At 36.9% G+C, this 288,358-nt stretch overlaps 3 protein-coding genes and 1 pseudogene across 7 annotated transcripts in view; 2 read left to right on the forward strand and 2 right to left on the reverse strand.

Annotated features, from left to right (window-relative positions):
• Positions 1 to 10,058: 10,058 nt before the first annotated feature.
• LOC306861854 (leucine-rich repeat and guanylate kinase domain-containing protein-like) lies at positions 10,059 to 23,190 on the reverse strand (annotated as a pseudogene). Its single transcript has 19 exons — positions 23,083 to 23,190; positions 21,727 to 21,808; positions 21,358 to 21,458; positions 20,979 to 21,060; positions 20,306 to 20,430; positions 17,813 to 17,956; positions 17,133 to 17,213; positions 16,962 to 17,048; positions 16,560 to 16,666; positions 16,181 to 16,300; positions 15,504 to 15,600; positions 14,542 to 14,655; positions 14,226 to 14,427; positions 13,768 to 13,880; positions 13,209 to 13,327; positions 12,980 to 13,068; positions 11,740 to 11,856; positions 10,324 to 10,472; positions 10,059 to 10,135 (listed from the first exon to the last, which is right to left on the reverse strand). The product of its transcript is annotated as a leucine-rich repeat and guanylate kinase domain-containing protein-like (transcript).
• Positions 23,191 to 23,860: 670 nt separating this feature from the next.
• LOC306861585 (exocyst complex component 4-like) lies at positions 23,861 to 153,114 on the reverse strand. 2 transcript variants are annotated; one of them, XM_079403950.1, is made up of 18 exons: positions 153,016 to 153,112; positions 150,862 to 151,051; positions 148,699 to 148,893; positions 142,747 to 142,931; positions 141,198 to 141,295; positions 137,448 to 137,685; positions 132,707 to 132,881; positions 116,782 to 116,927; positions 116,486 to 116,574; positions 96,955 to 97,051; positions 62,987 to 63,206; positions 50,663 to 50,799; positions 48,047 to 48,202; positions 46,813 to 46,991; positions 39,545 to 39,686; positions 37,884 to 38,062; positions 37,644 to 37,803; positions 23,861 to 25,534 (listed from the first exon to the last, which is right to left on the reverse strand). In XM_079403950.1, the coding sequence occupies exons 1-18, from the start codon at positions 153,093 to 153,095 to the stop codon at positions 25,297 to 25,299; spliced, it is 2,904 nt and encodes a 967-aa protein (XP_079260076.1). In that variant the 5' UTR covers positions 153,096 to 153,112; the 3' UTR covers positions 23,861 to 25,296. The 2 variants fall into 2 exon arrangements, with proteins under 2 accessions (XP_079260076.1, XP_079260077.1); XM_079403951.1 differs by lacking the exons at positions 23,861 to 25,534; positions 37,644 to 37,803; positions 37,884 to 38,062; ... (3 more) ...; positions 50,663 to 50,799; positions 62,987 to 63,206 and adding an exon at positions 95,327 to 95,458 and having other exon boundaries at positions 153,016 to 153,114.
• A 3,488-nt stretch (positions 153,115 to 156,602) lies between these two features.
• LOC306861466 (MICOS complex subunit MIC19-like) lies at positions 156,603 to 226,441 on the forward strand. 3 transcript variants are annotated; one of them, XM_079403718.1, is made up of 9 exons: positions 156,603 to 156,848; positions 159,936 to 160,236; positions 168,286 to 168,379; positions 178,311 to 178,482; positions 196,696 to 196,710; positions 198,989 to 199,072; positions 209,844 to 209,914; positions 220,749 to 220,884; positions 225,778 to 226,441. In XM_079403718.1, exons 1-9 carry the CDS (start codon positions 156,768 to 156,770, stop codon positions 225,799 to 225,801), a joined length of 978 nt encoding a protein of 325 aa, XP_079259844.1. In that variant the 5' UTR covers positions 156,603 to 156,767; the 3' UTR covers positions 225,802 to 226,441. The 3 variants fall into 3 exon arrangements, with proteins under 3 accessions (XP_079259844.1, XP_079259843.1, XP_079259845.1); XM_079403717.1 differs by lacking the exon at positions 196,696 to 196,710 and having other exon boundaries at positions 159,936 to 160,584; XM_079403719.1 differs by lacking the exon at positions 196,696 to 196,710.
• A 33,982-nt stretch (positions 226,442 to 260,423) lies between these two features.
• LOC306861089 (plexin-A4-like) overlaps positions 260,424 to 288,358 on the forward strand; it is a 224,644-nt gene continuing 196,709 nt past the window's right edge. Inside the window, exons 1-2 of the mRNA XM_079403167.1 lie at positions 260,424 to 260,713; positions 278,092 to 279,405. Coding sequence (XP_079259293.1) covers positions 278,191 to 279,405 — 1,215 coding nt within the window. The 5' untranslated portion in view covers positions 260,424 to 260,713; positions 278,092 to 278,190. The remainder of the gene's footprint in view (positions 260,714 to 278,091; positions 279,406 to 288,358) is intronic.

Genomic DNA, 288,358 nt, shown 5'->3' on the forward strand with positions numbered 1-288,358 from the left:
TGATATTTCCCCCCATTTTAAATTCTTATTATCCAATGAAAGGTTAGATTTTTGTGATTTAAAAAAAAAAAAAGATCAAAAGGATTAATAATGCAGGTTTATTTTCAGAGCCTTCTTTGGTCATATTTACCAAGGGTGCCAATAATTCTGACCATGACTGTATATATAAACATATCAAGGGCCATATTTGGGCCAGTCGTTTGAAACTTTTGCACTAATCTGTTTCAGACTTTCCAGGGTGTTTCATCAATGGCATCATGAATATGTAATCAAGCATTCTGTGCACCAAGGACTATTTGCTTTACAGAATATTGAGCATAAAATACTACAGCCATCAGTAGGACCATAAAAGAACATTTGAAACCAAGAGTCTCTAGTGTTTGCACTGTCCAGACAGTTTAGGGTGCCTCTTTTGGACCTGATCCAGAAGCCCATCCTTTAAATAAGGCAAAGAGAGTTTGATGAATTTCAGAAAGTAGGCCAAACGACACTGATAGACTGAGGAAGAGGAAGAGTCAAATCTGTTAAACACATCAGTCCACACTTTAAAGCTTTCTGCCTATATTTACAATTAAATCGCATATCCACACGTTCCAGTCTGCAAGACTTCTCATTCAGATGCTTAAGGCCAGTCTTTGAACTCTGGTTTGATTTATGCTTTACTGAATATTAAAACCATGCACACATTTATTGTAACAGGAATGCAGCCCTCTCTCAAATTCACTCAGGCAATGAGAAGAAAACCACAAGCAGGGACAAGCCCTAGATTCCCCCACAGCCTCAGCCAAATCCAGTGTCTTCTCCCTACATGCATAAGCAAACATACACTCATAGATACTAAATCAACTACACCACTGATAGACATACTTTAACTGTCTACATATGCAGTGATAAAGAACATAAGGGCACAGGGATCCACAATAAGGATGACCCAATGCACTGGGACCAGTGTGTGACAGTTTTTATGCATTGTAAATGTAAATATAGTTTTGTGTAATGGTTTGAACATTGCTGTTGTGAATTCTGCTGATTGAAATATTCTATTTAAATAAAGCTATCTAGCAGGATAACATTAAAAAGTACAAAAAAGTACAAGTACTTTTGCTAGTCATTGAACCAACAGATAAATCAGTTGTTTTGCACCATATTCCATTGTTTTCCAACAATATTATACATATTAATTCATAGATTTAATAGAGGAAATTATGGCTGCATAATTTATAATTTCCAGCAATTGTATGTATTGCAAATTTAAAACCAATTAAATTATTAGCCATATTTAAACATTAAAATTTAAATCTAAATATTATATTGTTTCTAATGTTATTTTTCCAAAGCCCATAAACTATGTAGGTCAATGCAATGTTTAAAAATGGCATACACATGCATGTGATATTACATTAACACATATTTAAAGTGCATCAGAAAAATACAATATTGTTTGTGTGTCATTATTTACAGACAGACAGACAATTACTATCATTTTATTATTAAACATAAATTTTAAATGTTTTCATTTTCTCCAATAAAGTGACTATAATTGTAGGTAAGAGTTGGCATCTGTTTCACAGCACGAGGTTCAGTCTCCATATGGTTTAGAGATGCACACATGGCCAGATCCACACCGCCAACACACCCCCAACCTGGAAATGACTGCAAATCCCACGCCTCTTCAGCTTCTGAAAAGTATCTAAGGATGAACCTCAGGAGGAAGAGGAGGAGTAATGAGGAAAACAATGGACAAGGGGAGAGAGAGAGAGAGAGAGAGCGAGAGGAAGTCAAAATGCAGAGTTACAGATGAAAGAGAGCAGAAATTGGTGTAACAGAAGAAAACACTGATGGCATAACCAGTCGCTGGGAGACGAGTGTACACAAACAGAGACCTGAGGAAAGCTTAGAAGACGGCTTAAAGGAGACTCTTCATGGCCCTGTGTGAGCAAGTTTGGGCATTGTTCAGTGAGGTAGATTTTGCAAGGAGTGATCTTAGGTTACAGTGTGAAATCAGATCTGTTTGTGCAGACAATGTAGTCCATATCCAGCACATCAACAGTTAATTGGTTGATATAGTGATTATTTAAGTGTCCGCACAACAACAAGAGAACTGAACTCATGTGGCACATCAGAAGTGTAAGAAATGTTTCATATAATTACAAAGAAATGGCAAGTAACAAACTAAATTAAATGTGAAATTTTGAAAAAACCTAAATAGCATTTTCTTATCAAATGTACTCTAATAATCAGTTTTATTAACAATTAAGAAAATTCCGCTCACTTATTTAGCATTCAGATCTAATGAATGCCACAAGTGAGTGTAAATGAGTAAATTCAGACACAGTTGCAGAAACTTCTGTGTATCATGTTGCATCCTAAAAACTACTTGAAATTGAAATTACATTTATGAATGTGCGATTTCATTACTTTTATATGTTAGAATATACATACAACTAAAACAGATGAGTTATCTCTTGGATATGCAAAAACATCAGTAACAATACACATCACAATTCAGTTTGATTCACGATGCTGACGAGTTAAAATATATTTGTATTTTTTTAATTATTACAATTTTAATTTAAATTACAATTATTTAATTATTAAAAAATTTTATTAAAGACATAATAAACATAAAAGAGTAGTTCAATAAAATGCTAAATTTGTATTACATCAAGGGTGGACTTTTTGATTTGATAGATCTGACTTTTTGTCTGTGGTGGGCAATGGTGACACCAGAATAGAAATTTTCATGATTCTGCTTAACTAAAAATACAGAATTAGTAAAATAGGTTACAACATTATGCTTGCACTCTGTCCCTGACTACATACAGTATATTAAAACTTTTTTTTTATTTTATTTTTAAATTACAATACACATCACTATCCATGTTGCATATTGGCGCATTTTTGTATTGCAATATTTTGTGATACAATATATTGTTACACCCCTGTATTAAAATAGATATAGTTTATATTGTGCAACTTAAGCAATAATGTTTTCAACTTATGTCTGTTTTAGCCTTTAAGTCAATGTAAAAATACTACTATATAATTACTGCTTTAACGCTAATTTAGCAGCCCTTTCAGAGCGTTGAGATGTCAAATTAGTTTCACATGCCAGCCGTTCCTGTGATACTTGAGTGAGATCTCAACAATGTACGATGCTACTTAACTCCTTCCTCTTCATCATTCATCAAAAGCCCAATAAACAACAATCGCATCCTTACCATTAACAGAAGCCATAATCACCCAAACATAAAACAGCCAAACAACTGTAAACCTGTGCTGTCATCAGCCCTATTCGTTCAAAGGAATGTAAACAGTGTGTATGGAGAGGAATGTCAAATGTCACCTATCTGTGTGTCTGCAGGGCCGGTGCCACAAAGAGCTTGTGTTTGTCACGCTGAGGCCTGTGGAGTAACATCTGGGCCTCTGAATAGGGTTTGGGCCTGAGGGATACTGTACAGGAGAGATTACATAAGATTTGAGTAATGCAAATATAGAATTATATGAGTTTCCCTAAGGAAAGTTTTTCTTTTGTGGTTATGTTCATATATTGGACTGCAGTTAGAATACTGGAATAATAAAGCTTTGCTTTTCTGTGCACGAGAATTTATTATAACTGTACTCAAAGTATAATTTATTAACGTCCATGTGCTCTTGATATACAAACCCACAACTTGAAGCCAGAGTGCAGAAGATCTGGATAGGCATGCTGGGCATTTTAGATGCCTGATTCCACATTTGCTTGTGCTTAGAGGACATCGGGAGCCGAGAAACGGCAATCCTGGCTGCAGCATCAAAGGGTGATAAATAAACCTGTTAAACAAGCCTGATAACATCCGCAGAGCTGCTCTCCATCACACATTAAATGCTGCGTTTAAAAGCCGGCACTGCATTTATGAGCCGTAGCAAAGCCTTTGCCCAGGATAAAGGAGAACGCTTGAGCCAGCTGGCATCCTGCTCCTCGTGAGATCTGCTGTGGGTTAGTGCACAGGACAGATGCAAACACAGACAGTAAGAGTGAATGAGAGAGACAGATGAACAATAAACTTCATCTGAAGCTTTCTTTGTTCTGATTCATTGTGCAAAGAAAATGGTACTTTCCATAAATATGGTACAAATTAAGGCCAGAAACTGAGGTGAACTGAACAGTGTGTGCGTGGGAGAGAGCGAGAGTATCCCCTAATTAAAAGTATCAGAAATTTCCCATCAGCATGTGCATAAGAAAATCATTTTTAAACAAATTTCAGAACATGTAGATGCTTAACCTTCAGAAGTTGTTCATTGTTAACCTCAGGAGGTCAAAATATATTGGAATTTCACTTTCTGTGTTTTAATAAACATTAATTTCTTTACATAAGTAATTTAAAAAACATTAATGGTAACACTTTAGAATAGGGAACACTTATTCACTATTAACTACGACTTTTCCCTCAATTAATTCCTAATTTGCTGCTTATTAATAGTTAATAAGGTAGATGTTAAGTTTAGGTATTGGGTAGGATTAGGGATGCAGAATAAGGTCATGTAGAATAAGGCATTAATATGTGCTTAATTACTACTAATGAATGGCTAATATTCTAGTGCTATGCATGCTAATAAGCAACTAATTAAGAGACCCTAAAATAAAATGTTACCCCATTAATTTCTTTACATACTGTAAACAGTTTATTTAATAAACATTAAATATATATCAAAAATAAAATAAAAAATAATGTATAAAATAAAATAATAAATAAATAAAATACCTAGAATGAGTAAAATGGTAACATGATTTAACAAACATCATTAAATATAATCTAATAATCTAATACAAATTAAACAAAAATAAATTACAATAAAAAATAATGTATAAAATAATACATAAATAAAATACACAGAAAGGTACAAATGGTAACAAGATTTAATAAACAAACACATATCATCTAATAATCTAATGGAAAAAAATAAATAAAAAGCAATAATTAACATTATAAAACAGAACATAATAGCCAGAAATATGGTTGCATGTAACAAGTTTAAGCAAGTAGCAAGGCTAGGCTACACTTCTGGTAATTAAAATGGGTTAACAGGTTAAAAAATGTGCTACTACAATAAACATCATATTATAGCACTGCAGTAATTGCATAATACTTACATAATAGCTTATTAAACATATCTAATATAAAATAGATTCAATAACAATATAAAACATGGAATGTGTGCCCCTGATTCTAAAAAATCAAAGTGTATTGTATTTAGAGAGAGTGCCAACATGCCACTGTTCAAGTTCAAGCATTGACAGTAACTATATACTGGACCCTCATTCTATGCACAACTGTAACGATATGTGACAATTAAGTCAAGCTGACTTCAGTTATGCTGCTTCCTTCAAACAAGCATTTTAACAAATCTCAAAACTTTTATAATGTGTCTGACAATGCAAAAGGGAGAGAAAGAACAAGAAACTGTGTGGGAGAGTGAGTATCTCCTAATTAAAAGTATCAGAAATCTTCCTCCATCAGCATGAGGGGGAATTAATGTGGGGCTGTTGGCACATGAAGTCAATGCTTCAGGCTTCCTGTCTCCAAACAGCCAAACAGGAGGTGCATTGCAGAGAGCCAGTTGCCTTGGTAACAACAACGGAGCTGCATGGATTCCAAGCCGAAGCGCTAGTGAATTCTCAGGGGTGAAGCTAACTACACCTTTAAAGATTAAATGTTGACTCAACACAACAGCAAAGTCAACTTACAGAAGCTTACATTAGAAGTAACAACAAGATTCACATTCCTCTTACAAAATAGGTTCTTACACTATAAATAAGAAATCATTTATGTCAGTGATGTGCTTCAAAATCTGATACACTTTAAGCACAGGAAACTTGAGTCGGAATGAGAGGCGGAGAGTCCATCCTACTGTAAAAGAACTGAATTTACCATTAGTTATCTACACCCTTAGATGGAATATACAGAATTTATCCGCATTGTCTACGCTGATTTTGGAAGAAAATCTGCAGAATGGATTTTAGAAATGAAAATACTTTACTAAACAGACCTAAATGTACTAGAAAACGATACTTTATTTCACACTGTGCTTGTTACAAATCACATGTACTAGTTTTAACAGTAAAATAAAATCAAACCCTTATCCTTGCCATAACCTTATAGTAAGTACATGTTATTCATTAATATTACTCAATATTTAAATGTATAATTTGACTGTAACAAGGACATCTACCAAAAGCATAATTAATTAGACAAATCAGACAAAATATGAATAAGCATGATATATTTATGAATGTACTTCTAAGTCTGCGAACACAAACGCATGTCTTGATATACAAATTTAAATCATTCTTTGATTAAACTTAAATATTAGTTGGATCTCTGGTGCTCGCCTCATTCAGCAGTCAAAGCCACATGGAAACAGCATAAATCATTGCAAGTTCTCACACATTTTTATAAAACCCTAACATTTTAAATACAGACTCGTATTAACGGATTGCTTATTGAACTATTATATGAAAGCAAGTCTGTTGATGTTCAGTACAACAACACTCTTACTCATACAGTGTGATATTGCTTAAATATACTTCTATTAGCAGAATGAAGCATGTAGTGCAGATGAAGATTTAGAAATAGTTCCTATTTATAATCCACAACCTCTATTCTGTGACCAGGAAATCACAGGCCTAAATTTCAATTTAACAATGTAGTGTGTGAAGAGCAGTCACAGCTGTGGCCCTGTAGGCCTGAGTTGACAAACAGCTTTTGCAGCTATGAGGGTAAAATACAACAGCTCTACTATGATTTAGCCTCTCTCGCTTGTCTCTGTGTGGAAAAGATGATTTATGCCGGCTTCTTTGTCTCCCAGCGATGCTCTGGATAATATAATGTGGACAGGTTTGTCCTTCTGCGAGATATGATCTTGGTTTTCAGAGGCCAGGTTATGGAGATACAGTGGTGTGAAAAAGTGTTGGCCCCCTTCCTGATTTTTTATATTTTTGCATGTTTGTCACACTTTAATGTTTCAGATCATCAAAGAAATGTAAATATTAATCAAAGATAACACAAGTAAACACAACATGCAGTTTTTAAATGAAGGGGGTTTTTTTTATGAAGGGGAAAAAAAATCCAAACCCACATGGCCCTGTGTGAAAAAGTGCCCCCCCCCCCCTCCGTTAAAACATAACTGTGGTTTGTCCCACCTGAGTTCAGTTTCTCTAGCCACACCCAGGCCTGATTACTGCCACACCTGTTCGCAATCAAGAAATCAATTAAATAGGCCCTGCCTGACAAAGTGAAGTAGACCAAACGATCCTCAAAAGCTACACATCATCCAAAGAAATTCAGGAACAAATGAGAAAGAAAGTAATTGAGATCTATCAGTCTGGAAAAGGTTATAAAGCCATTTATAAAGTTTTGGAACTCCAGCGAACCACAGTGAGAGCCATTATTCACAAATGGAGAAAACATGGAACAGTGGTGAACCTTCCCAGGAGTGGCCGGCCGACCAAAATTACCCCAAGAGCGCAGCGACGACTCATCCAAGAGGTCACAAAAGACCCCACAACAACATCTAAAGAACTGCAGGCCTCACTTCCCTCAGTTAAGGTCAGTGTTCATGACCCCACCATAAGAAAGAGACTGGGCAAAAATGGCCTGCATGGCAGAGTTCCAAGACGAAAACTACTGCTGAGCAAAAATAAACATAAAGGCTCGTCTCAAGACTTTTGGGAAAATACTGTGGACTGACGAGACTAAAGTTTTTGGAAGGTGTGTGTCCCATTACATCTGGCGTAAAAGTAACACAGCATTTCAGAAAAAGAACATCATACCAACAGTAAAATATGGTGGTGGTAGTGTGATGGTCTGGGGCTGTTTTGCTGCTTCAGGACCTGGAAGACTTGCTGTGATAAATGGAAACATGAATTCAGCTGTCTACCAAAAAATCCTGAAGCACAATGTCCGGCCATCTGTTCGTGACCTCAAGCTGAAGCGAACTTGGGTTCTGCAGCAGGACAATGATCCAAAACACACCAGCAAATCCACCTCTGAATGGCTGAAGAAAAACAAAATGAAGACTTTGGAGTGGCCTAGTCAAAGTCCTGTCCTGAATCCTATTGAGATGCTGGGGCATGATCGTAAAAAGGCGGTTTATGCTCTAAAACCCTCGAATGTGGCTGAATTACAACAACTCTGCCAAGATGAGTGGGCCAAAATTCCTCCACAGCGCTGTAACAGACTCATTGCAAGTTATCGCAAACGCTTGATTACAGTTGTTGCTGCTAAGGGTGGTCCAACCAGTTATTAGGTTTAGGGGGCAAGCACTTTTTCACACAGGGCCATGCGGGTTTGGATTTTGTTTTCCCTTCATAATAAAAAACTTCATTCAAAAACTGCATGTTATGTTTACTTGTGTTATCTTTGATTAATATTTAAATTAGTTTGATGATCTGAAACATTAAAGTGTGACAAACATGCAAAAAAAATAAAAAATCAGGAAGTGGGCCAACACTTTTTCACACCACTGTATGTCCGGAGATGAAAGAAGAGAAGGAAATTATGAGTCAGGTTGTCATGATTTTGATTACGAGAGAATCTCTGTGATTTTATGTAAGTGTGTTGGCGTTGACTGATAGGTTACCTCTCTACATTCTTAAAATAAAAGGTTCCAATTTTTTTTAAATGCCATCATTGAAAGTAATTTTCATGGAATATTTCTTCAAAAAATTTAAATAAAAATGTTCTTCCTCAAAAAAAAAAAAAAAAAAAAACTATTAAAATTGTATTTCTGGCAAAAAAAATAAATAAAATTAAGTCACAGAGTTGAATGTTTATACCCTTAGATCTTAAGCAAGTGTATTTCTGTGATTATGTATGATTACGTTATGATACATGACACGCAGGAGAATTTTTTTTTTGTCATGATTTGGCTAAATTAAAATAAAGGAATGAAGTAGTATAATGTGGCCAAGATTTGACTAAATATGTAAAATCATAAAATATGGCCACAAATTAATAAATGCTTCAGGAATTAATTCTTAAGTTATGGCCCCGATATCTATTTTGTTTTTATATCCCATGTCATGTCATTTTCATTTGGCGAAGTCATTTCCTCATTCATGTAGGAATAATCTCACAATATTGAGGTCAGAAGGATTCGAGTACTTTCACGCTAAATCCAAATGTTGATATCTTTACATTTCTTAAAGGCTTTGGCTGTTAAGGGGAGTGAGGGTTGTGGCCCAATGGTTAGAAAGTTGGACTCATAATCTAAAGGTTGCGGGTTCGAGTCTCGTGCCGGCAGGGATTGTAGGTGGGGGGAGTGAATGTCCAGCGCTCTCTCCACCTCAATACCACGACTGAGGTGCCCTTGAGCAAGGCACCGAACCCCCAACTGCTCCCCGGGCGCCGCAACATAAATGGCTGCCCACTGCTCCGGGTGTGTGTTCACGGTGTGTGTGTGTTCACTGCTGTGTGTGTGCACTTTGTATGGGATAAATGCAGAGCACGAATTCCGAGTATGGGTCACCATACTTGGCCGTATGTCACTTCACTCACTCATTCACTCACTGTTAAACACAGTGTTGCATATAGTACAGCATTAGGAGCGCGAGATCTAGATGAGAGTGATAAGTTAGTAAAAGCGTGAAGACTGTCTTTTTAAGTAGGTTATGCCCGAGGGTTCGCACAACCGTCTTGTCTGAAACTGCCTCTGAATTATGAGATCATTGCAACATCTGCTGGTTAGAGGGACTGACGCTGATGGACGGCCAGGTGTGTGCACACTTACTGTACAGATACACACGCAGGCTCACTGCACGCTGATGACAAATGAAAGCGGAAATTAAATGCCACTTGTGTCATGAGATACCCGAATAGCTGTCTCAATATATTTACTCAGTCTGTGTGTCAGATTGAGCCATAAGATACATTAATTACAAGGAGACTCTCTCCAATCGCTCCAGCTGCTCATTTGTGGTCAGGAATGAGCAGCAGAAAATCATTGAGTTACACATAGATTACAAGTTCATGTTACATATAGGCTATATTATGTTAACATAATTCTGATTATTTATGCTAACATGTTCTATAATCTATGGTGGCCTCAGAGACCAAACGAGGAGCATCAGGGGTCAGACCAGAGTCCATGTGACCTGTGAAACATTATTCACATAAACTAGAATCGAACTCTTGAGTAGGACTAGGTTTTCAAACAAATTTCTGAATAGATATGTACAATATCTATGTATGGACAGCTTCTAAATTGTAAATGTATTATGTATGTACAAACTAGATGCTAAAGTGTACAACGTAAGAACACAGAGAGGTAATTGCTCGTCACCTCTAAGAGAGTCCTGGTCCTGCCCCAACATAGACATATCCAAAGGCTATATGTTGGGACCTGACCCAGTGTCTGATCTCTGGGCCGCTGAGAGCGCCCCTGCTGAGCTCCTCATGGACAGGCCAGAACTGGCACGAGATTCCTCAGAACTGAGACAGAGTGAGGGAAAAGAGGAGAAAGAGAGAGATTAAGAAAAGTAAAAAGAAAGTTACAACATCAAACCAGCTCGCTGTCAGTAATCGGATTATGATCAATGATATGGACATAATAGAAACAATATATTTATATACTTCACTTTGTCTCTATTTACCTGCCACAATAATGTAATGTCTCAAATTATATTAGATTTTTTTCACAGTAAATATTGATGTAATTTACAATTTTTAAATTGGTAAATTCATCAGCATATCATCTACACTATAGTTAAAAAGTTTCGGGTTGGATTTTCTTTATTTTTGAAAGAAGACTCTTATGTTCACCAAGGCTGCATTTATTTGATTAAAAATACAGTAAAACCATACTATTGTCAAATATAAAGTGCTTATTATAACACAATCCTCAATTCAGCTGAAAACAAAATTCCAAATAGCAACAAATATATGGAAATGACTTATTCTCTATAGGACTCTGTTAAGAACACACACACACATCAGTGCTGAGTAAACAAATGTCTTAAGACACCCATTAAAACAAGTTTTAATAAGTTCTGATTGGCATCGGATATTTTTTTAGAGAGTTGGCATTGATCTCTTCACAGATATCCCATGATTCCACTGCCTGCATTTTCAATTGATTTCATAAACAGCACAGTGCAATTCATAACTAGATTACAAAGTAACAAACTCCAAATGCATATTGCTTTTCCCCGGTGGATGAGAAACAAAAAGTAAGTTTAACACAATTTGGACTAGAACATTAGTTTTGCCATTTTTTTTCCCTAGCTAATAACCAAACGGTGGTGCACCGCGCAGGCCGGGCCGCTCTATAAGTCTCCCAGGATTCCTCTTAATGAGCTAAATTACAGTGAATTTAAATATATTGGGGACATGCATATTTCACAGGAGTAGTCTTGTATTTCCTTGCCTGTTTAGAGTCCCAGAGCTCATACACGGGAGAGGCAAAAGCACCGATAGTCATAAATCTGCATTAATGTGCTCCAATGCATACATCTTCCAGATGGCCTGGGGCATGTCAGCTACCTGAATGCTTTAACTTTGAGCTGGGAATGAAAACTTTGATATTTGAGCCTGGATGTGTGTAAAATGGAGATGGAGGTTATAAACATAAAGGGAGAGGCTACAAGATAAAACACGTCCTGGGAAATGATGTACACACAAGGAGAGGGCTTTGGGGAAAGGTTAATTGTTTTGCTGCTCTGAGGCCAGAGGTGAAAATGTCAAGGTGTGTGTGGCATACCTGCTGTCCTCATCAGGGTCAGGAGCGCTGAGGCCAACAGGACGCATTGGGGAGGAAGAAGGGCCGGGTGGAGGCTGGGACTGAGAGGTTAATGATGATGGAGCTGTGGGTGTACTTCTATGACACACACACAAACAGTATCAGTAAAGCACTATAGTCAAGTCAAGTCAAGTCACCTTTATTTATATAGCGCTTTTAACAATGTAAATTGTGTCAAAGAAACTGCACAATATCAAAAAAGGAAAATAGTGTGTGAATAATGTTATTTAAAGGCATTTCATTATTGAATTCAGTGATGTCATCATCCAGCTCAGTTCAGTTTAAATAGTGTCTTTGCAATCAGGTCGACGATATCAGCCTGTGGTGATGCTTTTTGCTGAGGAGACCAAATTTGGGCATTTTATACAAAAACACAATAGCTTAATCTAGGCTATTTAACTGTAGCTATGTAAAACTAAATACAGTAACTAAAAATTTAATGACTAAATACAGTATTGAGTTATCAAAAAAAAAACATTGAAATTTGTCACTAGTACTGAAATATTAGCAAAAAACATTTCAACTTATAATTTAAGCAAGCTATTTGCAATCAAAATCTCAATTAATCAAAAATACGGTAAAACAATAATATTGTCAAATATTATTACATTTTAAAATTGCTGTCATCTATTTTAATATTTTAAAATGTAACTGATTCTTATGACAGCAAAACTGAATTTTCAGCATCATTCCTCCAGTCTTCAGTGTAACATGATCCTTCAGAAATCATTCTAATGCTGAAATGATTCGGTTACTTTTATAACCAGTTGTACTGCTTAATATTTTCGTCCATTTATTTGGAATATAAATAATTTGTAATATAAATGTCTAATGTCATTTGAGCAGCTTAATGCATCCAAACCTTTGAAAAGTAGAGTATCCAGCATTTATGCATAATATTTATGCGTATTATTTATAAGCATATTATAGAAGTAGAGAGTGTTGCATCGTTAACTTTGCAATGAGTTAATGCTAAATTCTCTTGGAATTATTATTTGTGTGGTGTGCAGAGTTGCTGCTCATGAAAAACATTACAAATCCGTCACTTTTGAGGTTGTGCTTGAGTTTGCATGGTGGCTTAGAAGGTAGATGCCTTTGCAGACGCCAAGCCAATATTTTGGGGGTGGAACAGTGATCTTCTCTCATTGTTAGTCACAGTCTTTGGGTGATCAAAGTCGCTAAACAGTCAAAGTTATGTTACCTCTGAAACTGCTCAGCATAAGCACCAGGACTCTTCCCGCTCAGAGCTTCTCGAATCAGCTGCTGGCGTCTGTGATTGGAAGCCATTTCCTGTGGCGTTCACAGAAATATTGTGCTTGCAGTGTGACTGTTCATTTCATCCCTATCTGCTATTCCTGGCCAAGATAGCTTCTGTGGATTATATCAAGCCAATAATCGTAAAAATAACAGAATCTATAACTCTGACTTACTGCAGGAGTCTGCTGAGGGGTTATCTGGGCCTGGATTTTGTTCTGGTAGTTTCTGCTGTAGGAGTCCATGAGGTCAGTGGCCTCTTTCGTGTTGGCTGCCAGTAACTCGCCAGTTGTGTCTACAACAGTTGTCGTTAGGGCACTCGGCCATCATGAACAGATGTCTGCTGTGGCTGCAGCAGTGAAATGCCATAGCCACACACTGAGTACAACTATTTACAACTATATTCTTTATAATCCTGTCAAAGTGCCCCGCAGACAAAACTGACTTCATGTAGAGGCCCCAAGAAATTAAACTGGGAGTTTTGTGGCCTTTAGTTTAAGTCTGTTATTCTGTAGATGCTAACAAAATGTTAGTAAAAATGACAAATAAATACAATAAATAAATAAAGATAAAAACTCTGTAAAATCTGAAATAAATAAATACACTTTAAATTTTAAAATAAATCATTGTAATACTTTTTCAGTTATGAAATATCAGCAATGAAAAGAACATGGTGCTTGTCAAGCAATATCATTGGGTTTTAGTGTATGGCAAAGTGGGACTGTGAAAGCTCACTCGTGGAGGTGTTGTCAGGTGTGACTGAGCTGCTGTCACCTCCTCCTCCGTGTTCCTCTAGACCCAGGTACTCCTTCACTGTTTTAAAGTCTGGTAGGTCTCAGCACGATCGTCTGATGAGCAAAATAGAAGGGAGGCATTTGAAGAAACAATCGCGTTTCCATAAAAAAAACTGAATAAAACTTCAGCTCAGCCTGATGAGGCAGGTAAAAAAAGTTTCATTGCCACTTAATCTGGAATACAATACAAGATTTTTGCTAAGATTTTCCCCCAATTTACAGTCTGAGCAAGTTGACACTAGTTGCTGAAAGTCAGAGCCAGTCTTCTTAAATGTCATGTAGTGTATTCCAGCATTTAGGGTTTTCTTACAATTCACAAAAGGAAATAAAAAGTATACTCCTATAGATATATAGACAGACAGTGTAACTGACCTTAATGGGTTAATAAAAGTTTGTTACCACGAGGGTTGATGTTGTCAAAGAAGCCAGGTGATTCTCTGTTGATTTTGGCATACAAATCAATACGAGACACGGCTGTTTCCATCTGAGCGTTGCTGTAGAATCCTCTTGCTTTCAGAAAGCAGACATAATTGTCAACAACAGTGGGGATCAGCAAGACGTAACGGGGCTCAAAATAAGAGTTCTTCAAACTATACACTCCCTGTATTGGAACAAACACACAAAAACGTTCAGCAGAATTAGCTGCTGTGGCATTTGACCCAGTTTTGTGCTTGTTCAACATGATGGAACATGTTTTCTTGATAGTATGCTGTACCTCTAGTTCCATATGCACACAGCAGGCAAGACCTTCGCGAGCCACACGCTCAATAGTTTCCTGCGACAGGCCATACCAATGTCCTCCGTACTGCATCGCCTGGACTAACTGACCCTGACAGTGCGAGAATAAAACTGAAAGACACTGTAAATGGAACATGATGCCATAAAGCTCAAATTCATTTTCTGAATGGGCATCGTCATGGATGTTCAGCACAGATTCACTGCAGAATGACCTGAACTCTTGACCTTTAGGCTGCAAGGGAACATCGTTCTTTTCACACAGACAAACCTTTGACCCGTGTTCAACAGCACCTGGGTCCATTTAGCCGCTGCAACGCCGAAGTCGCTCCTTGTCAAGCTTTTACTCACACAAAGCAATTCTCAAACACATGTTTTTACATCTCTGGTCAAGGTGGTTTTAAAACATGAGTACAAATCCCAACTGTGCTCTAATCCTTTACTCTATTTGCTTTCACAGGGCCAGAGAAAAGTACCAAGGAGCCTTCACGTCTGCAGAATGCCGACACACATCTGTGTCGTGTGATATTGGTAGGGGAGGTTAGTCTGTAAAACTCTATTCTTGTCTCTTTCTCTGCTCTGGAGGCATAAGGTTATAATCACACATCAAAAGGCTTCCTTCCAGCCTCTATCAATCAATAACATTGGACTTATATAGCAACACTTAAGAGCTAAAGAGATAGTGGTGGCACAGACTAGGTGTGCACTCTCTCAGAAGCACCTGAGGGGCCTGGGGAAAAAAAATCTAGGGCGAATTCTTTCCCCTCATCACATTTTTGGCATGTCATTGCTTTATAGACCAATATGGCCTGGGGAAGTCTGTTTCTGCAGATGAATGGGCATAAAACCGTAACGCAAAAATCTAAATATGTAGGGTAGGCTAATGAGTAAAATACTGCCAAAGTAGATCAGAATATGATAAAAGTCTGGACAGAGAATTACCATTTGAATCATGTTCTGGAATTCTTCCTCAGTGACAAAGTGATAGTCGGATCCATCCTCTTCCCCATAATCGGGCCCCCTGGTGGTGTGGCAGGCACTAAAACAAACAAATCAATTAAAGAAACTAGGACTGCACTATTGAAATATATATTGAGATATGGCTTAGTGTGTTTACCATATTGCAAAGGCTGCAATTTAGTTAAATAAATATGCTGAGTTTCACTCTGAAAACAACAACGCATATACAGTATTTATTTGCAGGCAAACTGCCAAAATAGTAAATGCTTGATGGTTTAACATTTGCTAATGAAAAAATTAAGACATATATAGTACTACAAAATTATTATTAATAAACCATTTTACAATATTTTGTTATTTTACACTAAAAAATAATTTTGAAATATATTTCTTATTTTATTCAGTATATTTATTTAATCATAATATTAATAATAATAATTATTATTTTATATTCATACGGAATGGGTAAAAAACAGTGGAAATTCAGCCTATGAAAAATCAAGTGAAAAGTTTTCCTGAATCATTAAGCCCCAAAAGGATGGTTCACACACACACACACACAGTAATTTTTTCCCAATAAAGTGCACATTTTGAACAAAATTACAATCACATAATGATATTTTAGTGACTTTTATAATGCACTCCAAACTGCTACTTACCCATAAGCGAAATAGTCTCTGAATTCCTGGCAGAGCTTATGGGCTATTTCCCTCTTCCCACAGGCCTGCGGGCCAGTGAGGACCAGCATGGGGTAGGGAGCATCCAGACTGGGGAGAGTACTTGTGGAACAACATGTGAAAATGCATATTAGCTAATGCTGTTGTTGTGAACCGTGCTATTGAACTTCCTGTGAGTTCAACCATGTAGTTTATAGCGAACTGGGTGACTTCAAACAGCCTCGCTACACAGCTCCAGATTCATTTTAGTTCACACCTGAGCACTGTGAGTGGTTTGAAGGGCTTTCTGCTTGAGGGAAGTGGCCTTTGTGGACTAGACAGGCTCATAAAATGAAGAGAAAAGTGGATCGAAAAATCGTACCTGTCAAAAATAACCTGAGGTTGCATGAGCTGGTATACCAAGTGGGTCATGTGATCTCTGGCTGCGATCACTTCCAGAGGAGGGACGTATCTGTTCACAGCAGACACCTGAAAATGAAAGACAGGAATGGGACTCACTACTCAACCCTGACACAATCATTCAAATATGTGCTTTATTTTCCGACAAACTTTCAGAGCTTTCAAGTTACTTTCAAGTTCTTTTCTATTCAGTTCAGCCCTTGAACATTGAGCACTTGACTTCAACCAGCCAGAAAATGCTGTTCAAAATGTTTTCTTTTTTTGTACAAAAATAGGCTTCCTCCATCTCAAAGCTATAAACAGCTCTTTTTAGAAACTAAAGATGTAAAGCAATCATTCCTTCTACTCCAGATCACACAATCACCTTCTCCTCTGCAGTTACAGTGTGTTGATCCAGAATTATGAGGTGCTGAAGGAGGAATATCACAGCTAGTCTATAGTCATCCTGGTCCTGCAAGAAAGTATTTGGCATTAAGTATAAGGTGATGACATTAGGTCCAGTATTGTGGTTCTGAGATGTTTATGGTGCCCTCACCTGCACTGGGTTTCTGAGGAGATTCATTTCTCTCAACAATATCAGGTCGTGCATATGTGCGGCCTCCTTTACGTCACTGATCTGATACATGAAGAACAAAAAAGTGAATTATTTGTTGAGTGAAATATCTAGCCTGATGCCGCATATACACTCTCAGAACTTCAACAACTTTCCACTGGGGCAGAACCCTCAAAGGGAGATCTGTGTACCTTATTTACCACAGTTTATCAATTTCATAGTAGTACTTTAAGGCTATACATATAAAGTACTAATTTCAGTAACACTTTAGAATAGGGAACACTTATTCACAATTAACTACGACTTTTCCCTCAATTAATTCCTAATTTGCTGCTTATCGATAGTTAGTAAGGTAGATGTTAAGTTTAGGTATTTGGTAGGATTAGGGATGCAGAATAAGGTCATGTAGAATAAGGCATTAATATGTGCTAAATTAGTACTAATAAATGGCTAATATTCTAGTAATATGCATGCTAATAAGCAACTAGTTAAGAGACCCTAAAATAAAGTGTTACCCTAATTTCTGGCAGTTTTTTACTTTTGTTCTATTTTAGACCTTTCTAACTACTTTCACTTGGTTAAACTGGTGTGTTATGCTCTGAGGTATAACTTTAGAGGCATTTGCATAACATAATACGACAGGAATTTGACAGCTCCTTTACCAGATTGCTCTCAAGGTTGATGTTTCCCAGAAGATAGAGGTTTTGGAGACCCGAGAGGCTTTGAATCCGGTTACAGGACAAATCCAGAACCTGCAGGTTGCGCAGAGTCTGGAGATTCTCAATCTTCTGTATCACATTCCCCCTCTTAAAAAACACACATATATACAATTATTTCAATGAGGTAAAGGACAGTAAGTCAAAAGCTCTGCACATGATCTGCAGGCCCTTTCTGTCTGGCTGTGGCTGCGTGATTGACAGGTGAGCTCAAGTAATTCAAGGCTGATGGGTAGGGACTGACAAGCGAACATCTGGTAAGATGTAGCGAGTGCATATCAATGAACGAGAGGCTTTTCTGTACAGCTTATGCCCGTCTCACATCACTTTCCTAGCCCTTGAATTAGGTTTAAAATCAGGGTGCAATCGTTATGGTTGGGGTCAGTGTTATTATAGTTGACTGGAACTAAAAAGCATTAAAAATTTGTTTTAAATAAACTGAAATAAAATATAACAAACTAAAACTATAACAAAAGGCAAACTAAAACTGCAATAAAAATGAATAAAAATTATATAGACATTTAAAAAACAATAATTAAAAAAAATGAACAAAATCACACATTTTAAAACAAAATCACACAACAAAATTACTAAAACTAAAATAAAATGAAAACAGAAAATACAAAAAATAAAAACCAAGTCTATATATATATATATATATATATATATATATATATATATATATATATATATATATATATATATAAAACTATAATATCTCAGTGATGCTAAAATAACACTGGTCGGGGTCTTGATCTTAATTGGATTCAGCAAACAAACAAACAAAAATAAGGTAAAAACAGCAAATCTTTAACATTAATGATTTTCCACAGATTACAAAAAATAAAATAAATAAAATAGTACGCATATTTCACAACACATCAGTGTCGAGACTGTGCAGGCATGCACTGAAAAAATTCTTCACTGAATTTACAAAAAAATTGTAAGGTAAGTGGTTGCAATCAATTTGTTTTAGCTACATTTAAATAAACAAATTAAATGTAGCTAAAATAAACTGATTGCAACCACTTACCTTAAAAAAAATTTAATAAATTCAGTGAATAATTATTTTCAGTGGTTCATGACCTTACACTGAAAAATAATTATACTAAATTGTTTTAAGGTAATTGACTGCAATTAAATTAGATTAGCCAAATAAAAATATGTTGAAAGTTAGTAAACTAAATTTATTTAAATATAGCTAAAATAAATTGATTGCAACCACTTATCTTAAAAAAATTAATTCAATTAATCTTTTTTTTCAGGATGTAAATGTACAGTAAAAGGAGAAACTGAATTTCAAGAAAAACATCCTAGGTTAACCAGTATTTTTGGGAACTCTAGCAATGAAATGGGTCAGAATGACCCACAACCTAATGTGAGGGCCAGAAAGATTCCAGCTTCTAAAGCATTGGCCTTATAATAACCTCATGCCTGGCGCAGAACAGCAGGGAACGGCAACCACGAGGGGCTCTGGAAGCCCCAGAACCAAAGTGTGATGGGTGTGAGAGGAACAGGCTGACAGGTGCACACTGTTCAGGGTCTCTGAACAACGGGGGGTGGGGGGGCAAGTTCAGCGTGTGAGAGAGTTTTTTCGTTTTTTTTAACAGGGTCCAGGCTCTCTCATGCCAGCAGCTTGGCCTCGTGGGATGTGGACACCAAAGGACGCGGCACTGCTGACGATGAAGAATCTCTTTGATAAAGGACAGCATAAACATCCTTCAGCTGAGTGGCAAAGGTCTGGTGGCACGCTGGCCTGCCATATGGCGGGCTTCAACACCAGGCTTTGTTAGATTTTCTGAAAAGGCTGGAGCTTAATCATGCATACTGTCTGAAAAATACACAGTTAGGGGATGGTTTGGGAAAAAAAGAATAACTGTCAGTGGCATCAAAACGGTGCCAAAACAAGAGGCTGTAGTGTTGCCCACACGTCCACAGACAGAAAGCGTGGTAACCTTTCTAAAAGTGTCGACACAACAACATAATCTGGAAGAGGATAACAGGTGACGGGGAGATACTATGGGTGAGCAGAAAAATATGTCAACAGGTTTTGCAGGCTGACGTTAATTAATCCAACGGAGACTCGTAAACACTTTGAGGAAAGACAGGAAAGACCTCTCATTTCTGCATTCCAGTCTCAAATTAAAATCAAGCGTGATTACATTTATTTATCGCCCCATCATGAAGAGACATATTTTCCCAGACAGAAATTAACATTTTATAGTTACATATTCAATACCTGTCCTGCCGTACCACTGTTAATTTCTCACCTCAAAACACACATTAATTAATCTGCAAACCTGCTCTTAACAAGTAAATATTTCATGAAATACATTCATATTTTATACTTCTCTGCACTTATTAATCATCAGGAATAAATTAGCTGTGCTAAATGGGTGTTGCTGTTATAAATGGTGAGTGTGTGTTTGTGTTTAGTACCAGGTAGAGCTTTCTGAGAGGCAGATGGTCCAGACCCCTAATGCAGGAGATGTTGTTATGGGCCAGACTGAGGTGTGAGAGCCTTTTGCACTTTTCCAGCCCCCTGATGGCACTAAATGAATTATCTGAACAGCAAGGCACAGTCAAAGAATGTTTCATACACTTGTTTTTAACAAGTCAATAGTTTAAAGTCCACATGAATCAGCTAAGTTACTTTTATTAGACACCCTTAGCTATTAAAATTTTTGGTTGATGTCACCGATCCCTATTTTTCTACCAACATGCTCCATTTTGGTATGTGACACCCACTTTTCCCGCTCCAATCGATTCCCAAAATCAATGGTGCATTCCATTTGTACTCGGATGTCTTGCCAGTAGGTCACACTTTAGTTTGGGGACCAATTCTCACTATTAGCTAACTATTAACTATAACTTGCCTCAATAAACTCCTAATTTTATCAATAGTTAATAAGATGGTTGCTAAATTTAGGGTTTAAGCTAAGTTTAAGTTTTTATCAACTGGTACTGCTAACAATGGAGGCATCCATCTCAGTTTTCTGACTTTTGTACAAGAATGCAGTCAACTCAGATATGATGCCATTCCCAGCTCCGACATCCGACTTCTGAGGTAAATATATTTTCAGTTTGAATAGCCTGTTTTTCTTAAGGATTCAGTCAAGAATCAGTTTGGTCAAAGAGGAATATGCAGAAAGATCCTTCATTTCTGACATCTGGTTGTGTGAGAAATTTGCCTCCTGTGGTAAAAAAAAAAAAAAAATAACAGTATGTGAGAGACAAACATCAGTAAAAAAAAACCAAAAAAGAAAAAATGAGGGGGAAAAAGTTTGGAACCTTAAATTACAATAACCTTTATTAAATGAGTAAAATTAATATATATGTTTTTTGTTTTTAAGTAAAAAAGGTAAAACACATCTAGCTTTAATTAACAGAAAAACATCTCTCCAATGAGGTTCATTTTTCATTCACTCTTGCATAAGATATTTGAACCTCACATGACATCACATTATCCCCTCTGTAGTGAATTGAATCACCTTGAGATTTTGTGGCGGCTGGAATCCAAAGAAATCGGTGAGTTGGTTGTGGGAAGCATCCAGTATGATGAGGTGTGGCATGTGACTCACGCAGGATAGATCTACCAGTCACAAAACATTAGGCAGAAAGAGCAGGAGAAAGATGGATGACAAGCATCTGCACAGCTGAGATTATTTAACCCGCTACCAAGCAATCATGAAGGGCACAGATGGAAAAAAAAATCCAGCAAACATTTTCAACAAGAGGATATTAGATAAAATATCTACATTAGTGGAAGACAAATATGAGGGGGTCTGAAACATGACAGCAAATTTAATTTCACCATATAGTTTTCTTGCAAAACAAACATTAAACTGGTGTAAACCTACCTTTGATTTTATTGTAGGGAAGCTCTAGCTTTTGTAGATAGATGTAATTGCATAAAATGGAGACATTTTTCAAGTCTCGCCCCTGTGGCCAAACACAATCAGAAATTCAGTTAAGGTGCCAATAAAATGTCATCCGGTAAAACCCTGAAACTAGAGGAGATTATGACGCATTAGAAAAAGGATGTAAACTAATTTGGAGGCCACTTCTGTCTCTCTCTCTCTCTCCAGCAAAGTCATGCAACTAAACAATATCAGCGGTTCCGGAAAAATATATATTAGTATTCTCCCCCGGAGCTCTGTCGTGTAAGCCTGGGAAATTTTATATGGAAAATATCAATTGTTGCATAGTGATGTAATGTGTGTATGTGTGTGTGTGTGTGTGTGGATCACGCTGTGGAGAGCAAATGCTCCCACAAGGCCAGTAAAACCACTCACATTGTGGGGAGTGGGGACCAGCCGACAGAAATCAGCTTAATAAACATACTAAATAATGTCTTAACCCATTTAACAGACAAAACAGCTAGTGACTGTTTTTGCTTTATGCCTATATTGTTTAATAAAAATCAATCAAATATAAATTAACATTTTTTACAATCAGGCATTTGAGGGGAAAAGAGGAATGATACAAAATAAACGCAATCTGTAATTTTATCATCTGATTTCAGCTACTATTCAAAATGTTGCTCTAAATGTTATAACAAGCGTAACAATAGTATTACATCACTTGCTCACCAATGGATCCTCTGCAGTGAATGGGTGCCATCAGAATGAGAGTCCAAACAGCTGATAAAAACATCACAATAATCCACACAACATTAAATAACGTCTTTGTAAAGTGAAAGGCTGCATGTTTGTAATAAATCTATTATTATCAGCTGTTTGGACTCTCATTCTGACGGCACCCATTCACTGCAGAGGATCCATTGGTGAGCAAGCAATTGATGTAATGCTAAATTTCTCCAAATCTAAACAAACTCATCTAAATCTTGGATGTAAATTTACAGCAGATTTGTATTTTTGGGTGAACTTTTTAATCTTTGGATATTACTGTATATGTCCAGTACCAAATATGGTCATGTGACTGTTTACAAAAGCCAAAATATACACATTAAATCAAGACAGACTGATCGTTCATTTACACTTGATAAGTGTGTAAAATACAGCCTTCTTTTAGACAATTTAAACTCAAAAGGAAATTTTGGTAAAATGGGTTAATGAATATGTAAAATGCATAAAGCTTTGTGTGAGGGTTTTGTTTAATGGATAGAATTTTTTTTATCAAAATATAAACAATACAAGTCGATGGAAATCCCACAATAAGACAAAAACAACTACAAATGTGTGTGGATCACTCACTGGCACAGAGAGGCATAGGTAAGTGTGCTGGAGTCCGGTAGCTGACTGTCCCAGGACGGACAGGCATTTAAACACCTCGTCCTCCGTTAAGTCACCATCATTCTTCATTTCATATAAAGAACAAAGTACGGAAACCACAACGATTTAAATGTTGGCTACATTGAGTGAAGTGTCTAAGAAAGCGATATCATATTACGAGTAAATAGTCATGTTTGAGGGCTGTTACCTTCATTGTTGTTGTGTGTATTGACTGTATCATCTCTCTTCTGCTGCTGTCTCTATGGTCTCCAGTCTCCAGAGAGCAGCGCATATTACTGGAGAAAGGAAGGGATCTGACATGTCCAGCTTAACACAAAGGCCAAAGATTGATTATTTGACGACATTAATTACAAAAAAACTACTTAGACGCTAGTAAAAGAGGACTTTCTGTAAGAAGCTAAAATAACCTGGAGTTGCACTCGCATGACTGGAACATTTTATTTTACTTTAACATTATTTAAACACTATGCTTTGGCAATACACTAACAATTATCATGCCAATAAAGCACATTGAATTGAAACGCTACGATTCAGTTACAGCAAGCAGCTAAGCTAAGCTAAAAGTTCTTTTAAAACATGTTAATACAGATGTGTTCTCCCTGTATTGTTGACAGCACATTCATCAATTCAAATTCATCATAAACAGTGAATAATGTTCTTAAGTTAAATAAAAAACATACAGATGATCTCTATTAGTACAAATAGGATTGATAGTACAAACAAGTTCCAAAGCTTGTTTCTGTTATATTCATTTATTTTCATTTTGACAGAACCACTGGCCAAATTCACTTTGAATCCAGTAGGTTCAGAGGCTCCTCAGGATGAAGGACTTTTAAGCAATCAATTGAAATTTACAAGCATGTACATGAACATCTCCAATGTTATTAAAAGCTACACACAAAATACATACTAAAAATACACAAAAACAAAGGCATGGAATAGTGTTGCTCTGACATTAGATTGTGTTACAGTATGTCTAAATGAATTATAGTTGTACGGTATAATGCTAACAGGAGTGCTTGAGCCAGTCGCTTCATTTAAATTACATTGAGGACCCTGATAATGGCTTAAACAAACAAATCCACACACTTCTGTCTTTGCCTGTATCCATTTAGTAAGCTCCTCTTACTAGACACATTATAAGTAAGGCAGACATGACATTTTTAATGTCTAACCACTGCTCCAACACATCTACAACATTCACACACAACTCTTAATGTGCTAAGAATATGAAAGATCGTCGCTGTGTTCCTCTCTGTGGCAACCTGGTGGCAATTATTGATTCGAGTGGTTGAGTCATTTTGATGGATTGCTCGGGTGGCTTCCTGCTTAACGCCTGTGTTCTGTATCGATGGCTTTCTCTCTTGCTCTATTCTTCACAATTAATTAACTAAAAATAGCCTAGAACAGAGCATGAGTGATCTGTGGGGTTTTGTGTCTGTTTGAACAAGGAATAAGAGGTTCAGATTCAACTTAAATCAGTCACAGTCGAAGGGCAGATAATGGAATATATCAACATCAAGGCTTAGAAACTCATTTCTTTACCTGTTTAAACAACCGGGGGTAATAGTAATGTCATAATGGCATCATTATGACTTCACAATCAATGACTGTCATAATTAACAACAACATGTGCACACAATTATACCTGAAACAAGTAGGGAGAAATTTAAGCTGAATAGAGTTAGCAAATCCTATTTCCTCTCAAGCAAAAAGAACAAATCAACAAGCGACAGGCAAGGGGTTTCTTTTTTTCCCTGATAAAAAAGCCTGGCGTTTTAATCTGGCATCTGTTATTCCAGGCACAGGCTTCGGGCCAGGCAGAGAGAGACGGATGCAGGAAGATTTTATAATTGAGAGCAGAGGTTTGATAAAGTAAGAAAATGAGACGAAAATGTCCCCAAGCCACAATGAGAGAATCCGTCCTCTCGCTCTGAAAGGTGTGGCCTGATTTAACCAGAAAAGATACAAGGGATTCATTTATTAGAACATGTCTGTGTGTGCAAAGCCCTGGACAGAAATGTATCTTACAAATATTGGAAAGCAAGGAAATGAAATGAAACCACTTTAATGTTTGCTTGAAAGTGTGACTTGACTCAAAGCTTGTGACAGTAACGATTGGCAGTAACGTGGACCTTTTCAGAGCATTAATGGATGTAGTTTAAATGTGTGTGTCTAGACTGTAGTGATCTTCTTATCCTTGGTAGCCTGTTTAATGGCAGCCTGTTCGCATATGATCTCTTTGAGGCGCTGCAGCCGCATGTTCTGCACGGTCAGATCTCCCACGCCTGTCTGGCTGCGGTGGAGGAGACTCAAAGCATTGATGTACTCCAGCTCTGTGTAACGCACCCCTTGATCAACCACCAGGTTTAGCAGCTCGTCGGCTGTATTATACAGCATCTCATAGTACTGCCTGCAGAGAAAAACACAGAGAGAGAAAGAATAAACGAGTTGCTGTTATTTCAGAGGGTGCCATTCAAGGTTGTGAAAGTGTTGCTGAACTTATTATAAAATATACTGTTGCTTAAAATAATTTAATATATAAAATTATATTTATATAATTTAAGCATCATATATAATCATAAATTTATATATATATATATATATATAGGGTAAATGTACCTATTAAGCTCACAAAAATCTACATTGAGACATTTTAAGTGCACAAGATATTGGTTTCGGTACAAAAAGTTATGTTAAAATAAAATATTAATCTCTCGCATAAAAATATATAATTTAATTTTAAATGGCAAAAGAATTTTGATTAAGATATACATCAATAAATGCAAAAAGTCTGGCTGTGCTTAATGGGTACATGGGTAAACTGTGTGTGCTATTGCCCTACACCTAAACTTAGCCCTCACAGGAGACTTTGTGCATTTTTAGATTTTCAAAAAAAACACCATTTAGTATGTTTTTTTAAGCCTTTTGAACTACGGGGACATAGGCAGTGTCCTCATAAACCACCTTCATATTGTAATACCTCTGTCATACCCATGTCATTATACAAATTTGTGTCCTCATAAACCACATAAACATGCACACACGCACACACATTAAATGTCAAAAATATACTAATATAAAATATACTTATAATTGTCATTAACCACTGTTTTCTTAAAAACACTACAATGTAATTTAGAATATTAATTGGGAAAAATAACTACATTTTACAGCTACAACTCTGTAAGAGCAATATACATTTAAAAACAATTTTACCTGAAATAATTGCATAAGGTCAAAAACATTTTAATTTATTATATTCAATCCATTTCAACACCTGAAATGATAATTTTATAGAATGGAATTATAAAAATATCATTCTGAAAGTAAAGTAAAAACCTGTTAACAATGTCACATTGGTGTTTGCAGAATAAAATAATATAGAATAAATTAAAGATATTTAATAAATATATTTGTATTTTTCGTACTACAAAATATTATTAGTAAAATAAGTATTTTTGTCAAAATATTTTAAGTATGTTAATTCCCATAAAAGAACACACATATACAATTAACAACATAATTTATAAATAAAACATAATGCAACAAAATGAAAGTTCTGTCAACAGAGCTGAAACTCTCTCACACTGGCCTTATTGTTCCTTATTGTGATGCTATGCATTCACAAAACATCAAACCATTTTTCCATGACCCCTTTGGCCCAAACATGCTGTTGACCAATGGAATGGAACAACATGCATTAAACATTAGACATAGTTCAAGGAGACCACTTACATATGAGTATGCATACACACACCCACAAAAAGGCCTTACAACTTCTATTTCTGCAGCAGAGGCACATTTGTAACAGGGGTGATAAGAGCTGAATGTGTTTTGACCCCATCAGAGCAGACGACTTCTCTGAATCTCTCTCTCATGCTGCATTACTCAGACACACAGAAAAGCCTTAGCCAGCAGGACTTTCTCTAACTCCCCTATCAAGCTGGCACACTCCTCCAGGTGCTCAGAGACTTCTGGCTGCACTCGAAATGAGCCGAAGAGCCCATTTCACACAAACTCTCGCTGTAAAGGTGCTCTGTACAGAGCAAACACTGGCAGAAACGGGCAATTTAAGTCTTTTCATGATGGAGCACATGTAAATTATAAAGACATGCCGAACATCATAGGGACTTCAGGTTATGAACTTCTGGAGGTATTAAACTTCTGAAGAACCATGGAGATGTTCCATGGCTGTGATTTCAACTATACTGCAAAGATAATCTACTGAAACAAGGTTATATGGTGCGTAATTTGTCACTTAGGATTTGTTCATGTGGCTTTTTGTCAAAAATTACTTATTCTAAATGATCGGACTGGACCTCCACTGTAAAGTTTTTTTTCAAAATTACCGGAGTGTCGGATATTGGATAATTGGAGTAAATTTGACCAGAAAATCTTTCTACTTTAAAATGTCATGTTCAATTCACTGTTATTTGCCTTTTTATTTTTACATTTTATGTATTTCTGAAATTGACTAGCAATTTCTAAATGTGAAAATTGTTTCAAAACCCATTTTATTCAGTGTCGTAGATGAATCACAATTTCACACTAAAGGAGGTTCCAGAGTCATATCTACAATATAAAAATATATATTTTTTATAAAACAAAGACTATTAGGGTTTTAAGAGACGATTCTATTTCAGTCTTTCATAATTTCACTTTTAATTCAATGTGTTACTTGCTATTTCTTTGAATTTATTTGGGAAATTTAATTGCAATTTCTGAATGAAAATAGTTTCAGTCATTTTCTTTCAGTGTTAGATGATAAAATAAATGTATATATATATATATATTAATGTATCACACAATTTTGCACTAAAGAAGATACCAGTGTCATATCTATATTGTAAAAATTATTTGAAGTTATAAATAAAAAATATTATTGGAGTATGTTTACAAGAAATCACTATTTAATTCTTTCAACTTTTAAATTTCATGTTTAATGCAATGTGTTACTTTCTGTTTCTTTGTAATTAATTGTGAAATCTCTGAATGAAAAATGTTTCTACAGCCAATTCTTTCAATGTAGTGATTTGAAGGTGGGCTCTTTTGACTTAAGACAGTAATAAACACCTAGTAACCACCTAGCAAGACCCTAGCAACCATCCAGAAAATCTAGCAAGATGCTAAAACCACTCAGCAACACCTTAGGAAAAGCAACACAGCTCAAATTTACTTCAGAAAGTCTAAAAAGCTAGTAGAAGTTGTTAGGCCAGCTTTACAGTCTACGGCCAATTTTACAGTGGATGCTGTTTTAAACATCTTCAGCAAGACTTTACTCCATTTCTTGAAGATTAGCAGGGAAATGTAACGGAAACCAAACACACGATCAGTCCACTGGCTGGAAATGGAGCGCTAAATGAAAGACAGAAACACACGCTCAAACATCTCAGAGATCTGCCGTCTTCTACTAAACCTTCTTGGAGAAAAAGGTTTTCTAAGTACTTGGAAATAATGGTGTTGCCCTTGCGCCTCTAAAATGCTGAGCTCTAATGCTGCAGATTAACACTAACATGAAAAATCAAGTGATCACAGCATATTCAGCCAGTAGAAAAATACAGATTCAACCCATAAGACGCTGAAAAGCTTGCCAAAAAATGTGAATGTGAGCACAAGTGCACCTGCAGGACAGAGAGAGGGCAGTTCCATTAACCCCCATTCCTCTCTGACACTGAAAAGACACAGCCATTTATAACAATCCTAACAGTACAGTGTCCCAGTAACCCTTCCTGTGCCAGGGCGTTAATCCACTAGACCTGGGCTGTCTGCTCATTAGAGCTCAAAACAGGACAGCCTCATATACAGCACTTTGTTTGACATGAAACAGCTTTGTTTTCCTAACACAAAAGATTAAAGCAAATCCAAATTTACCTGTTTAAATAGATAGTATGCTAAAAATGTTATTTTATCAGTATTAACACTCTTTCTTCCATGGAACATATATATAGTACTCTGCAAGCAATTTTATGGGGTCTTAAGCCAACATAAAGAGGGCAGCTGTCTATTTGTGTGCTTCTGTATGTTTGTTTGTTTGATTGGTGCGCCAACTATGGCATTCTCCACACTTCATTTCACACACATTTAAAAGCATTCAGGGAAATAGCGGCGAGTTGCTAATCTGATTAACTCGCCGTGGCTTTTAAGACCACCTCCTTTCCTCTCCTCTCCCAATCCTCTCTCCCATTAGAAGATAATAAAGAGCAGGAACTTCACACATAGAACCTGCACCTGTGTGTGTGTTTTCTGAGTGCCATTAAGTTTTAATTAGACTGTTTCTGTGTGTACAGTAGTGCATACAAAGGGTATTAAGCTAATTTATGATGCATGCGGTGAAAGACGCAGGGAGATGTATGTTGGCACGAAGGGAGACGGTGAAAAAAACTTAAATCAGCACAATTCATTTCCTACAATTTCCAGCATGTATAATATTAAAGCCATTAAGGGCTGCTTCTGTCAGCGCATTCACAGCAACACATTAGTTAGCAGCTGAGAGAGAGAGAGAGAGAGAGAGCAGGCGAGATGCCCAAGACGATCATCTCCATCAAACAGAACACGCATACTTGTCACCACAGTAACAAATGCCAATGCTTTCTCTGCAAAAGAGCATATCAGGCTTTCAGGACATTCCCTCATGCATGCTTGACAGGTCCGATTTTCCTGTTAATGGAAACATTTCGCAGACTGGCTGCTCTTTCATCAGTTGCTCTGTTCTAAAGTGAGGTGAGGCTTTGAGATGAGGTGGTCTGACCCTGGTCTACATATTAGAAAACACCTCAACAGAAAGAGTCCTGGGATAGAAAGTAGAACAGGCTCAAAAATGGTTTGTGGAGACTGTTACTGGGATGCTGCTGCAGTAGAAGTAGAGCTGGATAATATTTTTCAGCTTTCAATTAGATGAATCATAATTTCAACCCAATAGCAGTTAGTAAAAATTTGTAAGATCTGACAGCAATATAATAAAATAAAATAAAATAAAGTACTGTATAAGTATTTCAGAATGTAAAAGTGGAAAAACATTGCCAATATGTGCCAATATGTCAATATATAGTAATAAGCAGTAAAATGTATTTACATATATTTTACTACTTATTTTAAATGCAAAAAAGAGACTTCAGTAAATATTTTTGAGAGATGATGAAAATAAATTATTGAATTTATAGAACATATTCATTGAAATGGATATAAATAAACTGAAACCTAATTTTAGCGGGCAAATAAAAAGCACATTAAAATCACTGCAATAGTCACGATGTTGCCTAATTTTATAATGGCATCAAAAATCAATGCCATAACTTACATTTACATTACATTTACATTTAGCGGACGCTTTTATCCAAAGCGACTTACAAATGAGGACAATGGAAGCAATCAAAATGAACAAAAGAGCAATGATATGCAAGTGCTACAACAAGTCTCAATTAGCTTAACGCAGTATGCATAGCAAGGTTTTTTTTTTGTAAATTACATAATAAATAAAAAGAAAAACAGATAGAATATAAAAAGAATAGAGCAAGCTAGTGTTAGAGGCATTTTTGCTTTTGTTAATTGCATAATAAATAAAAAGAAAACAAATAGATGTAATACAAAAAGATTAGAAAAGATAGTGTTAGTATTTTTTTTTTTTTTTTTTTAAAGAAAAGATTTAGAAAAGAGAGTGCTAGAGTTAGAGGTCAAATAAAGATGGAAGAGCTAAGGACTCTGTACTGCTCACTGCTCGGATTGAGTTGGGCAGGTCATTCCACCAGGAGGGAACATTTAATTTAAAAGAACACTGGTTATTTTCATAATAGCTACTCAATGGTGTCCAATGGAAGTTAGATTTTCTTGGCATCTTATTATTGATGTAATAACAAATGAAGTAAAGAACATCATATAACTGTGAACAAATGTGAAAATACAGAGCAATACATCTAGATAAACACAACAAACAGATATGGAGAAAAGCCTCATGTGACTCGCACATGTGCAAACAGAAAGACCAATGAGCTGTCAAGTGCAGCTGTCGGTTTGTTTTGTGGTTATAGAGAGCGCAGTGCAGCCGCAGTGTAAACAGTCCAGGCCGTCACCCTGACTAAATGCCGTTTTTCCAGAAGCCTTTACAAATGGCCTCACAAGACAGGTGCTTTTCCAACAGCTTGACCTCTGACCCCTGCGTGTCAGTCAGCTAGTCTCTGAACTGTGAATTCCTAACAAATAATTTAGATTTTATACTGGAAGAAAGAGAGAACATGATCAGCATGGCTGGTCCTCACTGCAGCATATTCTGCCATTTAGAAAGAAAGAGAATGTCCTAGTGACATTTTTAGAACTTCCAGTTTTTTGTGTGCTGCTTAGGTGGTTTATCCAAAATAGATTCTTAAAAACAAAACAAACAAAAAAAATACTACAACTGCATGGAAAACCATTTCAGAATGTCTAAACTTTTCAGTTCTGTTTTAGAATTTAGTGCATGTCCTCAGGCAATCAGGGGTGCATTGCTAGCTAACTATGGCCACGTTCACACAGCAGCAGAATAAGGTTGTCAGTCCTGTATTTGAGTCCTTAATAAGGTTACATTCACACACAGTACAGTTATTTATGGGCGTGACAACCGCATTCTGTAACCGAACTCACCTGTAAATTTTCAGGACTCATAACCGCATTCTCGGAACACACGTGCTGTGTGAACGGAACAGGACTGGACAACTAGTTGTCTGTGAATGAGCTGCGTGTCATCTGAAAGTTTTAGATCCCGTCAGTTTTCCACCGGAGCCGCTCCCATCAGTTTTGTGTTCTGCGCGCGATTCAAATACTTTGCTCTCATTTGACTTCCGTTGCACGCTCATACAGACAGTATTCTAAACACAACTGTAAGCTGCTGTGTGAATGGGACATTTCGAGACTCACACCTGTAAAGAAAATGCGGCTGTCAATCCCAAAAACTGACCGTGTGACCGCCTATGGTATTAAGTTTAATTGAACTCTATTGGTAACGACGGAACTTGCGACCATAGTTGCTTTTGGGAAAAGCACCCTAGATTATAACTAATAATTTCAGCCAGTACTTGCCATTTTTGTGTACAATTTGCATCAGATGGTCTTAGTGTTGTGAAATAGTTGCTATTAGACTTTTCTATCCTACCCTTTACTGTCTGTTCTCCCATTGGCTGTTAGCCACATTACATAATTGCTTATTTGCATAAAGTTTAAAAACTTGATTAATTTGAGGCCTAACTACGTATCTACAAAATGTTGATTATTTAATTTTTTGAAAGAAGTCTCTAACGCTCATCAAGTCTGCATTTATTTGAGCAAAAACAATAGTATTTTAAAATATTGTGACAATTTAAAATAACTGTTTACAATTTTAATATATTTTAAATGCAATTTATTCCTGTGATGCAAAGCTGAATTTTTAGCAACCATTACTCCAATCTTCAGTGTCACATGATCTTTTAGAAATCATTATAATATGCTGTTTAAGAAACATTTCTTGTTATAATCACTATTGATTTTTTTTCAGTCAAAACTGGATCCTTAGATAAACAGAAAACTCAAAAGAACAGCATTTATTTGAAATAGAAATCTTTTGTAGCATTATTAATGCCACTTTTGAGCAATTTAATGTGAATAAAAGTTTTTTTTTGTTTTTTTTAATCTTACTTCAAATGTTTTGAATGATAATATATGCATCTACTTCAAACTGCGGATCATACAGATGTATAAAGAGGTTCTGGGATAGTTTGTCTTTATGCTATGACAGATTCTATATCCATTTCGCATCTTTAAATAATATACAGTAACACTGGAGTTAAAAACAGTTAAATACATTTGCTCACAACCAGTAGTCTCTTGCCAGGTCTGGGTGACGTTGATTAGACATTACTGAGGCACCTGCAGGACTCTGGGACATGGTCTGGCTCAGTCTAAGGCTGTGAGCAGATGGTGTGTGTATGTGTATGCGTGTGAGCATGTAGCGAGAGTAAAAGCACTCTGGTTTTGCTTGGGGACTGGACCAACACCATGCGCGCAAGGTCATTTAAATGAAAAACTACTAGTGAAGTTGTTTACTCCTGATTTAAACATCAAAACCTCCGGCAGTAGCCCTGCACACTCAAATTACACTGTTTGTACTCGCTTAAATAAATAAAAGTGCTAACTGCTCAATTTCACATTTTCAAGTATGCTTTCCCCACTGATGCCGTGTTTCTCATCACTAGATGGCACTGTGACCAAAGCCTGCCAAAGAACAGGAGCGCCGTTGGGTTTGGCCACTGCACTGCTCAGCTTTAACTCAAATCGATGGTTATTACTGTGTCCTTGGCCCAGTCGCCCACAGCAAGCATTCAGATGGGAGAGCGGCCAACGATTCCCCTTCTTCCTCATGGGCCATTCTCCATCTCCCAGCATCCACATATATGCCTCCATCTCTCTCAATGAATCCCTCAACACACTGGCATTTACACACACTCAAAGCTGAACAATGGTACAGCTGCAAGAGTCTAGTGTTATAGTGCTCCTTTATTATCTTGTTTATGAGGGTAATGCCAATGTATTCATAAGGGGTTTGCAGAGAGATGCTCTGCTGTGTGTGTGTATGAGGGGTCAATCAGAGGAGCCTTGATAAAGCAAACAATGTAATGTAATTCCAGTCACCACCTGTACCACCTATATTTGGTGATATTTATAAACTGAAACACCCCCCTAGTGTTTTAAACCTTTTCATTAAATGAAAGAGAATGCAAAAACTTTAACTATTTAAATTAAAATTATACATTTTATTAACTTGAAAACAAAATAAAATAATATAATAAAATTTTAGGCTCCTATCTGTTTGTGTTTATCTAGATATATTTATTTTCTTCTCTGTTCGTATTTATGTGATGTTCATTACTTCAATGTTATTCTAGGATCCTAGTTGCATCAACACTATATAAAAGGGTTAGTTCACCCCCCCCCAAAAAAATAAATAAATAAAAAATTCTGAGCCTTATTTGTTGAAGTAGTTATCTTTGTTTTCTTTGCACACAAAAAAATATTCTCATAGCTTCATAAAATTACGGTTGAACCACTGATGTCACATGGACCATTTTCATAATCTTTCTGGGCCTTGAATGTGTCAGTTGTGTTGCTGTCTATGAAGGGTCAGAGAGCTCTCAGATTTCATCAAAAATATCTTAATTTGTTTTCTGAAGATGAACGAAGGTCTTACGGGAATAACATGAGGGTGAGTAATGATGACAGAATTTTCATTTCTGGGTGAACTATCCCTTTAAGACCGTGTCTTAAGAACTAGTTTGACTAACTAGCAGTTAGCCAAGGGATAATCAGTCTTTTCACATTTAAACTATACAATTATACAACTGACTAGTCTTAGTAGTTTACGCAACCTGTGACAGAAATAAAAACTAAATGACAATTAACTAGTTGATTAGCGAGGTTGACTAATTTATTTAGATTTTTTCCACTTGTGTATCTAAAAGCAAGAACTTGTCTAATGTAAACACACTAAGAAATGTGTCCTCATGAACCCTCATGAAAAGCTTACTTGGGGTGTTCACACTTGGCATCTTTTTGACAAGAAAAAGTTGACAAGGGCGCTTTTTTAGTAAAAAAACAAACAAAAAAACCCCCAGTAGCGTTTTGGTTACAAATTGCAGCCAAGGGTGTCTTTTGTTGCTATAACAACAACTGCAACAGTAGCCTAGTGCTGTGTGCTGCAGAAATGTTGAGAAAGAGGAAGTTGGCTTTTGAAGTTAATGGAGGAGAATGTTTCTGGGTGCACGACATTATACAGGGAAGGAAACAGTATGGTGCTGCTTACTTCAATGTAGTCCAATAGTATGATGTCTATCTACCGGCACCTTCTCCATTTTTTCTTGTCGTTCTTGTTATGGAAACGACAGGTCTTGCTACTCGCTTGCAAAGTCCCTTTAAGGCAAGTCATGTCACTCGGCGGCCATCTTTGAAATGCCTCTCGGGCATGCAAGTGCAACTCCTATCACTTTGTATGGAGAAACATCAAATTCTCCGAAACTGTTCACTAAGCTTACGATTAGTGATTGCCACATTTGAAATCACCAATGAAATCCGACAACAACTGTGTCATAAATGTTGTTTCTTTTGCTCAAATAGCGTTATGAAGCTTATTTCTCAGGCCAGACCAGCCAGAAGGCGGGGCTTCCTGCGATTGATCGGCCATGTTAAGCATTGCATTTTCCCCCATTCAAAACTAGACAAGTGACACATCTAGGGTATTCTATAGTCTTTGTCGCTTGTCATTGGTCAGCTATCAAAAAGGCTCTTAACGTTGGGGGTTTTTGAAAGTTGAATTTTTTCAACTTGAAAAGACGCTCTGAGCTGTAGAAAAAGACAGATGGTGACATTTAAAAAAGCGCTCAGGATTTTTTTTGAAAACATGGTTTATTCCATAGGATTATGATACAAAACAGACACTGCCATCTTAAAAAAAAAAAACGCTGGGCCCTATCATACACAACAGACTTTGTGACTATCATATATAGTCAATAGACTATCATACACAAGCATGCAATGCAGCGCCAGGCCAACGAAATAGTTTTTTTGCTAGTTTCAGCCTGACGCAGTTATCATTTTCACGTCCAGCGCCACATTGTTTAAATAGCAAATGCTTTTGTGCGCTCATGGGCATGCTGGTCTGAAAACGAGATGTGTTCAGGCACATTCTTGGCACATTGCTATTTTGAGGTAACTGGAATAGACTACGCCATTGACCAACAAAAACCTGGTCTAAAGTCAATGGCACAGTATTTTTTGCTAATTACAGAGCGCGTTAGTAAAATGCGCCTACAGGCGGGTCCACGATGCGCATAGGGATGTAACGATTACCGGTTTGACGATAAATCATGATAAAATTCCCCACGGTTAGTATTACCGTTTCATATTTTAATTATCATTAAAACCGTATTCGATTACCGCGATCTGAACAACTGACGATAAATAAATACTGTCCATCATAAAGCAGAGTGTAACAGTGTCACGAGCGCACGGCAGCAGAGTTTCATTCTGAGTGAAAACAGGGCGGAAAAACTGGGAGGTTTTAAAGGAGTGCTGAGGGAATTATACAAATGAATATATCAGTGAATTAATTATATGAATGTACCTCTGAAGGATCTGACTTTCTTCAGAAACGATTCGATGGCATTTTGTTTTCATCTCAGCTCCATGTAATACCTAAAGGAAGTGTTCTTAAACACAATACTGCTTTGTTCACGGAGTTCACGGGAATCAGCTGTAATTCAGCTTTTCCATATAAAGCGCCACCTGCTGTCAGAGAGTGGATTTACAGACACTTATTTACATTCAGCCTGTGTGCAGTTTCTGTCTGGCCAAAAAACGTACCAAATTTGCATGCCCTGCTGTAAATTTTAACCGGTTGATGAAAAACAAGCTTATATGGATTCTATACATTTAAACAATTCAGATAAGCTATATAGAATTATTTATGGAGCAGATAAGTGGATAGAGAGTTGGACTTGTAACCTGAAGGTTGTGGGTTCGAGTCTCAGGTCCGGCAGGGATTGTAGGTGGAGGAGTGAATAACCAACATTCTCTCCACCCTCAATACCACGACTGAGGTGAGACCCTTGATCAAGGCACCGGACCCCCAACTGCTCCCCGGGCGCCGCAGCATTGGCTGCCCACTGCTCCGGGTGTGTGTTCACTACTATGTTCACTACTGAGTGTACACTTGGATGGGTTAAATGCAGAGCACAAATTCAGAGTTTGGGTCACCATACATGGCCACACACCTCCCCTTCCCCTTATTAATCAATTATCATTTTGACTTAACTCTTTTCTTTAAAGGCTGAAATGTGAGGTTTACCTTTATATGAAACTTTTTCAAAGCTTTATTTGAACATTTACATTATTTATTTGAACATGCTATTAAACTGGTGTCAGTCAAGTTGTCATTTAAAATCCAGACCTCATTGGTAATGTTATTGTTTTAGTGATTATGCAAACAAAAAGTCATTTTATTTGCTGTTTGTTGATTTTTAAGTATAAAACTTGGTGAAGTGATTTATGTATCGGTACTTTTTGAACATCGCCAGCACATTTTAACAATACCGTGATAATACTGATAACCGTGATAATTTTGGTCACTATAATCGTGATGAGAAATTTTCATACCGTTACATCCCTAGATGCGCATACACACAGAGGGACGCGCAACAGCACACAAACATGTCAAATATTAAAAAATAAAGGATTACAATGTAAACGATTATTATTGTGTAGGCTGCATAAATATAAAAATGCCTACATGCCATAATGGATAGTCATTGCATGTATCAGAATAAGGCTACCTATTTGCTCGCACATGAGCAGCTCTGTTTCCTCTCTGGAGACACGTTCAGTCTTTGCTCTTGCAAATTCCGGCGTGTAAATAGCAAATCTGCCATGGCGCAAGTGCAACTTATACATGTTTTCCTTAAAAAAGCTGATTTTGAAATGATGTCATTTTGCACATCCCTACTGAGAATATTTGTGTATTCTACCTGGCAAAATCCAGATCAGCCTCGCGTGACATGGTGATGTTGGTCAGGTTCTGCTGGAGCACAAAGATATTTCTGCACATCTTCTTGATGCCAGACTCACTGATGCGCTTGAAGTACTGAGCTCCGTTTATCAGAATACAAGAGATCAGGTGACCCAGACCTGCACCGAGACAGGAAGATAGTCAGAAAAGAAATGCTGCTTCAGGCATCAGCTTCCTGTTGAGGCAAGAGGTCACTCACCCTCAAAGATATACTGAAACTTGTGCTGCTGCAGGGCGGCTCCCATCACTTCCTCTATGGCACTGATGTCCTTATTCAGCTTCACCACCAGGGGGTCGTAGTCCATGCTGGCTGCATTAGCCACGATGGCGTAGTTGCCTTGTTTTGCCAGAGGGATCAGATAATGGAAACAGTGGACCCTGATGGGGCAGAGAGGACAGGCACGGAATGACAATTACCAGTTGAGACAGATAAGAACTTTCCTGAAGCTTGAGATATGACTTGTTTTAACTCACACAGGATTTCACCTCAAAATGAATAATTTTCACATGAAAAAGTCTTTTCATCAGACATTCCTGGAAAACCGCAATTAAGATGCCTTTGATCGTGTGAACTAATTAATTTCACATTTGGCATATTTTATCCATTTTTTATTTTAAAAGGGAGTTTGTATTAATGTTCCTCTATGACATATAGGCCTACAGTATTACGGTCAAAAATAATAAATAAATAGAATAGCTAATTAATTAATAAATATAGAATATAAATAAAATATTATGTACAATGTATTAATTTATAATATTCTGAATATTATATATATATATATATATATATATACACACACACACACACACACACACACACAGTATAAATAAATTTTACTTATTTGTTCATTTATTTGTTATAATATAAAATATACATTACACACTCACACACACACACACACATTACAACCATGTTATGTTAATATATAAAAAAATTATTAATTTTATTGTTTCAATAATAAAAACAACTTTTTATGAATAATTGTTCCAGATAATAAAATCTACTAATTTTCCCAAAATTCTGTTGGACATTTTAGAGCATTTCCACATAATCTATCCTCAACGTATTACCACATATTCTAAATTACCATTAAATGTAAGAAATAATGAATGTGTGAGTTATTGTTATCATTTGCGAGTAGTGTTAATGGCACTCTAGACTGTCATCGGTCCTCAGAGAAATGCCAGATGCTAGTAGTGAATATCTCGCTTCACTCTATAAAGGCTGAATGAACTGGGGTGATGGAATGTCCTGAGAGCAGGTGCATGTGTGTTTGGGGGTACAATCTGTGAAGTGTTCATGGACAAATAAACCAGCGTATAGGTGCACAAAGAAAGAGCAAAAAGAGAGAAGGTGAGACAGAGAGGTTTCCATAATGGCCTCCAACATCCCTGCAAACCTCCCCTTTCTCATTCTGCATTAGAAAAGCTTTAAGCGAAGCCGCTCGCTACCAAACCATAAAGCCTGCATCCTCTTCTTCTTACCTTCTCTTATGGCTTAATTTACCCTCAAGCACTGTCAGGGGAAATTTGCTTGATGGAAAAAGTCAATAACCCGTAGCATGGGAGCTGCGAGTTATTGTTTCAAAATCATAAACAGGATCACATAAGCTAAATGATATCAGAGAATAATCAGGCGAGTGGAAGGGAGGGTCTGCGGAGGAGGGTACACAGAGTGAATGACCCATTGGTGCTCTTTTGGGCCAGGCAAATTCTTAGGAAGATTTAAAATTACAGCCCGTTTAATTCTGATGGAGATGATGGTCTGCAGCATTTAAGTTGTTGTTTGTATGAAGATACCTTAAGATTTGTGCATGGAGTCCATCTTTTAGATTGAGATCAAGTGGTCAGACCTACCTGACCTCCAGATGCAGCACCAGAAGGCAGCGGTCAGCGATGTCCTGGAAGGATCTGGAGAGGTCAGTCAATGTCTGGAGGATCTGCTCTCGATTGCGGACGTTCTCGCTGTTCACCTGAGCATCTGAGCCTGGGGATACACCTAGACAAAAGAATAAAAGTGAGAGTCTGAGCCATAAAGCAAAACAGAAAAACACATTTATAGCCAATAGACCAACACCATGTGAAAATACTTCCCTAACTTCCTAATAAGTAATGCCAACAAATTTACCAAGCACATGTAGGTGTGGTGTTCTGGTGTCAACATATTTTGGCCATGTATTATTTGTCCAGTCACTTGCATAATTCATAAATACCTAGCATAAATTCATATGGCAAGTATCACATTGAATTAAACCTGAAATTTTGATGTAGAAAGACCTAAATAGTATTTTCTCATAAAACATACTCCAATAATGTTTGTTTACAACTTCAAAAAAATCTTTTTTTTACAGTGTAGTCAATGAGATGCAAGCACACATATAGCCACAGGATGACTATCTAATGGAAAAGTGTGTGTTTGTGTGTGTGTGTGTGTAGGACACTAGGCGATCAATGAGGCACGAGAGATGGCGATGGACACAGACTTCCTGTAACTCTCTGCGGCATGTCTCTGCACTTCTGAAGGTCACATTCACACACACACAAATATCAAATGTAGAGAAGAAGTATGTGTGTGTGGACTTGTTTGCTGTGCATGTGGACGGATGCAGTTTGCTCACGTAGTGGCTCTGGGTCCCTTGTGTTTGTTCAGGAAAATGGACACTGCCATTGAGCAATTATATATATATATATATATATATATATACACACACAGACCACAGTCAAAAGACATGAAAAGAGCAGTTAATTACTGTCTGTCTATAACTCTTATTAGAAAAAAAGGTTTGTGGGAGATAAGGGTGTGTTTGGCATGGAATGATTAAAAACGCTTGAAGAAGTGCAAATATAGCAGTGATAACCAGGTGGTAGATTAGAGGCACTGGGTCACTGAGGACTGATATATTATTCCAGAGAGCACAGAAAATTCCCCCTGATGAGACATCCCAAGGATAACAGAACTGTCAAGCCATTGTAACAAGCAAACAGTTCATTTTAGGTCTGTTTGGCAGGGTAATTCAAACTGAGTACCAAATCAGTAATTATATTTTTCCCGAAATTACATTTAAATAGTTGTGCTCATCTAAAAGTAAAGTTCTACAATAATTTACTCACATCCATATAGCCTGTGTGACCTTTTGTGGAACAAAATAGGAGATGTTTTGAAGAATGTTTATGCTGCTCTTTTCCTTACAATAAAGGCAGATGGAGATAATGTGTGTTAAGATGCTAATGATACCAAAAGACATTGGTTCTTGTCTGTCTCATAATAAAGGTTGAATATGTAGAGGCATATATTCAAGAATGAGGTTTGACAGAAACGGCAGAGGCTGCTCGATTATTGGCCACATGACCAAAACTTTATGAGCGATTTATTTAAAGATACTTATTAAATATATATTTTCTGTAAATAAGGTTGCTACATCTTACATCTACATTTTAGATACCAGCGTAATTTCACAATTTTCAATAAAGCAGAATATTAGGGCAACTCCTAAGTAAAAAAAAAAGAAAGAAAAAAGTATAAGTACTCAAATTATTAAAAAATAATTAAACAGTCAGTGATACAACTAAAACAAAAAAAAAACAAAAAAATCAAACAACAAATACAATTGAAAGAAGATACAAATGAAACAAATAGTACGTTTTTTATGCAAGTATTCAGCTAACATCTACTACAGAAATTGAATAATCAAATGTAAAAATAAAACGGCATAGTCTTCACTGCAAGAACTAAACTTTCTTTGTTTCTTATTAAAGCTATAAAAGTCCTTCTGTCAAGAGCAGTGAGCGATTTTCTTTGTCTTTTGTTGTTTGATTAATATTAAACACACAGTCGGCAGCAGGAATATTAGCCTGTTATAGCTTTAAGAGCTGCACGGATCCAATTTACTGTTACGCATGCATGTTCATTCTCAACTCTTAACGTTTATTTAGGACATAACAGACGAGGGTTTACATGAATAATCACCAAGCACTGCATTTTGACGCATCTTTATGTGTATTTGACCGTTTAGGCACACACTATAAGATCAAATTTCACTTTACTTGTCTGTGTTCTGTTCCGTGTGGGAGCGCATGCACAGAAAGTTGAGGAACAGTACAAGTTCTCTTTTGCGCTTTTAAAAACACAAATTAATCTAATAAACTTTAATAAGTCAAGCACGTTCCATTTTGCAAAAGTCACTTTACTTGATTTTACTGATTTCATTTTATCTTGATTATTGTTTTTTTCATAATCGTTGGAGGCCAAAATTGAAATCAAAAATGTATTTTGATTATTTGCACAGCTCTACTTATGAGTTCTTTACATAACTAAACAAAACTATCATATGGCTTTGAAATACTTGAAATAGAGCATACAAGTCAAACAACCTACACTAATTACTACACTAATATTCAAAATTACTATCATTTTATGTTTAAAGAATTTACATTTTTGAGTGTACTATTTGTTCAATTTAATATTTTAATAAATTAACTGTATATACATCAAATTGACTTTAATTCATAATATATTATTTATAATATTTATCATATTTAATCATTTTCAATGTCATTTTCAAACAAAGCTAACACAAACTACTTCACAGCTCTCTATGAAGCTTTTAATCATTATCTGCTTTTGCACAGCCAGTCAAAGTAAAACTGTTCTACCAGGTGGGTGCAACAGAAAAATGCTGTTTATTTAAGCCAGTTCATCATTTTAGTGAAATTTGGAACTTCGCCTTTCATAAACAGCATGATCCAGACATCCAGAGTGTACTGCAAATCTAAAGGAAGCCAATGCGGCACGCCAGTTAACCTGCATGTTTGCATTATGCAGTTAGTGTGAATTCCATCCATGTGTAGAGTTGGTTGTGTGTTTATTAACACATGTGTGTTCATGTATACAGATGCCAACTGTCAGCGAATGACTGAGTGCAGCGGCATGTGGCAAAGAATGGCTGCTCTGCTGAAAGTCTGTGTGTGCCAGGACCCGCTGCCCCAGACCCCCCACTGGGGGTGCGAGAGAGAGATGGGGCCTACGGTCCATCGCCTCCGAGCTCACCCTGCTGCGACGGTATGATCAAGGCTGCACCACATGAGGCCACCAATTTAGAGTCGCAAACAGACTCACTGAATGTCGTCTTCTGTCTTCCTTTAATTTATAGGCTTTTAAATTTCTTTTATCGGAGGCTGTGCATTTGTGTAGATGTGTGCCCGTGTGCGTGTTGGGCTCATGCAATTATTTTCAAATCCTATCTCGCCTAAGCGTCTGTTCGATGCCATCTGTGAGAGGGTGGCACTCATAAAGGCAGAGAGAGAACAAGAGAGCGGAGATCAATCATTTGCTGATACCCTTCTTCACGGCTACGTCCCACTGGCTGTCAGGGTGAAGTTTAAGCACAGCGGCTCAGCCCAAAAACTGCTGTTGAAAAACTGCATCATTTCGCCGCACACCTCCCACTGGCTGTTAAACACAGCGCTCTAATAAACAAGATAACTGACCTCTGCAGCAGCGGAGGGAGAGGGAGAGAGACAGAAGCCTCATGAATGATGCATGTGATTGGCTGAGAGCGTTAATTATTCGGCTGCAGTAACAGCGGTGACATCTGCATGGGGAGAGCCGAGCTCTGTCTGCTGGCAACCTTTGACCTCACTGCGTCAGGGCTACGACTTGCTGGCTAAGCCTTCAGCACAGGACTTGAGAGGAGGGAGAAAGTATGGAAAAACGAGTAGGTGTCTTCGGTTAAAGCTATTCCAGAAATTAAAGTGTGTGTGTGTGTGTGTGTGCAGACCTTTACTGTTCGCGATAAAGGTACTTTAAAAAACTCCAAAAACCAACAGATTGCTTGACCCAAGACTCACTCTTTTTCTTTGGCACTAAAGGCTATAAATGCTCAAAGCTCTGTCTGTTCTGCGATATGAGAGCGATGAATCTCCTGAGAGCTATAGGAAGATGGATTTGAAAGGAAGAGGGTTGTTTTCACAACAGTCTTAAGAGTTTTGTGTTTTGTTTGTTTTATATTAGATGGGTACAAGTTGGTAAAAGGTCTTGTACTAAGGCCCACCGGGCTAGGACACCGGCAAAGGATATAAGTATCGCTTTTTATTTTTATTTTATTATTTTCCCTTTTTATGTTTACTATTGAAATGTTGTTGTATGCATTTGTCAATTTTATTTAATTTCTGTATTTTCTTAAATGGGTGTGTATAGAGTATTTACAGAGTGTTAACTTTTAGTTTTAGTTACTTTTTCTTATTTGTAAGTCGCTTTGGATAAAAGCGTCTGCTAAATGACTAAAAGTAAAAGTGAAGTAAGTAAGTAAGCATAAGTGCAATGGTCAGAAGATAACTCCTGAGATAAAACTCAAACTGTGGCTAAAGTACCTTTAAGTAAAGTTAAGTTCACTCGGTGGCCATCTTTTCTTGTAATGCGAGTATAGCTCCTATATTTACATGAATAAAGAATAGTGAGCAGTGCAGAATTTTCCATTCAGTTCTCTACAAATAGTCTCTCTTTCTCCTCATACCATCTCTGCTGGGGCTTCCTGCCCCTGCTGATACTATTGACAGTTTTGGCCCATGTTTTTTGCTTTATTTAATATTAAAGACAGAACAAGAGGAGTGATGTTAGTGAGAGTTGGAATCTATTGACTGTTGCCAGGGTGCTGTCCACATAATTTTGTGTGCATTTTGGGATATTGTATAATTAATTTTTTTTATTTAGTAAAAGATCAATTTGTTGGCGCTGATAGCCTAGTAGGCAGTGCGCCGACATATAACGCCATAAACGTTACAGACGCCCCGAGTTCGAATCCCCGTTCGAGGACCTTTCCCGATCCCACCCCCCTTTCTCTCTCCCACTTTGCTTCCTGTCTACTACACTATCCTATCCTAATAAAGGCAAAATGCCAAATATAAATCTTAAAAAAAAAAAGTTCAGTATTAAAGCTACATATAAACTACGAAGAGAACACGTATACTGAATAAATGTGATTGAACCAAAAAAAAAGTCATGTGAACAAATAATTTGTTCAGAAAATAAAAAAATTATCAATATCATCTCATAGGATCTCAAATTCATTCTGAAATGCCAGAGCAAAAGCCTGTTAACAAAATGATTGGCCACTATCACTATCACCTTCAAGAAGTTTGTTTGACATGTTGTCGCTCCAGACATAAGGCATCTACCACCGATTGCTAGAAAAAAGTATTTAAGTAATGCATTACCTTTAGCAAAAGAGCCATAGTGGCTTTTACTTTTTATCTTGCACCAGTTTATGAAACTTTAAAGGGAAATGCAGCATTATCTGTGAACTGTTGCTATATTCAGTTTTTAATTAACAGCATTAACATACACTAACATAGCTTCTATAATATTTCATCTGAATGTAGCTACTGAATCCATCCAAGCAGCATCTTAAGCGCATGAAAGTCTGAACAATCAGAGAGTGAAAAATACAAATAGCGTTAAGAAAAAAAGCCCAGATAGACACACACAAGTGAGAATGTCGCAGATAAATTTGAGCAGGATTACGTTACGAAAAAGATCCGGGATGGACAATGAGAAACAAACCCTCAATGTCTACATGACCAATCAAAGCCCACTGATTTCTACCCAAACAGCAGGTCCAAGACTGAAGAACGTATCTTAGTGCCAAATCAAATTTTCGATTACATTAAGATTCAACACCATGACGCAAAAGAGCAGGATTATCACACGCATCTTATCGCGGAGGTCCGAGTGTTTGTTTTAGCAGACACTGGAGGGATGGAGATCGAGCAATGCCACGGATTAAACTCACTGAGACAAGGACAAGGTCTCACTGTCTGTCTGACAAACCGGCGGTGGAATCCTTCTAGCGCACAAACGCCAAATCAGGGTGGTCACAGGTGCATGAAGGATGTCTCTTCCTGACCGCGGTGGGCCTGCGTTTTTAAAAGACAAGGGCAAAACAGCTCTTTCTCTCTCTGTCTAGGAACTCTCTTCACTCGATCCACTTCAAAGCTCAGTCTCTGGTGGTGAGACGCTGTTTAATCTCCCCCACATTACACTGGCAAACGTGTATTAGTCTGAAAGACAAGACAGGAGAAAATGACTTGTTCATACCTGACTGGCTCCATAATATAAAATCCAATTTAAGGGGGGGTTACAGAGATAAGGGTTTCCGTCGGCGACGGTTCCATCAGCTCAGCAAACACTAAATAATGAACAATGCTGAAGCTGTCCCACCATGATAAAACACTCCATTATGGCTTCTGCACAGAACTAATGGTAATTACACCACGTCCTCCACCACGCTCTTATTGAATTTTTATCTACTCCGGACGCGAGTCGCTCTGAAGCAGTCTTTACCCAAAAAACAGAAATAACAATAGTTTTAAAATAGCTTATTTACAGATTTTAGTGAAAGAAGTGGAGGAAATTCTGAAGGTATTGTGTGAAGTTTCACCGATGTGGCTGTGGTGACGTCAGAAATACAGCTCTGAAGTTTCATTGAAGTCTGGAAACTGAATATTCTCAAGTCTGATGAACTGGAAAAATACAACTGGCAACACAATGAGGTCTAAAAGTTGGGAGACACTGGGATTTAAGTCTAATTTACAACTGGAAATACATAATACATTTAAGGATTATAAAATAAAAACTAAACTAAAAAAACCTGTTACAACTTAAAATGAATGAGAAATATTGTTTCAATTTTTAATTGTTTCAATAATTTAATATAATTATTTAAATGAATTAAAATAAAATTAACAAAAAAAATAAATAAAAAAAATAATATATATATATATATATATATATATATATATATATATATATATATATATATATATATATATATATTTTTTTTTTTTTTTTTTTTATATTTAAAATTTTAAAATAATTTAATATAGCTTTTTAAATAAACATAAATAAATAAATACTAATAAAATCGTACTGGAAATACATAGCTCAAGGATTAAGAAAAAACGTAAACTTAATAAATACTTAAAATTAATAAAATATATTATTATTACTATTTATAATTTTTTTTTTTTTTAAAGTGCACATACCAAATACCAAATATGTTGTGTCACAAAACATAGTGACACACTTTCACTGGACAAGCCTCCAGCCAAACACATAAACACACACTCACTAGAGCTCTGGGGCAGGTTGCTGAAGAAGCCCCTGAGGCGGGTGGCGAGCCACTCCATGCTTTCCTGCAGGTTAGCGAGAGCCTTCAGATCACTGACGTCCCTCAGAATCTCATTCTGAGGGATCAGCTTATCACCCAGATTCCCCGTCAACACCTCAGACTCCTTGGCAAATGCCGCCCTGTGATAGACAGACGGAGAAATATTGAACATTTGTGTTCTAATGTGTGCTTTCTCTTACCCTCCTTCTCATAACCACAGTAGCAGCTGATGCTCAAGCAAATCTATAAAGTCAGTATTTTCTTTGACCTCCTCCTCTACAGGTCTATGATGAATGTGGGAGAAAAAATACACGCGGCTCATTTCTGAGCCCTGTGAAATTCCTTAAGATAAAATGCAGCGTCTATTGAACAGAAGACTTTTTAACAACCTTTTATCACTCTGTATAGGATTGCCATACATGTGGCGTAATCCCTCTTTAGCCGATGAAACTGTCAGGGTCATTTATATGATAAAAGCCTCCCGCTCGCTGTCTGCGCTCAGCTTCAACAGGTGGGCTAGATTGGATTTTTCTGTCCCACATAACCAGTTCATTTACTTATTGCAGGCCACGGCACATCCAAACTGACGGGAGAACACTTTGAGGGCAATTTTGATAAAAACGAAGGTCCCCCTCCCTCTCGTCCAATCACAGTTTTCCTCATACTTGTGTCTTCTTTAATTCAAGTGTGCACTTGAGAGGAAAAGGCAGAAAGGGTGGGAGATAGAGTGAGCAAGTGAATGGAAAACAAAATTGCATGTGTGTTTGGGATGCTGGAATGTTCCGGCAGATTGTGTGATTGCCTGCAGTTGAATTTGTTCTTGTTCAAAGATCTCTGCGGAGGCTATAAGGGCCAGATCTCATCCTCTGTAACACAGCATACAAGCAGAATACCAAAATGCTTTGTATCTAACAGCTAAAAATAACCTTCATTTTCGACGAAGACAGAAAGCCCAAATGCAATTTCTGAAGTTGAGTACATAAATGTGTTTATTGATCTCTTTACAGGACGTAGAGGCCTGTGCATCTGTGTTACACAACAAATGTCCCACGGCGTCTCTGACTGTGCGTTAACCTGCTCGGATGTGAGCTGATAGGAGTTGTGTGAGTGTGTTTGTATATACTGTGTGCTCTGTGATGAATCTGTGTGGTGAGCTCACATTGGGGGCAGTGTGTGTGTTAGCGTGTGCTCTCACCGTGTAAAGTCCTCTTCCTCTTCTCTTTTCTGTCGGAGCTGTCTGGGTTGGGTCATGCTGGCCCAGTTGGGCAGAGACTGCAGCAGACGGCTGATGTCTTCATCTTTAGCCCAGGACGCACTGATGGTCAGCTTCTCCTCACACTGTACGATACCCCTACAACACACACACACGCACACGCACACGCACACGCACACGCACACGCACACACACACACACGCACACACCACATAACAGTCTTAAAACCACTTCAGGATTAAACTTTGGGAACATAGAAAACTGTGAGCAACATATTTATATAAAATAAAATAAAATGATATCAAATAAACAATGAAAATAAATGTATATTTAACATGAAAATAACTAATATAATATAATATAAGAAACACCAAACAGGAAATAATTATATAAAATCTCAATATATATATATATATATATATATATATATATATATATATATATATATATATATATATATATATATATATATGTAAATTGTAAATATATAAGTAAATCAGAACATATTTTGTAAATCTGAATATATAAAAATGTAAATCAGAATATATAGTTGTAATTCTAAATATATAGAAGACTTACATCTACATATTGCAATTATACATCAATATATTCAGAATTATAACTACATATTCACAATTTACATTTATATATTAAGAATTTTATCTTTGAATTCTGACATTTTACTTCTATATGTTCACAATATACATTTATATACATTTATATACATTTTATATAATTATTTCCTGCTTGGCACTGCTAAATTTCCTGCTACATTAAATTACATTACCTAACATTTGAACCTGCATTGTCCATAATGTGCTAAACACTGGTCTGAAACATTATTATAATCCTTCTTCTGAGTAACATTTTAATTTTCAATAAAAACGTTTTTATACATTTCATATTTGTAATATATTTAATATTTATATTTTAAAATCTAAGATAATTTAATTATAAACATTTAACATTCTATAAATGTTGTTATGTTATATATATATATATATATATATATATATATATATATATATATATATATATATATATATATATATATATATATATACTAAATTGTAAAATGTATATAAATATAAATAATGAAAATTATTACATTATATTAGCTCCACTGTTCAATGTGACTGAAAACGTGCTAAACACTGGCCTGACATGTTATATCATCTTCCTCAGATCATAAGTTAATGTACACTGCAATAGCTAAAAATACTATGAAATTTATTTCCACACATTTAAATGTTCATTATCTAGTGTTTCATTAAGTACTATATAATGATGTTGTTAATGACTTGTAAATGGAAGTTATCATAAAGTGATGAAACTCTGCGCAAGTAGCTAAAATAAGAACAAAGTCTTTGATTGGCTCAGGAATTGGACAAGCTCCATTTGACTTCACGTCTCAAAAGTTCCAAAATATGAAAATGAAGTGTAAGTTCAGATAAATGTCTTCAGTATTGCATAAGCGGGCCATTAAAAGTGTGCACTGGATGACAGCTGAACACGGTTCCGCAGAAGAGTTCGGATGATACAGAGAGGCAGACGAGGGCACGGATGAATGAACTGTTATTGTCTGTGACGTGTAGATTGATTGAACAGATCATGTAGAACGTAATGCAGTGCATTTCACTCATCATATGGATGAGAAAGAGGGAGAGAACAAAAGAAAGACAGAGAAGGAGACAAAGAGAGAGACAGACTGGTAGCATGTGATTATTGTGCGAGGAAACGGCTGCTTCTGCACTTTCTACCCATGATTGAGCTCAGTTCAGACCCCTGCTGACTTACACATATGTGAGCGAACACGAACACGAACACACACACACACACACACACACACACTTTCCTTAAACACACGAGCAGACCAATAATCCAATGTTTCTAATAGCAAGGTTTTCGAAAATCCAGTAGCAGACAGATTTTTCTTCATTTTAAAGACATTTCTAACTATTTTAATGAACATTAATTAATGATCTGAAGCATTCTGTAATGTATTAATGTTAGATAATGTTCTTAATGAAATTAATTAGCATTAGAGAGAAATGTTCCATCTGTCAGACTAACTCAAACTAATCTTTCTGCACTATTCATTACAAGAACCGGCTCATAAGAGTCATTCATGAATCTGTCTACCCTGGCCAAGCTGCGTGTTTTTGATTCACTAAGAAGAACCACTTCATAAGAGTCAACTGTTCAAAATTCTGACTACACTGGTTACACTTTGTGTTTTTGATTCACTAAAAAAGAATCGATTTATAAGTGTCATTTGTTCATGAATTGCATTATACTGGTCATGCTTTAATGTTTTAAATTCACTAAAGAGAACCGACTCATAAGAGTCATTCATTTAGGAATCAGACTACACTGGACACACTGTATATTGTTGATTAACTAAGAAGAGTCATTTGGTCACAAATCAGACTACACTGGTTGTTTGTTCTTTTTGCATGCAGCCCATTTCGACAAGAAGACATTTATTGCCATTATGTTGCAGTACACATTCTTTATATTGAATCACATTGAATACAAACAACACACTCACATTCACACAGGTAAAAAAAATAGTTTTGTGTGTCACAGTATTATTACCTGTATGCAGAATTGCAGATCTCTTTGTACTCCTTGAGCTTGTCACAGACCATCTCCAGGAACTGGTTGGAGTATGCACTGAGGTCCTGCATTAGACTCATTAGATCCTGAATGGACTTCTCCACAACCACAGTGCTCTGAAAACACAATATGATACACTCTGAAGTCAGGGCATCACCTCTATTCTATGGATCAGATGATTGCCTTAGAGACTGTCAATGTCGCTGTTGTTAAGGTGCGGGGGAGGTTCTGGTCGAGGTCAGGGTTGAGTTTAAGAATGACCAGTCCAGACGCCCTCTATAAAGGACCATGAGAGACTACAAAATGCTGCAGTCTATCTGCTCAATTGCTCGCTTTTGTGCAAACACGTCAAATAGCCCGAAAAAAAAAACCACGATCAAAACCCTCCATTAACCTGTCAGATCCAGACAACCCTTCTGCCATAAATGAAGCACGGCGATACAGAAACATATGTCCATGGATATTATTTTATATGTGTAGCAATGACAAACCTCCACTCGTCTACATCCTTCAAGCACTTCCTCTTCCTCAGCCCTCCCTACCATTTAACAATTTCACCTTGCCATCAAAGCTAATGACTCTAATAGTAGAAGAACTTTCTCCTAGAACAGGGCACAAAAAAGGGCCATGTTTTAAACACTATGAAGCGCTAAAACAAAAGAACCAAGTGTGTTAGCACAGCTACCAACATTTGGCTGTGTTTCTAATAATTCAGCAGTGATTGACTGAAAGTGACAGCTTTCAATAGCACGGCGTTGGCAACGGTGCTGCCTAGTGCACCGAATCATAACTTCCTTGTGGCCTTGGCACAAACTGTCTGTTTAATTGGACTCAGCACTAACTCAATCCAACCACATTGTGACCAATCCTGCCCAACAGGGGGCAGCGGCAAGTGCCCCGAGTAGTTTGTTCTTATTAGCGCATTGCTGCACATTTGACGTACAATCTGCTAATACATATATCAATGCCTGCTGTTTGTGCCCCCTGCCTGAGCCCCGGGGGCGGAGAGCGAGGTAATGATCCGTTGCACTGCCCTGGCCCGTTGAGCTCTATAGCAGTCAACTGCACCAGAGAACCGAGGGGGGTGGGGGAGCAACGACTCAGCAGGGGAATGCTAGCCTTCAAAGCTGTGCCCCTGGTCACACTGGAACAAGTCCATCAACGCCATAGTGTGTCCGATTATGTGTTTGAACGAGTGTCTGGAAAAGATTGGCATGGTTACTGGGAAATGAGCATAGAACATACTTGTACATATCAAAATTTTTCAACATTTTCAATGTTTTTTCAGCCAAATGAAAAAGTGGATTAAAATTGTAGTCAATGTTTATGATGTTGGTTAATTTTATATAAGCAACATAATATTGAATAGATCATACATTTCCGATATACTGCCCAGCACCTAATAAAAGCTACAGAGACTGAGAAATATCACACTGAAAGCAGCAATATTTGGTCTCTCTCTCCCCGTCTCATTTGTGAAGCTCAATATTTCCCAGTAAACAAAGTCTCTAAGCTCCATTATTCAAGTAACAAATGCCCCAGCGCTCTGCGGCACATGTCTAATTCTCCTCATTTAACACACTCATTCGTCTTAGCCCCAGAAATCATTAAAAAGTAATCAAGCTCCAGAGAGAGAGAGAGAGAGAAGGAGAGGAAAATAGAGCTGAAGGATGGATAGAAGCCTCAAAAGTGAAAAAGACAGACAGACGGCAAGAGCTTTAGAGAAAAATCAAACCAGCAGAGGCTCTCTTGTCTCATCGCAAGCAAAATCCTTCCTTTCTACTTAAATGTCACACTGTGCCATGGGAGGTTTAAGATCTGTTGCCGGAAATTTCTACGTCTCCTGACCCATTCTTACTCCGCTCACACTACAGAGCACCTTTGAATTCTTATAGGAGCACATCCAGCTGCGCCAGCCTTGATTACAGTCCTGCTTCTTTATACAGAGGTGTTTAAAATGAGCAGAGCTGCTGGAGGGAGTGTTTGCTAATTGCAGAAGGTTTAGCGCAGTATAAATGAAGAGAGTCATAATAATGAATGCTCAGCATGCAGTGGGATTCGACTGGTAAGCCTGCATGAGAGGGAAACACAACATGCAGTGGAGTGGAGAGAACTTAACGCACATGCTTAGGGACACTCAGAGGCCTGAGTGTGTTTATACATACAAAATCGCACTACACATGCACTCGCTCTTCTCATGGAATGCTAAGCAGAATCGTGAGAGTCGCAGCAGTGATGGCAGAGCTCTTCATATCGGCTGCCAAAATACCCATGTTTGCCTGTCTCAAATAAGTAATGATTCCTATGAACTTCACTAAACTTTTTTTTAAATAGAAAAAAACCTAAAATACTGTGAAATATAACTGCCTCATGTAAATGCATTCGTTCTTATCAAGAGAGTTTTTTTTTTTTTTTTTTTTAATTAGAACTGTATTTGAAGTCAAACTTGAACACAGTCAGTGATCAGGCTTTAAATAACTATATGCAGGAATAGAATATCTACAAAAAAAAAATTATTTCAGGTAACAGGTTTCAAGATCTGGTGTCCTAGAATTAGTCACGACATTGAGAAAACTGTGCTTAAAGCTGCTTTGCAGTTTCTGCATTAAAGTTACTTTAATGAGAATATTCCCACTGTCTCTTGATATAATCAGTCAATTAGATTTTTTGTACTTTCAAATAAATGAGTAAAGTTTTGGACTAGATACTTTTAACGGAGTAAAATTTTATAAAAGAAAAAAACTTTGTACTCTGTACTTTTTCCATCCCTGCAGCGTGAGCAAAGATGTCTACACAGTTTCAGTAAGCTATACTAGAATACAGGGTTCACACACCTTTGGAACATACTTACATTTTAAACTCTTTATATACTGAAAAACTTCTCGCTTTACATACAGAATGAGTAAAAGATTTAATTTATTAAATTGAACAGGTATTACACATACAGTATAATGTAGCTAGATAATATTTAGCATATGTACAATTGTGATGTCAGAGAATTTCTAGATTATATGAAATATTAAACAATTAATATATAACTTTAATTTATTAATTAATAATGAATGAAGTGGGAAATCAACTTTCACAGAATTCTTAGCTGACATGAAATATCAAGCAAAAATGTATATTAAAAAGTATATAAAAACATAAAAAAGCTAAATAATAATGATATATCTATATAAAATCCATTGTTTTTCCAGTTTTAAAATTGTATTCATTTCCAATAAATTTCTAGGCCTAGAAATCACAATGTAAACGTTTCCATGTGTGAACACCGAATCCAGTTCAGCATGGATGACAGGCTGGTGGGCAGATGTTGAGAAGAGGTTGTATGTGTTTAGAGGAGGTTCACGGGCCATGGGTTTTCTCCATTAATCCAGTTCTGACCCCATAGCACAGAGTTCAGAGCATTTATCCTGAACCGTTCCGGCACTTCAATTACACCACAACAGACACACACACCAACCTATACCAAACCCATACCAACGGGTTGCAAATACAAACATTTCTGTGTGCATTCACGCAAACCTGGTATTTGCAGAATTCATAGTAAATCATAAAAGTGTGAAAACGCATGCAGAAATACACAAGCCTCTCCAGGGTAAAGGAGTGTAATGCATGAGAAGGGCAGCGGTGTGACAGTTCATTCATCACTGTCAGTGTGACCGTACAGCACTGAGACCCACAGACATGCACACACGTGCCAGCATGACCCTGCCACTCAACCGCAACACCACCACAACACATCTGTGTGGACAGATGCAGGATTTTGCTTCTGTTGGGTGTGTGTGTGAGAGTGTAATGCCTTATTTAAAGGGTTAGTTCACCTAAAAAGAAAATTATGTCACTATTTATTCAATCTCATGTCAATTCCAAACCTATATGAGAACAAAAACAGATATTTTTTTTTTCTTTTTTTTTTTTTCATACAATGAAAGTGAAAACGGACTGGGACTATGAAGTGCCAAAAAGTATTATGTCAGCAGTGATAATATGGATCTATCTAAAAATCAGCATATAATGCTTGGATTTGTTACACTCTTAGCACGCAGATTGATTTTGCTCAACTGGAAACAGACAGATCCACCCCACTGTTCGGCATTGATTTAAAAATGATATGTCCTACCTGCAACTTGAAAAGATCAGATTTTTCCCTAAAAAAGAAAACTAATAAATTTTATGCAACATTGAAACCTTTCATTAATTATTTTAATAAAGCAATAATTTAACCCTAATGCAAGTAACCCCCCTTCTTATTTTCCATTATTTTATTTCATTTTAGGTTGACCATTTGGCTAAAAATCTGTTATACACAAACAACATGAAGTTGAATAAGTGATTAAATGTTTATTTTTGTGTGAACTATTCTTTCAAGCCTCTATTATAGCTCTCAGCATTCTGTGTCTGACATTGTTTGAGTCTGACGGGATAAAGTACAGGCCAAACACACAGGCGCAAACCGCAAACATGCATGACATGTGTAACAACTAAATGTAAGCCTGTCATTTCTTTTAAAGCAAGGTTTGTGAGTGACAGGCTCGACCAGCGAAGCAAGCCAAGCGGCATAATAGCACCAGGACTGTATTTCCTACCGTAAATCCGCTGGCAAAGGATTAAGCCTGTTTTATTAGAAATTATTGAAATAAAGGTACACCAGCTCTCCATCTCTGGAGGAGAACTGATTACTGAACAAATGAATTCAACAGTGTTGAATCCAAATGTAAAATCACATTCAACACAGCTGAGGGTCAATCTAAGGTGTGTGTTTATGGGTGTGTGCATGCATTGTGACTTCATTTGAAGTTTCTAATCAAATCAAGGATGAATTTGTGCCAAAATACCATAGACTTTAATAGAACGCACAACTTTAGGCAAGAAAAATTAAGTTCTTGTGTATACACCTCTTGTACCTCCAAACTTCACTTGCTCACTCTTTTTTTCTTTTCCAGAGTTCTTCAAAGTCTTACTTCAGCATAATAATACAGGCCCACACATAAATCCATCATAAATGTAGCAGCTCTGAGACTCAACTTTATGCTTGGTTCTCAATCGTGCACACAGGCTCACATACACCCCCTGAAATAGAGCCATATGGGGCTAATGGTGCAGAGAGGGGAACAAACAGAAGGCAATGATATACACATTATCATTATGGAACGGATGTTTGTGTGCACACATATGCATGCACACACCCTACAGCACTGGAAATATATGAAAATATATTAAAATGACTTAAAAAACAGTTCTCTTCAAATTCAGCTCAAGTTAGGCTTAAATCCAGAACTTGGCCTGCTTTAGTGCATCAAGGACTGAGCATATTTGGCCACTTTTCCATTGTTTTAGTCCCACAGGCAAAGATTAGCTTCACTTCTCCGGTGTTAAACCCCCTGTACATGTAAACTAAAATAAAGCCACAGTCTGAATTCAGGCTGCAGTTGGTGATAACCGTTGTCAGTCTCTTCCACAATCCCAGTTTAGGTAGGGATTTAGCCCAAGGTTAGCCCGGAGTCGGTGGGAGAAGATCACTGGCGAGAGGAGGGATTGTTTTCGGCCCACAGGTGGAGAAACACACTCAATCAGGCCACTCTGGTGCAGTCAAAGCCCAAAAGACTAACACTGGCCTGAGGAAGGAACCCAAGTCAGAACAGAGGAGTTTCTGAGGTAACGACAGAAAAGAAAAACTAGAAAAAAAACAGGAGGTGACTGTGCCCTAAAGGACACAAGAGAGAGTGCACACTGCATCACTGTCAGACAAATCTTGCTAAATTCCATCAGTTGAATTGAAAGGACTGTAATCTTTTGAAGTAATGACATGAATTTGCCACATAAATCTAGTTCAGGTCTTCAGTCGGCTGACCAACGCATTAAGGTGGAGGTTCTCCAACCGCAGGTCATGAAGAGAGGTTAGAAGGGGTTGTGAAAATGATTTATTGCCATCATGGAAAAATGACTCTAAATACTTATATACCATATTAAAAAAAACTGCTGGAAATCAAACATTCCCTAAATGCTAAATTATTCTATGGCTTCTGATGTCCATATGTCCTGTAACTTTATAAAAATGTTGCTTGAATGGCAATGGAGCCAATGATAGGCATTCTCCATTTAGAAGCATTTTATGGATCTGTGACCCATGAAAAAATGTTTTTTGGTTGTGAGATCCTTCTACATCTGTTTTAAAAGATTTTCCAATCCCATTGTATCTGTAAAATAAAATAGCTTAAAATAAAACAAAATAAAATAGCTTAAACTAAACTAAAATAAAATAATAAAATTCCAGACAAATTCAGGGTAATATGTGGGCTATCATTTTGATCTTGGTGTGATCCTGGTGTCTTTGGTTATGAGAGACCTTTAATATCAGTTTTAAAATATTTCCTGAAAACAAAAAAACAAAACAAAACAAAGCGAAGCACAGCAAAGCAATTAAGCAAAGCAAAACAAAAGAAAACAAAAGAAAAAACATGGAAATAAATTCCAACCACAATCAGAGTAACTTGCAGGCCATCACTTTGATTTTGGTATGATCTTGGCATCTCTGTACAGAGAAGAGTTCCTGCAGACCTAAACAAGGTCTAGACAATGCCACCCAAACCTGTCTGTTTTGGTTTCTGCAGTGATGAGAAGTCCCTAATAAAGGCCCACGCCGTCTGTGTGCCACCCCGAGCTGTGCTCCTCTAATAGAGCTGAACACTACAGGATGCCAATCAACTGATATCACACACACACACAGACCAAATATATACCCCCACACAACACAGACCCTACAAACAAAAAGGTCACTCTCATTAGTTCAACTCTAGACTGATGTGTAGGGCTGTGTGTGTGTGTTGACGGTGAATACAGTGTGATTAAAAAGGTCAGCTTCATTAGCAAAGCGCTGGTGGCAGCTCAAGTCCACATTTCACAATGAGCTTTGGCTGAATGGCACAGACAGACAGTAAATCACGTCTGTAAAAACAGACTAGTGAATAAAACACAGCTTGGAATATTGTGACAACATTAAACTTCCAACCATGAATTCCGGCCTAAAATACCTTTACTGAAATCTCCTTTGACTGAAAAGGCTTACTGGAAATAATACTGGATATCTGCAGGTTCCTGGAAAACAATGGGCATTTTGGCATTTATGATGAAAAACTTTTTAGGATTTCCAAAAATATTTGGAAATAGTTTAATATTACACTTACAGTATATATGAATGTATATACAGTATCTCACAGAAGTGAGTACACTCCTCACAATTTTGTAAATATTTTATTATATCTTTTCATGTGTCAACACTGAAGAAATGACACTTTGCTACAATGTAAAGTAGTGAGTGTATAACAGCTTGTATAACAGTTTAAATTTGCTGTCCCCTCAAAATAACTCAACACACGGCCATTAATGTCTAAACCGCTGGCCACAAAAGTGAGTACACCCCGAAGTGAAATTCACTACTTTACATTGTAGCAAAGTGTCATTTCTTCAGTGTTATCACATGAAAAGATATAATAAAATATTTACAAACATGTGAGGGGTGTACTCACTTCTGTGAGATACTGTAATTGCCAGTGATTATTTTAATATTATTTATATAAATAATATTTATATGAGATAATGCATTAATATTAGTATTAAAAATAGTACCAGACTGTAAAAAATATATAGTAAAAAATAATACTTTTTATATTTAAATTTTTTATTTTTATTTTAGTGTATTATTAGTTAATTTGCATGCTTTTGTCATTTTAATTAGTTTGTCTATTTAGCTTTCATTTATTTTTATTTCAGCTTTAGTTTCACTAATTTTAGTACTTCAACTTTAGTACTTTTAGTACTTTAATTTTCATTTAGGTTTTTAAGTCTATAAGTTTTTTTATCTTAATTTATAATGTAATTTTTTTAAATCTTAAAAAAATGACCGTTTTAGTTAACAATAACAGTACTGATAATTATAAAATATAATTACATTAGCATTAGTCAGTGTGTATGAATAACAATATAAACTGTAACCAAATACCAATTCTCAATATTTTGGTAAATTTTCACTAACATCAGCTAAAATCAAATGCATTCTTGACTCTCTAGGTGTCTGGACATGTGGCACCTGTAAGCAGCACCATAGATCCTGTGGAGGGAAATATTAATAGAGCCAATCGCCAAACAAGCTGCACAGTGACCCCCTCAAAACATTTCTAATGAAATGAATTAATCAGTGGGCCCAGTACCTGCAAATAGCATCAGTGGAAGAGAAAGAACTGGAGAGGAATTTAAGGCCAAGAGCAGGCAGAGCATGGATAGCCAGACCTTCTGATATCACTGGCCTTGGTGTCGTACTAGACAGAGTGAGGACAGCCAAATCCAGCTTCCGGCACAGGAGTGCTGATAGCAGGGGCTGTCTGTATTTAAACAAGCCCTGTGCTTGAAACTGCAACCGGTAATACTAATGCAGTAACACCTCTCTCTGCCAGAGCACATGGCTGTCAACTCGAATATGTGCCAAGAAACCATTCTCCAACTTTTCATTACACACAGAAAAAAAATCTATCGTTTTTAATTAAATTTAACAATAAAAATACATGTCTGCTCTCCATTAAGACAGCCTTCGAAAAACAACCTTGTCTAAACAATTAGTAAATTATTTAATTTTAAGCAAATGAAAACAAGCATGTGATTAATAAGTACAATCTGTTAAATGTCATTCTACCTTAAGTTTCCAACATAAAAAACACGGTGATGAAATTTGCATAAAATATGTAATTTTTCAGTATTATTAAATAATCTCACAATTATACATTAAATATGATTTTATGTTTGGGATCAGTAAGATTTTTTATGTTTTTAATGGAGTCTCTTATGCTTATCAAGGCTGTATTTATTCGATCAAAAATACAGTAAAATTGTGAAATATTTTTGCAATTTCTAATATTAGTTTCCTATCCTAATATACTTAAAAACATCCTTTATTTCTGTGACGCAGCACTGAATTTTCATCAGCCATTACTCCTGTCTTTAGTGTCCCATGGTCCTTCAGATATTATTTTAATATGCTGATTTATTATGCGTGTTGAAATTGTTGCGCTGCTTAATATTTTTAGAACCTGTGATACATTTTTTGTTGATTCTTATAAAAAGTTAAAAAGAACAGCATTTATTCAAAATAAAAATCTTCTCTAACAATATAAGTCTTTACTATCACTTTATATCCATTTAACACATCCTTACTGAATAAACGTATTAATTTCTTTAAAAGAAAAGAAAGAACATTTACTGACCCCAAACTTTTGAATAGTAGTGTAACTGTTTCCAACATTGATTATAAATCACCATATTAGAATGATTTCTGAAGGATCATGTGACACTGAAGACTGGAGTAATGATGCTGAAAATTCAGATTTGCTTTACAGGAATAAATTATATTTTATAGTATATTAAAATATTAACCTGTTATTTTATATTGCAATAATATTTCACAAAATTACAGTTGTTTTCTGTATTTTTGATCAAATGAATGCAGCTTTGATGAGTATAAGAAACTTATTTAAAAAACATAAAAAATCTTACTGATCCCAAACTTTAGATTTTATGATTTTTATAAATATATAAATGTCTACCCTGATTACGGTGGTTGGCCAACAAAATTAAGTTGGTGTTTGGGTGACCAGTTTACAGAAGGAAAAGGTGACACTGGGTTATGGCATAAAGTTGTTCAGCTTTAAAAATGCTGAAAACAACAGACATAAAATCTGTCCTGAGAGTTTTTCCTTTGCAGTACTGTAAGTAAATGGGAGTGGGTGTTTATGTGTGTGTATGTTAACATGGTTCCTGATGGCAAAGAGCACTATATTTAATGTTGTGAAACTAAAAGAAAACCCCCTTTCCCCACGGATCAATGCTCCACTTCTCCCAGGCTGATTTCTCATAAAACACCTGCTGTAACATCCGAGCCATGGCACCTGGAATACACCGACATGCACCCATAAACACACACCCACATCTCTCTGTCATCATTTCCTTGACCACAGGAGAGCACTACTTTAAGCACCATTTGCCTTCTCCATTTGGTCTACAATGCATCACAGAGGCAATAGACAATCTGGAGAGAAGCCTCACTCAACTTCATGGCTTCTCACAGGATGGATGGCTGTTCAATCTGAGAGGAGGGTCAATTTTAGTCTTGTACTTTCTCAATGACACGCTGCATTGAAAGCTGGGAGCTGGAAAACTAAACTTTAGGTTCACACTCCTAAAATAACTTCAGAAATGAAGCTGAAGCTGACTTTTCCATGTATTTTGTTGTCAGAAACATAAGGGAAGTAATACACATACTGTCAAACTGCTCTTCAGTCTTGCTTTGCACCTGTTCTAGGTGATTATATGCTAATGCAAGGCTCAATGGGATGTATAAAGTGCATTTTTAAACAGAAAAGTTAAAAGTATTTATTTTGAATTGTATTAGTATTTTACAATATCACTGTTGTTACTGTAGTAAAAGTATAATGCAGTCTTTGTGAGCTTCACATTTAAAACTATTTAACTTGCTTGAAATTTTTACAGGCCATTTGGTGAGTAAAATTCTATGTACTCACTAAAGCCAAATTTTCCCCGCATTTGCTTGGCAAATGCTTTTTGGCCCCTGATGCACATGGATGTGAAGCCAATGCTTTCCGAACGCCATGCTGATTTTCTTTCCTCTGCGAAGTTCAAAATCAACAGGCACTTTGCGTCTTTGAGTCTGTGAGAACACAAACAACTTCACACACTAATACAGCTCTTCATGAAGGGCTTCATTAAAGTGCCTCTGAAGAGTAAACTCTCTCGTTCTTTCTAACACACAGACCACGACCCAGGAAAACGGTTCTACAACAGTACAAAGTGAAAGGCCGAGATGGGACGTGCCGCACGAGTAGCAAAGCTGTGGCAGTAGCAAAGCTGCGGCACCTTTGATTGAAGGTAATTAAAAAAAAAAAAAAAAAAAAAAAAAAAAAACATTTTATGGAGCTCCCGCTATCCAGAGAGTCGCTCATTAGCCCAGCAGGGTAATTAGCAAGATGCCGCAGTCCTCGTTACGGAGAAATCATAATCGTAAACAAATGGCTGTGAGCTTTTGGTGCCTTCCCCTCTGTAATGAACTGCCACTGTTCTCAAAATGAAAGCAATGCTAAGAGATAGTACACACATGAACACACAACTTGGAGAGCCTTGAGATGACAGGTCTCAGTTTAAAGAGTAAGGGGGACCATAATGGCTCTCATCTGCGTTATGACGGAGCGCTAAACTCATCACACTCAACACAAGTGCATTCTTGCTCTCATATATTTGCAAAGAGAGCTTCTCGTGAGGTTAATTGACCAGATCATGGATTCAGAGAGCAGGAAGACATTCAAATAACTCAGTTGTACATACACAATTGCACATGAATACACTCAGGAACAAACAGAAGCATGCAGCTAAACATAGAAGACAATATCTGTTAGGCACGTTTTTTAAAGCAGTAATATAAAATAATAAAATATAAATTTATAATGATTCTGTAAGCGGCACTAAATAACTATATTTATATAATATATTATAATATAATAACCTTAAAATCAACACTATCCTAAATTGCATTGTTTTTTTCAAATAAAATTAATATAATATAATATAATATAATATAATATAATATAAAAGCAGCACAAAGTAATCCTATATTTTAAAATGACTCCGTAAGGAGCATGTAAGCTACAACAACAAGCAAATACTGGAAAGGTGAGAAGTGAGCCGGTACTCATTCTCTTAGATGATGAACTAAGCACATCCAGTGGTCTCTGTGGCAATAAAAGCTTGCACTTCCTGTGCTGCCAGGAAGCAGCCCTGGGAGAGATGGACAGCTGGCAGCTGGTCGCCACAGTGCCACGCTGTGTGTTATATAAGCTGCACTTAACAGCTGATTCCAGGTCAGCCAGGATCAAACACAATTTCAGGTCCAATTATGATGTAGGGTGATAGGGGGGTAGGTGGCCTTTATCGACACTCTCGGGAGAGTGAAGGAGAAGAGACGGAAAAAGAAAAAAAATAACCTTCCCCCTCTGTGTAATTCAGAAGAGAAAACACTCAGACCAGGCTTTTGTACACTTGACCGGTAGGCAAATTCTGTTTGAACAATTAGTCTAATAAATGGATTGACTAATGAAAGGGAAGGAGAACGGGAAGAAGAGAGGGAGAAAAAGAAGGCTGTACTATTTTTATATATGTATGTGTGCAACTATACATTTTCTGAAAAATCCCAAGAAGTTCCTTTTAAGATCATTTACAAAGAAAACAAAAACAAGATACCTGTAGAAGAGGTCTTTGAATGCCCAGGTTTTTCGTGGTGTCAGCACTGGCCAGGATTTTGAGCGGATCGGACACTTTGGTCACACCCTCAATCTCCTTATTGGTCTCGGTGCGGACCTGGCTGAGGAACAGGTCGTTGATGTAGTAGGTGAGGAAGGTGCGTAGCTGACACTGCTTGGCCTGAGCTGGACCCATACGGGACTCGATCTCCTGAATGAACCTGATGACACGCAAAAAACAAAGCATTTTCATTAAATTAGAGAAAAGAGATGTCTATGCAAGGTATGATTAAGTTTGCATACGTCGGAGCTGAGGCTTATTGGTTGGCACATTGTGCAGTGGTGCTGATGTGGGAAATTTGGGATTGAATACAACCTGTATTGTGTCCCAATCACTTTTTGGCATCTCTCCACTATTGTTTAATTTCACATTTAATTTTAAAATGGAATAAAAATGATCCTATTACAAGAAAAGAGAACAATAATATTAAATTGAAAATAATTTGTATATTAAAATAATGTAATATTTCTGATTTTTGTCAGATTTTTTCAATGTCAAAATCTTAATTTTCTGTTCCTGGTAAAAATTTAATTTAGAATCTCAGATTTTGAGTGTGGGCTGAGACAAAAAAAAAAAAAGCACCATTTCTGGCTTTTAAGTACTGCACATATACCATGTGTGTCAGTGAGGGAACAAGACAGGTGTTGAGCAGGGACGGGGCGTCGTGTACGAGCAGACAGAGGCTCATAGATCAGCAGGAACGCTGATTTATCACTACAAGACTACAGCTGCACAACCCCCCGACTCTAAACACCTCCCTCAGCACTGCACAGCCAATTAGTCAACCCAGCAGAGGGGAGCCCATCCACACGTGCACGTGAATGTGTGTTTGTGTGTGTGTGTGAGAAACATTAACAGAGGAAGCATGGCTCAGCCCTCAGTAAGCAACACCTGTACCACGGCATTTAGTGAAACACTGTCATTACAAACCTAAAAATCAAAAGACACTAATAAGAGAAAAATTGGCCCCTGAGGCCATTAAATCACTGTAAATCTTTTTATTTTCTCACTGTTTATTTTAAGAAACACTGCTCCATATGGGTTCTAGATAAGTGATAATTAATATCACCTTGGTAAAAATTATTTAAAAAAAGTTATCGTCCGATATTGTGGATTTTTAATTTAAATTAAGTATTAGTCAACACTGGATATTTAAATCTGTATCCTCATTTCTCCAATTTGCATTTCTTCACATATTGATTTCCTTTTTTGTCATATAATACTTAAATTTATCTTGATTTTCATAATTCCTGAGCTCATTAGCTCATTGTGAAACATTTTATTGTCTGACTGACATGTTTGTTAAAGTAAACACTAATGCATATGGGTCCAAGTTAAGTGATAAATAATATAAATAATATTGAATTTGTTTTTTTAAATATTAAGTATGCACGAAAAATCAATGTCATATTGGTTATTGGCTGATATTAATAATTTTTTATTTATCCATATCAGCCGATACTGGATATTAAATCCTGCATGATACTTTCTCCGATTTTTACATTTAGATTACCTTTGCTGTCATTTAACACTCACTTATAGCTAATATTTAAAAAACAAATAATTTTATAACACCATTAAATCTAATCTTAGGCAAATCTCATAATAAATATTCGTTTTTAAAACATGCCTACATTATAACAATGCCTAAACACACTTAGAATTTGAAATTATTTATTTTAGTTTTAGTGTTTTATTTTTTAATTATTTAGAGAAAAAATGTATAAAAGTATAGAAACAACAGCCATTTACTGTTCTCGGTCATAGTATGTAAATAATTATACATAATTCTAATTATCGGTATTGGCCAGAACTTTAAAAATGGTGCATCTCTAATCAATACAATTTATCAGCACCAATGACCATTTAGTCATGCTTAAAAGGAACTATAAACTTCCAGAAAGAAAAGTGGGGACAAATTGTATAGTGTAATTGAAGTGTCCCAGTTAAAATTTGTTCTGTGTATCATGTAATTCTGCAGCCGGGACTATATATAATATATGGCAGGGCTTCTCAGGACCCTCTTGAATAATTTGGCACGGTTTCGAAATACAGACAAAGATAATAGCTCAATCTCCACTTCATTATGTCACCAATATAAATGTCCTCTATAAGAATTATTCACACCAGATGGTGTCTCTTACTTTCGCTCTCACTCATCTAATAGACACACAGCAACATGTGCACACAGCGACACACATACGCGTATCATGGGTGCAGCCTTCATGTGATCACCTCGCTGTGTTAATATTTCATTCATAAGTCTGTCTGATCACTGGTCTTATGAGGTAAATGGAAGGTGACAGCTGCCATAAAGGCTAATCAAGCTTTGCTTTGTCCAAATTCAGAGAAGAAAAATCAGGGACATCGTGAGCGTGACTACACTGACCGTCATAACAGAAGCGTGTGTTAAAGGAAGACTCACAGAACAGCCTGGAAAAAAGTCAGTGAAGTGCAAGAAAAGACAAGAAAGGTTGAATGTTGTCATATTGTCTGGTTTTTAGTTTTTGTCACATTTGCAATATTAGTTGTCATCTGGAGCTCCGCTTAAGTGCTAATCAAAGGAACAGCAGACAAACTTAAAATTGTTCATCCTACTGGGCAAGAAGTAGTAAAACGCTCTCTTTCTGTGTTTGATCTGTGGCACGCAGCATTAGGCAGGTGGAGAAGTTGGACGCTCCTCTCTGCAATCGCATAAGATGTGTGAACAGCATGTGAGTGTGCAACCAGGCTGTGCTGAGAATGTGCTCAGAGATGTTTGAAAACTGAGTTGAGGAAAAGGATGGAAAAGAGAATGAGGATAGTTCAAAACTCGATTATGTTCTTCCATCGTTACCTGGGCTCACCAGATGCCCTCCTGAGAATAGCTACACTTTTCACCATGACAACAGTAGAAGAATCCATGCATAAATGCCACATTCTAAACACTTGTTTTTTTAAATATGTGCATTTATAGTAAACATAATGAATACCACATTTTTACTGCTTATGATAAACTGCAGATGGTAGATCATCTATAGATCAGAGAAGCCATTCATTTCAATTTCAGTTATGATTCTTTATAGATGAGGAATTTCTGGACTCAATTTTACCTTCGGGTGTGTTAAAATGTATTAAAATCTGGATGTGATGTATTACAACTAAAAGTATGTGACAGAACAATAAATACATATATTTATAATATAATAATAATAATATTTATGATATAAGAAGTCTATTTACATTTATGCACACCAAAAAATAAATAAATAAATAATACAAATTTAATAATTTAATAACATTTTTCAGAATTCATAATATATAGAATGTGTACAGTAGACAAACCAAGTTGCAATACCAAACAGAACCACATGGAGACGCCAAAAAAAAAAAAACTAATCCAACCGCCTAGAGCTGATTGCTTATACACAGATCCATTCAGAATTATTAAATAGCAACATACACATCAAGACATAATCCTGAATGTGTGTGGAAACAATGTAAATGTACCCAAATGTGCCTGTGCATAAATACATTGTATGATCTGTGCATCTAGAGTGTGCATACACGGTTTTTTTTTAGCATCAATATATCAGATATGCATGCTTACTGTACAACTCCTCCGCCTTTTGAAACAATGACAGAGCTTGTGTTTTAAAGCGAAACTGAAAACGTCATTTACTGAAAACGCAACGTGAGTCTTTATTCTCTCCGCCATCTCTGATCTAATCAGCCAGGCCGTCTTTACATTAGCGCTGTTATGGATTGACTGTTTGAATGCATCTGCTTACTGGATCATTGGACTGAAAACATTCCTGGAGTTTAGTGGCTTGAAATGATGTGATCGACTTTTGCGTTAATTACATTAAATGGTTTGAACACATTAAGGATTTTTTAATTAATCACATGCGTTAACGTTGACGGCCCTAAATATAATATAATATTATATAATAGCAAATTACAACAACAGAATCCAAAAGTTGCAGACAGCGAAAAGGCAACTTTTAAATTCAGAAAATTCAATAAGCGGCTGCCAAACAGTCTTATCATAAAACCCCCAAAGTGCTTTAAAATGTGGACAAAATGTCTGAAAGCTCAACACACACAGCTGGACCTTCATCTCCACAGAGATACCATGAAGACACCTTGGCAACCGCACAGCATTGGCTATCCATGTCTGTGAAATCTTAATTAACAAGTCACAAATCAGTTTATCAAGAAAGAAAGACAAGAAAGACAAGAAAAACAAGAAAAGAAAGAAAACAATGTAACAGCATTGTTGCTGTGTTTACGAGTAAGCAATGGGTAATCAGAGCTGGGCTCCTTTACATTCTTTACTGAAATACAATTACTGCCGTGTGATCGGGACATAACCGTTCATTGACGGATGAGCTTAATCCATCCAGAGGATAACAGAAATGAAACATTATCAACATTTGATGACGGTCCAGAGGACTAGGAAAAATGATTATAACTCTACTGTGAATAAACAGTGGTTTTCGCCTGTGTGTGGTCACAAGATTCATTATTTCCATTTCTCACACTCACAATTAGGGATAGGAATAAATTCTAACCCTGAGTGTTTATCATAGATGTGCACATTTGAGACCATTTTATAACCACCCAGAACATCCTACAGTAGAAACTGCAACAAGGTTTAGTTGGTAACATATTTCTCAGTAATAGTCAGATCTGTCAGCACCTTCGATTCAACATCTTTGATTCAACAACAATTTTTAACAGAAATTTAATTTCTGGACAAGTTCTTCACTGGTCTCTACTGCAGTGTTTGGCTAAAATTCACTGGCTGACGTCTAAAGCAACTCATAGAATGTGACTCTTCTAAATCAAAGCCCTCATCATGTAGACTCTCTCAGACATTCACAGACCGAGAAACATTGCACACACACTGAGTCCCAGTTTATTAGCACTTACTGCCTCTGATTGCGCTCAACAGCATCTAATTAACTGTCATTAGAAAGCAGATGTCTGTGCCCAAGGCCTTCACTGGATTATTGTGTGCAGAGAGCTCTGCCTGTGAATACGCACACGCACAGAAAATGGTACGTCAGCCACTTCCTGTACTTCTCCCCTCCAAACCAATTACAAGCTCAGTAATTAAACCATCCTTGTAGTATAAATATGTATTTGTGTATTATTGAAGATTATTGAACAAAAGGGTGAGGGAGGACATGAAGGATAGTGTAGCTGGGTCATTTTTAATAAGAGTAAAGTGCCCTGAGGTTTGCTGTCTGTCGTTGGCTCAGCAGCTGGGCAGGTTGGCTTGTGTAACAGACATGCTGCAGTCTGGTGTAATATTCACTTCTGAAGACTGACAGAGAGCTTTATGTGGTCTGAGAGAGAACACTGAGGACATAAAAAGAGTGCTCACACACAAAACACGTACAAGCCGTCAGACTCACCAGGTGTCACAGTTTCACAAACTTTTCTGCTTTTCTACTATTTTATATCTAGACATAAAAGTCTAAACCGATTTTAAGCTTTGTTTTTCCCTCAGGGAAAAGTCCTTTTTAAAATTTTAAATCTTTCCTTTATGAGGTAAAAATGTTAATTTAATTTACATAATATAAACAACTCTTTTTCAATACATGTATGTATACTGAAAGACATCTCTTATGCTCACAAAGGCTATTTGATAAAAGACAATAAAACAGCATCATTACTCCAGTCTCAGTGTCACATGATCCTTCACAAATATGCTGATTTGGTGCTCAAAAACATTTCTTATTATCAGTGTTGAAAACAATTGTGCTGCTTAATATTTTTATGAATAGCATGATTAACAACAACATCAAAAGCACAGTATTTACAGGTGCATCTCAAATTAGAATGTCATGGAAAAGTTAACTTATTTCAGTAATTCAACTCAAATTGTGAAACTTGTGTATTAAATCAATTCAATGCACACAGACTGAAGTAGTTTAAGTCTTTGGTTCTTTTAATTGTGATGATTTAGGCTCACATTTAACAAAAACCCACCAATTCACTATCTCAACAAATTAGAATACTTCATAAGACCAATAAAATTTTTTTTTGAGTGAATTGCTGGCCTTCTGGAAAGTATGTTCATTTACTGTATATGTACTCAATACTTGGTAGGGGCTCCTTTTGCTTTAATTACTGCCTCAATTCGGCGTGGCATGGAGGTGATCAGTTTGTGGCACTGCTCAGGTGTAATGGAAGCCCAGGTTGCTTTGATAGCGGCCTACAGGTCATCTGCATTGTTGGGTCTGGTGTCTCTCATCTTCCTCTTGACAATACCCCATAGATTCTCTATGGGGTTCAGGTCAGGAGAGTTTGCTGGCCAATCAAGCACAGTAACACCATGGTCATTGAACCAGCTTTTGGTACCTTTGGCAGTGTGGGCAGGTGCCAAGTCCTGCTGGAAAATGAAATCAGCATCTCCATAAAGCTTGTCAGCAGAAGGAAGCATGAAGTGCTCTAAAATTTCCTGGTAGATGGCTGCATTGACTGTGGACTTCAGAAAACACAGTGGACCAACACCAGCAGATGACATGGCAGCCCAAATCATCACTGACTGTGGAAACTTCACACTGGACTTCAAGCAACATGGATTCTGTGCCTCTCCACTCTTCCTTCAGACTCTGGGACCTTGATTTCCAAATGAAATGCAAAATTTACTTTAATCTGAAAGAGGACTTTGGACCACTGAGCAACAGTCCAGTTCTTTTCTCCATAGCCCAGGTAAGACGCTTCTGACATTGTTTCTGTTTCAGAAGTGGCTTGGTAGCCCTTTTCCTGAAGACGTCTGAGCGTGGTGACTCTTGATGCACTGACTCCAGCTTCAGTCCACTCCTTGTGAAGCTCTCCCAAGTGTTTGAATCAGCTTTGCTTGACCGTATTCTCAAGCTTGCAGTCATCCCTGTTGCTTGTGCACCTTTTCCTACCCAAATTCTTCCTTCCAGTCAACTTTGCATTTAATATGCTTTGATACAGCACTCTGTAAACAGCCACACCTTTCAGTAATGACCTTCTGTGACTTACCCTCTTTGTGGAGGGTGTCAGTGATTGTCTTCTGGATCATTGCCAAGTCAGCAGTCTTCTCCATTATTGTGGCTTCAAAGAACAAGAGATACCCGGAATTTATACTGTAGGGATGGTCATTTATTGAAACTCAAATGTAAATATTCTAATATTTTGAGACACTGATTTTTGACTTTCATGAGCTGTAAGCTCTAATCATCAAAGTTAAAACAAAAAAAACTTCTGAAATGTTTTACTTTACATGCAATGAATCTAAAATATATTAAAGTTTCACTTTTTGAAATAACTTACAAGAAAAAATGAACTTTTCACGACATTCTAATTTATTGAGATGCACCTGTATTTGAAGTAGAAATCTTCTGTAACATGCAAGTATTAATTCAAAATAAAACTTAATTTACTTATATAAATAAAAAAAAACTTATTTAACAAAAAATTCAAATAATAAAAACTTACTGGCCCAAACTTTTCAATGTTAGTGTATGTTCTGCTACAATTGGAGCAATTCAAGCTTGAAGTAACACTTACTGTAAATGCAAAGTAGCCCAAAATGAATTCAGAAAATCGTTATTGCGTTTAAAGCCAGTCGGAGTGCAACAGAACAGAACAGAACAAAATGCAGGGGTCTTGAAATGCATTTGGTTGTAAAATAGTACTTCAAAAACAGTCCATCTAGTGTAAAAATAAATACATAAAACGCATACATAAATAAAATGAATAAATCATAAACAATGACAGACTCAATCACACAAATCTATTGCTGTGGACTTGATGCCATTATGAGGTCTATATTCAATTATATGGATATAAAACAAACAATATATTGACATAAGCCACTTTTAATCAATATTCATCTGCTACAATAATTTAATGTCTTCAAATTATCATGATTTGGTGGGCTTTTCAGTACATTTATTTTAGCAAATATGTACGATTAATTAACTGGCATAACATGTAATTTAATAAAACTTTTTAATTAAATGACAGTCCTAATATTTTGATTTCACATCTGCCCCTCCAGCATATATTTAATGATCAAATGTGTTTTCATATCACAAGCAGAAGTAAAATACAATTTGTAAACCTAAACAACAGACACAAGATCAATAAAGACAATCTTTCTATATTTTATGACCATTTTTTTACCTTGTCATAATATAACAAGCAGAGGATATTCACCACAGTGACAATGTGAAGTCACCTTTCAATGATCGTAAAAAATACTGCTGTGTGGGATGATTTTATGGAATTTATAGACCATAATTAATATTGCTTCAAAAGCAGGTTTTTAATAGCCGATGCCTCATCTCAATTACAAAGCCAATAAGGTATTAGTCAAAAAAAAAAAGAGAGTTTAATTCTGGAGGTCTCACATGGTTAAATCTATGTAAAGACTAATTATAAATGAGCATGAAGAGCAAGGTACTAGAATACTTAAACGAACCACTAGATGGCAGTATGTCAGTATGTGTACATATCTGTGTGCAGTCACTTCTACCGCCACCTTAACGAAGGGAAACTGTCTTTAGAAAGCATTAAGATTGCATTTATTGGGTTACTATCGAAACTGACTTCGCCATGCGATGTGTTTAGCTTTCGTTGCGTTCCTACAAAGACAGCAGTGAGGTAAATGAATATGGCCAACCCACACATACACCCACTAGCTCTGAGACCTCCTGCTGTCTGCTGCAGATCTTACACACATGCACACACACACACACACACACACACATCGTCTCACCAAAGGTAGAGCAATGGGTGTAGGACAGAAATGCCTTATTGGAAAGGAAAGGACCGGTGCTAATTAAAACGCATGGAGGCGGAAATCAGAGAGCGTATGCGATACATTGCCAGAGTCACAAAGAAGTTCACTTTTCTCCCTCCTGCTTTTTCTCTCAATTTTCACAGCATCATTATTTACAAAAACAAAAGTCACAAACCAAAGAGAGCAGTTTGTAATGAGCTGCATTTCTGGTGAAAATTATGATATGTTGTTTAGGGCTGACAAATTCGGCTGTTTAGGGCTATTTGAGGTATGAAAATATAAGTGTGCGAGCGAGAGGGAAAGCTGTGTTTTAGGCCAATTAAACTAGGTGAAATCTATCACACGAAGAAGACCAGGGGCTTGGATTCCTGCAGTCAACAGGAAATGAGATCGGCTCGTTTGGCTGACATGTCCCCGTGGTGACAAATTACCCTTCCTGATTCACTTTCAAGTTCTTTGTTTTGCCTTTTCGCACAGTTCTCAATATCTTTCCCTCCCACCGTCTAGTGTCTCATCCTCTGTGCTCTTATACAGTTTGAGGAAAAAAGTATGTGATGCTTTGACCTCAAGAAAGCAGTTGGACCAGAAATCCCAAGAATATTGCTTAATTAACTAAAACGGTTTTGGAAATGGAAATCGTGCAAAAATTTCTCCAGACCTTTGTCTGATCTGCAATTACAGGAAACGTTTAGCTGAGGTTATTGGAAGGTTATTGCGAGGTTAAAATGGAGATTCTGCCATCGTTTACTCACCCACGTTGTACAATCTGTATGACTTTCTTTCTTTTGCATAAAAATATGATACAATGAAAGTCAATGGGGAGCAACATTAGACTGTTGTTTAAAACATCTTTTGTGTTCTGCCGAAGAAAAAAAGTTTTAGAGAACACGAGGGGGGAGAATAAATGAAAATTTCAAAACCAGGGGTTCACATACTTTTGTCACATTCCACCGTGAAGTGTTTTCAATAAAAAAATATGAAAATCTATCACTGTTTGTGTGCTATTTGCTTAAGCAGACTGTGTTTTCCTACCGCTGACAATCAGAGAAAAAGTATGTGAACCCGACACTACATTATTCCACCTCTAAATGCTCAATGTGGCCTTTACAAACACACATCACTGCCTCCCAAAGCAGCCCACAGCACATCTGGACTGGATATTAATCTGTCAGTCTTTTTTCCTCTGAAAGCATTTGTTTTCAGAGCAGTGGAGGGCTGTTATTACCCTGCATGGTGTGAGCGAGGGAGGAAACTCTGCAAATTAAGCCATTACAGCAGAAGCTGGGAGTGGTCTGCGTTTAATGGGAGCCTGTATGGGCGAACGGCATCACGCACGAGGCGATAACAGCGTGAGTGTGCGTACAAGCCAGAAAAAGGGAGGGAAGGCAAGTGATTGTGCGGTTAAAAGGGTGAGGAGTGTTGATTGACACACTACCAGCTTAACAATTTAACCCCCCTTGGCATCTGGTCTAATCAAGCTCCCTTTCAGGCCACAAAATGGCCGAAACGCTAGGGCCCTATTTCAACTTCCCTCTTAATAGAAGCTGCGACTGCTCACTAAACAGTGCAAGAGGGGGTTCTGGAGTTATATAAAGCCAATAGTGCGGGTAGGTTATCATCCTATCCCATTGGCAAACAGGACTCCAAGCACTTTAGAGCTCCTTCAATTAGAGCTTAGCGTCTTCTATTGAAAGAACCCAGTAAGTGCTCCGATGTTCCAGCTCCTCGGGGCTCTGCTGAGGAGAAGGACTTAATTAAATCACAGAGGCTTTGCCAAAGAGTGCAGCCCAGGGCCAGCTTTATGATTTATGTGCCGGCCGTGGAAAACAGTGAAGGCTGGTCCTCCGAGGTGACAGTAGAGACCGTACAAACACGTGAACTCAAGAAATGCTCTCCGTGAAGCGTCGGCTGAACTTTAGAAAGTCTGTGCTCAGTAACACCTCGCCTGGTGTTGCTGTACAAACATTGGATTTTGGCAGGAGGACGTTAACACTGTTTTACAGCCCAAATAATGCCCTCTACTGACAACCATTCTTCCCCATTATCGCACATTACAGACAACTACAGGCAACAATAAGTGTGTTTATATGCGCATGTATAATCACGCTAAAGTACAGTGGGTTCCAGCTACAGTTAAAATGACACAATCTGTGTAAAATGGAAAAAAGAATGACATTCAGGTTTGAAATCATTTTTTACTTGATTTTTACATGGTTAAACTATTCATGGTTAAACTATTATAAAAATTTAAAACTAGAGTCATTGGTTTATTTAACATTTTGAAACCAAATTAAAGAAATTAGGTATATTGGAGGGAGGTATATTTTGAGTCAGACATAACTAAAAAAGATTCATCGAGGAAGTCAGCTGCAAACACAGAAATGTCTCTGAACAAAACGACTGAGTGATTCAGTTGCTAACACACTGAGTGCTTCAATGAGTCAGTTGTGAACACAGCTCTGAACGATTTACTGAGTGAATCGGATTCAAACTGCTGAGTCACAGCAATTCTGACACGATTTTTTTTAAACCTTTTGAGACTTTTTGAAAAAGGTCCAAAAGAGTAATTTGCAAAATGACATGATGGACACACACACAAAGTTTTCCAGACTGTCATCAAAAAGATTTCAAATTTAATTATTTGACACATTTGAGACAAATTCAGACACAGTCTGGAGCCTTGGCTTTAAACTCCTACTTTCTGTCAAACAATAGATGAAACAGATAAACTTTTCTTTTCAACTCTTATCCAATTTATACAGCCTTTGTGGACGCATAGTGAATGATTCAGTATGACTCACTGCTGTAAGTGTAGTCCGCTACAGGCCCCTCGAGCATCAGACACTAAACGCAACTGTCCCTTCCTTTCAGAGACAAAGAGAGAGAGCCAAACTAGAGTACATAACTACACTTAACACCCTCCAAGACCCTACACTGCATTGCAGCAGACACCAAGACTAAAAATAAGTGCTTTCTCACTTCAGACCAGAGGACGTATTGCAGAGCAGAGCCAGATAAGGGGTTTTAAAGCATGTAAGGGTAGCTGTTATCTGCCAGCGACCCCTGCAATAGATCATTATAGTGGTCAGATCATACAATAGACTCTTAAAGCTGCGCAACACTGTACTGCATTACAGCGTCACATTGTAACCATGTGAACTGAGCGCAGGGATCATTCTGATAGGAAAATGGGCTTTTTTTCTATTCCTTCCATCACCCACAGGTGCACTTAAAAGAGAAACCGATCTACAAGTCACTATTGGTCTTATAGCGCTCAGGAAGCCATTTGCAAAATCTGAATAAAACAATCATATTTACCACCCTCGTATTCGTTTCATACTCCACAACTCACTTTTTAACCAATTCTCTCTCTCTCTCTCTCTCTCTAAGACAGAGTGTTATTCTCCCAGCAGGCATTTGCCGCCGTATATCTGCACGAGTGGTATATTGAAATGGTTTGAGGTATACTGGCGGTTGATTGGATGTGAAAAAGAAAACAATTAAATAATAGGGCTGAGATGGAGGGAGGGAATCGCAGTGCTCTGAAACAAATACCGTGTTGTTTTGGTCACAAGGGGGCAGAGGGCAACTGCAAGATTTGGTTAAATTCAGAAGGTGCTGCTCAAAAAGCAACCGATTAAAATGGCATTCTTTGGCGTCTTCCTCGCTTTTTCCATCGGAAAGAGGAGAGTCAATCATCGAATGCACCGTTGCCCGAGGCAAAATAATATGGTTCGTATTTTGCTCGGCGTGATTCAATTGCGACCGGCGAGACCACCTCTGCTCCGAGCTGTCATATATATGATTCACATTAGCGTGCAAATGGCCGGCGTGTCTGGCTTTCACAGGTATGCGGGAGCGCAGACCTTCGCAGGCACATGGGCGGCTGTAGAGCATGTGGATGAGGTCAGGTGACCCTCTCGCTGGAATGCGAAGCTGTCTATCTTCGAGGGCCTGGAAAGCACCTGCGGAGTGATTGTGGAATGAGGGAATAACCTTGAGCGAGATTTGAACTAGTTGGGTAGTTTTGCCGAGGGCGACGCTGTGTGATTGTCTGCGCTCTCCTCCGTTCTAATCCAGATCAATGAGAAACACAGGCTACCAGGAGTTGTGGCTACTGGGAACAGGAGGAAGTGAAATGTGTGTGTGGATGGAAGAAGAGAGCAATGGTGTGCTCCTAATAATTTAAGCCAGTACTTCTGCTGTGATTAGCGAGTGATGTGAGTGATGAAGCGGTTGGTGGAGATTGCTATATAAATATTATGACAAGCAGCAGGTGGTAAACAAGCTAAGCACAAACATAACCATCAGAGATAGTTTGTTTTGTGCTTTTTAATGATCATAAATGAGACAAACGAAAGAACTCTAGTTGAGAAGATGAGTTCTGGGAAAATGTTTGGCTGGGTTATGATCAGTCAACATCACAGAAGAAGAAAAAGAATTTTAGAAGATAAAGACGATGCTGAAATAATTCTTATTTATTACAATTTATAATAAGATGTATAAATCACATATATTATTCAATAATTTGACTACTAACATTGCAAATTTTGCACCAATTTAAATAATGACATTTAGCACCAATAAAAATGTAGAAAATAATGAAAAACTATTGTAATAATCTAAATAAAATTAAAAAAGCCATAATTAAATTATCTAATTTTCTTCCTAATATACATTCTATATTGTGCACAATTCATTGGTCCCCGTTGTTCCGATAAATAAATAAATAAATAAATATGCCTTAATTACTTATTTAATAAATTTGTAAAGTCTTGCCTACATTTGTTTCATATCCAATTTCCCTGAAATTTGTTTCATATCCATGAATATCCCTTTTCACTAAAACACATCAAATTCTGAACATCAAATGGATTGTAAATGCCAAATTTGATATTAAATATATAAAAAGAAACCTTCTTTAAAAAAAAAAAAAAACGAAAAACTTTGTGCTCTGAATTTCTTCTGACCTATCTTTTTTTTTTCTTAAGTTTAAACACTATTGCCTGACTCCCTTCATTGGTGCCGTGCAGTCATGTTTCATTCTCTAAGAATCTTGATTGAAACATTTGGAAAGATGCAGGTATATACTAATCAAGAATAGATTTGCTCTAATCAGAGTTAAATTCCAGTATCAAATTTGTTTGCAACATGACGGGAAAAGAAAATCACCTAAACTGGTGCTCTGCTGCAAATGCTTTCAGAACAAAACTAATAAACAAGCATCTATACTCCTCCACCAATCAAAACAGCAGCTGAAAAATATCTGTTGGTACAGACAGCTAATGAAATGGGATTTCTGAATACTCTTTATGACGGCAAACGCTCAGATGTAGAATTAAATTAAATCAACTTGGTACACGGCTACATGCTTTTCTTTGTACTTTATTATGTTTCATTTTGATCTTTGAACAAAAAAACATGAGGATTTTTGGATGGTACCTCTGTAAGAGCAAGGCATTTTGGGTAGGGTGACTGTAATGAGAGTCTAGCCGGTCTCTAAAATTGGCTTCCCATACGTTCAATTTCCAAAAGAGCAAGAAAATGAAAGGAGCTCATCTGAAGTTCTCAATTCATGGCTAAATGAAAATGAAAGTCAAATATGGCAGATATTCTGCTCTACAGCAACAATAGCACAGTGAAAAGAGAGCGCATGCGAGAGAGGGAGAAAAACTGAAAGAAAGAGAACAATCTTGATCTTGTCAGTCGTCTGCCTGGTTTGATTGGAAAAATCTAGCCGCCTAGACTCCCGGCACCTGGGATCCATGTGGCCTGTAAAACAGAGACTTTTGATGGCTCTTCATCAGAGAAAAGACTCCATTTCAAGCCTTGCACACACTTTTGAAGTCTTATTCTTTCCACTCAAGACCAAAGTAAGTTCTCCAGCATCTGATATGTCCCCAGCTCTCTCAATAACCATCTGTTATGGCATTTCCCCCCTGAAGAATCACCCCAGTCCTCCTCCTCTCTCTCTCTCCTACCGAGCATAAAGCAGAACCCCACTGATGCCTCATAGTTAGTAAATTACATTTGCAACCAGCAGGAATAAATACTAGAGATAAAGACTGCTGTAATATCCTCAAATCCATTAGAATCTCACATTCACACATCGCAGAAATCACATTACAAAACAACTAATATCATTTCACCCAATTCGGCTGCCGTGAGTGAAACAGTAACATCACATGTAATGGATTTTTTCCTCATAGTCTGCTCTGTCTTGGATTCCATTAGGATCTGTGTTAAATTTCCTTCCCATCTTCTCGCTTTCCTTGAACATTCACTTGCTTTCTTCATACTACGTAAAATGTAAATGATTTGGGTATATTGCATAACAATCCAGGCCGGGGGAAAAATGTACATTGTATCTGATTATGCTGCGAGCACTGACAGTGCAACTAGATCCATACAATATGTGCTCTAAAACACATTCATGGCAAAACGTAGTACAATTCTGCCCTAAGAATAATTTTAAGAAACTAAACTCTTATGTGTAGAGTAAACTAAACTACAAACGGCACTTAATTTCCATGCACACTCTAAAATAAACTTCTTTTTGCACTGTAAACTAAGCTAAACATAAAACTAAACTTCCGTTCACTCTAAACATAATTCAATTAAAAAAATTAATTCCAATGTGTATTGTAAATTTCTATGTGCACTCTAAACTAAACTAAACTAAACTTGTGTGCACTAACCTAAACTAAAAACTAAACCTCTGTTCACTGTAATCTAAACTAAACTAAAAACTAGACAACATTTTTGTGTACTGTAAACTAAATTAAAAGCTAAATTTCAATTTGCACTCAAAAACAAAACTAAACTTCTGTGTGCACTCTAAACTAACAACGCAACATCAATGTGCACTCTAAATTAAAGCCAAACTTTAACAGAAAAAACCTGCCAAGAGTAATTTACTGCCTACAGTGAATTAAGCATATTTTTTGAGACATTTAAGGTTCAGTGCATTGTGACATATTTTCATGACAATTAAGCATGCTATTCCACCAGTTCTCATTAGTGTAATGCCAAAATAAATCTATTAAAAAAGACAAAACTTGTAAAATATTTGTACATCAAAGCCTTATCCTTAAAAAAACATTTGTTGTACTGCCTTTATTCTGATTTCAACTAACAAAAAAAAAAAAACTAAATACTGTTAAAAGACATCCTGTATTACAGTAATTAGAATCTATTGAGAAATATCATTGAGAATAATGACAGAAAAACATCACAACCAAAAAGTAAACCACCTGGGCACATTACAGTAATGAGAATTTGAGCAGGAAATATATTTAGTTGTCATGAAATAATTGCCACAAAAATATCAGTTCTAAATCATGTTTTTATATTCTTCATGCAAAAACATTTTATTAAAAAAGTTTGAGAAATAAATATCCAACACCACTTTCTGCTAATAGTGAGGTGAGACGCCATAGGGATAGAAAAAGAGATGTGCTTAGCAAGCCAGGGCAGCACAAGTCACTGATGCCCTATAAAACCATTAACTGAAGAAAAAAAACCATGAGAGCAACTTACAAGCGATCGCAGTTAGGCAATAAACACTTTAATTGTTCTCTTTGGTCTCTTTTAGCGCAAAAATTAGCTTAACTAATGCTTACCAAAAGTATCATCAGAGAGGACACAGAGCCGCCCACAATAATGAAGGATGCCAAGGTGAGCTGTATCAGTGCCCCAACACAATCAGGCTGCCAGCCAGAGCTTCACAGAGCCTGCACAGAGCAACCAGGGCTACGCCGCAGAGGATTCATTTCAATATGAGAGAGAAAGAGAGAGTAGCCTGGAGTAACTTCAGTAAATCATGTTTTAAATAAAATTTAAAATCTGTGGCTTCACCAGGGATTCACCAGCCAGCATGCCCAAAGCTACAACACATTCCACTAATGCAGCATTATGACACCAAAGTCTACAGACTCATGAATAAGCACCATTTATAAAGGTCACCAGGGAGAGATGGAAGATACATCTGCAGTGTTACCTTTAGAAACATGATGAATTAATCAAATACCACAAGGGATGGTAATTGCAATTTCCCCAGTAAATACTACATTTAAGTAGTATATTACATATATTTTTTTCCAAATATTTAATTTAGTTAAAAATTGTAAAGTACTGATTTGTTGTTGTTGTTTAGTTCTCTGAAATTACAAATAATCACTAATAGAAACATTCAGGAATCAGTAACAAAAAAAAACAACAACAAAAAACATTAAATATATGTGTATGTAAATATATTAAAATGTCAAAAAGAATCATTAATGGAATTATTTTGGAATCAGCAACAAAAAAACAAAACAAAACAAAACATGACAAAACATAACAAACATAAAATGTTTTGTGCATTCCAAACACTGAAACTAGGCCTGGGCGATAAAACTGTATCGATATTTAATCAACGGTAGCCTACTCCTTCATCGATAACGATAGAAAAAAGGTTTGATATAGCGCACGATTTATACACGTGCTATGAGTGACGCAAACACAAACATGAGTGCTGTGCCTGCCTGTGATGAGGAGATTGTGAATAAAAAAAAATAATATTAGTCGAATTTAAAATTGCATTAGAATGGAAAAATGGTGCAGTCGAATGTTTGGTGTGCGTCAGGGAGTGTCATCAGTGGCGCGCGAGATGCGGGGATGATGATGTAAGTGACCTTGTTGCATTTCAATGTTTTGTTAGTCTAGCCCACGAGATGCGCCGCTGCTGCGTTATTCGTTCAAAATATTAGAGAAATATAGTAGCTCAATGCTTAGAAGATCTTGATTAGGTCAAAACTGAAACCAAGCCATTCACACAGAATGCATATTCAGTGCATTTTTTAGATGAACAAATTTTGCTGCACTCGCGTGTCACACAAGAGATGTATAGAAAGCCATGCAAAGTTTAAACGTTTAGAAAACACGTCGCAAATTTGTGGAGGTTTTATTCCTTTTCACTGCGTCTCATATGTTTTCAAATGCATTCTATGTGATCGGCGATTCAGCTCTTTTTTTGTTTAAGCAATGCATAAATACATGATGCCGTTTTGTTCATAATTGTTTATGCAATTTACGAAGTTATATTTGATTTATATATATATTAATTTAGATGTTATGCACGTTTTTATGGACAGTTATTTCATTGCATTGACAATTTAATACGCTGCATTGTTTTGCTCATTGCACCCTCCTGTGGCCTCGGGAGACAAGCCAAAAGTTTCCATAACACTTATCTGCATATAACACATAAGAAAGGAGATATTTGTTTAAAGTTTATTTTGTGCTTGACAGTTAAAACAAACAAAAAATGCTGTTTGTCTCAATAAATTTGGTAAATTAAAAACACAGTGGTTAAATCTAAATATTTTTTCTATTGCGCTTTGTTTTAAAAAAGATTATAAAAAATTTAAATAATTATCGATACCGAACGATATGAAACATTATATCGTTAATGCATTTTTTAGCTATATCGCCCGGCCCTTACGGAAACCAATAAAAAAAAAATTTTTTTTTAACAAAAAGCAAAGCAAAGCAAAACAAAACACAAAACAACATAACACAACAAAACATAAAACATTTAATGTTTTGTGCATTCCAAACACTGTGAACCAAATAAAAACTATTTGCCAAAAACAAAACAAAAAATGTTGTGGGTATTCCAAACACTGTGAGACCAATAAAAACTGTTTGCCAAAAGCAAAAGCAAAGCAAAGCAAAGCAAAACAAAAAACATCCTCCGTTCCTATTTTCAGCTTCTCTAATTTGCTTTCCCCCTCACCTCGTGTCTTTCTCCTCCAGAGAGCTGGGCCTGATATTCGGCATTCATTCTCTCATATAAAGAGCCTAATCGGGGGTTATTACCTGCTCAGCATGGCAGGCACACTGCCTGAGCCAGGAACTCTGATTCATCATTAGAAACGTCTCAATCGACAGTTTAAAAACATAGCTCTGCAGTCCTTGAACAGGAATTATAAGCTTTGGAAACATGTGAACAAGATCTACTCTATTAGCTCTATAAACTCAAGCAGCATTAATGTTGAAACGTTAAGCCTTTCTATTTAGTGAGGTGCTTTACCTGTTAATATTATTACAGCTTTGACATCTTATACATGCACAGGAAGCGTGCCTATGTTGGTCACTCAGGAAGCATACGGCTGCTGTGCAAAGTACACAGGAACAGGTCATCATCAGTAATTGTCAATTATATGCTTTGATGTGTATTTAACTTTAATTTGTATTCTTTAAATGAGCAGTTTCCCTACAGCACTTGCTGGATTATGGAAGGACTGGAGAGTGTTTGACCTTGATCTTAATTAATGCAGAAAGATAGATTGTCCAATCCAATAATCCAATTAAATTTTATTAGCCATTAGACACTGTGGATCTCCCTCTCTGTATATATCTCAAATACATGGGTCTTAGACAGTACCGCAAGGGGTCCACCACATTATTATTTGATGTAGAACTCATTTATGTGAAAAATACATAAAAATTTATTAAAAAGCTAAATGTTTGATTGTCCCTCCCACATTAAAAATGTATATTAAATATAAATGTAATGTACAAGTCTATGACTCGGTACATCAATACTGATAGTTTTGCAATGTTAACATTGTAATAAAGTATGTAAAACCAATAATATGATACAAAATGTATATATATATATATTACTGGCTGCCCACTGCTCCGGATGTATGTTCACTACTGTGTGTACACTTGGATGGGTTAAATGCAGAGCACAAATTCAGAGTATGGGTCGCCATACTTGGCCACACACCACTTCCCTTTCCCTTTCCTAATTTGGTTCAGATGGTGTCAAGCGTGTGTGGCGGCAACCAGGTGAGGAGTACAAAGACAAGTGTGTCTTGCCTACAGTCAAGCATGGTGTAGTCAAGCCTACAGTCAAGCATGCATTATCAATCCTGCATGAGTGCTGCCGGCACTGGGGAGCTACAGTTCATTTAGGGAACCATGAATGCCAACATGTACTCTGACATACTGAAGCAGAGACTGGGCAGGAGGGCAGTATTCCAACATGATATCGACCCCAAACACACCTCCAAGATGACCACTGACTTGCTAAAGAAGCTGAGGGTAAAGGTGATGGACTGGCCAAGCATGTCTCCAGACCTAAACCCTATTGAGCATCTGTGGGGCATCCTAAAACGGAAGGTGGAGGAGCGCAAGTTCTCTAACATCCACCAGCTCCGTGATGTCGTCATGGAGGAGTGGAAGAGGACTCCAGTGGCAACCTGTGAAGCTCTGGTGAACTCCATGACCAAGAGGGTTAAGGCAGTGCTGGAAAGTAATGGTGGCCACACAAAATATTGACACTTTGGGCCCAATTTGGATATTTTCACTTAGGGGTGTACTCACTTTTGTGGCCAGCGGTTTAGACATCAATGGCTGTGTGGAGTTATTTTGAGGGGACAGCAAATTTAAACTGTTATACAAGCTGTGCACTCACTACTTTACATTGTAGCAAAGTGTCATTTCTTCAGTGTTGTCACATGAAAAGATATAATAAAATATTTACAAAAATGTGAGGGGTGTATTCACTTCTGTGAGATGCTGTATATATATATATATATATATATATATATATATATATATATATATATATATATATACTAGGGTTGTAACGACACACCAGTGGCACGGTTCAGTTCGGTTCACGGTTTTGGAGCCACGGTTCGGTTCGCTGTGGGGGTAGGGTTCATGTCATCTTACCAGCAATGCTAAGGAACAATAGATTCACTTAACTCAAAAATAACAATAACTTGACTTAACTTTTTCTTTATTAACTTTGGCTTCACATTTTTAGTGCAGTCAGCATACCGGAGTAAACAAAAATGAAATAAATACCTCCAATGTAGACTAGTCAGAATAAAAAAAAATTCTCTTTAGTGCAGCCAGCTTAACAGAGTAAACTAAAATGAAATAAATAAACTCCAATGTACTCTAGTCAAAAATAAACACTGGCTTGTCCACTCTAAGAAACATTTGGAAGTTCAATTAAGTTTTAAGTTCTTTTTCAAAAACACCATCATGAAGCACATTCTGACTGAAATGCGGTTGCCTCATTCGCGCCACAGGATGTCTAATCGCGTCTTTGCATTGACTTAACATGTAAATCATTTACGGTTAACGCTTCATTCGCGTCTGGTGTGAACGCACCATGAGATGTGTTTCCTGTCGTATAAGAGAGTTTTGTGAAACAGTTACGACAGATTGTGTGCGCTTTGTCTACGACATGAATTCCATTCCTGTACTCCACTGGAAAACCAAAGTGTTCCCACACAGGAGACTTAAATGTGTCCAGGGGATCTGCAATTTCAGTACTATGTGAAGCAGCCATCCTGCATATACTAGCAACCGAGTGTGACGCTCACTCCCAAGTCACGTGAAATGACATGCACTTGGAAAACAGTAACTTTAGAATATTTAGAACTAAATTTAAAAAGAAGCTCTTATTAGTCGTTACTAATACAATTTAATCAAATGTAAGCAAAGAAAAATTAGTTTAAATTAATAGTTAGTTAGAGATAAGTGCCATTAACCTCAACAATGGGCAGAAGGGGGCGTGAGAGCACCGCGGTACGACACAAGAGTTCCGCGATTCGTATCGTGGGTGGTGTATCGCGATCTTTCGGTTCGGTTTGTGATATCGTTACACCCCTAATATATACACATGTGTATGTATGTATGTATATTGGTGATCTATCCCTCATTTTATACATCTCTTTATCCACAAAAAAGTTTTCAGTCTGAAAAAAGATTGCTGCTCTAATACAAGATGGCCTCCATTTTGACAAGCTTGTTGCCTTTTTTTAGGAAATCTCTGAAATGGCCACTCTCCTTCTCTTCTTCTTTCATCTTTTCCTCCGTTGCTCATCTTCCTGGGGAATGAAAGAGCAAGGATAAGAAAAGAATCTGTTCCCAGACGAATCAACACCAGCGACCGTCTTTCTTCTGAAGCCTGACCCCAGACACGCCAAAGGATCAATCAATTACCTCTCCACTTCAACAATCAAACAACATTATTATCAGGCATCAGCTCGTCGACCTGGAAAGGCTGGTGAATCAAAGGCTGCTGTGATGTAGCTGCCAGAGCTCTGTGGCTTGGCGCTAACAGAGAGTGGCACCTGCCCTCCACTCCGTGAGGTGAAACACAAAGAGGAAACACGAAGTGCACACAAACTCAGGCGCACATACTTATGTACATGACATACTGAGGTGTTAAGATGAAATACGGCTAACTAGACAGCCACATTGATCTGACCTCAAAAACCCGGAGCATACATGCACACAAACAAGTCAAAATTTCCTCTACACCTCTTCAAAAGCACTGTGCTCATGACTGATACATTTATATATGGTCTTATTCAAGTAGGGAAGCTTGCCTTTTTGGTATGTTGGTTTCTACAAGTTATGTGAAATTATAAAACTGAACTTTAAAGGGATAGTTCTCTCACAAAATAACCCTTAAAGAAAAATGTAGAACATTATAGAAACATCATATAGACAAACACGGTTGAAACAATCTTGGGTTGAAGCATTTTTGAGTGAATAATATTTAATATAACAATAGATATTAATTATTATAATTAAATATACAAATAATTTCATTTTTACTACATACCCAAGACAGACTCAAACCCAAAGTTATAGATAAATACAACCATTTTTCTCACTTCATAAACTAGTCACATTTTAACAATGTCCTTACTACGTTTCTGGGCCTTGAATGTGGTAGTTTCGTTGCTGTCTATAGAGGGTCAGAAAGCTGTCGGATTTCATCTAAAATATCTTAATTTGTGTTGCGAAGATGAACAAAGGTCTTAGGGGTTTAAAATAACATGAGGGTGAGTAATTAATGACAGAATTTTCATTTTTGGGTGAACTATCCCTTTAAATCATATTGTTGACCTCTAATATGGGTGCAAATGAGAAAGCCATGGTTAGATACAAGCTCCAGAAATTAAATAAAGCCTATCACATAGCTGACTATTTATTAGAAGAAAGCATGTTTGCCTGAAACTCACAAATACATTTGTGCCACTATCTACCTCTAAATTGATACAAAATACAAATTCATAGTCAAAACAATGGGGAAAAAATGATAACAGCTGTAATCAAAAAGCATAAAGCAACAAAAACGAGTAAAATGCTCAGAAAGTGGGAAAATGCTTAAAAACCCCAGGATTCCATAATCCTGCGAGAACTAGGTCACCTCTGCACTTCAACTTGGCCAAACCACAGAGAAATCAAGGTCAAAGGTCATGGGCTAACACCACAGAGACAAAAGGTGAGTATAACATTCCATCCTGCCACAGATCTTGCAAATCCACTCCAAGCCAATCTCTATAATTCATAAAGTTCCCGTCTGGAGCATAATCCAGCCACTGGAGGCTAAAATCAAATGTGTAGAGGAGAGAAACCGGTTTCGTTATTATAGTGAGAAGTCATTGTGTCTGAGTGAGCACAACACTGAGCGCCATTATTAATGGGGAGCTGTCCAGCGATGCACTGACCATAGTTTCGCTTGACAACAGGAGGGATAGCGGTGTCCTGCTGGGGTCAAAGGTCATTAGAAACAGTAGGGGTATGGGCACTGTGCTTATATGATGCGCCTTGGTCATTACTGTATCAAAGTGCTGGGCCTGAGAGAGACAAAGAGAGAAAAGAGGCATGTTTAATGCATGGCCGGGTGTGTGCAGCTAGCCGAGGCTATTCCGGGCCACAGTGATGACTATCACTGCATTAGAGCGGCCACTGGGCAGCATTAATCTTTAATAACACACATACGAGGATTCATGAGCAGCCGAAGATCTTCATGACACTGGTCCTTATTCTTCTCGGTGTGTGTGTGTGCGTATGACAACTGGTCGGCTGTTGACTGATGAAGTAAGGATTTTGGGGGTCTCATCCCAACTCTGTGGGCAAAAGTATGTGTGTATATATAGAACTATATATACACTCCAAAAAGTCAAAAGGACACATTGAAAATCTGGAATAAGTAAAAAAAAAAAAAAGAACCAAGATTTTAAAAAAAAGAACAAGAGAAGAGAACAAAAAACAAAACAAAATACAGCAAATCAAAGCAAAACAAAAAGCAAAAATTATTTTTCAATTAAACTTTTCACTCAAATAGAAAAAGTGTGTGTATATATAACTATATATACACAACCAAAAGTCTAAGGACACATTGAAAATCTGGCATTGATTTACTTTTTCAAAGTAAAAAACAAAAAAGACAAAACACAAAAGAAACGAAAAAAAAAACCTGACCCAACAAAACAGAACAAAGCAAAGAAAAACAAAACACAGCAAAAAGCAAAGCAAAGCAAAAAAAAAACAATTCAACAATTATTTTAACAATTCATAATTCTTTCTCAATTCAACTTTTCACTCATATAGTTTTGATTTATTTTTCAAATGAAAAAAGAAAAAAAGAAAGAAAAAAAGCAGCACTGTTAGTAGTGGTTTGTTTTTTTTAAATCCCACTGTTACCGTCGTTACATTTCTATTCCAGTCATCCATTCATTCCTCTTAGGACTCCAGACACTCACCTTGGCAACGGCTCTCTCGCTGCCTAACCACACCTTCCCTGGCGCTTAGCAACAGAATGGTCTATTCTAGCAGTTTCCTGTTTGAAATCATCTTTTTTGTAACACTGGGCATTGTAAGTGAGCATTACAGAGTGTGATAATTGGGATGTCTTCGGTAACTGCAACTTAAATATTTTCATTTAAAGTTTTTGTTGATAGTGTTCATACTAGCCAGGACACCAGTAAGAAGTATAAGACATAATATGCCTTTGGGTGAGTGTGACAGAATCTGCAAATTCACTCAGCATTAATCTCATTAAATGCCAGCAATGGGAATACACATTGATGTTTAACTCAAAAAGTTTTCCATAAGAAAAGACAAGACTCAGACCCCCAAATCTCCACCACAATCTCAGCCAGACGTGTGGCTTTATTAAATTTGAAAGTTAGTAAGACACAGGCAACTTGCTGAAGTGGCATTTTTTCACGGCGACTCTTTTGTTCGATACTCAGCTCTTTAGTATTTACTTATGGATGGAGCGCGGCAGAGAGGAGGGAGAGATAAAGGGCATCAGCAAGATAAAGCCATACCATAGATGAGAGAAACAAGAGGGGGGAAAAGACAGCACAGCAGCATTTCTCCCCCTCCCTTCATAAGAGCGTGGATGTCCATCACCGCCATGCAAAACAAATAGCTGTGCTGCTACCTCTGCCTGTTTTCTAACCTTTACCACGGGAAAACACACCATCTTCCTCTTTGCTGTTCTGTTTCTCTCTGATGTATAATGCAGTGCAACATTCACAGATACGCTTCATAGTGTTTGTGCACGTACGACAGGGGTTATTTACTCAAGAAAATCCCTGGATATATGAGAAAAGATTAAAAAAAGACAAAGGAAAGGCCCAGCTGAGGATACTCATAAGACTGGCACGCTGACTGTGACGCTCACGCTGAATTCTAATGTAGGCTGGATTTGAACAAAAGGACAGGGTGCTAAAGTAGAAATGAGAAGTATTTGCTAGTTTATGACCAAATCAAGACAAGGGTCTAAATACAGAATGTGAAGCTAGGTGAAAAGGTGTTTGCAACCCATTTTTACTTCAGTAAAAATGGATATTTAGAAAACAGTATTGGGGGACTTGGTTTTAGCCATTAAGAATTGATTAGATTGTAAAAAGTGGTCCCAACATGACATTTATTTTAAAAAGAAAGGCTGAAAAACTAAGAGGGCTTGATGGAAATAAAGTATTTTTAAAGAAGTTATTACATTTTGATGAAAGGTTATCAAGACAAATATTTTTCTTTGGACATAAATGTGACCCTGGACCACAATTTTCAAAAAATGTTGTCAAAAAAAAAACAAAATAAATAAATTAAAATCTGTAATTTGTAAAATATTAATAATAATAAGAAGAAATAATAATAATAATAAGAAATATAAAATAACAAAGAAAATTCAAAAATAAATAAAAATAATAAACATTAGCTTACTTACATTTACTAAACACTTAAAATACACTTAATTTATTATAGTTTTGAAAAAAAAATATTACTTTATTTTAAATATTTTAACTGGAAAATTAGAAGAAAAAATTTGCATTTTAAAAAATATTAGGATTTTCATGCTTTAAGAAAAAAACTTAAATTTCGTGTTGACTTTAAAGCTCAATGTGATCTAGCAAGGTGCAAGAGCATCCAGCAAAACTAATGAAAAGATTTTAATAGGGTTCTAAATACCTGGAAAGAAACTCTAAACAGAAGAGTTCTAGCTCTTATTTCGAAACTTTAAGCTCTGGTGGTCTGTCTAAAATAAATGTGCGGACACCGTTTGTCCTTTCCATTGCGAGAGGACACCAAATCAGCTGGAGACACTGCAAGGTGCACATAACTAGCGACGGATCGATGGCTCACCCCTAATCTCTGTCAACACAGAGGGAAGGAAAAGCGTCAGAGAGAGAGGGAACAGAAAGACATTTGTGTGAAAAATGCTTGTTGCACAACGAAAGCAACTGACAGAAGATTATTACAGCCTGACAAAAGCCCCAATTGGGCCAGAGAGCCAGGTAAACAAAACATCTCTAGCCCTTTAGACTCCACCTGAATGAGAAGCCACAACAAAACCGGTTATGACATAACCAATAACGCTGGTAAAACGATACTGTTACACACAATGGCACTGGGGCATGGGGAAACACTGAATAATACTCAAGATTCCATAAATAAAAAAATTTAAAAAGTTACATTTTAGTTCTAAATTATGTACTAAATTGGGTTTTATTTATGCTTAATAGAGAAAGTAAATTGCCAATGAGGAAATAAAAAAAAAATTAAAAAGAATTTAATTTATTTTACAATTAGCAAGATTTTATGGATATTGCTTATCTTGCTTGTTTAGTTACATTTGTTGTTTCACTTCAATTCTAAACTATATTTATGCTTAAAATAAAACAAAGAAAAAGGCAAATGTGGAAATAAATAAATACATTTTATATAATCATTTAATTTAATTTACTTAATTTTGATTAGTTTACACATATTGTTTTAAGCCTATGTTTCATTACCTTAGTTTTAAAATTTTATAGATTCAAAATTATGTTATATTTATGCTTAAAACAAGAAATGAAATTGGCTGTGAGGTAAGAAAAATAAAGATGGCTAAATAATAGTAATAATTAAAAAAAAATTTAATAATTTGATTGACTTTACAATTAGCAATATTTATGCATTTTGCTTCTCCTGCTAAATGGAGATATATTAAGGTGTTAAAAAAAATCTGCAATGTGTGGATATACGATAAAAGCAACCAGAACTTACACATTTGTATGGACCAGAAACTGAGCAGAATTGACTTTGTCAACAGACATACTGAGTCATTTAGTGACATGCGAGGCCATTCTGGCTCATGGCAGTGTGCTACTGCACAGTTTGTTTATATAACACTAAAGTTTGACTTTTTCTTCAGGAAATGTCTGCCAGATGGTCCACGGAAAGCTAGCCTCCTACACACAACTGACATGATCTTTGTAAGGTGATAGTGACTTTAAAAAAGATGTTTAACAATGTGATAATATGTTATATCATTTGCAGTTTCACAGACGGAAAGCGTTCCGTCATCACGAGCCAATCGGATGACAGTGATGAAGCCTTATTAGGCTCAACGGTGTGTTTATCATATTAGCAGCCGATATCCTACAACTATCACAAAGATCCTTTACCGACACTTGGTCCTAATATGTGCTGACAGTACAAGAACAGGAAAGACTTTCTCTTATCGTGGCTCTTTGTTTCTGCACTGTCCTATCATCATGGCAGTCTTCCTATCTTGTGTAGGGCAAGACATGACCAGATAATTCCCGAACGTGACTGGATGGATGAGAGAGTAGATGAAAGTAAGGATGGATACCTGGAAAAAGATATCTGATAGAGCTTCCATTCATCTCAATGGCAGTTGCTTGGCTGGCGCATGATATCCTTCCATCTGGGTTATAACGAGGCACTTATGTGAATAGGGTTAATAAACTTTAATGATGGTTACAGTATGCATAAAAATGTAGAAATTACAATTATAATAGTTTGCCTATTGGAATATGAAAAACATTTACTTCAAGGTATATTCTATGAAAATACCCAATTATCTGTTTTGCTGTAAATGTATTTTGCTTTGACTACAAAACAAAATATAATTAAGAAAATGCAGTAGTGTATTAACAACTAAAATAACCGTATATAAGTGGATTTAGGTTCTACACAAGAATCAGTCATGTGATTAAACTGTCAACTTCTGATGAACTACCACCATCTTCTCCCAACATAAGACAATGGACATCAAGGGAGATGTTTAGACACTGTCCGATCAAATCCCACCTTTTTAAACGTCCTGCTCCAGGTCTTCTCCCATTGTTTTAGCAGAGACAGCTACCTGGACTACAAGTACATTTTAGAGCACTGTAAAACATACCAAACACAATGCTGCTTTTATATCTGAGGTTACAAACAGTCAAAAGTGTTTAACACTACGCCACCGGTGGAAAAAAAAAAGTACAGAACTGTCCAGGAAATTGGTCACAGCCATCAATAACTCTAAAAGTTTTGACACTTCTCAAATAGCCTCCTCTGTGATCTACAGAATTGCTTTTTCCCATCCCCTTCAAGAAATTGATGCCTTGTGTAAAAGAGCGAGAGAGAGATCAAAAAGAGGGGATGAGGGGGGAAAGATGTCAAACTAAAATAAAAGTGCTACAACAGGAAAAAAAAATATTGAGTTTTACAATTACCTACAATTGTATCCAAGTGTAAAACTGATGGAAACTGTTAAACTGAAAGCAAAAACAGAGAGAAATACCGGGCAGAGGAAGAAAAGACACAAGAGATCATTTTTTAACTTGACAAGTTATATAGTTTGTGTCAAGTTTTCCTCAAAAACGTAATATTAATAATAATAATAATAGTTTTAAGGAATAGTTCAACCAAAAATAAAAACTTCACCCTCATGTTGTTCCAAACCTGTATAAGTTTCTTTCTCATGTTGAACACAAAAGAAGATATTCTGAATAATTTTGAAGAACCAAACAGTTGTTGGTCTCCATTGACTTCCAGAGTAAAGGAAAAAATACTATGGAAATTAATAGGGACCATCAACTGTTTGATTACTAGCATTCTTCAAAATATCTTAATATGTATGTATGAAAATATATATATGTTTAATATAAGAAAGAAACTTGAGGGTGAGTAAATAATGACAATTTTCATTTTTGGGTGAACTTTTCCTTTAATAATGATTCATAACAATAAAAATGTTTGTTTTCGGTAAAAAATCTTATAACACCTTTATCTAGCGAAGATCCATTTAATTTGACAGTAAAGGTTGCAAAAGTAACAGTGGAGACTTTTACATCATTACAAAATATTTATATTTCAAATCAATTGTTATTTTGAACTTTACATTCATCAGAGACCCCCCCCCCCCCCCCCCCCCCAAAAAAAAACACAGTCTCATTAAAATATTAAGCTTCATAATTAATTCAACATTAATAACAATAAGAAATGTTTCCTGTGCACCAAATCAGCATATTATTATATCTGAAGGATCAGGTGACACTGAAGACTGGAGTAATGGCACCTAAAGATTTTGCCTTTCTATCAAATTATTAAATTACAATTTAAAATATATTAAAATACAAATCAGTTACTTTAAATTGTAAAAATATTTCACAATATTATGTGTTTTTTTTACTGTATTTTTATTAAATAAAGCATTGGTGAGCATAAGAGTCTTCTTTCAAAAACATTTTAACTTTTGAACAGTAGTGTATACTTTAAATTTATGAATATTCTCACACTATCAAAAGAAAAATAAGTATTAAATGCCAATTCATGCTGACACACATCAAGCTGGCAATCAATGTTTTTCTCAACTTCACAAATGTCACTTTCAACTCAACTACCAATACCCCGTCCCCGCTCCTTCCGCCCACCCCAGCCCGGGAGGCCGGCGGCCCTAACATCTGCTCTCTGGCCGGGGTGTGATCTCACAGACTCGGGCCCTGCCAGGCCTAATCACCTCTGAGCATGGATGCATACAAGAGGAGAGATTATGGCAAGCCGCAGAGTGCCCCCTTTTCAAAATGCCAACCTCAGTCAGGGCAGGAGGGTTTAAATACCACTCAAATGTCAGTGTGAGGCCCCACAAGTCAAACTAAATTACCTCCTACCTGCTCCATCTCCCCTCTCGCTGTAGTGAGCATGTCTCCAATTCACATGCGTAGCCAAACACACACATAAACACAAAAATCCATAAACAAGTCATTCAAAAACACACCAGCTAACAGACTAACATAAAACACTGCGAGTACTTCCAAACAGATTCAAGTAGTTGAAAGCAACGGAAACGTACACAAACACACACACAGACACGTACACAAGCGCTCTTTATGGAGCAACCGTATTGATCTATCAGGAGAGATTTGATACTCGGCAAAGTGTTTTCGCACTTTACGCTGTACAGTGCAAGCGGAGCCCATATATTAACATACAGCGAGCGGGTCTGAAGACATGTGAAGCTCCCCAACATGATTATTGATCTCCTCGGACTGCTCCTGCCCAGCATCAATCAAAAAAGCATCAAGTCCACACCTATGAAATCTTCAACGTCAGCCTCTTCCACAGAGACTATTGATCACAAATTGCATGGTGAATTGATTGACAGTAACATTAAGAGCCTGTATTGATCTTGGCGTAAGTTTAGGTTCTTCTCGGTCACTGATAAAACAAATTCCTGCTTTAGTCCACACAGGTATAGTTCGATCGGTGCGTGGGGTTTAATAAAGGGTCAAGGATCGACTGGTTAGCATGGTCCAGTAAGCCCCTGTAACTACAGCACTCTGGTGACAAAAACTACCTTTTCCTTTGATGTACATTCAAAAGCAACTGTGCATTTTGACAAAATCAATCAAGACATATTAATTGCATATATGATTTCACAATTATTTTATTTTACATATTTATCTTTCTGCTGACTTTGACACAGTAACACAGAAAATACTAAGTTATTTATGACTGTCAATAATAACAAATATGCACCAAAAATGACTCAATGACCAATTTATAAACTATATAAAAATATCCTAAATATATAATTAAAAATATATGCTAAAAATAATATGCTTAATGTTTATAATATATTTATGATGTTCACACATTTTTTTTAAAGTTTAGACTTATAAATACTGCTGAAGAAATCATGTTGTAAAAATACTTTTTTATAATATATGTTTATACAAAAATGTCAAAAATATACGTGTAAGCAAAATATGCTTACACGTATATTTTTAGGTAACACTTTATTTTAAGGTGTCCCCTTGTTACACGTTACATGTACTTACTATTACAATAACAATAAATTATGCATAATTACATGCAAGTACCCCTAATCATATAGTAAGTACATGTAGTTAATTAAATTTCTCATTAGTTAAATGTATAATTACACTGTAGGACACCTTAAAATAAAGTGTCACCTATTTTTACACATTTTACAAAAGTTTATTCTTATAACAGTGTTTTAGCATCACTCCTGTAGTTTTCACTAATATTCTGAATGAGTTTTTATTTTCCAATTTCATTTTAGTTCAAGTTTTATTAACTTTATTGTGTAGTACATGCTAAATTAAAATGATAAAAGTTACTTTGACAACATGTTTAAATTATTTCAGTAGACATTTATTTTAAGTAACAATTGTTTTATGGTTTAAAATTAAAAACCATAAATTTAAAATTTTTAGTTTCAAAGTGCAAGATATGCATAATAATATACGTTTACACTTTTCAAAAAGTCAAGTCTGTTTTCCTGTTTTAGTCCTCATATTACATATTGTAAACTAAAATGTTAAATGCCATCAAACAAACATGTCATTTTAGTTAGAGTAAATCTAATGAAATATAATTTTGCTGAAATGAAATAATGAAATAACTTTGACTAAAATAAATGAAAAGCTAAAAGACGATTCTGACAATAAGTGATTAATCACATGTGATATACAGACACACAAAAAAATGCATCCCAAAAGCAAAGACGGCTACAAGGAAATCTTTCTCCAGAAATTACAGTCCTCATAGGTTTAAACGTGTATCAGTGCAGCAAAGCATTAAGCACCCTGAACACAGCCAAGGACGGGTGGCCACACATCAGGCTCCTCACACAGGACTATGACTGATAGCAGCCATTATGTGGCGGCAGGCAAAAGGTGGAGAGCAGTCACTCGTTTATTCATGCATTCATTTGTTCGGGACCAGATGAGCTGTCCATACTGTCGGAGCGATGATCCGCCTGCCATTTATCTCAGACGGACAGCTGTCTGACACGCCCTCTGCCCATCCCCTGCTGCTGTCGCACTGCTCACATCAACACTGAGAGCAGCTCATTTAGATTAATGAACACGGACAGAATACATCAGTGTGCAGCAGGTGCCTCCTCTTCATAGTGGGCGTACTGTAAAATATCTGCAGTGTTCGCAATCCAGCCAGAATCACAGCAGGCCAAAACATGTATTGTCCCCAAGTGACTGCTAGCAACAGGGTTGATGTTTTAGATCCTGAAATGCAAGTTTGTAATGGACTAAATGGGGTTATTATGCACTTGTTTCCAGGAAAGTTTAGTAGACTCAACATAAGTTCATCACTATTGAAGTGTTTGATACATAAAATAATGAGGACAGACCTGATAAGCAGTCAGGATGAGAAGACAACAAGCAACGATTTGGTACCATTACGACAAAACTGACAAATTAGACACTTTTGTGCTCAAATTAACAAGTTTAACTAATTTTGCAACTATTTTTTCTCAAGAATACGAGTGCAAAACTCACTGCCACAATTCTATGCAGCTGCTAATGAAAGTGACGTGGCATACGGCCAAGTATGGTGACCCATACTCGGAATTCGTGCTCCGCATTTATCCCATCCAAAGTGCACACACACAGCAGTGAACACACACACACCGTGAACACACACCCGGAGCAGTGGGCAGCCATTTATGCTGCAGCGCCCGGGGAGCAGTTGGGGGTTCGGTGCCTTGCTCAAGGGCACCTCAGGGTGGAGAGAGCGCTGTACATTCACTCCCCCCACCTACAATTCCTGCCGGCCTGAGACTCGAACCCGCAACCTTTGGATTACGAGTCCAAATCTCTAACCATTAGGCCATGACTAACTAACAAGAATAACTAGACATGGTTCAGATATCTTTAATGCAAGTAATTTTTTTTAAATCATCAACAAGGTGAAAATCATGCATTTTATAACATATTCACACACCTCTCCTAAAAAAGCCACACGATTTAAGACATCATTCTTGTTCAAGTTACATTCTTAAGCTTAATATTAGGGTTAAATGCTCTGGTTAAAGGTAAATACTACTATAATAGTGTTGCCTGATTTGCCATGGGTTAAAATGTGTAGAATAATATAATTTGACATCAAATCTGACTTCTATTCATATGTAGTATAACAATGCAAGCCGTACATCCACAGCATGCATTAACACCAACACGTCTTTTAAAAGACAGTCTGAGAAGGGTGTTACATCCAGGACAAAATAACATCAAGTCATCTGAAAGTGACAGTGACCATGTCTTGGAAAAAATAAAAAATAAAAATAAAAACAGAAAATCAATGCGCCGCGGCTCAGATGTAATTGCGAGCAACAGGAGTATCGGGAAGTCCAGTCACGTTGTGGGCAGGACGACCATGCTTGGGATATGTCTCTGTATTAGAGCACTAATATGACAGGGCATTAGTGGGCTGGACCGATGATCCAATAGATTAGGAGATTGAAAGGAAAATTGAATGCGGAGCGGTTCTAAACGGAACACTCCAATTGATACCGTCAGAACAAATCAACATCAAATGGCAGGGGCTCGGTAACGACGCGGTAATGGCCGCCGGCCATGAAAAATATGAAAGGAAGGGAAAAAAAATTATCACATGCTATGCACCGAGGAGACAGATGAAGCAGGGGAGAGTTTAAACAGCTTGCTGAAATGTAGCTTTATAAAGCATGGTCGGTTGACGTGCATTTGTGAACGGGACCTACCTAAGCAATGGCTGAAAGATGACCGTAATGTTTCTGGCTCCTGGTTTACACAGGAACTTAGTCTCTCCTCCCTCAATCAGGTTATCATCAGCTCCACCTGGATAGAAAGACACAGGAAGAAACAATTAAACAGATTTTCTTCAAAAATACATTTTTAAAAACAAGCTCAACCGATATGGACCCTTCAGGCCCCCATGTACTTAAAACAAAGTTCATTTTCGCTCTTCGTTTGAGGGCAAAAAGAAGCTCGAAAAGGCTAAGCAACGGTGTACTGTATTCGAACATTTCAACACCCCCGCGCTGCTGGAGGCAGGGTGTATATTATGTGTCGCGCCACTCGCACATATGCCCTAAACACAACAACGATGCAATGACGAAATGTATCTAGGTGTGACACGGGCACCAATGGTCAGAATATTATAGACAAAAGAATAATGATTAGCAGCAGTTCAGAGTCAAGTATCATGTTTGCAATACAAAAGAACCATTTCATTTCCATAATCAGTCCTTTATGGGAAGTGTGAAAGGCTCATAGTCTGAAAACTTTTTTTTTTTTTCTTGTCTGAAAACTTCAGCATGATGTGAAAAAAAATATTATCTCCACTCTTTCCTTTCATTCTTTTCATGGCATTGGAAAACTTGCATTGGATTTTTCTCCACATCGCTTTGCATAACTCGTGCTTCGTTCCAATTTCTTTTAAATGCCTTCTCCGAATCTTTAAAGTCTCTCTGCGAGGGAAGGTGCGGATATATTTGTACCAGCTCAGCTATTCAACAGTGTATTCATATTATGCTAGTAACTTGGTGGTGCTGTTCTAGTGTATATATGGGTGGTGGAATCTCACCATGGAAGCTCAAAGGAGCCAAAATGAACTCCCCCAGAAAGTTTGCTTTGGTCAGCTCTTTCGAACTGTCGAAACGAAATTAGTTTCGGCCCGATTTTGTTCGAAATGACGTCATATCAGTTCATTCTTCGATTTCGTTTGAAGTAAATGCGCTTTTGCATTCCACTGCACAACGCAAGAGAACAGAATGCAGGTGTTTTGAGAAACATTTTCAGAAAATAAACTTAAAGTTGAAAAAGCACTTCTGGCTCAAAATACTGAAAGAAAAAGTGAAACGCATCACAGTCAAAGGAGTCTGTACAGCATATGAAAAAAAGTACAACAGCACAGACAAATTCAACAAATGTTGTCATATGAAAAGACAAACATGGCAGCAGCACACTTATGGATTCCATGGACTTATTGTTTCCATGAAAGATGATAAAAAAAAAATCATCAAAAAGATGATAAAAAAAAAGTTTAGCAGTCATTACACAAAAAACTGCCAGAAAGCAAAGCAAAATAAAATAAACAAAACAAAAGCAGAAAAAAGCCACAAAGCACCAAAAAAACAAAGCACAAAACAAAAAGATGCCAAAAAAAAAGATAAGCACAAAACCAAAACAAAAATAGCAAACAAAGAACAAAAAAACTAAACAACAAAACAAAAATCAAAAGCACAAAACAAAACAAAGCGAAGCACAAAACAAAAGCAAAAGCACAAAACAAAAGCAAAATCACAAAACACAAAGCACAAAACAAAACAAAAAGCGAAGCACAAAACAAAAGCACAAAAAAACTAAAAGCAAAGCACAAAACAAAAGCAAAAGCATAAAACAAAAAGCAAACCACAAAACAAAAGCAAAAGCACAAAACAAAAGCAAAAGCACAAAACACAAAGCACAAAACAAAAGCAAAGCACAAAACAAAAGCAAAGCACAAAACAAAAGCAAAAGCACAAAACAAAAGCAAAGCAAAGCAAAGAACTAATCAAAAGCAATGCAAATAATAAAATATCGTGGTCAACAATCAAAAAAAGTAATTTTGTCAAATCATTGTAGTTTACCACAAGCCATTTGCCCCTCTGTGTCTGTGCGTAGTCCTCCGCTAACAGAGTTAATAAGAAAATCATGGCTGTGTAACTCTCTCATGATGAGGCAGGGCCCAAAAAAATGAAGTGAGCTCCAATCCTTATTAGCTCCACTCATCCACAAGTAATCAATATAATTGGCAGCAAGAGAATCAAGTCTGTCATCAATAAGAACATTCCTGGGTGGACAGAAGGTGTGTGCGTGGCCTCATGGGTCGGTTAATAGAAGTGCCACGGCGGCGGCCCACTGGCATCCCTCTCGCACTGTGACAATGTTATTCATTAAAATTTCACAGCCCTTTGAGATTGCCACTGGAGAGACTGCTGTAACAACGTAGCACTAAAGCCTGGGCACTGCTATCCTGACAAACACCATGCAGGAAACACACACATCTGAGACACTCGTTCACATCTCTCTCTCTCACATACACACACACGCACACGTCTTCAGTGGAGAATCATTTTAATTGCTTTTATCAGTCAGTTGTTACATGAGATTTCTTGCCCAGGGGATGGGAAATGAGTCCAGGCACAGGAACACAAATATTAATGCCACACGCACAAAGCACGTGTGTGATGGATTTGGACTGCCGTGGAATTACAAGTGAAGCAAAAGATTGTGCTTGTATGATTTGTCACCAAACATTGTGATCTCAGACCCACTGGGTTTAATCGCAAGGCTGGAATCAGAGTCATCCTGTGTTCATTGTTTTAGGAGACAGGACGTGCTTCAAATGAGAAATGAGTTCACCATTCACTGCCCTAAAATCCCTGTAGCACACCTGTCCAGCATTCGAACGCACCTCCCGCTGCTGTTCTTGTCATTTCCACCTTCCTGAGATTCTTCATGGAGCACATCCCGATGAAAAGCTCCCTCTCTCTTATTTCATTTCCACCCCTTTTCTCATTAAAAAGACAAGAGGATACTTTATCCTCTCTAAAAGCTTTGTGGTTGGAGCTCTGGCTGTTTTTCAAAGTTGCTGCTCTGGAAAGGGGACTCATCTTCATCTTCCTTAGCTTCCTGTTTCTCCTTTTCTCTCAATATATCCAATCTTTCTCCCGCTAATTCGATTAAGACTCAATTACATCAGCAAAACAAGAAAACACAGCTGCCACCGCACACACTGACTCTGACCTAGACAAGCGACGGGAAGAGAGAAGTGTTACGAAAACAGTTGTATGATAAAAAGGCATACATTCAACAATTTAAGGGAGAAAATAGGTAGAAATCAACTGAAAATAGTAAGAGATTTTGTCACAAATTATGGGAATGAACTAGTTTTAAATTATAAAACTGTTTTGTTATGCAGCATATGCCATAGTTTTCCACCAGATGTCTTTGAAGTTTATAGCTGTCACAAGTTATAATATAGCTGTACAATTTTAATTAAAAATATAAGAAATTATAATTTGTTGCAATAATAATAATTATTATCATTATTGTATTGCATTATTTCATTCATTCATTACAAAATTAAGTAAAATACACTATTATATTTATAACAGTAATTAGTGGTAGTAGTAGCAGATAATTATAATTATTACTAATATTATTTCATTACAACAAAATGATTAATAAACAAATAGAAAATTAAGAAAATATTATATAACCTTAATATTATATTAATTATAGCAATTAGTAGTAGCAGTAGTAGATATTTTTTATTATCCATAGTATTTCATTACAACAAAAATTTATAAAAAAATAAGAAAATATACTATTATATTAATAATAGTAATTAGTAGTAGTAATTGTAGTAGTACATAATAATAATTATTATTATTATTATTATTTCACTACACCAAAAATTAATACAAAAAAGAAAATGCACTATTATATTAATAATAGTAATTATTAGTAGTAATAGTAGTACATAATAATAATATTAATAATAATAATAACAACTAGTATTATAATTAATACATAGAGAAAATAAGAAACTAATAAGAAATGTATTAGTAGTAGTAGCAGCAGTGGTGGTAGTAGTAATAATTATACTAATAATAAAAGAAAATAATAATGTTTCATGAAAATATATTAAAAATGTTGCGAAAAAAAAGATTACATCAACTGAAAGAAAATGGTCCTTTACGTTGTGTTTTTAAATATTTTGTAATAATATTTGAGTAAATATTGTGTAAAACAAGTGCTCATTTAATTTGCACAATTTGGTGTCTTTCATTTGCTATCATTAAATTGTATCATACACCACCTTGCCCTCCAGATATCAGTATGAGCCATTAAAACCCCCAAACAGTTGACCACTAATTAAAAACACATAAATGAAAGCTGTGATAGCCAGCAGGTCAAGGAATTACGCATCCAGATTGTGCAGTTACATTTAATGGCAAAGACAGAGGAGAAAATGTCATCCGTTGCCAGCCTGGCTCGACTCAAATCATTATTCAGATCCTTCCAGTACATATTAATGAAGTTAAATTAAAATGTTGTCAGCACAACAGACTTTGACTGGAAAAGCAACCGGTAAACATCTGCTATGTTAAATCTAAATGATCATTCACAACAGTTTAACAAGTTATTCCAACATTTTACCAGTCAAAATCCAAACAAATGTGAACAAATGGTGACAAGTTAGCTGGTCCAGTTTATTATGTGCCTCCACATCTGTTGGCGGTTTATTATTATGCTGAAGCGTGTTTCCTTTGATAATCTATGTGTGCATAAGATTGTGCTAGTGTGTATGAGAGGTGTTATAGCCTGGTCTCCTGTGAATGCTGCTACTCTAGGATTGAAGGGAGGGTGCGTATGCGCCTTTACATCAATTTTACATTTCTATTCTTGGCAGATGCTCTCTAACCAAAGCGACTTACAAGAAAGAGCACGTATTGTGAAAGTCAGTCTTGATGAGTGAAAAGTGTTTGACTGCGCATGCACACACACACCTCCCACTCCTGTCAGCCCCCATGTAATCAAGCCAGTCAGTGACTTAGTGAAATTGCATTAGCTACACTTTCGTGGGTTTGATTAGAAATGGTTTGATCTGAGATGTACTTAATCCCTACCCGGATCTACAGCCGAGGAATGTGTAGTGCCTTCTCTAACACCAGCTGTCCCAGAGGCTCAGTCTGTGCATATGTGTGTGTGTGTGTGTGTGTGTGTGTGAGAGAGAGAGAAGGAAATAAATGCATGTCAATGTGTGAGGTCATGCAATCAGGCTAAAAAGTCTGCTGTAGAGTGTGTTTGTATGAAACATCAGCAACAGATTGGTGATCACTCATTTACAGAGAATGTCAATATTGGAGGCACACTGGTTGTGTAAACCAAACTGTCAACTCAGATCCAGCTACTATGTGTGTCTGCTGAGGACATCAACAACAATATCAATCCCGCTGCTGAATGACACAGCACTGTGGCAGACCAGTTAATGTGCAACACAGAAATAACACTCATATTCTCATGAAAACTAAGGACATACAACCCGAATTCCAGAAATGTTGGGTCGCTTTTTAAATTTGAATAAAATGAAAACTAAAAGAATTTCAAATCACATGAGCCAATATTTTATTCACAATAGAACATAGATAACATAAATGTTTAAACTGAGAAATGTTAAAATTTTATGCACAAAATGAGCTCATTTCAAATTTGATGCCTGCGACAGGTCTCAAAATAGTTGGGACGGGGGCATGTTTACCATGGTGTAGCATCTCCTCTTCTTTTCAAAACAGTTTGAAAACATCTGGGCATCGAGGTTACGAGTTTCTGGAGTTTTGGTGTTGGAATTTGGTCCCATTATTGCCTACGATAGGTTTCCAGCTGCTGAAGAGTTTGTGATCAACTTTAACGTATTTTTCGTTTAATGATGTGCCAAATGTTCTCCATAGGTGACAGATCTTGACTGCAGGAAGGCCAATTCAGCACCCGGACTCTTCTACTACGAAGCCATGCTGTTGTAATAGCTGCAGTATGTGATTTTGCATTGTCCTGCTGAAATACACAAGGACTTCCCTGAAATAGACGTTGTCTGGAGGGAAGCATATGTTGCTCTAAAAACTTTATATACCTTTCAGCATTCATAGTACCTTCCAAAAAATGCAAGCTGCATCCCCATACCATTAGAGATGCTGGCTTTTGAACTGAATGCTGATAACACGCTGAAAGGTCTCCCTCCTCTTTAGCCTGGAGGATACGGTGTCCGTGATTTCCAACAAGAATGTCAAATTTGGACTCATCTGACCATAGAACACTTTTCCACTTTGAAACAGTCAATTTTAAATGAGCCTTGGCCCACAGGACACGACGGCGCTTCTGGACCATGTTCACATATGGGTTCCTTTTTGCATGATAGAGCTTTAGTTGGCATCTACAGTTGGCATGGTGGTTGTGTTTAACGACAGTGGTTTCTGGAAGTATTCCTGGGCCCATTTAGTAATGATAGAATCATGCCGATGAGTGATGCAGTGTCGTCCGAGGGCCCGAAGACTACGGGCATCGAACAAATGCCTTCGGCCTTGTCCCTTGCGCACAGAGATTTCTCCAGTTTATCTAAATCTTTTGATGATGTTATGCACTGCAGATGATGAGATTTGCAAAGCCTTTACAGTTTGACATTGAGGAACATTGTTTTTAAAGTATTCCACAATCTTTTTACGCACTCTTTCACAGATTGGAGAGCCTCTGCCCATCTTTTCTTCTGAGAGACGCTGCCTCTCTAAGACATCCCTTTTATAGCTAATCATGTTACAGACCTGATGTCAATTAACTTAATTAAGGCATCAAATTTGAAACAAGCTCATTTAGTGGATAAAAGTGTAAAATTTCTCAGTTTAAACATTTGTTATGTTCTCTATGTTCTATTGTGAATAAAATATTGGCTCATGTGATTTGAAAGTCTTTTAGTTTTCATTTTATTCAAATTTAAAAAATGTCCCAACATTTCCGGAATTCGGGATGTATATAAAGTGGCTCCAAAGTATTTGGACTCTTAAGTCAAACTAAGGCATGCATGAATGTCTCTACATTAGATGCAAAATATCAAACAAAGTGGCACCTGCAGCTGAATTATGCTACAATTCAGTTCCTTAGATCTATCATAGATTTTATTAGCCAGTTTTGCAGCTGCTTACTGGTAACAAAATAATTTGTATCGTTAATTTAGGCAGTCAGTGTTTCTCAAGTTCACAACAAATTTTATTTAAAACAGTGTATATATTGTTTTAAAATAAAACAATATAATAACAACAACATTTTTATAGTTGTTGTTGAATACCATTTTTGAACAGTGCACCTATTGTTTTAAAATAATAATGCTTAAATAATTTTAATTTTGATCATATTGTGTGTATAGTGTACCTATAGAATAAAATAATAATAATAATAATAATAGTAGTAGTAGTTTGGACGGTGCATATATTGTTTTACAATACTTATTTATTATTATTATTATTAAAATAGATGTACTGTTTGATTACATGTTTTAGAATGTATTATTATTATTATTATTATTATTATTATTATTATTATTATTATTAAGGACGCACTGTTTGATTACTGTTGGATTAATGTTGTTGTATTTGGAAAACTTATTGTCAAATTTAGTATGTTATTATAATAACACCACCACGAACAACAAAATTAATAATAATAAGTATCATTTTTATTACATTAAAATATTATAAATTATTGTTGTTGTTGTTATTATTATTTAGACATTGTTGTATAAAAAATAAATAATCATTAATCATTCAAATAATAATAACAACATAACCCAATGCATTTCTTGAGAAGTGTGCTTGTGCTACCTTCATTTAAAATAATAGTAAATAGTAAAGTGCTTTGATCTTTTGTTAAGTAACGCAATGACACTTACACAATTTTAAGTTCGGCTCAAATGTCCAGATACTTTTTTTTTTTTTTTTTTTTTTTTTTTTTTTTTTAAATCGGACGAGGCCTTCCCACAACATAAACACATACTTGAAAATACACAAACACAAGGCACAGCCTGTCGTTCTCTGTTTGTGCAGTGTTCTGGGTTGGTCTCCATGGGTTAGTTATCAGTTAAGCTGCCACAGACAGACAGACTACACAGCACAAACCCATACCAGCTGCCAGGTTTCTCCTAACAAAACAGAATGAAGATCGACAGGTGTGTGCGTGTGTGGCCAATCAGTGCTGTCAGGCAGAAACCTCCAACTTGAAAAAGAACAGGCCAATTTTCAATAATTCATGATTTCCCAGTTGGCCTGGTTATAATTCCTCTGCCATGTCTTCATGTCTGATTGGCTTCTGATGAGGCTCCTCTATTATTAAAACTCATTTGAGGGGACAATATTCCAATATTTCCAGCCAGGAGAGAGCCGAGACCACTAGCTCTGTGTGTTGACAATGCACCGGGATGACAATTAAACAAATTAATGAATGAATACATAATTGTGAAAATAGAGTTGCATAAATTATTAATTGTGTCATGGTAGCCAATTCCCCTCGCTTTGGATAAGATGCTTTCATACATTAATTTTTGATAAGCTCTGAATCTTTGCACCTAGAGAAAAGATCTGCTTTTTGTCAGATCCATAGTGATTAGTCCACAAACTCAAGACAAGTTAAGATGCGGCTCTCATTCAGCAGACGCAGGTTTGAATTCATTCTCAATTATACACAAATTACATATTGAGCTTGAAATGTTTATATTTAGTCCAGCCAGTCCTGAATACTTGTGCTTTATCTATACAAGTCTATAAATCCAACTTTTTTCATGCTTACTGAAATAACTCTGGCACCAACTGATGTTTCACAAGGTCAAAAACGCAAGGTAGTGAAGGTAATAAAGTCAAGTTGTTGATTACATTGACCACAATTTACTCCTCCCTAAAAATAATGGTATATCTGGCCTCCATCTAACAGCCCTGATTACGGAGCCATCACTACTGCTTCATTTGACTCCATTATAAAAGAGAAAATAAAGTTAACTCCAGTCAGACACCCATGCCCATAATAGCACACACCCTCTTATTTCACCTGTCTGGCTCTCTTTCAATATACTTCTGCTTTTCTTTACTCACAGTTTCTTTCTCTTTCTCATCACAAGAACCATTTCAACTGAAATAGAAAAGGGATAAATAAATAAAAAAATATTACTGAACTAGTAATTATTATAAACTGAAGAGGAAGACTACGGTTAAATGTGTTATAATTATTGCAAGTAAAATTTTTCTTTCTGTCTGTCTCTCTTTAAGGCGTTCACACTGTGCTTAACTTTTGGCTAACGTCTTTTAATACTCTGGGTAAAGGCCGATGTGATGCTAGAACATAGCTGTGAATTGTTTAGCAAATGATGATTAATGATTGATTAAAAAATATTTACTGTACTAATTATACTAATTAAAGAAACATTCATGCTTTGTATAGTTTCAGTGTTTTAGGGGAGAATGTTTTGAGTTGACATCAAAAATGTCAAACAATAACACATATTAACTGGATTGATGAAGAGATACACTACCATTCAAAAGTTATAGTCTGCAAGACTTTTAATGTTTTTGAAAGAAGCCTCTTATGCTCAACAACGATGCATTTATTTGATCAAAACACAGTAAATAGTAGACAGGCAATTATTAAAACGGTTTGAAAAATCAGATAATCATTTAACCTCGTAAATATATATAAAAAAAAACAGTACAGTGTAAAACTTCAAAACCTGAACTAGCAAGATAATTACTAAGCCAGGATAAAGCGTGAACAGTATGAAATATGCAACAAATAACTCAGAATTACATTAAACCTGGGTTTAGCCATTTCTGGTTGTGTTGTCTGTCCATTGCTCTCTCTCTCTGTCTCTCTTTCCCACATAGGCCACCTCTGTTGAGTCTCATTGTAACTGGAGAACAGGAACATGAGATTTGAGACGGGTCTCTGCTGCCCTCTCAAGCTTCACTGATTTAGAATCAGAGAGCCAGTGATTGTGATTGTGTTTAAAAGGCTGCTCCACTCATCCAGACATCATCATCATCACCACCACCCTTGTTCTCTGTCCTCTCCTTCACCTTTTCCCCTCTCCACCCCCCCCCACCCCACACACACTTTTCTCCTTCAATCACGCAGTTCCCAAATGAAAGGTAAACAAGCTTGTGACAGCCACAGTGATGACGAGCTTGTTGATTAAAATTAGCACAGGTTGTGAAACACAGACACACACACACTCACTCAGACAAAGTCTGTAATTATGTGTCTGCCCTGCGTCTGATAACAGCTACAACAACCTAGCCTTAAGACAAACCAGAGAACTTCAGAAATGCAAATAAAAAGTTTTATCGGCGCTCCCTTTACCTTGTTATTCACCGTTCAACCTCAAATTTTTCAAACAACGCTTTTTTTACGACCCAAATATTAAAACAAGTTCTATTTACTTCTGGTCTCATAAAATCTAAGTTCAACTTCATGAAGGAGGAAGCAACAGCAAGAAAACGTATCCCCGTCAATACCCACAGCACTACTGATATGTTATTACCCTCCAAGTCCATTTCAGCCAATCACGGGCCAATCTCATCTCACCACTGCAGTAATTCAATAATGTGTCCGTGATGAGATCCACCTCAGGACTCCACTCATCACAGCCGGCCCCCCCTAAGAAAAAAACAACACAATCACGGGCCGTAATGCTGTTTCAACCCTAATCAGCTTCTGCTATAAAATTACTGGGAAACAGATTGAACATGAAGCATCCGACTAGACCGTGCACCAGCTGACTGCTGCTCCGCTCTGTGAATGTGACGGAACTTGGATGTTGAGTGAATTTCAGTATTTGACTTTATGATCTGTGACTCAAAGCCAGCAGAAGCATACAAAACTGACTGTGCATCTAAAGATGGGTGTTTTTTCAGTTCACTATGAGTTCTGCTAGCCAGATTCGATGATATGACCTTGCTGGGATCTTGGGTAAAATCAACTGCAATATTATCTTATACATTTATATCCTTAAAATCGAAACATCTTTAAGGCAAGCTCAATTACTTAAAAAGTAAAATTGTGTAAAAAATACGTGATCTCTGTCAGACAGACAGACAGACAAAGTACAACAGACAGAAAGACAGACAGACAGACAGACAGAGACAGAGCAACAGACAGAAAGACAAAACGACAGACGGACAAACAGAATGAGAAACAGAGACAGATAGAATAGCAGACAGACAGAGACAGATAGAATAGCAGACAGACAGAGACAGATAGAATAGCAGACAGACACAGAATGACAGACAAAGAACTAGGGCTGCAGTCGATGTTATCGATTACGTCGATTATGAAAACATGTCGATTAGCATGGAGTGCGTCGAGGAGTCGCACCTTTAGCCACGCACATTGCGCGACCCTGCAGTTATCGCTACTTAAGACTACTTTTTTCTGCCATGTTTAACACAAACCAAGACTATAAAGTAGAAGGTAAAGGCTAGTATGGCAATATCACTTCATAGAGTTGCGTTCATAGAGCATTATTATTATACGACAGTCAGAACCGCAGCCGAACTGCCGCCTTTACATTGTCAGGATTCACAATCGCATTCAAAGCTGCGCTGAATGAACGGAACAGCACGGGACATCGAGTTGCCTACATAATCATGACGGGTTTAATTCACCCACATAGACGGCGAAATGATTCGCGTTCATCTTAAGATCTCGACTGGGCTCCTTTATTAAAAACGGGCTGTCAACTGTGATGCAACTTCCCAGTGTTATGACGCCATTTTTGATTCTGTCGCTCTAGTGTCCTGAATGTGGTTGTGACTTTAGCTGTTCATTCATACAGATATGTATTCAAGCAGATGTTTTAATCTGCTGAGTAAATAAAACATATCAAGTCTCTCACCTGTAAGCAACTGCTGTCAGTCCCTAACAGCAACTGTGAATGGAGCCATAATGTGTATTTCTATTGATTGTATCACTGCCCTGTTAATCTCCTTTCTTTCTTTCTCTCTTTCTTTCTTTTTCTCTTTCTTTCTTTCTTTCTTTCTTTCTTTCTTTCTTTCTTTCTTTCTTTCTTTCTTTCTTTCTTTCTTTCTTTCTTTCTTTCTTTCTTGTTATTGTTAGCCTATTTCTTCCTTGCTTTCTTTTCTTTCTTTTTTATTTTTTATTAATTATTTAAAGCTACTATTTCTCTTTTTTATTTATTTTCATTTTTACTTTTATTAATTATTTATTGTTATTATTATTTCTTTCTTTTGTCTCTTTTCTTATTATTTTTCTTTATTGTTATTATTTTCTTTTTTTGTTGTTATTTATTTTTGTAAAATACTAATTATGAGAAAACGGTTGAATAAAATATTAAGATTAATAACAGAAGTTACTGTTATTATTTATTGATAGTTTAATTAAAGAATTCATCAACTGATAAGAAAATAGCAAATAGATTAATTGAAAAATAATCGATAGATTAGTCGACTAATCGAAAATATAATCGATAGATTAGTCGACTAATCTAAAATATAATTGATAGATTAATCGACAATAAAAATAATCATTAGCTGCAGCCCTACAAAGAACAACAGACAAACAGACATAGAATGACAGTCAAACAATTAGACAGACATAGAACGGCAGACAGACAGATAAAATGACAGACAAACATAGGAAGACAGAAAGACAGACTTGGAACGACAAACAGACAGATAGACAGACAGATAGAGAGAGGATAACGTGGTACATTAGCGAATGGAAACCAACAATCTCTCTAACTACAGAACAAGATAAGTTGAGGCTGTCCTAATGGCTCAAACAGCTCTCCAGCACACACACTAGCACTGGACACTGATTGGCATGAAGTGTGTATTGCAGTGTTCTGCTGATGCTCCACAGCTGGTGGTCCAGCATAAGCGCCCTCTCTTATTTGTTTGGATTCAATTTGGAGTGCCGGATGAGGAGCCAAGGGAACAAATAAAATGAAAGAACAAAAGGAAAACCACAACAGCATTAAGGAGTAATTTAATTGCTCATTTCTCTATCACTGGTTCCCGCAGCCTTTCTTCCTCAGATGCAAGTAGATCCGTGATGTTTCAGAATCTATGGCTATAAAGACTCCAGCCAGATCTATTGGTTATCTTGTCGTTAAGATAAATCAGGTGTTTAAGAAATGATCAAGGTTGCAGCCAATTTTCTTACACGCACGGGCAATATACAAGCCATTTCGCTTAAAGAGCCATTTAAAGAGCTTCGCTCTCATGCGGCGTCTAGAGTGTCATATCTTCTGTGTCTCTGGGTTCCATCAGGCCTCATTTAGTACACAGATCATCAGGCTCAGCACACACACACGCACACAAACACAGAATATCAGGCACAATGCTAACAGTCTGTGACATACAGTAACAATGCCATTTCCTCAAGCTAATGCTGCTTATTTCTCCTTGTGAAGTTCAGAGACTTTTCTTAAAGGGATAGCTCTGCGACAAAATAAAAATATGACATTTATGCACTCTCTTGTCTTTTGAATCCTGATTGACTTACTTCCATTAAAAACACAAAAGGAGTCGTTAATAATGTCCAAGCTGCTCACACAAAGCTATTAAATGGCTTAAAGGAGTTGGATTATAGCTTACAATTTGTATGAACTACTTTTATGATGCTTTATGGAGCTTTTTCAACCTTCTGCAACTGGTCCCCATCCACTTCTATTGAACAGAAAAGAGCAGCATAACCATTACTGCGAACCTTCTCCAGTTTTGTTCCAAGAAAGAAAAGTGAGTGAATCTGTGGTGAAATATCCCTTTAAGTCTGTCTAAGTAAACAAAAACCATCAAAACAATCAATCTCATTGTCTTTTGTCTTTTTGAGGTCTGTTTCATCTAGATTTTGTATTCTGAAAACAAACGTGTGACCTTTTCTTGTCCTTCCTATTCCTCTCGTCCATCAAACATGCTTTGATTGTGTGTCAAACAGTGAAGTCCCTCTTTAACAATCACACCTAACAATGCTCCCTGTAGCGTCTGTCTGTCTGTCTCATATTTTCTCTCTCGCTCTGCGGCTCTCAGTAGGAATGCCTGATTGCATACTGTCTTTGGTGCTCTAAAACAGATGCTAAGAAATGCCAATGCTGAATACAGAGGATATGGGGCTAATCAACATCTACAAAAATAAAAGGTCAAGAGGAAAGAGAAAGAGCATGAAAGAATGAATGGAATAAAGAAAGAAACAGAAAGGTCAAGGCCACCAATATCCGGCAGAGATCAGACCATGATGCAAGCAAAAAAAGTACAGCAAAAACACTTACTTTTGTATTTGAATTGGGCTACTTTTAAATCATTCAACCTATTAAACACTCATATCTAATTTTCCTCTTCATTTAGAATTTTCTGTCATTGTCACTAGACAAATAGGCTATGTCTAGTCTGAAATTATGACTTGGCACTCAGCTAGGGTTAGTAAATGCACACGTGTGCCACCATTGGCACATGTGCGAAAATAACTAGAGCGATTAACATTATTTATATATTTATTTCATTTATTAAGCTGTTTATTTTACAAATGCTGAAGCATCTGTCCCTGAATGTGTCACATTCAGTATGACAACAATTCTTCATCGCAATAGTCTTAGAATGTTTATTTATGTTTATTATGAGCTATATGAGAAGTCGTATGTTAAAAGAATGCAAAAAAAAAAGCAAAAATGTTAAAATATTGGTTCTTTGCAATAATGTGAAATGCAAATGTAGCTAAAAAGACGCAAGAGTTGTTACAAGGGAAAAGAAAAAGATAAAAAACTAAGCATTTTGTGTATTTAAGAAGGAAAAAATATATATTCATCACTTCCCCTGCTTTATATGTAGCAAATTCCAATATCTGAATATTAAAAGTTACATCTCTTTTCAGGTTCAAGTTTGAAAACAACATATCAGAACTGTAAAGTCAACGCAAGTCAACTATTGATGGGCTTAACGAAAAAGAATCTAGTTACTCTTGAACTGACTGAAAAGATTAAATTAAAAATGAAATCCTACTTTGAAAAAGATTTGCTAACCTTGGACATGTTTGAACAACTCAGAAAATGTTTCTGCAAAGGTGCAGTTTATGAAACACCTATTTGTATCAGTGCTGATCCAGAATTTAGTCTCCGTTAGGATGTGTGAAACCTAAATCAGCACTCTGACTTTGAAAAGGTCTCATAGAAACAGCTTTTTTGTGACAGAGAGCCAGTTATCTGGAAGTGTCTATAAAGCTAGAGTGTTTCTGATGGAAACTCGACTAAAAACAGAGTCTGACACCATCCACAAACACAACTTTCATTGGTGTAGAGAAATCTAACAGAGCTCATACACTCGCACACACACGTTCACACACACCCCCATATACACCTCCTCACGCCACTGGTGAGGGATTTTTCCATTTGCACCTCTCCTACCCCTATTGTGCTTCACAAATCAGAGCGACAGACAACAACTCTCCTCCGCCCACAGCCCCGCCACTCACCGTGATCCACCTCTCTCACTCTCTTTCTCTCTCTCTGGGGAACACCAGCATCATGCATAAACAAGACCTTCCCTTTATCCTCTCGCTGTAAGCCTAGAGGAGAAAACTCAATTTGTATACGTGTATTCAGAGAAAAAGAAGAATCTCCCTGCTTTGTGATAATCCCTACCCAACACGCAATGAGCTTTTCTGGTTCTTTTTTCTTCAATCTCTGCTTCTTTCGGTCTGCAGGTTTGTGGGATTGAAGAGACATGTGAGGATTGGGACATACATAGGAATATATATGAGACACACATAGGAAAATATATGGGACATATATTGCATTATTACTCTTGGATCCATCATATATAGAAAAGAATATCTAATATTGTCAGTCACAGATTCTCAAGGTGCAGATTAAGTGTTCAGATTCTTTGTGGGGCTGCACACTGAGCCTTGTTGCTCATAAGAGAAATATGAATTATGAATTCTGCTTGCAACATGCTCAGATTCCGTTATAAGATCGCATTATCCTGTCATTCTCCACTATAACTGTCTGCAAAGTCATGCAAAAGCCTGGAAAATGAAGAGTGTGGAAGGAGGAATACTTTGTTTGAGCCTGGGTGCACATATAAGAAATTAAAGTTTGAGTTAAACCTGCAATATGCTCCAATCCCAATCTTGCTCACTATTATGAATTTTCTACTCATTATAATATCCACTATGCTCATCTAAAAAGCTGTCTAACAGACAGTCTAAAAAAAGAGAAAAAAGTGAGGAAAAAAAGGTCATATGAGCCTTGGTACAAATGCAAGTTCAAGCTCAGCCTGCAACATGTTTTGATTCCATTGCTCACTTTTTTTCCCCTACAATGTTACACTCATTCTACACTATACTCATCTAAAACAATATGGAAAAATGAAAAAAGCTAGATGGAGAAAAAGGTCATATGCGACCCTGGACCACAAAACCAGTCATGAGGGTCCATTTTGTTTAATTGAGATGTATGCATAATCTGAAAGCTAAATAAATAAGCTTTCCGTTGATGTATGGTTTGTTAGGATAGGACAATATTTGGCCGAGATACAATAATTTGAAAATCTGGAATCTGAGGGTGCAAAAAAATCTAAATATTGAGAAAATCACCTTTAAAGTTGTCCATTAAAGTTCTTAGCAATGCATATTACTAATTACGTTTTGATATATTTACAGTAGGAAATTTACTAAATATCTTCATGGAACATGATCTTTACATAATGTCCTAATGATTTTTGGCATATAAGAAAAATCAATAATTTCGACCCATACAGTGTATTTTTGGCTATTGCTACAAATATACCCCAGCGACTTAAGACTGGTTTTGTGGTCCAGGGTCACATATGAACCTTGGTGCATATGCAAGAAATGCAAGTTCAAGTTCAGGCTGCTTGATTCAAATAAAACTGCTGCAAGCTTGAGTTCAGTCTGCAGCATGCTACAGTCCCATGTCTGCTTACTTTTACTATAAATGTCTGCTTATTCTCCACTATACCCACCTAAAATATCATGGAAAAGCACAAAAAAGGACAGTGGAAGGAGAAAGAGTTTGTTTGAGCATGCTTTGAGCCTACTTTACTTCACCTCTTATTTTCCTCTCATTGTCCACTATGAGATTAAAAATGATGCAAAGGCCTAAGAAATAGAAAGTAGGTGGTGAAATAGTTAATATGAATGGGGTTTATTTGGGTGCTGCAAATTCAAATTCAGCCTGCAACACATCCAATCCCATTCCCCCTCACTTTACCCATACTCTTCCTGTTATTCTCCACTGTACCAGTCTCACAGTATACCAGAAAAATATGCAAAAGCCCAGAGAGAAAGAACAAGGAGAGCACTGAAGCAGTAATGAACTCTTCAGAAGGAAGTTGAGGATTAATTGATCTGTAGGAGTCGTGCGGGAGGAGAGAAAGCTACAGAGGTTATGAATGTGGTTTTATAATGACTGCTACAAACACATTCACTCAGAGACGTTCCACATGACATCGCACTCACAAGTAATTGCAATCTCACGCAACTCTGACAAAGCCGTTTTGCTCCAAGACTGGTGAAGTAGTGTTTTATTTACAGAATTTTACCATTTTATGTCACTGGAAAGCAGTACAGGGCTTTGCTATCTCAATAGATCAAATCCTCTTGAACTTACAACCCTACTGGTGAAAATGGCACTGCTAAGGCACAGGTGTTTAGACATCTGTACCGTTCAGCTTCAGCGTTGCATGGTAACTGGACTGTGTCCAAAAATTTTTATATTATCCGTAAAATGCCTGTGTATATGTGACATACTGTAAAATGTATTAAAAGGCAGTGAAGTCTGTTCTGAGAGATCAGGATCTGCTTATTTATGGATTATTTAATGAATATTTATTTTTAACATCCATTCAGTCAGGTCAGACCATCTACCAGCTCTAATGCTTTAGGCTTGAATGTCTGTGAAGTTGCAAACTTAATTAAAATACGGAACATTCCTGTGTCGGCTTCAATACTTATTGTCATTTTTCTCATTTATTCCCTAAGAAATCCATGAATGGCCCTTCTGCTCACGTAATGAAACAATGACTTTCAACTCTGTCGACTTATTCCGTCTGTTAAATTATTTCATCCCTTCAATCTCTTCTCGCCCTTTCAGGAGACAGACACTGTGCCTGTATTGTGACGGCACAAATGAACAGTGGAAATCTCATCTCCTATTTGGTGATGTGAGGTTCTAAACCAATCAAATATTCACTTTCTTTCACTTCTAAAGCATTTGAAGGAACACCGTGAGAGTCTTAGAAGCCCATTTACTTCCTTATCTGATGTTAATCTTCACGTTAATCTTGCTCTTTTTGAGCCCAACGGGTCAGCTGTAATTGGTGGTTTGCTATCTATTGAAATCATATTTTAACAGCAGTGACACAAGAGAAAATTTCAGTTGGTACACTTTGCAAAGTTGACACACAGCAAGAATATTGTATTTCTAAGGAACACCTTTAAAGGGACAGTTCGTAATAAAAGTGATTCCCACTTTATTTTAAGGTCCAGTTCTTGCTATTAACAGACCATTAACTACGACTTTTGCCTCAAACTCCTAATTTGCTGCTTATGAATAGTTAGTAAGGCAGTTGTTAAGTTTAGGTATTGGGTAGGATTAAGGATGTAGAATATGGTCATGCAGAATATAAGCTTTATAAGTACTAATAAACAACCAATATGTTAATAATGGGCATGCTAATAAGCAACTAGATAATAGTGACAGTTGGTCCCCATACAAAAGTGTTACCAAAAATATTTATGGAAATAAATATGTTGAGGAGAAAAATGTAAAAATACTTAAATTATGACAATTAAATGGGTACATGGCAAAAACAAATACAAATAAAAATATTAAATACATATACAAAATAAATAAACAGCATAATAACCCTCAAAACAAATAAATAAAATGTAATAAATGTAATAATAAATTGATTAATTAATAATTATACAGTAAAATAACAACACTGCAAAATAAACTTTAAATAAGTAAATACACAGTCAAATAATAAAACTGCAAAACAGTGCAAAATACTACTTTTTTTGGTTAAATATTCCTTTAAAACCCCTATATAACCAGAAACACAAAAGCTTATAGAAACAGAAAGACGGAGAGTATTTCTTGCGTCTTATTTCACTTTTTTTAAACTTATGTCTTGAAAAGAACCTGTCTGTACTTCTGAATGGTGTGAGAAGCATCTGCCTCTCACCTCTCTCCCTCTATGTGTCCTTCACTTCTAATTTCTTAACACCTTATGCTCTCTCTCGATCATTTCACAGATTGTGTGTGTCTCACAAGGATTGTTTGGAGAAAAAAAAAGGCAGAAGAAAAACAAGAAGGGACACACAACTGTCAAGCACCACTGATTGAAACTGCAAGGTCATTTTGAAGAGTGAGAGAAGAGGGGAGAGAAAGAGACGCTCTTTGGCATGTCTGTCTCACTCCAGCGGGGTGTGTGTGTGTGTGTGTGTGTGTGTGTAGCACAGAGACGCTGAACAAAAAGCAGCAGCTCTAACAGGTGAATGATACATAGCTAAGCAACTCTTCACCCTGATGACTTCAGGGGTTCCTTTCCATCATCACCCTATTCACTCCTTCCATCCTATTCACACAGCACCTGCCGACCCCTGCCGTCCCCTCTGCCCCTCCATTCAGCTTCTCCCCATCCCCTCGCTCACCTTGTAGCTCCCCGCTTTTGCTGTAGAGTTCCCTCCTCTGCTCTCGCAAGTACGCGCTCATGCTTATGGCATGAGAAGAAGACTCAAACCTGCAAAAAGAAGTCATCAAAGGTCAAAGATCACGTAGGAAACAGGTCAAGGGCTTTCCTTTTAGTTTAACCTGAAATCAAATGTGGAGTAAGGAGAAAATGGTTTCCCATGAAGCACTTAACCCAGCCTATTCATGTGGTTCTTGTCTGCTGTAACCCTTCACATTCTAATTCAATTCCTGAATCACCCTGCATGAGCAAACTTACTTGAATAAAGACTGTTTGGGTCGGAGAGGTTTCTTCTTGGCGAAGAATGCTCCGAAGTCTCCACCGGTGCTGGCGTAGGACAGCTGGGCGGAAGGCTCTGCAGCGCTACGGGTGTTTTTGACGTCCAGGTAGTCCATTAGCAGCATCTAAGAGAACATAAGAGCAGGTTTTGACTGACACTTGCAGTATTTTAATGTTTATTCAGTTATACATTACAGTAAACAACCAAATTTATTTCCCTTTTTGACACTTTAAGTAGCTGTTCCACTAGACGTGCTAAACAGCTAGTGATGAACAACTTATTAGAGCACTTGCTGGCACTGCACTTTGCAACACAAGCAAACGGGTTTAGAATAGGGAAGGAATGGCCGAATAATCTAAGGATTTTTTCAAACTGTTTGATGTCCAGGACACCCAAATGAGATGATTCACTTGCGAAAAGACTCCTTTCTAAATATAAATACAGCCGATTAATTTAATGCGTATACAGTAGGGATGGGCGATATCTTATCGTTTGCGATATACCGTTGAAAATTCTCCTCACGATAAAAATTTGTCTCCTCACGATAATAACGATAAGTCTAGTTGATGACGTAGTTTTCTGCGCGCCCGATTCACTGTTCACGTGCGGAGTGAAAACAAGCATGGTGGAAGGCGGACGTGAGGCTGACAGTGCGTTCACACCGGATGCGACTTGCGCAAATAAATCGCGCTATTCGCGCGTAGTTGGACGCGTGAACATTTTGGGTTTACGCGCTTCATTCGCGCGTGAAATTCACTGCACAACAGATGCGAATTCGCGTCATGGGCAGGGCTTCTGCCAGGCGCACATGTATGACTGCCACAGAGAGCATATGTATAGAATTTCGCTCTAAACGCTCAATTCGCGCTGCGTCATTCGCGCGAATTGCGCGGCAGGATGTCTATTCGCGTCTTTGCATTGACTTAACATGTAAATCATTCGCGCTTAACGCTTCATTCGCGTCTGGTGTGAACGCACCATGAGGAGGAGCTTGTTGTTACGCGAGGAGCTACCTCCACAATTTGCTACTGGTTTGGTTACAGAAAATCAGATGAGGAGCAAACTACCGTAATATGCAAAGTGTACAGAAAAATGGTGGTTACAAAGAGTGGAAACACGTCCAATTTGAATTTGACATAAAAGCTGCCATACTTTTAATAAAGTTAAATATGCAATTTCTGAGATATTACAATGAATTAATTTCTAAAATGTTATGATATGGAAAGCCTGAAACAGATCACAGCAGTATAGCCATACACAGGCTTTCAGTCATCAGCAACGTGGTAAACGTGTGCCAGTAGCCTATGCATATGATTTAATATGAAGCGTCCATAACGCATTATTATGGTTGATAAGAGCAATTAATGGAGATGAGCTGTTGATCATAATTAGCATGGCCAGAAGTTGGCTGTGTACAGAGTTTCAAGTTAATTGCATTAATAATACTATATGAAATAAACTTAATCTATTTATATATATATATATATATATATATATATATATATATATATATATATATATTATCGTCATTTGTATCGTTATCGCAATAAATACCTGAAATTATCGTGATAAATTTTTTAGGCCATATCGCCCATCCCTAGTATACAGAATCATTTATACTGTGAGAAAAAAAACATGCTTTGATGCAACCCCCCAACTTTTCTCTTTAACAAAATGTGCAATATGGACTGTGTAATATAATTTCAACTTTATCTTTAACAGCATTCAAGATGTTTTTATCATTTCAAAACACATTCTCATGTTAGCAGATAGATTACACTTTCACATGTGATCAACAATTCCACCACAAATATAAAATATCATAATGTAATATTATCAAAATATTCATCTGACGGAGTTGACGGAACTGACGGAGTTGACACATCTGACGGTGGTGACGAAAACCTGAATTTGTAGTCATTTTAACTATCAAATACATTGAATCAATCAATTACTGTATTAAAACAAACACAAAAAACAGTATGTTATTGTTTATAAAGCTTTTATTCAAGAGTTGCATTTAAGTATTTTAATATATTATTGGAACACAAAATCTGACGGTGGTGACATCTGATGGTGTTGACAAATTCGGCATTTTTTTCACAAAACAAATAGAGTTCATGAAGTAGCCATTTAGTTTTTTTCTGTTGATGCTAGTTGCTAAATGGAACCTGCTTCAGAAGAATAAAATGATCTAAATATTTCAAATAATTTCCTCAGAAATTGGAAGATGGTGTTGACATATCATGGTTGTGACCAGGAAATATTAACATTAGGATTTAAAATATTCTAAAACTATAAAACTTAGCAGAGCCTGTCTGACAGTGATGTACTCTGCAGAGAAGGATTGTGGCTAGGGGGTCCTTTAGAGTGACAGCTGCCCCTGATATTCCCTGATTTTTTTACATATTAATGAATGTCTGACAGTGTTGACAAAAAGTGTGGACACAACTTTGAAACCTTATGAAACATGCATGTCTCTGAAAAACAACCTTGCTTTGATATGAGACATTTTTAAGTGTTGCTTTTCATAAGACATGGTCTTTTTTTTCTCATCATTACAAAAATATTTTTATCCATTTTATAGCATATGAATGATTAAACCATTCTCTGTGGACACACTAGATGTGGTGAGAAGACAATAAGTGTCATAAATTTCACATAATAATGATCAAATTAAATTGAAGGGGATATTTGTGTTAAATACATCTAGCAGTTACAATTGCTGGACATGTTTTGTCCCATGTCTCAAGAATGACATATTTATTTTTATATATATATGCAAAAATGAAAATGAGAACTGACAAGATGGCGCCGCTGATGGCAGCTATTGTACGTTGCTCTCCAGTGTTTGTACCGTTTTTGTTTGTTCTTCCTGTTTTTTTGTTTTTCCAAATACGATCAGTGTTTACCAGGGATGACCTGCTGAACATTCGGCAGAACACACCACAAAATCTTTTACCGGATTTAGATTTTTCGGACGTTTTGCTGGACATTGTAGTTGGCGGAGCCGTAGCTCTGGTCAAACGCTACAGGAGGCTTAGACGGGGGAAGAGAGCCGGCGCGCTTGTGAAGCTTCGTCAGCGCGGATTTTGAACGGCGTTGCCTACTGCCTAATTACCAGCTGATCAGAGCAGATCACGACGCGTAATCAACGGGGAAATCGGGCGGCGGTGGGACGTGCTTTTACATCAATGAGAGGTGGTGTACAGAAGATGTGCTGTTCAGATCTAGAAATGCTCTTCATTAACTGCAAGCCGTTCTATTCGCCACGGGAGTTCTGCTCGTTCATTCTCGTGAGTGTCTACATTCCACCGCAAGCGCACGTGAGCACAGCTTTACAGAAACTCGCTGATATGATCACAGAGAGTGAGCAGCAACACCCGGACTCTGTTTTAATAATTCTCGGGGACTTTAATAAAGCAAATCTCTCCTGCGAACTGCCAAAATACAGACAGCGCATCACATGTCCCACCACAGACAGTAATATACTGGATCACTGTTACACAACAATAAAGGATGCATATCACTCGGTTCCACGAGCAGCTTTAGGACTCTCACTTTGATCACACTTTGGTTCATCTTATTCCGTCCTACAGGTAGAAACTTAAATCTGCAAAGCCTGTATTAAGAACTGTTAAAAGATGGACTAACGAAAGAGAGCGGAACTTAAAAGCCTGTTTCTCTCTCACTGATTGGACTGTTTTTGAAGCCGCTGCCATCGATCTGGACGAGCTAACAGAGACTGTAACATCTTATATCAGTTTCTGTGAGGATATGTGCATTCCTAACAGGACTCATCTAATCTACAACAATGACAAACCATGGTTCACTGCAAACTCAGACAGCTCCGTCAGGCCAAAGAAGATGCTTACAGAAAGGGGGATAAAGTCTTGTATAAACAGGCCAAATACACACTGGAAAAGGAGATCAGAGTGGCAAAGAGGAATTATTCTGACAAGCTAAGGAAAAAATTATGGTAACACTTTATTTCGATAGTCCACTTTAGACATTCTACTAGCAGTAAGTAACTTTGCAACTACATGTCAACTAGCAGTCATTAGAGTATTAGTAGACTGCCTGCTTAATATCTTCTAACAGTTTATTTTGATTGGTTAGGGTTAGGGTTAGGGTTATACTGACTATTAGAAACTTTGCAAGTATATGTCAACTTACTCTACTAACCCTAAACCTAACCTATTGAGAGTTAGTAGACATGTAGTTGCAAATTAATGAGAATTAGTTGACATGTAGTTACAAAGTTACTTATAGTTAGTAGAATGTCTAAAGTGGACTATCGAAATAAAGTGTAACCAAAATTATCTTCCAGTGATCCTGCTTCAGTGTGGAAAGGAATGAAGGATATCACCAGTTACAAGACACCATCCCCCAGCACTCTGGAGAATCAACACCTGGCAGACGACTTCAATGAGTTTTATTGTCGTTTTGAAAAATCACCCCACACCTGCCCTGAACACCTCTCCACACAAGCATTAACACCTCCAGCAACCCTCCTCTCCCCCACACCTACAATTCAAATCAGCGAAGAAGATGTGTGCCAGGTCTTCAGGAAGAACAAAAGACGGAAAGCTCCAGGCCCAGACGGTGTGTCACCAGCCTGCCTAAAAATCTGTGCTGACCAGCTGGCCCCCATCTTCACACAGATCTTCAATAGATCACTGGAGCTGTGCGAAGTCCCCTCATGCTTCAAACGATCCACCATCATCCCCGTCCCAAAGAAAGCCAAAATTACTGGATTAATGACTACAGATCTGTGGCCCTAAAGTCTGTAGCCATGAAATCATTTGAAAAACTGGTTTTGGCTTATCTGAAGGACATCACCGGACCCATACTGGACCCCCTGCAGTTTGCCTACAGAGCAAACAGGTCTGTGAATGATGCAGCCAACATGGGACTGCACTTCACCCTGCAGCATCTGGACAGACCAGGGACTTATGTGAGGATCCTGTTAGTGGACTTCAGCGCCGCTTTTAACACCATCATCACGCAAACCCTTCAGAATAAACTAACCCAGCTCTCCGTCCCCACCTCCGTCTGCCAGCTTCACCAGCTTCCATACAGACAGCGGTTAGTAAAGCTTGGTAAATTCACATACAGCACTCGTACCATCAGCACTGGAGCTCCTCAGGGCCTGCGTACTCTCCCCACTGCTCTTCTCCCTCTACACCAACGACTGCACCTCTAAAGACCCCTCTGTCAAGCTCCTGAAGTTTGCAGACGACACCACACTGATCGGCCTCATCCAGGACGGTGAGGAGTCTGCTTACAGACAGGAGGTTAAGGAGCTGGCTGTCTGGTGCAGTCTTAACAACCTGGAGCTTAACACGCCCAAAACTGTGGAGATGATCGTGGACTTCAGGAGAAACCCCCCTGCTCTCCCCCCACTCACCATCATGAAAAGCACTGTGACTGCAGTGGAGTCTTTCAGATTCCTGGGCAGCACCATCTCCCAGGACCTGAAGTGGGATATTCACATAGACTCCATTGTCAGAAAGGCCCAGCAGAGGTTGTACTTCCTTCGCCCGCTGAGGAAGTTCAACCTGCCACAGAACTTGCTGAAACAATTCTACTCCGCCATCATTGAATCCATCCTCTGGACTTCAATAACTGTCTGGTTCAGCTCAGCTACCAGATCTGACCTCAGAAGACGGAGAGTAGTCCGGACTGCTGAGCTGAGGGCTGGTAAAATCACTCTGGACCCCTCACATCCAGCACACTCCCTCTTTGAACGGTTACCGTCTGGTCAACGTTACAAAGCTCTGAGCACCAAAACGACCAGACACAGGAACAGTTTCTTCCCTCAGGCAATCCAGCTCATGAACACTCAACAATAAACGTGGAACACACAACTATAATACATTATCCATTTCACCACACTCACTTATTTTATTTTTATTTCTCATTTCTAATTTGCACATACTTGACCTGTACATACATAGTTGTCTATATCATATATTGTGTTTTTGCTGCTTTGTACATTGCATATTTGTATATTTGTATATTATTCTTTTATTATCTGTGTCCTGTCCTGTTGCTGTCTTTCTGTTGCACCGTGGAGCTTCTGCCACTACAACAAATTACTTGTATGTGTAAACATACTTGGCCAATAAAGCTCATTCTGATTCTGATTCTGATTCAAATTAGCAAGCTATTTTCCAATGGCTCCGTAATTTGCTTGGTCTATTTCTAAATCCCAGCTGCAAAACAGTCCAAAGTGGAGATGGAATTAGGAAAGGACAAATGGAACTACATCTGACTGATAATAGCATAATTAAACAGAGATAAGAAGGGAACGGTCTATGAGAGGAGGGGAAGCCTCATCAAGAGCCATTCCCCAACCCACAGACAAGTCCAGCCCGTTACATTCCTGTCAGATTATTCATTACTAATGCCCATCTGATCCAGTGATGGAGCGGGTCTCGCATGTAGACCCCCAACTTAATTAAATGCCAGCGTTTGCCTGATGAAGGATTCTGGAACCACTTCAGTGACCTCGGAGAAGGGAACATGGAACTTTTAAGGCAATTAACCATGGAGGATGAATGGATGGTGGGAGAAAGAAAGAGAGAGATTTCATGATGAAATCAGTAAACACGGGAAGGGGGACAGATGGAGAGAGATGTTCAAGAGAGATTAGGAAGTGATAAATCAGCAAATTCATCCCAGCAAAGCAAATTACAAAATTCCTGTAGTACAATGCAATACATTTTCAAGTTCCCTTCATGTGGAGCTTACTTTTTTGCTTTTTTGCTTTACTTAACGCTTTATTATCCAATCAATGTGCTGTATAATAGAAATCTGGCATTGGCATAAAAAAGACGTGCACAATTAAAATAATTTTTAAAAAGGTAAAATAAAGTAAGAAGATAAAAAAAAAAAACGCTTTAAAATATAACAATAAAAAATATAATTAAATTATATTAAAAAAACTTCAATTTAAAAATAAACTTTAAAAGTCAAGAAATAAGATATTTCTTGATATTAATAAGATATTATTATGACTACTTAAAAAAAATCGTAAAATAACCGAAGCAATGTTTAAAACATTAAAATAGTGAAACGTGACGCATGAAAACATGAAAATAGTATAAAAACTGTTTTCGTCCATTACAATATGACAGTTACAATAAAGGTAAACATAGGAGTCAATTAAAAAAAATCACTATACTGTTCAAAGTTGCAAATAAAAAAAATGATTATTGGAGTATGTTTTACAAAGAAACAATATGTCAGACCTGCTACTTTAAAATTTCATGTTCAATTGAATGTGTAAGTAATTATTTGTGAAATTTAATAGCAATTTCTGAGTGAAAACAGATTCTGCACCACATCTTTTTTCAGTGGATGCTGCTTAGAATGGATGTTGTAAATATTGGTCATTTAAAGGGTAATTAATTCAATCCTCAATCCTCAAAAACACTGTCCAAATTGATGGTAATATCCTTTAAGTTTTAGTGCTAGAACAACAGTAGCAGTGGTGTAGTTTATCATGCTTTAGCATGAATTTATTCTTTATAGATTGTGTGTACTGTAAGTCCATGAAAATATTTGTTGCAAGACATTTAAAAGAAAAAAACACACAGGAAGATGAAGGGAGGAAAGCTTGAAGACAGGACTCATTATACCACCACCACAGCCAGCAAGGTCACTTTCACTAAAACGCCTCATGCCTCATCAGAAGTGACTTCGTCCCCATTATAATGTGGCTTATTAGAACAGCCTTCATTTTTCCTGTAACAACAGAGATAAAGCGTGGGCAGCAGCAATGCTGTGTCCATTTTAAAACACCAAACAAGTAGGTGGAAACAACAGAGGCAGCTTAGCCAACAACACAAAGAACCTTTGAATGAGACTGGCAATAAAACATGCAGAACAAACTACTGATCTCCAGCAGGAACGTCTAAAAACACCACATCAAACAGAGACAAAGAGCGGCCCACTTATGATTTATGCCACCCATGGATGGACACAAACTAACAAAAGACCTGTTTTACATTACTGTGAAGCCTTATAGCTGGTGTCATAGCAGTGTTGAGAGGGCAGCTAATATATACACCGACCTATCTTCATGGAGAAAAACCTCCAAAAGGAAACCTAAGGATGGGTCAAGATGACTAGTCGGTTCTGAAAATATAGTAGGTAAATTCCTAGTAAATGAAAGATTGTCATTGACTTTTCTCAGCAAAACATCCTCCAAATGACCTCCAAAGGGAGGACAAAAACAGAATAAAATCACCACTTTGAGCAGCAGTAACGTGATGGACACACTCTGAACCCTTCCATTTCCGGATGTTCATTTCACATGCCCTCTTCTTTATTGGAGCCTTAAAGACTAGGTTGTTTTAACAGAAGAGAAAAATCAATATTCATGGCCTCTTCCACGAAAAGGCCAGCTTGAAAATGGGCTTGGGAAACAAGAGCCTGTGAGAAACAGCAAATGGCTTTTCACACCAGATAATAAACACAGAGCACACTGGCTAGATTTGTGATGTGCACAAATGCGTATCCCACAACAATTCTGCTTCCTTCCAACTCGACGTCTTTAGATGCGCCTGGAAAACCAAGAGTTAATCTTTAGTGAACCTTTAAACCCAGCCCCTTGTCTTTGAGGACACATTCTCAATTTAATGAACAGCGAAAAGCAGCACTCATCCCCTCTATTAGCCGCAAATCAAGCTAATTAAAGAAGAAAAACAGTGTTGAAGGATGTGCAGGTGAGCACCTGCTCTCTGATGATAGACGTTTGCAGAGTGCTTTAAGAAACGAGGGAAATAAACAAAGCTTCCTGCCTCTCGTCAACCCCTCCTTTCTTTTCGTTCCATAGTTTCCAAGAAGGAGCCTGACACCAAAACATGAGCATTTCTTAAGTGTTTTTAAAAATGAGGTGCATACATGACCTTTATAACTTTTAAAAACACAAAAACAACCTTTTGTCTTTTTTACTCATTTCAGTGCAATTAAAAACGTATGACCTGACTGACAATAAAACTATAAGCGTTTTGGAGGAGGGGCATTATGAACCTGGGATTCTGTCTCCATGGATACCTTACCATTATTCATAATAATACAAACACACATGGGTGTTTGGGAAACACACAAATAGAGACAAAAACCAATCTAATATAAACAGCATGTGATGCAACATAATGCTATTGATCTGGGATGCATCCTGCCAAGGTAATATGTTAATATGACACCTCAGGTAGAAAGAGAAAGGACAGGTTGATTAAAAAGTTGATTAATCAATCTCTTTGTTATATTATGCCTACATTCTGGCATGATATTTCATCAGATTTTCACTTCCTACACACAAAATATATGAATATATGCCGACGAATAGAATATTAGCTGTTTTATGCCAGATATATTGAGTTCAAATAACATTTCACCATATTTTCATATAGAGTTAAAAGGTAAAATTAAAAGAGAATTTCTCTTCTGATCTGCCAGCTGATCCAAGCATATGTTAACAGGAAGTCTGGTGCTTATCCACTGCAATCACTCTGGGAATGAAAGTCATGGTCTCAAGGCACATGTGGTGAGGGAATCAGTGTGTTACAATGTCACAAATGCAAAGTAAAAAATGTAAAAGCCACAGCTATGGAGTAATTATAATTATGTTCTATATATGTAGCTATAATTATGGAGTAATTATGTTGCAAAGTAAAAATGTAAAAGTCACAGCTATGTAGTAGTTATGACAACACACCTGCTATAAGTCCTGTGATTGATTTAGTGCTTCTCACACACAGAAAAGTCTAAACCTCCCACACTCTTGCCTGCATTTTTTTCTGGAAAAATAAACTGCTGAGGTGTCAAATACATAATGCCTACTTTAACCAAAATCAATAACAGTAAATTGGGTTGAATCTTTCAGAGGCTAAATATGAGTTTTAGATTAGAGACTAAGATGGGCCTTACTGTTGATCATTCAAATAACCAGAGGAAAGAGTCCAGTAAAGCAGACATTAAAGTATGAAAATTTAAATTTGCGAAGTTATTAAAAATAGACAAGTAGAGAGATTAAAAATAGAAAAAGGTGATAATAAAAAAACAATAAAACACAGTAAAATAAAATTAAATATGAAGAATTAAAAAAATATATAATAATAAATAGAAGGCAAGACAAGACAAAAAAATAAATAAAAAAATACAGGACAAGACAAACCAAATCAAACAAAAAATAGAAAACAAACCAAACCAAAACAAGACAAGACAAACCAAACCAAACAAAAAGAAAACACACCAAAAACAAGACAAAAAGTTAAAAACAAAACAAAACAAAAACTAGACAAAGCAAACCAAACCAAAAACAAGACAAAGCACACAAAAAAACAAAGAAAAAAAAGTAAAACAGCATGACAAAAAATACTTTAAATGAGTGTGAGCCTTTATGTTAAAAAACTGATTTGTTCAAGTTTAAGACATGGGAAAACAATCCCTTCCCTCAAGAGAGCCAATAACCTTTCTTTAAAAGCTGACCTCATCAGTGAAACATTGTGGAGACTATGGATTCAAAAGCCTCACTGAGCATTTTCTACCCCTCATTCTCCATTGTATCCAGCCCTTCTGAAATATTCGAGTTCAATAGATATAACATATCGCACAGAGAGGTCAGTGCTTAGAGCAGCATCTTGTTATGACTGGGTCATTAGCATTCTCGTCAGCGATACTCAGTATAGTCCACTACGGGCGTTGCTATTACAGAGATGCACATCACAAAAGAATGCATAATTACTGTCGTAATTAATGAACACAAGAGTGGTGCTTTTCAAAACAACCAGCATGCCTCGACCATAAAGCCTGGGGGGAAAAAGGAACGCTGGGCTTTAAAACATGGAAATGAACTGTTATGATCATTAACCCTGTGTTGGGAATCTTTCAAATCCACAAGCGATATGCAAGCCGTGGCCAGTTACAATAGATCATTTAGACCAGCACACAACAGCTCATTTAGAGGCCATGTGTCTATCTCGCCGACATGAAACAGAAGCACTTTGCCTCTCCCTCTGCTGCCAGACTAATCACTGTCAGGGCATGAAACGCCTCACTAACACTGTATAATCCAATTACTCTGAGGCTGTGTGGCTCCCACTAAATCTAAACAAGTTGTCAAAGAGGAAAGTTTGTAATTTCCTTTCTTTTTTCCCCTTTCACGCTCTCGTTCCCCTCACCCTCTTACCCATCATTCTTGAGCTCAAGTTCATGAGGCTTAGGAGGAGGGACAGTTATCCAACGCGAAGAGCAAGATTACAACAAGCACCATCATTTTAAATCTTCTATAGTGATATAATGTGGCTGTTGACTGGATCTTAATTATAAATTATTGGTATACTTATTTTTTTATTAAAAAAATTGTTATTACAATACAAAATAAATATACCAATAATTAATCATCAAGATCCAGTAAACAGCCACTTAAAAACTATATCTATAACTAATACCATCAGTTTTGTCCGTTCTTCTGTGGTATTTAAAGGGATAAAATGATGTAGGACAAATTCAGGATTGGTCTGTCAGTGGCAAACATTTCAGTCAACTGCAACTCCAAAACTTAATAACTATTTACTACATACACTCCTAAAAAACTCTTTTACGAGCTAGGTTTACAAGCTCAATATGGATTCTAACAATTTCAGACTTTTGCTCTCCGGTCTTCAAAAATGGCCTAGTAGCCACAGTTCAAAGAGTCAGGAACTGAAAGAAATAAAGATTATAACATGTCTCTCAGGTCCATCTGTCCATGCCATGGCCTTCATGTCTTCAGTGTAATGGAAAGATCAATGTGATTCCTGTCTCCCACAGGAACAGAGAAAACTTGGGAACAGAAGTACGGGTATTAAGATAGATAGAAAGACAAGGATGTACAGGGGTCTCATTTACACCTATGAGAGAACAAGAGGTTATCGTGAAAGTAACCCAGAAAAATGACACCAAGAACATCAGGTGCATCAGTGCATGAGAACAGGACCATCATTCTCACTTGAGATTGAAGTTTACGTAAGTCACACCTGAGAACACAGTCCCGCAATCAGTGCCTGAGACTAGAACTCAAGAGTGTCATGAGGAAAAAACTGTGACAGAAAATAACAAAAAAGAGAGAAAATGAAAGGCCAGAAAAAGGAAAGAAAAACTGATTAAAAAATGAACTGAAAACAACAGAAAATGAAACAAGAGGGAAGAGAAGAAAAATAAATAAAACAGTGTAGCTATGTGTCGTCACTCTCCCACCATCTTCTTTCTAAAGAGAAAACAGAAAGGAAGAAGCAGTGTCTTTAGAAGATGCTGTGCATTTTTATGATGGTTCAGATTTGGGGCTCTAGTACTTAATCTTAGGGGAAGTGTTTATATTTGAGCATGTGGCCCTGTCTGAACTAACAAAATGCTGTCGCAATCAGGAGAAGGGAAGAAGAGATCAGATGAGACTTCAAAAAGATGGGATCAGGAGGAGAGAAAAAAACACTAATTATTAGGAAAACCTCATCTACCTTAATGAAGATTCTCATCAAGGGCTTACATTATCTCACACCGTGACCACAGGAGACACTGCAGCCCCTGGTAACCAGCATGCTTGAGGAGGGAAGCACACTGAACACTTAATACCAGCTATTTTAGCAAAGCTAGGATGGCTGTGTGTTGTAGGAACACTTTCCCATCCTGTGGCCTATGCTTAATTTTGACCACTTGATTACATTCTACCTCTTCGATACAAAAAATATGAAAAAAAGGCCCTAAATCCAACCAACTCATTAGAATTATTGTTTATTGGTCATCCAATATACAATTCCAAAGATTGGGAGACAAAAGTATTAATTTCTTAAAATAAATCTTACTATTTAGTAACCACACATTAAATTGATCAAAAGTGACGGTAAAGCCATTACGTCGTATTACAAAATATATCTATTTCAAATAATATTTTTTGAACTTTTTGTTCATCACCAAATCAGTAATTATTGACACTAAAGACAGGAGTAATGATGCTGAAAATTCAGCTTTGCTATTACATTAATAAATTATTATAACATATTAAAGTGACGTATCATGAAAATCTGACTTTTCCAGGTTTTAAGTGCTATAATCAGGTCCCAAGTGCATCTTACCAACCAAGGAAACATGAAAAAGATGAACCCAGTAACTTTGTTTTAGTAAGCCTTTTTCTACAAGGTTCTGAAAAAACCGAGCTGTAATGGTGTAGCTCTATTTTGGAGAGCAGGCGGGAGCAGCAGCTCATTTGGATTTAAAGAAACAGGCACGAAAATCAGAGTGTTTCTGCTTCCACTCAAAATAGGCATTTTCAAAATGATGTAACACATGATCTATGGGGTATTTTGAGCGGAAACTTCACAGACAAATTCTGGGGACACCAGAGACTTATATTACATATTGTAAAAAGGGGCATATTATGTCTCCTTTAAAATAGAAAGCAGTTATGTTAAATTGTAATAATATTTCACAATATTACTGTTTTACAGTATTTTTAGATCAAATAAATGCAGCCTTGGTGGGCATAAAAATCTTACCAACCCCAAACTTTTGAATAACATATATATGTCATTCTAGACCTCTACAGATCTACCTGAAACAAAGGCTTAAAAAAAAAGAAAGTAATCTGTTGCTAGCTAGGGTGCGAGGTGCTTGTGCTAATGAATGCCGGAAAAAGAGGCAGCACACACACACACACACACACACACGGTCAAACACCTCATCACACTGCAGTTAAATGTATATTTTGACTTCTGTAGGGGCCAAGCTTGTTCTTTCATTACAGCTCTCTGCAGACGGTTTTGAAAGGAGGAGTAAAAAAAAGACAGGAGGAAAATACAAGGTCACAGTCTGACTCTTCATCCTGTTTGATGGAGTGATGACAAACCCATTTACTCATTCCCCAGCTGTACCTCCACTCCCATCTCTCTTTCTCTCCCTCCTTCTCCTGATGCCTGTCTCTACAACTGGATCCTCTCTAGCATGCAGCTGAAAAACAATGCTCTGAAAGAGCACACTTGGAATGAGATTCAGGGAGAGAGAGAGAGAGAGAGAGAGAATGTCAAGAGATGGAATTCTTTAAGGGAAGAAAAACAGTGAACACAGAGGATAATATGAACATGAATAGGTTATGAGGTCTCATTTTTACAACATATTTGAATCTGAATTTTCAATTAGTTTGACCATCTGTACCTAAAGCAGTTTTAAAATTGCTTGAGAAAAGAATTCTAGATAGATGCGAATCAACATTGTATAAGCCAGCAGAAGAGCAATTCTCCATTTATGGTTACTATTAAGGGGAAAAACAAGATAAGATTGTCACATTGATCTTGTAAATCTAGTGAATCTTGAATCTAAATCGCGACTTGACTCAAAGAAGACTGGCGTAACTGAAAAGGAATCACTCAATTGCTAAAAATAAAACAGAACGAAGCAAAACAAAGCACAAAACAAAAAAGTAAACATACAGTATATGTATATATAAGTAAACGTATGCGCATCACATGAGATAAAACCTTTACTAAAAACTTACTTTACTTTTTAAAAACGTTTACTGTGTTGAGAGGTGCTGAAATCGCGTTTGGTCTCGTACTGTATCGTGCATCTTGTCAGTGTGTGCACTTGCTTGGTCATTTTTAGTTGATAAACAGGAAAGTGGGTTCAAGCGCCAGCAGAAGGCAGTGTAATGAAATAGTCTTTAAGAGAAGCAGTCTATCAGCGGTAGTTTAAAATCACTCGTAAGTGTATTTACTTGTCTCAGTGTTTAGCGCATTTGCCGTTGCTAGGAAACGCTTATTTTTGTTTACTGTGTTGAGAGGTGCTGAAATCGCGTTTGGTCTCCTACTGTATCGCGTATCTTGTCAGTGTGTGCAATTGCTTGGCTATTTTTAGTTGATAAACAGGAAAGTGGGTCCAGCTGAATTGAAATGGTGATTTGTTGGATTGGTATAAAAAAGGTTATTATACCGCGGCAGCGGTCGTGTGAAGCCCTCTTAGTGTGAAGTCCGAAGAGTGTAAAGACTATCAACTCTACCGTGCGACTCCACCGGGCAAGCGATAGAAGTATCGCTTTTTATTTTAGTTTTTTCATTTATATGTTTATTATTGATAATGTTGTTATATGCATGTGTCAATTTTATTTAATTTCTTAAATATGTGGGTATATAGTATTTATAGAGTTGTTAGTTTTAGTTACTTTTTCTTATTTGTAAGTCGCTTTGGACAAAAGCGTCTGCTAAATGACAAAAGTAAAGTAAGTAAAGTAAAACCCTGCAACAGGATTTCCAGCAGGTGTTTTTCAAACACACAAACACACACACAATGTTGGGCCTCTTGAGAGATTCTCAAAGGTTATATGAACAGCTGGCAATGTCACCTGCCTCAAAACACACACATGCACGATAAAAAAGTCAACATTTTCCAATTAACACACTCCAATTAAACATGACACTTGGGATGAGCTAAAGTAGATTATTCACAAAACTTCAGTCACACATTGTTTCTCCACTTGTACATTCTTAATATAAAAAACACAAGGAACAGCTAATAACTGTAAACAAACCCTCTGTTTATTAGTAATTGACCATACAGTTACCTGTAAATAACAGTTAATAGCATGAATCTGCTTTGAATATCGGCTTAAAAGACTGAAAATCACAGCACTGGGTTGTGGCCAAGGAGTTGCTATGAATAATACAGTACATTAAAGAAGGTGTTTTGAATTGTTTCTAACACATTGCTATCTGATGGCTAGGGTATTGCTAGGTGGCTATTTTGATAGCTTCTAGCAAAATCCACTTTAACATTTTGAATACATTTCACTGCAATATTTTAGATTCCAAATATATCATCCAATGACCTGGATCTGCTTTATTGAATGATTCAGCAGGGACTGACCTGTAGGACGGTCTGGATCTTGGCATAGACATCAGCCTGTTCATAGAGTTTGATCCCTTCATGGGCTCCACTGCGCGAGACGACAATCTGCTGTAAGTGACTGAGAACCACACTGTGAGCCTGGGCCACGGCATTCAACTTATCAAACAACAGCTCGAGCAGTTCCAGCAACAACCTAAAGAGGGCGATAGAGAGAGAAAAACAACGCTTCTAATTTAACACATGCTTTGAATATACTATTATTGTACTAAAGCTAAAGGAAAAAATATTATCTGGCTAAAATGCAGCAATGACAAAGGAGAAATAAAAAACAAACTACTCCTGAAAGTATATTGTGGAAATTTTAAATATAAAAAGTAAATAAATTTTAACAACAAACAATTGGACTATCAATAGAATAACAATTCTAATGATTTTTAACCAGTTTTCAGAAAGCATAATGAAACTGTAACAGTATCACATAATTCGACAAATGCATTTTAAATATTTCATTAATCATATGAATTATTAGTATTAGGGTTTTTAAGTTTTGAGTTGACATGTTAACTTTGACAGCCCTAAAACATACATTGTGCTAACCTTTTCATTTGTCTGTTTCTTTGCAGAACCCCCAGCACCCTATTGTGGCCCCTGCGGGTCCCTGGACCCCAGTTTGCAAACTCCTAATCTAGAAGCTTTCCAAGACAAAGCCACTACTGCAGTCAGTCTGGCTGTCAGAAATCCCTCTACATCACCAAAACCGAGCCAAAAGCGGTCCATTCTGTTACTAATGAACATGACAGCAGCAGGGTGCTGACAGAATCTCCCTGTTGAGCAGCGGCAGCTGTTCACCAACAACAATTAGCAGCATCTGTCAAACTCTCTGGGTCCACTAGGAGGACACGCATCTGTCTGACTTTTATGGAGTTTACTCATTCGTCCCAGTAAAACGAGGCAGAAGAAAACACTGGTAGGCGGAATGAAGAGGTTGGAGGCGACAGCATGATGTAGGGTATTGGGATTGCAGGGAGGTGGATGGCAGGAAGATGATGGATGTTCACATGAGGGACGGTGCATGATAACACATGTTAAGCTTGATTTACAGAGGACAGGACATGACCCTTGAGTTAGACTTAACATGTAAACACATATTATACAGGATGGCACTTTTTCATACAAACATTGCAGAAAGCCAACCCAAAGCATGAACCAAGCGGTCAAGTTTTGGCTGGTTAGCATGGGCTAGTTGGTCAATGCCGCAACTACACTGTCTGGCTCTAAAAAGCATCTTGGCCCTATTCGGACTATACTTATACATCACAAAAATAAAAAAGAAGAAGATGATAAGTAAATAAATAAAAAGATAAATACATTAAAGGGAAGAAAAATAAGTTAAAGGGAGGAAAAAAAATGAATGAATGGGAAAATAAAATAAACAAATAAATACATAATAAAGAAAAAATAGGAAGAATAAATAAACAAACAAATAAATAAATAAAGGGAATAAAAATAAATGAAAGGGAGGAAAAGAAAAAAAGGAAGAATAAAATAAAAAATACATAAAAAAGAAAAAATAGGAAGAAAAAAATAAAGGAAAATGAATGAAAGTGAATGATGAACAAACAAATAAATAAATGGGAAAATGAACAAAAAAGAAGAAATAAAGAATGAACAAATGAATGCTCTTATGTGGTTAGAATCACAAAAACACACATATCAACAATATAATATTTGATATGTATAATATAATATATATATTATATAAGGTATAATATATAATATATTATATAATATATATTATATATATTATATAAGATAAGGTAATTACATTAAATTATATTATAATATAATATAATAGTCTCTGTATAATATGATCTGATTGGCTCAGACTTTGCCACTTTCCACAAAGTCACTACAATCCTTGTAACATCACGTCTGGTTAGGAAACATGTAAGACATACTATTCACAGTGGACTGTAATGCAGCAGCGACTTCATTTTTCTGTTGAGGTTTCCATAGAAACGGAGCCCTACCTCAACTTTTACTTTAGCACAGACACAAGTAAACACTGAAATTACTGTAGGGTCCTTATATTCACTCAGGTCATTTGAGCCATTTCATTTACAATAAACCCTTGCAAAGGTGGTTTACTTTACAGGAAACAGATTTAGGAACTGCCATATTAATTCAGCAGTGCTTTTTGTGTTATTTATTAAGGTAATTACACTGTATGATACTTTAGTGCATTCATATGAAACACACACATAAAACAATTTACCTTATATATTACTAAAGTTTCAATCTTAACCGTCTCAGCTTTCAAAGAAAAACCCTCGTTTATTTCATTAAAAGCACACAATGAAAAGTCAGTGGATATTCTCTCACACACTAGAAGCTCACATGCAAAAAAAAAAAGAGCGGAGCGCAAACATTAAAACCCAGAGAATGGCTGTGGAAAAATAAGCGATTGAGAGTTCATTTTTGCCTCGGGTAAAGAGCGTTTCTTTAACAGCCTTCATTATCTGTCTTTTCTTGCTTTTGTTTTTCTCCGTTAGAGCTGATGCTTAAGCAGACACTGGCCGCGGCTCGCTTTTATGGATTACACCATTTCTGGAAATGAGGGAGGTATGAATGCCACATGACAGATGAGTGCATTGATCCAGCAAGCCATCATCGGGTAAAGTGAGAGAGCGAGAGAGAAAGCGCAATAAAGAAGGAAAACAATGGAAACCAATCACACTTCAGTACAAATGCCCTCCAAAGTGCTTCCCTTAAAAACAAAATCACTGCAAGAGGGAGAACTACATCTGAAGTGACTGTCATTGGCCGTTTTTATTTCCTACATCATTTAAAGGACAACATGATATCAAAACTGACCCCATTTACTTCTAAATGATTCTCTCCCTCTGCATGATTTGTTAGTCCAGGTTAATGTAAATACATTTGTTTTAATAATCTTCAAGAGCCAACTGGTCATAATAATAATAATCAATCAAGAGCCAACTGGTCATAATAATAATAATCAATCAAGAGGCAACTGATCAAATCCAGTCTCGCCTTACGTTATGTAGTTGCATTAGGAAATATATCATGTTAAAAGAATTGCAAATTTCTTAAGTAAAAACTATGGATGCTTCAAGCAATCAGCCATTTAGCAACTATTGAGTATGGCTGTGCATATTTATGTGGTAGTAATTTTCATAAATATATACACAAATATGACATTTGAAAATATGCAATAAGATTCACAAATATTTTTTAATGTCTTGGCAAAACAAAACATGAATTTCAGACTCACAAACACTTTTCCCAGTGTTCATTTGTGGAAATGCATTTATTTGCTGTTTGAATGAAATGTCTTAAAGGGATAGTTCACCCAAAGATGAAACTTACCTCATGATTTACTCACCCTCAAGCAGGGGTGTAACGGTACTCATATTTGTACCGAACCGTTTCGGTACAGGTCTTTTGGTTCGGTACGCATGTGTACCGAACGAATACAGTATTTTTTTATTTCAGGAAATTCAAATAATAAATGGCGTTTTGACAGTCTTTGATGTGGCATGATAGATCGCTGTATAAACGCCATGGTGAGCCGCTTCTGGGACGGTTCAGAAGCGTGCTGGTATAAACCCAACACAAGCATTACTAGAGCAGCTGCAATCAGATCCGGTTCTCGTGTCTGAGCCGTGACGTAATCTCATGCCTCATGTAATTGTGGCATGAGTGTGGCAATCAGTGTTTCAACTGCGGAAAGACATCAACAAAATAGCGTGGAAATAAAATTATTGCTATTAAAATAGCATTTCATTTACCTCAGCAAGTCATCAGTGTCCACAGCTCGTTAGTTCACTAGAGAATTGAAGTCTAGAGAGGGGCATTTCGCAAAATATTACACCATATACTCATTATATTTTACTAAACCTGTTGGTCTTAATTATTTAATGTTTAAATTAATCTATTATGAAACATGCTATGACAGCCAGTGTGTAATTGAATATATTTGAACAAATAGCCTAGAAATTGTATTATTTATAAGTTAATTTAAAAACTGCATTATGTGCAATTTACATGTTTGCATACAATTTTTTTTTAAAGTTGAGTGTTGATCATCTATTTAAAAATAAATAGGGATTAAATATAAGTTTGGGTTAAATTGTTAGGCCTAAATATAACCTTATAATGTAAAAGGGCTCTCTATAATTTTAAGCCTAAACTGAGGTAGATTTTTATCACTTTAATTTTAAGAAAATTTAAACTATAACTGAATGCATTTAAAGAAAGAGCAACTTGTTCAGTAAACCACTGTTTATTAAAAAAGAAAAAAAGTTTAGCTTTTCCCCCTGCTGTACCGAAATCATACCGAACCATGACTTTAAAACCGAGGTACATACCAAACCGTCATATTTGTGTACCATTACACCCTCAAGCCATCCTAGGTGTATATGACTTTACTCTTTCAGACAAATACAATATAGTTATATTAAAAAAAATTCTGGCTCTTCCAAGCTTTATAAATGGCAGTGAATGGGGTTTTGAATCAAAATAAACTTTTTAATAATAAAAAAAATTAAAAAATAAAAATAAAAAATGTTTTGTGCTTGTCTACTTATCTTAATTATCATATAGTATTCTGTAAATCAATAAATCAATCAATAAACTACAAAACAATAGTATGGCGCATGACTTTGATTATTAATATTCCCTGCAGACTGCACATTTTAATTGACGCCATTAGCTCCATCGTTCCATTAGTTTTTACCTGGGCTGGTTGTCCTGTGCCAGGTTCTCTCCTCTCTGGTAGGCGTGGTCAGCTATCTGAGTGGTGGATCTCTTGAGGATCTGCTTGAGCTCAGGCTCCAGTCGCTCCATGATGGCTTTAATGGTTTCCGGGATCTTCTTGAGTTTGGCCAGAGCTTTGATCAGGATCCCCATGAACTCTGCACTGTTCTCCTCTGGGTCTACATCCAAGTCCTCTTTCATCTCTTGCAGCTCACGAACTGCACAAACACACATACACTCCTTCAAAAACACTACAACAATATATAATTACAGCAGCATGAAAACACTGAACAGTTTATGGGACAGCTACTGTACATTAATATAGGTACAACTTTGACAGCAAACAGATGGTAGTAAAACTGTATGATATGGTTTGCTAATTGTTACATCATTAAATATTGCATAGCTATTAATCAGGTCACTAATGTACATTCCAATTTGAATATATGAATAAATATGAATATGAACTAACAATCTGTTAAGATTTATAATGTTAATGTTATTAATTTATAATGACTTTTCCTCATAGAGCTTTTACAGGTAAAAAGGTTAGTGATATTATATATAATCATTTCCTCCCTTCTCGTCATGACATCAGCACAATCCTTAAATAAATCTGCATAACACACCTCTCCATATTCACCTGCTCAATAGAGTGATCATACAGTGAAGTGCTTATTTTTCTGTCTGCTAATACCCTCAAGTCCAATGACTGTTTAAATTGGTCTTAATGTTTATGGCAAGTTAATGGGCTCAGCTTTTTCTCCATCCACCCCCCCCCCAAACTGTAGCTTGCTAAATAATTACTAAAATTACCACCGACAAATGATGCGCAAAAGGCCATTAGACAAAATAGGTGACCAAAAGGGAAGCGTCTTCCGCAGCAGGGGAAATATTGTCTGATTGCATCCCCCTATCACACATAAAGCACTGCGACAGCAATAATTGCGAGCATTTCATGTAATGTGAAGAAAACTGCAGCCAGCGCAAGAATTATCTGTAGTCAGTGTGAATTAGAGGCAGTTCTACCTGCTTTAGCAAAATCAGTGCAAATAAGAACAATTAAAGGGTGAGTAATCATCTAAAGTGACAGACAGACAGACAGACAGATCGATCTATCCATGAATGGATGGATGGATGGACGGACAGACAGGATAGATAGCCAGACAGGCAAATATATCCCATGGATGGATGGATGATGGTTTGAAGGATGCACAGACAGATAGGATAGCTGGATAAATAGACAGACAGACATACATACAGTTGGACAGACAGGCAAACAGAGAGACAGATAGATAGACAGATGGAAGGACAGACAGACAGACACACAGACTGATGTGTGGATAGACAGACAGGAGACGGATAGACAGACAGACAGGGTTGTCTACAGTTGTAGTGACAACTGACAGCATATCTCACAGAGACAGTATGGGAGAAACAGACAGCTGTGGGTGGGTTGGTGGGTCTGATAAGAGTCTCGGAGCGCAGTGGAGTCGGCCCCACACAGGAAAGCACGGCTAACAAGGCCCGCACCCCCACTGTGCTGACAGCACTGCATGATTAATAACATGAGAGAGTATCTCATCTGCACCAGTTAATATGCTTACTGAAACATGATGTACTGAGATCATGAAACTTGAGAGTGCGTGTTCTTGTGTGTGTGTGTGTGTGTGTGGACACACGTCTTTTTTTAGAGATGTGTGTAAGTAAAAATGCGAGTCACTGTGTAATTGTAAAAGTGAAAATTGTTATGTCAGAGTGTTAGTGTGTATATTACAACAGTCTTAATGTACGTATAATAGGAGTGTGTGTTCATGCAAATGCTTTCAGTAACACAGAAAACAACAGTTGCAAGTCTTTTCTTGTCTGTGGCAGCCCCAAGTGCTATATTAATAAACACAGTGACACTGGTCACATGTGTCCTAATGATTTAATTAGCACTTTGAACACTGGCAGGCAATATGGAGCACCAGGAACTACAAAATCACCCCTCGCTTTATAACACCTGGACACCCGCTGTTCCCTTCAGTACAGCAGAGAGAAATCTATCATTCAAATTATGAGCCACTATATCAAGCTCTAATTCACTCACTGCAAAAAAGTAGCACTATTTCTCTCTTTCGCTTGCTAATGCTCACTTTATCTTCCCTTTGGTTTTTATTTTGTCTTTATGTTTTAAATACATCAACAAATTCTACCAAATTTTTTTATGACAAATAAAAGTTTTTTAAAGAAAATCATATTCAAAAATATAAACAGAAGTTGCAACTGTGTACATTAAATATGTCGGTCATGCTTTATTTAAAATGGATAGTTCACCCAAAACTGAAAATTCTGTCATTAATTACTCACCCTCATGTCATTCCAAAGCCATAAGACCTTCGTTCAGCATGCGCGTGCTTTCGCTGAACGTAATTAGCATTGTTTACGTTCAGTAGACAGCGCGCATGCGGAACGTAAACAACGCTCATTACGTTGATTACATTCTGGGGTACTCTCCAAAATAGCGGAAGATGGTAACTCGGTGAGAAGAATTGTTGAATAAATTGTTATTTTTGTTTTCTTTGCACAAAAAAAGTATTCTTGTAGCTTCGTACAATTATGGTTGAACCCCTGATGTCACATGGACTATTTTACCGATGTCCTTACTATGTTTCTGTGCGTTGACCATGGTAATATCCTTGCTGTCTATGGAGGGTCTGAGAGCTCTCAGATTCCATCAAAAATATCTTAATTTGTGTTCCGAAGATGAACAAAGGTCTTACGGTTTGGAACGACATGAGGGTTAGTAATTAATGACTAATCCCTTTAAGGTCCAATATTCACTATTAACAATCCATTAACTATGACTTTTGCCTCAATTAACTCCTAATTTGCTGTTTATTAATAGTTAGTAAGGTAGTTGTTAAATTTAGATATTGCGTAGGATTAGGATGTAGAATATGGTCATGCAGAATATGTGCTTTTACAGTGGGATATATTGGTAACACTTTAGTTTAGGGACCTTACTTATTACTAATGAACAACCAATTAACTAATAATAGGCATGCTAATAAGCAACTAGTTAATAGTGAGATTTGGTCCCTAAACTAAAGTGTTACCAATATATCCCACTGTAAATTTATTATATTTGCAAATGTATATGTAAACTATATTTAAATAAAATAAAATATTATATATAATATTTATATATAAATGCATAAAATTATATATAAATTCATAAATACAATTGTTTTTATTTTATTTATAAAGAACATTTCTATATAAGAATGAGTCTATATAAGTGTGTCTACTAAAGTGTGTAAATTCAATTTTATTAATATAATTATATTGCATTGTATATTTAATGTATTTGCAAATGTCTGTTTATACTATATTTACATAAAATAAAATTAGATAGATAGATAGATAGATAGATAGATAGATAGATAGATAGATAGATAGATAGATAGATAGATAGATAGATAGATAGATAGATAGATAGATAGATATTGTTTAAATTATATTTAAACTTCTAAATATAATCATTTGTTTATAAATATTTAGTATTTTTAATATTAAATTCAATTATATTTCATCTCTTATAATTAATTTCATATCTTGACAGTAAATAATAAAAATAAAAAAAATTAAACATTTTTAGTTTAACTACGTTATCCATCCTTCTTCACACATAAGGGTTGTTTTAGTGTCTAGTCATTTCTATTGTTTTATAAGTAATGATTCTTACTGCTGGATGTTCCAGGGGTGCTGAACTGTGCAGGTTCTGTGAGCTTGCGTGGAGTGGACAAACCCACATCCAAAACAGATGTATCCTTTGAAGCAGACCTGGGGAAAAAAAACAGTTACTGTTACTACCTTCTTCACAATAGCAACCATTATTATAGTGACAGCAGCTATTGTTTAAACGTTCATAAAAAGAGTAACCATGAATGTTTTATGAAAATAACAGAGAACGTTCTGCAAAACCATTGCCATTAAAGCGGCCAGAACACGAAGAATCAAACAAGGCGGATTGCGAAACACACAAAAGAGAGGAAATGAATAAAAATCCTGCCAGAAAATTGCAGTCGCGTCATGACCCTGACTAATAAATCACTTCTCCTCATGAAAGCGTCGCGCTATAATTACATGGCCGTAAACAGAGCAGTGGAAGAGCGACAAACACGCACACACAATTCCGAGATCAAAAACACTATTACAAACAACTCCACACTTCAGCCCTGCGGGGTCACCAACCTGCATTAGCTTAATGCGCTACACCGCTGCGTCTTGTCTAATCTACGAGAATTATCATTGCAGAGGCAGCGGTGGCGGTTCACGCGCCACGCTGACAAAGGGGGTCAGCAATCCCCCGGCGACAGTGCGCGCGTGGGCGGCCGTGTCGCCATCGAGAAAAGCAAAAACCTATTATCATTCCTCTCGTGCTCATCCGCAAGGGTGCGAGTGACTTATCTCTGTTTGCACTGAACGCTGGCATCAGAGCCATGGCGGCCAGGCCCCTTACACAGGGACAGGAAGAGAACAGTTGCAAATCAGCTAATTACACCACTCTGGTGAGGAGGAGGCAACAGGGCCAGAGAGGCTTTGTTTACCAACAAGCTAATGATTTAAGACCCTGGTGAACAAAGCCTTGAATAAAGAATTAATATTGTGATTTCCCTTCAAGATAGCGTAATCTCCCCCGTTATTAATTATGGGAAGCAGAACTATGCAGAGATCCAGAAACAGACAAAGATGCGTAAAACACATTTTCTATGTGTCGCTCCTTTGACTAATTAAAGTTTATTAAGCATGTCAAACTAGCTAGGGTTTACAGCAGCTCTGGCCCATATTCAGGCCTGCATTCTTAATTAGTCTGATCATTTATTCTGTCTGGCATATTCCACACCCTTATTAATGATCAGAGAGCAATGACTCATGGGATGTTTGGTTTAAGAAAGCACGTCTCTCTTTTTAAAAAGTACACACGCTGTAATTAGATGAGCTGTGTGCCCTGCCACCAGCAACCTGCGAAGGTAAATTAATCCAAAGCTGAGAAATGACTTTGCCGCTCTGAAGGTAATTGCTTTCAGTTTGCTGCCATAACCTGAATAAAATGTTTTGAGAAAATGTTTTTAGATTATTCACCATTTTTGTAATATTGTTGACCTACTTTGGGTTCAAATATTAAGCCCACCTATCTTTGATCTGAACTGAAGCTAGATTTGAATCAAGCAATAAGGATCAAATGAAAACACTTTTCAATATTTTATCTAAAGGATGTTATAGTAACTCACCGGCCCTTGTCCTTGTCTTTTCCTCTGTGACCCACACGGCTGGTGGACTTGATGTAGAGATGTCGATGGAGCTCGTCAATTAGCACCAGGTGGATGTTGAGCTTCTTGCTGTGGAGCTCCAGTCGCAAGTCACCGAGACCCTCCACCTGTAGCAGGGGTCCTTCAAGAGAATCCACCGCTGAGACCTGCCAATGCAACAGCACACTTGAAGTTTCCATCTGCCTTCATGTCTACGTGCAAAAATGAGTTGAATGTCAAATTTAGTGACCTCAAAAATATTTGGAGACTTGAGCCACATTTAAAAGTGCATTGCATTGTATTGAATACAAAATTTTATTACCCATTTTTGCTTTTTTTGCTCCAATATCTCATTGTAATTGTAGTACAAGTTTAAAGTCAGCTGCCTTCAAAAGTTCATAATAAAGTTAATTTACAACCATAAAGAGTCTAAATATATTTAAATGTTAATTTTACATTTAAATTTAATCATTTAGCAAACCGTGACCATTTATCCAAAGCGACTTACAAAGGAGCGACTAACAAATTTTGAATAATTTATTGTTTTCATTTAGAACATTACCACCTCCTTTTAGTAAAATGTTTCCTTGAAAAGCATGCTTTTTATTAACTTTCTCTAAAATCAGTAGAACTTGGTTTGATATTGTGTTGTTATATGCTGTGACTACATACATTTAGAAATGTGTGGTGAAGTATCTGAATATTTATTAAGGCCACAGTATATTGGTTCGAAACTCAAATCCCAATGTAACTTGTTCATTGCTAGTAGCTGAATGTGAGAAGTGTTCCAGGCATATCCATTGTTGTTAAACCTCCTAGATTAGCTGCGCTCCAGGATCACATAATAGCACATGTGCCACCCGCCCATCAAAAACCACAGCGATAAAGCACAATAACAACTCTCGTCCAATCAAGGTATTAAAAGAAGGAGAATGCAGCGTGGTGGACCGCAGTAGCACTGAATATTCACTCTGCTGAGTGTGTGTGGCTCTACTGCAGAGAGCATGATGAAGTATGCGGCTGCTGGTTGAATGAGGCGTGAGACGGAGCTTATCAGTGAACACAAAGTGAGAAAATGATGCAAAAACCCAGAAAACCAAATGAATTTATAAGCTTGCTCTTTCTTTCGCACACAAAGATTTACAACTTTTTTGTTGTTGTTCAAAAATCTCTAAATAATATGAAATAAATTCCTAATAATGAATAAAATCCCTAATAAAAAAAAAATCAATCAATAAATCTATAATAAATAATATAAATTAAATCCCTAATAAAAAATATTTCATACATGAAAATATATATACACAATTAAAAAAAAAAAAAATTATTATATATATATATATATATATATATATATATATATATATATATATATAAATATAAATAAATTTCACATTAAAAAAAAGTAGGCTATGGATACAGAACGTAATTTTAAAAACCACCTGGCTTTTTAATATCTGTTGTGTATCTGTTTTTCATCTCCTCTTCATACACGCATGCAAGGAAATTTTAAAGCTGTAAAATGAAGAACAAATGCAACTTAAAATGGGGAAAGAGTCCAGGTAGTCCCCTCAGGCTTAGCTTTAATGCTGTCCTGGATCTGCACTGTATCAGCAGCTACTTGCCATGCTGCCGCATTTGCAAACTGAATCTGAAGCAGTTGTGTGGTTGATCAGTTCAATTTCCTCATTTCATTCACCTGACCTGGCTCACATGTCCCAGAGCCTTGATCTTCTATGCAACCTTTCCCTTCTTCCTTCCATCCTTCTTTTAATCTATCACACTCTCTCTCTTGCTCTTTTTATTGCATTAACTTGTATTTCTAGTCTTTACTTCACTTTGCCTTTACCTCTTCTCTCCCTCAGCACTGAACTACCCTGCAGTGGCTACTGCTTGTTTATATTTAGTGAATAAATCAAAATGACTCTGAATGAATGTGCTTTATTAGAGGGAATCTAATTGTCTGTTGATAGTGCTCTGGAGGACCATCACTGCACACTTTGTGCATCGCTTTTGACAGACAGAGGAGGGGTCACACAAGTCAAGGAGTTGTTCATGCAAATAAGGGTTGCATGAGCCGCAGTGTATACCAGCAGGATCAGCTGAGCGTGTGTAAGTGTGCCTGTTTACAGGTCTTGCTGCCAAACCTGGTTTAGATGAGAAGACACTTCAATTTGCAACTGAGACAATAGAAAAGAACAGCAATAGAGAATGAGAGAAAGAGGAATTGTTAAAGACAAGAAGAGGACAAGGAAACAAAAGAGAAGAAGGAGAGAAAGAAGAACAGATAAGGACATGAGAGGAAGAGGAAAGGAGCAAGGATGAGAGAAAGGAAAAGGACAGAGTAAGAGGAACAGTTAAGGATATAAAAGGAATAGAAAGAGGAAAGGAGATGAAAGAAATATGGAAATGGAGTGGAATGGTTAAGAGAAGGAAAGAAATGGAAATAAGGATGATAGAAAAAAGAAAATGCAGAGGAAGGAAAAGTAATAGACAGGAATTGGCATCAAAAGACAGAAAAGGAAATTAAGAGGAAGAATAAAAGAAAGACAAAAAGAGAAGAAAAGAAAAAGGAGGAAGAAGAAGAGGTGGAAAGAAAATAAAAAGAAATGTGAGGGTTATGGAAAGGAAAGGAAAAGGAAAAGGAAAAGGAAAGGAAAGGAAAGGAAAGGAAAGGAAAGGAAAGGAAAGGAAAGGAAAGGAAAGGAAAGGAAAGGAAAGGAAAGGAAAGGAAAGGAAAGGAAAGGAAAGGAAAGGAAAGGAAAGGAAAGGAAAGGAAAGTGCCAATTCAACAGATGTGAGGTAATGTATGACAGCTCGTCTGAAAAGCAGACACTAGGGAGGTTAACCAGACTGACAGGTACGAGAGTTACAAATGTGTATTGTGTGTGTGTGTGTGTGTGTGTGTGTGTGTGTGTGTGTGTGTGTGTGTGTGTGTGCGTGTGTGTGTGTTCATGTAACTAAGAGACAAAAGTGAAGGAGAGTGTTTTCAGATGAGAGATGCAAATTGAAACACCGTGTACAGCGTAATCTCTGTTGGCAGTCCCAATACTCCTCGTCAGATTTAACACAGTCACACACACAGGAAAAGAAGAACCTCTCTGAGGAAGAGAAGAACACCTGAGGGACTTGAGAAAGCAGGAAGAAGGAAGCTTGTCATCTCTGACCACAGCTGATTTCCCCTGTTGAGAGGGAGATGTGGGTGTACCCAAAGAAACAGTGTGATCAAATACCTGATAAAAAAGATCCTTTAAAAACAAAAACCTGGAGATTCAGATTCTTATTTTTGATTATGTTTTTAGGCCCATGAGCTTTGGTTAATGCAGTGGAAAAGAATCACCTGACCAGAGTTGCATAACTGAATAAGTCACTTTTTATGTGAGTGCACATGCTCCTGCCACACCATGCAGGTGACACTCCTAAATAACTTCATGCCACTCTCCACCATACTGCTCTCTATACTACTGTACAATAGTTTTGGGTCAGTAAGGTTTTTTACAATTCCAATCATAATCAATGTTGAAAACAGTTGTGCTGCTTAATATTTTTACTGAAAAATGTTTTAGGATTCTTTGATGAATAGAAAGTTCAATAGAACTTTGAAATACTTTTGAAATATGTTTAAATGTAAAGGTCTTTACTGTAACTGTAATGCATTGTTAGCTAAATAAAAAAAACTTTTAAAAAGATCTTTGCTAATAACAAAAACCCTCGGATTCAGAAAAGTATATTACAAAAGGCTCGCACCTTAGGTGGCATGGCACTAATTTTATGTTCTATTATTGGGCGGCTAATATTAGAGGACTGACTTACTGGATGAGGGATAGCGACAGCCCTGATGCCTTTAAGTGGCTTAGTTTGTAAAGATCTCCTGCAAATATGTCTCCCTATCCTCTTTAATGTGCTCTGAACTTCCAATGAATGAACCTGCCTCACGCTATTCTTCTAACCCTATGGTGACACAGTCCCTAAAAATTTGGAATCAATTTAGAAAATGATTTGCTATCCGCAGTCTCTCTTTACATTCCCCTTTAAGTAAAAACCATATGTTCACCCCTTCAATATTGGATAAAGCCTTTGATATTTGGGTTAAGAGTGGGATTTAAATTCTACAAGACCTTTATCTAGATAATACTTTTGCATCTTTTGATGAAGTGGTAAACAGATTTAAGATTCCCAGGTCCCATTTCTTTAGATATCTGCAAGTACAACATTTTTTGACTTCACATACTGATTGTTTTCCTTCATATCCCCTACATCTCTATTAGATTCTATTTTCAAAGTAGGGAAAGATTCAAAACAAATCATAGGCAAAATTTATAATCTCCTCAATCAACATCTGGAAAATTTAGATTACTTAAATAATCACTGGGAGGAGGATTTGAATGAACAAATTTCAGAGACAATTTGGCAAAAAATGATTAAACAGATCTATTCATCATCAGTATGTCAACGACATGTGGTTGTGCAATTCAAGGTAGGACACTGGCTCCACTGGTCAAAGGTTAGGCTATCTAAATTCCGACCTGAGCTAGACCCTATTTGTGATAGATGTAAGCAGGCTCCTGCAAGCCTCTTACATATATTCTGGACATGCCCGAGTTTGTATAACTTTTGGAAATTGATTTTTAATACATTTTCTGAAATAATGGGTTTGCCAATACACCCATCTCCTTTCATTGCTATATTTGGTGTTACAGCACAACACATGCGCTTAAGTAGCTATAATTGTAAAATGTTAGCCTTTTGCACACTACTTGCCAGAAGGTTAATATTGCTTAAATGGAAAGACCACTCTCCCCCATACATGCATTTGTGTGTATTTATATGTACATAATAAATATACACAGTACACACACATATATTATATAACCAAAATCTTTTATTTTGGATGCAATTAATTGTTTGATAGCACTAATATATGTATAAAATACAGTATCTCACAGAAGTGAGTACACTCCTCACATTTTTGTAAATATTTTATTATATCTTTTCATGTGACAACACTGAAGAAATGACACTTTGCTACAATGTAAAGTAGTGAGTGCACAGCTTGTATAACAGTGATACAAGCTGTATATATATATATATATATTAGGGGTGGAATGATACATGATTCTGAACGCGTCTCTCACATAGACTGACAAAGAAGTATACTTTAAAGGCTTCCGCACTCAACTGCTTGCGCAATGGAGCTTTGTGCTCGTGTATCCTACCTCTCTCATTTGGCACAAATCCAAATATTCCATAATATTTCCATATTTGCGATGTAACGTATCTGAATGCTAAACTATTATTTATTATGTAAATTATAGGCTTTGTACTTCAGTCGCATTCCAACGGTGACACAGAGGCGGGCGTGCTGATGTTTGGTTCACTGTATTTTATGTTGATAAAGTACCAACTGTGCTGTCAAGTTAGCAATGCTGGAACTGATGTGTTGTGTGTGTGTGTGCTCCGGCGCGATCCCTTCAACGGTTTCCTTATACCAGCACAAAAATGAACTGAAACGGCATATATAGGCTACGTCACATGTCACACAGTTTTTTTTCCCTTGTTTATCTGTTAACTAAATCAAATATATTTCAAGAATTTATTCTTTGTATTTATATATGTACTGCAGATTTTATTATAATGTAATAGCCTAATATTTAGTATTTTCACATCTAGGTGGAATTTGTTTTTTTATTTGTTCTTTAGTCTGTTCAAAATCAATGAAAAGAAACCGAGCATAGTAGAAATTATACTAATATAGTATACTAATATATATATGATTAAAGGAATATAATTAGTGTCCATAGCTCAAATTAAAGAGCTATATTTATTTTAGTATTTTTATGAATAAGAGGACAAGCTGAAACAAAAACATGTAGCATGTACTTGCCATGGAACGAATAAAATTTCCCCTACCAACACATTCGAACATACACTCACCAGCATATCTGTGGCATGCAGGTAGTGCTTGCTGGCCATGGATGCCTCCAACTTCTGAGGGACCTGTTTGATGTTCTCAATTTCATCCAGCAAGCTGAGGACATGCTTGTGCTCAACACCTTCAATCCACAGCTTCCTGAGTTCATCTCGCTTACAGTGGAGAAGCATTTTACAGGATAACAGGTTCTCCTTGACCTGTGCAGAGAGCAGCCCACACATACCATGTCAGGAAAAGGTGAAAGTTCACACTTGATAACACAAGCACCAGATTCGCAGTTTTCGCAGCTTCACAGCTCTGCTTTCTTCTTTGCATAATTATTTTCAAGTGTGTCAGCAGCAGGGGAGAAGATGATAAACAAACATTTTGCTGTAGATTAAAACCCGAGCTTAGTGGCTAATTTACAAGGATATTATTTCAGACATTTACTAGCGATTCCTAATGATTCTTTTATGATGGCTCACCATGTTTTGAGAGGGGGGGGGGGGGGGGGGGGTAGTAATTAATTAATTTTTAATATTCTTAAAAGAGCTTACAAAACACACACAAACGTGAGCAAATCCCAAAGCTGGATAAACAAACAGCAAAATTAATGAACACTGTTGTGTTTCATTGGCTGCGTTGGGTTTATGTCTTCAATTTTCCCACTTACAAGCAAATTGAGACACACAGGGAAATGTTTTTTTGAGTCCTTGACTCAAACACATCTTTCAAGAGTGCAATAAACAAACTCGGTCACCTGTGTCTTTAAATAATAATGAGTAAAGACGGCGATTGGGGGTCCCTGGGCACTTCTCATCAAATACTTCAGCAGCATGAAGACAGAAACGCTATTCTCTATGTTCTCTGCGGCAAGTTTGAGTGTGTCTGTGAGAAGCCTGACACCTCCATCATTACAGAAGCCTGAGGGACGACCCATCAGACCGCATGGCTGAGAGCGACATTTATACACAAAAATGCAAAAAAATAGCTGCTGATTTGTTTTTAATTTCCCTTTTTGCGTCAAACTGCTACCGCATGTTGTTTTCCCTCTAATTATCTCTCATAAATCATTCCCTGGGTATTACAGCCAGTATTATATCAGGCTGCATGCAGCTTGTGTGTGTTTACGTATTTGTAGGTTATCACAGAACTATGCTACAAAGAAAAGCAGCAGTTGCATTTCATCTCCGCCAGCTGCTGACCAGAAAAAAAAAAACCTGTGCAGAGAAGTTATTTCAATAAGCCATAAACAAACAGACTGACAGCATGAAGATGTATTGCTAAGCGATTGCAGCTACGTGACTATGTTATTAAAATACACTACTAAGTCATTGTGCATCTGCCTTAAATCAGGGTTTTTAACAATGTAACCTGAAGGTTCTCTGCGGGTCAGTGAAGAAGAAACAGATACTTGTAAAAGAAATCAATACTTCTCTTCTGCAAGGATGTGTTAAATTAATAAGTGACATTAAAGACATTTATTATGTTACCAAGAATTTCTAGTTCAATTAAATTAAGTCTTTTGAACTTTTCATTAATGAAAAAATATATGACATTCTAAAAACTGTCTTCGAAATTCATAACAAAAAGAAAAGTTAGCCTACATCATGTTATTTAATGTTGTTATTGTAATATATTATAAAATGTTGTAGTGTTATTATACAGGGGGACCTGATATGCCTGTCATGATTATAATTTTTTGGGAATAAAGATTTTTCTGCTTTGCTCATGTCTCTAATCATGTATGCCTACAACCTTTTAAGCTTTCCATTGATGTATGGTTTGTTAGGATAGGACAATATTTGGCTGAGATAACTATTTGAAAATCTGGAATCCGAGGGTACAAAAAAAATCGCTTTTAAAGTTGTCTTTTATACATACAAAAATCGCTTTTAAAGTCCTTAGCAATACATATTACTAATCAGAAATGAAGTTTTGATATATTTACGGTAGGTAATTTACAAAATATCTTCATGGAACATGATCTTTACTTAATATACTAATGATTTTTGGCATAAAAGAAAAATTGATAATTTTGACCCATACAATGTACTTTTGGCTATTGCTACAAATATACCCATGATACTTAAGACTGGTTTTGTGCTCCAGGGTCACAAATTAGAAACCTGGCCATATTTACACTTGTTTGGGAGTTGCTGAATGCAGACGAATGTGATGCACACCTGTTTGATCTTGTTGCGAGAGCTGGTGATTCTCTCTGTGATGCTCTGGTAGGTTCGGATGGCTGTGGTGAGCTCTGTGTAGTGCTGAACTATCAGCTCATCCAGATCACGATCACACTTCTCATAGGCCTCCTCCAGACGGCCCTTCTCCGTCTCTCGGTCCTGCACATCCTCACTGCTGGACAATGTCCTGACCGAAAGACAGAAAACATATGCTACATCAAACTGTATCAAACGTTGCGTTTTACAAAAAAAACGTACTACTACGGCTAATAATAACAATCATTTGATAAACAGAATAATATGTATTATCACATCTTTGCCTGGTTCATCAGGTTGAATAAATAATGTGTTGAATGAATGAATGAATGAAAAATGTATTCATTTATTTAGTTAATTATTTATTTAAAAAAAAAAAAAAAATTATATTTTCTTTGTTCATTTTGGCAATGAATTAATGAATTAATGTATAAATAAATGAATAACTATACATAAATATAAATTACTTAAAAAATTATAATATTTTATTTACTCCAATTGAGTAAGCACAATATTTTTTAATTTTATATAAAATTATATAACCAAGACAACATGCAATTCAATAATCAAGGATACAATTTTTTTTTTTGGAAAGAAAGGACATGTTTGAATGCCCATGACATTTCTCTAGCATCTAGGCTTTGGGTTCTTGCTATTTCTGACACTGGAAAATCATGATTGACTGCAGTACACTTAAATCTTCCAGAGCAAAGGCTGCACTCAATCTAAACTCATCCTGTCATCATTATGTTACAAACTTTCAGACACAAGTAGCTGGATTTTTGGCCATCACAACACAATTTCACAACAATCCATCATCAGACACCCAGTCGCCCACCCACTCGAGGAGACCCGCTGGGGTCGATGCCAATCCAACAATGTCCCAGACCGCAGACATCACATCTCAGCTCTCAAAGTCTGTCCTGACTCATTTCCACAGCGGTGTGGCTTTAAATCTGAGTAAAGGAAGGCAGCACAATCTCCCAAAAGAGCTAATTACATTCACTCTAGTCTCTGGAGCTCAGAAAGATATAGAAACGTCTGAGAGCCAGTATTCAGTAGGGAAAAGCCCCTTCAAGCTCACAGTGAAGCACAGATCATGTAGATATAGCTTCGGCCCATAGACTCGCTCTTTTTTGACCTCACTCAATTGCCCGTAGGACATCTAATGGAAACAGCTGATTGTTAAAAAGGAGATAAAAGAGCCGTGAAGCAGAATGATGGCTTTCTGACAGCTTATCAGCTCAGCTGTGCTCAATGGAAGAAAATAGGTTTAATCTATGTAAAGTCAAGGTTTGATGCTGTGAATGTAATATTTGGTAAAGACAGAATTTTGATAAAGTTCATTACAACTCACCCAGGCATTACCAAAAATCATGAATATGTGCTGTAACTATAACCCTCAATTACGCAGTAATTTTACCACACTATACTGGGTTCTAGCTGCCATCTACCATCACCAAATTAGCCTCCTAAAACAGTCACATCTTCCACAAGGTCACAAAAGCCTATATGTACAAGAACTTCATATCATCATGCCAGCTTCCCTGGCTTCTCAATGGCCTCAAAAATTATTTAAATAAAATAAAAATAATTGTGCAGACTGTAACGAATCTATGAAAATATATTATTATTCAATATATTACTAATCATAGAGTTAAGATCACATAATATATATATATATATATATATATATATATATATATATATATATATATATATATATATAATAATCAGACTGCGTTTATGATGTTCAAACAGTGCTGTTTAAGTAAACAGTTCCCTATGTTTTGAAACTCAGTACTATCAAAACATAAGCACTATCCATATAAACACGTTTTGAAGTATGCCTGCAAACTCTGTCATTCAGAAGACCTTACAGAAAACTATATACTTCAGCTGATGCAACGTAAAGGTTCTTAAGATGTAGTTGTTGTTACACAACCCATAAGTGTATAATATCAAAATATGAAAGAATAACAGGATGTATCGATAGCAAACATGCTAAGCGGTTATCCATTCTAGTCCTTTTCCTTAGAAAATCCGGGTGCAAAGATTTGACGCAGGCAAAGTCAAGTAGGCCGACACAGATATTGTAAAAAATATCGTGCTCACCTTATTACAGATATAAGTAAACCAGAGGGGTCTTTGCTTTTGGAGACAGCGCTCCTGTATCTGCCTGTGTCAGTTGCCATCTTTTCGCTACTACACCCAAACACCTCGTGACAAACTTCAGCCAATGGGAAGCCGCCTTCAGCAAAATCAGCTGACAGTACAAGGATCGTAGGGAAATGTAGGAAATGTAGTCTTTTTTTGCTGAACGCGTTTGTACGTCCATAAATGTTACTTCAAAATATATACCTTCATTTACCGAAATTTTTATCTTCAAGAAAGAAGTTGGTATATATTTGCATTCTTTAAATATCTTTTATTTTCTATTGTTTAATACTTATAAGATAATATAATATGCTTTAACTCATTATTTTGTTAAATTAAATGTAATCCTCTAAGAATATTCTGTTAACTGTCATTTTCCTTGTAGATGTTTTGTTCTTTCTTGCAATAAAATACAAAAACACTGTTATTTATTTTATTTAGCTGTTTATTACGACTTTTTTTAATAACAAACAGTTCCATATCTCCAGTTATCATTTTACACATCCATAATTTAGCTAATACATTTTTATTTATTTATTAATTTTATATAATTTTATATATTAGATGATACTAAAATTCATTTACATCTTTTAACTGAAAATGTTTCTTTTTTAACTGAAATACAGCATGTACTAAAATGAACTTAATGTACATTTAATCTTGAACAAATCAGTTTTGTGAACTGGTTCAATCAAAATATCCGACTCAAAGCAATGTGAAAGATTCTTTCACAAACCAGACATAAAGGGAGGGAGAAAGACAGAGCGAAAGGTGTAGGTTGTTAATTGCTTTCTGTTTCTAGGATATATTGCTCTGGACCTGCTCCCCTCTATCTCCTGATGATCTCTGCTGTAACAAACCACAGAGGAAAGGGCATTGATTGTGTGCGAAAGGGTCGATCTGGCAGTCTCCTCTTTGACTGATGTGTCCGTGGACAGCAGAGATAACATAGTGGCCAATTTTGTGCCCCTTCAAAAAAGGAAACAATCATGGAGACTCTGAGGTTATTTTTCTTTTAGCTCCTCTGAGCCTAGTCAGATCCAGAAGTCCTTATCAGCTTCCTCTAAGGCCAATAATTTCTGAGCAATCTACTGTCCTTTGCTGATGACACAAGACTGAGGTTATTTCTCATCACCTAGTGCAGGATAAAAGGTTGTCATGATGACACCTGAGGGCATGTAGACAAAGACAGCCACCCACTAAAGGACAGAAGACCCACATCTCTAAATGCCCACAGCTCCAATTTGACATGAGGACTTCAAGAACATCTTTTCTACAGTTATAATACTGTTAAGTGCTTCTAAGACAGAATGTAGCTGTTTTACACAAATAATTTCATTTTTAAAAAATTTTTTTTTTCAAAGCTGCTTAAAAAAGGGCCTCTAAATTACTTAGCCTAATTAAATTACTTGATCTAAATTACTCTATAAATTAACAAAGTTTAATTTAGGTTACAAGTTGCTTTTATACAAACCTGATTCCAAAAAAGTTGGGACACTGTAAAAATTACGAATAAAAAGGAATGCAATAATTTACAAATCTCATAAACTTATATTTTATTCATAATAGAATATAGATAACATATCAAATGTTGAAAGTGAGACATTTTGAAATGTCATGCCAAATATTGGCTCATTTTGGATTTCATGAGAGCTACACATTCCAAAAAAGTTGGGACAGGTAGCAATAAGAGGCCGGAAAAGTTAAATGTACATATAAGGAACAGCTGGAGGACCAATTTGCAACTTATTAGGTCAATTGGTAACATGATTGGGTATAAAAAGAGCCTCTCAGAGTGGCAGTGTCTCTCAGAAGTCAAGATGGCAAGAGGATCACCAATTCCCCCAATGCTGCGGCGAAAAATAGTGGAGCAATATCAGAAAGGACTTTCTCAGAGAAAAATTGCAAAGAGTTTGAAGTTATCATCATCTACAGTGCATAATATCATCCAAAGATTCAGAGAATCTGGAACAATCTCTGTACGTAAGGGTCAAGGCCGGAAAACCATACGGGATGCCCGTGATCTTCGGGCCCTTAGACGGCACTGCATCACATACAGGAATGCTACTGTAATGGAAATCACAACATGGGCTCAGGAATACTTCCAGAAAACATTGTCCGTGAACACAATCCACCGTGCCATTCGCCATTGCCAGCTAAAACTCTATAGGTCAAAAAAGAAGCCATATCTAAACATGATCCAGAAGCGCAGGCGTTTTCTCTGCGCCAAGGCTTATTTAAAATGGACTGTGGCAAAGTGGAAAACTGTTCTGTGGTCAGACGAATAAAAATTTGAAGTTCTTTTTGGAAAATTGGGACGCCATGTCATCCGGACTAAAGAGGACAAGGACAACCCAAGTTGTTATCAGCGCTCAGTTCAGAAGCCTGCATCTCTGATGGTATGGGGTTGCATGAGTGCGTGTGGCATGGGCAGCTTACACATCTGGAAAGGCACCATCAATGCTGAAAGGTATATCCAAGTTCTAGAACAACATATGCTCCCATCCAGACGTTGTCTCTTTCAGGGAAGACCTTGCATTTTCCAACATGACAATGCCAGACCACATACTGCATCAATTACAACATCATGGCTGCGTAGGAGGAGGATCCGGGTACTGAAATGGCCAGCCTGCAGTCCAGATCTTTCACCCATAGAAAACATTTGGCGCATCATAAAGAGGAAGATGCGACAAAGAAGACCTAAGACAGTTGAGCAACTAGAAGCCTGTATTAGACAAGAATGGGACAACATTCCTATTCCTAAACTTGAGCAACTTGTCTGCTCAGTCCCCAGACGTTTGCAGACTGTTATAAAAAGAAGAGGGGATGCCACACAGTGGTAAACATGGCCTTGTCCCAACTTTTTTGAAATGTGTTGATGCCATGAAATTTAAAATAAACGTATTTTTTCCTTAAAATGATACATTTTCTCAGTTTAAACATTTGATATGTCATCTATGTTGTATTCTGAATAAAATATTGAAATTTGAAACTTCCAAATCATTGCATTCTGTTTTTATTCACAATTTGTACAGTGTCCCAACTTTTTTGGAATCGGGTTTGTATGTTGCTTTATATATATATATATATATTTTTTTTTTTTTTTTTAATGACCAATAATGTGTGTGTATTTCAGTGCATTGATTAAACCCTCTGAAGTTTTTCACTATTTCACTATATGCATGTATAGCCTATATATGCTGATATGATAATGCTTGTTTTTAAGGAGGTTTAATAAACGTTAAAAAACCATAAGGAGTATTTTCTTTCTATTTTTCTTTACTAGAATTGAAAAATGAAACCTTATTACAAACCTTTCAACTTCGATTCAGGCTAATAAGAGCACAGACCTATTGAAAAATAGCAGCAACTTCGATAAAAATGATTCTGCTCTGAAATAGACATTACTTTCGTATGTTGTACTTTTAATATGAATAAATAAATGAATAAATGAACATTCTTTGAAATGTACTGTTTTTTATATATTTATGTTGTAAAGACACTAAGCACTCGCGCTCAACCAATGAGAATCGTCTTTCTTCGCCTGTGCCATGTGGGAGGGGCTAATGGCGGAAGCTCTGTCTGTGTGTTTCTGAACGGGAGCGTGCGGCCCTGGTGCTCGAGAGCTGTCAGCTCTTTGGAGTTCATAACTACTGATCAAATTTACATAAACTAGCTGGTTAAACACCAGCGAGCTTGTCTGACCAGGAATGGGAGCCAACAACAGCACGCGCCGCGTGTCTTTTGAGTCGGATGAGAATGAGAACATAACGATAGTGAAGGGCATAAGGGTGAGTGACACACATGTCTGTTCTCCTCCACCTGTCAAATGCACATCACGCATACTGACGCATGGTTTTAATTCACATCTGCTGTGATTTGAATGCATGCGCAGGATCGTGATGAAGGCCTCTAATAGTCTTAACTTACCTAACTAGATAAACATTCTGTCCCTGACTGGACACTACTTCAGCTGACCTGGAAAACCAAGTTTAGCTGCAATACAAGGTTATGCATTTCATAAGCATCCTACCTAAAAGGAATTACTTTAGCAAACACCTGTTACAGTTGAAGCATCACAATGCCAAGCTTGACAGCACTGTGTTCACGCCCCCCATAACTATCACATACAGCAGGTTAACAGTGGCACCCTTCACAAAGCTGTTTATGTTAGTTTATGCTTGTGCTATATTTACTTATGATTTTGAGTGTTTATTTTTCAACTTGCAACTTATTCACACTTTGGTTTTTCGAGATTTTTTGTTTTGTATAGGTGGTTTTCAGGGTTTACAAAACTAGTTCAAAACTAACAACAGGGGTCACCATTATCAGGCAAAAAGACCCTTTGGTGGACACCCCTTGTTATTGTATAAAATTGCATTTCAAGCATAACCTGTAATAACATGCCATGGCATGTATACACCACCAAATTAATTATGTATGTTTAATCATCAACTTTATATGTATACATTTTTTATTTGTATTTAACAGTAGAATCAGCCTTGGTAAGTGCAAGATAAAAAATAATATAGTTTAGAATTGTTTTATTAAATAATTCAGTGTGTGTGTGTGTGTATTAGTGCTGTCAAATGGTTAATCACATCCAAAATAAAAGTTTTTGTGTACGTAACATATGTGTGTGTACTGTGTATATTTATTATGTATATATAAATACACACACATGCATGTGTATATTTAAGAAAAAAATTCTATTTCTATATTAAATATATTTATACATTATATAAATAATACAAATATAAATATTATATATATGTAAATACATGTAAATATTTTCAAAGTATATCCTGTATGCATGTGCATTTATATATGCATAATAAATATACACAGCACACACACATATATTTCATAACAAAAACAAATATTTTGGATGCGATTAATTGATAGCACTAGTGTGTGTGTGTGTGACCCTGGACCACAAAACCAGTCTTAAGTGTCAATTTTTCAAAATTGAGATATATACATCATCTGAAAGCTGAATAAATAAGCTTTCCATTGATGTATGGTTTGTTAAGATCGGACAATATTTTGCCAAGATACAACTATGAAAATCTGGAATCTGAGGGTACAAAAAAATCAAAATATTGAGAAAACCGCCTTTAAAGCTGTCCAAATGAAGTTCTTAGCAATGCATATTACTAATCAAAAATGAAGTTTTGATATATTTATGGTAAGAAATGTACAAAATGTCTTCATGGAATATGATCTTTACTTAATATCCTAATTATGTTTGGCATAAAAGAATAATTTTGACCCATGCAATGTATTTTTGGCTATTGTTACAAATATACCCCAGCGACTTAAGACTGGTTTTGTGGTCCAGGGTCACATATATATATATATATGTGTGTGTGTATTAGGGGTGTGCGATATGACGATTTTTGATCGTGGACGATAAAAATGTCTCCACGATCTGCTTTTTAAGAAATATCGTAGTATCGCGCTACCGCGCACATTGTCAAATACAGTTCTGGCGCCGCCGTCTCTATATACTGTACAACACCACATACAGCAGTAGAGTTACTCTGACAGGACACTGCACTTATTCGCGATCGCAAAAGTACATTATTTGCATACAAGCCTTGCTGGTTAAATGTTTAATTCGCGCGCTGGTCTGACGTGCGCTTGTTCTTAGCGCATACACCTGAAGCACGCGCACTAAAAAGCCTGTCTAACAGCGCCTGATTACTCAACTAACTTATCTTTTGCGCTAATACTGTCAAAACACACAAGGTTTACATACAGACTGAGTTGGTTATCTCTAAAATGAAAGTAAATAGTTAAGAGAGAAACGGATGCGTGCCTGTACTGTATATTAGATGCGTGCAGCTCTTAAAGGGACAGGACACTAAACGTGCTGTCGACTGTCATTAAAGGGATAATTCACCCTAAAATTTAATTTCTGTCATTATTTACTCAGTGGAAAACCAAACAGTTGCTGGTCCACATTGACTTTGATAGTAGAAAAGAAAAATCCTATGGAAGTCACTGAGGACCAGCAACTGATTGGTTTTCCACCTTCTTCAAAATAGCATTTATGTTCAGCAGAAGAAAGAAACTCATTCCGGTTTAAAACAACTTTTGAGTAAATGATGATATAAAAATACAACATTATGACATAATTGACAGACAGATGACTGAATATTAATTTGTGGGGGAACTATTCATTTAACGTTAACAAAACAACAAAACACAAAGAGAAAAATCACTCACTATTCTTGACTGAAAAACTTTAATACAGTTGCTTTAGGAATCAGTCTATCTAGTGTTTTATTTTTATACTTGTTCATTCAATTTCATTGAATGCTCTGCTAAATACACCTATTGTACCTGGAAATAAAGCACTGTTTGTTTTATTTGTATATTATGTGTATTTGTAATGTGTATCTTTGTTCTTATTTTTTAATAAGAAAAATAAAATAATGACAAAGATTTTTTATCTTCGCCCACTTTGGCCTAAATATCTGCCATGCATCTTTGTCTTTCTAGTTTGGCTGTAATGCTCAGACAACTTGTAAAACCAAAATAGTAAAACTAACAAAGAATCGTGATAAAAATCGTGAATCGTGATATTTCTATAAAAAATCGTGATATGATATTTTTCCCATATCGCCCACCCCTAGTGTGTATATATATGTATATATATGTATATATATATGTATGTATATGTGTGTGTGTGTGTATATATATGTGTGTGTGTGTGTGTTATACAAATATTTTGTATAATATACAGATATACTCAGAAGTGACAGCAATGATTGTTCATGAAAACATGAATATAGATGAATAGGAATATAGTTTAGAATTATAGCGTTATGCTCACAAGACTATCATTTGTTTTCTCCATTTCTGTTCTTCAGCTCTCAGAGAAGGTCATCGACCGCATGAGGGAACCCTCTGGCCCACCACGGTCCCCCATGAGAACCCCTCCTGCTTCTCCTCCCGTGGTTGATCTTCTGCCAGCACTGGTGCCAATATCTCTTCCACCTGACCCTGTCACTTCCCTTCCACCTTCTTCCTTGCCAGAGCGAGTCAAACTCCCTGAGCAAGTGACCACTACTGCACCTCCTCCACCACTAGCAGAGCCGGTCATTATCCCCCCACCTCCTCCTGTAGCGACAGCACCAGCTGAATCAGTGGGTGCTGTATCAGTCCCTGCAGGTGAGTCCATTGCTCCACCTGCTGCCATAGCTGAGCTTATAACAGCATCTCCACCTGTGGAAATAATTGCCCCTCCTCCATCTTCTGAACCCATCACATCTCCTTCCCTTGCTGATTCTGTTGCCCCCCCTCCTGCTATTGAGCTTTTCACACCTCCTCCTCCCCCCATTCCTACTCATCCTATCACTAAAACCGCTTCTGAACCCATCTCTGCTCCACTTGTAGAAATAACCACCCCCTTCCCTCCAGCTGAACTTGTCGCTCCTGTTGCTTCCACTGCTGAAACTATCCCACAGCCTCCTCTGTCTGTAGAAAAACCTGTGGCTTCTTCACCACCTCCTCCTGCCGGTGAGTCGATTGTTCGTAACGTAACGCTGACACACATACATGCGTTCATGTGGTCTGCTTGTGGAAATGTGGAATTATTTCACACATATTGCACGGTGCACTTCAGTGCCTGTCATTCATGAGCATTAATGGTACTCTTTGGGTAAATTGCATCTTGTAAGCACTCTAAATGTGTTGGTACACCATTGTGAAGGGGTAATATTATACATCAAGTAATTCACGGTAATTCTACAGAATTCAAACTTCTCTTAAACACATCAGAGTACGTGGGTGGAGTGGAGCAACAGCAATTTTCCCTGTGTAAAGTGTTCTGGCTTAAAATATAGTACCATTATAATAATTATTGTTGTACAGAATCATAAAAATAATAATAATTAGGGATGGTCATTTATTGAAACTCAAATGTAAATATTCGAATATTTTGAGATACTGATTTTTGACTTTCATGAGCTGTAAGCTCTAATCATCAAAATTAAAACAAAAAACTTTTGAAATGTTTTACTTTACATGCAATGAATCTAAAATATATGAAAGTTTAACTTTTTGAAATAAGTTACAAGAAAAAAATGAACTTTTTCACGATATTCAAAATTTTTTGAGATGTACCTGTATGTACTTTTGAAGTGTCAAAGTGTTGGTGGAATGGACTTTCAATGGAGGAATATTTTATTTGTGTTTTATAGATGAACATACTGTAAATCTTTTGGATTTGGAATGACTGAGTAATTTATGATAGGATTTTTATTTTAGGTGAATTATCCCTAATATAAGTATATTTTTAATGCATATTTAATTTCTTTTCCACAAAAAACTAATCACATCAGTCAGAAATGCACACCTACTGACAGCTATTTGATTGAGATTTATTTGAAATACTACCGTATGGATTTTTAAAAATTAGATTAACAAATTGGGAATTTTTTTTATTTTCCTTCATAAAAGTTCAGTCCTCTTGATGTTAGTGAGTGGGCCCGGATCCTTCCATATTATGATTCATTGCTTGTGCCTGAGTGCTAATGAAACGATTAATTCTAACTTGTAATAGAGTTAATGAATCAATGCTGTAATTAGGAACTCCACTTAAGCCAGTTCAGCCTCCAAGGTACCTGGAACAGCATCTCCTCCCTGAAGTGTGCCGAGCCGATCACATTTGCAACCGCTTTGCTTCTCATTAAAAGTAAGACTATGTTCATAGATCTTTCAATCGGAAGTTTAGTTGCAGTTTTGAACGATTATGCCAGAGACACCTATTAGGATGCCGTAATTCTTTGACATTGTCCTAAATTACAGGATGAGTCAGTTGGCTGAACTATGGTCTTGTCCCAAATGGTGCTTTTGAGGTGCTCAAAGTAAATTTTTTAATTGACGTTTAGTTGAGATTTCTGTCACATCTGTACACACACACACACACACACAAAATGGTGGTGAAACAATTTTCACTCAGAAATTGATTGTAAATTTCCCAAATAACGACAAAGAAACATTAAGTAACACATTGAATTAAACGTGAATATTTGAAGTAGAAAGTAAAAATTAATATTTTGTTTTTTGTAAAATCAAGTGAAATAACTAAGTTATAATACTACAATTATTCAAATTGAAATACATATAAATTAAAGCTGAATAGAAATATAAAAATAACAAAAAACTAATAAAAATTGAATTAAAATTTAACTATAAAAACAGATTTATATGAAAAAGTTATATAAAAAATACAATGAAATACCACAAAACTATATAAATATACTACTAAAAAATACTGCATTCTATATTATAAAATTACAAACTGGACACTTTACAGTCTTGTTGACTTCACTAAAATGTGTAAATGAAGCCCACGACAGTAGAAGTCCCCATCAAGTTTGCAAGTGTAGATGAGGCCTGTTGCTGTTGTATTTTGGGCCCGTCAATATAGCAGAGTGATGCGTTTCCTGTTTTGGGGCTAGTGCAGCGAAATGTTATTTAAACACATTTTTCATTCAAAACATCAGAATGTGTCAGTTTGTCAAACTGCAAATCTTAGCACTAGCTATGCTTAAAATGGACTCAGAGTGCGGCCGGTCATTGTGTTTCCTCCATGTCTTGAATTTTCTGAGCTTTCTCACTTCCACCTCCACATAATTAAGTGCATCTAATATGTATCGAAACAGTGGCTCTAAAAAACTGTCAGCTCAAATACGTGTGAAAATGTCTGTGTGTGCCCTCTCGGCCCTTAATAGTGGTGTTACCTGCAGAGATGTGCAGAGTCTGTGGGCTGGAGCTGACACTATGAACTGGCTCTACTTACAGAGAGGGAAAAAGAGACGCCCGCCTGCATCGCACATAACGAGACAGTTCCCTGTTAATGAGACACAGATCTGCGTAATGAGCTCTACCATAGAGGCTCACACACACTTTTTTTTTTCTCTATCCATCTATCTATAACTCCCTACATCTCAGTCTGTCTCATGGTTTCTCTCTCCCACGTATACGTTTTTTTCCTAGCTCGCTCATGCTTCCGTGGTATAATGATGACAGAAACTCTTTTGTGATTTTATATAAATATACATCATTCTATTACATAAATACTCCCAGAATGCATATCTCATACTTTTTAGAAACAGTGAACCCAGTAGTTCTCATTCCACCCCCTTTGAAACTAGAAAAACTTACTTGCTAAAACTTTTTATCCTTGTTTATGTATTAATGTACAGGTATGTATGTATGTTTTGTTTAATTGTGTATGTGTATGTGTGTGTGTGTGTGTGTGTGTGTGTGTATTTATAATTCATCATTAATTGTAACATTAGCATTGTAAATATTTATTTATTTCATTATTTATTAAGCTATTTAATTATTAATTTAAAAACTGCCGTAAAGAACAATCATTGCCTTTTCTTTTTCACTTGCTTAATAATAATAATAATAGTTGTTGCTGTTATTATTATTATTATTATTATTGTTATTTATTATAAATGTTTTATTGAGGGGAGGGATGCAAAGACAACAGCATTTTTAGTTCTTTCAGGTTTTTGCAGTCTTTGAGAACAATTCAACAATGAACTTTGTCATATGTCTTTTTGTCATGTTATTTTCTGTATGTCTTTTTCTTTTTTGTGTTGCATGTAGCATTTGAATGATAGAAAATGGCTTTTAAAGGCTTATTTACTTTAAAAAAATGAATACATAAAACAATATTAATCTAATACTGCTATTTGAGAGCAAAACTTGGTTGCAAAATTTGAATGGATTTGATATCAGTTTTAGCATAGGTGACAAAACTCTGTTTGTGACAGGAGCTGAGTTTTTGATCATAACTCTTAATTTTAGACAGAATATGCAGTTTCTGCATTTTGTAGGGCAAAGTAGTTCTCCCAAATAAATTATTCACTCTTACATCTTTGACTGCTTTTCTGTGGTGAAATGAGTTGGTGAACAATTAACAAACAATGCTTGCTTAGTTAAACATGACCGTACTGAAACATTAAGCCTCAACTAAACTAAATGCAGTAACATTTTCCGATGACTCCTTAAATTTTGTCTCTTTGTCAGAGCTCTTCTGGCCTTAAGAGGCTCAGCTCATCTTCTGAGGTCAAAGGCTATGACCTTAATGAGGGACATTGATTGTGCGCCCACGAGTGGCAGTATTAATAGATGCTGTGGATGATCGAGTCTGTTGCTAAATTACGGCAGAGTCTCTGCGCGTGGTGATTAGATGGTGGTCAAGGTTGATCCTCCTACACATTCTCAGCGTACCATGAATATTCATACACAGGGCCCACACACCGTTTTCCATTACGCTCTAATTACCTGCACACAAATCCTTCTTTGTCTCAGCCATACATAAACACACTTTTCTTGCCGTTACATATTAAGTATCTCCTTGAAGATCGGCAGAGTTCAGAGAGTAAAAAAGAGGGATGCTCTCGCTGCATGTGATGCTCCATAATGAAATGATCTTTTAGACCCATTTGCATGATGTTTCATGAAAACTTCTATGAAATTTGTGAAGACAGAAGTTTAGGCTGAGGACAAGAAAGATCACCTTGTTTGAGATTCCCGGGAGTCTCTTTATGTGTGTGGAAAGATGTTGAGACTCGTTTAAGTTGGATCGTGAGGAACGTGTAATGGTTTAGATTAGCCCCGCCTCCCCCTCCTCATCTCAGGTCTGGAGATTAATGAAACGTCTTATGAGACACACAATTTGTCTCTGTCTGTTATCTCCCTCCCGACTGCCCAGAAGCTACTTTTTAAAATATCTGCAGACAATGAAGGAAGGAGTAAAAGAGAGAGAGATATCTAAAGATGATGAGTTTTTCATCTTTAAGCATTACTCTTCTCACTCAGGATTGACACGGGCACCCTGACGGTTAATGCCGTTCTGGAGTTCTCGGTGACCTCCTGCGAAAATCCCCTGAAGACTCTCAGATGGTTTTTTAACATACGAGCTGGTTATCCTTTGAATCCACTGAAATCCTTTTTAAATTTTAAAGCCCAGTTTAAATGAATGAATTATGGGAACCTAGAGCGTGAATGAATGTGTGAAGTCGTTAGCCTGATGGAAAAGGGGAAAAAAAGAATGAGTGTGTGAGGACTACTTTTTTTGGCTTATAGTTTGGCTTTACATAATATATGTATGTGTACTGTGTTTATTTATTATGTATATAAATACAAATGCATACAGTATATATTTTGAAAATATTTACATGTATATACATTTATATATTTATATTATTATAATTTATATTATATATATATAAATATATTTAATATATAACATAACATATTTTCCTTAAGTATATACATACATGTGTTTGTATTTATATATACATAATAAATATACACAGTACACACACACTTATATTATGTAAACAAAAACGTTTATTCTGGATGCGATTAATCATTTGACAGCACTAATATATATACACTATATTGCCAAAAGTATTGTCAGTATTGTACTAAAGTAGTCAAACCTGTTCATTAGAAGGGGGTGACCCAATACTTTTGGCAGTATAGTGTATATATTGCAAATAATAATAATATTTATTATTATTATTATTATAATTATTTATTATTATTATTATCATGAATTCTATGTTGAGCAGCTGCTCAGTCTACTGCACTACAACTCTGATAATGTTTATATTTATCACATATGTTTGCATTATATTTAAATGTAATTTGATTCCAACATATAGCAATATAATTTTCACAAATTATAAATACATTATAATATTGCATTCATTAATTTATTTAATAACCAAGTGAACTTATAGTAGGTAATTTGTGGAATTTTTACATGTAAAATTATTTTGCACAAAAAGTATGAAATTGTACAGTTATTGAATGAGGCCCACGTTATTTCAGCCTATACCTGGGGAAGTCGTGGCCTAATGGTTAGAGAATTGGACTCGTAATCGAAAGGTTGCGGGTTCGAGTCCCCGGCCGGCAGGGATTGTAGGTGGGGGGAGTGAATGTCCAGCGCTCTCTCCACCCTCAATACCACGACTGAGGTGCCCTTGAGCAAGGCACCAAACCCCCAACTGCTCCCCGGGCGCCGCAGCATGGCTGCCCACTGCTCCGGGTGTGTGTTCACGGTGTGTGTGTGTGTGTGCATTTGTTCACTACTCACTGCTGTGTGTGTGCACTTGGATGGGTTAAACGCAGAGCACCAATTTCGAGTATGGGTCACCATACTTGACAATACGTCACGACTTTACTTTTTTTTTTACCTATAGGTCTTGCTCTCTAGTTATCAGTATCAGCCATTGAGAACTAATATTGCTTGACCTCTACTCATCGACATTACAAATTCTCTGTCTTCATTACCATCCCTGCCATTTTCTGCATTCAAGTTTTAAACAGCGTGAGTGAATCTGATGTGTGTGCTCTGATGATGATCCTTTGTGTTGTGGAAGGACTGCAGTCAAAGAGTTCAAGTGGAAAGGAAGCTGTTATATATAAAAATAAGATCGCCTTTTAGTTGTGTTGCCGGTGAAGGATATCACACCATATCTTTAATTTGATGGTATCTGGTGGGTTTGAGGTTTAGACAGCACCTGTCTGCTTGTATCCATTATGCTAGCCTGCTGTTTGATAAATGCCTTGCCAGCATCCTCAATTAATTTTGGTTTCCTCTTCAGCATTGTCACGGCAACAGGACGATTTCTCATTAGTCTTGAAGAAGGTTGCTGTATGTGATATCTTTAAGTGTTTCTCTCCCAACAGGTTTCCTCTCTCGGCTTTACAGTCTCAAATTGTTTCTAAAATGAACATCGTTATGCAACCAAACCATATGGCAGCCATAGTGACTGCTCCTTCCGGTGGCTGCTTATAAAACATCACTTTAAACTACCGGCAGCTATTGCATCTTCCTTTCCTATGTTAAGTATAAATACATAGAAGAGACGTTAACAACGTTTTCAAAGTTTTAAAACCTCTATACGTGCCTCTATATTTAGAGATGAAAACTTGACTTTACAGGAAGTCGCAATATCAATTTATTTATATTGACTTTCATTTTATTGAACTAAGGATTTGAGTCATGGATTGAATTTAAATGGACTTGCCTTGAGTTGACAGACCTTTTTTAGTTTAGTACTGTTTTGTTTTGGGGGTTTTTGCTTGTTTCTTTTTTGTTTTAGATTCAATTTTATTTAGTTATATTTTGTTTTGTTTTTACTCTGGATTAGAGACTTTTGAACATCACTAGTGTCCAAGAAGATTTTTTTTTTCAATATGCTGCATAACACACCGTGATTACCATAGTTCTCATTTATTTACTGTGGGGAGAGAAATCTGTGCTGTTTACAGAAAGAAGTTTTGCCGAAAATTTTTTTTTTTTTTTTTTTTTTAAGCTAAATGATCCAGCCCTTAACAAGTTAGTGAATAATGAATAAATAATTTATTTCAGAAGTACATGATTTTAAAAATAAAATTATCTTTTGATTTAAGTAAGACCTCTTAAACTTCCTTTTAGACTTGCCATGAAAGACTCAACTTGGATTTGTGACAAGATTTGACTTGGACGTGTCTGTGAGGACCGATTGCTTTACTACTTTATTTAAATTTATTTGTTTATTTTCTATTTGTATTTTTTTAGATGAAATGTTGGTTGTTTTTACGAACTATAAGACTGTGTCTCCATCTGCAAAGCACTTGGACTTCCTGTCATGCAGTAGCTCCAGGGGCTCTGCAATGCTGCATTACTGCTGCTTTTTTCCACTGGCAGCTAAGAGTTTGTCCGTTTTATTTCTTCGCTGTGCTTTCACAGACAATTAGCCATCCAGATAAAGAACAGGACACACACTGACACATTTGACTGTGGCCGTGTTGATATCAACACTAAGTTGTGAAAAGTGTATTTTTGAAGTGTGTGTGTTTGAAAGTGATTTTTATAGTCATTGTCAGTGCATAGGCGTATAGGACCCCTCTCCTCTTTATTTCAGTTTCTCTCGCTTTGCCTCATAAGGCAGAGATGTCCTGAGGGCTCAAAATACCTACCTCACTGTACTTGCTTACAAACTTCTTTACAAACAAGTACAAACTTGCCTCAAAGATACTTCAGGTGTACAATACAACATTAAACGTTGTTACTCACAGTACATTGCCATTCTAGGACCTCCTATGAAATGCAACAACAAAATCAAACGCTCTGGAATAACCATATGGTGTATGAGCAGTAGCTCAACGTCTAATGTGCATGTTTTGTCTTTTGTTTAGTGGATGAGTCTGAACTGAGAAGAAAGATCTATGAAGAGCTGCAGAAAGGCCTGGAGGAAGAGAGGAGAAAGGGACAGGAGGAGCTCAACCAATGGTGACTATCCATGCATACATTTATACTGTTCTTACAGACATTAAACAGTCACCAAACAGCTCAGATCAGTTCTTCCTGTCTGCAATTGGTGTTCTTGGAAATCACACAAGTCTCTGTTTGGAGAATTATCCCACACACAATGATTAAAGGGACAGTTCACCCAAAAATGAAAATTCGTCTTCAGAACACAAATTAAGGTGTTTTTGATGAAATCCGAGAGCTTTCTGACCCTAGATGGGCAGCAATGCAACTACCACATTCAAGTTCCAGATTGGACACCTGGATTATTTTATCGATGTCCTTTCTGGGCCTTGAATGTGGTAGCTCTACTGCTGTCGTTGCAGGGTCAGAAAGCTCTCGGATTTCATCAAAAACACCTTAATTTGTGTTCTGAAGACGAACAAAGGTCTTACGGGTTTGGAACGACATGAGGGTGAGTAATTACTTGCAGAATTTTCATTTTTGGGTGAACTACCCTTTAATCATTGTCATTGTTTTGTATTATATAATTCTTGTAGAGTAAAATGGCTGCCATTTAGATTTTTTGTCAAACATGAAGTTTGATTTCTTGGATTTGTAGGCATAGATTTTGGTTCGCTTTTTTTTTTTTTTTTTAATGAAGCTCAAATGAAAAAAAAAAATGAATGTATTATAAATTATAATTAATATATTATATTGTTATTTATACCACAAGTGTTTCTGAAAAGAAAAAAAAAGAAAAACAAATTCAATAACTGAATATCTACATTACATCACAGCATGTTACCTCCTATGGCTTAACATGAGGCCTTTTTATGAGGAAATTTTGCCACGGCTTTGGTCAAATTTATGAGTTGAGGTATGAACTCTTATTTAATTCAGTAAAAGACGCTGAGAAGCTGTGTGCCTTAATGAGAATTTTCTCTCATCAGCAGTCAAACTGGGACATAGACCTGTCAGTGCTTTGTCTGGATCCACTTGCCTCCTTTCCTGGGCACATCACGCTCACTTTTCCCCTATTTCTTCCTTTTTTTGTGAAAGCAATTAATCATGCTTGAAAGCGAGGGAGCGGGAGTCAGTGTGGAGTTAATTTCTTCATATGTGATGATCTATTAGTTTCCACCGGTGAGGGCTTAGTCTTTCCATTTTTGTCCTGTTCTCTGTCTGCAAGTAGGTGGCTGTACCGTGACGTTCATTTGGCCTTTAATATCTCTGCATCATGTACGGTCATCATTTTCCAAACCTTTTAGTTGAACCACCACACTTTACTCATATAAAGTGCAAGTTCCTTAAGTACTCACTCCATTTTATTCATCTAAAGCTTGTGATGGATGTGCCAGCGTTGAGTCCCCCCACGTCCTTGCCATCCCAAGTACCTCTTATACTGTTATTCTCAACAAGGCCAACACTCTGTCCTGCAGAAATTGCTATTGACAGGAAGTTTATTTTGTTTCGGCCATAAAAGTAAATTTAAGGGCAGGGTGTGTTGTTTTACAGCATTGTTGTTGAGGCAACTGAGGCAAAGTGCTCCATCCCATCGCCCCGGCAACGCCATTAAGGGAAAGTAGGGGCTTTATTGACCATGATGTCATGCTTGGAAAGACAGAATCAATATTGTCCTTAATGTTGTCTTCCATTTAGCTTTCTCCAACTCCCATTTCTTCTTTCATTCCTTTTTCTGTCTTCTCTAGAATGTGTTGTGTTTTAAAAGCGCCCTTATGAGATCGCAGGATTGAATTGAATGAAATTAGCCTCTGGCTTTGGGTTTGAAGACCTTATAGTGGCAATCTCCAACCTCACCTTCAGGTGGACCATTGTTTGTATGCTTGTATGTTTAATTTTTTCTCTTTCCCAAATCAATTAGATGAACAGTTAGTTAACTAATCTGCTGTCCTCTTTGCTTTTTTTGTTTTGTTTTGCTGTTTTGTTATGCTTTGTTTTGCTTTGCAATGTTTTGTGTTGTGTTTTGCGTTGGAATTCTTTTGTTTTGTTTAGTTTTGCTTTAATTTATTAAATTTATTTTATTTAATTTTTTATTGTTTTACTTTGTGTATTATTCTTTATTTACATTTTTATTTTAATTTTGAATTTATTTCAATTGTTTAAATTTAATTTAATTTAATTTTCTGTGAAGTTCTGTTTTTTTTTTTTTTTTTTACATGACAGGTGGGCTGTATTTCCACAATTACCCTGAGAGCTAAATCGGCATGTGATGCTCAAATGCCATCTAGAGGAACAGAATTCTTGAGCTGAATCTGGTGGTAGATTTGTCAGACACTGCCAACTTAATTTAGCAGTGACCTTTAATCTAGCTGGCTTCAGGGCGGTGGGTGGTTCATTGAAGACACATATAAAGTGTAATTATATGTAAAGTACACATTCCTCTTCACTTTCACATGTCTTTCTGCTTTATTTATTTATAGTTCCTTCACTAGTGTGTATGAAAGTGTGTGTCTGTCTGTTTGGGTTTGGATAGGGTAGGGTCAGTAATGCCCACCATTAATCTTGCACTACCACAGTGCTGGCCTTACAAGATGGTGCTATTTCTGATAAACCTTGATCACATGCTTATACACCTCAGTATCCATCTGCTTAAACTTAGTTCTGAAAATATAAATGACGGAAGAGCGCATTCATCAGACAGTATCTGTTGTGTGTTGTTTTAAGTGTGCTTCATGATGCAAATTTTTGTATTTTGTTGTGTGGGACCTTTTGTTTTTGTTTGAGAGTGTGAATAAATGCTAAACATAAGAGGTTAAGGATCAGAAAACGACATATTTTCAAAATTGTTTAGTGGGCGGGTTGCCTGAACGACTGCTGCTGTAGATGGAGCTCAGTGGAGTGAAAAAGAACGCAGGGGTCTCGAGTTGTGTTTTTTAAAAGTTCAACTATTTCTTAAGTTTTAATGTCTTTAAAAAATGCAGCACACAGGGTGCAGGATGCATAGAAAAACATTGCGCGTCGTGACTCAACAGCCAAATGTGTCTGTCTGTCTGTCTGTGTGTGTAAAGCTGTAGCAGCAGTGCTTTTATAGGGGGAAAATGTAGATTAAACCTTTTCTCCGAGAGGTTTTTTTTTCTGTATCCACCTTTCTAAACTGAAAATGAACAAATCTATATCTAGACGAGTTCGCTATGAACTATTTGTTCAAAATTGCTTGTTTATGTGTGTGTGGATAAACTGCAGAATTTGGTCTGTGTGTGTGTTTTTCCTGCAGAGACCTGTGTGTATGAGCTCCTTTGCGGGCCTTTCTAATGCGAGATTTGCGGCAGGCACTGGAGCAGAACCGTTCTGCAGATCAAAAGCACAGACTGGGCTTGGCTGACCTGCACAATGCTGCATCAGCAGAAAGACCTCGGCTCTCATACACATAGAGACTCGCTAAGGATTACACGCAGTCCTCAGGGACACAGACAGAGAGAAGGGGGCATCTTAGGGCATGAACCCATTCTCACCACCCCTGACCTCACCTCAAACAGCAGCCTTTGCTCATTACTTCTTTCTTGCTTGCTTTATGGATGTATGTATGTATTTATTTATTTTTTATTTAGTCACTTAACAATTTTATTGATTTGATTTATGTAGCCATTCATTTATTTATTTTAGTTATTTAGCCATTTATATATTTTATTAATTTATTTAGCCATTTATTTTAGACGGGTTTGTTTTAGACATTTATTTACTCAGCTATTTATATATTTAGCTAATTATTTGTTTTATTTATTTATTTAATTAACCATATACATATTTAATTCAGCCATTTATTTGATACATATTGATTTGTTTAGACATTTATTCATTTAGATATGTGTATATATATATATATATATATTTTTTTTTTAATGTATTTATATATTTAGCTATCATTTAATTTATTTAGATGTTTATTTATTTTTGTAATTTCTTTAACTATTTACTTATTTAGCTACAGTATTTATTTTTTAAGTATTATATGTGCCATAGAATGGAAAACTGTCTTTACCTTGGCATAGTTGAATAATAAGAGTTCTGTACATGGAAATGACATACAGTGAGCCTCAAACACCATTGTTTCCTCCTTCTTATGTAAATCTCGTGAGTAAAAAGGACCACTGAAAAATAGGCGAACAGTCGTTATAACAGTCGGGATCACTAATAGTTACGCCCCAACATTTGCATATACCCACCCATGTTTTAGGCCAGCTGCCAGCCGAACCATCAGAAGTTCTGTAGGTATTGTGAAGAAACAAGCGAGGACAACAGCGAAAATGGCAGATCATGGAAATAAATGTTATGTTCCAGGCTGTGCAGGGGATGTGAAGTGCAAGGATGGGTTGGTGTCTGTATTCAGAAAGGGACGGAAAACAAATAACGCGTTCTAATAAAATAACGCGAGCCACTGAAGGGACATGGTTAGCTCGTTGCTAGCTGTAGCCTGTTACAGTACACAAGATTTCACTTACCACAGAGATGATGCCTGAGGATGATGGCGAATGATTTACAGATCCTGAGCACCACTGACAAGCATCTGATCTTGTAAAATGTGTGGTAGGTACTGCCGCTCCATAGTATAAACGGAGTACATGCGATCACGAATCTCGAAAGTAAAAGTAAAAAGCGATCGTGCATTTGAAAGCCGTTTCAGTGCCCAGGATATTAATAGCGGCTCCCTGATGCCCACATTTTATTTACAGTATAATTACCCAACGATATAACTGCGCAAGAAAGTATTGAAATAAATATTTTCCCTGTGTTTCCTTCCTGTGAGCTACTGGAATGAGCAGCACTGTTAAACAGCCAATCAGAGCAGAGCACAACATTATTATTCATGACCCTTCCAAATAAGCCCATAACAGACCGTTTCATTCTAGGGAGAAATCTTAGGGTTGTAAATTGACATGTAAAACTGTTTCTGGAGAATTTTTGCCCTTACCTAAGCCACATACCTTCTATGTAGATATCAGAATACAATCTGATAGAGTATCAATGCATTCTATGGCACCTTTAAGCTAATTATTTAGTATGTTTAGCTAATTGTTTACTTATCTATTTATTTATTTATTCCACTGAAATCAGTCTGTTGTATTTATGTAGTTTATTTACAGTATACAGCAGTTAAAGGCATAGTTAAGTCACTCATTTATCTCATGTCTTTAGACCTGAATTTTTTAAGAATATTCTGGCTTCGATTTTTATTTATTATTTATAATGAAGTGAAGGGAGGCTAAAATTTTCGAGCTTCATAAAGGACACAAAAGCACCATAAAAGTATCACAGATGTAGTTTATCGCAACTCCAGTAAAATGTTAACTGTTGAGAGGTCAACTTTAGAACCCGATCAGTTTGAATTGTGAACTGATGCAAATGTCAAGATCAGAGGATCAGAGATTTTATTAGTGACTGTTCCTCATGTAAAGCTATTTCATGTTTCACAGAAGAAAGAAAGTCCTAGCATGAATTTGAGCGCCTGATGATAGAATTTTCATTTTTGGCGGAACTATCCCTTTAATATATGCATATTAATATATGCATTAGTGCATGCATGAGGATACAGGCCCACATGTTAAATTCACTCATTGTCACAATCCAGCCTGCAGCTCTTGCACACTATCATTTCACAGCTGAAATACAGGCGTATGTTCCCTCTCCCCAGAGGCATGCTGGGTGCTTGTGTGTTTGTTTTCAATTCATCCATGTCACTGTGTGACTTAATCACCCTTTGCTTTATTTATTCCTCGCTTTTCTCCTCCAACTTCAGAATGAGGAGGAGCTTTTCATATCTGTTGAAAATGATCTAACAAAAATGTTAATTTTACAAAAAGTTCTTACAGTGAGTCCATCAGAATGCACAGCCGACGCTCCACTACTGGCCAAGACAAATTATGTAATTAAAGCTACAGGCGCACAGCTTTGCGTTTATTCATTATTTAACAATTACAGCATCATCTTGTAGTCTTTTCCTACTAAAAAAGGAACCCCCCCCCCAAGTGAGAACCATAAAGGAACAGCCACACGACCAGCAGCCAGGGAGGGGGCGCAGGAGGCTCATGAAATATTCAAACCCTGCATTCTTGCACATTATTTTGCCTCATTAATAATGCAATGCTCCTTTAAATGCTATTGCAGAGGGAAACATTCTATAACTTTTGTACAGATGTGTCAGAATTCGTTTTGTCTGGAATAAGCGGTGAATTAAATTGCAGGAGAGAGCAAACAGATGGTGGGATAGCGGAGGGGAAGTGAGATCAGCTCCTGCAGGTGTACAGAGGTGTGCGGCTTTAAAAAATGATGAATTATACTGGTCCCTTGCGTACGAAGCCCAGTCTCTGTACAGCTGTTGATATTCAGACCTGTTCTAGGATGAGACTCGAGATGGCATGGATACCGTGTAACATTAAATAGCCATAGGACTCTGAAGGATAACCGAATAGTTCAGGTACCGTCCAGCTGACATTATCAAAGCATAGTTTATTTATTGCGATGGAGAGAGTGAGATAGGCTCCTGAAATATAATTTGAATTATTTAGAAACTTTTTGCTTTGGCGTTATTTGATTTTAAGGTCATGGTCTCTTCTGAATGGTCCATTTCATTGGAAGCTGCTCAGTATTTGTAAGTTTAAAAATGTTTGATAAGTACAACTCATTTATTTCAGCTCTGACGAACAAATCTTTGTCAGTGTTATTCTCTTCCTGTCATGAAATAATGGTCAGGTTATTGCTAAAGAAATAGTATGGTCGTATGTGCTTTAGAGGTCCTCACCTACCTGCATTTAAGGAATAGTTCACCCGAAAAATGAAAATTTTCCAAGATGTTTCTTCATCAGAACAGATTTGGAGAAATTTAGCCTTATCACTTTGCTCACCAATGGGTCCTCTGCAGTGAATGGGTGCCGTCAGAATGAGAGTCCAAACAGCAGATACAAACATTACAATAATCCAAAACACGACTGCTGTCCATCATTTAATGTCTTGAAGCAAAAATCTGCACACTTGCAAGAAACAAATCCTTCATTAAGGTATTTTAACTTCAAACTCTTGCTAAAATATAAGTACTATAATCCACAACGACTCAATGACTGCACAAAATTTTCATCAAAATCCACCAGCATATTTTGTTTTGAACTGTTTTAGACCGTTTCCGCATGTAAACAGTGCTTGATTTGTGCATATTTCTCTCCTGATTGAAATTAGATGACTTTTTCCATTGGAGAAAGCAATGTTATGAAAAGAGGAAGCTGTGGTTTGAAGACAAAAATGTCTTAATAATGGATTTGTTTATTACAAACATGCAGCTTTTTGCTTCACAATGCATTCATTGTTGGACTGGCATCGTGTGGATTAGTCCTGGAAGATGGCATAAACACACACAATACCAGAGAGGGAAGTAATGATGGATGTGTTGTGCTGATATGTGTCCAATTCAGTAGACTGAAACTGGACATGGCTGGAGTCGCTCACACTTTTCTCAGGAGAACAAAATGCTCAATGATGTGTGTGTTCACAAACACAGGAACACAACAGGACGACACCAACTATTCATTTTTCTTTCTGTCTTTACTCATTCTTGTTTGGTTGTAAGTAAAAGTATGCATGCTAAACTAACATACATTAATCATAAATTAGAGTTTGCTGTTGCTCTCGGTCATATTCAATGAAGACAGTACTCTTTGGTGTATCAAGACCATTTTTTTTTTTACAAAGTGACAGAAAAGATAAATGGAAAATCAGAATTCAGAAAGAAAATAAAATCTCATTCTATTTTGTCTACTATTATTATTTTGGCTGCGTTCATTATGAATGAATGAATGAGGCTTTAATGCCTATTGTACACCCAAAGCACTTTACAATCATATAGGGGGTCTCTCCTCAACCACCACCAGTGTACAGCATCCACTTGGATGATGCGATGGCAGCCACAGCCATTGCGCTTATGACACACCAGCTACAGGTGGAAAGGAGAGAGATTCATAGATTATTAGGAGGCCATGATAGACAAGGGCCAGTGGAGGGAATTTGGCCAGGATGCCGGGGTTACACCCCTACTCTTTACGATGAGTGTCATGGGATTTTTAATGACCACAGAGAGTCAAGACCTCGGTTTAAAGTCTCATCCGAATGATGGTGCTCTTTTGACAGTATAGTGTCCCCGTCACTATACTGGGGCTTTAGGACCCCAACAGACCACAGGGTGAGCATCCCCTGCTGGCCTCCCTAACGCCTCTGCCAACAGCAACCTAGTTTTCCCAGGAGGTCTCCCATCCAGGTACTGACCAGTCTCAGCCCTGCTTAGCTTCAGTGGGCAACCAGTCTTGGGCTATTAAACTTATAAAGTTAAAAAGATACATATCCCACTCTCAAATATAACTACAATCTTGTTACTTGCAACATTTTTTATTTAATTTTATTATTAATTAATTTTTATTGTATATTTATTTTATTTATTTATATTGTGAGAAAACTGCTATATATAAAATTAGATTTTTTTTTAAACTGTGTAAACATAAAAAAATTAAATTCCACAACCCATGCAACATGATTACTGTGTGTGTGTGTGTGTGTGTGTGTGTAATAAAATACATATTTTATTGTTGGTGTTGAGTTCCCATTGCGTTCCCTCAGTATTTTTGTTTGTTTTTAATGCTCAAACTTTTTATGGAACTTTGAGCACGTCTTTGGAAATCTCACACACTTGTTTGTGTTTGTTTCGGCAGCGTTCTAATTATACCCTCCCTTATTGCCCTTTTCAGCTTCTTTGGTTTCTTTTTTTTACATGGCTGCTGTTTGATTGAAAACACAGCATACAGATTACAGTTTGTGTCTTGCCTGAGTTTACTTTACAAATCAAACCTCCTGCTTGATGGTGCAGCTGAGGTTGCTAGGCAACAGTGAGAAACGGGTGATGGCTCATAAAGTCTCTCAACATTCCAGCTCAAAATTCCAAATAGCTCTACAGGATTATCTCAAAAACATCAAAGAATTCTTACCGCCACACACCTAATAGACAACTTAAAATGAGGAAACATATTTAAAATCTCATTTGATATACGAGCGCTTTTTCCCTCTTTGAGGCTGGTACTTTTGGGGGGTTTTTTTAATAACCATTTTCTTCCCAAACTGTGATTTAAAGCATTTGATATGTGTGGCCTAGCACAGGCCTTTCTTAATTTTATTTTTGAGATTTTTAAAAATGTAGTTATGTTTTTCACTTAAGTTGTGAAAAGCTAGAGAAATTAATCATACCAATGTGCTATTGAACTCACTCATTTATTTAAAAAGTTCAATATTAATATGAATATTAACTAATTAAAGTGGAACAATGGCATGTAGCCTTCCAATTTTTCTTAATTGCATTATTGGCATAGTCTTCAGTGCATGATTATTAGACATAATTCGTTAATTGTGATTCAGTGCTGTCTGAGTTTGACTGAGATGCAGGCCTGTAATTAAAATTAGCTGTATGGTTTTTCTTTTTTTTTCCAGGGCTAATGTTCGTTTTTGATTGTAGAAGGCTTATTAAAGCTCTTAAAATGATCCAGCCAGAGTGTTTTTTCTTTTTTGTTGTCAATGTTGTTGTATAATTTATTGTTAGCAACAAAATAGACAGTGGCAGGTCTATTAGGCTGCATTTACACTACAAGCTTAATGATTCGATATTTTTACTTATTTTTTGTTTGCTGGTTTTCTCCTGCCAGTTAGGATATAATTATCTGTGTTTGAATTAATACTCAATTTTGGACGTTTTGACCATTCAACCTTCATTCGAAAGCAGCCGTCTATTGGTTTATGGAAGATTAGTTTCACAACTTAACTTAAAAATAAAATAATGAAATAAAATAATATTTGAAGTACTGGTAATTTTGAAATTCCAAATATGTTTCATATGTTGTAAAATAAATGGTTTCATTTTAAATAGTTGACCAAATGTTGACCAAAGACCTAAATTTTTCTGTATTATGTGCTGCTTTACATTTAGGCTGGAAAAGGAAAAGTCCCAGGCTCATGTTCAGGCCCAGGCAGAAGCTCAAGCTCAGGTAAAGGACGAGGTGAGCAGGATGCTTGCATTAGAGAAAGAGCAGAGCATCCAGAAATCCATACTGAGAGAAAGAATCACCGCTGAGGATGAAAGACTGCAAGCTCAGATATATGTGAGTAAATTCCCAAACACAGAACTGCATGAGTCTGTCTGTGTTGTAAACAGCTAAGCACTTAGGCTTTGTTCACACTGCACATAAATCCAATTTTCAGAAATTTAGGACTGTACCACAAGGGATGAAATCTGATCTCTTTGTTCAGTGATGTCAATATATAGTCAATCTACATTGGTTGATGTATTGATGACCAGTGGCGGCGCTAGGGCGGGGCTTGACGGGGCTATAGCCCCATCATAAACTTGCTTAGGCCCGGCACAACCCCCCCCCCCAAGGATTTCCAAATGATTGGAAATGATGTCACTCTCATTAACATTGAAAAATAAACATTAAAAACCTAAAAAATATGTGGCCTATAAACACTTGGTAATATGGGGGAAGGGTCAAGCAACTCAAGCAAGCAACGCGCAAACTTTGCGCAAGACGGTGAATGTCAGTCAATTCACTATAGAGAAAGTGAAAGTAAAAAAAGAACTGACGGCTAACGCTGCATTAATGACACATATTCTCTCTGAGACAACGAGAGACGAATCTACTTTAACATATGCTGATAACGATATATAACTGTCTTAAATTATTCCCTTAATATTTCTCTTGTGGCTCGAATAGTGAAAAACATGAGAAGAAATGTATTTCGCTTTAAACAGGTTGTTTTTGAAAATCGGTGCATGAAATAAAGCTGCTCTGAGTTTTCGTTAATGACTAAAGTGTTAATAATAATAATTATAGGCCTATAATTCATTGTATAAATTAATAGACCTGTTTTAAAAAAAAAAAAACTTTTTCAATGAGGGGTAAGCTAGCCTATTTTATTATCCTCACAGCGCATCATGCGGGGCAATAATTTCATGTAATTTAATAATAAAGGTAATCTTATAATAATAATAATAATAATAATAATAGGCCTAATAATACAAGAAGAATGTAACAGGCCTACATTAACTGGAAATGCTAAATCCTCATAATATTACCCATTTGTGATGCTTTTGACAATATCCTATCTCTGGCTATCATCTACACGTGATACGATGCAAATCAGCATGGGGGGGGTTATCACACGCAATGTATGCCCGCGGTGGAAATAGTTTTATATAGAATTGTTGGCACTATCTATTGTAAATGGTTAGAATTTACCATGTTTTCCTAACAGTAGGCATTGAGTGACTGACACTTGATGGTCATAAAAAAATTATTAGATACGTGTAAAAAAAATTGTAATAAAAAATAAAGATAATTTAAATAAATTAATAAAATAAAACAATGAAAAAAGAAAAAATCCCAACTTTCTTTCTTTCTATATTCGTTCATAAATTATATTACTTTGTAAGTGTCATATTTGGCAGTTGGCATTAGAAGTTATATTACTAATGGCAAATGAGAAGTTTAATACCACAGGAAAAAAGTTCAATATGCCTTTTTAGAAGCTGCTGTATATAAAAAAACTGTATATAACTTTCTCTCAATTTAATTAGTTTTTTAGCACCCCCTCTGTACTGTTAAGCACCCCCAACAAAAAAAAAACCTGGAGCCGCCGCTGTTGATGACTAAAATGCCAAGAGACCTAAGAGAGCAATTGCTATGGTGGAAAGAGAGACCAGAAAGCTCTCTGAATGATTAAAAAAAAAAAAATAATACTTGGAATGACTGCATTTTAGTTTTTTTGCTGTTCAGTTTACAAAAGATTTAACAGATTTGAGTCGCATTTTTGCTGCTTTAGATTAATTTTCCTTTCAGGATAGACCTCCGCTCTTTAAATTATCTCGCCTCACAGGAAGTCATTTAATGTAAATTTAGCTTGGCACTGATTCTCATCCTGACACTGAGAGCGGAGTGTTTTTTGAGCATGTTTGCTTTATTTAACACTTCATTGAAAATCTAGCATGATATATTTTAGCCCTTCATTCTCAAAGACATTATTTTAAGATATTTCTGTTACTTCTGTTACATTGACAGTTACTCATTTTCAAACTTTTTTATTAATTAATTAATTTATTTATTTGCTCACTCACAAATAGCAATTTTTCAGGAATTTATATACTAAAACGTTTGGAGCTTGACATAACTACAAAAATGTATATTAATTATAAAAATTCCTATAAAGATTTATTAATTTCCATGACTTTTCCACACTTTTCCATGCTTTCCATGTTTATGAGAATCCGGTCATAAATTAAAATAAGAAATAAAGTGTTAGTTTACATTTAAATTTTTAGCTGTTGTAGCTTATTTTAAACCTTTATGAACCCATAACCCGTAAAATAGTTTATCCAAAAATGAAAAGTGTGTCATAATTTACTTACAGAAGAGGGCAGTGTGAACATTCATCAAAACATCTCCTTTTGTGTTCATTTGACATGAGGGAGAGTAAATGAGGACAGACTTTTAATTTGAAGTGAACTGTCCTTTTAAAACACACTGTTATGAGTTTGAATGCCATCTTTTCTGCCTGAACTGGGCAACTGTAAAGAGAGGTTGTGACTTGGTCGTGACCTTATTCCACTTATCTATCTTATTCACACCAAACACGATAATAACAAACTATCACACACAAAAATGATTACATAAGGACAACAAAGTGTTGCACATGCACATAGAAATGTGCATGAACACCTTTATTGATAAACTTTACATCTCCTTTTCTGCCAATCCAAAAGGAATACCTGGAATACACATACCAGAGTAAGGTCATTTTATTTGCAGGCGGCTAAATTGCCCTTGTAAACACATTGTAAGACGAGGGGCCCCTCCATTGGTTTTGACAGGGCACAGATTATTTGAGCATGAAGTAAAAAAAAGAGGTTCCCCGGAGAACTGGAGCTGTTTACAAACGTATGGTATTGATTACATAGCTCATTTCAAACAGTCATCTCTGTAATAGAAAAATGAATCATTTTTGGGATGAGGTTTGAGATGTGCTGTAATTCACGGCTGGAAGGAAGGTGTGTGTGTGTGTGAGTGAGAGAGAGAGAGAATTGGGAAAACGTCATTGGGAACGATGGGTAATCTAAACAGTGTTAGGAGGAGGGGGCGGCTTGGGGTGCTTTGTGTGCAGGAATGTTTTCTCATGATTTCTTCATGGCGCTTTCATTTCAGCATTTGCTCTTTGAAAGATTTTACACCACGTCGAGATTTTAAACAGACCAACTGTAGCTGAAACAAACACAAATATGGATCCCAGCAGCCCAAAGAAACAATCCATTCTAATTCAATCCCTACCCACTGCAATACAGTATAATGCACACAAAATCGCCAGCAGTTGTGACCAATAATGAAGCATACACGAGTAACAAATTGCTGCACTGTAAATTTTTTTTTTTATGAGAGTTTTAAGAGTCAGATATGGAAGCTCTTTCTGCGTTGTCCTTCAGCTCATTGTGGGGTTACTTCTTCAGTTTGATATCCAGAAATAGAACTGTAAATTCTGTTTAGTTTTCTTAGTTTCCTCTGTAAAATATATCAGCATAATTGTTTTTTTTTTTAGTTGAACAGAAAAGACTGTATTTTCCACCATGTTTTACCAGTCTGTCTGTCTATCTATCCATCTATATATCTATTACATATGGATTATATATTTCATTGTGCACATGCATTTTCTTATTACATATGGATTACATATTTCATTGTGCACATACATTTTCTTCTATTTTTTACATTTAGATTACCTGTCATCATCAAGTTATTCTGTAAAAATACTATTTAATAACGTTAAAAGTTGAGCAAATCTCAAAATTAATACCCATTTTTTACTTTTATTTTGTGTTTAATGAATTAATGTTATTTTACACAAAATATTATATAATTTAGTTTTTTAATGATTAAAATATTGCATATCTAGTTTATAAGCTGATAATTAGAATTTTAATATGATATTAAAATTCTAGTTGATAAGCCCAATTTTTTCCCCCTAATTTTTGGTGTCTTCTGCTGCTAAACGAGACTATAAAAATATTAAACAAATATTACTAACAGATTAACCAGGCAACAAAAAAACTTAAAAACAAAAAAAAACTGGTTGCTTTTTATGGAAGTCATGTGATTTCTTCCTGTCAAAATAAGTGTTTCTTGGCCAAAATCAGCTCAATTGTGGACCATTGTGGATGTTCAGACAGAGGTCTGGCTATGCAAGACTTCTTAGGATCTGTAAAATTGTAAAATGTTGCACATTAACAGTTCAGGTCAGTAGATAGTCGATAATATACAGTACCGTGATGCTTTAATTGTGTGATAAGTATTTGGTCTTGAGTGTTTTGCACTTTTCACTGCTCAACAAGCATTCAGGAAATAGACATATAGTTGTAAATAAATAATATGGATCAATGAAGAGAACTAGACATGTCTTGAGATATGTCTTTTCCTTTCAGTACGAAATGAACACACACACAAACGCTAACACCGAGGAAAATTAGTTGGACACTTTCTTGGCTTTTTCTCTTAACAGAAAATTTTCACTCACGGACATCATCACACACATTTCATTCCTCTCAATTTTAAGTTCTTCTTTGAGCGGAGCTTATTTAATAGAATTTGAAGGGTTATCGCCAGATTCATGCCGCTTTTTCTCATGTAATCATCCGTTCTGACAGTGCTATCATAAAGCTCTTTTCTTTTTGTTTCTTTTTTTCTCCTTGAAATGATTTTTTCCTTGTGAAAGGCTGGAGACTAACCTACCACACTTTCATTGTAATCTCTCGGTTTTCAACTACAAATGGGACTTTCTAGAGCACTTCACACTTGTTATTTTTCCCATCCAACGATTTTTTGATTTCAAGCTATGGCTAGATGTCTTTTTGCTTAGCAGCATGTGTAGGTCAATCATTTTTGCATGTAAATGACCTCATTGCTGAATTAAAAAATTGATTTACACATCAACAAAGTGAGAATATGTTTAATAAACATGACACACGCTCAAGATATAGTGAGTTGATCAATACATTATTCTTTTATCATAAAGTAATGTTCAACCTGTTAGTAATTGGAAATTGAAATGAGTTTAAATTGCCTCCAAAACATCAATAAGTGTTTGAAAGTCCTTGCTGGGGTAGTACATGGTTCTGCTGCTCTCAGCACACTTTGAATAGATGGACCTTTCAAAGATGATTTGTTAAGTCCTTTGTCCTAGCTCCTTCCTCTGAGCGCGTTTCTGCCTGACTGCAAGGCGTTCAATCATTAAACATCAATCAGGCTTTTGAAATGCATTCTTACTGCGAGTAAGAGCCACACTTCAGGGTTTGTGCAGTTTGCTTTACAAGTGCATTAGCCAGGTGGTGTACACGCTCACTCATGGGACATTTACACGGGCCACTGGGTTCTTACGATATTAGTTGTGTTCTCTTGGGTTCGAGGCAGGTCGTATGGACAGCAGGATTTCCTCGACTTTGTCTTTAGAACTCTGTTGGACCCTAAACATCTTGATGGTTTGCTTTTGGATCTTGATAGTAACTTGTATTTAGAAGTGGAGAAAGATTTTTTTTTAAATTCTATGTCTGTCTGTCTTTATTATGTATGTTTGTATGTCTTTATTAGATATTTGAATTGAATTTACAGTATTTTGATGATATTTTATGTAATTAAATAATTTACATATACACTATCATTCAAAAGTGTGGGGTCATTAAGACTTTTTGTAATGTTTTTTAAAGAAGTTTCTTATGTTTACCAAGGCTAATTTTATTCAATTTATTTATAATTGTATTCATCAAAAGTTCAGTGTCTTAATATTTCACATTATTATTGTTTTTAATTTAAAATAACTGTTTAAGAGAACAGCATTTATTTGAAATGGATATTTATTTATTTTTTGTGAAATTATTACTTTTTGTAATATTATCAAATGTATTTGTCACTTTTGATCAAATGAATGTGTCCTTGCTGAATAAATGTGTTAATTAATTTATTTTTTTTAAATTCATTCTTTCAAAGTAGTTTATTTGATATATAATTAATATTATTTTAATAATAATTATTAGTATTGTTGTTGTTGTTGTAAAAACTTAAACCGAACTGAAAAATGTATAATTTTTAAGTGAAGATGCAAATGAAATAATAAAAAAAATTGTATTTTAATAATAATAATATAAATACTGTCATTAACTTATTGTGTCCTTGATGAAAGTATCGATGTATGTAAATAAATAAATATATATACATACATATATATATATAATTTATTTATATATGATCTTACTAGCCGTTTTTAAGCTTTTTAAGTTCAGAAATTTTTATTGTTAAAATAATAACCAACTTTAATGCTGTTACTCTCATATTCATAATTTACTAGACTGTGGGATTTTGAAACAAATCTAATGATACAGTCTATTGGAAACTTATTTGTGTATGCAATCATCACACAGTTGTGTAATTTTGTCATTGCAGTTATTGTGAATATTCAAGAAAGGGTTTAAAAAATTGATTTTGGCAACCAAATGAAAACCACATTTCCAGGACTTGCTTCTCAGAGATGACTGGAGCCTAATGCCTGAGAAACACAGCTTGTATTTCAAAGGTTGTGAACTATTAAGCTGCCCAGTGCTGCTCTATGAGCATTTTATTTTTCCTCTCCTCGTTCAAGGAGTTATCGATCCCACTCGCGTCAGAATTCACACCATGCTCTGGTCTTCAGACACTGTTTGTCACGTACAATAGCTGAGTGCTGAGTGCTAGCGCCGGTTGCATTGTCCGGGACCAGTCTTCGCACGCCCAAATTAGCCTCTCCAGTTATCTCGCCCAAGCCAAGAGCACTGAGGTCGCTGTTCCGATGGTTGTCCTTCTTCTCAAACAGAGCACTGACTCTACCTGAAACCATTTTCCTCCAAGCCCACCAGCTTTGTAACAAATCTCTGTTTTCTTCAGCCGAAAGACCCTGACTTTTGCTAGCTTTTAAAACTGCTTGCAATGTACACTTATGTGGTAAGCCATCTTGTTTTGGGGTTCTGGATTTTTGTTCATCAGCTTGTTTGGTGGAGACAAGAATGGATGTTATAATCGCTTGTATTTCCTCAGACTTCTAACTAGAGTGTCATTTTCCCATAGACCTGTTGAGTATATTGAACTTGCTCATTTTAGATGCATTGCAATGACATTTCATGATTTCTGCACTGTGAAGAGAAGTTCTCATGTATCTCTTCGACCATACATGCTGTCAGCGATTCTAGACATTAATAAACTCGTCAAGTCTGGTAGTGTTTGGGTTTCACTGACTCTGGCCCTCTAGCGATCTTTCAGGACAGCCAATCAATCACAACGCATATCATTTCATTCAGACACTGGCAAACCCTGGGGTGAACATTTCAATCAAACGCAGAGTCATCAATCTCCAACCCAGTGACCGATGCAACTTATTCGATGGCTGGCGACGTGATTTGTTGAGACAAAAGAACAGACAGTCTTGCAAAAGCTCCTGAAATGTGCGCCTAAGAAAGCATAAAATGCCTGACATTTTCTCACCCTGCAAATCACCAGGGATTGTTGTTTTTGCAGTCACCCGAAAGTGTTTAGCAATTATCTGATTGTGTAAAGCTCTTGCGTCTCAAACATTGTGCCAAAATATTCATCATTTATTTAACACTTAACTAACACTTAAGCCACAGTAAAAATAATTACCATCCTTTAAAAGAAATAAATCAAATTTGTTCTTGTGGTAATTGTTTCATGTGTGCTTAGTATATTTTCCTGTTTACAGTGAACTTAATGGGGTGAATACTTATTGAACGGTTTCATTTACAATTAGTCATGATTAATTTATTCCTATAATTTATTAGTGTTGTTAATTACTTTTTGACTACTGAATTAAGTCTTCATTTCATGTGAATGCACATGATTTTAATCTTTTTTTTTATGTAACTGCACTTTTAACGAAACAGTATTACCTTAATATCCGTTAATAGTTTGAACTATGGCTGAACTTTTTTAAAGCTTTTTTTCCCCCTCTGATCTCAAATTGAGTTTTCTGCTTCTACAATCAGCTCTACCTATTAGAGTCTGCAGATGTTTTTATTTGATGGTTGGATGGTCTGCAGACGCCACTTCAGTTAAGCTTGTATTTCTAGAGTACAAATGTCCCCCTCCCCAACCTCTCTCTCTCTCTCTCTCTCTTTTTTTCCTTCCTCTCTTCTTTTTGGCAGCCTTCAAATAGCGCCAGCCATAGCAAGCGTCCCCCTTGCAAATCTGCGTGCTTCAAACGCTGTTACATTTTAGATACAGCTGACTGGCCCTGACTGTATTAAAGAGGACTTGCTGGTTTTGAATTGGATGTACTAGAAGGAGGTATTTGGGGAGGAAAAAAATGTTTTCCCCCTCTTTACCTTGCTTAAGAGGTCTGATAAATGAGTTTTCTTCATCTTTAGTCTTAAGTGGGGGGTGGGGGGCAGGATGTTTTTGTGTGTGATCTGCAGTATAAATGGAGATGTGTTAGTATTCATACAGGTTGGGGTTTCTTATAAGTTTTCAGCCTGTTTAATAGAGAACAGATGTTTACATATCTTCCAAGACAAAATATCTTGATTTACAATATCCTGTTTAAAAGTTTACATAACCTTGCTTCTTAATCTTGTTTTGCCTTCTTGAGCATCAAATGGCTGTTTGCAGTCTTTTTTGATGCTGTAAAAGTCTCTCAGTTGTCCTGAGTTGATCTCAACATCACATAACCACTGTGGAGATCAATTAAAACATGCTGCAAAACCAAAGAACTTGAGAGATATTTTTGTTCATGCAAATAGTGGGCAGATTCAATGCTCTGGACAAACTACAGACTCGGAAATGTCTACAAAGTCTCTGATTCTTAAACAATATTAATAATTAAGGCTATGTAAGTTTATGCAGAGAATAATTTGAAAAAATTATGTAAATAAAAGTTATTTTGAGAAACATGTTGGTTGGAAGCAGGTTTTTTTTCACATTGACGGTGCTTTTTATCTATTTATTTACATTTTATATACATTATATTAAATAAACAATTGATTTAATAATATTTATTTGTAAAATCATTTAGATTTTATTTCCTTAATTTAGTACCAGTTAACTGCTTTATTTTGAGTTTTCATAATTTTTTTTCTGTAAATAAATTAAATAGTTTATTCATTCGTTTAATTTTATTACTTGGAAAAGGCTGTCTGATTATGCATTATGTAACATGTTTCCCCCAACACCATTATATCAGATAGCTTTGTAATGGCAGTACATGCAAACTAAGAGCCATGTGCCAACAATGGATGCAATTTGTGACTCTGCAAAATGATGTTGAGCCAATGCAGTGAGGTAGGCTTGTGTATTTTTTTGGATTTATGGTAATTGAAGACTAACCGTGTATGTTGAGCATGTGAATGTGTGGGTGTTTGGATGGCTGGTTTCAGTTTCAGTAAATTAGGTGTGTAACGTACAATCCCGCTTCGTGTTTGTGCGTTTCGGTGTCTGTTTTCCCTCATCTCCTCCTAGGCTTGGGCTCCCTGCTGATTCCCCATTGTTCACTGAGTTCTGTAGCCTTTGCTGCCCACATGCAGTGCCAGTGTTCTGAAACTGGCCCTAATTGGCTGGGTCTCCGGTTGGCACCGGTGCCCGGTGCTCACCCCGGCAGCTAATTGGCTCAGCCGGCCGCCCGTTTCCACGCGCTTCGGCCAGGGTTGGATTGATGGATGGCAGCAGGTGTCAGGAAAGCTGCTTTCTGACAGAGCAGCTTGTGAAGTCAATTTACAGCCCAAAAGGCAACAGTAGGGTTTCTGCATGTAGCCGTGCCTCTAGAGAGATAAGGTATTTGAAAACACTGCTATTTTTAGACCTCATTTTAAATCTTGAAACTGACTTTCCCCAGTTATATAAAATGGGGGGGGGGGGGGGATCACTTTCTCGGCAAAGGTGGCAGAGCTCCAGAAAGACTGAAATAAGTGGAATATAGCTGTTGTGATCTGGGATTTCCTTATCCACCACCCTAATCCTTGATTATCCACTTCATTATGAGCGTAGATTTGCAATTAAATTTCGCCGGAAGCATTGTGAGCAGTACAATGAATAAAGGTGTATTTTGACTTGATGCTGAGGTGAAGGACACGGAGTTGGAGAAAAAGAAGAACATTGGCATAAAGTGAAGATTGAAGTATCTGTAGTAGTTCAATTGTTATACACATTTCTGAAATAGTTGTTTCTGATTGGTCAGTTTTGGAATCCTGCGCATAAATATTTTTTTCTAAAGACCGCAGAGCTTGTTCTTGTTTTCCTACTACACGGTCTCTTTTTTTCACATAATTAAATAATTGAACTCAAATCAATATTGTAAGTCTATTTATATATTCATTTATTTGGTAAGTAGACTTTTAATAAAGAGGATAATGTACAGTCAGACGGTCATTATGGCAAAATAAACCCTTTCAGGGTGATTTAAGACCCCTGCTCCGCCGTCTGGGTTCATTTTGCGATAACGACCGGCCGACTGTACATTATCCCTTCCTAAATTTACATAGTAAACATGATGGAACATGTGTCTGTGGGTGAAAAGGGCAGTACTCGGATGCGAATGGACCAGTTCACGATGTTTCTCCAGATGGACAAATGCCATAATTAGATTTCCACTAATGCCCATATTGACATTGGCTTTATTCACCCTTGATTCATTCTTTGTGGACTTGCTGCTACCAGCTGCCTCAGTTTCATTTTGTTTCCATGTCATCTGCATTAGCAAAATAGTAAAAAAAACATGTTTTTGCAAATTAAGACAACACTTTCCACAGTGAATTGAGGCACGCTGGTAATTGCTGAGAGTGTGGTGAGAGCACAGCCCTGCTGTTTATCTGCCTTTAATTGGGAAGATGCCCAAATGTGAGCACAGAGAGAGCGGCCACGTGGGAGTTACTGTCCTGCCACCGGTCACAGATCTGCAGTAGAATCTTTTAGCACAATCTAAATTCTAACTCCCACTTTTTGTGTGTGCGAAAGTGTATCTCTCAGAATAACTTGGAATAATATCTGAAATATTTTTGTTTATACACGTTCCGAGTCTTTTAGTGTAGTGCTGTGCAGTTGCTAGGTTGTTTTATGTGGTTGCTAAGGCATTTGTAAGGTTTTCAACTTTTACAACAACAGGGGTCTTCAATATGGTCTGTCATTTAATATTTGATTTTGAATAATAATTTGAATTTTATATACTTTTTGTTTAGAAGTTACAATATACATTCAACAAAAATATGCGTTTCCAAAGCTAAAGCAGAAGTTCATTTTTATTATTAAAGGAAAAATAAATATAATTTAATATAAAGCCCAGTACAAATGCATAATTTATAATAAATTATGATTTATATTAAATGTACATTAAAATGTTAATTTTAATGCCTTTTTTTGCTGTTGTTGTTATTTTGTTTTGCTTTTTAGTTTAGTTTGCTTTGTTTTGTGTTGTTTGTTTTGCTTTTTGGTTTGTTTGTTGTTGTTTTTTGCTTTTTGGTTTGGTGTTTTTGTTTTGCATTTCCGTTTAGTTTTAGTTTTTTTTGTTTTGTGTTTTGGCTTGTTTTTTTGTTTTGCTTCTTTTTTTTTGCACCAAGGTGCTTGAGGAAGTTTGATGTTCTGGTTACTCAAGTTCCTGTCTTCTTCAAAAAACTGCAATAAAAAAAGTAGAGGTGGCGCATTAAAGGAGAAACATTTCGGATGTCTCTCTGATCATCACAGGTGAAAAAGGAAACAAGATCAGTTTTTGTAGACAGAAATCGTCAAACAAGGCTCACCTTGAACTGCCATGGAAATAAATTTGACTGGGAGATACCGAGGGCAGCCCTCCTTTACCCAGAAGGCCCCAGTGGACATGAATATGTAAACAGCTCCATCTCGTTACAGTACTGCCTGACTGAGGTCATACACACAAAAGTCATGAGGTCACCATCAGCATGAAATCCAAAGTCAACTGCATGTCTGAAAGGGCAGCCACACTTCTCTTTCTTTTTCTCTCAATTATGTATCTCGGGTGTACCTTGACCCTCTCTCTTGGTCTTTGTGTCTCTCCCTTTCTCTCTCCACTCTTATTTGTTCCCTCATTCCCTTGAGGGACGAACTTTATTCCAAAGGCAATTGGGTCCCTTCGTGTGTCCTCTAGTTGGATATTAGAGAGAGGAACACTCTTTTGTTTTGTCCTGGATCTCCGCTCTATTGTCTACCTCTGCTCCTCTCTGTCTGCAGGGGTGTCTCTCTCCTCTTTATTCGGCTGTTCTCTCTCGGTGGTAATAGATGGCTTAGCCCTCCTTAGAGACTGCTCTTCATGAACGTGACTGATGATTTGATTTCCCCATGGTTTTCCCCATATGGCCTCAGCAGAGATAACACAAGCAGAAAAGTGCTTTAGCCATCAGTTAATACCTCGGGCTGCTGATCAGTCAATTAATCAAACTCTGTGAACGGGATGGTCCGAACTTGACCCGTAGACTGACAGCTGGCCTGGCAGAGACAGTGGCATGGGCTCTAAACCTCAATGACACGTACAGCCATTTAGCATATGGATAAATTAGGCTATGTTCACTCCACCAAAATTTGTGCTCATGTTCAACATTTTTTGAGTTTGTTCACGTGACATTTTAATTGGTCTGAACAGCAAAAAGGGCATTTAAAAATGTTCATTTATTCATATAATTTCTTAATATAATACATTTTTAAGGATTTCAATAAATATTTTATTAAATTAAATGAATTTAAACTGTATTTACGGTTTAAATAATTGCTAATGTTATTTCATACACATATATTTTTATAAAAATACTTTTATATAATAATAAAAGTAGTTTAATGTGTATTATAGGAAATTTATTAAATATTATGCATTATAATTTATCAATACAGTTAATTATTATTGTTTTTTATAATACCAATTTTTATATATAATACTTTAAAAAAAAATTGTATTAATGAATAATAAGGCATTCCATATATCATGGATGCCTTATATACAGGTCTAACACCTTGCCATCGCATTACCAACTGTTTTCACTGTCCTTCATTTTTACAGCAAGGGTAAATATAGCACGCAATTATGCAGAATGTCACATTCCGTTCATGTAATTCATGTAAAAAATGAATTCTGACCTGGCTGTTCATGCTGGAAAAAAACATATGCAAATATATTTCTTATAAAATGTATTCCTGCGTATGAAAATGGATCTGGATATATGTTTTGTGGGGAGGGAGAAAAATTATATTTCAGATATGGCCCTTATTCATCAACATAGCTTCTAGCTAGCCTTTTATTTTATTATTTTTTGTTTTGTTTTGTTTTATTTTGTTTTAACCACTCAGAGTGGGCAATCTGGGCATATTTGATTATATTTGGTAATCTGATGACCTTAGGAAAAGGACTTGCACTAAACAAGAAACAGATATAAATGGGCAATATTTCAGATTAGAATACACAATATTTAAATGACAATATTCCCAGACCAGACACTAATTTTGATATATCTGTCTATGTGCAAATGGGGTGACTTTGTCAATTCATATGGATCGGATGGAGATACTTCTTGACAGGTGGACAGAGACGCATGCTTGTGTGTTTTAGGGCACTGGATCGATCGTGGTGTCAGAGTACCAAGCCATTCGTAGAGTGGGGGTCTTGGATATAGGGCACCAAGTCTGATTGGGAAATCTTTGTATCTGGTCCCTTTAATAGTATAGGACAGGCCTTCTGGTTGACCGCTAATTTGATCTTTGCTCACAGAAAATGAGGCCCGGACTCTGCCAGGACAGTTCATTTTTTTCCCCTTGTGTCTCAGTGGAGGACATGTCCAGTCCTACACAGGGGGCCGTCAACTCCTTCTGCCTACGCAAAAATGACCTCTGACCTCTGTTCAGCATCCCTCTCAATTACCCACTGACCCTTCCTGTCATAGCAGCACAGACTGCTGGGTAATACACCAGCTTCCCAGACACCTTTTAGCAGGATGTGATCTCAAGGGGGCGAAGGATCATCCCGTAGAGAAAAATGGTTCGCTTGAAACTGTGTGAAATCTTCAAGCACTACCTTATTTGCCTTGCATAATTTAAAGCTTGTTAAAGGTACGTTGACATTTTATCTGCACTGAGCTTCCCGAAACTGTTTGGTGTGATCATATTTTTGGAAGCTTCCAAAATCAAACTCTCGATTTCTAACCTGCATGTTTTACTTCCAACTTGCACTTTTACGCTCTCTCATTATCACTTTTATTCCCATTCTTCTCAGTGCAAATTAGATCTGAACAGGCTGGCTGTAACCCGACATTTGACCTTTGACCTGTGCCTGCTGGACGGGTGAACTCCTGAGTTTGTTCTGGCAACTGAGTTCCTTGTGATGGATGCCGGGGCCTGAGTAACTCTGACCTTGTTCGGTTCAGCCGTCGAAGGTCATGGTGAAAGAGACGCCGTTTTTAACAAAGAGCTTTGATTTGTTGTTTCATGTGTGGGTCTCTGCTTGCCAGCGTTTTTTCCGCTTCGTTAGGACCGTGTTCGCCTCAGGTTGAGATGAGGGAAGGCACGAACCTTCCAGACCCAACTTGAGCTGCCGAAACGTCACTGTACTCTGCGTAGGAGAGCAGGTGACAAATCAGTCAACATGAGGAGAATGGAGGTACTGTAGAAGGATGGAAATAGGAAGAAAGATACATTTTTTAAATATCTCCCTGATGGAGCACATGCTTTTACCTGTTATGTCGGTACATTCCACGCTATTTCAAACTCTGCAGCACCCGGCTAATTAAAAACATTGCTCTTCTTAATTATTCAGCTGCAGCTAATTGATATTCAGCAAGACACACTTCTTTCTAAATGACCCGTTTAATTTCACCATGGGGTTTGCTGCGATGATGCCGAAGTCATCCTGCCGTGCAAGAGCGGAGATTGTGTGGGAAGAGGCGAGCTTGCAATTAAAACAAAGTTTTTTGACGTATTATATCTGTCTACGTTTTTTTTTTTTTCTACGAGCTGGAGGAAATGCAGCCCATCTGTTGCTTTGGGCAGTGCTGAATTCTCACTTAGCAGATACGGAATGATAAATGTCACTGGACATCTGTTTTTATTGCTCATTTTACAGAAGATTCCTTTGTTGATAGCTCTGGTTGTGTCTTTAAAAGAATGGCTTAGATTATAGTCAACTTAATGTCTGTCTGTGGCACACTGGGTGTCTGGCTCATCCATCTATGTGGATAGACGAATGGGAAATGCATTTACAGTTATTGTATTTTTTGTTGAAGCACTTATAGCATTGTGAGTAGACTTTAGATTGAAAATAACCCGAATATTCCATTGAATCATGCAATGAAAGTTTTTGTTATAATGAGTGTGAGTGGGCGACAACACAGCACAAAAATAGTCTCAGGGATAGCAGTGTTTTTAATGGTCATATAATGAGGAATCAAATTTTCATTGACCTTTTGAAACAACAGTTCATTGTATTCTGAAAGCATGTACTTTCAGAACTCAAAACTTTCTTCACTGTGTTAAAAATCAAATAAACAAAACAAAAAAACAATGTATCGAAACTAAGCTGCAAAAACCACTCCTTCTGAACTACTGACACAAGTCAGATGAGCAAATAGAGAACAACTTCCCACATTCACACATCAACAATATCTATTTGGTATTGAAAACTTGGCACACACAGTCGCAGTGAAATAATAACTTTATTTTGGAGTATTATTCAGCTACTTCTATTTCTAAACTCCTGAACATCTTTAAAAAAGATAGGAAATAATGTCAAACTTTTTGCTGTGAGTAACACCTGCACCTCTGCATTTATTTTCTGAAGAATCCTAATGTTGGAAACTTGGCCCAGAATAAACAGTAACCAAACGCCAAATGTAATTTAAAAATTGGATGTGGCTAATAAGGCCAGTAACTTTTCAGAAATATAATATAAGTCTGACAGTAATAGCTCAAATAAAATCTCTCTAAAAATCAAAGACATACAGACCTAGTAAAGACGTATCTAATGACCAAAAATTGGGGATGCCCAATCCTCAACAGAACACTATGCCAACACATCTGAATGAAATTTATTTCTGTATATTTAAAAAATCTTATCTATATCAAATATATTTCTAATATAATATAAAAAAATTCCCCCCAAACTTCACATACCAATAACAGGTGCGGCAAAAAAAAATTGGACGAAATGGTCTGAAGTTTGTTTATTTTTAGCTATCATTTCAGTTTGATCTAAACAGATTGAGCAGCACATTTCAACACAGATTGCTTTGAGAATTAGTCACTATGTGATGCAGGATTCGCTAACAGACTGGACTTCGAGGAGCTAACTATAGCGCTACCTATATTGGGCCTGAAGTGGAAAAAACAGTGATCGTTTCTCTTCAAGCCCACTTCTCTTCTGATGGGGAGTCACCAGTTTGTTTATAAAAGAAAAATAATCTTTGTAGAACAGCGGTATTGCAGTTTGCTGTGGGTCTCTCTCCGTCTCTTTCTCAATCCGAACACGTCACGAGAGGTGTGACATCTTGTATGATAAATCACTCTCATTGTCCTCCCTCCCATCCTCCCCGTCTCTTGTTCTCAATGTTTGTAGTTTCACTTTCATTTCTCAGCCTCCCATCCCACTCCCTGTTCATCATTAGCGGGATAATAGCGAGCGATTGGTCATGTGACTCGGGGGCCTTTGTTAGCAGTGTAATGTGATTATATGGCCTGCAGGAGACTGAATAAGTGTGATGTGATGGAATAATCCTGACAGTCTGTGTGACTGAGCAACGGAGGGCTGCCATATGCCCTCTATGATGCATTGAATGAGAGGGAAATTCCCCACGCGCACATCGGTGGCAGCGCCTCCTTGTTCTTTAATTGCTCATTCGATACGCTTTCACTGTGTTTACCTACTGGTCTGTGAATGCAGCTGCTCCGTGTGTGTGTGTGTGTGTGTGTGTGCTCAAGGTCAATGGCAGTAGCTGCATTTCTTTCCATAGAAAATTTGGAGCCATAATGTCTCCTTGACTGATTACCCACAATGCTTCTCGCCCACGCAAGGGCCTCGATTGGCTCGCAGACTTGAATGTGTCTGTGTGTACGTGTGAGTACTGGAGGGGAACAGTGCAGAGGTCAGATTTGTTCTGCCAGAGGGTTGGACTGGTTCTGTCGAGGGCTGTGGGTGTTTTTGGAGAGCAGTTCTGTCCGTCTTCACTGCTGCAGGTGTGGGACTACATTAAACTGTGGTTGTGTTGCTATTAACCGTGTTATACACACCCACACGTGTGTCATGGGCCGCTCTAAACCTACCTGAAATGTTAAATCAAAACCGACCCTGTTTAATTTCTTAACACATGTCGTTTGTCTCATTGTGAACAATGTGAAATCAGATGATATCACATAGGCCTCGTAAACTACATTGGCTAGTAGATAATGCTTACCAGTAGCCAGATATCTGTTTTGGATTTATTTTTGCAACACATTTGGGCTTCATGCTGTTATCTAATGGCCACCGTCCATTGAAATCTCAGTGGATAATTGGTAATTTTGGTGTGTGCGCATGTAAGAGGCATTGTGGTTTTAGTTTCATGGAGATAATGTTACAGATTTTTCAGTCATTATTGAATTTTTTATAGATACATTTAATGGGTCACACTATGTGCCGTGTGAGTACCAAACCAAATCTCCAGGTGCTCTCAAGAGAACCAGAACGAAAAACTTATGTACACCCCTGGTTATAATGATATCATGTGGTAATGTTGCCTTTCCAATAACAAAATGAATGAGAATTTAGTGTGTATGTGTGTGAGAAGATGAAGAAATTAAATTTTCTTTGGGATTATTATCTCCTCTTAGTGACCTAGAAATCGTGGCAGACTTACCATATGGGGATACCATATATTTTTATATATATGAGTCGGAGAGAAGTTCATCAGCGGCACAGGCCTCCATGAGCGCTGGAGTTAAGCTTTGATGGAGATTGCTCTGCTCTGATTAGAGTTGGATTAGATCAGATTTATAGGGTTTAGATTTTAGATGAGATTTGTTGTGAAGAGTTCTTTCTCACCTTGCGACAGTGTTTGATAACACAGCAGATCAAGCAGTCTCTGTGTCCCTGCACTACAGTAAACACCCCACTGCTTCACACCGCAGTTTGTGTGTGTGTGTGTGTGTGTGTGTGTGTGTGTATGTATGTGTGCGAGCTTCAGCCTTTGAATGCTGAATGTAATTATAGGAACTTCATCGTTAAATTGCTCTCTCTCTCTTTCTCTTTCTCTGTGTGCTTTACTTTCTGCTCTCTCACTCAAGCAGATGGAGAGAAAGGTAAGGCATAAGAGGTTTGATTTATACATCCCATATCTGTCTCAACCTGCTTCCTGCTGCAGTACTGCATGCCTAAAAGACTCTCTCTCTTTCTGTCTTTCTTTCTCTCTGTCTCTTTCGCTCTCTTTTTCTGTAATTTACTGCTGGAATTTTGTTTGATGTCATTTTCTTGCCATTGTGTTTGTACACCAGCTAAGAAATTATTTTTCATTGTTGAGGCACTTTTGCTTATGAAATAAATTAATCATGGCTGAATGTGAATTGCTCTATCTATAACTCAGAACTTTTGCATAATGCTGCTTCTACGCTGCTATATGTTAGCAAAACTTCAAGATTACCAGCACAACATAAAAAATACAAAAATAGAAATAAAAACCTAAAGTTCACTTTAGTGCACTGCGAAAAATCACTGTCATTTTTACTGACTTTTTGTGTACTGGAATGCCCACCAGAATGTTAATAGTGATTTGATAAAGCATATTATTGAAATATTATTTTGTTAATATTTAGTATGTGCTGAGTTGAGAGCAGATTATTTATGCACAAAAAAACTATGGATGTTACTAGAATAGTATAATTGTGATTAATCTCATGATTTCTGACCAGATTTCAAAGAGCAGAATAATAGTAAATAATAAATAAAATAAAATAAAATTTGGTAAATATATTTAAAAATGCTTGCGTTATATATTTGGGTATAGTACTCATATCAGAAACGGTTTTAAGTCCTATACACTTTTTGTGGCTCAAAAGGCCATAAATAAAAATATTAAAATCAGTAAACATGGTTGTCAGTATATCTCCTCTCCGAGTGTGTTATAAATTAGTGAGGGTCATTTCCAGTAGCTGAAGGTCAGGAGCGACGCAGGGGGAGAGGCATGTGAGATAGGACAGAGAATCACGGATAAGACCATAAAGATTGTCTATTCTTCCACTGCTGATGTTATCGCTTTGTCTCTTACATCCACACACGCTAAGCCTCTAACACACAGAGATATTTTAGTGAACATTCCCACATGAACCCTGTCATGAACTGATGCCCTTGGAATAATCAAAGGTCTGTGTCATCTTTCACAATACCAGCAACCTGAGGCCATAATGACTCTACTGCATCTACTGTGCTGCTACTGAGAAAATCTATGGTGCTGCTATGTGTAAAGACTTAGATTAGTTCTAATTGTGGCTGAAGAAATATACACAAGTTATGTTATTAACTACCCCCAAAATTTTAATTCTGCCTTATGTTGCTACAAAGCTTTCTTTCTTTCTTTCTTTCTTTCTTTCTTTCTTTCTTTCTTTCTTTCTTTCTTTCTTTCTTTCTTTCTTTCTTTCTTTCGTGTAGCACAAAAGGAGAAATTTAACAGAATCTTTTCCATACAATAAAAGTAAGTGGTGACCAGGGGCTATCGAGCTAAAATGATTTAAAGCAGCATGAAAGTGCTCCACATGTGTCGTCCTCTGAAGTCTTGCAATAGCTTTTTTGTGAGGAAAAGATATTTAAGCCATATTTAACTGCTAATTTCAAAATAAGTTTGCATATTCAAATATGGTGTGTCCAGCTAAATATTCCTATATTTGCTTGTTTTAAGAAACTGCTCAAAACTTTGAGTATAAGAAAGGTGCATTATAAATAACATTTATCTGTAAAATTTCTACGTTTAATAGCATTATGGGTAGAAATGTTTAATTTTTTTGGAATGAAATGGCAGACTCTTTTGTCTTGCTAAGGCTAATTTGAAAGCTAGAACTTTATGTATTATAAATACACCCAATTTATTCATATTTGTACAGTTTCTAACAGATTTTACCACTTGGAAATGATGCACAATAAACATATTATGATATCCAATATTGAAACAAATACACTAACTTTTGAAAGGAAAAAAAAACTTAGTGATGATGGAAATTACACCAATATTTTTATAATGGACTTTTATATTTTATGATTAAAGGTCTAGAGCAAGAATAAAACAAGAAACAATACACTGAGTATAAGAAAGATGCATTATAATTAACATTTAATTCTGTCTGTTCTTCGTATAAAGCTATCAAATGACTTCAGAAGCTTCAAATATAGTGAACAAGCCATATTGTCAACTGTTAAATTATTTTTAAAGTGCTTTCGACCATTTACTGTCATTGTATGGAAAAGAGCAGCATGAACGCCATACTAAATATTTATTTTTGTGGTTTTGGGATGCTAGAAACTCTGTGATGTTTTTTTTTCCCTCTATAGTGTAGTGAATACAGTTGTGTGATTTGTGTGTGTTTTCCACAGGCTAGACAGTTGGAGGAGAGAGACAAAGAGCTTCTGAAGCAGGAAGCCTTCTACAGAGAGCAAGTGGCCAAGCTGAAGGAAAGGGTATGACCTATGCATTTGCAGTTACACTATCCACAATTCCTGAATATATAGCAATGAACACTAAAGCGCTACATTATCACTAACATGATATGATAACCGTAATGCTTGACAGTAACTCACTAATGTGCGGTACAGAATGTGAGATGAGCTGTCCTGAGCTATAGAGGCAGAATGTGAGTCAGCCTGTCCTGTGTTATATAGAGGCAGAGGTGAGACAGGCTGTCTTGCTCTACAATACCATGGCGAGGCAGGCTGTCTTGATCTGTAATGTGTGGCTGAGGCCCTCGGCAACCTTGTTCGCTCATTTGTTGTGTCCTCAAACTGACACCCTCCTGCAGCTCATGGTCAGATCCTCCTCTGAGCCTCTGGGATGGGAGGCGTCCACCTCTCCTCACCTCCGCCTCTTCGTCCTCAAACGGGCATGCACATACTAAGCTCCCAGAAGGGGGGTGTGAAAGTGTGCAAAAATGGTCAATCTCTGGTGATGACCCATTTTAAAGTGTAGGTTCTGTTCATAGGTGTTTCAATAGTTTAGCCCTTTGCCACCATATCTCTTGGTGCTCATTCAACTCATTTAATCGGCAAATTACCTACTTTAGTATCAGCAAAGCACTAATGGGTTTTTCTACAACTATGGGCCTTTTAGGCCTTGTGGACTTAAATTTTAAAAGCATTTTAAAATGTTTAAAATGGTTGTAATCTTTTTAGTTTATGTTTTAACAATAAATTATGACATTTACAAATTAATACATTTATTTAGTAACAATAAACTTTGGGCATATATACGCAACAGGAGATGTCTGTCTTTTTGGTGTTTTTTATTTATCTATGCATTTATTTATTCCCTAAAATGTCATAAACACTCCTAAATCTCAAATTATGTACTGATTAATAGCATTCTGTGGTGGAAACGTTTATTTTATTTAAATTTTTTAATGTAATGTTAGATTCATCTGGTTAAGGCTAATTTGATAGCTAGCACTTTATGTATTATAAATACACACAATTCAGTAATATTTTCAAAATTTGTGAAAAAATTTACAGCTTGATTTGAAATTATGCACATTATTAAATATATAATTAAACATCTAAACATCAGCCAATATGTAAACAAGTATGCTAACCTTTGGGGAAAAAAAACCTTTATTAGTAAATGAAAAAACACCAATTTGTTGTTTGATTTTTGTATTTTACATGTATTTTTTTTTATTTTACATAAACAAAATATGATTTTTAATGTTTTTTATCCTCATTTCAGACTTTTAGTATTCATTCATTCATTTAATTTTGTTGTTGAAGAAACAACCAAAAACATGATTGCAACAAACTTGCAGAGCACCTGCACTTAACACAATTACATTACAGTACATGTTGTCTAAATGCACAGTATAATCAGTGCTGATCTGGACCAGTCTAGTCCAGAAAAGCTGCTCAAAAGCTTCCATTATGATTGATTTACTGTAACTGTTTTGTGTTTGTTTGCACGCAATAAAAGGATGACTCTGTGGTTATCGACAGCATGCCACAAATGCGGTCCATAGACATTAGGTTAGAAAATAACCCAGAATATTCTTTTAAAGCTCCATTTAAGTCAGTCATTAGACTTATCCTGTGTCCATGAAACTAGCTGATCTTGCACACGGCAGCTAGCTTTAGTTCAGTCTCTCTGTCTCTTTACAAGGACAGCTCACCTCAGGCGGAGGTGTTATTGATCGCTCGCAGCTTCATCAATCACTTAACGATCTCTGTTAAATATTCCCGACACTGTGTCAACATATACACAAACACATACACAGTCTTCAACCCTTCTGAGAGAGACACACTCAGCTGGACTCTAGTGTGTCTGAGCCCAATGGATTGGTGAATCAGGATTTGTTGGTTAGACATCATAAATAATAAATGCTCTGGGTTTTACACAAGGCGATGGCTTAGAAAAGAGTAAGGACCATGTACAGTATACCATCCTATTTTATATACAAGAGCAATCATATGCAGATGAGTTAAAGGATGTGTGTTAATAATAATAATACAAATTAAATAAAAAAATATTATTATGTAATCTAATAATAATAATAATTGTTTTCAATAATGAAAATAAAAATAATAAATTAATTAAAAAAAAAATCATTAAAACAAATAGTCAAAGAGATGTAATTGTATTATTCACTGAAAATGTTGAAAAAAATAAAATAATTCATTAAAGTAGGTAGTCAAAATAGGTTTTATTATTTGCAAATGTCAACTTGCGGCCGAGTTGTCTTTTGTGTTGTTGTTTTTTTTGTTTTGTTTTTAATTCAGTGTGAAGAGTTATTTTTGTGGACCAGATTGATGAATTCATTTTATTAAAAAAAAAAAAAAAAAAAAGACTCAGACTTGCTCTGTAATTGCTAAATTGCTGCTGATGATCATGCCAAGGAGAGGTACGACAGATATCAAGATATTCAGTAAATAATTACTTACATTTACATCTATTTCTCATACAAACAGTTTCAGATGATTTGTAGTATAGCATATGAGTCATATGGAACAATTTTACAATACTTTATGGTGCTTTGTGTCCTTTTTGTGGCCATTCGTTGTAATTGCATAAAAAAGAGCAACCAGCATATTCTTCAAAATATTCCACGTAACAAAAAAGGAGAGAAAGAATGTGACTAGAAATGTTGTTTGTGGCAACTTAGCAAATCATTTTGGGAAGCACTGGATTGATTTTTAATATACCACAATATTATGGTGTTTTCGTTTTTACTGTTTTCTCTTGCTCTCTCTACTACAGTTGTCCCTAGCCTTTGGACTGTAACAGTACCAGCGAAAAGGAAAAAGAGAGCGAATGAGAGATAGAGAGAGAGAAGAATAAAACGCTGATATATATTACATGTCTCTTTCAATTCAGTTTGCTCGTTTATCAGTGGCTTGTGTCTGACAGCCCATCACAGCTCTGAGACGGCGGCTGCCACCTCCAGCCTACTTATTGGTGCGGCCACTCAAATTGCCTCTGAAAGAATATCTATATATGTACTGTACGTATATATTCACCACAGATTTTCTCTCAATACTTTCTGTAAAACAATCTCATATTTCAACTGAGCCCTCTGCTTTTGTTACTAGTTCTTTTTGGGGGGGATTCTCCTCAATTGAATTATTAGTAGTTTTGGGTCTTTCTCATAATGCTCCATGATCACAGTTGAGGGCTGGAATCTGAGGTGTTGAAGAAAGCTGCTAATACGGTGTTTTTAGCCTGATCGATGGAATTGAAATTACCTCAAGGGCACTTGACTGCAGTGTCTTTGGCTGCATGTTTGCCTGTTCAGAATTAGGGTTTTTTTCTTTTTCTTTTTTTTCTTTAACACTTCTTCCTTTTTTCCATTGTTATGGTCTGGCTTGATAATGTGTAAGAAAATAATAATAACCTTGATCGCATACCAAGCCAGTCAAAGTCAGTGATAAAATTCCCATAGTGCATTTCACCTGCAGCTCAGTGTTCTTTTATTTAGTAACAAAAGTTGTAATAGTGGAATATTTTTAAATTCAATTAAAGTACCATTTATTAAAACAAACCACAAATGTGGGAATGTTTTTCTAATCTGGGTTTGAAGTGTGTAATTTCTGGGGATTCAAAAATAATTGTTGATTGTTAATTGTGTTGATTATTGTTATCCTTATTAGTAGTAGTAGTAGTAGTAGAAGTAGTAGTTGTAGTATCATAAATCAATAGTAATAATGAATAATTGAATTTATTATTTTTATTTTGTTTTGTTTTATTTTATTGTATTTATTGTTTTGTTTTATTTTATTATTATTTTATTTATTTGTTTTATTTTATTTATTTATTTATTTTATTTTATTTGATCAGTTCTCAATTCCATTACATTTTGAAGAGCAAAACTGGACCCGTATGTCCTGAAATTCTCACTGGTTAACCTATTCCTATGTTACAGTGCATTGAATCCATAATAAAAATTTATAAATTTATCATCACATGATGTAGCATAAGCATTTAGTTTACAACTTACTCTTCATTCAAAGCTTTGATTCAGACTCTCATGGGCTGTTACCTAGCAACACTATATGATGTGGTCGTAGTAACCCGTAGTGAGACTAGACATGGATTTGAATGTAAATCGCTCTTCTCTGCATGTAACACTCTGTCTTTCTGTTTCCAGTGCTTACTGACAGCATTGTTAAGTGAAGAGTGTGTGTTGTTTTATTTGAGATCAGTGTGTGGTCATTATCTCTTCCTCACTGTAGACGAGACGCTGGAAAGGGACAGCGTTTGTCTCTGCACGAGGCCTCGTTAATTTAATTAGACGAGAGACACAGCTTGAGCTTTGCATTCACACTCATGTCCGCTTGTTTTTACTTCCAGGCAGCCACAAGCATAGTAAAAATTTGAATACTTAAAAAAATGTATTATTATTTGTTCACCATCATGTCATTCCAAACACATATGAGTTGAAATTTCACCAATATGTCACTCCAAAAATGTTTTCCATGCTTGGACTGGATGTTTTATGTAATGCCATTGAGTTACAGCATTTGTGCTTGTTTGCGACATTTCCACTTTTCTGTTTTGTTTCACAGTCTCTCACAGTACGAGGCAGTGATGGAAGGTTGACTCCACAGGCCTCTGTTCTGCTTTTCTTCCCTGTTTGCAGTCACCAGCTTTGATTTGTTAAAACTCGGTCTCGCACCTCCGCCAGTGCACTGCAGAGCCAATATGGCCGCCGTGCTGTTGAGCCATAATGGCTGTCTCAGTGGGGGTTTCCCTCCACATCCTCTCTGGTCTGTGAGAGATAACACAGCCTGCTGATTACTGCACCACTGCTCAGATCTCTCATTATAAAGCCTGCGAGATTTAATTTGAACATGGGGCTGTTTCTCAAAACACCACCTATATGCACCGTCGGTGGCAGGAGTAGCTTTTAGGAGGTTCTTTCATTAGTCCAGAATACCCCTGTGGGCACCAGATTAAATAAAGTTTTATTTTTAAATGCCTGTAAACAGAAGTTGAGAAAGGAGTCTGAAAGCTGCTTTGTTGAACAGGTAAAGGACTGGATTCTTTAGTAGTGCTTGCTAAGATATGAATGATACCTCAAATCATGAGGCTATTTTGACTTAAAAAATGTCAGGGTAGTACAGCTGCAACATTATAACATCACATATCATAGTTGGACCACATGACTTTGATTTGCAGACGAAAGTGTTTTACTATTAAAATACTTGTCTTTTGGATCACATCACTTTGTTGGTCGTGCCACATGACTTAGATTTTTCAGACAAAAGTGTTTCATTATACAGTTTTGTCTGTTGGAACACTTGACTTGTTTGTTGTACCTCACAACTGATTTTGCAGACAAACCTGTTTAATCATTATTTCTTATAAGAACAAAGTGGACAACATTTTTGCAAAATCAAAGCCTCTCTGTAAAAAGTTGACTATGATTTTACAGATAAAAGATATTGGTATGTCTTAAATACATATAGGATGCAATAATAAAACATTTTTATCTGCAAAATAAATCCGCTCAATAAGTTACCCGGACCTATGAAATAAAAATTAAGGATTGTAAAAAAAAATCAGCTTGAAAAATTAATTTTGTAAAACTTGAAAACTTTTGAAAATTATTGTTAAGATGTATGTTGTGTAAGATCAGGTTTTGTAATTATAATCTGATTACAGTCTACTCTGGCTATGGCAAATGAAGATGAGGGTTTAGGGTTTCGCGAGAGAGCATGTGGGTGGTAAACGTTTGCTCTCAGATTGATGGAGGGGCCTCTAAATCAGTGTGGCCCAACTCTGAAATCAACATCAGCACCTATCCCACTCTGTCATTAATCAAGGGAAATGGCAGACCTCCCAAATTACACCGTCGCTCAGGTCATGGGGTTTTAGAGCATGTGTTTGGAGGTCCAACTCACTTTCCACGTAATCAATTTCTGTGCAGGCCAGTGCCTTTTTAGTGTGTTGCCCTGATTACTACTGACTCCTCCCATCAGATCTACATCATCACAACATGCTCTTAAAATCACTGCTGTTGTTCCCTTTCATCAGGCCCCTCGGAGTCAAGCTTGTACCTGATCTCGTGTTTAACTCTAAGAGCTTGTGTTCCAATAATAGGCTTGATGGCAGACTTGTCAGCATCCACTCAGGGGGAAATAAAACATTATTTTGGAACTTTGCTACTGTGCAAGATGGCTGTTCATCTTCCTACATCCCATAGTCAGGGCTCCAGACAAAAAAATCGAGTAAGGAGCCATTGGCTCCTATAAAAGAAAAACTTAGGCGCCAAATTATTTTTTTAGGTGCCACAGAATAAAAGTGGTTTATTTTATTATTATCATTTTATTTTTCCCCCCTATTTTAACATTTCAATCATTTTGTCATGTGTTTATGTCTTATCTCTTCTAGGCTTTATCAGCATTTTAATCCATCTTGTAGATGATCAGGTCGACCGGGGGACTAAGGTTCACTTAAAGTGTGAATTAAATGTCTTTTACAACTTGAAATATACAGTCACAAAGAATTGTTCGTTACACAGAATCTGTACCAATATCATAAGCATCACTTGGCAACTGAGTGCAGTGCATCCTATAAATGTTGTCACGTCTTTCACACATTCAGTCTGTTTTTCTTCATTAGTAAAATGCAATTTTATAGGAGGAGTTGAATCATGTACAACAGAATAAGTAAAAATATTAATATGCAACAGCGCATAAATATAGCAAAACGCTCCTCTTTATAGTTATTTTTCTAGCTGACTGATGAGTTTATGGACACTGAGTGGTTATTCTGAGGTAAATGTATTACAATGCAATGTTTACAAGCTTTATACATTTCCTCAGTTTGAAACACTGAATGAGCTTTTACATAAAACAGTTGTAGCCTACTATAGGCTTTCTTATTGCCTACCTTTTGATCATGTTCATTTCATAGTAGTAAATCGAAATATATAATGGGTTCACTTGCTGCTTTAACTGAGGTGCTAAAGCGATCGCGCCTGAGCATTAAGTGCCATACTCTCCGCTCGCGCGATCCGGACGCATACACGGACCGTGTGGACGCGGGGTACTGGTGTTTATATTACCCAAAGTGTGCGCTTGTGGTCCGCATTAAAGAGCACCCAAACCGCATCATTTGAATTTCGTAGCATTTTAAAGCTGATACTTTGTTTATTAAAAAGTAAGACAGCACAAAGCTTTTTGCGATTACTGGATGGCAAGTGCGCTTCAAATAACAGGAAGTCCATGCATTAACAGAACACAGCATATAGACTAAGATCTCGATAAGAAGATCGACCGGACAAGTGTAAATGCATCTGGTTGTTGAAACCACATATGGTAATTTTACTCCTCCCATAATATTAAAATAATAGACGTGTGAGAGCGTTTTATAGGCTATATGGCATGTTATAGTCAGATATGACAGCGCAATGCAACAAGCATCACCGCGGATGAGTCGCGGAGTATTTCTTCAGCAAGCGACGCGCAAACTGAATGAACCTGAAAGTAAGCCGCAGACGCTCAACACACAATCTTCTTCATTAAAAGTAGCGAGACTAGCCTATCTTTCCAGTGCTGATGCCGCGCGCTCTCTTGATATTGAAATTAGCTGATAATTAATAAAATTATCCATTGCTTTCATTGACGTGAACTCCGTTATATTTGCATATGAAGCGGGAATTGAAGAACGGATTTATATCCGTTTTGCGAAGACACATTTATGTGGCCAAGTGTAAATGGGGAAACGTTTTAACAAATCATATAGATATCCGATCAGAGAAAATGCATGAAGTGACCAGGTGTAAACAGGCCCTTTCAGGTCTCTCTCACTGCGTTCAGCAGACTGTGTGCGGCAGAGACGAGGACTGTTTGAAACTCTTTTCAGTAAAACTATGATGCGCATCGTCTTATGTAAGTTTAATACGTGAACATATCAAAAGATGTGAGCGCAAAACAATCGGGAAAAAAGTCCTTTCATGCAAATTATATATAGTCGCCAGTGGCGACCTCAGCAAAAACTTCACTCGCAAATTAATATTTTTGGTCGCAAATGCGACCATTTTAGTCGCAGTTTGGAGCCCTGCATAGTGTAATACTGTAGATACACAAAAGGTCCAAAACCACACTTTCAAGGACTAAATGTTTTGCCTTGGCAAGAAAATAAAACCATCATTAGGAACAAATTTTTTTATTTTTTTTATTTTGTGTTTTTCTTTTTTCTTTCACTAAATTTAGCATTTTTTCATTACATTTATACTTTTTTTTTGCCTTAAATATCATTATTTAAATCTATTTTATTAATAAAGTAAATAAATGTTAAATAAAAAATTATTATGCTTTTTTCTGACCTGTAAATATTGTTAATGGTATTTTATGGTAAATTATCTCTCTACCAACCATTGGTATGTTTGACAGGAAGCTGATTTTGGACTCGTACCACATCTCTGATAGCCACTAGACAAATTATGTCTACTTGATGTGCAGTCCATCAGAAGCTATACAGTAGCTTCACTAAAAGCCTAAGATATAATTATTGATCCTCATGGTTGTAGCCTTTCATTTGTATTGATTGTGTGTGTGAGACAGTGAATGTGAGATGAACCTGTCTGGCTGTGATTGAGAGCTGTCTTTATGGATGTAGCTTGAGCAAGTTTTTGTTGTCACATCCTCAAATTCAGTCATACATCTGACATTCTGCCCATTTTCTTCTAAATGGTAGTTAGTTATCTTTTCGAATTGTCAACCCAAACGCTTTATCAAGATCCATTCCAGGTTGCAAGGACTTTTTTTTTTTTTTGCCCACCTACTCTTGACACACTTCACTAAGAAAGTTATAAGGTTTTAGATTGCCATCATCTGTTAGTGTGATGACCTTTTCATCTTTGTTGACACTTTATTTTTTTATTTTTTTGAAAGCTGAAAGCGAGCAAAACTCTTTGTACTGCATGGACAACAAAAATTGCTTATTGTAATTTATATTTTAACTGAGGTTTTTTTTTCTCTTGTACTGGTAGCAGGGAAAGGTTGATCCTCAGTAGGGTTGAACCTGTTGCGGATTTGAATTTTTGTGTGAGCTTTTTATGTTTGTAAATGTTCTCTTATCTCTGTTCACCCTGGAGGAGACAACAGAGGGAATAAGGATGTACAGTCATGGCCAAAAATATCGGGACCCTTATGATCAAAGAAGGCTGTGAAAATTAATCTGCATTGTTAATCCATTTGATCTTTTATTTAAAAACTTCACAAAAATCTAACCTTTCATAATAAAAATTTAAAATGGGGGGAAATATCATTATGAAATAAATGTTTATCTCTAATACACATTGGCCACAATTAACGGCACCCTTTTATTCAATACTTTTGAAACCTCCATTTACCAGTTTAGCAGCTCTAAATTTTCTCCTATAATGCCTGATGAGGTTAGAGAACACCTGACAAGAGATCAGAGACCATTCCTTCATCCAGAATCTCTCCAGATCCTTTAGATTCCCAGTTTCATGTTGGTGGTGCTTCTCTTCAGTTCACCTCAGTCATTTTCTACAGGGTTCAGGTCAGAGGACTGGAATGGCCACAGCAGAAGCTTGGTTTTGTGCCCAGTGACCTGTTTTTGTGTTGTTTTTGAGGTTTGTGTTTGGATTATTGTACAGTTGGAAGATCCAAACATTGCCCATTATAAGATTTCTAACAGAGTCAGTCACTTTTTTTATTTTTTTATCTGTTGGTATTTGATAGAATCCATGATGCCATGTGTCTAAACAAGATTTCCAGGACCTCCAGCAGAAATATAGGCCCACAACATCAAAAATACAGCAGTATATTTCGTTGTATACATGGGGTACTTTTTATCCCTGTGTTCACCAAACCTATCTTGAGTGTTTGCTGCTAAAAAGCTCATTTTTTACTTTCATCTGACCATAGAAGCCAGTCCCATTTGAAGTTCCAGTCGTGTCTGATAACTGAATATGCTGGAGATTGTTTTTGGGTGAGCTAGGAGAATTTTTCTTGAAACCCTCCCAAACAACATGTGGTGATGTAGGTGCTGTTTGACAATTTTTTTTAAAGGTATTCTGACCCCAAGATTCAACTATTTTCTGCAATTCTCCAGCTGTAGTCTTTAGCCACTCAAACTCTCCTTCTCACCGTGCATTAGGACGATATAGACACACGTCCTCTTCCAGGCAGTTTCGTAACATTTTATGTTCATTGGAAATTCTTAATTATTGCCCTGATGGTGGAAATGGGAATTTTCACTGCTCTAGCTCTTTTCTTAAAGCCACTTCACTAATTTGTGAAGCTCAATTATCTTTTGCTGCACATCAGAAATATATTCTTTGTTTTTTCTCATTATGATGGATGATTAAGGGAATTTGGGCTTTGTTTTCCCTCCTATTTATATTTCTGTGAAACAGGAAGCCATGGCTGGATAATTTCATGTCCATAATCACCCTGGAGTGCTCAAAATTGTGAATATGAATGGGAATATACTTCAGAGATATTTTAATAATTGTGTCCAACGTGTATTTGAGAAAAACATTTATTTCATAATGATACTTCCCCCCCCATTTTAAATTCTTATCATCCAATGAAAGGTTAGATTTTTGTGATTTTTTTTTTTTAAAATAAAAAATCAAAAGGATTAAAAATGCAGATTAATTTTCACAGCCGCCTTTGATCATATTTACCAAGGGTGCCGATATTTTTGGCCATGACTGTACATACAATAAAAGCTTTATTTTTTGACACATATCTTCTCTGTCTTTCTCTTCCTCAGAGTGCCCAGTTCTACAAGGTTACAAATGAAAACTATCACAAGGCAGCAGAAGAGGTCAACGCCAAGTTTAAGTGAGTTCAGAATAACACACTCAAAGTCCAAATACAGATATTCCTCATGCTGTCATTCATTGTTTTGTAAGCTTTATCTTTGTGGGTCTATGTGATTATTGTGCAACAGGTATCTTTTATTATTTTGCTATTTTATTTTATGGTATATTATGCTGTTTTATTTATTTGAACATTAATATGTCGTTGCTTCTTAAGTATTATTATACATACACAATAATATAGCTTACACACACTATAATACATATACAATAATTTATTTTTTTAAAAGACAAAAATGAAAATTTTTATTATTTACTCACCCTCTCATTTTTTTAACTGTATGACTTACTTTCTTCTGTGGAATATAAAAGAAGACATTTAGCCAAATGTCCAAGCTGCTCATTTCCACACAATTAAAGTGAATGGAGACCAGGGGCACCATTATAAATCATGCACTATATTCATTGTGTGAGGAACAGAGCAAAAATGAAGTTGTTATTCGCTGAAATCTTGTTTGACTTAAAAATCTTCTTTGACAAGAGCTCTTATTTATAACAAAATAACACATTTGGCGTTTAACAAGAAACACAGGAGGGTGAGTAAATAATGACCAGAATTTCATATCCCTTTGAATCTACAAACACACATCCAATCATGAATTACCTGATCCGGAAACACACCAAAGATGTTTCTCTCATATATTGTGACAAACTTCCAGTCTTGTCATGAATGTGAAGTCTTGGCCATTAGGCTACTGTAGCTAGAAACATGTAACTGAAGAGTTCTACAATTATAGGACATTTTGGCTCCATGTGTCTTAAAGTGGCCTATTAGCCCCAATAGTAATGCATGTTGGTTAAGGGGAAGTGAAGGGAGGCCAGCCTGTTTCAGGACTAGCCTGCGCTCACAAATCGCATTAGGCTGTCATTATCCCTCTTCCTCAGTGCCAACACAGGGATCATCGTCTCTTTAGAAATGTCAGAAATTGATTTGTAGTGTCCAGTGGGGCAGAATCGGAGTCGGGAGGGGGGAGGTTGCGCAGCTAATGCTAAATTGCATTAAGAAATGCATTACAATAGCATTAGCCTGACATGGTTCTCCTTACAGGCCTGGGCCGGGGTGTCATGTGACCAGCGAGGCCACAGTGGATGCTCTGATTGGCTGATTGCATTAGAAAGGTGCATTAGCAGCGCTCTGATGGGATTACGGGATGGAGGGAGGAGAGCGTGTGAGAGGGTTTTTTGTATGTAATGAAATGTCTTCAGGGTCTGATGTTACACGAGGAAAGACGCAAGCTTTACTGACTGCGAGAATAATGCGGTTTAACTGCGTGTGCGTGAGAAAGAAAAAGAAACTGCAAAGTCTCTGTAAGCTATGAATGATGGGCCACAGGTGTGTGTGTGTGTGTGTTTAGGTTGTACATTAGGAACACATCTATCTGTATTGCTTTTCCCAAATGGATATTCCAACATTATTCGCCCTCTAAAGGGAAAACAGGTGATAAGATCCTATCAGGAATTGGGTTGGGTAATAAGAATTAAGTATATTTTGTCTGAGCCTTTTGATTTCCTGAAAGTTGAAACTGCCCTAGAGATGGAGGTCCAAATCTGCATAAACAATGGAATTAACATGAGTTTGATATGATAATCTTTTGCTTGAAGTTGTAAATGGTTGTCTCTTCAATGTCTTCATTCTCTTAGTAGCTGAAAGCTTTTGATGTGCATGCGGGTTTGGCTTCTGGAAAATCAGTCTGGTATAATTGCTTTGGATAACATACCCATTTGATTTATTTTGATTTACTTTTATTTTGTCATTTTGTATTTAACTCTTTTAATCTTTTTTTTTCTTCTTATGTTGTGCATAATAAGAGGGCAATGCCATGAACTTTTGCCATGAATTTATTTTAAGCATTAAGCATTGGTGAAATTTATATATAAACGTTTCTCTCCAAAATGTTGGTTTTAGTGGTGTAGAAACTAATTTGATATCAACATGGAATGGCATGGGATGAATTGTAGTGGTTGTGATGTTCATAACCATTAGTAGGCCAAACAGAACTTGGAGCACCTAGAAACAAAGCAATATGGTGACAAAGTGGTAGGTTAGGGTTGGAATGACATTTATCAACCAGTGGGCTAGAGTTATGGTTTAAGGTTAAGAATTTGAACCAGTAAGATGTGTGGAAATTGAGTTTAGGATTTACGGTTGAGGGATGGGGTTTGAGGTTGAGGTTAAGTGACGATTAAGTTAAAAGGTTAGGTGTTGAAAAATAGAGGGTTAGGATTTAGGGTAAACATTTTGGAGTGGAATGGTTGAGACAGGTTTTAAGGTTGAAAATTAGGGGTCAGGATTAGGAATATAGGGGTTGGATTTAGAGACAATTGATATGGTTAGGGCTATGATTGCTTAATAGGAATGTTCTTGGAACAGCAAAGGTTTTCGATCAGAGGATGTTTAAAATATGACACACTGCAGCTAAATTCATTGTTCTATTCATAGACAGTTAAGTAATTTACAGGAGTCAGTGACAACCGCATTTTACAACCAAATTAGAATTCTGTGCAGTTTGTGTAGAACCAAAGTGAACAGCTAGCTGTTAATGATGTATTTAAACATGTATAAGAGTTTTGGTGCCAGAAATCACAGGGAGAGAGGTACGTCTTGACTCATTAGTGTTGCCAGATCTTGCTATAAAAGAATGGCAAATAAGTACAAGTCTATAATAAACTTCAGGGTTCGTACGGTCATGAAAAACCTGGAAAAGTCATGGAATTTTAAAGCAGCAATTTCCAGGCCTGGAAAAGTTTTGGAAAAATAAATAAACCCAGAAAGTTTTGGAAAAGTCATGGAAATCTATTTCACAAATCTCTGTATAATTCTATTATACAGATCTGTATAATCTGTATAATAGAATTATGTTTAATCAGGTTCGGTGCGGGATTGCGCATAGGCTATATCGCATTATTTTACTCATTCCCGCAGCATTCGACTTTAAAATGATGGATATTCACACATTTATTCAATAGCCTGTTGCATATAGGTTTGATGAGTAAGTGAATCCACACAGAGTATCAGATGAAATCGGTAATTTGAAAACAGCGTGAGTGATTCAGCTGTACCGCGTCTTCTCTCTTTGACTGTCTCTTATAGCGGCTTCTCATCTGCGCATCTCGTCACTAAAGAGCTGCTGCACGCTGCGATACAAGTCTTTCGCTCGCGTTTCGGGACAGTTGACAGAATTGTCACTTGCCTAATCGGGTCATTGTTGCATCGACACAAAAATTATTTGTTTGCACGTCTTTTTAAGCCAGTCGGTACTCGCACGCTCCAGAGGCGGTTTCCCGTGCGCTCAGTCACGTCCAAAGGGCACGTGTATAAAGCTATTTTTTTACAGTCTATGGTATAAAGCCGACTTGCGAGAACCAAATTGAGTTTGGTACCAAACAAGCTCAGTAGAAACCTGCACAGCACAGGCCTCAACCATATGCCCTAGTCCAGCCCTTGTGCGGCATGATTACCCGAGTCCGACTGGAACTCGTGTCTGGCAGAAATGCAAGGCTCTAAAGCACAGCTTGTTGCGTTTAAGCGGCAAAAATACACACAAAATTATGTTAAAATGGCCATTCTGGCGAGTAAGCACTGTCGTGTTTTAACTCTTTAACAGTTGCGAAAGAGAAAAGTTTCCAAAACGAAATTCAGGTCCTGTGTTTAACAGAGTTAAATGATAATATTCAGTGATATGATACGTTCTCTGTGTGGAGTAACATCTGGGGCAGTTGCTGCGTGTACTTATTACTAAAACAGAGAAAGCAAACAATAGCATTAGTCATTAATTTTAGTTAATGCTATGATAATTTGAACAGATTTTTATTCTTATTGTAAAATAATGGAACATTAGGTCATGAATATTGTCTCAAAAGTCATGGAGAAGTCATGGAAAAGTCATGGAAATATATTGGTAAAAATGTGTATGAACCCTGAAACTTATACCAAAAAACTAAATATCACAATCTGCACCTGCTTTATTAATTACATAAATTGAATTCACTTCACTTTATGAGCCCAAACAATAAGCACAAAGATGCTTAACAAGCATTGCTTATAAGAAGCAGACATGGCAGCAGTTCAAGAGCGTGCTCTGCAAACATAAACAAAACTTGGCAGCTCTGTCGACTGTGGTTTAGTCAAAATAGCCTAACATAAATCTTTGGTTGCTGTAATATTACTTTGGTCAAAAATAGAGGATACCAAACATTCAAGATGCTGTTTTGTGCGCACATAAATGATAATTTGGAGAATTAATTCATTCTTTAAATGTTTGTCACTCCTAAAACTTTATAGTGTGTATATGGTCCTGTGCGTTTTTATATGTACATGTTCATACATGCACACAAAAGAATGCAATTAATGCTATTCACACACACACACAACTTCTGTTCTTCACAGACTTATGCACACACACATCCTGTCAAGCTACGTAGCCGCGGATGCTGGATGAATTACAGATAAATGCTTTAGTGAAAGAGTGTGATGTTTTCTCCAGCCACCTGTCAGTGCTGACCTTTGCCTCATTCCTGTGATGGTGTGTTTAAGCATGCACTCTGTGTGTTTGTCTTGTGTCCCCAGGGGGTTGCCATACTCTGTCACACCGGAGCAGTTTCACAGCGTTGACCTCTCCCTATCTTCTGTTTTCTGAATGGGTTTATATGTCTCTGCTCACCCGGTTTAGTCGCCTATTAATGTACCCTGTTTGGTCAAAGGGCACTTGTTGGAATTAGTGTCCCAATGCGCTACACTACAGTTTAACGTGATTATCAGTATGCTTGTAATGAATAGTTAAACCAAGTATGGACTAAGGCTCGAAACATGTTCTACGCAAGTATGTGATTGCAAGTGCAAGTGGCCTATATATCAGCATTGCTGTTACTGTTATGGGATGCTATAGTGGGCATTAGTATAAAACTGTTTTTTTTTACAGTCGGATACTAAAATCCAGTAGTATTTTGTGTAAACAAAAATAAGTCCATAAATAAAATGCTAAATTCTAAAATAAATAGTTGTAAATACCACTGAATTTAGTGTTGTTTTAATAAATTATAATTGTTTTTTATTAAATTATATATATATATGTGTGTGTGTGTATAGTGTACAGTAGAATGATTCATTTTTATAATAATTTTAAAATTTGTAATTTTTACATTTTCTAAAAACATTATCATACATTTAGATATTTCAAATTTCTAAAAAACTATTTTGTTATAGTCAAATATTAAAGTCCAGCAGTATAAATAAATAAATATTAATGTATTATTAAATTCTATATTATATATTTAAATAATGTTATATACAATTTATATCATTTTATTACAATCTTAGAAATGTATAAAGAACTTTATATTTTTCTAAAATGTATTTTGTCTAAATAAGAAACACTAAATACTAAAATCTGTTGTAAATACTACAATTTATTTTATTTATACTGTAATTTAGTACTAAAATACTACAATTTAATTTATTTATAATAAATAATAATTATTTTCCAGTATTCTTCTTTTTTTCTTCTTCTCTTGTTCTTTTTCTTTTTCTTATTTTTCTTCTTATTTTTTTTCTTATTATTATTATTATATGTATTATAGATTTATGCATTATACACATTTTCTAAAAAATACATTTGACAGTGTTATTAAATAATGTATATTTTTAACAATTAACTTTGAATATTAAATGATGGTAAGGGAATCAAAAATTTAAAGTACAGGAAATGAGCATACACAATTTAATATCTGATATCAAATTTTTTTAATTCTAATTTCAACTGATAACCAATATAGTACTGATATATTGTGCATCCCTATCACCTGCATTTGCATACATTCATAGAGATTATTTCTGACCCTGCATGAGACTGTGTGTTCGCTCGTGCCTCCTTGGAAAAAACCATCATACACAGCGAGATCTCAGACTGTAATAGGCTGCTCTTTAGAAGAAATAACTCCTCTTTAAAGGCCATGAAGTTTGACTTCCTATTGAAGCACAGCTTGACCTGTCTCAGAGAGCACAATTATAGCTATTACAACGAAATATAAGTGAACGGCAGTAGAATATTTAAGCTAAGCGTTCCGTTTTAAAAGAGGTAATTCTAAGGCTTAACGGCAAAGTATATAAACATAGAGTAATGGCCTTCTCACTCAACAAGAAAACCTCCACACACACACAGTCTGGTGCTGCCACAGGTTATCAAACCCTCACCATCTTCAAAAGTGTCTCTCCAGAATTCAGGCAGGCCACGTTTAGCTCTGTTACATCTTTACCGCGTCTGGGATTACATATCATTCTCTTATCTTCCCTCCCACCCCTTCATCTTTTTGTTTTGCCTTTCTCACCCTGGTATCAGACCTCTGCACATCTTCTCCATCCAAAAGCCTCTCTTTTTTCCCAATTCCACCTTTTCCTTCCATCCCGACAGGTAATGGGACGATGCGAGTTTGTTTCGAAGTCCCTGGCCTCTCGTCTTTGCTGATGGATCGCGTTTTAAAAACGCCGAAAATGAGCGCTTATCATTTTTCTTCGTAACTGCTTCATTTGTTTGGATTTCTGTCCGCCTGTCACACACGCCGTCAGTTCCTAAATGAACATACATGTGGTTTTTTCAGAAGAGGACGCTTAACCTCTTCACCCCGCTAGACTGCGAGTGCTCATAATGATGACGGATAGTCACATGTCTGTTAAGAGAGAGAGATCCCAGTTCATCCAGGCCGACTGTAAAACACTGGACTGATATTTCATTAGTCTTGATTTGCGAGAATTAAGACGGTTTGAGAAATGTGTGCTGGTATTTTAATAAGCTGAATGCTGCAGGAAGGGCGTCTTTGTTCCTTTTGTCTGCCCTTTTTCCTCGCGCTACTGCGGGCCGAACGGTTTTTGCCTAGGAAATCCCCTACAGACCTGCACACCTATAGGTAGTCCTTCATGTACTAGTGTAGGTTAAAAGGAAGGTTGCAGAACCATGGGATAATTTAGAGCGCAGTCTCTTTCCGTCCTTTTCCTGCCTTTCTTTCAGAAGCTCTCTTTTTTTCTCTCCTCCTGTGATAAAGCATCTCATATCTGTGTGTCTCTCTCAGCTCTCTGTGTCACAGTCGTCCATGCGCCTGCTCGCTGTGATTTATGGCCTGCATCTACTTCTTTTCTTCCAAAACTATTTCAGCTGGACGGAGGGATTTACGCGGGAACATATATAAATATCCCTATGATATTATAGAGCTGTCCTGCTTTTTGACGCCTGATCTGTGGATAGTGAGGGAGAGAATAAGGAGAAATAAAAAAAGATTACGAAGGTGCCATGTGTGGGTATTTTACTCATAATGCTATTAAGTATTAAAAACTCACATGATGTGTTTGAATAGCAAAGTTGTTGTTGTTTTTTTCAATCCTAAATTGCACACTATTCATGTTATATATAGTAGTATAATATGCAAGATTAGAAGTAGTGTGTACCAAATCATGTTGAAAGTAGTATGCCAATGATGATAAGCAATTTCAGAAGTATATATATATATGTTTTCAGCTAATATTATCCATAAATCCTTGTGCTACAGAGGAGGACGAGTTTGAGAGTTTTATTTCATCTTTTGATGCTTCCACTGCATTTTTTTAATTTGAAATGTGAATCTGAAATTAATATAAAAAAATCATATTAATCATGGTCAGAGGAAAGATTTGTTAATGTTTTTGAAAGAAGTCTCTTATGCTCATCAAGGCTGCATTTATTTGTTCAAAAATGCAGTAAAACAGTAATATTGTGAAATATTATTACAGTTCAAAGTAACTGTTTTCTATTTGATTATATTTAACTTATTCCTGTGATGCACAGCTGAATTATCAGCAGCCATTACTCTTCAGTGTCACATGATCTTTCAGAAATCTTTTTAATATTCTGAATTGGTGCTCAAGAAACATTTTTATGGAAAGAGTTCTTTTTTTAAAATTTTAAAACTTTTTTTTTTTTTTTTTTTTTCAGATTTTTAATGAATGGAAAGTTAAGAAAACCGCATTTGTAATTTTGGGTAACAAAATATCTCAGTTGTCACTGTATGTCTGTGCTGACTAAAATTAATTTCTTAATTGCAAAAAAAAATACAAATAAAATAAAAAACCTTACTGAACCCAAAGTTTTGAACAGCACTGTACATTTATATTTCATTTATATGTATATATTTTTAAAATGATGCAATTTGTATGGTTTTTAGCTGTCACTTATGTTTACATGCAAACACAGTATAGTGCAAAGACATAATATATCTGATTGTATATCATGCTTAAACTTTGAAAAAGGAGTTTGTGACTCTTTCCAATTCCTCAAGTATAAATAGACCAAAGGGGACTACCATACTAGTTTTTATAATCTGGTGGTCCCAGTATTGCCCTACTGTTTTATTACATACCTAAAATTATATACTGTTCCATCACCAGTAAAGAACCTTTAGCGCATAAGAGTACAATTTTCTGTCTTGTTTCTTGTATCCTTTTATCAACTCTAATGTGTTTCTTTTTGTCTTTTTCTGATTTTTTTTTTTCCCTATGACAGTCTAGAAGAGGGATGATGTGTGATAGAGAGCAGCTGTGTGCATTTAAGTGGACGGATTGAAGAAAGGACAGAGAGATATAGAAAGAGAAGGATAAGAAAAGAGAGAGGGTGAATCCCCAGTCCTTCCGGGACCCAAAGTTGAGATTGTGACTGACAGCGGCCGTCCATTCACTCCTTCATTCATCCGCCCTTCAGAACAGCTAATATGAATGACGGCGTGGATTAGACCATGTCGGATCTAAAAAGAGTGCCTCTCTGAATAGAACAGGATAACATCTCCCTCCCTCCCCAATCCTTTCTTTGCCTTTTTCTGTCCCAAAGGTCACCCCTGTCAAATGAAGAGTTTTGTGTGTGTGTTCTAATCCTCCATGGACAGAGGTGATGTTTCGTTTTTGGCCACATTGGGCCTCAGATTTCATGGGAACCAGGTGGTCTTCGTCTGTGTGCCCAGTGTGACCCGCTGCATCCTCTGTATCTTATTCACAGAATGATATTTGGTTGAAAATTCTCTCTTTTTGTGACCTCAAAGGATGGACGAGTTGTTGATAGCGATCTGCAAGGTCTTGCAAAATCCAGCAGGAAACTCAATGCTGTCTGGGTCAAAGTTGGATATTCTGGGATGTTTGCAAATACATTTTGGAAAAAGCGCTAGAGTTGAGTTCACATGTTGCTTACTAAGTATCACAGTGGTAGTTTCTTCCAAAATACCAAAATAATAAATAGTTGCATACAGATATTGTTACTACATTAAAACATTGAATTATAGATTGTCAAGAGAAAATTAATGAAAAAAGTTTCTTATATGCTTTACAGGGATTCCATAATAAACATACATAAATACATAACAGTAAGCAAATAAACTGTTTTGGCACCCATTTCTTTATGTGAAAAGGTTTTTCACATAAAGAAACCATTTCTATGATTGTGAAAAGGTACTTGCTGGTCAAATGATTGGAGTAATAACAAAATTTGAATCTATTTAACAAAAATTCAACATTGATAATAATAAACGTTTCTTGAACACCAAATCAGCATATTGCAATGATTTCTGAAGGATGCAGCCTTGGTGAGCTAGCATAAGAGATTTCTGTCAAAAACTGTTTAAAAAAAATCATAATTATTACAAACGTTTGACCTCTAGTGTATATTTTCTTTGAAATTGTTGCAAAACACAGTTGGTCTTAGGCATGTTTCATTTTTTCCCCCTGATAATCCATAGCAAGCCATTGTGAAATGAGGGATAAAAAAAAGGATAGACAGACAGACAGACAGACAGACAGACAGACAGACAGACAGACAGACAGATAGATAGACAGATAGATAGATAGATAGATAGATAGATAGATAGATAGATAGATAGATAGATAGATAGATAGATAGATAGATAGATAGATAGATAGATAGATAGATAGATAGATAGATAGATATTTGGTGTCATTCAAACATTTAAGGAGAACATTTTTATCACAAAATGTACATTGATATTGCTGTCTAACATTAGACAATATATTTATCGATGCAGACTGTTGGGCTCAGACACATGGTACAGCTGGTGGGTGTAGACGCAGGTGTGTGTGTGTGTGTGTGTGTGCGTGTCAGTGAGGGAGTCTTGCCACTGGAGAATCTACACATCAGAGACACAAGCCGCACTGATTAATACTGCTTTCAATTGTCTGGGTGGGTGGCTTTACTTAGCTGTATTTAGGGGACAAAACTGTCAGCAGAAGTTAACCAAATCTGACAAATTCCCTTTGGAGACATGTGAAGGTCATCAAATGTCAAAAATGAATAATAAATTAGGTAAATAGTGTTTTTATTTATTCTAAAAATGCCAAAAAGTTCATTTAGGTTTGAGTTTAGGTTAGTAACGGTAACCAGCTTTATAAAAACCTATGGCATATGTTGATTTAGGTTAAATATGTGTGGTTCAGGATGTCTGCGGCCTCTACAGCTGATGTATGTCTTGAAGCGGCACCTCGTTAGACCTCCTGCACTGTGATTCAACATGCAATTATCCTGCAAACTAATTCTGCACCAATCAATTCCGCTATTGATTAGTGATTCAGCTGATGTTTACTTGTGAAAACAAAGCAAGAATATCATTTAACAGCTCTTTGTCACTGCCACAGGATCAGTTTATTATATTATGGAAAATGTAATTATGATGGATGACCACATTCATTTGCTAAATATATCTGTCCTCTGACTGTTTTTGCTCTCTCCTTCTTCCCTTCTTTTACTTCTTTGTCTCTTTCTCTTTCTCTCTCTCAGGCGATATGAAATTAGTCCAGTGTGCACCAACCTTCAGGGGCAGATTCTTAAGTGCTACAGAGAAAATGCTGGAAAAACTCTGCTGTGCTCCAACATCGCCTCTCTATACATGCAGTGTGTCAACAGTGCAAAACAGGTAAATATTAGACTGTGTGTCTTTGTCAGTGCCTGGTATTTTCACCATTAGATAGTTGTAGTTTTGTTGAATCAGATCAAAAATATTTGTAACACAGTGTTTGTGTGTGTGTGTATTTTGTTTAATAAATGGTTAAATTATATATTTTCCAGAATTTTACTTTATAATAAATGTATAATAATTGCTAAATTTAAATAATTAGAAAAATATTGTTCAAATATATATTTTTTATTTGTCAGGTAAATACATGTATAGTTTGAGATCTTTATTCCAGGGCACGTGATAAATGTTTTAACATAATATAAAATGTTAATGTTATAAATTCTCTTTCTCTCTCTCTCTCTATACACGTACACACACTTTTTAATATATACTGTATATGTATATGCATATATATGTATGTGTGTGTGTATATATGTGTATGTATATATATATATATATATATATATATATATATAAATAATTTTAAAAATACAGTTTGAGATCATTATTCGAGTGAATATGATAAATGTTTCTTAATATGAAATGTTAATGTCTAATATATATGTAGATCCACATATAAATGTTTAATATAAATGTAAAATAGGTTGTAGAAGAACTTAATTAAATCTTCACTCATGTAAGTCAAAAACTTTTGCCGCTTTTGCCCATAGTGCTAGTAGTATGTAAGACACATTCTAGTGTGTGCGTCTTCTGTTTTGTATGTTCTACCAGTTCCCAGCAACTCCAGCGTACGAATTAGCATCTACAGCTGCACTTTAGCCCACAGCATTAAGATCCAGTGAAACAGTCTTGCCATCCTCTCCAAGCCCTGTAATAACACACTCTCTGCACCTCCATTTGCAAATCCAAACTTCTGCCCAGTGTTCTCTCACTTTCCGCTTGGCTACAGGCGCCACTAAGTTCACTCTAAATTGTAGGCTCAGACGAAAGACTCATTTCCATAATACCAGCTGACAGCTGCTGTTCTTGGTGCAGCCCTAAGTGTGTGTTAAATGAAGTAAGTGGGAACAGGGATGTGTCATTTAAATAGCATCTTCCCACAATCCCCCGTCGCAGCATCCCTGGTCCGGATTCCGTAATGCAAGGATGGAAATAGGCAGGATTGGACTGACCCTCTCCGAAAATCTCCTCCGCACACTCCAGCAATTCTATGCAAACACAATTTATATTCAGATGGGTCTTTCCATTAGATTTTTACAACAGCACAGTTTGGGGAGTGAGAGCGAAAGAGTGTTGCCCTCTGGGGTATTAGTTTAAAGCAGCGCTGTGAATTCTGCCGCACTTAAGCAATACATCATGTAAATAAAGAGATGTTTTATTCATTGTTGTGTATGCACCAAATTTACCTGTAACTTCTTTAGCATCTCTAATGTTTTCATGTTTTTGTGTTTGCGTATATGCATGTTCTTGAATGCAGGCCTGTCCTTAGTATTGCTGTTTGGTAAATTTAATATGGATTGCAATAATGGCATGAGGTATTTTATGATTTTATTGAATCGGCTGTGAGGAACAGAGGTTAAATGTGTAATAAACTTTTATTAGTCACACAGGAAGACCAAAAAATAACAGTCAGATAACAAAATAGCTAAACTGCTTATGTGCTTTGTGTATGTGTGAGAGAAAGGGATGGAGGGCTGTGCAGCAAAGCAAAATATGTCTTTTGAATATATCAGAGCTATAATTTGCTGTACAGCTACCATTTACTACAGCAAAACACTTTTGTCAGTTACTTATGCCCATTTCCGCCACTGAATAAAAAAATTAAAAAGGTAATTGTGACTTTTTATCTCATAATTCTGACTTTTCTCTTGCAGTTGTGAGTTTACATCTCGCAATTCTGACTTTTTTTCTCCGAATTGTATAATAACAAAGTTATAAAGTCAGAATTGTGAGATAAAAACGTGCAATCCTGACTTTTTTCTCGCAAATGTGAATTAGTATCAGAATCTCGCAATTACGAGAAAAAAAGTCTTTTTTTTTCTTTTTTTTTCAGTAGTGGAAACGGGCCTTAGTTGCTTGAGTAACTGCTTTGAAAATTCAGTGTGTAATTTGTTACGCTGAATATTTTTGACCAATTCATTAAAATAATCATAAGAGTATTTTTTTTGTGAATCTACACTTTTTTCATTAGTTTTGCTTTGTTTTGTTGTTCTGTGTTTTGGTTGTTTATTTATTTATTTATTTTTGTTATTTCTTTGTTTGTTTTTCTTGTAGGCTTTGTTTTTTGTTTGTTGTTTTTTTGCATGATCACTATGCAGTAGAGAAGTGTTGTTTATTTATTGTCGTAACATCAGAACCCAGACTTTTATTTTGTGAAATTTTTTTATTCAATTCAGACTGCAAACCCATATGCTATGGTGAAATATAATCATAGTATCATAGTAAATTAGATCAAATAGTGATTATCATAGGAAATTAGATTTTTAAAAAGGCTTTGTCTAGTATGTAATATTTTGACTTGCATTGTTTTGATTTTAAAGGATGTGGGCATGTCAAGCAACCTTTCCATGCTGGCAGCAGTCTAATTTAGATAAATCTTCTACAAAAAAACAACAATTTTCCACCAAAATACTGTAGTTTGATTGGACAGCCTGTCACCTTGGCTTTGACTTGTAGGTTCTCCTTCAGTCCCTGGCATTTTTGACTTCCATCCATCGCCACTGTAGATCACAATGTCTGATATTCTGGCCAGTTCTTGCTTGTCTGTCTGGATCTGGAAATCCCTCAGGATCTTATCTTTGTCGTTTTCAGAGAACAAGGACCGGATAGCTCTGTATATTTGTATAAACCAGTCTTATTGAAAGAATCTAGATAGAGTGGTTCTAATCAGTGGTCACCATTGCTAAAGAGTCAAAGAGGAATGAATTCCCCTGATGCGGCCTGAATAGTAGAGAGGGTAACAACAGTGATCGGTCACGGCTGTCGCTTTGTGGACGTAATTACTCCATGGTTTATCTTTGCTGGACTGATAATATTTTGGCTGTGACCTTCTTCTCCTTCCATCACTTTGTGAAGCAGTGGCTGCGGTACAACCCCAAGCCGATAGTGCCCTGAGCCCAGAGATAAAGTATACGCCCTCTTCCTCTCAAAGCACCATGAATACTACTATATCACCAGCAATCTCTCATTCGCTCTTTCTTATTCCTAACGCGTGGTCAAACACTCCTCACCCTCCCTCCCTCTTTCTCTTCTCTCAACTGTCGTGCACTCTATTGGAAAGAGCGGAAGAGTTTGTGACTACAGCATCTGTTTGTGCCAAGGCGTATTTTTCACTGGCTCAAACTTGTGTCCTTCAGAGGTTTGGGACAAATGCCACCACCTGTTTGAGTGTTTTCTCTAGTCTAGAACATTTAGCATATTTTTAGCATTATGAAATCATGCTCAAAATAAACAATGAGTGTGTGAGAGAGATACAGAAATGCATTGCGTTATTGGAGTGCCTTAAAGATGAATGTATACCTATATTGTACTGTATATCTTCAGATCACAAAAAATGATGATTTACTGTTTTCAATACAATAAAAGTGAATGGTGATCAAGGTTTTTTTGTATTAATAATATTATTATTATTTTGTACTATTAAAGTATTTATTATTATTTTATTAGTTGTTTTGATCACACTTTATTTTAAGGTCCAATTCTCACCATTAACAAACCATTAACTGTGGCCTTTGCCTCAATTTTGCTGCTTATGAATAGTTAGTAAGGTAGTCTTTAAGTTTAGGTATTGGGTAGGATTAAGGATGTAGAATATGGTCATGCAGAATATGTGCTTTATAAGTGCTAATAATAATATGTTAATAATAGGCATGCTAATAGGCAGCTAGGTAATAGTGAGAATTGGTCCCTATACTAAAGTGTTACCGTTTTTTATATGTAGATTTAGCTTTAACAGTTTTCTGTCTTTATTTTTAGTAATTTTAATACTTCAAGTTTAATAATAATTTATTTAATTTATTTGGCAAGGCAACATTTTTAATTGAATTTAAGTTTTCATCTAAATTTGTATTTCATTTTATTTCAACTTTATTTCAATTATTTTAAAAAAATATATTTTTATTAGTTTTAGTTTTGTTAATAAAAAAAAAATGCACATCTTTAGATTTGGCGCTTTGCATGTCTAAATGTGCCATATTTGTATATATGCAAACCTGAAGAGATTTTCATTGAAAAAATTGCAAGTGTTTCTCACATAAATCACTCATATGACTTCAGAAGATTTGGCATATAGCACACTATTCAGATGGACTGTTTTTATTGTGTGTTATGGACTTATATGATGTATTTTTCAGCTTGAAAGTTGGTCATCATCTACTTTTATTGAATGGAAAAGAACAGCGTGAACAAAAAAATCATAATTTAATTGTCCTCATTTACTTTCTTAATAGATGTTAAATATCCAATTTTGCTGGAATATATGTATGATTATATAAAATGGTTGCAGCTGCAATTAATGAGAGTTCAAGTAAGGCCAAATCTGTTGTTGTCTCTCAAAACGTCTCTATGGCTTCTTCCTTTTTTATAGCCTTGACGACAGACCGTGACGCCCGTCTACCTTCTCCTCTCCTTCTCTTCCATTCTCTCTCCTTCTCTCACTCTAGGGATTCTTATTTCCTGTTATCGGGTGCAGTAGCCTGTGAGAGCTGCGTATTGACGGGAAGAAAGAGCCGCATGTTTACGTTTGGTTGTGTTGGGGCTTTTTGCTTCCACCGTGGTTTGCCATGTGGCTCATCTCTCAAGAATATGCACACATGCACTCACATTCACTTCTTTTTCCTTTTAACTCTCTCTTTCTCCTTGTGAATTTGCATGCAAATGCCGTGGAAACGTGCCACTGCATCTCTTGCTTTTTTCCTAACACACACACTCTGTCTTTTTGTCTTTGTCTAGGACAAGTTGAGGAATGGAGGTTAAGTCTCTGTGCGGAAGACCTGTTTGTATTTGTGATCTCACCGTTTATCGACTGTTGCTAAGGAAAGACGCCACCTGGAGACACACCTGAGCAGACCTGAAGCAGAATCTGCAGTGAATTGAGAGCTAGATACCCTTGAACCTTCCTTTTTTCCCTATACCCTTTCCCATCACTTTTACCTTTCTAACCCCTTCCTGTTATTTCACCTTTATCCAGTAAAGGGGAAACTGGTATCCATTTCTGAAATGGACAGAATCAGTAAGCAGCGGGGATCGTAGGTGGAACTCACCCGAACCAGAAAATGCACCTTTTTTTGGTTCACAAAGGATAGCACAGTGAAGAGAACCGAACTAGACACCAAATATTGGCCGCACTAGGCCAATCTAGACCCAACCACAACAGAATCCCAGAACTCTGATTTGGTTCTAGATTTGGTCGGTCTGGTTACGTAGCGTCACTTATCCAGTCATCATACCTGGGACCCACCCTGTTAACCCACCACAATCCTCCATCACGCTTCCCATTGTGCTAGTCACATCCTCCAGCTGTTCGTTATGGTTTTTTGTCTCGTCGTTCACACAAAAAGGTCAGGTCTGATCCCCTGATCTGCTTTAAAGAATAAACAATTCAAACCCAAAGCCACTTCTGACTGTGTCCTATTATTGTCTTAATACTAGGGCCTGATTAAACGCATGTAAAGAATTAACTACATGACAATTAATTAATCAGAAATAATCATTTATAGGAAATTCTACAAAATCCAGTCTATTTTGCAACTGAATTTGAGGTTTTGCCTTGTTCAATCAAATCAGCTCACATCTAGATATTTTCAGTTCTAATGCCAAATTTTTAAAGTGCAGCATTTTTATAAAATGTTTTAAAGAGGTTTTTTAGACTTGTTATTATTCATTTTATTATTATTATTTATAATTATCAAATAATTAGAATATCAGACCAGTCTTTGGCCATAAGTGCTTTTTAAGATGCATAAAAATAAGCTTTTTATTGAATTAATTGTACTACATTTATATGATAAATTGAATAAAAAATAAATACAATATCAGATCAGTCTTTAGCTGAAACATCATGTCTCAAATTCTTCAGTCCTTGTGCCATTTTTAAAATGTTCTCAAGATGTGTTTTAATACTTGTTTTTGTTTAGAAGTTATTTTACTAAATTAGTTAACTTCGCAGCATTAGTTACAGTGAAAACAAATATGCTAAAATGTATTCGAAATAAAAATAAATTGTACTAAGTATACTACAAATACATTTACATATGTATATGCTTAATAAAAATACCTTGCAATTGTACTTTTGGTGAACTAAACTGGTACTGTATACTTAAAGTCTGCTAAATTGGAACAACTAATCTTGTGCTTAATGTTCTAAGAAGTAGAGCTGAAGTCCAACTAAAGATATACTTTTGATTGTGCTAAAGTGGAACTATTCCAAGTATACTTCAGGTAGACTTCAAATATCTTCCATTTAAAGATTGTACAGAGATCATACAATCCTTGTTAGTGATATTAAAAAACACATTGTAGGCATAATATTAAGAAATGTGCATTGTACAATATTGAATACTCCAAATAAATTTTAATTATAAATTTATGTCAGTTAGTCTTAAGTGATATGTCAATAAATATGTTTAACGTATATTTAGTATGAAATAAATGTATTTTAAATAATGCCATAGGTTGATGTTTTTTTACTAGGGTTATTGTGTTTCTTATGCTTTGATGACATTGAGTTGAAGATTAGGAATCGTTTCATGTAAACCCTTTTTGATATAGAGAATTGGAAAAAAATCAAGACAGAACTGCAAAGAATGAAAGCGCTTGAGAGTGAAAGCACGTTTCCATCCTAAAGCGTAGTCTCTCTCTTTTATATCTCTTTCCCCTCCCTCATTCTCCTCACCATTTTAAATGTATCCGTCAGACTATGCAGTGTCGCTCCAGTAGTTCTGGAGAGCAGTGAAAATACCTCTTCACTTTCAGGCTAAAACCTGCTTCACACACACATACACACATTTATAAAGTTACCAGCCATGAGAACTCCTCTCCATGCCAGATGAACATCCTCTGTGCACTGGTGGTCTGAAAACATGGCAAACACAAACATGCCATCTCTACTGGATCTCCTTTTCTCTCTCATACACACACACACACACACATCCCTAATGTTTGACTCCAGACACATTTATGAAGGTATTGGAAGTTGGACTGACTAAATGAAGGCTGTTTTTCAGGTGAGGCCAAGGCTGGATGGACAGCACCACACAATGAATCAAAATTTCTAGGCCAAATTTTTTTTGTAGCATCTGGGAATGTGTTGAATCCTCAGAGATCCTGTCAGTCAGGTGTGTTTTGCTCCAGTTGAGACCCTCAATAGTAATTTACTTCCTTAAAGGAATAGTTCACCCAAAAAAATGAAAATTAGCTGAACATTTACTCATCCTCAGGCCATCCAAGATGTAGATGAGTTTGTTTCTTTATCACAAAAGATTTTGAGAAATGAAGCTTTACATCACTTGCTCACCAATGAATGTTCTGCAGTGAATGGGTGCCGTCAGAATGAGAGTCAAACAGCTGATAAAAACAACATAATAATCCACAAGTAATCTACACGACTAGTCCATCAATTAGCATCTTGTGAATTAAAAAAAGTGCATGATTGTAAAAAAAACCAAATCAATCATTAAGGTGATTTAACTGTCGATTCTGGCCAAAATACCAGCTCATAATCCATTATAACGCTTACTCGAGTGAAAAATTATATCCGCTGTTGTTCTCACACATCAAAATCCACTGACATATTTGTCTATAACGGTCTTGGACTGTTTTCACTTGTAAATGGTGTTTGATCTATGCATATTTCTCGCCTGATTCAGATGAGATGATTATTTACTGGAGAAAGAAGTATAATGGAAAAACCTGGAACCAGCTTACAAACACGCAGATTTTCACTTCACAATACATTAATTAATGGAATGGAGTCATGTGAATTACTTGTGTATTATTATGATGTTTTTTTATCAGCTTTTTAAGCACTCAAGCTGACGGCACCCATTCACTGCAGAGGATCTGATTGTGAGCAAGTGAGGTTTTGCTAAATTTTCCAAACCTGTTCCAATGAAGAAACAAACTCATCTACATTTTGGATAGCCTGAGAGTGAGTACATTTTCAGCCAATTTTCATTTTTTGGGTAAACAATTACTTTAAAACATGTTTGTGGTGTATGTTAATCCAGAAAATGTTCATATCTGTAATCTTTTGTCAAAATAGCTATCTACCCTTTTCTCTGTTCTTACATTTGTAATCATTCTTCATCTGTGCGCTAAATGGATCCATGCCCTTTATTACTCCCAGTCTTTTCATGTCTATTTTTTTTTGTCATTGATATCGTGCCCACAAATGTTGGCTGTCTCTCACAGCTCTTGGTTTTCTCCATCATTGCCTCTCAGAAATCAGAGGTTAATCTTTATTCTGTAAAGATTATTCCTCTCAGGGCAGCTCTCGCTCTCATCTTCTCCCCTCAGAGCAGCTACAGGGGAAATACTCCTAAGTCCTCTCTACTTTATCAGTGCTTTTTCCTCTCTTTCTACTTCTTTTCTCTGATAGCTTTTCAGATTGTTCCTGTTTGTGTGCTGTGTGAATGTTTCTGCCGGCTGTAATCGAAGAGAGTTTCTCACAGAGGGATTATGGATTCTCTCTCTCTGTGTGAGTTTCTAAGGTACTCTAATCCTTGCCAAACTAACACTTGGCTTTATGGGAGTGACAACTGAACCATCATTTTGGATTTCTTGTTACATTTTAAAGTATTAGTTCACCAAGATTATGAAAAGATTGTCATCATTTGCTCTCCCTTATTCATTGTAAACCTGTCCACTCTTCCTGTCCACATTCTCATAAACCTGTTGCTGCTGTTATATAATTGACAGAGACACTTTAATTGGATTTTCTTTTGAGTTGGGAATGAGTTATACACACATTCTCAAAGTTAAAAAAAAATATTGAATATCACATATAACTGAGGTAACCTCGACTGTTCTCAGAGCAGTGCAGATTGTGGTATTGAGTGACAGCTAGTTGTCCAGTGCATTTGTCTAAGCAATGAGGTGTGAATAACCTATAGGTGCTCCAGGGGCGGAGCTTACTGGGACATTCTGGTATATAATGCTGGTTTTGTGCACCTGTAGCACACAGGCCCTGCCGTGGGGCGACAGAGTTCATTATTATAATGGGGAGGCAGATGGCAGTCCTTTCCATGGGCTCTGCTAGCCTGATGGCTCTATTCATTAGCACGCTATATCCTCTATCATGCTCTCCAAATAATTTATAAACTGCAGACTTTCTCTATCTTCACCCACACTTCTCTGCGCTGCGGTCTGCTCTCCTCAGGGCCGCTAGCTCACCATCTTGGAATAATTCTTCATTTGGATCAACAGCTGATAAATAATGTTTTCATTCTCTTGTGCACAAGGAGCTCCACTGTATATAATAACCGCTCCGGTCATTTGTCTCCTGAAAAGTTTAACAGGTCCTTTGCTGCTTCTTTTTTTTCCATTTGCCCAAAAGGTTATTTTAATTGACCTGTTAAATATGGCTGGAACATTTATTTTAATTGTTGCTAATGTAATTCAGGCAAAATGGGGCATGTAGAATTAATTGAATTTGGCTAAATAATGCATAAATGAGAGTCTCGTTGACTTTGTTCTGGTAAAAGCAGTGAGAGAGTGAGATTCGGTCTAAGTGGATAAGAAAGATTCAATCCCAAAGCAAAATAAAATTTAAAATGAACATAAAATCATAATTGACCATATTAATCCACATTCAGTTTATTGTGAATTATGTGTTGTTGCATGTTATTTCAAAGAAGTCTCTCCACTGAAAAAAAAAAGGTGTAGGATGTCCTTTTGTAGGAAGTCGTGGCCTAATGGTTAGAGAGTCGGACTCGTAATCCAAAGGTTGCGGGTTCGAGTCTCGGGCCGGCAGGGATTGTAGGTGGGGGGAGTGAATGTCCAGCGCTCTCTCCACCCTCAATACCACAACTGAGGTGCCCTTGAGCAAGGCACCGAACCCCCAACTGCTCCCCGGGCGCCGCAGCATAAATGGCTGCCCACTGCTCCGGGTGTGTGTTCACGGTGTGTGTGTTCACTGCTGTGTGTGTGCACGATGGATGGGTTAAATGCAGAGCACGAATTCCGAGTATGGGTCACCATACTTGGCAGTATGTCACTTCACTCACTCACTCACTTCACTCACTCACTCACTCACTTTTAAACAATTTTTGCTCAGAAATTACTTAATTAGTTCACTAGTTATTAGTTCACAAATAATTACACAAGTAAAACATTATATTAATTGTAAAATTTCTAAGTAGAAGGACTGAAATAGTATTTTCTCATACTCCAATACTGTTTATATATATATATATATATATATATATATATATATATATATTTTACATTGCAGATCTTTAATATCTTCATTTCCTCTGAGATACTTCTTTAATATTAACCAATAGTTATGTTAATCAATATAGCCAAGTAACTTGCTTTGTTTTGGTATTTAAGTCACTTTTTGCTATCCGTTTTTTATATATATATATTATATGTAGCATTTGGGCCAATCAGACACATGATTTTGCATTTGATTTAACAAATCAATTAGTCATTAAATTAACAAATAGTCACAGACCCCTCACCCAATACACATACTGGGTCCTAATATGTCTGTGAATGACTCCAGGCCCAGAGGTGTGACCTCTATAGCAGATAAAGCTCTCACATCTGTGACGCCCCTGCAGTCTGCGGTTCTGTTAGATCCTAAGAGGATGAGGAGGATGTGAGCTAGAACTCTACGTTTTTGTGCCAGTTACCACCGAGCCAGAATAACATCTTTTGGAGTTCATCACCCTTCAAACCCGGAAGAACTTGAAGAACTCCAACACCACCAAACCTTCAAACCATCAGAACTTTCATCCGAGACTGCATCCGGACACTCGTTCAATGACCAAAAGGCAATGCAAGTATCATACATTTAACTGAACGAAACAGAGGTTTAGTATAAGTTATAGACCCCGTTATAAATGGCGCTGATGGTTTTATTCAGATGGTTAACTGACTCTTTTCATAGCTTCATTCTCTGGTTTCCTGATGGTTTCATCCATCAACTCTCATTTGCCCTTTCCTCATGTATGAATGATTGTATGTATGTTTGTTTGTTAGACTAGTTTGCGTTAGTGTTTAGTTAATAAAAGTTGTGTGCACAAATTACATGAGTTTCTGGTTCTGCCTTGCAAATTAAATGTCTCTTAACGATTTTGACCCTAGCTGCTCTAATGCATTAATAGGAAAGTATTTTCTGTGGCCAAGGAAATATCCTTTCTTCGAGTTGATATGAACTTACACTGAATGTTCGCTGGACGGACAGGTGAGTTGATGGCAATTTAATTCTGCTACAGTTATTACTGGCAGCCGATATAAATAGTTGTAATTAATCATAATTAATTGTAATTATTTATATACAATTCCCTTTTGAGCTAATTTGCTACATATATATATATATATATATATAAATATATATATATATATATATATATATATATATATATATATATATATATTCTGTTTTACTTGGAAATACCTCACTTTACCAGAGTAAAATGAGTTGCGAAAAATTGTTGCAATGGCTCTGGTGGCAGCCCTCACTTAAATCACAATAGGAAACTGTGTGAAATCTCATTGGTCAAAATAACTGCAAATTAAACCTACATGTTTTGTTTGACGCCCTGCTAGGAAAAAAAAAGCATCTTGAACCAGTCTTGTTTGCTGGTTTTTATATGATTTAAGCTGGTTTCCTAGCCAGGCTGAACTGATATTTTGCTGGTTTACAAACCTGGGCTGCGTTTCCCAAAAGCATCATAAGCTTAAGTACATTGTAGACCCATTGGAACCAATGGCGATATGATCAACTTATGCTTGTGATGCTTTTGGCGTCCAGCTCGAAGTTCCAATAAAACCTCTCTAAAACCACCATACATACCAGTCTGACCAGCTAAGGGAGACCAGCTATGAACAGCAAATTAGTTAATAGCCTAAACTGGTTTGTTGGCCATACTGTAGCTAGTCTCCCTTAGCTGATCAGTGTGGACTGTTTGGAGGTTTTAGAGAGTTTCTATAACGCTATCAGAAAAAAATGCAAATGTTGTACCTTTTAACAGTACAACTCTTCTCACTGGGGCAGAACCCTAAAGCGACAATTTTGTACCAAAGATTAATTTTAGTACCTTAGAGTAGTAACATGTACCCTTAAGGTTCTACTATGAACATTGAAGGGGTAAATAAGGTACAAAGCTGAGCACTTTTGGTGTGGATAGACATGTTTCCTGACATTTTAAACTTGTGTTCGGTTAGCGTTTTAATGTCGATTACTAAGTGTTTGGAACAAAGTTTAGAGTGTTTGCTTGTTTTTCGCACTCTCTTTCTCTCTCCCATGTGTAGCTGTTTTTAAAAACCCTTTTTTCTTTTTAGAAGTGACGAGTTTCGGTAATTATTGTGTGTATGTGCGTGTCTGCAAGAGAGCGCGAGATCAAGGGAATCCAAGGTTACAGTCGACATGCATACTTCCTCCTGAGATTAGGGACACGATAATGAACTTCAGTGCTGCTGTCTTGGCAACAGGAGAGTGACCTTGTGGGCTGAAGGTGTGTGAGTGCCTGGTCTCAGGGTGCGTGTTTGTGAGGGATGAACCTTTCAGTGGGAGAAAAATGGAGGAGTCACAGCAGAGGCCTGAGTGTGGCTTGTGCTGATAGAAGTTTAACTTTCTTTACTTGGCTACACATCTCTGTTTCTTTCTTAATGCTGTAATTCACCTAAAGTGAACTGAAGACTGGAAAGTTACAAAGATAGCTAGTTTACTGCACTCTAAGTCTAAATGTCTTGATAAAGTGCTTTTGTTGGAGACATGGCAAGACCATTTGGTAACTAAGAATTCCTTTTAGGTTCCAAATTAATTCCTTGAATTGAATTTGGATTGATTTATCAAACATGATACAGAAATGCAGTTTGAATGTGAAAATAATTAATGATAGTTGAACCAAAGACTGTATATAAACCACTATACCATAAATGTAGAAAGTGCATATGCAATTTGGCAGAATAAGTCTAGTCTTTAAGTAAAAGAGCCAATCAGCTATTGGTTAAGTAAGTCATCACATCACTGCAACTGCTGTTAGAAACATTCAGTATCTTGAGATGCACATTTTGGAATGCATATGCCGCATTGGCTGGACCAACCTGAAATATAAACCTTTTTAAGAATATTTGAGCATTAAAACAACATTTATGAGTCAGTTCATGTGAGAATTTGTCGCTCATTTGAAATGTTAATGAAACATGAATTTGGGCAGCAGTTGAGATTTTAGAATTTGCCCATTTAGGTAGATAGGAGTTGGTCTTGCATGCCCCGAAATTGCTATCTGGAGTCATTGCAAATATGGCTGTTGAGTTAACTGATTGATATTTCAAGAAAAGTTTATTGTTTTTTAACCAGAAAAGGAAAAGTTTTAAAAAGAAAAGTATAGAAAAGTAAAGCATTAAAAATGGGCTTGATTAAAAAACATAAAAGCACAAAGTTTTGAAAAAAGCCTTGGAATTTCAAGGTTTATAGGCCTTACGGACATAGATTGGATGGATGGGTAAATGGAAACAGTAGCTGTATAAGTTGAAGAACTTTGCGACTGTGAAATATTGTATATATTTGTGTAGTATCAATGCAATCTTGACGTACTCCCATCCACTTTATGTGATTGACATCAATTGCATTGCTTTCCCAGCATTCACGACTCCTCTCCCGTGGTCTCATGGGATAGTAAGTTCTCAGTGTGTTCATCAGTTCTTCTGAATTTTAGGTCATGCAGGTTATTTTCGCCTGCTGTGTTTTGAATGCTATGTAATCGGATATACTACTTCTTTGATATACAATTTTTGCATGCTATATAGTAGGAAAGTATGCATATTCAGATGCGGGGAGATATTATTTTTTGCAATTCTGTTCATGCTAGTCACTAAATTACAAAAATGATGCACTCACCTTTAAAGTCACAATGAAGCAGCAGCAGATCTTCATCGAGCAGGCATGTTAATTGGATTTTGAGATGTGGGTGTTGCACTCTAAAATGGAGGTAGATGAACATGAGCTTGGAAGGGGGCGGGGTTTAATTGGATTAAATGATTGGAAAAGTCCAGTGTACATCACCAGAGAGAAGTCTTGCCATTTTCACCAGGTCCTGATTTGACATTTTTAGGACAAGATTACAAAATCAAAACATTAAAAAAAAATGAAATGTATGCGTGGATGTATTGTTCACAATAAGATCAATAACATGCAATTAGAACATAGATAGGGTGAATTTTCTTTGCATGCCGACTTGAAGTAACAAGCTTTCATCTTCCTTGTGGTAATTTGACAGGTAGAGCCAGCCAGTGTGTAAATGTCAGTGATCCACAGGTGCACACTGACTCAAGCGTTCAGTATACATATACTTTTCTCTCTCTGAGCTGCTGTTTTGTAGGCAGAGTGTACTGAACATAAACCTATCCATGTGTGAACTCTCAATCCCTTTTACTGTGAGACTGGAAAACTGGTTTTCCCTTTGAGGGGATTTGAATGATTTCCTCTGCTAGTGTATCTGCCCCCCTCCCGCTCAAGTACTCTCTGCTGTTCATCCTTCCCTCTGAGGAGCGCTGAAATGTCTTCAGTCCCTTTTACAAGGCAGTAATGTCCTCTTCCCTGCCCTAATCCTACACAACCCCCTTTTTTATTTGCGTGGCGTGGGAAGGGGAGAGATATGCTTCCATTAAACAAGCTTACAGCGTCATGCTGGACCGGAACTGGTTGATAAACATAATGAGAGATTGGAATGAGAAAAGATAAAAGTGATTCATTTCTCTTTTTTCGGTCACACATTCTGAATATATTGTCTGATTCAAGAAATGTCAAGTGTCTGTCTCAAGAGAATCGTTCGCTCTTTTTCCTCTGACACACACACATGCGCAGGCGGGAGCATTATCACTTGGTATATGACTGCTTTCTCGTCCGCTTTTATTGGTTTGTGTCTTGAGGTTGGGAGATTCCACCAGGGGAACGTGTGGAGAAGAATAAAACAGTCTCCATCTCGACTCACCTGCAAAGCTGTGTAATTTCTGTTAGATGTGTTAAAGCTCCCTCACATCCTCCTGCTAAGAGCACTGGGATTTGAAGAACTACTCCCTTTATGATGAGCTTGCACACACACCTGCTTTTGTGTGTGTGTTATAGCACAAGAGCGATAACATACAGCCGTCCTCGTGGAATGACCTGCACACACGCATAAACGCCATATGTGTCAGCTCCAGGTGAAGGGGGGTCCTCTTGACCCTTCCTCGTGGCTGTCCTGTTGACCATAGAAGGCACTAAATCTAATTTCAATACATTTATTGAATGCTTATGCGCTTACTAATTTTGCATTAATTTTTGTAATAAAGAGGTTTTTTAAAGCAGTCAAGTAGCTTCAAAAATTTTCAAAATATATAGGTTATATTTTCATCCTCATTAATTATTCAATCTGAATTCGTAGTACTTGTAATTATATACTTGTAATTTATTATGAAATATATATATATATATATATATATTCTTCCGATTTATTAAAAACATTTATTCTTCCGATTTATTAAAAACATTTCATAAAATAATTAATATTTTTGTATTATCTTATATTTATATTTATTTGTACACTTATCTTTTTATCAGTTTTTTTTTTTTTTAAGTTATAGTTTTGGTTTTGTAATAATCTGTATTTTATTATATTATGTTTAAATCCTTTTAATTTGATGTTTAGCAGTATTTTTGTTTCAGGTTTAGTTTACATTATTTTAGTATTTCAACTTCAACTTAGTTGCCAATTAATCAATTGTTACGTTTCGTTTGAATATTAATGCTATTTCAATTGAAGTAGTTAATTTTAGATGAAGGTAACAATAAAAACACTGATAAAAATATGTTTGTATTAGAATTTATTTTGATGCATCTATAGACTATTAATTAATCTATGATTAATTAATTATTGAACTATGCTTTTAAAATCCACACATTTATATGTATTTTGAAAAATATCGGAGTTTGAATAAGTTTGCACAGCTGTCACTTCTGCACCTTTGCGCATTCGTTTTCCTGTTTTCTTATAATATATCTGTCAAGTCGATTTCACCTAGTGCATGTTGGGTTGTCATGTATGCTGCCTTTATACTAAGGCCCATTGGTGTCCTGCTTTGTGCCTGACCTACTGCTAACCCTTACCATATGAGCCTGTAAGGCTGATCAGCCTGTCAGGCACAAAGCAGGACCCCTTGTGCATACAGCGTACAGCCATTTCTATTTCAGATCTCATTCCTCTATTCCTTCAGAAGCTCTATTTTTTTTTTAAATGTGCAAATACCCAGATAATTACTAGCCATATCTTATAAATAGCTATTTTACATTCATTGCATCCTGTTATCTGCAGGACAGAAGTCATTGGCGTTGTTTATGTGTGTGGTTTGTTTTTTCAGTGGACATCTTCACAGTCAAAAGAAGCCCTTTAGGGGCTGTTGAGGGGTCCTTCACTCAATTGAACTAATCTTAAATGAGAGCCCAATCAGAGGTAGCCGGCCCTGATGCCTGATGGCTTAATTACCTATTCCTGTAATACTAACCATGGTTAAATATTTATAAGGGGAAAATCTTTTGTTTAGACTTGACCTTTCTCTGGGGCTCATTAGCATCTGCTTATTAGCTTGTTTTATTTTTTCTTTCCTTCATGGCTCTTGGGCTGTTATTGACTTTGATTACGAAAGTGACGGCGACCACTATGAATGTGGGTTAACTCAAGAACGACGTGACATTTGCTTATCTGTAATCATTGCTTGAGAGTGGGACGTTAGGGACGCGTTTGCGCGTGTGTAGGTTTTGGAGGGGGGTAAAGGTGGGTGGGTAATAGTTATTTTCTCTGTCTGAGGAGACCGGGCGAATCTTATCTACGGCGTGCACCATGTCTTCAATCGACCGCAAATAAAGCCGATTCATATCCACCCGAAGAACACGCATGTTTGTGTGGACGAGAACGGTTTCTTTTTGTGTGCTCAGCGCTTTGACTGACCGGGATGATTGGATTTTGCTGTTCCGTGCGAATTACCATCCAACACACCCCCAATTCTACAACGCTCCCCCACAAACTCTCTTCCCTCAGGCCATTCCGATGCCCTCAATCACAAAAACAGAAAAGGTCTTTCATGTAAAAATGGAGTGGATAGCATTCCTTCAGGCAAACTGAAAGACAGAGATGCTTTTCTCTTTCTCTCTCACCTCTAGAGTGTTGATGTCTTATTGGTGAGCCGTGTGTCAGTGCTCTGGTCTCAAGTGTTTCTCAGGACTCGGGAAACATCCAGTGCAGTTTTAGATGTGCAAAACGCAAACCAGAATCCACACACTATGCAAATACACAAGCTTTAAATCATTTAAAATATTCTGACAAGACAGTAATGCTAAATAGTTTCAGGATTTGTTTGCTAACTGCTGGATTTTGTAGTACTGCCCGTTGTGTGTTCATTGCCTGTTTGCCCTCTAAAGCTACTTGAAACTGAGGGCAAATATAACATCTCAATAGACATACTATATGATCCGAAATGTGAGACCATAATATTACACCTCATTTGCTCAAGAATATAAATTATGCTATCAGTTGGCTGTGTTTTCTATTAAGTCATATTATGCAGATCTCTTCGATACTCTATTTCGATTGTTGAGCATGCAGAGGTTAGATATTTAACAATATTCATCATTTTCAAAATATGTTATCCCACCATGTATACCATCATTTTTCCTCTACCATCTGACTTTTCGCTCATCCTCCATATTTGTTTATATTTATCTTAACATCAGTAGGGCACAGTAATAGCGGTGAATAAAAAACAAAAAAATGTAAAACGAAGCCAATGAATTCATCCACCCGTTCATCCATGTCAATGCTGTGTGTCAGAACGTTCATCCGACTCATTCTCACATCACAGATCACACTCTTCACATCACTCACTGCACTCAAACATTTGGTGCATTGACCAACAGAAAGCTGCCTCATACATTGTTACACTTATAATAGACAGGTTTTTTGTTTTTTTTACCTGCAAAATTTTGTCACAATTTTTCTATTGTGATCACAGCTCAAGACAAATGGCACCATAATGCATATCAGTTCTTGGCTAAATATTACTTAAATATTCATATCAATGTTTGTCTTGTTGCTAAACCTTTTTTTTTTTGTACATTATTTTGTGTTTAATTTAAATTTTTGTCTTTTAAACTTTGCATACAATCATTATTCTTTTTTATGAGTTCAGTGTCCAAAAAAATTGTAAAAAGTAGTTTACAAAAAATTTAAACGTAGTTAGTTGCTACACCTCTGTTTCCTGTTAAAATTCATCTTGGATATTATTACATTGACATATATGTGCATATGTTCCAAACTTGAACATTAGAGCAGCTCATAGGGGAGTTCAGTTTCAGCTTGTGACGTATTTTGGTCCCACTCACCTTCTCTCTGCATCATTTCCTGTCACCTCTGTACAGTTTCTCTAAATACAAGTGTCAAAACGGCCCAAAATAGCATTTAAAACATACACACACACATCTTGAATGTTTCTGTGAGTCACTTGCTAGTCGTGGGCACCATGAACATCCAGATCAAAATTTTACCCACCAGTCAGCACAGTAACAATCATCACAGTCAACCCCAGCTGGAGCCGATATACAGACAAATATCTCAATCTGTACTATAACTATATCATCAGCACATTGACAAATCAAGCCAATAAATGCTGGCAGCTGAAGTCTGACATAAGATTTGCACTTTCCCAGAGGGGAATCCAGTGGTCGGGGTTATAGATGAATCCTGTGCTTATTTACAGAACAATTTCAGAGTGCACTGGCCCTCTTCATAACCTCCGGTGAAGTGTGTGTGTGTCCACTCTAATGAGACTCTGTGGCCCAAGGACTATCATTACCACATGCTAAAGTGTGACGTATACCACAAGCCACAGTCCATCAATACACACACCTTCACACACAGAAAATAGACAGCCTTTTTGTACCCCAAATAATTCCAATTCTGTTCACTACAGGCACATTTAAGGTCCAGAGATCATTGCGGCAGAGGCAGAGCGAAGCTGAATGACTGACTGGTAGCCGTCATTATCAGACATGTTCCGTTCGACATGCACGTCCAGACTGAGGAGGAGGTGAGAAGGGCCCATGTTCAGTGAGCGTGTAATGAAGCCGAGTTTGGATCAGGGTCACTGACTCGAGTGCCATTTATTTCTGTGAGGAGACTAGTCTGCTGTGTGCTTTAAATTACTGTGGACGGGCTTGGTGAAACCTGGATTACTTGGCGCAGAGTGAGCAGACGGTAATATGCTTGTGAGTAGTTGACATGTCCTGTGGTGTGACATGTTATGCTTCTAATTCATGTTATATTTCTAATTCTTTTATAGATAATAGTTTACCTTAAAATGAATATTTGAATATCTATTTGTGTACATTCAAATGTTTAGAGCCTGGTTTGACGTCCATGGTGCCAAATGTCATTGATTATCTCATAACCGACTGTGATCCAATCTGAAAATGCACATAACAGATGTTCTGACCATTTTTATGGTACTTTTATGATACATTTTGAAGCTAGACAGATGTGATTACCTTTCAGTTTCATTGTGTTGAAAACGGCATTGAACATCCTGCCTAAAAACTGAGGAAAGAAAGTCAAGTCCATAAGAATGAGTAAATGAAGACAATTTTCATTTTTTTGTGACTTAACCTTTTAAATGTAGATTTATGACATCATGAGAGACCATTACGTACAAAATAGATACATGCATACAATATACAAACTCTACAGTTCGTATAATTTTTGGGTCAGTAAGGCTTTTCAATGTTTTTAAAAGAAGTCTCTTACCAAGGCTTTGTCTATGCATTTATGTGCATTTATTTAATTAAAAATAAGGTAATACTTTATTTTAAGGTGTCCTTGTTTCACGTTACATGTACTTATTATTATAAAAACAATAAATTATGCATAATTACACATAACCCTAAACCAAACCCTAATCCTAACCATATAGTAAGTACATGTAGTTAACTAATATTACTTAGTACTTTTACACTGAGTACAATTACACTGTAACAAGGAAACCTTAAAATAAAGTGTAATCAAAAATAATACAGTAAAATAGTAGGCCTAATATTCCTGTGTATTCCTGTAATGGCCAAACTGGCAGGTCTTCAGTGTCACATGCTCCTTCAGAAATCATTCTAATATGCTGATTTGGTGTTCAAGAATCATTTATTATTATTATTATCAGAGTTGAAAACAGTTGTTCTGCTTAATATTTTCATGGAAACCAAGATTTTTCAGGATTTCTTTGATGAACAGAAAACTCAAAGAACAGTGTTTATTTGAAATAGAAATCTTTTGTAACATTATAAATGTCTTTACTGTCACTTTAGATTAATTTAATGCATCCTTGCTGATTAAAAGTATTAATTCTTTAAAAAAAAATCTAATTGACCTCAAACTTTTGAATGGTAGTATGCAAAGATATATAGTGTTATAATTCATCAATTCATGTGATAATATACATTAATGTCCCACTACGACTCAGTATCTGCATCTGTGAATGTGTGTGTGTGTGTGTGTGTGTGTGTGTGTGTGTGTGTGTTAATAATTGGAATTTGTGTTCTCCTCACAGACCCTCACTGTCTCAGTGTTCCGGCCTTCAGGACAGAAGCAGTCATCCATAAACCACATCGTCTAGATCTTTATTTATTTTGCCACAATTGACTCTGAGCACCCTGCCGGACAGCTGCAGCAAGTGAAGTCACTTTACGCTCATTAGCATGGACAAGAGATGAGACCCTAGACACACACACACACCACAGATTCCCTCCCTCCACCCGTGTATTGTGCCTGTGCATGTAGCACTGAGGAGCTCCAGAAGCCTTCGGATTTCAATTGTGGGTTGGCATTCTTATGTTTGCATATATATTTATATTTATTATATAGATATTTTTAATGTGTTTTTTAATGGATACAGGTTTGACTTCCCAAGAGGGAGCGAACAACTACATGAAAATGACGGAAGGAAAATTGAGCATAGGAAAAGGAAAGTGGAGATGAGATGAGAAGAGAACAGATGGTACGTGGTGAGATAACTCATAAAAACTGCTTTTTACCATTGCAAAACTAACTTCCCAAACAAAAAAGTACCATAAATCATACTATGGTATTGTGACAGTACTTTACTTTATATACAAAGGTAATGAATGACTAACATAGTATATTGCAAAAAATATGTGAAACATGAAATTACCATGTTAGTCTGAAAAACGTACTTTTCTTTCTTATAGTGCTTCTTATTAAGCATAAATGAAAAAGCTAACAAGAATATAGAGACATATGTTCTTGAGACACCTTGCAGGTTCATCTTGAGCAGAACATGAGCATAAAATTGGATTTCATGAAAATGTTATTCTAAATATGAAAGTTTATCCTCAGAGTGAGTGGAGAGAATAAAAAAATCCTAAAGGAGCAATGAGGTGAGCACGGGTAAGAAAGCAATAAAAAGAGAGAGGAGGGAGAGATGGTTAGAGGATAAAAGGAAATTGTGGGGCGGTAAAGAGAGATACGAAAGGCTTGTCGAGTGGAGGGGAGAGATGCAGGGCTGCGTGTTAGTTCCTCTTCATTTGCTCTCTGTATGTGGTGTAGAGGTCAGGCTGAGAGCTGGGACTCGGGGCATGAAGGAGAGAGCAAAGACAGCCTTAGGCAGGAATACACTCACCCTGTACACGCTAATGTTCTGTCTATATATTCCTCTATCGTATAAACATACACTCTGTTTATGCTAATGTTCTCTTTAAGACACATTTACATGTTGATATTTGTAATATATGGATTTAATATATTACTGTATCAATGTTGAAGAAAATAAAGACATTTAAATATCTAGTTTAAAACAGTTGCCAAGTTCTTAGACATGTCAATTACATACAGTATTGTACACATATTAATCATTCTCAAAATGTTTTTAAATAGTACAGTCATGCAGGGGTTCTCTTTCTGATATAACATCCTCTTTTTTTATTTTTTTCCCCCTGCAAATTTCTGCAAGTTAATTTGAGTTTCAAGTTAATTAATTTCACATAACATTTTTGGTTGTTAAGTAAGCAAGCAAGTAAATAAATATAAAAAAATAAATAAAAATAAGTTAAGCATTTTTTCCAAACTACACTACTTAATTGTTTTGTTTTTTGTCTTCATTATGATATCAGGATATTTTTTTTATAATATTTTTTAAATACATTTTTGTTAATAAAAAAGCAGGTCCATTTAAGTCATTGTATGTATGAATTAAATTGGTAGTGTATTTTTGAAAATAATGAGCATCATGTTATATATTAAAATGTAGGCTATTTTTTGAGATCTGAGTCACAAATAGTAATGTATGTTGCAAAGCCCTGGAATTGCCAGACAGACCTGATAGATAAAATACAGAGCCAGTATTCAGACATGGATGACACTGTCTCCTCATTTCAATCTTCTAAACATGCGGAGGCCCAAAGATTCCTCCATCAAGTGAGTTCTGTTTACCTTCACCTCAGTAATCATGGGATATAATCAGCAGATGGAGCGAGAGGGGCTGCGGTGTTTCCATTTCCGAAATCAAATATGTGCTCATCATAAAAAAAAAGAGGACAAAAAGAAAAAAGCCATCAGAAAAATCCATCAGATCAGCGGAATAAATCTAATTTCCCTACAAATACATCTGTAATATTTCAAATCCACGGCCTGGGTTAATCTAACGCTTCATTTACATTCAAATAAAGCCAAAGTCGTGTCTTATCAATAATAAGAAGCCGGCGGAAAAATAAATTAAGTTTAAGGCGGTGGAGGGGAGAGAGCGCAGGGTTTTCTTGTGTGTTTTATTCTCAAAGAGTCAATAAAATATAAATAGACTCAATTATTCTATTAAGCTGAAACATTGCATCATCACTGAGCGTTACTGAGTCAACAGAGATCTTCGGCCGTGTTTGATGAAGTTTGGTTTAGACAGAGCATACCTGATAAGCAGAGCCTCACTGGAAATGTCTGTTTTACAAATGAATGAGAGAAGAAGAGAAAAGAAGGGAGGAAGTATTCTCTGGAACTATGTTATTTTCAGTGGTGTTTGCTATTAAACTTTGACTTGTCACTCCTGCACCATTTGTGCTACAGGCATGAATGATACTTCAATGCATTCATGCAGTAGCATAGGATATAGCCATGCATCGCAACAGGTTTAAGTCAGTCAAGTTTACTAACAGAAGGCTACTTCGCTGAAATTTCACTAGTGTGATCTTTACCAACAGACAGCTGCTTTGTGAATTTTCACTATACCGTGATTATACCTTTACCACTGTGCGCTGATTTGTGACTGCGTGTTTTGAGTTTGAGCTCCATCAAGTTGATTCTTTATCGTCTATTATCTTAAAAATTTTTTATACAATATCATTTTCGTTTCTATAACGTGTGAATATATCCCCTATAGCATTCTAAAACAAAACCAATCAGAGCGCCTTCTTATCACTAGTTTTATTTTGATTTCTCGAGTCTGCTATTAGCTTATAGCTCGTCAGCATCGGCAGCGTGGCTGCCGCTAATCTCACTGAGATTGCTAATACTCTATTCACACACATTACCATTGTTTCACTGTTACTTGCTTAAATGGCGGATTTGTGTCTACCTTTGAGTGCAGGTAAGGACACATTCGAGCTGCATTTGGTGCAGCTGGAGCTGGAGGCCTTGGAGAAGCAGATCCGCGACCTGGTGGAGAAGCAGGCCCAGCTGAGAGAGCGGAGAGCCGCTCTGGAAACATCCCGGGATGACGCTCACAAGTCCGGGGTAAGTATACAGCACGCTGCTAACACTCCCACCACCTCTACTCCATGTGTTTCCCTGCACAGACCCTGTGCACCCAGGACGTGATCTTCCCAGATGTCCTTCACTCCGGCACCGGGACACCACGGACCCTGGGTGCACCAGCAGCAGAAGACGCGAACCAGGCCCCGGGCGACAACCTCTCCCCCTCCGCCGCCTCCGGTCTTCGAGATCTCCACCCAGAACCGCTTCGCTCCCCTCCGCGAGACGGAAAGCGACGCTGTGATCGTCGGAGACTCCATCATCCGGCACGTCCGTGCTACGTTAGCTGAAGGTAAAGTGCACACTCACTGTTTCCCCGGTGCTCGTGTTCTCGATGTTTCTGCGCAGATACCCGCAATCCTGAAGGGCGATGAGAGCATTGGGGCTGTCGTGCTGCACGCGGGGGTTAACGACACCAAGCTGCGGCAGACGGAGACACTGACGAGGGACTTCAGGAGCCTGATCGAGATGGTACGCAGCACATCGTAGATCATCATGTCAGGACCGCTTCCCACGTATTGACGAGGACACGAAAGGTTCAGTAGACTGTTTGCTTTAAACGAATGGTTATTGTCATGGTGTAAACAGAAACTGCTCTTTGTTAATAATTGGAATCTTTTCTGGGAGCGTCCTAGGCTTTTCCGTGCTGATGGCCTGCAGCCCAGCAGAGTCAGAGTGGAACTCCTGTCGGACAACATCTCCAGGTCGCTACGCTCCATCTGACTAGTAAGCTAATTCTCAAATAACAACTATGATGACTTTTGTTCTACCCACTTAAAAGATAAAAGTGCTTGCGTTGTCCAATCTATACAGACTGTGTCTGTTCCCCGAATAGCGAAGTCAAAATATAAATTTAATGCAGGATCTAGAAAAAATCTGATCGTGATTAAACCAGAAAAACGCAAAATAAATGAACAAAAAATATTTTTAAAACTTGGGCTCCTAAATATTAGATCACTCGCACCCAAAGCAGATATTGTAAATGAAATTATCACAGATAATAATTTTGATGTACTCTGCCTGACTGAAACCTGGCTTAAACTAAATGAATATTTTGGTCTAAATGAGTCTACTCCACCAAGCTACTGTTATAAACATGAGCCCCGTCAGACTGGTCGTGGCGGCAGTGTTGCAACAATATATAGTGATATTCTCAATGTTACTCAGAAAACAGGATACAGGAGGTTTAACTCATTCGAAATACTTCTGCTTAATGTTACACTGTTAGATATGCAAAAGAAATCTCTCCTATCTCTTGCTCTGGCTACTGTGTATAGACCACCAGGGCCATATACAGATTTCCTAATAGAATTTGCAGATTTCTTCTCAGATCTATTAGTTAATGTTGATAAAGTGCTAATTGTCGGAGATTTTAACATTCACGTTGATAATACAAATGATGCGTTAGGACTTGCGTTTACTGACCTAATAAACTCTTTTGGAGTCAAGCAAAACGTCACCGGGCTCACTCATCATTTTAATCATACGCTAGATTTAATTATATCGCATGGCATTGATCTTACCGATATAGATATCGTACCTCAAAGTGATGATGTTACTGATCATTTCCTTGTATCGTGCATGCTGCATATTACTGATATTAATTATATGGCTCCGTGTTATCGTCCGGGCAGAACTATTGTTCCAGCCACCAAAGACAGATTCACAAATAACCTGCCTGATTTATCTCAACTGCTCTGTGTACCCATAAATACACATGGACTAGATGAAAGGACTAGCAACATGGGCAATATCTTCTCTAATACATTAGAAGCTGTTGCCCCTCTCAAATTGAAAAAGGTTAGAGAAAAACGTACTGCGCCATGGTACAACAGTTATACCCATTCTCTCAAGAAAGAAACTCGTAATCTTGAGCGCAAATGGAGAAAAACTAACTTGGACGTTTTTAGAATTGCGTGGAAAAACAGTATGTTAAGCTATAGACAGGCTCTAAAAGCTGCCAGGGCAGAGCATAGCCGCAAATTCATAGATAATAAGCAAAACAATCCAAGGTTCTTATTTAGCACAGGCTAGATTAACAAATAAACAGACGCCACCCGATCTAAATATTCCCTCACAGTTTAATAGTAATGACTTTATGAATTTCTTTACTGATAAAATAGATAACATCAGAAATACAATATCAAATGTAGATTCTACTGCGTCTAGTATTTCAGCTTCATTCATCGCACCCAAAGAAAAACTGCAGTGCTTTACAACTATAGGACAGGAAGAGCTAATTAAACTTATCAGTGCATCTAAACCAACAACATGTTTATTAGATCCTGTACCCACTAAACTACTGAAAGAGTTGTTACCTGTAGCAGAAGAACCGCTTCTCAATATTATGAACTCATCGTTATCTTTAGGTCACGTCCCAAAACCATTCAAGCTGGCGGTTATTAAGCCTCTTATTAAGAAACCACAACTAGATTCTAATGAACTGGTAAATTACAGACCCATTTCAAATCTTCCGTTTATGTCTAAAATTTTAGAAAAAGTTGTGTCTGCTCAATTGTGCTCCTTCTTGCAAAAAAATGATCTTTATGAAGAATTTCAGTCAGGTTTCAAGCCTCACCATAGTACAGAAACTGCACTTGTTAAAATTACAAATGACTTGCTTCTTGCTTCAGACGAAGGCTGCATCTCATTGCTAGTATTACTTAATCTTAGTGCTGCGTTCGACACTATAGACCATGACATATTCATAGATCGATTACAAAACTATACTGGTATTCAAGGGCAGGCTTTAAGATGGTTTAGATCCTACCTGTCCGATTGCTACCACTTTGTTCATTTAAATGGGGAGTCATCTCAATTATCACCAGTAAAGTATGGAGTACGTCAAGGATCTGTCCTAGGTCCTCTGCTATTTTAAATATACATGTTGCCTCTTGGTAATATTATTAGAAAATACGGGATTAGTTTTCATTGTTATGCTGATGATACTCAACTATATAGCTCAACAAGACCAAATGAAACTTCTAAACTATCTAAGCTAATAAGGCCCTAATTGGTATAGCTCCTGCGTACCTAACTCGTCTTCTACCACGCTACAATCCAACCCGCTCCCTGAGGTCGCAAAACTCTGGACTTTTGGTAGTACCTAGGATAGCAAAGTCCAGTAAAGGAGGTAGAGCTTTTTCACATTTGGCTCCCAAACTCTGGAATAGCCTTCCTGATAATGTTGGGGTTCAGACACACTCTCTCTGTTTAAATCTAGATTAAAGACACATCTCTTTAGCCAAGCATTCACATAATGCATCTTATAATCTTGTACTGTAGTATATCTGATCAAATGTACATTATTATTATTCTTTAGCTTGGGTTGAACAAATCACTTTTGCTTAGATGGAACAGCAGCTACGCTAATTATGTTTCTATTTGTTTCTTTGTTTCTGTAACTAGGAATTACAGAAGATTCAGTCTGGATCCAACACTTAAATGATCTGAGATGACCGAACACCTGAGAAAAGATAATGCCAACCCCTCAGAGGACCTCAGAGGATGCCAACGCTCAGACAACATACAGAATTTTGTATTTTGAATTTTGCCATAAATTAAATATATTAAGGTTATGCAATATATAAATATATTGTGGAAACTTAATTTCCTGTAGAGCTGCTTTGCAATGATTTGTATCGTAAAAAGCGCTGTACAAATAAACTTGAACTTGAACTGTTTTGCTGAATTTTCATGGGTGAAATCCTGTAATTTTGCTTCTGTTGACAATGTCACATAGTATGTCCATGTTTAAAACAACACAGGTGCACCTATTCATTGCTGTAGTCTCAAATAATGTACTATACACTGTATACTTGGCAAAGCGTTTTGATTTTTGAAGGGTGATGCTGTTTCAAATGGAAAAAAACAGTAGTATTGTTCCTTGTTTAGTGTTGCTGCTAAATGTAGCATGTTAGCTTACCTGAGTGGTACGGCTTTTTACATTTACATTTTTGCATTTACGTTTTACACGACGTTTCGTCAGCAAGCTGAATATTTAGACAGTGAATGTTTATGTGGTTACCAATTAATTTATTAAAAATCCAATATTAACTAAATATTTCCTATACATTTTGGCTCTAATAAGATTTCCCCAATAAACAGGCAATAATGAACTCATGAATGAGCTGTCCTCCATGATTCCTGTTCTTTCCAACACTTGAACATGACAACTCATAATTACAACTTCAGAAGTGGGAAGTAGGAAATAGCACGTAAAGACAGCACTGATATATGTAAAAAAAAACATTTTTGGGCATAGTATCGAACTTGTACAGATAAGCTGACATGTAGAATCACCAGAGACAATAATACCGTTTGTTCCATTTTAAATAATAATATCCTTTAAATGCTTAGCGTAGTTAAACGCAGTGTATAATGTAAGTAAATAGTGCAAAGTACTGCATAATTTAAGACAACAGCAATAGGTGCACCTGTGTTGTTTAAACATGGAAGTGCTCTTCTTCTCTATCTTGTGTCATATGTTCTGTGTTGTATGTACACTGGGGAACAGAGGGTGTGTTAAGCGGCACAAAAATGAATAGAATAGTGTAGAAGCATACGAATTTGGATAGACCTATCCATATCAGATTTCAATTACTTACAGTAAAATTAAATGCTGCCAGATGGAAATTTTCATTCAACATTTCCTTGTTTAAAAATGAACACAGGTGCACCTATTCAACATTGTAGTCTGAAAACCACCCGCACACCTTTCACCATCCTTTTAATTAGCAAGTGACGCACACAAACACAGGTGCACATTGCCTGTTATCATGGTCTGAGACACACATGCACAGTCCAGGACATTTTCAACCAATACACACTTGTGCTGCTCGCTACTACTATTATGGCGCTGTCTAAAACACACACACAAACACACATAAAGAGGATGCTGGTCCTTCTCTGCTGTGTGGTTTGACGGTGATAAAGGTTTTTATGTGTCAGCTGCTCATGGCTGCTGAACTGCAGTGTGTGAAACTGTCTTTTAAATGTCACCTTGTGAAAACGAACAGGAAACTCCCACAGGATGCAAACATTCACTCTCATTTTTCAAAGAGAATTCCATGTATAGTGTAGCGTTGTGATTCCCATTCAGGAGTAGCTATGTCTACCACGGGGGATACCTGGAAAGATTTCAGTTTTCTGTCCTTATTTAATACAGCCACATTTTCATTCTTTCTTTCTTTCTTTCTTTCTTTCTTTCTTTCTTTCTTTCTTTCTTTCTTTCTTTCTTTCTTTCTTTCTTTCTTTCTTTCTTTCTTTCTTAAGTATAGGTTAATTTTACATTGTAGGCTTGAACTGGCATAAACGGTAGCCTGTTTGTGCAGGTAATGAAGCTCTGCATTCCTTTTGAACAATGTGGCAGGTGTCCTTTCCACGTTTCATTTTTTACAATATTAACATTTATTATTATTAATAATAATAATAACAATAATTATAATTATTGTTGACTGTCATAGCGCTGACTGTCTCACGAGAGTAAAATGTATCTCTCCCGTCATGCTTCACGCGATTCGTGGCATTCGTCACACCTTCACCTATTTTTTTTTTTTTTAATGCTTGAAGAAAAATAACAACAACAAAAAACAATAACAATTGTCATCGTCAAAACACAACAATTCAACAACCACTCGGGGATATTCAATCTTTCAGTCCAAAGGAAGTGCCAAGTCCTTCCACAAAGTCCTATGGCTTTCAAGTTCGTAGAGAACTCAATAGAATCAAAATAAAAAAGGTTTACATTACACCTTCACCTATAACTGCTCGTAATAAAACGCAAAGTGTCGCGTTAAGGTAACATAACACTGTGTTGGAATCTTAAATCCCCGAGTTTCTTTAACTTTATACATCCAAACAAACCAATATCAAACACTCTATTATTTAAAATGCAGCAGACAACAAACAACATGTTTCAGTTTGAAAGGACAATATTGGTGAGTTTGAGTTGCACTCACACTAATAAAGGCAAGTCACTCATTGTTAAAAAGAAAAAGAAAAAAAGGCATTTAATTTAACATTCATTCAATCATTCATCCATTCATCCATCCATTCATTCAATCATTCATCCATCCATCCATCCATCCATCCATTCATTCATTCATTCATTCATTCATCCATTCATCCAGTCATCCATCCATTCATTCAATCATTCATCCATTCATTCATTCATTCCAATATAAGGAACCCATTTTTGGTTTGGGGTTTTGGAGTCAAATAGGTTGGGAAACACTGTAGTGACCCTGAATGTGCGAAAGTAAGCCAAAAAAATGAGAAACACACACTTTGTTTCACAAGTTCTCATCCCAACAGTTCCATTCTGTTCCCAGACAACCGAGGGGGCAGGATACATCTCCGCCCTTGACCCTAATGGGTCTGGGGGCAGTTTACAGTCACACTATTAGTGGTGAAAAATTATCCTCGTCTGCATCCCTGGGCAACACACAGACCTATTAATGGCAATCAAGTCCCATGCAGACCAGAGAGAGATTATGATCTAAGCAGGCCAGAGATGGAGAGATGGTATCAGCTCTCTGCTTTCAATCAATACCGGCTGATTCTAATAGGCATTGATTGCATCAAAACCTTGATCCCAAATCGCAGATGTGATTATGTAATGGGGGGGCCATGACATTTTATTGAAAACAATGAGCCTGGCGGTACAGGCTGGAGGAAATATTAATCTTACTGTGTCACGTTACTGAACTCTGTCACTCCTTTGTGGTCAATTTTTTGATTTATGATATATGTGTGTTGTGGCGATTACTTGTGACAGCTGAGCAGCTGTCTAATAGTAACATGCTAACAGAAGTATGCTTGTTATGGTCGAATTGCATGTTTAGTCAGTGAATGTCCAGTGGTGTCCAGTTATCATAACCCAACCCCCCTTTAACAATCCAGTTTTGTTTAAGGGTTAGGATTATTTTTTATTATTGGCAGTAGATGTTTAAAGGGGTTTCTCATGCAGTGTGTGTTCTAGTTGTGTAAGCCTACTTTTTATAAATATCTATTGTTTATTGGTGTTTTCTATTTATAGGTGAGACTGGAGCTAGTTGGTCACACAAGGACTATATCTTAAGTATATATATATATATATAAGTTTAAGTAAGTGAAGTTGTTTTCTACTAATTGTGCATGTTTTTTTCTATCCATGCTTTTGTATGTTGTTTTCAAATATGTAAACTCTCCTAAAAAGTTTTTTTTTTTATTCCAGTAGCATTGTATTTTTGTATTAGGTTTTTAATGGTGAGATCCTATGTGACAACTTGCCTACAAAAGGTCAACTTGTGTTCATTCAGCTGTGTCTTTTTTGCAAAGGAACAACAGTGAAAATATGTAGTTTTGTAGATGAGGGTTTATGTGTCTATAAAGAAACTGACCGTCAGAAATTAACCTGCTCAGAGAAATATTCCCTAGTATAATAAAAAGTGTGAAGACTAGACTTGGTTTCCCCTGCAGGTCCATCACATTTTTATTTTAACATTAATTAATTAGCAACTATTATGGTGTTTATTATTTTTTTGGAGTTGATTTTATTTTATTTTTAATTTATTTTTTATGTTATTTTATTAACGTTTATATTTCTACATATTACTTAAAAATTCCTATTTCTTTACTTTAGTACTTCAACTTGAACTTCTTGCAGTTAGTTGTTTAGTCAAGGCAGCATTTTCTATTTTCATCTAATATTTATATTTAATCTTATTTGTTGTTGCATCTTTCCCTTTCTGTCTTTCATATCTTTATGTACAGACCAGTCTGAGAAATGTATGTCTGAGAATAATCATGTATTCTGATAATGGCAGGTACAGGCAAAGTTTGTGTAGATGAAACTGGCCAGATATGAAATATGGAGTTCCATATATCAACTCAAGAAAGAGTGGGAGAGGTTTTTTTTTTCATCTTTCGGTTAGCATAACAAATATCACAAATTAAATCCGCAACAAGGCGCACATTCAATCAGTCTCAACAACACAGAATAGCACAAATGAATTCTCCTTCCACCACAGAACAAAAGATATCATTACAGCTCCACTCTTGTTCTTATGTTTCTGTGTACCTCATTGCTGTGTGCTGCTGTATTTAAATTGAACGATGATTGCAGACTTTCTAAAAGCTTAAAGCAGAAGTGTCCATGTGATAAATGGCTTCTATAACTCTACAATATACACATATATCTTAAGCATTTATAAGACACATTCATCATAAGCATTATTGTGTGTGAATTGTCATTTTCAGTCTATTTTAATTCTGTAATGTGATGCATTTCTGAGTGAAACTGAACAAATGTAGAGCAGTACTTGATTGTATACACTGGAAATGGATTAGATTGTGAAAACACTAGAAAAAATGCTGGGTTAAATACAACCCGGTTCTGGGTAAATATTGGACAGAACACATGCTGGGTTGTTTTCAACCAACAGTTTGGTTAAATGTTTAACCCAACCTTCTGGGCAGTAACCCAACCGCTGGATCTAAACAGCCCAATCGCTGGGTTCGTCCATATTTTACCCAGTGCTGGGTTGTATTTAACCCAGCATTTTTTAGAATGAAGTGGCCGTTGCATGCAAGAATTGAGAGTTTGCTATTTGCTTGTTGGTTAACAATATCTAATATAGCTTGCACAGACTAATTTATGTCACCAAAAAAGGTTCAGAGAAAAGTTAGTAGTCTACATTTTTTATTTGCTTCCGATTCATTATGTAAATAACTAGAAAAATAACAGTGCGACAAATTATAAAACTATTTGCTCTAGAAACCAGTGTGTTTGATTATGAAAGTAAGTTTAAAAATTAATAAATACCAGTTTGCAATATCAAGCAGCTGTCAAAGGAAGCCTTGCACATTGAAGTTAAAAATGGCTGCATCTTCTCTTACATTATAAATAAAGTGCATAGATTATAAAAACAAGCGTGTTTTCCTGTGAAATAACATGCCCAATGAGTTGTTCACAATAAGACTAGGAGCATGCATTAAAAATTAAATGGAGACCATTTTAATTTCATATTAATTTTAACAAAAAAAAACAATTCTACATCAATACTTGAAGACAAGAGGGAGAATGGTAGAGCTTTTAGTACAAGTTCAAACAAAGAAGCATGTCTGTTTCCGTATTTAAAACTACACTGTAAAAAAAAATCTGTAAAATTTACGGAAAAAAACTGGCAGCTGTGGTTACCAGAATTCTACCGTAAAACATACGGTAGCAACGTTTTAGGTTTTACGGTTTTAACTTAAATTTACAGTTAAATACCGTAATTTCTTTAACTGATATAATCTTAATATACCAACCTATTAAAGTACTGAAATCATCACAAGCAACTTTTAAACAATAGAATATTCAGAAGGTGCACAGAGTCATTCACACAAGCACTAAACACCATCATGGTGAGACTCATTAAACTGAAATATGCTATAAACATTAATTTAACAACATTAGATGTAACATACAATCCTAATAAACATAACTGATAAGAAAAAACTAAGAAGAAACAGTTATTTCAAAGAAAAAAACGTCAAATTCAAACAGAATTTGAAATGGAATGCAGGGAATTCTGGGAACATCAGTTTACGTTTTTTCCCTGTAAATTTTACAGGAACTTTCCGTTAACCATGTAACAGGTTTTTACCGTAGCATTTTCACAGTTTTTTAACGTTAAAATCACGATCATTTTTTACAGTGCAGCCTGTCTTTATCTTATTCACCTGTGTGTATCACTGTGTTTGGTTTTTCTTTAATGATTGATGTCAAAACCCTGTTGGAATGAGTTTGCTGCACAGGCTCTTAGATTATAGGAAATAGGTTTTCTCTAAACCGCCAGAGAGAAACATCATGCAGAAGAACCGAACTACAAAACAAGAGTCGGTGAAGCAGCCCTTGCGCTGTGATTGCACACATTGCTGCCAGTGACCAGACCGTGTACACAGATAACCTCACCTTCAGCAGGCGTGATTGAATAGCCTGAGGCGGAAGAACATTCCAGAGATTCTCCTATAAAAGTTTTCGGTGAAGTCTGCGTTTGTAACACGGGCTTATCGCCACAGCCTTGGGTAACAGACGCTTGCTGCGTCTCAGCCATGCAAATGATAAAGGGCTCTGATGAAGGGCAAATTCTTGTGGAAATCTTCATGTGTGTGTCTGAAGGCCCCAGGATCTTTGCAGCTTTCCTTGAATATGTCTCCCTCTGTAATAAACCATCTCTCCAGATGAGATTGTCTGACTTTGCCCGCCGTGCCTGGAAGACACACACAATGCACACAATGATTGCCATTGACCGAGAGGATGGAGTGACCAGCTGTGTGTGAGGAATAGTGACAACAGTCATGAATACACACAGGATCTCATATAGGCATCCAAATTCAGCAGACTGGTGAGATCATTGCATTGAGACATCAGAACGTGCTGGTGAGATGAAACCAGACACGTTAATCCAGTGGGCAAGCATTAGCTTATCTGTTTGTAGTCGTGTAGCTAAACCGCTACAAAACCACTAAATCTGGACCTCAATTAAGCTAATTCTGGCCAAGAATCATCCACTTGCTCATGAACAGTGACTAACCACAGTTTATTTATTGCATAGAATTTAGGGGTTGATCTGAAGATTATACCACAGTAAAAGATTGTATGAAAGAAATTATATTGTTAATTAATTAATATTAATTTAGATTAATATTAAGCACTATATTTTAATTAACAATTTTTCCATTTGATCTGTTTTTTTATCTTAGTTTTTTATTTGATCTTTCCATCTTTTTTAAATAAATGTTTAAAAGTAGTTTTATTCCATTTTGTTAATAAGTAATATATATATATAGTTCTCAAATTGTCATCTGTGTGCAAGAAACACTGGAAAAATAGTGGAAATAGTGTATAGACTGAATTTCTGTCCGTGTAAACGTAATCAGTACAGACTTTCTGAAGGATCATATACTATTGAAAAACTGTCATTTGTCCAGAAAACTGACCTTTTTGTAAATCAATGCAAGTCTATGAATCAACTTGAATATGTCTGTGAAAACAAGTGCATAACTCAGAAAACATAACTGAATAGAATTCTGCTCATGGATGCACATTTAACCTGTTACTTTACTTCATACACCAAATAAAACTGTCTTTAAACATTTAAAAAAGCTCATTAGGAAATCTAGTTCTTCTTCAGAAAATTATTATGCCAAGCTGTAAAAATGTCTTAAGGTCTGTCCATCCTGGTGTTTTGACATATGGCTGATTGCAGATAGATCGTGAATAGATGAGGTCTTGTACACAGCAGTGACAGTGATGCTGTTTTCAAAAGGATGTTCATCAGACAGAAATCAGTCTCGAAACACACACAGAAAGCAGCCAATAAGAGGGTGGACACATTTATGAAGGCAGACACTATAAATCCTGTCCTTTCATTGGCAGCCAATAAATAATATTGCCCATGGTGTAAAATGACTTTGAAATTGGCCGTAGTGTGTGTGTACACATTTTGTATGCATGACTTAATGGCATAAATCTAGCATGGTGCCCCATAATGCAGGAAAAGATGAACAATGAATGGATATTATGTTGCTGGTACATGCAACCACTCTCTCAATCAATTTGTTCAAAACTTTGAATCTCTTTATGAGTGAGTCACTGAATAATTCATTCAACCAAATTATGGCTCGTTTCCACTGAGCGGTACGGTACAGTACAGTTCAGTACAGTACGATTCGGTACGGGTAACCCTGATCAGGCTTGCGTTTCTACTGCCAACAGTACCCTTTACTTGATAGGCGTGGTGTATGCCGGAAAGTAGCGATTGACAATAAGCACAACTCTGCCTCTTTTATGTCAGTTTTAATGAACAATAAGCCATTATAAAAGTATAAGTACACAGTATAAGAGGCTTATATAAGAGGAAATAAAGAAAAAAGCGAACAATTCATAATCAAATGTTTGCTACAAAGTCAGCGCTGTAAGTTACTACGGTAAAGTTCAAAATAAAGTTAAACTTTGTGCTCAGTCAAAACCATATGACCAGGAACAAATAATAGATTCATGAGACCACGAATGCCTGTTAAATATACCCAACACGAATTGATTCTCGTTTAATCACCACAGAGACATCAGAGCCAGCGGCAAATGTCGGAAGGACTAGTCAAGCGTAAGGCTGCTCGAGGCGGATACATGAGCACTGAGTATCTGTAAGTTCTTCGAAATCTGTAAGTTCTTCGAAATGAAATTGCTATATCTTTCTAAATAAAGCTTTATCCCCTTGTATCACGCACAAGTGACTTCTAGTAAACCAATCAACTTCTGCAGTGAGTTTAGCTCCACCCTTTTGGCACCCTTTGCTGTGCTAGGTACCCCAACGAAAGGGTACCAAAAAAGTGGTACTGTACCGTACTGTACCGTACCATACCACTCAGTGGAAACGAGCTTATTCAAAACACTGATTCATTTAGAACTGATACAAATGAAAATATTTGAGTGAGTCATTGAATAATTTACACAACAGTTTTTATTTATTTATTTTTTCAAAAATGATTGATTTAGGAATTATGCAGGTGTCTGTATTTGAGTGACTCATTGAATTATTCACTCAGCTAATTTGTTCAAAACCCTGATTCATAATTTTCCTGAGACTTCAACTCTTGTCATTGGTGGAGCAAAATTGGACAAATAACTGCCCATTTTGCGCAAGCTACTTGATATTACTGACCCCATTTCTTTTGCATACTTGCTGACACAAACTTGAGGACCCAAAAGTATTCAACATGAGTCGCCCTCATGCTTCGCCTCCTTCATCCTGTTCTTTTAGGCACATCAATGGTATTGATCATTCCTCGGCAGGCTCGACCTGTCTGAGGAATCTATCTGCAGGTGTCAGTGGAGAAAAATTTATGAACTTTCAATCTACTTCACTGCGCACACACTGATCATTTGAGTGACGCTAGATTGTTTTCTCTGTCATGAGCGGGAATAATATATCTTAACTAGATTCTTATCTAGACTAACTGACACAAAATCACTGGAAACACTGATTGTTTGACAGATGACTATATCATGCAGATCTGTCATGTGAAGGCAAAATATTGCATTACAGGACATTTATGCATGGCAAATGACGTGAATAGTAAAACATACAGTATATGTGATGGTTTGAGGAATAAACATTTAGAAAAAGAAACAATGCTGTTACTCTATTTGCTTGTCTTTATAGTTTGACACTGTTGTGCTGTTATCAATGGCCTTTCCTCTGGTCCGCATCCTGACTACACAGTGTCTATTGATCAGACTGACAGAAAAGCGGTCAGTATCGGGGCCTAGATCTGTTTTAATTCCACTGCACTGTGGACCGTTTGTTTAAACTGACAAATTGTTTGTGTGTTTATTTTGTCTTTAAATTAATTTTATCAGACAGGTCCCAGCCACTGGGACAAAGTCTAGAAGTTTAACAGATTACAAAGTTGACCCTGCTGCAGTCTCAATCAATGGTGTTCAATTGTATAAAGGAACTTTGGTGTTTTCACAAACATATTGAATGTTGATTCATAGTCTCTGCATTGATTTATAAAAAGGTCAATGTTCTTCACAGATGACAATTCTTTCAATAGTATAATCCCTTACTTTTATAAAAGATGACTTTGACTTTGCAGTCGTCCTGTCCTAATCTTCTTTATTCATAGTTGAATATGAAATGTTCATAGAGAAGATATGTTGCAGTACTAGCCAAGTATTGTTGTTTAAGCGTCTTATACACATACACATACACACACACACACACACACACACACACACACACACACACATATATATAAGTGTGTGCATTTAATGTATTATTAGTGTAATATTGCAGTTTAATAATGTATTATTAATAAGCAAAAAACAAACAAACATTTTTTTATATAATATAGCGACTGGTATCCATTTAGGTCAGCACATCTTGAGCATTTATCATCATTATACCAAAGACGTGTGTATTGATTATTGGTCGTTTAAGATTGATTCCTCTGTTTGCTTGAATTTAAATGTCTTAAAATCAAGGCCATGCTAACTCATTAAGATGTACTATTTTCTTAAACTATTCATTTATTTAAATGGGATAATTGGAAAGAATCGACCCATTGGATGACCAGAGCATCTTCACTATACCCAAGTAATTAATCATTTAAACACTAGATCCTTAACATCAGCCCAAAACGCCTCCACTGGTGCCTTTAAAACAGTTTATTAGTTTGTCCTTCCCAAAAACTCGATGCACTGGAGGGAGTTTCCGAATATTCCCATGGGTCATCAACACATGCAAGCCTCTGAGCAAGTACTGCTCACCTTGTGTGCTGAATTTAGGAAATGACTCATGGGGTGCTAGTAAATCTGTTTTGTTAAACAAGCCTATTAAGCCAAACAATTTGAAAAAAACAACTATTTAAATATTTAAAACACAACTGTTTGTACAAACAAACGAGTATCAGATTCCTCAAGATCTGAGCCGAATGCTGTCTTTAGGAATGAACACAAGACATTAAGGAAGGTTGTTGTCTTTAGTTATAAATGGATGGTGCCATTTTGCATTTCTTCCATATCAAACTCACTCACAACTCATTCGCTCATTATTTCATGCTTTGTTTCCCAAAATAAGTGTCAAATAAGAGAGACATCCAAAATGTAAAGCGGAGTCCTTCAGGACCAGGACTGTGGTCCATTGCATGAGGGTCTGTCTGTGGCAGGGTAGTAGATGGAATATGGATGCAGTACTGTATGGGCCTGCAGGTGGAGCTGTGATGCAGTGTTTTGAGAGTTTTGCGTTCAGGAATATTGCAGTGTATCAAGCACACCATGATGCCAACCAGTATATTTCATTACAGCAAGGTGAAAAAGTTTGTCAGATTATTGGTTATAAAAGTAATGCACGTGGGTAAAAATCTTAAAAACCTGCTGGACTATATTTTCAAGTCTGCAATGGGATTTTATGAAATATGTTTAATATGTTTAATATCCTATCAAATGACATTTGCACGTTCATTTTATTAATTATATTAACTTGGATTGATTTATTTACGAATCTATTTATTTAGATTAATCTCTGATTAATAAAATAATGAGCGTAAATAAATGAGTGTAAAGCTAATCTCCTGACATGATGTTTGTATTACATGTTTACATCCTAATCTCCAAATCATCTTGTCGATTAGATATTCAAATCCGTAAACCATTCTGTCCGCAGCATTACATTCATCCGTGTTTACCCCCCAAATCCGTTCCACTGTGTAATGCATGCATTATAGACATATTAAAAGACGTTGGGGTGCAGCATATGCCTCATTCATGCCAGCCGCGCACGCTGATTGCAGCCAATGAGATTTTACAATTAGCCCAATCAGCTGCCAGATTCGGGATGTCACCGCTTGAGAGTCAGGAGGGTTTGTAAAACAAGACAGCCTGTGCGTCTCAGCAGAAAGCAACTGACCACACACCTCTCTTCTGGTACTTGGGAGTCAGCTGCGAACCGGCAAACTCCAAAACAACCGCTCTGACCGCAGCGCGCGTTCGCTCGCTTGCTCAACTGCTGCACGCGGAATTCCGGTTACTGTTTTAGCGCGCTTAAAATTCTGTCAATCAGCGCGTCATGATGGAAACTATAGCGCGAGCGGCAGTTTTAACGCTCACCAGCGCTTCAGCTTAGTCGTTGATGGGATTCTGCAGCTCGTCTGTCGTTTCTTCCTGGGGAAATTAAACACGGAGGATCTTTTCGGTAGAATTAAGTGTCAGTGATACGCGAAAGCCACCGAATCGAGTGTTTTATTTGTGGCTGTATTTGTGGCGTAAGTGAGTTGGGATTCCTGTGAAGGTGCCCATCATCCGCAGTGTGAGCGCGACTGCGGCGGTGAGGTGAAATCCGCAGCGAGAACAGGTAAGCGCTTGACACGGGACAACCGTGTAACGGAATTGGTGTTTTACATCTTGAACTTGTTATTTAACGGATTAACGCATGGGAAAGGTTATTTGAGCAGGTAAGCGAGGCGTGTTACCTGCTATTTAGTATAAGGGCGTGCTGTGAGGAGGGCAATGCAGCACCCGCACCCGCGCGTTACAGGATTGTGCGATATTTTACTCTCTGGAGCTCTTGTATTTAAAACCGAGAACAGCATATGGAGACTGTTTTAAACTGATAACTTAAAATGTGTAGTGCTTTATGAAAAGCGCATACGACTCTTAAAGGGATAGTTCACCCAAAAATGATAATTCTGTCATCGTTTGCTTAACCTCATGTTGTTCCAAACCTTTTTTACTTTCTGGTTCGCAGATGTTGGGCGTACAGCCAGTTCACTTTAATCGTATGGCGACTAAGGCTGTCAGTCACTAATATTATGCCTTAGCATCACATCTTGTGTTCCACGGAAGAAAGTCATACACGTTCGGAACAAGGTGAGGTTGATTAGGCTTAAATAACACAATTTTCAGTGTTGGCTGAGCTATGTTTATAAGACTTAACGCTATTAGATTAGGCTGTGTTGCTCAGTTTGTCTCATCATACAAGGCTTAAGACGTGATTTGTAATATAAAGTGGAGCTGACGCAGTTCGCATGACATTCATTTTACGCACGTTTCACCGCAAAAGCGCTGTTTTGGAAACGCACTCTTTGGCTGGCCAGAGATGAAACGCTACAAACCGCGCGCATGGGACTGTTAAAAGTCTTCAGCAAAAAGAGCCCGTTACAGGCACGCGGCTGTGGCGCGAGAGCGTTAACTAAAGAGCGCAACTTGCTCTCTGAGTCGCGTGCGTGAGCGCTTCTTCTCAGCGTGCGCGCTTTACCTGACGGCGCAGGGTGGAGAATGAGCGGCTATCATACGTGAGATTTTACCCTCAGCATTACTGGCTATTACCCTGTTATGTTCAGAAACTGAGTTTGACACACTGGTTGTCTGTTATCGTGCGTAATTTTCAGTCATTTCATCTTTGTCATCGTTTTAAGCGCTCATGATGGGACGCGTCACTGTATTATCCATCCATCCACTGTATCTGCATTGTTTGTACTGGTCTATTTACATACACCGTTGCAATTATGGGTGGGTCAAGAGTTTTCCCTAATTTACACGTGAAATCAGGGGCAGCTGCAGTAATGTCATGACTCCTGTACTCTGACGGAGCCGCTGACCATTTCCATTTGAGCCATTGTTTTGTGTCTCAAAGCAACTCATCTGCAAACCCTTATGGCTGCCTCAATGCAGCATAGATCAGCTGAGGACACGTCTAACGCATGTTTCTGATGTTCAGTTTGTCCGGTGGACACGTCATCAGTCCTCTGCCCTCACAGCTGTGGAAATGAGCATCCTCTTCAGTAACATCACTGCTGTTTGCCAACCCTGTAATTGGCAGATTTTCGTTGACTTAAACATGAACTGTTTTGTTACACTGATCTGTTGTCCGCTGAGAGTGTCAGTCTGTGGGGTTTGTACTGGAATCTAAATAATCAGAGGAGTTCACACGCTTGTGGTGAGTGTTATTTCAGTAAGGATTCTATTCATAGTGGGACCTCAGTGTTCACAGCCGCTGACTGTATCTGGAGGTTTCTGCCTATGAATTCATGAAGATTGTGTTAATGAAGTATTTAAGCTTTTGTGAACTGAGTGGAATTTGTTCTATTTAGAGGCTGATAAGAAACAAGGCTTTTGTACTATGAGTGTACATTGTGTCTGCATGTGGCCAATTATGGCTTGCTTTTTAATAGAGTAAAGCTATAGGTGAATGCCAGTATGTGTGCATTTGCATGCAACAATATGGCTGTTTTTTGCATCCGTTTGTTAAAAGTGTAGGTGTGGATGAATGTGCTAAGCACTCCGTGCATGTTTTTGCAGTCAGAGTGCCCCTGAGTTTCAAGGAGAAACCGCAAGTACCATCAGGCTGTGATAAAACACGAAACTTAATCATTTCAGTGCGTTCCAGTGGCATCTTAGCCTTGAACGTGTGACGTCTGCTTGTCTCTCTGCCCCCAGAGAGCTTTCAGAGACCTTAAACACAGTGCTATCAGCAAGGATGAATATAATGCTGACATTTTTCAAAGTTTTTTCTCTTCTTGGCCAAAGTTCGAGATGAGCTTAGAATAGATAGAAAGGAGATAGAATGGAATGCATTGAATGCCAACATGGCATTATTAATGATATGAGAGTGAGACTTAATAAAATGTTAGAAATATAGCTGTTAGGATGAGAGTCCAGAGAGTGTGTTCACTCTTCAGTATGAACTCGGAGCGGTTGACATGAGGCTGAATGACTGGTTTGGGAACTGGTGAATGACTCTCTCTGTCTGCCCCCTCTGTTCTTATAGGTTGCAGATTGGCTATACCAGCCAATCAGGTTTGTTTTGCTTTTGCTCTCCAAGACAACAGCATCTGTATTTGAGTTTGGGTATTGCTCTGTTTTAGTATCTGATTGATGCAGTTATGGTGAGAATAATGGCAATATAATTGCATATTCTAATTAATAAAGTATTATATCCAACTTTATCGTTACAGTATTACACTCATGTAGTCATATACTATAAAGCAAATCTCAACTACTTGACTTGTTGCAAAATATAACTTCTATTGCTAAGCTCTTTACATAAAATTTGATAAAGTATGTTTAACTTCATCTGCATACATACAGTATCATATGGCGATATAAACTATATAGCATTTCTCAACAGCTTTATTGCTTGTATTGACACAATATGTGGTTTTAGACTTATACATCACCTGAAAGCTGAATAAATATGCTTTCCATTGATATACGATTTGTTACGATAGGACAATATTGATCCGAGATACTAACTATTTGAAAATCTGCAATCGGAGGGTGTAAAAAATCTAAATATTGAGAAAATCGCCTTTAAAGTTGTCCAAATTATGTTCTTAGCAATGCATATTACTAATCAAAAATTAGGTTTTGATATATTTACGGTAGGACATTTACAAAGTATCTTCATGGAACATGATTTTTACTTAATATTCTAATGTTTTTTTTTGGCATACAAGAAAAATTTCAAATTTTGACCCATACAATATATTTTTAGCTATTGCTTCAAGTATGCCCCAGCGACTTAAGACTGGTTTTGTGGTCCAGGGTCACAAATGTAAAGTATATTATTGCCCAACTATAATCACCTAAATGCACCTATAAGGCATGAAGATATTATAAATGTCGTCATCTTGATTTTCCATAAAGCTCCTCTGGGACAATAACTTGACAATTGTCAATTGTCATTGTCAATGTCAAGTCATTGTCCCAGAGGAGCTTTATGGAAAATCAAGATGATGACATTTATAATATCTTCATGCCTTATAGGTGCATTTAGGTGATTATAGCTCTTCTATGGAGTTTATACAATTTGCTGTTCTGTATACTGTGAGAATGTGTATATCTTTACCTATAACCCAATTAATTAGCAGCTTGATAAGTTGACTTTAGGAAAATGATCTTGAACTGCATGAGCTTTGACTAAAGATGTGTGCTATTTGAACAGCTCGGTAAGACACAATAGCCAACAGGAATCTAAGAGGAAGAAAAATCAATTTTTGTAATCATGTTTTGCTTAATGAGACTCTGCTTGACTGTTTCCCTCTGTTGAAAACGTGTTTGCGTGTGTGTGGTGGAACAAATGAACCAGGTACCTAACCCCTTCTGTTATGACCGGGTTACTACAACAGTTTTTACGACTTATCGTTCCACTATTTACAGGCACATCTCCAAAAATTTGAATATCATGAAAAAGTTCTTTTTTTTTTTTTTTCTTGTAACTTATTTCAAAAAGTTAAACTTTCATATATTTTAATTCATTACATGTAAAGTAAAACATTTCAATTTTTTTTTTTTTAATTTCGATGATTAGAGCTTACAGCTCATGAAAGTAAAAAAAATCAGTATCTCTAAATATTAGAATATTTGCATTTGAGTTTCAATTAATGACCATCCCTACAGTATAAATTCCGGGTATCTCTTGTTCTTTGAAACCACAATAATGGAGAAGACTGCTGACTTGGCAATGATCCAGAAGATGAACATTGACGCCCTCCACAAAGAGGGTAAGTCACAGAAGGTCATTACTGAAAGGTGTGGCTGTTTACAGAGTGCTGTATCAAAGCATATTAAATGCAAAGTTGACTGGAAGGAAGAATTTGGGTAGGAAAAAGTGCACAAGCAACAGGGATTGATTCAAACACTTGGGAGAGCTTCACAAGGAGTGAACTGAAGCTGGAGTCAGTGCATCAAGAGTCACCACGCTCAGACGTCTTCAGGAAAAGGGCTACCAAGCCACTTCTGAACCAGAGACAATGTCAGAAGCGTCTTACCTGGGCTGTGGAGAAAAGAACTGGTCTGTTACTCAGTGGTCCAAAGTCCTCTTTTCAGATTAAAGTAAATTTTGCATTTCATTTGGAAATCAAGGCCCCAGAGTCTGGAGGAAGAGTGGAGAGGCACAGAATCCATGTTGCTTGAAGTCCAGTGTGAAGTTTCCACAGTCAGTGATGATTTGGGCTGCCATGTCATCTGCTGGTGTTGGTCCACTGTGTTTTCTGAAGTCCACAGTCAATGCAGCCATCTACCAGGAAATTTTAGAGCACTTCATGCTTCCTTCTGCTGACAAGCTTTATGGAGATGCTGATTTCATTTTCCAGCAGGACTTGGCACCTGCCCACACTGCCAAAGGTACCAAAAGCTGGTTCAATGACCATGGTGTTACTGTGCTTGATTGGCCAGCAAACTCGCCTGACCTGAACCCCATAGAGAACCCCATAGAGAATCTACGGGGTATTGTCAAGAGGAAGATGAGACACCAGACCCAACAATGCAGATGACCTGAAGGCTGCTATCAAAGCAACCTGGGCTTCCATACCACCTCAGCAGTGCCACAAACTGATCACCTCCATGCCACGCCGCATTGATGCAGTAATTCATGCAAAAGGAGGCCCAACCAAGTATTGAGTACATAGAAATGAACATACTTTTCAGAAGCCTGACATTTCTGTTTAAATATCCTTTTTTTTTTATTGGTCTTATGTAATATTCAAATTTTCTGAGACACTGAATTTTGGGTTTTCATTATCTGAAAGCCATAATCAACAAAATTGCAAGAAATATAATATTTCTTATAAAATATATAATATAATATTATAATATATAATATTAATATAAAATATTTAACTGTTTAATGAATCTATATAATATATGGGTTTCACTTTCTGAAATGAGTGACAAAAAATATTGTCCTTTTCCATGATATTCTAATTTTATTTAGATGTACCTGTATGTTAGCTTGGCAACAAACCTTGATTTTTGTACTGTGTATTTAACATGCAGTGTTTCTTTGGGAAGTAAATTAACCGTGTATCTGGAAAGTTTTTTGTGACTTGGCAGAGCACAAAGTTTATTTGCACAGTAAATATTTGTGTTCGGAACGTAGAGAGAGTTTCTTGTTGCAGATCTGTCCATGCATATGCGCACATGCTCATGTCGTGTGTTTCTGTGTGCGACTGGATGGGATTGTCTGTAGGTAAATGTGTGAATTGCGAGTGACAGTTCTGTGTGCTTGTGACATCTTCAGAATAGACTCCTGCTGTGCGTCCCCATGTCCCACCACGTGTGCGTGCTGGTGAGTACGTGAGCGTGTGTGTCTGTGTGGATAGTGAGGAGAGCGTGATTTCCTCCAGTGAGAAACTCCTCTTCCTATCACCACTGTTGCACATGTGAGTCCCATTACGAAACGACAGGCTATCTGTCTGTGTATATCTGCTTAAAAAAAAAAAAAACCTTTTGATTTTGCTGGTTTTTTTCAAAACGCTGTCATTTTTAAACAACTTAAGCCTTGTTTACAGTATGTTTCTGTAGGTTGCATGTGTAAATTTCACTAGCACCTCATTTGTGTGGTGCTGATTATCTAGTGATGGAAATGTAGCAAGAGAAAGGTTTGAATTTATTGTTTTTGTGGTGTTATTGCTTGAGTGTTTAAAGTTCAATGTTAGATTTTATACACAAGCTTTGTGATCTTAGCTTAATGGCTAAACATCTGGGCTAGTAAATCAAAAGTTAGATTTTCAAATCCATGAAATAACACCACTGTGCACTGAACCTTACACCCTATTCACACTTCTAGCATTTTTTGGGGCAGAAAAGCAACCGTAAGTCGTTGGTTTTCAATGAGAGTTGCTTGAAAATGTTGTCTGCATGCTGAATGATTTGTTTCACTTATGATTGTTCATTTTGTTAATGATGAATCATTATGTGCTGCTTCAATTTTCTGTATATACAAGTGTTTTTTTGCACTTTATTTTTAGCAGCCAGAATATTAGTGCCTTTTTCAAATTGGTGATCTATCTAATTTATTATCAGATTTTCAAAAGCCATCCAGTAATGCTACTGGCAGCTGTCAGTGTCATTGAGAAAAGGGATTTAGGTTGTTCCAAATTTGGAACATTGTTACAATGAACTTGATGTGACCTTTCCGTGTAGTTTCTGTAATATACCTGAGGAAAGAGAGCAGAACAGAGAATTTTTGGTGCAGATCTTCCCATGGGTAAGGTCAGGAGGATTATGTTGAAAACATCCCTCTATGCCAGCTTTTATATTTGCCTCTGCTAAGCCATGTGTGATGGGTAATAAATTAGTTTTGTTTCAGATGCATGAAATGATTTGAAACCTTCAGACAGGCATACGCATCTTGTTCCTTTTGTAGGTGAACTCGCTGTTTGAAACGTCCACCTTAAGTCTCAGTTTTAAAGTGGCGTCAGTGTCTGCAAACGTGTACGAGTTGTAAGCAATATTTCTCTCTCTTTCTTGCAAAGAGAGCGAAAAGTTGAAGCAAGAAGGTCATACTGGTTTTCTATTTGCTTTTTTTTAATTATCAGTTGTGTTCAGGATGTCAGCAACATTTCTATTTTCCATTAATATCCACTCATAACTTTTATGAGATTCTCTTTAGATTCTCTAATGATGCACTTGTCCTTTGCTGTTAGGACAGTGAAATGTACTCATGTTTTGAAGTGTCAACTTCCTGTTGACTTTGGTTTGTCTGTTTAGTGTTTGTCTTTGACGTTATGCATTCTGGGTTGCCAAGGTTGGGTTTAATTCCCCTTGACCGTAAGCATCGGACTAGACAAACTAACATGTTTTTCGCTGTCTTAATTTCTGCAGGCACATGTGCATCCATTCAGCGTATTTCAATCATGTTGTGAATGTCTATACTATATAACAGATGCCTTGAAGCTTGTCTGCAGTTGCATTCATGTAGTTAGTCTGTCATTGTGTATGTGGGTTTCTTTCTCTGTGTTCTGTGCATTAAGCATCTCCGTTGTATCACTGAGCTTCAGTCCCTCTGCCACCCACTCGCACATCTATAAGTGTTCCCATGGAAACATGACTTTTTAGCTCCATTATCCCTCTTAATGTACCTCCCCACACGCAGGCGTACACATACAAATCACAACTGCAGTGTGGGCTAGAGGGCGCCAGTGAGTCTATCATCATGAGCATTGATTAAATGCAAGGGGAATGATCAAACTTGTCCTATAAATCAGCATGGTGAATGGAATCGGACACTGAATGCTGAGTTGAGTAAGCCTTATTCCTCCTTTATAGGAGTCGACATGTTTTCCAGGATTATGAATGGTGTTGTATTTCCAAACATTTTATGGATGCAGACAAGAAATTACAGCTGTCGCATGATCCTTCCCACCAACGTTTTGTGCCCTTGGCATCCCACATTCTTCCAGCGCCTTCAAGATAAGCGTTTTCAAGCCCTCATTGGACGCACTTCACAAGTCGTCTTATTTGGTACAGCTAACATGAATGAAGGTGATATTAGAATCTTGTCAGAGTGATTCATGTCACCGCAGTGCCATGGGATGGAACATCCTCTTAGAGTAAAATGGAAGGTAAATGTGGTAAACACACAGGTTATTTCCACTTTTCCAGTGTCACTGTGATTTAGCTTCTGGGGAGCGGTCATGCATGCTCACCAAGACCCCTCGGATTCACTCGCACAAGAAATGTGATGCGGTTAAGCATGTAGAAAATCAAACTAAACAGCCTGACCAACTGCAGAGAGGGAAAGAAAAGAGGAATGGATTACGTTTCCTTCATCCTAAACCACAGGAGCCCCTGCTGAAAGGACTCGAAAACAGCCTTACGTGTTTACGCCAAGGGCTCTGACAAACAGCGCGAGGGAGGAAGGTAAATAGAAAACGGAATGGAGTGCTATCTTCCTGTCCCGACTCCTGCACGCAGATGAGGAGGAGAAGAGAACGCTGGCGCTCATTCAATGAGGAAGTTGTGGCAAAAAGTTCAGCTAGTGATTCCACAGGCAACCACGGACCGCATTTACATTTTGATTTGTATAAAATGCATATTGATGAGACTCCTCTGCATATGTTTTTGTAGCCACTTGCGACGCTCGAATGATGTGTAATCTACCAGCTGTGGACAATAGCTCATCTGTCTACTCACACGCATATGGATGGAAGTGAGCACATCATAGTTAGCCCTCATCAAAGAAGCTTCTGTGTGCCTCTCGTTCTTCATTATCTCTACATACGACACCCATGACGCTTTGCCTCCAGGCCATTACCAATGTGACATCTTCACTCACGCTATATGCTCATATGTCTGTGTGTATGTGCTCATGCAAACGTCTTTGTCATCGGCACTTGAATGGTGGTATTGAACGTCAGTTTGACCAGGAAACCATAGTGCAGACACAGTGATGGTTTTGTGTCATTGCGTTGCTTTTGACTTTATGGATGTGTCTGTATCATGGAGCCTTGGAGAGGGAAGTAAATGAGTTATGAGCGAGAGTGCGCACACACACTGTTTATTGATGACTCATACAGTTTAAGTCGAAGTCCTCCAAAATGCCTCTAAATGAGTGAGTCATTTCTTGAACTCATTCTTATCAGTAATTTAACAGCTATGGTTGTCTGAATAATGTGTTATTAGAATAACTTCATAAGACTTGACATAAGCAGATATTGACTTGACTCGCTGCATGATTCCTCAAAAACCAGCTGTAATTATCACAGTTGCGCTAATATAAACAATCTTGAAATACAAGGTAAATCAATTTTTGCATGGGGAGGAGAAATCCAGTAAAATTACATGCATGCAAAAATTGTCCCCTTGTTCTTAAACTCTCTGCTGCCTTATGATTGTACTGGCTGATTTTGTCGGCTGTTGTGTTGCTGATGATATTTGTTTTCGTCTCATGTCACTCCAGGTAGTAATAGTTGTTGTGTGGTTTTTTTTTTTTTTTTTTTTGTTAGAGGCACAATTTTAGTTGCTTTTCTTGTGACTTGGAAAACCGTTTCCATCTCTATTCTCTCTCCTTCTGTCCGTTCTTCCATTTGGTCTCACAGTTAATGTTGAGGCGGTGATTTATCACTTGTGTGAGTCTGTAAGAAAATGGGTTTTCTCTTAGAACAGAGGCGGAGCTGACAGATTCTTTAAAACTGTGCTTTTGCTGCCTTGCTGGCTATTACAATGTGTTTCCAAGCTGTTCCAGTGTGTTCAACTGACTTCAGTGGGGCAGTGATTTATTTTAGGCTTTGAATCTGCACACATCTGCCTTCAGAATGCTAGATTTTAAGGAAAAGCTAATTGCTGTATAAGTGTGTTAGAATTCAGCGGTCATGTTCCTAAAGTATGTCCACTCTCATCTGATTACTGCCAACAAGAGGGAAGAGGCTTCATGGTTTATGGCCAGGACTTATGTCCAGTCTTAAGGGCCATTCACCCCGACGACGATAACTTTAATGATAATTTTAACTGTAAAGTTTTAATAATCATTCTAATTCTATGAGAGCAGGGAAGTCCACACTACAGCTGTAATGATAACGATGCAGGGGAATGATATTGTTGGAATTACTTTAAGAATGATGAATGATAAAACCTACCCACAGACGACAAAACTGCAGTGCACATTAATAAACGGAACGTTGTCTGTTGGTGTGGATGCAAATATAGTTATTGTTCTTGATGCAGTGCTCCAAATGGAGTCTTCCCCACATTTTATGTACTTTAAGGGAAGGTCTGCAAAATAGACCTGGACACACACACAAAATAAATGTGGCGAATGACAAGATTTACATGTCCCAACTGGATTTTTGTAATTAAAATTGGGAGTTCAGAGACCCTTTTTAATGGAGAATAACTGGAGGAAAGCCTCCAAGATTCCACTTAAGGAACACTGAGGTGTGTGTGTGGAGAATGGGAGGGTATAAATTGGATTACCAGTGTTGAATCCAGTCGTGTGTATCAGGGCCCCAATCCCAAGATTATTCCACTCACTCACTCACTCACTCACTCACTCACTCACTCACTCACTCACTCACTCACTCACTCACTCACTCACTCACTCACTCACTCACTCACTCACTCACTCACTCACTCACTCACTCACTCACTCACTCACTCACTCACTCACTCACTCACTCACTCTCTCACACACACACACAGACAAATTAAAAACAGTTTAATGGTTTATAATAATCATTTCTAAGCTTGTGATTTATCAAGCATTCATGTCTAAGAAGTTAATCTTGCAGGTCCAGTTCATCCAACACTGTACTGGATGAGATTGAGTATTAATACTGTATGTAAAGCAGTGCTCGATGGGTCATCTCCAGTTCATCTTGTAGAACATGGCACTAACAACGCCGAGGTTATACATACCCTGCTTTGGATAAGTGTTTACAAAATGAATGTGACTGTCTCCCACATCTTTCTTAATATGGACTGTGTTGGCTGTTGTTTTCAGAGATCATATCTGACTTTATTTTTTACATACTTGCCCTTCATACATCGTTATTCAGTTTGACCATATAGTTTACCTTTGGGTGAAAACTGTTGGTTCCATAGAAAGGAAAAAAGCTAGGACGCTGTTCAGTTACTGATCTAGGGCCAGCTGTTGCAATTTAGTCACATTCATTATTGAAGACAAAACTAAGCTCAAGTCAGCTGAAACCTCTAGCCATCCTTCCTTTTAGTTGATGATATGTGACGTGCAGTGATGACAGTCAGACCCCACCTCCGGCTGGCCCAGCACACATCAGCACTGTATTAGAGACTCTGCTGTGTGGGAAATGAACTTTTATGATCTCTGATTTATTACCTGCATCAGTGCCTCTGAAACGCCCCAGGATTGCTTTGAGGAAAGCTGAAGGGAAAAGCCTTCAGTCTGGGTGAGAAATCAAACCCACACCCCCATCAACCCCCACCACACACATCGCTGCTGCCCTCACTGCTGCTGCTCACGTGTGTACGCTATGAAGGCAAGTTTCCATGTGTGTGTTTATGCAGTTATGTCAGCACTGTCACTTCTTGTGTATGTTGTGCATTGCTTGTAGAGAATATTTAATTTTTTTTTTACATTTTAATTTAATAGATTTAAATGTGTATATAATTATTTTAAATACTTTTATTTTTTTATTGGCAATATTTCACGTTAGCCAGTCTTTCTCAAATCACATGCAATTCATAAACTTACAGCTCAGCTGAAATACATATTTTTGCTGTAACGCTACAGATTCAGCAGCACCGCACACTGCTCCGAAACACTAGTGTGCTGGAAATATTTGCTGTGGAAGTGGCTAACGTTTTGATTTAAGGTGCTGAACTGTGCATTTGTCTCACAGCAAGTGTTGGGATCATAAATAAGACTTCCTCTTAAACACTGAGAGGTGACCTCTCATGAATGCCATTTGAAAACTTATCAAGTAGTGTGAGAGGGAAAAAAAAAAGTTCACAGAGTGAGCAGAGAGAAAGAACCGAAAAGCCAGTGGAGAGCGCACAAGTTTAAAGTGGTGTGACTGACCAAGGATATGATTTTAGCTGCCCGCATCTTATATGTGGAAGTGAAGAGAGAATGAGGGAATGTGTGAAACGTGCTGAGACTCACGAATAGTACACCTTCAGGTGAAAGAGGAAAGACCTGATTTGTCTACAAGCTCTGCTTCTCTTGGCTAAAGGGTTTTTAGGAGCATTTGGGAGTTTGAAAGATACACTTGGTTAGGATCTGGTTGGTTAAGCAGCCATTGATAACTGGAAACCCCTTGTTTGGCTACTTTTCCAAGAGTGGTGATGGACCAGCATCAGTGAGGCTAAGTAATTAGGCTTTCCTGTAGCTCAAATAGTAGAGCATGGCGCTAGCAACGCAAAGGTCATGGGTTCGATTCCCAGGGAAAGCAAGAGCTGATAAAATGTAAAAACTGTAACTTGAATGCAATGTAAGTCGCTTTGGATAAAAGCGTCTGCTAAATGCATAAATATAAATATAAATGTAATTAGCCAGTATTGGACTACTGACTTGTTTATTTTAATTCAAAGTTAGTAATGTTGTGTAAAATCATATCCATTTTTTTGTGTGTTGTTTAATGTCATTATTGGTGTGGATGTTTGGTCCAGCTTTGAGATTAAGTGTTTAATGCGGATGTCAGACAGACTTGTTTTGTCCTCCCATCAGTGTATTTCTACACAGTTGTGTGTGCTTGATAATCTGTGTCTTCTGTTGGGCTGCTTGCTCGTCTTTTGTAATATGGATGAATGTCTAATGAAGAAAAGGAGGCTTTAAAGCCTCTGAAATTACACATAATGGTTTGAGTCCTAGTTAAAATGGAAAATTCTTCAAAGTCTTCAGTTATTCACTCACTTCTGTGGTACACAAGATATTGAAAAATATTTTTTGTGTTCTGCAGAAGAAAGTCATGCAGGTTTGAAATTTGGTGTATGATGATGACAGAATTGGGATGAACTGTCACTTTAACATTACACACTACTTTGTGGTCTTCCTGAGACATCAGTTAATTGAATACAAGACCTCATCTAGTCATAATAACGAGAGACAAATAAGACATTTGTTTATATGGTAAGCTGAGCATGGCAAACATCTATAGGAAGCAGTTTGGAGTCTAACCTAATAACAGGATAATGGCAATAAGGATCAGTAGCTCTTCAATGGGCCTCTTAACAGTATCGTAACCTCTTTATCTGAAGAGATAACATTCAGTGCATTCAACGCCCATGACACTGGGCATCAGCACAGATAGCGAGCAGGTGGACCGAGTGGGAAAGAGAAGGTATGTTGATGTGCTTCTATGCATGATTGAGTGTGTATCTTTATCTGATCGTTTATCATTTCCATGTGAGTCTGTGGGAAGTGTGTGTGTTAGCCAGTACAGTCGGCCGCAGTATCTTTTTATGGTCTGCTGGAGAAATGTGCCCGCTCAAGGCAGAAAGCACCCCTGACGAACACGTTTTCATCTTGGAGTGAGACCCTGACTTGTTTGATAAAGGTGTGAGAGGGGAAAAATGCATTTGTGTGCAAAAGGGAAGTGATTTGTGTATGTGTGTAAGCGAAGGAGAGGAAGATGGATGGAAAGCGGTTGACAGAGTCTGTTTGAACCGAGAGCTGCTGTGGAGGATTACGGTCCCTCTGATCAGAGCGAGGGAGGAAATGGAAAGAAGGAAATGGGAGCGAGAGCGAGGACAGGCAGATGTCAACATGTCTCTCAGATCCACTGGATTTGTCTGACCAGCATTTGGTCTCAATCCATTGCTTTGAAATGCCACGATTCAGGGAGAGCTGTAGTTTTGATTAATTCTGTAAATAATTAGTTTGATCCATGCAGATATCAAACACCACATTAGTTCATGACAAGTACAATAATACTATAATTCAAATGACAATGCACTAGTGCTAACGTCACTTTGACCTTGTGCTGTGCTGACCAACAAAAAAACTGCTTTGTTTGAAAGTGACTTCTGTGTGAAAAGTGCTTTGACAATGGATCTTTTTATTTATTTATTTTTTTTTTTTGGATGCATAATTTAGCTAATATGACCGCAGCTTTAATAATACAATGCGGTTTTTTTTTTTTTTTTTTTTTTTTTTTTTTTAATATTGTTAGCAGTCCAGTGCCATACACAAAATAAGTTAAAGATATCTATCTATATAATATTGTTTTTGTGAATTATTTTTGTCCATAATAAAGGTATTGAAAATCAGATTTTATAGATGCGTTGGCCCTTAAATTCCATATTATTTTAGTCAATTTTAATTGACACTGAAGAGTAAGTGAATTGCACATTATTTGTCGTGTGACCTTTTTGTTGCTCTCTCTCTTTTGAGCATCCTGATGTCCCATCAGATTTTGGTGGGCGGAGCTCCTTCGCCCTCTGGGAGGGCTGTAGATAATTAAAAACCCTTATCTGTATGTGCTCGGTGTGTAAACATAACTCATTTTCTTCCTAGCATCCTTCTGTCACCCTTTCCTTCAGACCCACATCAGGGATGAATCCCTCCATCTGTCCATAGAGGGATGAGGAGTGCAGGCTGTGCTAATGAAAGTCGAACAGGAGGATGTGTGCGTAAGCGTCTGTGTGTATGCGTGATTTTGCCTGTGCGGGTGTCAGAGTATGAGATTTTGTGACATGCAGTAATCAAAGTTGAATTGCACTGTTCTGAGATAATGCTCTTAGATCAGGGAGGATAAATTCTGGATTGTTCAGATGCCCTTGGCCCCCCACCCCCTCCCACAAACATTTGATTAAATTCAAGGTTGAGTGTTTGCAAAGCCTGGAAAGGCTCCAGTCAAACACACTGGTCTTTGGTGAATTTAGTTGCTTATTCTTTTCCTATTGGTTTTTTGGTCCTATGTCAATTAATACTGCTAGCTGGTCTCTGAGACCTTCACTTGACCTCATTTGACACGCAGATGGCCTGGAGTTTAGCTCGAAATGCAAAAAGTAGCATGGAAATAGTCTACCACTGCCAGTATCCACCCACCTAACTTGAAGTCAGGATTTAAGCAGCCTGGTGTCAACTCAGTTTGCCATACTGATGCCCAGTGTGGAGCGCATGGTGTTTGGCAGTTGGTGCACATTTTAGCCAGAAGGCCATGAATGAGACAGTCTGGATAGGGAAACATAGGTTTGTTACAGCAGATTCAATCTGAGATGTCAGAAGGTAGAGTAATAATTCAAATGCACTTATACAGTGATGCTTAAGAAATCTTTTTTGACTGGATTTTGAAGTCTAGATTGTTCATGTAGCTCATAATGGACTGAAATCAACATCTGTATGTTGCTTTTTTTGTCTTTAGCACAGAGCTTTTTCCAGTTCTGTAGTCCAGTCTGTTCTAAAATGCCTTTGACTCACAATTACACATTTTCTTGTTAGTGCTGTGTTACTCTGATTATTTGTGCTGGTTTTCTGGAAGCACAAAAGAAACTGCATCAAGTGAGACTTCACTGTCGCAGTTGTATCCTAGAAAGACAAAGAATTGGAATGAGAAGCATGAATATCCAATTATTTATCAAGTGAACACACACATAGCTTAAACCTTAAATGTGCCGTTTCCTCACATTCCCAGAGATGCTGCTTGTGTGTGGTATTAACCATTAATTCATTGGCACTCTTTGATGTGGCTACTCAGCATGTGGTCTCCAGTCCATGTGTGTGTGTGTGTGTGTGTGTTGCAAGCAAGCTTTCCAATAGAAGAACTGATTTTCTATTGGCAACATGCTGGACTGTTGGAGTATCTCCGGTCTGGAGGTCAACTCATGTTTCCTGTTCAAGATACTGGGAATGCTGTATCCAATCCAACTGGCAATCTCCTAAAGCAACCTATGGGAAGATGCTAGAATTATAAACCCCTGTTTTTGGATGACCTTGCAGATTAGGTGATCCTAAAGCCCAGCACTAGATGCATTTTTTTTAATTTTACCACCATGGATTGGCATGGATGCTTAACATCCAACCATGTACCAAAAAGCCTCTTGCAAACCAAGCTGCTTATTATTTTAAAATAGTTTTATACCTGCACATTAATATTTCAGAGAGTTGTTGGAGCCATAGCCTAATGGTTAGTAAACAAGCTACAGATCCATTGAGCCATAGTATTCGTATGGGAGATATAGTTTTAAATCCTCATCCCATTATTTCCCGTCTTCAACCCATATAGTTTCCTGTTGTTTCTCTACTTTGTCCTTGTAAAAAAATAGTATTTAATTATAGAGCTTCTACATGTGATTGCTTTATGGGACGGATGTTGATTTGGTCTTTTGATTGCTGTTTGAACCCCCCCAACGAGCCGAGGGGTCATAATTGGTGTTTTGATTCAGCTTTACTAGACCACCACTTCCTCATGCATGTTTTTACCTCTGCTCACATCTCCGTTTTCTCCCACTTTAAATGTAATAGCTAGTAAATGATACCTGCTGTAGTGTTTTGAAGTGGTTCTTTGCTAGACTTTTCTATCAGAGAACATTATCCCCCACTGCTCAGATTACACACACTACTATATTTCAAACCATTCTCTTCTTGCACATGAACACAGCTGCAGCAGGACCATTCTCACGCAGAATGGAAAGTGTACCGAACTCTTTATTACTCTCCTATGCCTCTGAGTGGGCTAACGCTCCCTCACCGTGTGTCTCTGCTTTCTGTTTCAGTGGCTAATCATTACTGTGGAGTCCATACCCTTTACACTGTATAACATCTTAATGCCCACTACAATGGCTAAGCAGTGATTTTCACATCTGCTGTGAACCTCCGCAGTTAAGTGCTAGCCAAGTGTACCACTACTAGCTTTCTCTACAACTAAAAATACAGCTTTTATATACTCTGTATGCATTCATATGCAGACCTTTAGCATTAGTACTGCTCAACACTACAGAGTCAAAAGCTGCTTATTTTGCTCAAGTATAATAAGCAAACTTTTTTTTTTTTTTTTTGTCTTTTGTGCAGCCATTAGCGATTCCATCTAATTGGCCCTGTGGTCCCACCACTACTCAGACATTGCAGGCATGACTGTGAGCTCTGCCTTTCCTTCAGCTGTGTCAGCAGGTGAACTGCCCTATCTGGAAAGATGGAAGAAAATCGGCAAAGCATGCAAATCGCATACTAAGGGGAAAATCAATTTGGAGGGCCAGAGGTCCAGCTGTGAGGTGGAGCACAGGCAGAGAAATTGTGCCCATCCTAGCTGTTAACTCCTGGGGAAAATGCATCATCCCATTGAGAATGGCATCCATTCATGCCAACTGTGCGAGCTCCCAGAGTGCCCTTTTCTACCTCTCTTTCTCTTTCTAATTACTTGTGCGCTTTTAAAATGGTAGGAAAACTGTCATGTGGCTTTAATAATTTGTCTTTTCTCCTCAGATAATCTTTTGTAGAGGATACAGTGAATTTTGGTTTCCAGTTTTATTGCGGTCGAAGCTATTGCTAATATCTTTAATGCTAACATTCTTCTGTTCTTTCTCTCTGTGCAGGAACAGAATGTCCCAACTTCACGAGAAGCCTGAATACTGATACAGTGCACAGGTAGCAAGTAGTGGACAGAGACACTCTTCCCGTAAGGCAACAGGACAATGGATTCCCACAACAGGAGATGGAACTTTTTCACTTTTTCTTGCTGCATCATTGTCCTGCTGGTCCCCCTCGTGGCTACGAGGCCACAACAGCCTTCAGCGGCATCCAGAGTACATGAGAAATACAGCACATTCCGGGTGGAATACCCTGAATGGACCTTTAACCATCTTGCGGTGGACCACAGAAATGGGAATGTGTACCTTGGGGCAGTGAACCGCATCTACAAACTCTCACCTGGGTTGGATGTACAGGTGTCACATCAGACTGGTCCAGATGAGGATAACCGGAACTGCTACCCGCCCCGTATAGTGCAGCCTTGTAGCGAACCACTCACGTTGACCAACAACGTCAACAAGATGCTGCTCATGGACTACCGTGAGAACCGGCTGCTGGCCTGTGGCAGCCTGTATCAGGGTATTTGCAAACTCCTCCGCCTGGATGATCTCTTTAAGCTTGGAGAGCCCTTCCATAAAAAAGAGCACTACCTCTCTGGCGTCAACGAGAGTGGCTCCGTTTTTGGGGTCATTGTGTCTTATGGTGACGCCTCACCTGATAAGCTGTTTGTGGCCACAGCTGTCGACGGAAGACCGGAGTACTTCCCGACGATATCCAGTCGTAAGCTCACCCGTAACTCTGAGGAGGATGGGATGTTCGCCTACGTCTTCCATGATGAATTTGTTGCCTCCATGATTAAAATCCCATCGGATACATTCACAGTGGTACCAGACTTTGACATCTATTACATATATGGGTTTAGCAGTGGAAATTTTGTGTATTTTCTCACATTGCAACCCGAAATGGGAGGAGGCCCAACAACCGGGTCATCCTCGGCCGGGCGTGAACAGGTGTACATTTCCAAACTGGTGCGTCTCTGCAAGGACGACACTGCGTTTAACTCATATGTTGAGGTTCCTCTCGGTTGCGTTAAGGGTGGGGTTGAGTATCGGCTCTTGCAGGCGGCCTACCTGTCCAAGGCAGGTACCATCCTGGCACGTTCGCTGGGCATAGGACCCGATGATGACATCCTTTATGCCGTGTTCTCCAAAGGACAGAAAAGGAGGCCCAAGGAGTCGTCTCAGGAGTCGGCTCTTTGCGTGTTCACTCTGAAAGAAATTAACGAAAGAATTAAGGACCGGCTGCAGTCGTGCTATAAAGGAGAGGGAACCCTGGATCTCGCTTGGCTCAAAGTGAAAGACATCTCGTGCAGTAGCGCGGTGAGTATATTCAGCACACCCCTGCTTACCTGCCATTAGTGGAACAATTCTACTTGTGACAGTTACTATAGTAACACTCTATGACTCACAATAATTGATGTGAACACTATTACATTCAGGGCTAGTCATCAAATTGTATACAAATTGAAGTTTTTGAAACAAGACCATTCAGTTTTTACCAGAGCGTAGAGCTAATTGTGGTCTGATAAAGGTGCACGTATGAGGTAGTGCCCACTAGCAATACAAAACCACTTTTGATCAATTACCACTGGCTGTGCTTATAACAAGTCTTTTGACAACATAGGACAAGGTATCGAAATAAAGTGACATTTTTAATGGTTCCCTAGAAGCTGACTGTTTTGAAAGCAAAAGGCTTGTATTTTAAACTGTGGGTGTTTGGGCTAAATGAATTGGAGAATTTGTCTTTCCAATTTCAGTCAGCATTTTAAACCAATATTTACAGAAGGACAATGATATTTTATATTGCAGTAGATCTGGGGCCCGTTTCAATAAGGAGGTTCAACCAACTCTGAGTTGACTTACTCTGAGATGGGAAACTCAGATTTTTCGGTTACATAACAGCTGAATTGTTAGTTTACTCAACTCTAAGTAGGTTGACTCTGAGTTAAGCGCGTACACCACGACTATGAAAAGTCATGATCAGCGGAGCGCCGAAATTACGATTCACCATGGCAACAGTTCCCGCCAAAAACGTCAGCGTGCGTACTTCCGTCAATGCGTAACATTAATTCTTAATAACGGTCTATAACTTAATAACTGTTATAATATCAGAGGTGAAAACTAAGTTATTTAACTAATATTTATTTTAATGGTATCCCATGGCCACAACAAAAAAAAAAAAACAGAAAAAAGAAACAAGAATGTGGCAGTAGCTAAAAAAGAAAGCACAATTAAAAATGCAATTCAATCCAGGTAAAGCTTTAAACAATGAATTTAATATTAAATATCATTCAATGTCTATTTCAATGCGCTGTAGCTTTTTCCACAGTCTAAAACACCCTTTTCACATAACTAAATATTGTCCAATCCAACTGGTTACATATCTTAGAGTAATATTAACTACTGACTTGTCGACAGCAAGCACCAGCACCATTGACAGATGAAGAGGAGATGGTAGAGTATTGAAAGATTTCTAAAATCCAAAAGTAAAAAGAATAACTTTTGCTTTTGTATTAGGAAATAAAGATGACCCCAAAAAAAAAGTGAATTTGTTTATTTAACAGCTGTGGTGGTGGTTATGGCTCGTACTACCCCTCCATCTGGCATCCATAAAGTAATCAGTTTAATTTTCATAAGGTGCGATGGAGGGGATATGCTTGTCATCAATGCATCCAACCACAGTGGAAATCCTGAAGGAAGTTCTGATTATTGGGTTACTTCCAGACATCATAGATGTTATCAAGTGAATGTCATTTTTAGATTAGCCTCATTTAAACCGATTTTTACCGCACTGACCTACAGTCCTGCGAAACCCCTTTTTGACAGATTTGTGCCCAGGAAAAAAATCTCAGAAAGAGCGTGAGAGCGATGCACACTTTCCTTAAAATCTGCATATAGGACTTATAATGTTCTCTGCATCTCCGATGTTTTAAAGTTTATTTTTCGTACCCTATGGTGGACAATTTTACTTTTATGTAAAATGCACTTAAAATGAAAACAAGACTAAATGTAGACCATTTTTCATATATAAAATGCATATTAAGAATTTTATGATATTTGTAATCGAAATAAGACAAACATACTCAATAAGAAAAGCAATTTTGCAGCATGAATGAGGTATTTAAACTTCGCTAACACTATAAAAAGGGGGAGGAGACCGAAATAAACCACTAGTTACTACGGTAATTGACTCGGAGTATAAGTTACCTCTCTTTCAGAAACGGGCTTGACTTACCCTGCTTTCCCGGGTTTGAAAAACCTCCCATTTTGAAACGGAAAACCCAGGGTTTCCCTGATTTCGGGGTTAACATACTCCAAGGTTTCACTTAACCTCCTTCCTGAAACGGGCCCCTGATCTCTATATCTGTATAAATGCAGGTCAGATTTTTTTGGCCTATTTTTAATTTCTCACAGCAGTGACAACATAATTGCTAATATTTTGGTTACCAACTTACAGCCTGTTCCAATTAAAATAATTAATTTGGTCCAGAAATTCCCTCAAAATAAGGTCAAAATGTTTGTCACGTTTACAATGTCTGCTATGATACTCAGTGGGGATTCAGTTTTTCTAGACCTTTTGATAAAACAGCCAAGCTGTAGAAATGTGAACGTGCAATGTGGAATAGCATGTAAATACCATGGTATACATCATATGATTTGACCGTTCAATAATACTGCCAATGTGCCTTTCTTAAGGTGGTAATATGAGGGCTCCTGCGTAAAGGGTTCGATTTGTCAAATTTTTCCTGATGTGTAGAGGATGTGTGTGTGAACTGAGCTGGAAGTGAAACTGACACACACACTTACAGGCACTCACACACAAGAATAAATGTGAAGCAGACTGTGAGCGAGTGCTGTCGTGATAAGTGTATTGCTAGAGAGGGAGGAAGGAAAGGAGTTATGTTGAGGAATGGTGCCATTTTTGCGTGCGCTGCAGTATGGCCACTGCAGCATAAATTAAAGCGAGAGCGTCACAGTGAGGAGAGAGAGATGGATGGCCTGCGTCTCCTCCTCCGGTAACTATGGCTACTAGCTCATCATTTAAAAGCCAGGCAAGTGTTTGATTGGGGAAGAGAAAAAAACAAGTGAGCTCAAACACATTATATCCGAGACTGATAAATGCTCTGTTACTGTTTAAATTATCTTCTCCGAGAGCTGTTGGATCTCACACATGAATATAAACATGGAAATATGCAAACACATGATTACACAGGCTTATTAAAGACAACATGAAATTAACATTTCCCCTATTTACTCTAATAAATGCTTCTGGTCTTAAGCATGATTCATCAGAGCTTCATGATTTTTGATTCATGCGATTCTGAAGAACACAGTATTTTATACAGATTGGGAATACATATTTAAATATTGTTTTAAATGTATCTATCAATATTTTTTTATCATCTATTAAAATCTTTTGAAATCTAAACTTTTTTTTTTTTTTGTAAACTTGTACTGTGATGCCCAAATTTCCTTTTTAGTGTTAAATTTTTTTAATTTATTTAATTGTTTATTATTCATTTATTTTGACTAAATGGATATTATTAATATTGACTATTTAAAATGGTAATGTTAAGTGTCATGGCAGATTGTTACGGGGCGAACAAGACGTGCGGATCCATTTGCAAGCTTTATTCAAAGGCAAGGTCACCAAACAGACATGGGTCAAACATTGGCAAACGGGTATATAAATGGCAAGACAAAGTAGTTCTAGAGCAAGCGTGGGTCTTCGATCGGCGAACAATATCCAACAGGGGCAAGGCAAGAGCGATAATCCAGGTACACAGCAATAATCCAAACGAGGTGCTAACAAAGTCCGAACGGCAAGGCAAAGGGTTAATCCAGGAAACACGGGCAGGTATCAAACATGAGAGAACTAACAAGGCAAAACTATAACAACTGAGAGGGCTCTGTAGAGTAGCTATCGCTAGGATATATGATAAACCAGGGCTGTCCAAACTCGGTCCTGGAGGGCCGGTATCCTGCAGAGTTTAGCTCCAACCCTAATTAAACACACCTGAAGCAGCTAATCAAGCTCTTACTAGGCATACTAGAAGCTTCCATGCAGGTGTGTTGAGGCAAGTTGGAGCTAAACTCTGCAGGACACCGGCCCTCCAGGACCGAGTTTGGACAGCCCTGTGCTAAACAATACTCGGCAGAGAGGAAGAGGAAGTCCATGGTTTATGTAGGGTGTGTGACCAGTGCAATCAGGTGTGTCGTCAGTGCAATGGATTATGGGAATTGTAGTTTGAGGTGAAATGCAACAGTAGTGTGGTGCAAGAGTCAATGTGGTGAGCGAGTGACCTCTGGTGGTGAGTAAACAAGTTCATAGACCAGATTTGTGACACAGATAATTAAATATTAATAGTATTAATGTTTTATATCAATATATTTATTATAGTTTAATATTTATGTAGTTATATATTTATGCATTTATCATATGTAATAGTTATAATGTTTACGCTTAAAATATTATGACTTTGTCTGCGTAATAAGCTGTCATGTGTATAGATTTAACCAAGACTATGGGTGGGGAGAAAGATAACCTTAACAAATTATATTTTAAGCTATTATACAGTGCCCACTTTTTATGGTAAAATTTACATCCCAATGGATAAAACTGAGCCTCGTCTTATTTGCTTGCCACAGAATATTGCGTCATCTAAATATACGGAAGTTGAATGCATTGTGAATGCTGTTTCATGATGTCTTTCACAGTGAGCAGACTCCATTAGGTATAAAGAAGTTTCCAAACACCCACAGGCAGAAGAAACATGGGCACGATTGCGCTGACTCTCCTATGAATAAAAGCACACGCTCATAGACGGATGCATTCAGACACTCATGTGTCTCAGAAAAACACCCACAAACACACACATTCGAAAGTGTCCCAGGGCAAAAAAGAATGAAATATCTTTCAGGTGGTTCTGTGACTGAAGTTAAACGCTCTTGGGCTGTGGTATTCCTGAGTCCGCACTCAATGGGACCATGTTGACAAGATAAAAAGTGGGGAATGACAGGAGTGAGAAAACGGCACATGAACCTGCTATCTTAGTGGGGATGATGGATGTTTCGCTAATATCACTCGGATGATTTTACAAGAATTGCAGTTGTTGGTCTCGGATGCGTTTGTGTTTTCAATAATGCATGAAAAACTCACTGCTGCCGAGTTGGAATATTGCTGGAATATTGCACGTCATTTACCAAACATATACAATCTTCTCAGCTCAAACCAAGAAGCAAGAAAGAAAGAAAAATAGGGGAAAAAACCTGGTACCGACTCAGTAGCTTTTTGACTTTCCTGATATGAAAGTCTAATTAAGTAAGCAGAGAAGCGCAGTGAGATCAAGCAAGCCCCTCTTCATGAATGTGAAGATAACATTCTCTCAATATTCAGCCCTCTGCAAACATTACATCAACATGACATGATAGTAATGCAGGTTTGCTGAAGATATGAAAGTGATGTATATCTTAATATCCTCTCTGTGCCCTCTGCAAACGATAAGGATATTATGCTGTGAAAAATCATAGCATAATGTAAGCCTGGCTCATATGAGATATATCTCTAGTTCTGTCCAAAATTCAGGTCTTTACTAGCAGTCATCGTGATGCATCATGTGCAGGCAGATGACATGGATGAATAGCTTTTTTATTATTTTAGATGTATATCAAACATAATATAGAAAAATATATGAACTATGATCTAATCTTGCTGAGACGCAACAGTGAGAATATTTGGTATGAATTCAATTACTGCTTTAATGGCATTTCTTTAATTTTAGCAAGTGTTTCTTTCAAAAATGTAGTGCTGTCAAACGATTAATTGTGATTTATCGCATCCAAAATAAGTTTTTGTTTGCATAAATATGAGCATGTACTGTGCATATTTATTTAGTTATTTATATATATATATATATATATAGTAAATACACACACATGCATATATATTTAAGAATTAATTAAATTTCATATAATATAAATTGTGAATATAAATATACATGTTAATACATGCAAATATTTTTTAAATATATCGTGTTTATTTATGCATAATAAATATACACAGTACACTCATGTTATGTAAACAAACTTTTATTTTGGATGCATATATTACAGTTTTGGACGGTCCGACAAAATGTTTTTATTTTTTAACAATAATGTGCTAGAGGTCGTCTGTGGCTGTTGCAATGTGTCTCACTGTGTCTTGCACCATGTGCCACGTTTAGGATGACGTGTCAAGTTCAATTTTGTAAAACTCATCCTGAGACACCTGTTCCGTTGCGTTGCGTCTGTCTTTTAAACTTCCGCGAGCAACTTTTCCTGTCTTTTTAAAAAAAAAATTATTTACAGTGATGCTAATCTCACATTACCATAGTTTTACTGTAGAAATATCAAGTAACTATGGTTACCATGGTAAATTCTGAAATGTATTTGCAGAGGCAGCAGCAGTACTCTTTGCTGACTCTTTCAAGCTCCCATGGTGTGTGTTGTTTTTCCCAATTAATGAACAGATGAGCAGCTCTGCTGCTCATTAGGGCTGTCAGACTGCATGAAGGGGCACTGTTAATGTCAAACATGACATATGCACACACACACACACACACACACACACACACACACACACACAAACAAACTAACTCACAAAAGAAAGGGTGTGCATTTCAATACGTGAGACAGACTAGCCATCTTCATCAGTTCATTAAAACAGACTTGGACTAAATCTTTCTGGATGGCGGTAATGAAGTCATCTCTCATGCACATGCACAGAGGCGTGGCGTGTCACACACAATGGTCATGCAGTCACCCTCATTAAGAAGAGATTGTGTCTCTTTGAAATATGCACCACTACATGTGACATGAGCTCTTAATTATGTCCCATGCCTTACTATTTTTCTTTTAAAGATGTATAATTCTTTAAAAGTTATTTTTCTTTTCAGTTAAAGATGTACAAAAAAATTATATTTATTAGTAATAAATATTATCTCCACTCTCCCCCCACAGTCAACAAATGTATTATTTCCCCAATGTAGATATGTGTTCATGAGATTTGAAGTCAGGCCCATATTCTCTTAATCCCAAGTCCAGGGTTCGATAAGTCATGCTCACAGCTTTACTCCCACAGGGTTACAACTGGCAGCTGTGTGCTGCTATTTAAAGATCAGACACATCGAAGGGGAATCCAAATGCAGAGGCAGAGATCTGAAGCTCGCTCAAGACTACTGTAGCTTTGGTTGTGCCAAACATCTCTCAGACTTCCCAAGTGCCTTTGAGTGTTCAAACCTGAACAAGAAAAGGCATTCTCATGTTCGTATTTATTTTTTTGCATTTAAAGTGTATGGGTTTGATTTGTGGTTGACTGGAATGTCACTGCCTGCCATGCTTTTTATTTCAAACAAAAACAAGTCAATTGTATTGTTCCGTTTTTGCAAGGCCAAATATTTGAATGTATATTTACAGACTTTTATATCCATTGTCTTGTGTCCCATTTTGCTTCAGGTGTGTCTTCGTTAATACTATTCCTGCTAATACTAAGATTTTATATCTCTTGTCAGTTACAAATCCTAGTAAGGGAGAAGATAATTTTGAAGTGCTTGTGTGCATGGCGGTATCACATAATCAGGGGTAGACAATAAGGGAAATTTGCCACTGGTCCTCTGGGCCAGTGTCTTTTGAAGTTCACTGGCCCAGGTCAACGCGTCGGGTATTGATCCCAATAATCACGAAAAAGAACAGTTTGCTTGAACAACATGAATAACATTTATTTTTTTTAAGGTAGGTTTAGTGCAAAGTGCAGCAAAACTGTGCAAAAACATGAAACAAGTGCAAATAAACCTATTGCATAGGATTCATTCTCCGTAATCACACAGCAATTCATTATATTATGTTCATACCATAGGTTTCATACACGTTAACTTTTCTCTAACTTACTTGTCTGCATATGTGGGCATTGATCTGCAGAGCTCACAGTAAACCTCTTTTTTTTTTTTTTTTTCTTGATCGTAGCCCAGCTAGGGGTGGGCGATATGGGAAAAATATCATATCACGATTTTTTTTTAGAAATATCACGATTTACGGTTTTATCACGATTCTTTGTCATGTTGGTTTTACAAGTTGTCTGAGCATTACAGCCAAACTAGAAAGACAAAGCCTTTCAAGGTAACAAAAAAAAAAAAAAAAAAGACATGGCAGATATTTAGGCCAAAGTGGGCGAAGATAAAAATCTTTGTCATCATTCTATCTTTCTTATTAAAAAATAAGAACAAAGATACACATTACAAATACACATAATATACAAATAAAACAAACAGTGCTTTATTTTCAGGTACAATAGGTGTATTTAGCAGAGCATTCAATGAAATTGAACAAATATAAAAATAAAACACTAGATAGACTGATTCCTAAAGCAACTGTATTAAAGATTTTCAGTCAAGAATAGTGAGTGATTTTTCTCTTTGCGTTTTGTTGTTTTGTCAACGTTAAATGAATAGTTCCCCCAAAAATAAATATTCTGTCATCTGTCTGTCAATTCTGTCATAATGTTTTATTTTTATACCATCATTTACTCAAAAGTTGTTTTAAACATGAATTAGTTTCTTTCTTCTGCTGAACATAAATGCTATTTTGAAGAAGGTGGAAAACCAAACACTTGCTGGTCGACTTCCATAGGATTTTTCTTTCCTACTATCAAAGTCAATGTAGACCAGCAACTGTTTGGTTACCCTCATTCTTCAAATATCTTATTTTGGGTTCAGCACAAGAAATTAATAGAGGTTTGGGACAACATGTGAGTGAGTAAATAATGACAGAAATTAAATTTTAGGGTGAACTATCCCTTTAATGACAGTCGACAGCATGTTTAGTGTCCTGTCCCTTTAAGAGCTGCACGCATCTAATATACAGGCACGCATCCGTTTCTCTCTTAACTATTTACTTTCATTTTAGAGATAACCAACTGAGTCTGTATGTAAACCTTGTGTGTTTTGACAGTATTAGCGCAAAAAATAAGTTAGTTGAGTAATCAGGCGCTGTTAGACAGGCTTTTTAGTGTCCGTGCTTCAGGTGTATGCGCTCAGAAAAAGCGCACGTCAGACCAGCGCGCGAATGAAACATTTAACCAGCAAGGCTTGTGTGCAAATAATGTACTTTTGTGATCGTGAATAAGTGCAGTGTCCTGTCAGAGTAACTCTACTGCTGTATATCGTGTTGTACAGTATATAGAGACCGCGGCGCCAGAACTGTATTTGACAATGTGTGCTGTAGCACGATACTACGATAT

This window comes from Barbus barbus, assembly GCF_936440315.1.
Source record: "Barbus barbus genome assembly, chromosome: 42".
Classification (NCBI taxonomy): Eukaryota; Metazoa; Chordata; class Actinopteri; order Cypriniformes; family Cyprinidae; genus Barbus; species Barbus barbus.

Bases quoted from the DNA above. Each gene is read 5' to 3' on its own strand.
- LOC306861466 (XM_079403717.1), top strand. From the start codon at position 156,768: ATGGGAGCCAACAACAGCACGCGCCGCGTGTCTTTTGAGTCGGATGAG. The intron at 168,380-178,310 runs GTGACTATCCAT...CTTTACATTTAG, and splicing joins CAGGAGGAGCTCAACCAATG to GCTGGAAAAGGAAAAGTCCC. The intron at 178,483-198,988 runs GTGAGTAAATTC...TGTTTTCCACAG, and splicing joins GACTGCAAGCTCAGATATAT to GCTAGACAGTTGGAGGAGAG.
- LOC306861585 (XM_079403950.1), bottom strand. From the start codon at position 153,095: ATGGCAACTGACACAGGCAGATACAGGAGCGCTGTCTCCAAAAGCAAA. The intron at 148,894-150,861 runs GTGTGCATCACA...CTCTCTGCACAG, and splicing joins CTCGCAACAAGATCAAACAG to GTCAAGGAGAACCTGTTATC. The intron at 25,535-37,643 runs GTAGAATACACA...TTTTCTCTGCAG, and splicing joins GCTGATCTGGATTTTGCCAG to GCAGTACTATGAGATGCTGT.